The sequence below is a fragment of the Melospiza georgiana genome, chromosome 4 (genome assembly GCF_028018845.1).
Source record: "Melospiza georgiana isolate bMelGeo1 chromosome 4, bMelGeo1.pri, whole genome shotgun sequence".
NCBI lineage: Eukaryota > Metazoa > Chordata > Aves > Passeriformes > Passerellidae > Melospiza > Melospiza georgiana.
In genome coordinates, this window is record NC_080433.1 from 1581527 (window position 1) to 1832960 (window position 251434).

Consider the following 251434-nt stretch of genomic DNA (forward strand, 5'->3'; position numbering starts at 1 on the left):
CCCTGGTCTCTCCTGCTCCCACGTATCCCAAACCCCAAGACTTGTCCTCATCTCCTGCTCCCACCAGTCCCTTCTCCCGATCCAGCTTTTCTCCATCTCTGTTTTTCCTTGGCCCCTGGTCCCTTCTCCTGGTGCCCCTTGTCCCCATCTCCTGTTTTCTTCAGATCCCTTTTTTGGTCTCATTTTCCTCCTGTTTGTCTTTATTCCCAGCCCAAAGTCTTGTCCTTGTCCCCTGGTCCTTTCCCCTGATCCAGCTTTTCTCCACCTCTTGTTCCCAAATTTTCCTCGTCCCCTGGTCCCCTTTCCTGGTGCCACTTGTCCCCATCTCCTGGTTTTCAGGTCCCCTTTTGTCATCTCTTTCTCCTCCCGTTCCCATTTATCCCCAGCCCAAAGTCCTGTCCCTGTCCCCTTGTCCCTTCTCCTGATCCAGCTTTTCTCCACGTGTTGCTCCTGCTTTTCCTTGTCCCCTCTCTTGTCCCCTGGTCTCTCCTGGTGTCACTTATCCCAAACCCCAAGACTTGTCCTTGTCCCCTCTCCTGGTGCCCCTTGTCCCCATCTCCTGTTTTCTTCAGATCCCTTTTTTGTCCCATTCTCCTCCTGTTCCTGTCCATCCCCAGCCCAAAGTCCTGTCCTTGTCCCCTCTCCTGACCCCAAATGTCCTTGTCCCCTTGTCCTTTCTCCTGATCCCATGTGTCCTTATCCCACTGGTCCTTTCTCCTGATCCCTGGAAAACCAGGGAGGAAAATCCCTTTAAAGCAGGTTACAAAAACACCCCTGGGAAACGGAACCGTTTCTTTTTTTCCCTGTTTTGGTCACATTTTCCCCTCTCCTGGTCCCTCCTGTCCCCTCCCTTGCCCCCAGCTCTGCTCCCCTTTATTTCCCTCTCCCCATCCCATTTGTCCTCTCTCCTTCTCCCCATTCCCATCTCCCTGTCCTGCTTGTCCCCTCTCCTCATCCCCTGAATTCCATGAGGGATTAATGCCAAAAAACCCCAAATTTGGAGATAAACCCAAATCAGGGATTTTCCCCCAAAGCTTTCCCCATCTGGTACAGCCTCAGCCCCAGTGTTGGAATTGGCACCAAATTCTTCCCTTCTCCATCACTTTGGCCATCCCTGGATGATGCTTCCCACATTTCCCCCGGCCTGATTTTGGGATGATTTGTGTGGTTTTTTCACTTCTCCCACAGATGGGATTGTCTCCTTCCACAAAAAACCCCAAAAGTGGAAAACCAGGGTGAAAAATCCCTTTAAAGCAGGTTAAACAAAAACACCCCAGGGAAACGGGACCGGTTCTTTTTTCCAAAGCAAACATTGGAAAAATGAGTTTATAAATGGAATTTTGGGCTTTGTTTTTGTGCAGAACCTGCCTTGATTTCCCAGCCCAGCTCCCCTCACCCACCAACCTGCAGCAATCCTGCTTCCCAAATTTTGCCAGACTTTTTGAGCCATTTTTCCAGACTTTTTGAGCCGTTTTGCCAGACTTTTTGAGCCGTTTTCCCAGACTTTTGGAGCCGTTTTCCCAGACTTTTCTCTGGCAGCTGGAGGTGCAGGGGCCTCCCCTTCCCGCAGACATTTCCCAGGCACCACGTCATGTTTGCTCGGGGCAGAGTCACTGCTGGGGAGGGGGCAGGGAGCTCGGATCCACAGGGCTTGGAAAGGGGAAAAATGGGGAAAAACTGGGAAAAAATCCTGCTTTTCCTCTGGGAAAAGCCTGGGAGGTCTGGGGGTTGTTTTCCCAAGTTTAATTAATTGTGGTTTTAAAGCCTCGTTGTTGGAAGGGGATGGGAACGTCTCAGGTTGCTGAAATTAAAGGATGGGGAGAATTTGGGATTGATCCCACAGGGTTGGAGCAAACACCTCCGGTCCTTTAGGATGGGGGGGCTCCTGAGCTGCTTTTTTTCCTTAAAAGTTCAATTTTAGGGCAAAAACAGTGTCCAGGTGAGCAGGGAAAGGGGAGCAATGGGGGCAGAGCTGGATTTGTGGTTTTGAGTGGTCCTGGAGCCCTCAGTGGATTTTTTGGTTGGAAAATACCTGGAAAAGTGGTGGGAGGTTGTCCATGGCGGAGGTGGGAGCAGCTGGATCCAGGAGATTTCCCCTCCAGTCACATCCCAAGGGATGCCCCAGTCACATCCCATTCCAGTGATCCCATGTCCCACCCTAAACCCACCCCAGGTCCCATCCCAGGGGTTCTTCATGGTCCAATCCATGGATCCCAGCCCAGATCCCATCCCAGGTGATCCCTGCTCCAGATCCCACACTGGATGATCTCACAGGACCCCCATCCCAAATCCTGCACGGGATGATCCTCCAGAATCCATCCCAGGTTATCCCTAACTCCAGATGATCCCCCAGATCCCATCCCAGGTGATCCCTGCTCCAGATCCCACACAAGAGGACCCATCCCAGATGATTCCTATCCCAAATCCTGCACTGGATGATCCTCCAGGATCCCTTCCAGGTTATCCCTAACTCTGGACGATCTCCCAGGACCCATCCCAGGTGATTCCTACCCCAGTTCCCAGATCAGATGATCCCACAGGATCCATCCCAGATGATTCCCTATCTCAAATCCCACACCAGATGATCTTTCAGCTCCAGTCCCAGATGATTCCCATACCAGGTGATCCCAGTTCCCATCCCAGGTGATCCCTGTTTCACATCCCATCCTTCAATCCCCATCCCCGGGTGCAGGGAACACCCTGACCAAGCTTTAGGGTGGAAAATCGGGATCAGGGAGGGATCAGGGATCCTCCAAACTTCCCAGGCTCCAAGTGCATCCCCTGGACCTTGATTAATTTAATAATTGACCAACATCAGATGGAATTCCACTGGTCATGGATCCTGCAATTCCATCAGCTCCTTCTCCTCCAGAGGGACACTTTGGGGATGAAAACCTGGATTTGGGAAGTAAAATCCTCTCCTTTTCCTGCTGAGACAAACAGGACCATCCTGTCCATCCATGTGTCCATCCCAAAGGATGCTGGTGGGAATTTCCCACTGCTCTCCCGAGCACCAAATTTGGGGATAAATGGGAAAAATGGATGAACTTGCTCTGTTGTTGATGGAGCTGCTGGGTTGGGATCCAGGCTCCCATTCAGGATCATCATCCGGAAAAACCATCCTGGGATAAGTGGAAAAAACACTCTGGAAATTAAACAACCCAAAAATAGAAGGAGAAAAAAAGGTCAGGCCTAAAAATACCAGGATCAGTTTGGTATGAAATAAATAATCCAGGTTTATGGGCAGGACTAATTTTAGCCATTCATTGCCACAGCCCGGCGTGACCCTGGCATTTGTTCCAGCTGGATTTTGGTGGATTTGGGGATTTTGGTGGATTTGGGGATTTTGGGGCTGGACTTTGCCCTGCTCCCACCCTGGCAGGGTGAGGGAGAAGGAGCTGGGAGCGAGCGTGGGCGCGCTGGGCTCTGCCAGGACCCGCCCGGTTTTCCCGGGCAAACAACCGGGATTGCCAAAGTTCCCAGCCCCGGGCACGGGCGGGATCCAGGGTCCCCACGGAGCAGCTCGGCCCCGTTTGCTCGTTAACGACGGAGCATTAATTACAGCCATTAAAATGAACTTCCCTCCCAATTCTTCTGCGGAGGGAATGATCCCATCCCAGGGTTGCCCCTCGTTGTGGGGAAACCGAGTCACGGCGAGTTTGGGAAAGGTGAATCCTGCTCTGCTCAGCTTTGGGGTGGGGATTAGGGATAAATCCAGTTGTTCCTAGGTTGGAAGAGGGAAAAGGACCCCTGAGATCCTGGGGTGGAGGCAGATCCCAAAAGGATGAGATTTGGGGTGGGGATGGCCACATCCTGGTCTCCAGCATCTTTCCAGCTTTTTGGGAACAGGGATGGAGATGAGGAGGGGTTTGAGCCTGACCAGGATGATTTGAGGGATCCCAAGGAGAAGCCGAATGAAGCAGCCACCAGGATGTGGGGGGACGTTTTTATTGGACTCAGGGATGTCAGGGAATTCTCAGTGGCCTCTGGAATATCTACAGACACGAGACATCCCACGGGGACCCCAAATCCATCTGCACCCCACACCCGATGCAGACGCCATTGGTGATGCTCCAACTGGGATAAAAGAGGATTTTTCCAGCCTGGAGAAGATGGGAGGGGATGGAGGGGCTGGGGGAGAACCACCACAACCTCTGTTCCCTATGGGGAAAAAAAAGAAGGAAAATTAAAAAAAAACCCAAAAAACCACCGCAAAAATCAATTTTTCCAACCCCCAACATGAGGAGGGAGAGTCAAGATTTGGGGATTTTCCATGGACAAAGCATCCCAGGGAGTTACCTGTGGAATGGAGCTGGAGGTGGCTGGCGGGGCCGTCACTTCTCCGTCATCATCCTCACGAACTCCTCGTAGTTGACCTGCCCGTCGTTGTTGCAGTCGGCCTCCTTGATCATCTCGTCCACCTCCTCGTCCGTCAGCTTCTCGCCCAGGTTGGTCATGACGTGCCGCAGCTCGGCCGCGCTGATGTAGCCGTTGCCGTCCTTGTCGAACACCCGGAACGCCTCCCGGATCTCCTCCTCGCTGTCCGTGTCCCTCATCTTCCTCGCCATCAGCGACAGGAACTCGGGGAAGTCGATGGTGCCGCTGCCGTCGGCGTCCACCTCGCCCACCATGTCCTGCAGCTCGGCCTCGGTGGGGTTCTGGCCCAGCGAGCGCATGACGGTGCCCAGCTCCCGCGTGGTGATGCAGCCGTCGCCGTCGCGGTCGAAGAGCGAGAACGCCTCCTTGAACTCGGTGATCTTCTCCTCCGACAGCCGCTCGGCCATGGCGCCCCGGCACGCCGCGCCGGGAGGACGAGGAGGAGATGGAGACGGAGCCTCCTCCCTCGCGGGGCCTCTCCCTGCACCAGGAGGAGCGAGGCGGGAATGGGAGTGGATCCAGGAGCTTTGGGAGCCGGGGAAGAGGAGTCACCCAACCCCCTTGGGCTGCCCTGGCTCTCGTCCCGCTGCTCCCAGGGTGGAGTTTCAGATCCCAGCAAAGCCCAAATTAGGGATCTGGGCTCTGGTTTCGGGGCAGGCGGCACTGGGGGTGACACACGTGATTTCCCCAGTTTTAGGGTGTTTGGGAGAGGATTGGGGCTGCACAAAGGAGGGGAGGGTCCCCCCCAGTCTCCCCAGCCCCAGGCGGTGCTGGCAGCGCATCAGAGGCACCAGGGGAGGATCCCCGAGCAGGTCCTGGCAGATCCCGGCTGTCCAGAACTGCCGGGGCCCTGAGTCACCTCCGGGGCCTCCCCCTGGGCTGGAGCAGGGCAGGGCTGTGGGGTCCTGCCCTCTTACTCAGGGCTGGGCTGAGGGATCTCCCCATTGTCAGGCTGGGTTTACTCATCTCTTACTCAGGATGTAGAGGGGGGGACAGTGACAAACGAGGGAGTGTTTCTCCATCCATCCATCCATGGATTCCATCCATCCATCCATCCATCCATCCATCCATGGATTCCATCTGTCCATCCATCCATCCATCCATCCATCCATCCATCCATCCATCCATCCATCCATCCATCCATCCATCCATCCATCCATCCATCCATCCATCCATCTTTCCTCTGTGCCCACAACAGCCCAGGGACCTTTCCCCAGCCGGATCAAGGAGCTGCTGGACCCCGAAGTCCCCCAGCAGAAGATAATTAGATAATTTCACTTCCTCAGCTACAGAAAATCGGCACCAGTTGATCCCAGTTTAACCCAGTGAGGAATTCGAGCCATGGGATTTGGAGGGAAGGGCACAAAGCAAAACCCAGCCCACAGGACACCTGAGGAATGGGGGGATCAGTCTGGGAGGGTTTTGCCCTCCTGGGGAAAAGCTCACATGGAGAGAGCTCAGGGCGTGTGGAACGCTGCAATTCCCGGGAGGAATTGTGGGAGCGGTGCTGGGAACCTGTCTGGTGAGAGGCTTCGGGGAGGGGAGGCCCTGGCAGCTCCTCCTGAGCAAGAGCTGCTCCCTAATTACCTGTCTGATTGCCCTCGCTCGCTGCTCCGCTTCAGCGTTAATTAGCTCCAACCCAAACCGGCGGGAAGAGCCCAGGGGAGGCGGAGCTGGCTCGGACCCGCCCGGGAGAAACAAATCCCAACAGATCCCCGGGGTCTGGAGGCCTGGGAGGGCTCAGGTGCCGGTCCAAACCGTGCCAGAGGGGCTGGAGCTCAGCTGGGGGGGATTTGGGGTCCCTGTGTCACCTGGCTAGGGCTGGAGGGGTGGTGCTGTCTGGGGTGGCCCTTGGTGAGGATCAAAGCTGGAATCTGCTGCTTCCTTCCCATGAAATCCCTGTGCCTGGCATCCCATTGCTGGCAGCCATCATCTCCCATCCCATGGACCCTATCTCATCCCATCCCCATGACCAGCAACAATTGCTGGTATCCATCATCTCCCATCCCATCCCATGGATCCTATCTCACCCATCCCCATGACCAGCAACAATTGCTGGTATCCATCATCTCCCATCCCATCCCATGACCAGCACCCACCATCTCCCCATGACCTCCCCATGACCAGCATCCATCATCTCTCATCCCATTCCATCCCACAGTTCCTATCTCATCCCATCCCCATGACCAGCACCCATTGCTGGTATCTGTCATCTCCCATCCCATCCCATGGATCCCATCCCCAGCACCCATCATCTCCCCATGACCTCTCCATGACCAGCATCCATCATCTCTCATCCCATTCCATCCCACAGTTCCTATCTCATCCCATCCCCATGACCAGCACCCATTGCTGGTATCCATCATCTCCCATTCCATCCCATGGATCCCATCCCATGACCAGCACCCACCATCTCCCCATGACCAACACCCATCATCTCTCATCCCATTCCATTCCCATGACCAGCACCCATCACCTCTCATCCCGTCCCATTCCTTTCCATCCCTGTGACCAGCAGCCACTGCCAGCACTCACCATCTCCCATCCCATCCCATCCCACATCAATTTTCAGGAGAAGGTCAAAGCCAGCCCTTGATTTTGTCCGTGCTTTAAGTGCACCTCATTTATCAGGATAACGATCCCAATAAAACCTCCTGCTGCCCCATAAAATCCCAGGATTTATGGCCCAGTTCCAGCACCGGGGTGGGCTGTGGGGTCGGGCAGGGAAGGGGAGACCACTGTGGTGGGATGGGGAGCGCGCAGCCACCGCCGCCGCCGGGTTTGGCAGCCGAATTTCCCGGGATGGCTCCACCTGGAGCTGGAAAGTTGGAGCTGTGCTGGAGGAGGGGCCCCCCAAAGCCTCACACGGAGCTTTCCAGGCCCGGTGTCTGGATTTGAGGGGCCCCGTGCAGGGAATGGGGGGAAATTCCTGCGGCGCAGGAGGTGCAAAGCTTCCAGCTGGATCCTCCCGCGGCGCTCGGCGGCCAGCGCCAGCCCAGATGTGCACAGATGTGTCTGGGTCTGCAGCTGCAGACGCGGCGGGGGGCGGCAGGGGGATGAATCCATGGAAAAAGAGAAAGTTGGGAGGTGGGGAGGGAAAGGGCTCCGGCAGGGAAAGCTCCGTGGGGCCCTCCTGGCCCTGCACGGGCCCAGAGCGATCCCAGGCTGTGGGGAGGGATCTGCACAAATCCCGGCAGAAACAACGCCGAGGTTTAGTGTGGAAAATGGGATTTGGGAGAGGGTGGGCTCGGGGCTGATCCCAGGATGGCTGTGAGGGTCTTGGGGCTGTTGAAGTAAAATTTGGGATTTTGTGGTTTGTGGTTTGTTTTAGAGTTTGCTTCCATGGAGTTCCCAAAGCCAAGGGCAGCTCCCAAAGCTGGAGTGAAGGGACCCCGATGTCCCCATGGAGAAGAGGCTGGGATTGGGATTGGGAATTCCCGGAGATGACTCGGCCCCACAGTGCCCCCGGCTGCGATCCCGGCTCCGGAAGGTCCCACCTGGGCACGCCGGGCTTGTGGCAGCGCTGCGGAGCCGGGCGGGGCCGAGGGCAAAGCCGGATCCCGGAGCTGCTTACCCAGGGCGGAGGCGCCACAGCCCCGGGCACGGACCGGCCCAGCCCCTTCCCGGCACCGGGACGGCACCACGGGCTCCCCTCCGCCCTCGGCAACTTCATCCTGCGGCATCCCGGGGCTCCACACCCATGGGATCGGGGTCCTGGCTCAGCAGAGGCGCCGAGAGCCGGGACCCCGTGGGATTCCACGGTTGGAATCCAGGGGAGCAGGGATTGTTTAGTCTGGAGGAGGGAGGGCTGAGCCGGCTGCACATTCCTGCAGGAGGGACGGGGCAGGGAGGGGAACCAGCAGGAGTTGTGGGGAATTATTTAAAGGGAATTGCTTCCAAAGGGAGTGAAGGAGTTCTGGCTGATTTGAGGAGACGCAGACCCAGCCTGGCAGACAGGCCTGGGATTTCCTCTCCCCGTGCTCCAGAGCTCACTGATGCTTTTCTGCAGGCAGGGCCATTATCCCAGCCTCTCCCTGGTCGGGAGGGGCTGAATCCCCTCTGGGTAAATCAGCCTCAGAGGTCAGGGCTCAGCTGGGAATCCTGTCCCTAAAACCCAGCAAACCGAGCTGCTCCTGCCCTCTGGGGGAGCAGGGCCAGCCTGGGGCCGGGATCACTCACCCTGGGAGAGATCCTGGTGTCCATCATCTTCCATGCCATGGAACCCATCTGTAAATGTGCAAATCCTGTCCCTAAAACCGAGCTGCTCCTTCCCTCCTAGGGAAATGGGGCCAGCCTGGAGCTGGGATCACTCACCCTGGGAGAGATCCTGGTGTCCATCATCTCCCATGCCATGGAACCCATCTGTAAATGTGCAAATCCTGTCCCTAAAACTGGATTTAGGGAGCTGCTCCTTCCCTCCCAGGGGACAGGGCCAGCCTGGAGCTGGGATTGCTCTCCTGGAGCTGCAGCCAAGCCTGGACACCCCATGCAAGTTCAGGCTGGAGGTTTTTGGGAAAACTGGATGGGTTTATCCTGGTACAGCAACTCCCTGGAAGCTTCCTTGGGATCAGCCCAGCAGGATCCCCCTCCCAAGGATTTCACATTTACTAAATGAGGACCCTGCTGCTAATGGGGGTGGAATCCCACTGCTCCCCTTTCCTGGGAACTGAGCACAGTCCATGAACTCTGGAGCTGTGAAATTCCAGCTTGTCCTGCCTGGACACAGAACAACCATGGCAGGGGACAGGGGTTCCTCCTGGAGCCTCAGCTTGGAGAGATCCATCCTCACCCAGAGGCAGCTCCCGAGCACAGACACAGCCCTCCCTCCCTCCCAGCAGGACTCGGTGAGGCAGGAGAGGCTGTCAGGAATTTAATGGAACTTGGCACTGGAAACTGTACAACATTTACAGAGAACCACACACTGTGTCTATGTACACCCTCTGCCCATTCCCAAAGCTCCCAGCCCGACACGGACAGGCAGTGACAATCCTGGGACGTGGAGTCACCGCTCCCCAAGCCTGGATTTTGGGATATGGCTCCCCAGTCCTGGATTTCAGGTGACAGAGACTGCAGAATCCCAATCCTGGATTTTGGGTCACAGAGACTGCAGGATCCCCATCCTGGATTTTGGGTCACAGGGATTGCAGGATCCCCATCCTGGATTTTGGGTCACAGGGATTGCAGGATCCCCATCCTGGATTTTGGGTCACAGGGACTGCAGAATCCCAATCCTGGATTTTGGGTCACAGGGATTGCAGGATCCCAATCCTGGATTTTGGGTCACAGGGATTGCAGGATCCCAATCCTGGATTTTGGGTCACAGGGACTGCAGGATCCCCATCCTGGATTTTGGGTCACAGGGATTGGAGGATCCCAGTCCTGGATTTTGGGTCACAGGGACTGCAGGATCCCAATCCTGGATTTTGGGTCACAGGGACTGCAGGATCCCAGTCCCCAATCCTGGATCTCAGGTGACAGGGATTGGAGGATCCCAGTCCTGGATTTCAGGTGACAGGGACTGCAGGATCCCCATCCTGGATTTGGGGTCACAGGGACTGCAGGATCCCAGTCCTGGATTTTGGGTCACAGGGACTGCAGGATCCCAGTCCTGGATTTTGGGTCACAGGGATTGGAGGATCCCAATCCTGGATTTCAGGTGACAAGGACTGCAGGATCCCTGTCCTGGATTTTGGGTCACAGGGACTGCAGGACCCCAGTCCTGGATTTTGGGTCACAGGGATTGCAGGATCCCAGTCCTGGATTTTGGGTCACAGGGACTGCAGGATCCCAGTGCCCATCCTGGATTTTGCTGTGCTCAGAGCTGTCACCACCTTGCTTCCCATGACTCTGCAGTGCCATTCCCAAGCTGGGTCTCTCCCTGGATTTTCCCTGCATCTTTGGAGTGCTAGAAGATGGCAGTGCTGCCACCCTGAGTATTTACAACCACTCCTCCTCCTCCTCGTCTCCTCACAGCTCCAACTCTTCCTCTCCTCTACCTTTCTACCACATGCAAGAACCCCTTGGTTGCCTCCAAGTCCTGCTTCCCTGTGGGAAGTGTTTCATTTCCAAAAGGCAACAAAAACGCGGAATCTACCTTCACTCCCTGCTACCCCTCTACTCACTGCTCCCCAAACCCTTGTACAACGTGCCTACAACCTTCCTACACCCTAGAGTAAAGCAGTTCTCTTTCAGTAGTGTCTCCCCCCAGCCCGTGGATTGCTCTTTGGGGCATCACCCCTCGGAGCACGAAGGATCAAGTACTGGAAAGGAAATGCCAAGTCTGAGCAACAAAAATACAAAAATAAAAAAAAAACAATCAAAGGAAACAAAAAAAAAACCAACCACCCCAAAATCCCAACCCCCAAACTTGAAACAAAACTAATAAAAAAATTTAAATAGTTGGCAGGATACAAGAGTGAGACAGAGGAATGTACAAAGGACACACAAAGATCAAAGATTCCAGTAGGTGAATTGAGAACCTGTTGAATTGGGGTCTGTTTTTGTAGGATTTTCCTTTTGGAACATGCAAATTTGCAGGAATTACCATAACCACACAGCAGAGTGACTTCAGGTGTTGAGTCCTTTAAGGGACTTCTGCAGTGTTGATCAAAACCCCCAGTGCTGCCCAAAATTCCACTTTATTTTCCATCCTCTACCATGGCTGTGGGAAACTTCCAGGAGCCCAAATTTGCTCTTCAGAAGTGCCATGAGGGTTCTGGACACCCCTCGTGGGTTCAGAGTGTAAAAACAGCCCCCAGCTCAACAGTAACTGCACACCAGTAGCTGCCATTCCAACACAAACCCAGGCTCTGATCCGCAGAGCGCCCCCAAGCGCTCCCGGTACAAAATGTACACGGAATTATTTATAAATTAACAGTTTTCCCAACCCCAGGTGCCTTTCCCCGGGCTCCCGTGCCTCCTTACGCTACACCAGCGTTTCTTTCCGCTTCCCGCTGAGCTGCTTCTCCCTGCATTTCCGGTGCCCCGACGAGCTCCTGTGGGATTTGAGCCCCTTGGCTTCCCCCGAGTCCGGCAGGGCCGCGCTCTGCTCCGGCTCCACGTGGGACATTCCCATTCCCCGGCTGTTGGGATTGTTGGGGTTGTTGGGGTTGTTCTCCTCGCACTCCTCGCTCAGCTCGGGCAGCTCGGCGAGCTCGGGGCCGGGAGCGCTCCGGCGGAAGGGGGCGATGGCGGCGCGGAGGCAGCTCAGCCACTGCTGCTTGTGGAACACGTCGTTGGCCTGCAGCGTGTGCGACTGGCCCGGGCCGGGCTCCTGGAAACGCACTCGGAAGATGTTCTTGGCTGGGGATAAAGGGAAAAGCTCGTCAGATCTGAGTTGGCGTTTAGAGATTCCATTGGTAGGTTTGAAATCCCAACAAAACCCCCCCCCAGTCCCAAAAATCCAGCAGGGAGACAAAGATGTTTTCTAATCCACGCCCCAGCTGTGAATTCATGGCTGACAGGATCCGTGTTGGGGAAGATGAAACAGGAAAGCCTTAGAAATATGATTGTCCGGCAAAAGATTTTGAGAATATGGAAACTATGAGTGAGACTGAAATGAAAGCAAGCTCTGAGATCCCTCAGTTACTGAACAAGTGGAAAACAATGGTGTGGCTGGCTGAAGGTGATCCCCTTGTGATGGAACAACACCCTCTGCTTGCAGACAGGCCCAAGGGTCAGAGCAGACCCTACAGCTTGGCAGAAGGGGCCCAAAGAGGAGTTTTTAGGGTTTAAAATGTAACACAGTGTGGTAATGTAATGATTCTTATAGGCTGTATGTAAATGCTGTAGGATTTGTATCTTGTACTAGATTGGTTAGTGAGAAACAGAATATTCAACACAGAAGGAGATTTATGGTATTGTAATGGGAACCTTGCTCTCTTACGTTTCTGCTCTCTCACCCTCTCACCCTCTCTCCCCCTCTCTTCTCTCAGCCTGCTCTGAGCTGTGGCTGCAGCTCCAGCAGGGCCCTGCACCCAGGCCCTGTGCAATAAACCCCAAACTCCACGGCCTGGCTGCAGAGATTTCTCGTCTCCATCCATCCCAACCATCCTACCTACCCCCAATGCTCCTAGAGAGCCGTACCTTTATCAGAATTGCCAAAAGCCCCTCGGAAGGAGCCCCCCATTTTGACATCTCCATCCTGGAGGTCCTCGAGGAGCAGCTCCTGCACAGGGATGGGCTGCCGGTACACCTGGAACGCCTGGCGCTCGTTGCGGGTCACCGGCCGCGTCAGCACCAGGATTTCTTGGAAGAGGAAGACGTAGAGCTTCTGGAAGAGAAAACATCCCAGTATTCACTCTGTGCTCCATGAGCTCACACATCCTGTGGGATTCAAGGCCACCTTATCTGCAGTTTCACCCACAATAACTTTCAGAGTCTCCGGTGACAATGGCAAGGTCTGGCACACACCAGGATTACATCATTGGCTTTATTATTTTATTGATCCCTAGAAAGGGAATGAATGATGACTCCCAGGATAGGATGATTAGGAGCCATATCTTTCCTGTGTCCATGGAATGCACGAGTGAAACAGCCAATTAAACAAACAAAACCCCCAATCAACAGAGAAAACTTGAGAAGATTTGAGGTTGAAATCAGGACAAAAGGCAGCAAAGCCCAGAGTGCAGTGGGTGGGAGATAAACTCCAGGCAGCCCAGCCCAAAGCAAACAGGCTTCATAGGAACCCTTTTGTTTGGAAGAGCCAGGGCTCCTAATGGGGAATGTCAGAGCATTACTGGGAGTAAACAGTGGCAGGAAATCCCTCTGGATGGATGGAGAGCACTTTCTGTGGGCACTCTGTGCTAATGATTTTCCAGCTTCCCAAAGGCAATTGTGGAGCTGTCAGCAGGAAACTTTCCCTTACAGCCTAAATGAGGCTGACAATTATGAGATTTTCCTCTGCTCTTTTATCCAATATCCAAACTACCCCCAAGGATGGAAGGCTCCCAGTCCTGCTCTGAGTTTAAACCAGGTTTCAGAAGTAATTAGTAAAAAAGGAGGGACTCACGTGTCCATTTTTGTTCTTCAGCTCCCCGTGGCACAGCAAAGCTTTGCTGCCTTCAATCCTTGGATCCTTCTGCTTCTCATCCAGGTACTCCAGCTTGTCAATGTAGTACTGGCACTCAGACTCACCCTTCTTCAGGTTGATGTCAGAGAGGACTCCTTGGATTATGGATATCTAAAACCCAAACAAATGATTAAGAGGGATTAAGTGCTTCCCTGTGTGACCTCTGCTTGTCTCCTTCACAACTCCCAAGGATGCAATCCACGTGGATTGATCCCTCACTTTCCCTGTCACGGATCTGAAACCACCCCCTGGGAACTGCTGAGGTTTAAGGAAGATTTGTGGAGCTCCCCCATCCCACGCCTGGGCCAGAACAAGCAGAGCAGGATCACTCACAGCCTCCTCCAGGATGTGGATGTCGGGGTGCTCCTTGGGGGTGTGCCTCAGGATCTCCTTGAGGAGCAGGGGGTATTTGACCAGGCGGCTCCGAGGGATGTCCAGGAAGCTCCACAGGTCCAGCTTGCGGCTGAAGGGAGACTCGAGGCAGCGCTGCAGGAAATCCTGCACCCTCCTGTCCTGCTTCTTCTGGTCCAGCAGCGCTTTGGCTGCCAGCTGGTTGCTGCAGTAGCCTTTGTAGGCGTGCAGTCGGGGTAGCTGCAGGGAACAGAGGAGATTTAGGAGTCAGAGTCCCTGTGGGAAAAGCAGATGTCACTCACATGGCAAACTCAGGGACTTCTACAGCACTCACTGGGGAATTTTTACCAATAAAAAGATAAGGGAGGGTCTTGTGAGGAGGATGAGGACACAGAGCCCATGAAGCTCCCAATGTTTGGATGAGCACACAGAGCCCATGAAGCTTCAAATGTCTGGATGAGCACATGGAGCCCATGAAGCTCCCAGAGTTTGGATCCTGTGAGGAGGATGAGCACAGGGAGCCCATGAAGCTCCAAATGTCTGGAGGAGCACATGGAGCCCATGAAGCTCCCAATGTTTGGATGAGCACACACACAGATCCCATGAAGCTCCCAGAGTTTGGATGAGCACACAGAGCCCATGAAGCTCCCAGAGTTTGGATGAGCACACAGAGCCCATGAAGCTCCAGTGTCTGGATGAGCACAGGGAGCCCATGAAGCTCCAAATGTTTGGATGAGCACACGGAGCCCATGAAGCTCCCAATGTTTGCAATCAGCAGGGATAACACTTGTGGAATCACTGGGACAAGGAGTCCAGGAGACACAGACATTTTAGCCCTAGATCAGGGTGAATTCAGGTCCAATTCCAGCCATCACAATCCCACTGTTTTCAGCACTGCCAGGATTTCCCTTCCAGTCTGCACTGAGGGCCACTGAAGCCCCAGAGCTCTGCAGCTTCTGCCTTTAAATGTTCCCCAAGCTCAGCCTGTTGATGTTGATTCCAAGTTCTGAACTCACCCACTTCACAAGGATAGGCCCAATCTGCTCCACGGTTCCATCTGGTTTTGTTGCTTCTCCCAAGCTTGCCAGTAAGTCTGGAATGGAAACGGGGAAAGAGGAATTGCACCAATGCCCTAATGAGTAACAGGAGAAAGCAGAGAGGTTCAACCCTAGCGAGCACAAAGCACCCAGCTGCTCTTACCTTCATGCAGAGGAATGTAGGAATCCAAGTCCCCAAAAATGTGGGTGAGCTCCTCCTCAGACATGATGGAGAGTTTCAGCATGGGGTCGTGGTAGGCCTGTCAAATGAAATATATTCAAATGTGCCTCAAAGCTGATGATTTAAACAGATTTAATTGTGCCTCAAAGCTGATGATTTAAATTGATTTATCAGGTGAAAGAAGTGAAGGCAACAGAAAGATAACACTGATTTGATGCTAGAATATTCACTCAGTGTGAAATATGGAGGAATTAAATGAAAAGCATTTTCCTGTGTGGATATTCCCAGCTGGGAGAGGGAGTCCCCAGGCAGCTCTGCACAATCCTTTTATGGATGGGTTTGCTGCAATCACACCAGTGCTGGCCCAGTGCTCACGTCAGCTTTCTGGGCCAGCTTTCAGACTGGGGGTTCTGGGCTGATAAAGCTCCCACGTCACGTTTGCAGGTGGAAAAATCCCTCACTATTCCCTGGAATGTCGTCACTGACTGCAGGAAAAGCCCCACTCACCTTTCTGGCCAGCTTCAGGTCTTCAATCAGGTCCTGCTCTCCCCTGGACATTTCATAGATGGCCTGGGAGGGAGGATAAAGCACCCAGAGTTATTTTGAATGCCAGTTTTCTCAGAAAGAGCCTTTCAGCTCCCATGATGAACAGCCTGCCCTGAATGGGCCCTTGGCCACCCCAATCCCTCAGGGGGCACCTGGGCATGACAACCCTGAGTAAATCTGCAGTCCCAGCCCTGAGAAAGCAGCTTTGCTTCCAAGTGTGTGAAAGCCCTGCTGGCCCCTGCACGAGCCAAATTAAACACCAGAGCCTTTTAAATCAGTGCCTTTAGGCAGGCAGGGCTGCAGACACAAAACCCCCGAAACCGCAGAGGTCAAAGCCCAGGCGGCTTCCGACGGCTCCACAGGATTTGTCCAAGAGCTCCAGGAAAGGGGAAGGCAAGGCCTTGCTGCCTGGCTCCCAACCAAGTGTCAGGAGCTTCAGCACAAAGACAGCTGGCTCTGTGAGGAACCTGAGGCTGGGGCAGCTGCACAGCAGCCAGCGGGGCCGGGGCTGGGATTTCAGGAATGCCATGGAAAGTTTGGCATCTCCGAAGGGTCACACTGGGGAGGTGAATTCAGAGTGGAATCCTCCTTTTCCCATGGCTGACAGAGACATAAATCTCAGCTTTGGGTGCACAGAAGATGCAGCCCCCCCCAGGCTGTTCCTCCTTTCCCAGCGAGGGAAGGGACCGAAGGCCTCGGCTGCTGTTCCCAATCCCCTTTTCCATGGGTGTTCCCATGAGCTTTCACCTCCTGGCGTTTGATTTCCTTGGTGCTCAGGGATTCCTTCGTGTTCACATCCAACATCTCAGACCAAAGGACACTGTTCCTTCTCTTGGGGGGAGTGGGAGCAGCAGACCTGCTGCACGACTTCTGGGCACAGCCAGGGGATTTGCTGTCGCTGCGCAGGGTGAACGACTGCAGGGATTGAAAAAATAATGAAAAATATTAAAAACAATGTGGAGAGCCAACATTTCAGGAGTATTAGATTATCCATTCCCAATCCTTCATCCCCCTGGGTTATCCAGGGCAGGAAAACACACCCAGACACTTTTCCTCAGATAAAGGAAAGCTTTAATCAAGCTGCTGAGGAAGCCCAGAGCTTGGCAAGGCTTTCCATGCCCCTCTCCCTGTGAGGAAGAAGGGAAGGCAAAGCTTGGCTCTGTTTCCCAGGTACGAGGAAGTAAATAAACAAAGATCATCACTCTTGCTCTGAAGAGGTTAATGAGAAGCCACTTGAACTTTGCCCTGTGTTCTGCAAGCTCCTGTGGCAGCAGTGCTGTTATCTGCAGGTGAGAGCAGAGCTCCTGGCACGGCTGCAGTGCCAGTGCTGGGCAGCAGGGCCAGCTCCCATCACGGTGCAGCACACGTGGGGGCACTTTATCAGCTCTTTATCACAGCACTCGATTGTATTTACTGTTGAACCTGTTTGTACAGCTCTTTATACCTGTGCTCTCCTGAGGGAGCACCTTCCAGCCCCAAGAAAGCTCACACAGAGCTCCAAGAGACGCCCCAAAACCCCACAGGTGCCTGTTCCACCCCATCCCACCAATCCCTTGCCCAAATCTCCAAGTTTTGCCCTGTTTTTACCTGGATTGTCTGCCCCAAGCATGGAACTGCCCCATTTCTGACAGGGGAGATCAGGCTGGCCAGGGAGGTGACTCTCACACAGAGCTCCAAAAGATGTCCCAAACCCCACAGGGTGCCTGTTCCACCCCATCCAAGCAATCTGTTGCCCAAACGTGCAGGTTTTTACCTGGATTGTCTGCCCAAAGCGCCGAACTGCCCCATTTCTGACAGGAGAGATCAGGCTGGCCAGGGAAGTGACTCGTGCTAAAGCTCACACAGAGCACCAAGAGACACCCCAAACCCCCACGGGTGCCTGTTGCACCCCATCCCACCAATAAATCTGCAGGTTTTGCTGTTTTTACCTGGATTGTCTGCCCCAAGCATGGAACTGCCCCATTTCTGACAGGAGAGATCAGGTTGGCCAGGGAGGTGACTCGTGCCAAAGCTCACACAGAGCTCCAAGAGATGTCCCAAACCCCTGTTCCACCTCATCCAAGCAATCCCTTGCTCAAACCTCCAAGTTTTGCTGTGTTTTTACCTGGACTGGACATGGATTGTACACCAAATTGAGTACCACCTCACATCAAACCACCACTTTGGATTTGAAGCAGCTGCCTGATACTGACACTTTGTAGATGTCCTATGATTATTCCTCTACATTTCCATCTGCTGATGAGGATCTTACTCTTCTGGTATATTAATTACAATCGACTTCCAATCCTTAGAATCTGGTTCAAGCCCAGAGAAGAGTAAGAAATGTAATTCTATTCATACTGGTCCTATCATTGACCCTAAGCATCCTCCTGACTGCACTAAAAGTGTCAAACTGCCCCATTTCTGACAGGGGACATCAGGCTGGCCAGGGAGGTGACTCTCACATAGACCTCTAAGAGATGTCCCAAACCCCACAGGGTGTCTGTTCCACCCCATCCCACCAATCCCTTGGCCAAATCTCCAAGTTTAGCCCTGTTTTTACCTGGATTGTCTGCCCCAAGCATGGAACTGCCCCATTTCTGACAGGGGAGATCAGGTTGGCCAGGGAGGTGACTCGTGCTAAAGCTCACACAGAGCTCCAAGAGATGTCCCAAACCCCTGTACCACCTCATCCAAGCAATCCCTTGCCCAAATCTCCAAGTTTAGCCCTGTTTTTACCTGGATTGTCTGCCCAAAGCGCCGAACTGCCCCATTTCTGACGGGGGAGATCAGGTTGGCCAGGGAGGTGACTCGTGCTAAAGGCCGGACCCGTTTCGTGCTTGGCTCCTGCAAAGCAAGCAGAGAACAAATTGTCCTGGCTGAGCCTCCCTCGGAAATTTCTCAGGCAGCTTCCAAAAGCATAAACCCACTTAAGGAGTGGCAAACACAGCAAGGAGAGTGTTTGGAAGCAGCCATTCATCTTTCAAGGCTATAAATATTTGTCTGAACTTTAAGGCTGCAATTAAACTGCAGAGGTTTTTGCCCAGTGTTAAAAGAGGTGAGAGAACATCAGCGAGAATTCAAAATAGGGCTCCAGCAGGGACTGTTATGCTTTGAACAGAAATAGATTAAAGTGTTTTCTGACACTCTGTGGCAGCTAAAGATGGAGCTGGGATGTGCTTCTCCATTTTCTCATCTTTTCCTCTGGAGCAAGAATGTGTTTTTCCATTTTATTTTGGAGAGCAGGGCAGCAGTGGGGGCCCTGGGCAGCTCCTTGAACAAGCAGCAAACAACCACAAGCAGAACATTCCTGCGAGGGACACGCACACAGATAAAGCTGAAATCCTTCACTTTGCACAGTTTCCTCCTCCTGCTGCTCTCCCCCACCCCTGCAACGACTGCAATTTTTCTTACACGTTGTTTAGATTTGAAAGCTGGAGCTTCTGCTTTTCCCCACCGCTAATCCCTGCCCGCAGCTCAAGTCTGTCCCGACCCAAACGCTGCCAAGAAAGAGGAAACGCCCCTGGAAAGCTCCTGCTGCTTCAGCTTTGAACGTTCTGTTGGCAACTCGACATCAAAAACATTGTGTGGGGAGGGCTGGGCAGGAAAGGTGTGCACGGGGGGAAGTGGGCAGAGAGGGGCTCCGAGTTGAGGCTGGAAAGGGCTGCAGGATTGTCCTGGTGCTGCCAACAGCTGGCACAGGGCTGGACTGACTCATCCTCAGGAGATGCTCAGCACCAGGCTCTCACCAGGACAGGGAAGCAGAGCAGCCTGGTGTGGGTTCACCTCGGTTAAAATTGGTTAATTATTGCTGGATTTGTACTCTTTCAAAAGCTCTGTGCTGTTTCCACTCCCAGCCCAGCTCGGGGGCCAAACCCTTCGCTCAGAAGGGACAAATGTTGAAAACAAAACTAAAAAAAAATAAATATATATAATAAAAAGGGGAATAGGAACACCCAGAGCTGGATTCCAGTCATGAAGCAGCACAAAAGCTACGTGTGTGTGTAAGATCTGATTTCAGCAACCCGAGCCCAGCAGCGGCCCTGCCCACACGCGGCGTTGGGCAATGCAGGAGGAGGAGGAGGAGGAGGAGGAGGAGGAGGAGGAGGTGAGCTCACCCTGAGCTCAGCCTTCAAACTTGCAGGGGGGGAACATGAAAAGAAACAATTTATGAGCCGTGCAGGAAGAAAAGAGCTCTTGGCACGGCACAAAGCTGCGCTATAAACGTTTGGGGAATGTCAGAGTTAGGAGGGCACCATAAACATGGAGAAAAGCTGTAAAAGTGTCCTCGGTCATGGGATCCTCAGCTGGGTTTAAGTGGGACACCAGGAACTCCAAGTGGGACACCAGGAACTCCTCCACTGACTCCAGACAGAGACAGTCAGGGAAAGGCTGGATAGTCAGGCCAGACTCAAAGACAACAAGGAAGGTTAACGCGTTACAGATGTTTCTGAGTGGAAGAGAAGGGAGGTGTTTACTTCTAGGAATTCATCTATCAGTGAGGAGGATAAATAAAGGGACGTGGGCCTAGAGAAGCTTAACAAAGTGCAGGAGTGAATCAGGGAAGATGCAGACACAGAGCCACCCACGGCTCCGGCGAGGCCAGGGATAAAAATAGCCTGGAAAAGCAAAATGTGACACTGCAAATGAAAAGCAAGAAACCTCGAGGCTGCAGCGGGTCACTGGAGAGGGGTCAGCGCTGCTGAGATCCAGTGACAGGGCCGGGAGCCCGGGGCCGTGCGGGAATGCGGGAATGCCGTCCCTGCACATCTGTGACACGTGCCCGTGCCCCAGGGCTGCCAGCAGGAATTCCTGAGCTCGGCTCAGCAAACGCCATTTCTCCTCTCTTAAAAAAAAATAAAAATTCCCACTTTGTGTCTGAGCGCTCCTCAGACACGGCCCGGCTGCCAAAAACCCATCTGGTTGCTGTTCTCCTCCCGAAGATCGTTTGATCCAGAGCAGGAGGAGGAAAATCAAGCGCTGGAATCTCCCCCTGGCTGAGCTGCGCTGGAGCCGGGTCGGGCTCCCCGGCCGGCCGGTGTAAGCCGAGACTCGCGCGGTTCGTGCTGCGGATAACTCGGGCTCGGGAGGGTTTTTTTTAGCTCTGTACTCGCAAACAATGACTCTCCTGTCTCCACGCCGCCTTCCTTACAGGAGCCGGATTACAATGAAGTCTGGGAGGTTTCTGTAACAATCCAGGGGTGTTACAGCACTCGCGAATAATTCAAACCCCAGCGGGGTCAACAGCTCCATCAGGAAATATTATTTTCCCAGAGAACTCTTTATTAAAACTGAATTAACACATCACGAGAGCAGCCACTAAAGGTAATTTTGTGCCAGGCGAGATTTCACACCCCTGGAATTCCTTCAAGTGCTCCTAAGTGCAGGTTAACTCCTGAAAAGATTGCACCTTGCTGGAAAGAGAACCAGGCATTACTTTTGAGCAAGGTTTTTTTTTCTTCAGCAGCACGCCCACAACCTTTCCCCTGTGCTGGGTAATAATTAGTGGTTTTTACGAGGATCCCTTGCTCGAGTGCGATTCCTACGTGCCGCACACAGCTCCACACGACACGGTGAGCAATGGCAAAACATTTAGCACGCGTGACAGAAACTCTTCCTCCCGAGCCAATTCAGCAAAAGAAGGGATTTTAGTCAGCAGCCTGAGTAATTCCTGCCAGAAATCACCGACCACCTGAGCACCGCCAGGGGAGATTCACACGCAGAGCCTCAAGATGAACAATCAGAGCTTTCCCAAATCCCCCATACTCCCGACCAAACCAGCTCAGACAGAAGCGTCGGCTCACTCCAAAATTCAGAATTCGAGGCGATTTACTCCCCTCCCAGAGCTCTGGTTTCTGTTATTTCTCCCCCAACATCTGGTTTCCCTTTTGCACAATGGGATTGCCCAAGTTTGGCTGTTGCAAAGCCGGCATTTGCTGAGGTTGGTGACTCGGCGCTGAGCCCTCAAACCCCAGCCATGTCTGGAGACGCCTATTTTATTTTTTTTTTTTTAACTTTTCCAGCCACTAATCTGAGCAATAAACCCAGCCCAAGGCTGCCGGGCCCTACCTGGCTGCTGAACTTTTGCTCCTGTCGCAGCAGGAGGCTCGGGAACACCTCCGAGGAGCGCAATTATTGCATCTGCATAACAACACGCGATAAAAATAACAATACTGCCAGCGAACGCACCGGCCCTCAAAGCCGACCAACCCCACCGGGGGCTTCTCTAAGGTTTAAGCAGCAAATAAGCACCTAATTAGGAAAAATCCTGTCAGTGGAAAGAGCGCTGAGAGACAAGCGATTTTAGAATGGAAACGGGCGATTTTTAAATGAGAACAGGCGAATTTTTAATGAAAAGCCACCTGGGGGGCAGCGGGGTCAGGTGAGGCACCGAGATTGGTTTGGCTCACTCTTTGGGGCTAGGATCTTAAATACAGATCTATCTGTAACGTATATACATGGATATAAAATGCATATTAAAAAGATATGTACATGGACTTAAACATATATACAGTTTATAAATGGCTGGGTGAGGCGCCTACATCGGTTGTGGCTGCCTGACCCTACTCTTTGGGGGCTATGAACCTAAATATATCGCACATGTATATATATATATATATATATATATACACACACACACACACATAAAATATACCTACACATAGAGATGAACTTAAACATATATGTATAGAGAGAGAGTTTTTTAAACCACTGGCTACCCCCCGCTCTGGCCGGCTCGCCGCCGCCCCTCAGCCGCGGAGAGCGGGAAGCTGAGGGGGATCCCCCTCCCCACTCTCCCCTCAACTAAACCCCATTTTTCCCCCTGTTCCGCTCACCTCCTGCTCCCTGAAGTGCTGGTTCTGCGCGTCGATGACCCGGATAGTCCTTTTGATGGGCAGCAGCCCGCCGAGCTCGTCGTGCGCCACCATGGCGGCGGGACCCCCAAACCCTCCCTCAGCCCGGGCTCATCGCGCTCTGCGCCCGCCGAGCGCCGCACCCGCGACCTCACCGCAGGGGGCGGGGCCAGCGCATAAACCACGCCCCCCCTGCACGATAAACCACGCCCCGTCATTGCCCGGGCACTGCGGACCCTCCCGGAGCCCCAAATCCTTCCAGAACTCTCCCAAAAAATTCTCCCAAAAAATATTCCTGCTCCTTCCTCCGAGTGCTGTGTGCAGCTGTGGGCTCCTCAGGACAGGAGGGAGCTGGGGCAGGGCCACAGGAGGGATGTGAGCATGGCTCAGGGCCTGCAGCATGCCCGGGGGAGGCTGAGGGAGCTGGGGCTGCTCAGGGCAGGGGGACACGGCTGAGGGAGCCATCCATGGGATCCATGGGCACAGAGCCATCCATGGGCACAGATCCATGGGGATCCATGGGCACAGAGCCCATCCATGGGGATCCATGGGCACAGAGCCCATCCATGGGCACAGAGCCCATCCATGGGATCCATGGGCACAGAGCCATCCATGGGGATCCATGGGCACAGAGCCCATCCATGGGGATCTGTGGGCACAGAGCCCATCCATGGGGATCTGTGGGCACAGAGCCCATCCATGGGCACAGAGCCCATCCATGGGGATCCATGGGCACAGAGCCCATCCATGGGGATCCATGGGCACAGAGCCCATCCATGGGCATCCATGGGCACAGAGCCCATCCTTGGGCACAGAGCCCATCCATGGGGATCCATGGGTACAGAGCCATCCATGGGCTGAGGGACCCATCCATGGGGATCCATGGGCACAGGGAGCCATCCATGGGGATCCATGGGCACAGAGCCCATCCATGGGCACAGAGCCCATCCATGGGGATCCATGGGCACAGGGAGCCATCCATGGGGATCCATGGGCACAGAGCCCATCCATGGGCACAGAGCCCATCCATGGGGATCCATGGGCACAGGGAGCCATCCATGGGGATCCATGGGCACAGGGCCCATCCATGGGGATCCATGGGCACAGGGCCCATCCATGGGCACAGAGCCCATCCTTGGGGATCCGTGGGCACAGAGCCCATCCATGGGCACAGAGCCCATCCATGGGGATCCGTGGGCACAGAGCCCATCCATGGGGATCCGTGGGCACAGAGCCCATCCATGGGCACAGGGACCCATCCATGGGGATCCATGGGCACAGAACCCATCCATGGGCACAGAGCCCATCCATGGGCACAGGGCCCATCCATGGGGATCCATGGGCACAGAGCCCATCCATGGGCACAGAGCCATCCATGGGATCTGTGGGCACAGAGCCCATCCATGGAGATCCGTGGGCACAGGAGCCCAGAGTGGGGCTGGAATTCCCTCCCTGGGGACATTCCCAGACACTGCCCTGTGCCCTGTGCCCTGTGCCCTGGGATGGCCCTGCTGGGGCAGGGAGTGGGACCAGTGACCCACTGGGGTCCTTTCCAACCTCACCCATCCTGGCATTCTGTGCAAAACGGGGCCTCCAAGAGGCTCTGCTGCAAGGAGGGCAGAGAGTCTGTCCCATCCCACAGAGCCCAGCCTATATTTGCTTTTTTCCCCATTTTTAGTGCTTTTTCCTGGCACTTGCAGCGTGGCGGGACAACCTCCTGTTAACAGCAGCTCTCCTTGCCAACGCTGGAGTATATAAAACCTTTGCTGCTGCGAAATGTTTAAAAAAATATTAATTCTTGTCTAGACCTGTGCTTTAAAGTCTGCTGTGAGCTTTAGAGCCGCGCTGGCAGCGCTGTGGGCTGGGCTGGGCCTCTCCCCTGCTCTCCCAGGGGAGCCTGTCTCGGCAGGCCCGGCTGGAGCTGCTCAGCCTTTGCATTTTCTGTTTGTTTGTTCAACTCCTTTTATTCCTGGCACTGCTGAAGAAATGAAAGCTTTCTTGTGCTGGTAAAAATAAACTTGGGTTGGTTTGGCTGCCTACCTGTGCTGCTTCAAGGGGAGAAATTTGGGGTGGGTTCCAGCAAACAGCGTTTATCAGAGTCAAGGAGGAGGAGAAAAAGGAAAATCCTGCTGTCCCCTCCCCTGGAGTTTTGATTTTTGGCTTTGTTTGCTTCTCTCAGCAAATCTGCAGCCACTTAACCTCTGCCATGCAAGGCCAGCACACTGAGGATTCCCAGAAATTCAGGATACACCGAGTCTCCCCTCGCTGAAGGGACAGACTGTGACTCTTGCAGACACAAAAATGCTTTCCTGGATTACCGAAATCTGCTATTTTTAACACCAAAGTGACGCTGACTCTGGGGAGGAGCACACAAACCCTGCCTTGAACTGATCTTGTTTTAGAGAGTATCAAACCAATTTCTCCTAAAACCCAAGGTCTGAGCCTTGTTAAACTCGACCTGAAGATTCAGGATAAAATCCAAGGTCTGAGCCTTGTTAAACTCGACCTGAAGATTCAGGATAAAACCCGAGGTCTGAGCCTTGTTAAACTCGACCTAAAGATTCAGGATAAAATCCAAGGTCTGAGCTTTGTTAAACTTGACCTGAAGATTCAGGATAAAACCCAAGTTCCAAGCTTTGTTAAACTCGACCTGAAGATTCAGGATAAAACCCAAGTTCCAAGCTTTGTTAAACTCGACCTGAAGATTCAGGAGCTCATTTCTCTGCAGGGAGATGGGAAAAGGCAAAGAGGGGATGAGCAGGAGCGAGGGGAGGCGAGGCAGAGTCACACCGAGGTGACACCGACACGCTCCCGGTGTGTCCCAGAGCTCCTCCTGGGGACATCTGAGGTGTTTGGGGACATTTGGTGACGCGGGTGTCACATTGTCCCCAGGGCAGGGCCACATGGTGCAGCCACGGGTGATCCCTGACTCTGCGGTGACACCTGGGCAGGTGAGGAACTCGTGGTGATGCAAGGCCGGGTGAGGTGACGGTGAGGTGACATTCCTGGCCTGATGGGACAGAGCTCCAGGGCTGGCTCTGGGCCAGCAGAGTGATCTGTGTCCTGGGACGTGCCCTGCCTGTGGAGAAAGGCCTGGGAGCCACCAAGGCCCTGAGAGGAGCAGCTCCCAGCTGGCCACTCTGGGGTGGGATGGATTCTGTGGGGCAGCTGGGTCTGTACAAAATCAACAGCAATGGGGCAAATCCATCCTGAGTGCTGGAGGTGAGCACCATAAACCCACCCAAGGGATGGACATGATCAGAAATCCATCCAAGGGATGGACATGGCCACCATAAACCCACCCAAGGGATGGACATGATCAGAAATCCATCCTGAGGGATGGACATGAGCACCATAAACCCACCCAAGGGATGGAGATAAACACCACAAACCCATCCCAAGGGATGGAGATGAGAACCACAAATCCATCCCAGGTGATAGACATGAACCTATCTTGGGTGATGACCACCATAAACCCCTCCCAAGGGATGGACATAAGAACCATAAATCCATCCAAGTGATGGAGATAAACACCAACAATCCATCCCAAGGGATGGAGATGAGCACCATAAACCCATCCCACAGGATGGACACGATCCCCATAAACCCAACCCAAGGGATGGACATGGCCACCATAAACCCATCCAAGGGATGGACATGAGCACCATAAACCCATCCAAGGGATGGACATGAGCACCATAAATCCATCCCAAGGGATGGAGATAAACACCACAAACCCATCCCAAGGGATGGAGATGAGAACCACAAATCCATCCCAGGTGATAGACATGAGCACCATAAACCCATCTTGAGTGACGATCACCATAAATCCATCCTAAGTGGTGGAGATGATGACCATAAACCCCTCCCAAGGGATGGACATGAGAACCATAAATCCATCCCTAGTGATGCAGATAAACACCAAAAATCCATCCTAAGGGATGGAGATGATGACCATAAACCCATCCCAAGTGATGCAGATAAACACCAAAAATCCATCCTAAGGGATGGAGATGATGACCATAAACCCATCCCAAGGAATGGACATAAGCACCATAAACCAAACCCAAGTGATGGACATGAGCACCACAAATCCATCCAAGTCATGAAGATAAACACCAAAAATCCATCCCAAGGGATGATCACCATAGACCCATCCAAGGGCTGGAGATGATGACCATAAATCCATAAACCCATCCAAGGGATGGAGATGAACACCAAAAATCCATCCCAAGGGGATGGAGATGATCACCATGAACCCATCCAAGGGATGAAGATAAACACCAAAAATCCATCCCAAGGGGATGGAGATGAGCACCACAAACCCATCCCACAGGATGGACACAATCCCCCACAATCCCCATAAACCCATCCAAGGGATGGAGATGATCACCATAAACACATCCAAGGGATGGAGATAAATACCAAAAATTTGGTATTTATTGGAGATGAGCACCACAAATCCATCCCAAAAGATGGAGATGAGCACCACAAACCCATCCCACAGGATGGACACAGTCCCCATAAATCCATCCCAAGGGATGGAGATGATCACCATAAACACATCCAAGGGATGGAGATAAACACCAAAAATCCATCCCAAGGGGATGGAGATGAGCACCACAAACCCATCCCACAGGATGGACACAGTTCCCATAAATCCATCCCAAGGGATGGAGATGATCACCATAAACCCATCCAAGGGATGGAGATGAACACCAAAAATCCATCCCAAGGGATGATCACCATAAACCCATCCAAGGGATGGAGATGATGACCTTAAATCCACAAAGCCATCCCAAGGCCACAAACCTGGAGGAGGCTGCAGGCAGCCAGGCTGGGATGTGCCCCAGGACAGGGCCCAGAACTTTCCCAGGATCACATCCCTGGGACCCCAGCCTGGCTCCAGGTGTGCTCTGATACCTGCACGTCCCTCACCTGCCCCTGCTCCACTTATGCCATACAAGAGGGAATATCTTAAATTTACTGGAGCCCCTTGGGTGCAAACCCATCCTGAACAAGGCTGAGCAGCTTGGGAACGCTCGGATAAAAGCCAAAATATGGGAAAAGGAAGGAGCAACAGCCCAGCTTGATGGATTTGCCTACAAACCCTGTGCTGCCATTCCAGCTTGGGACACATCCCTCAATCCAAGAGGTCTCCCAGTGCTCCTTCCCCCTGCTTCAGGAGCCTCAGGAACGCAGCCAGGCCAGGCCATGGACACCAGCCATGGAACCAGACCAGTTCTTCCTGCTCTCCTGCCAGGGGGCACCCACAGCCTTCCTGGCCTGCATTCCCATGGAGATTTTCACTTCCAGGAGCAAAATCCCTCGGTGATTTCTGTCCTGGTATCAAAGCAGGGAGCTGGGAAGAGCTGGAGTGACAGGGAATCACCCAGCCCTCAGCTCTCCTCTTATTTTCAGCCTGGGGTTTCATTCCCACTGAGCTGTTTTCCTTGAGTGCTGGGCAGCCTCATCCCTGTGACATTCCTGGAATTTATTCCTGGAAAAGCTGGCACCAAATAAAAACCCTCTCTGGGGTATTGCCATGCCAGTTTGTTATTTCAGCCCCAAAGCATCATCCACTAAATTTGAGACTAACAAAGGATGAGCTCTGAAGAAAACAAACATTCAAATTCCAAAATTCCAGCATGCGATTCCAGGCTGATGGAAATTTTTAGGGATAGAAATGCCAGGTTGTTGAAGTGACACCTGGCATCTCCCTTGTGCCAGGGGTTGCCAAAGCGTGGCCATGCAGGAATGTTGTCCCCAGGAGCTGAAAATGTCCCCAGGGTGGACACACACAGCCTGAGCAGGTGGATACACACAGCCTGAGCAGGTGGACACAGCCTGATCCTGCATTTTCTCTTGGAGAAACTCAAGGAAATGAGGTGTTGGAGCAGCAGGAACACATAAAAATCCCAGCAGGATTGGGATCTGATCCCAGCAGGATCAGCCCATCATGATCAGGAGAATCCTTAGAGCACCCTGGTCTGGCCATGCCACCAATCCCAAATTATTCCTCAGGGTTTAGATTTTATATTTTTCCCATTCTGTGCTGCTTTACTGTGTGGGGCTGGGTTCACATTCAGGGATGGTGAGCTCTCTGCACAGAGCAGAGAGACAGAATCACAGAATCACAGAATTTCAAGACTGGAAGAGACCTATAAGATCATCAAGTCCAGCCGATGTTCTAACTGTTCAACTAGATCATGGCAGCAAGTGCCACATCCAGTCTTTTTTTGAATTCTTCAAGGGATGATGCCTCCACCACCTCACTGGGTAAATGATTCCAGTATCTGACCACTCTTTCTGTGAAGTATTTCCTTCTTACTTCTAACTTACATCTGGCTTGACGCAGCTTGAGACTGTGTCCTCTTGTTCTGTCTGTTGTCGCCCGGAGAAAGAGACTGACCCCCAGCTCACTACAGCCACCCTTCAGGAAGTTGTAGAGAGTGATGAGGTCACCCCTGAGTCTCCTTTTCTCCAGGCTGAACAACCCCAGCTCCCTCAGTCGCTCTTCGTATGGCTTGTGCTCCAAGCCCCTTATTAGTTTCGTTGCCCTCCTCTGGACACGCTCAAGTAACTCGACGTCCCTCCTAAAGTGAGGGGCCCAGAACTGGATGCAATACTCCAAGTGAGGCCTCACCAGAGACAAAACAATTCCTGCTCCAGCTGGGCACCAAGGACAAGTGCCCCAAATCTCAGCCCAGGAGCACAAACCCCGTGGGCTGCAGAGAGAAAAACAAGCAGGGTGGGACTGCCTGGGCTAAAGCTGCAATGGGACAATGAACTGCAAGGTGCAAATGGAGCAGAGCTGATCCCAGGGAGAGACCCCGGCAGCGCTCGTGCATTTTGGGGCCGTTTTGGTTCATCCTGGGCGCAGCCCTGGCTGGGCTCTGGTGCTGCCCAAGGTGCAGCCATGCAGGAGATCCTGTGAATAAATCCCTGCTTTATTCTGGAGCTCTGTCCTAGCTCAGATTCTCAAGGCATCAGTTTGTGGTGACCATGAAGGGACACAAGGCATCTGGGAAAGCCCTGGAGCAGAGCAATGTCCAGCTCTGGGATGGCTCCATTTCATCCCCACTCCAAGAATCAGGAATCAAAGCTCTCAGTTGGAGAGGAGAAAGAAATTTGGAGCTGTGGCACTGCACGGTGGGTGCTCCTCAGTGGGCAGTTTTTCTCAATTTTCCCAGATCCTGGAACGTGGAATCCATCAGGATTCCATTCCGTCCAAGCAGAACCTGGGATGTTTTAACCCCTTGGGCAGCCACGACTCTCACCGAAAACAAAATCACCCAGTCCCTCCCCATTCCCAGTTTGAAACCCCATTTTTGGGAGCTGCCACCACCTGAACCACCCCTCCCCAGCTATTTTTGCTGGGATATTTTTAGTGGAAGGCTGAGAACGCTCCAGGATGGGACAAACAGGATTTTCCACTCTGCCATCCCTGCTCAGCGGGACCCCGGCCGTGGCTGTTTACTGGCCACGAGCTGTGTTTAACATTCCAGCCCTGGATATTTATATTGCAGCCAAATTCAGAGCAGGGTTCTGGAAAATGAGCAAAAGTAGGCGATGACCCAACCAGAGACCATTGGGTCATCCAAAAGCTTGAGGAGCTGCTCTGGAATCCGGGGTTGTTTTGGGATGCTGGGGGCTCACTATAATTAGCAGCCACTCAAAGCCTTTAAACAGCCACAAAAAATCAACTCTGACTTTGGTGAAATCCAACCTGCAGCAATTTGGGAGTATTTAGGGAAGGTAAAATCCACCCTTGAACATTTAGGAATATTCATGGAAGGTAAAATTCACCCATGAACATTTGGGAATATTTACGGAAGGTAAAATCCACCCTTGAAGATTTGGAAATCATCCCTTTGATGATGATTGATGATGAGGATGAGATGGATTTAAGGTTTAAGATTAAGCTTTCCAACCCAAACCATCCCATAAAATTCCACTTCCCAAACTCCTCCAGCTCCAGGAGAAGTTGGAAATTTGGGCTGAAATCACCCAGGAACGTGAGGGACACCTGGAGAGGACACAGGACAAGGCTCCTCACTGAGATCCCTCCCTGTCCCTAAATCCCCTCCAGGACAACCCCAGAGGATAAAACACCCCCAAATTTGATTTTTGTGCTCGTTTTGCCCGGGGGAAGCTGAGTCTGTGCCCTGGCAGTGTTTGTTTGGTTGCTAACGAGCACCAAGCTCCACACCCAGCCCTTGGAGAAACACCTGAGCTGCTTCCTCCTGACTCAGGCACTGCTCACACAGCTCCGGGGGATTTGGGATCACCCAAACCCACCTGAAATGCACAAAGAACTCAGATTTAAAGCAGGAAAATCTGAATTTCCTGCCCTTTGTAGCCAATGGTTGTTATACTAAATTATGGGGGTGATTTGGGATCACCAATGGCCCCAAATTCATCTGAAATGCAGAAAGAACTCAGATTTAAAGCAGGAAAATCTGAATTTCCTGCCCTTTGTAGTATAATGTTTGTTATACTAAATTATGGGGGTGATTTGGGATCACCAATGGCCCCAAACTCACCTGAAGTGCAGAAATTAAAGCAGGAAAATCTGAATTTCCTCAATCTTTTTAATAGTCAGTTTTGGGGGCACAAAGAGCCCCAAATTTACCTGAAATGCAGAAGTCAAAGGAGGAAAAACTGAATTTCCTGCCCTCCATTCCTAAGTTTCTTATAGTCAATTATGGAGGTGATTTGGGATCACCAACGGCCCCAAACTCACCTGAAATGCAGAAATAATTCAACTTTAAAGCAGGAAAAACTGAATTTCCTGCCCTTTGTATCCAATGTTTGGTACAGTCAATTATGGAGGTGATTTGGGATCACCAATGGCACCAAACTCACCTGAAATGCAGAAATAATTTGGCTTTAAAGCAGGAAAAACTGTATTTCCTGCCCAATTTTCCCATTTTTTTAATAGTTAATTTTGGGGGTGATTTGGAATCACCAATGGCCCCAAACTCACCTGAAATCCAGAAATTAAAGCAGGAAAAACTCAATTTCCTGCCCAATTTTTAATAGTCAGTTTTGGGGGTGATTTGGGATCACAAACAGCACCAAACTCACCTGAAATGCAGAAATAATTCAGCTTTAAAGCAGGAAAAACTGAATTTCCTCGATTTTTTTATAGTCAGTTTTGAGGGCACAAAGAGCCCCAAATTTACCTGAAATGGAGAAATTAAAGGAGGAAAAACTGAATTTCCTGCCCTCCATTCCTAATTTTTATAGTAAATTATGGAGGTGATTTGGGATCACCAACAGCACCAAACTCACCTGAAATAATTTGGCTTTAAAGCAGGAAAAACTCAATTTCCTGCCCAGTTTTTAACAGTCAATTTTGGGGGTGATTTGGAATCACAAAGGGCTCAAACTCACCCAAAATGCAGAAATTAAAGCAGAAAAGCCAGAATTTCCTCAGGTTTTTTATAGTCAAATTTGGGGGCACAAAGAGCCCCAAATTTACCTGAAATGCAGAAATTAAAGGAGGAAAAACTGAATTTCCTGCCCTCCATTCCTAATTTTTATAGTAAATTATGGAGGTGATTTGGGATCCCCAACAGCCCCAAACTCACTTGAAATGCAGAAATCATTCAGCTTTAAAGCAGGAAAAACCTGATTTTCCTGCCCAATTTTCCCATTTTTTTATAGCCAATTTTGGGGTCACCAACAGCCCCAAACTCACCTGAAATGCAGAAATTAAAGCAGGAAAATCTGAATTTCCTGCCCTCCATTCCCATGTCTTATAGTCAATTATAAATTCCATTTTAGAGCAGCTCTAGGCATGATCCCAAGAGAAAATTCCTGATTTTATCCCTAAAGGAGGCACGACCAAAGAGGTTGAAGGAATCCTGGTCAGATTTGGGGAATATTTGGAAGGTTTGAAAACAGAATTCTCAAAGATTTGCTGGATCTGGTTGGGTTTTGAGTAAAAATAAGGAAATAAATCAAAATAAAGGCTTAAAATCAAAATAAAGGCTAAAATCAAAATAAATTTCATAGCTCGGGATGATCCCCCTGGCCATTCCACATCCCACATTCCCAGTGTGTGGAATAATCTGGATATGGGAGCTTTAAAAAGCATTAAAAATTGCTCAAGCTTTTCAGAAAAAAAAATCCAATAATTAAAAATAAAATCTCAATTAATTAAAAAACCCAATTAATTGAAAATGAAATAATCCCCTTAGCTTTATTTTAAAAGCATACAGGGTGGGGTGGAAAAATTGGGATTTTTCAGCTAAATGTGCTGGAGCTGGAATCCCATTTTTGCTGCAGATTTAGAGGGAAAAACCTTGAAAAATCAATTTATCAGGGGCTGAAAATAGATGTGGTTTGATGAGAATGTGATTGAATTATTGTGGTTTTCTTTTGTGATTTTATTTCAGTGGGATGGAGCCAAATTTGAGGGTTTGGGCTCATTTTGGTTAAATGGAGACAGAGGAAAGAACAATTTTGGGACTACATATTTTGAAATTTTAATAATCTTGGAGAGTTGGGATCAAAAAGCCTGGAAATTCTAATTCCAGCAGCACCATTCATGTATTAAGCAAATTTTCTACAAAATAATCCAGAATAACTAATTCTGAATAAGTAATTCAGAATAAATAATTCTGAAGAAATTATTCAGAAGAAATTTAGAATAACTAATTCAGAATAATGAATGCAGAATAACCAACCCAGAATAAATAATTCAGAATAATCCAGAGTAACTAATTCAGAATAAGTAATTCAGCAGAAATAATCCAGAATAACTAAATCTGAATAAATCATTCAGAATAAATAATCTGGAAAAAACTGTCAGAATTAATAATTCAGAATAATTAATTCTGAATAGGTTATTTAGAATAAATAATCCAGAAAAATATTCAGAATAAAAAATTCAGAATAATTAATTCTGAATAGGTTATTCAGAATAAATAATCCAGAAAAAGTTGTCAGAATAACTAATTCAGAAGAATTAATTCTGAATAGGTTATTCAGAATAAATAATCCAGAAAAAAAATTCAGAATAAAAAAATCCAGAATAATTAATTCTGAATAGGTTATTCAGAATAAATAATTCAGAATGAGTAATTAAAAAGAAATAATCCAGAATAACTAATAAAAACAAACAATCCAGAATAACTAATTCTGAATAAGTAATCCAGAATAACTAATCCAGAAAAAAGATCAGAATAAATAATTCTGAATGATACAGAATAACTAATTCAGAATAATTAATTCAGAAGTAATAATCCAGAATAACTAATTCAGAATAATCCAGAATAACTAATCAAAATTAACAATACAGAATAACTAATTCTGAATATGTAATTCATCATAAATAATCCAGAAAAAAAAATCAGAATAAATAATTCAGAATAATTAATTCTGATAAGTAATTCAGAAGAAATACTCCAGAATGAGTAATTCAGAATAAACAATCAAGAATAAATAACCCAGAAGAAATAATTCAGAAGAAATACTCCAGAATGAGTAATTCAGAATAAATAATCCAGAATAAACAACCCAGAAGAAATAATTCAGAAGAAAAAGTGATTCAGGAGAATTAATTAATTCAGAAATGCAAATGAGGTGACATCAGCAGGGTGTCCTGGCCATGAGGTCACACAGGAAATGCCCCACCAGCAAATTGCCTTTAATCTCAGCCTAACAAACCTTAAACCTCACTTAGCTAAACCTCAACTAAAGAGGTGTTACACAGGAAAATTCCTTTTTTCTTCCTTCCCCTCTCCAAAGGATCAGGAGGGACAGAGGGAAAATGGGGAGGGATTTGTCCCTCAGAAAAGCAGAAAAAGCTTCACCTCAGGACAGTGGGGGATGAAGGAGTTTTTCCACAAGAAAAGTGGGAAAAGATTCACTTTGGGAGGGATGAAGGAGTTTTTTCCTCAGAAAAGCAGGAAAAGCTTCACCTCAGGACAAATTTAGGATTTTTTCCCTCAGAAAATGAGGAAAAGCTTTACATCAGGATAGTGGGAAGGAATTTTTCCCTCAGAAAAGCATCACCTCATAATGGATGCAGGAGTTTTTCCCTCAGAAAAGTGGGAAAAACTTCACCTCAGGAGGTATGAAGGAAATTTTCTCCAATAAAATCAGGAAAAGTTCCACCTCAGGACAGATGGAATGGAGCTTTCCCCTCAGAAAAGCAGGAAAAATTCACCTCAGGACAGTGGGAAGGAATTTTTCCCTCAGAAAAGTGGGAAAAGTTTCTCCTCAGGAAGGGTGAAGGAATTTTTCCCTCAGAAAAGCAGAAAAAGCTTCACCTTAGGAGGGATGAAGGAGTTTTTTCCTCAAAAAAGTGGGAAAAGATTCACTTTGGGAGGGATGAAGGAGTTTTTCCCTCAGAAAAGCCTCACCTCAAGATGGATGAAGGAATTTTTCCCTCAGAAAAGGAGGAAAAGCTTCACCTCAGGACAGATAAAAGAGTTTTTCCCTCTGAAAAGAAGGAAAAGCCTCATGTCAGAAGGGATGAAGGAATTCTTCCCCAAGAAAATCAGGAAAAGCTGCACCTCAGGATGGATAAAGGAGTTTTTCCCTCAGGAAATCAGGAGAAGATTCACCTCAGGACAAATTTAGGATTTTTTTCCCTCAGAAAAATGGGAAAAAGCTTCACCTCAGGACCAATTTAGGATTTTTTCCCTCAGAAAAGGAAGAAAAGCTTCATGTCAGGAGGGATGAAGGAATTTTTCCCCAATAAAAGCAGGAAAATCTGCACCTCAGGAGATTGGGAAGGAATTTTTTCCCTCAGAAAAGTGGGAAAAGCTTCACCTCAGAACAAATTTAGGAGATTTTCCCTCTCAGAAAAGGAAGAAATGTTTCACCTCAGGACAGTGGCAATGAGTTTTTCCCTAAGAAAAGTGGGAAAAGCTTCACCTCAGGATGGATGATGAAATTTTTCCCCAAGAAAATCAGGAGAAGCTTCCCCTCAGGAGGGATGAAGGAATTTTTCCCTCAAAAAAGCAGGAAAAGCTCCACCTCAAGACGGATGAAGGAGTTTTTCCCTCAGAAAAACAGGAAAAAGCTTCACCTCAGGACAAATTTAGGATTTTTTCCTTCAGAAAATGAGGAAAAGCTTTACATCAGGATAGTGGGAAGGAATTTTTCCCTCAGAAAAGCAGGAAAAGCCTCACCTCAGAATGGATGAAGGAATTTTTCCCTCAGAAAAGCAGGAAAAGCCTCACTTCAGAATGGATGAAGGAAATTTTCCCTCAGAAAAATGGGAAAAAGCTTCACCTCAGGACAAATTTAAGATTTTTTTCCCTCAGAAAAGGAGGAAAAGCTTCATGTCAGGACAGTGGGAAGGAGTTTTTCCCTCAGAAAAGCTTTACCTCAGGACTAATGGAGGACATTTTCCCTCAGAAAAAAAAAAGGCGGGAAAAGCAGGTAAAGTTTCACCTCAGTAGCGATGAAGGAGTTTTTCCCCAAGAAAATCAGGAAAAGCTTCACCTCAGGACAAATTTAAGATTTTTTTCCCTCAGAAAATCAGGAAAAGCTCCACCTCAGCTCAGTAAATCCCTTTAATCCCCGACTTTAAGGACAACTTCCCACCCAGCCAGTCCAGCTGGTTCTCACCCCCACCCAGGGCACTGAAATCAAAATAAAGCAGCATTTGAAGAGGCTTTGCAGAGTTTGCCTTCCTGGCCCTTGAGAAATGCTTGATTTTGTGGGGAAAACACATTTATTTCACCCAACATCCAACCTGGGGTGGGTTTGGAATTCTTGGGATTGGGGCAGGAGCAGCAGTGTTGGGAGAGGAGGACTCAGAGGCCCTGACCCTTAACAAATGTTAATAAAATATTAAAAATGAAATATCATGGGTAAAACTCATTTATTTCACACCACATACAGCTTGGAGTGGGTTTGGAATTTGGGATTGAGAAAGGAGCAAACCCAGCTGGGCACGACCCTAAATTCAAACCACAGAAAACTCCACAGAAATTGCCAAAAGAGGGGATTGGAAGTGTTGCAAATTCATTTTTAGGTGTTGTAAATTGATTTTTAGGTGCTGTAAATTGATTTTCAGTACCTTAAAGTCGAGGCTGCTCAGGCTGACAGCGTCGTCGTCCTTCTCTCGGCGCTTCCTCTTCTGTGAGAAACCAAACACAATTATGGGTTTGGGGCCAGAAATGTAATTTTAAATACAGTAATCTGGAGATATTTCCTTTTTTTACATCCCCAGCTAAGTGTAAGCAATTTTGAATTTAGGAGAATTTGCGGGTTTGGTGGTTGGGTTTGGAAAGGGAAATTTTGTAGATTTGAGGATGGGATCAGCAGATCATGGAAGGAGCTTTAGGGTGGGACAGGAGCTGCAATCCCATAAAACCCCCCCAACAATCCCAAAGGGAAATTCCCAAGGGAATCCTTCCCTGTCTGCTCCAGGCCTTGGCAAATAAAGGATGGAAAAAGAAAAGTTCACAAAATTTCCCTCTGAGGAGCTTCCCACACCAATAAAATCCTGATTTTTTTGCATTTATTAAATAAAACCCCTCATTTTATTTCCCCACTTGCCAGGGCTAAAACAAATCACGAAAATCAGGAATTCAGCCAGGAAAATGTCCAGAATTTCCCTGAATTTCCTCAGGAACCTGGAAACCTCAGGAATTATTCCAAGGAAAATGTTGATTTTCCTTCTTTTCCAGAGAGTTTTCACCTCTGGATTTGGCTTTTCCTTCACATCTGGATTTGATTTTTCCTTCACATCTGGATTTGGCTTTTCCAGCTGTTGCACTCACCAGGGTGAAATCCCAGTGTGGGCCTGGAGTCAGGAATGTGAAGGAGCTGCCTCGTCTCAGAGGGTACCTGTGAGCAGAAAAAGAAATTATTATTATTATTATTATTATTATTATTATTATTATTATTATTATTATTATTATTATTATTATTATTATTATTATACTGTCATTATTTTCCTATTGTTATTATTTTTCCTATTGTTATTATTTTCCTATTATCAAATTATTATTACTATTATTATTATCATTATCTTCTTCTTCTTCTTCTTCTTCTTCTTCTTCTTCTTCTCCTCCTTCTATTATTTCCCCTATTTAGTTTTCCTATTTTTCTTTTCCTGTTATTATTATTTTCCTATTATTATTATTATTATCATTATCATCATCATCATCATCATCATCATCATCATCTTCTTCTTCTCCTCCTTCTATTATTTCCCCTACTTGGTTTTCCTATTTTTCTTTTCCTGTTATTATTAATTTTCCTATTATTCTTTAATTCCTGCAGAATTGATGAATTCCACGTTTTCCAGCAGCTCCAAGACAAGGAAAGGTGGAGTTTTTTGGAAGGAGGAAGACAAAGGATTTGTCAGCATTCCCCACCAAAATTTAGAATTTTGGATTCAAAATCATGATTTTCTGTAATAAAAAGGGGTTCTGTGTAAAACTTCCCACTGGGAATTGCAGGAAAATCTCTTTTTGATGCCAAATTTTAAAAATAAAGGAAGGATACAACAGGAAAATGAAAAAATAATCAGAATTTACAGCCTCATTTTCCTATTTTGAGCAGGCAGCCTCAGAGCTCCCATGAAATCCCAGGCTGGAACTGCCCTGGGGGATTTCCTGCAGGGAATTTTCCTGCAGGGGAGTTGGGGCACACACAAAGGGCCCTTTGTAACCCCAATTCTGAACAAAGCTGAGCCTTTATTGCACCTGAGCAAACAAATTCTGCTCCCACCTTTCACCCTCTGCTGCATTGAGGGAATTTTTTCCAGGATTTTTTCCAGCTTTTCCTGCCCAGAGGATGGGGGGATCTGTGTCTCTTGGTGGGGTTTTAGTCCCAAGTAGGTCACACAGTTTTTCCCCACTTTTTTTTGGGGAGATTTCCCCTTTTTCTCTCTGGCATCTCCTCCTCTTCCTCATCCTGAGATCCCACAGGATTATGGAAAACCTGGGAATAACCAAGGGCTGGACATCTAAATTTCAGGGATTTCATTCATTTAATTCCCAATCTTTGGGGAGGGAATGTGTCTGATCCCAAATGGGACACACAATTTTTTCCCCACTTTTTGGGGGGGAGATTTCCCTCTTTTGTGGGTTTTTTCCTCCTCTTCTTCATCCCAAGATCCCATGGGATTATGGAAAACCTGGGGCTGCAAATCCTCTGAGTTTCAGGGATTTCACTCCCTTCATTCCCAAATTCTGGGGCGGGAATGTGTCTGATCCCAAATGGGACACACAATATTTTCCCACTTATTTTTGGGAGATTTCCTCTTTTTCACTCTGGCATCTCCTTCTCTTCCTCATGCTAAGATCCCACAGGATTATGGAAAACCTGGGAATAACCAAGGGCTGCAAATCCTCTGAGTTTCAGGCATTTCACTCCTTTAATTCCCAAATTCTGGGGAAGGAATGTGCCTGATCCCAAATGGTCCACACAAGTTTTTTCCCACTTTTTTTGGGGAGATTTCCCCCTCTTGTATCTTTTTTTCCTCCTCTTCTTCATCCCAAGATCCCATGAGATTGTGGAAAACCTGGGGATAAACAAGGGCTGCAAATACTCAGGATTCCCCACATGGATTCCTGCACCCAGGGTTCCCCACATGGATTCCTGCACTCAGGATTCCCCACATGGATTCCTACACTCAGGATTCCCCACATGGATTCCCCACATGGATTCCTACACTCAGGATTCCTCACATGGATTCCTACACTCAGGATTCCCCACACGGATTCCCCACATGGATTCCTGCACTCAGGGTTCCCCACATGGATTTCTGCACTCAGGATTCCCTACATGGATTCCTGCACTCAGGGTTCCCCACATGGATTCCCCACATGGATTCCTGGCATGGATTCCCCACATGGATTCCTGCACCCAGGATTCCCCACTCAGGGTTCCCCACATGGATTCCTGCACCCAGGATTCCCCACATGGATTCCTGCACTCAGGATTCCCCACATGGATTCCTGCACTCAGGGTTCCCCACATGGATTCCCCACATGGATTCCTGCACTCAGGGTTCCCCACATGGATTCCTGCACTCAGCATTCCCCACATGGATTCCTGCACCCAGGATTCCCCACATGGATTCCTGCACTCAGGATTCCCCACATGGATTCCCCACACGGATTCCTGCACCCAGGGCTGACTCAGGATGGCCCAGGGACATCCCTGGCAGGGATTTGAATCCAGCCCAGGTGAGTTAAAGGTCCTGGATGCTGACCTGGAAGCTCCTGGAAGTTTTCCCTGCACAGATCAGCGTGAGGAGAAGCAGAGCTGAGCCCTGCTCCAAACACCCCGCGATGGATTGAGCCCAGCCTGGCTGGAATATTTTAGGATCTGAGGAGAGCAAACAAAGTGTCCAGCTGGGGTTCATGGCCCTGTTCAGGGGGACATCCCTGCTGTGTCCCTGTCACCCAGACAGGCCCAGGCTGTGTCAGGACAGATCCCTGACAGAATTCCTGCGTGTGTTTGGGGCAGGGTGAGCAGCCACTCTCTGCTCACCTCAGCAGGAGCACAAAGTGTTAATCAGGGCAGGCTGATTCATACCTCACAGTGATTAAGGAGTTCGGGGTCATGAGCAGGCACAAAAATAAAGTTTGCAGATGTAAAACATCGAGGCAAAACAAATCCCTCCAAACCCAGGCCAACCTTGCAGAGGAAAGAACAAACATTTCTGTTTTGGTACCCTCTGTTTGCTTCAAGAAATGAAATGTTCCAGGCTTTTCCCCAGCAAGGGATGGCACTGCCAAGAGAAAACTGCTCTGTTCAAACACAGATTGCCATGCTGATGATCCATGGGGAATATTTTTAACCTTCAGAGAGACAATTCCAGGCGGATTTTCAAGTTTGAAAAGGGATTTTCGACTTAGGAAAGTCTCCCCAATCCTGACAGAAAAGCCCTGAAGGCAAAAACCCGTTTGGCAACATAGCAGAGGAGGAGATGTGGCCCCAATAATCTTAATAGAGGAAGTTTGGGTAATTAATAGATAAGGAATTGATAAAGCAGAGTGGGCAGCTGATTGTTTGGCGTGGGGAGCAGAGTAGGAAAGGCTCATTGTTCCCCAATTCCTTGGACAAACAGTGGGTGCTCCTGCCAGGACCCCATGGCAGCACTCAGCACTTGGCCATGTTTGTCCTGGCAATGATTTACTCCCAGAGCCCAGCAGCACTGCACAAACACCCTCACATCTTACAGCTATTTGTCACAAAAAGCAAATTTTTCTATCGAGGCTTACGTTGTTGCTAATCATTCACTGCTTTTCTTCACCAGACACAGGTTGGGGATTTTGTATGTTGATTTTTGTTGTTGGTTTTTGTTGTTGGTTTTAAGAAAAGGGGGGGAAAAGCCATAAATGAGATTTTGGGGTCAGCAGGAATGCAAAAGGAGCCACAGAGGGCTGCAAAGAGCTCCCATCAGGCAGAGGGGGAGGCACAGCACAGCAAATTCCCATTAATGTCATTTTTCTCCTTTTTCCTGTAAATCAGCCCTGCTCACTCAGCACCATTTGACAGCCTGCCCCTTTTCCCCTTCTTTTTGATGACTTCTCCAGCAAACTGCAGAAATGCTTTGATCTGGCAGGACTCTGAATTTTTTGGAAGTTCCAAAATAAATTCTCCAGGCTGGGCAGCGATTTTGTGTTTCCTTCCCCTCTGACTTCCAACCTTTTTTTTTTGTGTGTTTTCAGAGCAAGATGTTCTTGAATACAAACCAGTTTTAGGATGGTGAAGAGAACAGGAATAGATTAAAATTAGGTTTTTTCCCCCCAAACAAGTGAATCCTGCTTGGAATGATAAGAACAAGAAAGCTCCACAAAGAAGTTTTGAATTTTGATTTAAAGCTTTTCTGCAGGGGGAAAGCAGAGAAGATTTTCAGCTTGTTAGGGCTGATATTTTACAATATGCAGAGGCTTTGGCTGCTGGGAGAGGCCTCCCAAGCTGTGTGCAAACAAAGCCTGACTCAAGGCACTTAGGCTGGGCTTGTCAGGCCTCCTTATCTCGAACAGCCCCAGGGGAAAAGCTGGGCTTGAAGAAAACTCTGTTGGCAAACGTTTGAACATCTAAAAGCAAGGCACAAGAACTCAGGATTTTAATTGTATTGAATTGGAAAATTTGGTAAACTTAGCCTGGAGTTCAAGTGGGATCCTTGCAGCCCTAATTAAATAGGATTAAACAGGAATCTGGGTGGCTCTCTGGAAATGTGGGTTGAAAACTGCAAGAATTTGCAGGGAAATTCCAATTTAGGAATTGCAGCAGGCTCAGCTTGCCAGTGGGAGCTAAACAGGGATGGGAAACACTCCCAGGCATGGAAGGTGCTGGAACCTGGGATGGGGATTGGAGAATTCTGTGCTGAGAATTGGAGATTTCTGTGCTGGGAATTGGAGATTTCTGTGTTGAGAATTGGAGATTTCTGTGCTGGGAATTGGAGAATTCTGTGCTGGGAATTGGAGATTTCTGTGCTGGGATTTGGAGATTTCTGTGCTGGGAATTGGAGATTTCTGTGCTGGGAATTGGAGATTTCTGTGTTGAGAATTGGAGATTTCTGTGCTGGGAATTGGAGAATTCTGTGCTGGGAATTGGAGATTTCTGTGCTGGGATTTTGAGATTTCTGTGCTGGGAATTGGAGATTTTCTGTGCTGAGAATTGGAGATTTCTGTGCTGCAGGCACTGACCCCCAGAGAACCCTGCACTGCCCTGAGGCCTAGAGAAGCTTCCAGAATGGAATGATGGAACTGGGACTGTGGGTGTGCAGTTTGAATGGAAGTGTGTGAGACCACATGGGAGAAAACTCAGAGTTTAAGGGTTTAGGATACAGTAATATAAAGCAAGATGGAGGTTTTGGGTTTGGGGCTGATCCTTCTTCTTTTCCTTCTTCTCCATGGGGTTTGGGTGGGTTTGTGTCATTGGATAAAAAAGTCCCCATTGAGGGCATGGGTGGTTGGGTATTGGGTTAAAAGTAGAAATAATTCAGGCGTCATTTCTTAATTGGACAGTTTATCCTTCAGAGACTTTGCAGAGAAAGGCAGTGAGCCATTTTGTAGCTACACAATTAGAATTAGTAACTCTAACTCCTAACTCTGTAGTAGAATGCTGTAGAACTCAGACCTTCAGGACTGTGCTACAGATAAATAACAAACATTTGGGTCTGAACACCAAACACATCTCAAGTGCTCCAATCCTGAGCCTGAGAGAGGCAGAGAAGACGTTGAAGAATGCATAGGATGGGACTGAACAGCGCTGAGAACTCCCTGAGGGAAGGGAAAGGGAAAGGGAAAGGGAAAGGGAAAGGGAAAGGGAAAGGGAAAGGGAAAGGGAAAGGGAAAGGGAAAGGGAAAGGGAAAGGGAAAGGGAAAGGGAAAGGGAAAGGGAAAGGGAAAGGGAAAGGGAAAGGGAAAGGGAAAGGGAAAGGGAAAGGGAAAGGGAAAGGGAAAGGGAAAGGGAAAGGGAAAGGGAAAGGGAAAGGGAAGGGAAGGGAAGGGAAGGGAAGGGAAGGGAAGGGAAGGGAAGGAAAGGAAAGGAAAGGAAAGGAAAGGAAAGGAAAGGAAAGGAAAGGAAAGGAAAGGAAAGGAAAGGAAAGGAAAGGAAAGGAAAGGAAAGGAAAGGAAAGGAAAGGAAAGGAAAGGAAAGGAAAGGAAAGGAAAGGAAAGGAAAGGAAAGGAAAGGAAAGGAAAGGAAAGGAAAGGAAAGGAAAGGAAAGGAAAGGAAAGGAAAGGAAAGGAAAGGAAAGGAAAGGAAAGGAAAGGAAAGGAAAGGAAAGGAAAGGAGGAAGGAGCATCCTCTATTCAATGACTACGCACATTCCCAGCACCTGCCACTGCAGAGCTCAGTGCGCTCTCCCTTCCAGGCTGTGATGCAAAAACCCAGCAGGAGGACGAGGAGGAGGAGGAGGAGGAGGGAGAGCTGAGGAAGAAGCCATGTAGCTGTTGCCAAAATATTTTGCTCCTCAGCATCCACACAATGTCTGTCTCTGCTGCAGGAGCAGCCCTGGCCCTGCCCAGGAGATGCACATCTCAAAAGTTCCCAAAGCTGAATCCCCCAAAAGGTCTCAAAGCTGGATCCCAAAAACTCCCAAAGATGAATCCCAAAAGTGTCCAAAGCACAAATTTGGGTAGTGCAGGAGCAGCCCTGGCCCAGGATCCTCAAAGCTGGATCCCCAAAGCTCCCAAAGTTGGATCCCCAATTCCCAAAGCACAAATTTGGGTGCTGCAGGGGCAGCCCTGGCCCAGGAGATGCAGAGATCTCCAAAGCTCCCAAAGCTGGGTCCTCAAAGCTCCCAAAGCACAAATTTAGTGCTGCAGCAGCAGCCCTGGCACAGGATCCCCAAAGCTGGATGCCCAAAGCTCCCAAGCTGGATCCCCCAATTCCCAAAGCTGGATCCCTCAATTCCCAAAGCTGGATCCCCAATTCCCAAAGCTGGATTCCCCAATTCCCAAAGGTGGATCCCAACGCTGGATCCCCAATTCCCACAGCTGGATCCCCAAAGCTGGATCTCCAATTCCCAAAGCTGGATCCCCAATTCCCAAAGCTGGATCCCAACACTGGATCCCCAATTCCCACAGCTGGATCCCCAAAGCTCCCAAGCTGGATCCCCAATTCCCACAGCTGGATCCCCAATTCCCACAGCTGGATCCCCAATTCCCACAGCTGGATACCCCAATTCCCAACGCTGGATCCCCAAAGCTCAGACCCAGCCCACAGGTGACACCTCCAGCCAGGCCCTGCTGTCACTGCACAGGTGACACCTCCAGCCAGGCCCTGCTGTCACTGCACAGGTGACACCTCCAGCCAGGCCCTGCTGTCACTGCACAGGTGACACCCCCAGCCAGCCCTGCTGTCCCTGCACAGGTGACACCCCCAGCCAGCCCTGCTGTCCCTGCACAGGTGACACCCCCAGCCAGGCCCTGCTGTCACTGCACAGGTGACACCCCCAGCCAGCCAGGCCCTGCTGTCCCTGCACAGGTGACACTCCCAGCCAGCCAGGCCCTGCTGTCCCTGCACAGGTGACACCCCCAGCCAGGCCCTGCTGTCACTGCACAGGTGACACCAAGGAAAGGGCAAGGAAGGAAGTGTTGGCCACAGAAATCCTGCAGAAATCAGTGGCCCATAGAGGCTGGATGGGGAGAAAAGGAATTTCCAGGGAGTTTTATGGAGCAGAGTGCAGCTCTGTGATGTTTAATGAACATTTCCTAATTAACTTCACCTCACCTGCCTTTTGTTCATTGCCACCAAAGCAGCCCCCCAGGGCTCCTGAGAACACAGATTTGTGACCATTTCCAGCTGGCACCAGTGGCATTTGTGACCATTTCCAGCCATCACTGGGATTTGTGCCCATTTCCAGCTGGCATCAGAGGGTTTCACCCTCCCTGAGTGCCCCCCCAGCCCCTTCCCTGGGTCCCTATTTTGAGCTCTCCCTGGGGCCTGGGCTGTGGCCAGAGGAATTCCGAGTGCCCAGAGGCCCTGGGAGCCAGGGGGCACCAGGCTGCCTCAAATGCACACAACTATTTTGAGTTCTTGTGGGAACTGAGCTGGGCCCAATAAACATCAGCAGTTATCACAGGAAAAGCCAGAGGGAAACACACAGCGAGTGCTGACAGACACAGATCCCCTTTTTTTAGCTGGGATTTCAAATGAGGGAAGGCAGCATTTTTCCAGTTCTGCAGAAGCCATAAAATTCAGTGGGATTGAGGTGGGGGAGATCAAATCTCCTTTTTTTCAGTGGTGGGAATGATACCTTGAGAATCTGAGCTAGGACAGAGGCTGGGCAGAGCTCCAGAATGAAGCAGGGATTTATGGAAAGGATCCATGGCTGCACCTTGGGCAGCAGCAGAGCCCAGCCAGGGCTGCACCCAAGATGAACCAAAACGGCCCCAAAATGCACGAGCGCTGCCGGGGTCTCTCCCTGGGATCAGCTCTGCTCCATTTGCACCTTGCAGTTCATTGTCCCATTGCAGCTTTAGCCCAGGCAGTCCCACCCTGCTTGTTTTTCTCTCTCCAGCCCACGGGGTTTGTGCTCCTGGGCTGAGATTTGGGGCATTTGTCCTTGGTGCCCAGCTGGAGCAGCAATTGTTTTGTCTCCCTGCTCTGTGCACAGAGCTCACCATCCCTGAATGTGAACCCAGCCCCACACACTAAAGCAGCTCAGAATGTGAAAAATATAAAATCTAAACCCTGAGGCACCAGAAACACCCCAAAGAAACAACTGAGCTGCAGAACTCCTGCCAGAAGTTATCCTGGTGGGATCAGGATGAGACTGGACAAGGACTGGAAAAGGGAATTCAGCTGATAAATTTGTCAGGTCAAGCTGAAAACTCCAAAAGTGAAGGGAAAAGGAGCCTCACAAACATGGACCTCACAAACATGGACCTCACAAACATCAACCCCACAAACATCAACCTCACAAACATCCACCTCACAAACATCAACCTCACAAACATCAACCTCACAAACACTGACCTCACAAACATCGACCTGACAAACATCAACCTGACAAACATCAACCCCACAAACATCAACCTGACAAACATCAACCCCACAAACATCAACCCCACAAACATCAACCCCACAAACATCAACCTCACAAACATCAACCCCACAAACATCAACCTGACAAACATCAACCCCACAAACATCAACCCCACAAACATGGACCCCACAAACATCAACCTCACAAACATCAACCTCTCAAACATCAACCTCACAAACATCAACCTTACAAACATCAACCTCTCAAACATCAACCTCACAAACATCAACCCCACAAACATCAACCTCTCAAACATCAACCCCACAAACATCAACCTGACAAACACTGACCCCACAAATATCAACCTCACAAACATCAACCTCACAAACATCAACCTCTCAAACATCAACCTCACAAACATCAACCTTACAAACATCAACCTCTCAAACATCAACCTCTCAAACATCAACCTCACAAACATCAACCCCACAAACATCAACCTCTCAAACATCAACCCCACAAACATCAACCTGACAAACACTGACCTCACAAACATCAACCTCTCAAACATGGACCTCACAAACATCAACCCCACAAACATCAACCTGACAAACATCAGCCTCACAAACATGGACCCCACAAACATCATCCCTGTCCTGTTCAGCACCCAAAGCATCGCTGGCACCCCTGGAGCACAGGGAGCTCTGTCCTCAGGGAAATTCACCTTGCTGCCTTCAGCAGGGCTGTAAAAGCTGCCCTGCATTGCTCAGGGGGATTAACATTGATCCCACAGGAGAAAAGAGAAACGGGGCCAGGAGCAGATTTGGGCAGGAGGACAGGCTGGGAATCCTGGAGGAGAAAATGGAGATGGAAGGAGTAAAGGAATAATCAGGAAAAAATCCTGGAAAAAATGGAACTGAAAAGAGCAAAAGAAAAATCCTGGAGGAGAAAATGGAGCTGAAAGGTGCAAAAGAATAATCAGAAAAAATCTTGGAGGAGAAGATGGAGCTGAAAAGAGCAAATCAGAAAAAAATCCTGGAGGAGCAAACGGAGCTGGAAGGAGCACAGGAATAATCAGGAAAAATGCTGGAGCAAATGGAGCTGAAAAAATGGATTATGAGGAAGGAGCAGGAGGCAGGAAAGGCTGCAGGTGCAGCTGGGGCTGCAGGGCCTGCACAGCTCCAGGGCACATGCAGGAGAAGCAGGCCGGGCACGGAATGACTTCATGTTTGAAATATTTAAACATTGCAAGGAGCTGAAGGTGCACTTTGCCCTGACAGAAGTTTGTTCAGTGCTTTTACTTTTCAAGGCCCTTTCCCTAAATGCACCCAAGCAAACACATTTAGGGCTGGGAGGGCAGCAGGTCAGACCCAAATTCTCCTTGTGAGGATGAAAATCTTGGATATTTTTGGTAATTTGCCCCTGGAAGTTTTGGAGGCAGGAACAGATAAAGCACAAAGAAAAGAAATGCCTGCAAGGAGAAAACATGAGAGCCTTGTCTCCTTCCTGGAGGGAAAACAAGAGAGGAAAAGCAGCTCTGCAATGATTTGGGTCAGGTCCTGGATCACTGAGATCCCTTTTCTTCTTCTAGTCCAGACATGGAAGTGTGGGATTATGTTTGACCCAAAATCTCCTTGAGGGGATGAAAATCTTGGATTCCTTTGGTTATCTGCCCATGGAGGTTTTGGAGGCAGGAACAGATAAAGGACAAAGAAAAGAAAAAGAGCCTTCTCTCTTTCCTGGTGGGAAAACAAGAGGCAAATCAGCTCTGCAATTGTTGGGTTTTTATTTCCAACATGCAATGATTTGGTTCAGGTCCTGGATGGATTTTCCAGCCTGAGATCCCTTTTCTTCTCCTTGTCTAGACATGGATGGTGGCAGGGATCAGGTCAGACTCAAAATACCCTGGAGGGGATGAAAATCTTGGATAACCCAGACATGGATGGGTGGGATCAGGTCAGACCCAAAATCTCCTTGTGAGGATGAAAATCTTGGATTTCTTTGGTTATTTGCCCATGGGGGTTTTAGAGGCAGGAGCAGATAAAGGACAAAGAAAAGAAAGGATAAGAAGAGCCTTTCTTTAGTTTGAGATCCCTTTTCTTCCTCTAACCTAGGCATGGCTGGTGGCAGGGATCAGCTCTGACTCAAAATACCCTGGAGGGGATGAAAATCTTGGATATTTTTTGGTAATTTGCCCATGGAGGTTTTGGAGGCAGGAGCAGAGAAGGGACAAAGAAAAACAGGCCTGGAAGGAGGAAAAATGAGATCCTGCTCTCCTTCCTGATGGGAAAACAAGAGAGGAAAAGCAGCTCTGCAGTGATTTGGGTCAGGTCCTGGATCACTGAGATCCCTTTTCTTCTCCCTGTCTAGACATGGATGGGTGGGATCAGGTCAGACTCAAAATCTCCTTGTGAGGATGAAAATCTTGGATATTTTTGGTAATTTGCCCTTGGAAGTTTTGGAGGCAGGAACAGATAAAGGACAAAGTAAAGAAAGGATAAGAAGAGCCTCCTCTCCTTCCTGGGGGGAAAACAAGAGAGGAAAATCAGCTCTGCAATTGTTGGGGTTTTATTTCCAACATGCAATGATTTGGTTCAAGTCCTGGATTACTGAGATCCCTTTTCTTCTCCCTGTCTAGACATGGATGTTGGCAGGGATCAGGTCAGACCCAAATTCTCCTTGTGAGGATGAAAATCTTGGATATTTTTGGTCATTTGCCCTTGGAAGCTTTGGAGGCAGGAGCAGATAAAGCACAAAGTAAAAAAACCAGCAAGGATTAACAAAGCAGAGTCTGAGCCTGAGCCAAAAGAGGAGTGAGAGCTGCAGGGAAAGGCAGCAGGAGCTGCTCCTCCAGGGAGGGCTCTGCAGCTCAGGGGACAGCTCAGAGCCTCTCATCCCCTGCCATGGCACAAACACAAACACAAACACAAACACACCTGAGCTCTGCCTGCAGCTCTGAATCACACTCAGAAAGAAGTTTTATGAAAGCCTGACGGTAATTCCCAGCTCTAACAACAAACAAACCAACCACCCACACACAAAATAAACCTCCCAGTGCTGGGGAAAAGCACATTTTGGTTTAATGATTTTTTTTTAAGAGAGGAGAAAGTCTGCTAGACATGGCCACAGGAAAACCGAGCTCACGTTCAGGAGAACATTCCTGGGCAGTGAGCAGGGAAATGAGCGAGTCTGCTCTGGAGATTATCCACAAACACACAAAGAAATCCGAGCCCAGCTGAGAACCCGCTCAGAGCTGCCCCCTGGTGTGGAGCAGTGACACTGCAAGGAGAGAATCGCCAAAAAATCAGAATTCATCTAAAAACCTGAGGGGTTTGTAGGGAATCAGCAATAGCCAGGGAAATCAGAAATAGCCAAGGAAATCAGAAATATCCAAGGAAATCAGAAATAGCCAAGGAAATCAGTACCCAAGGAATTCAGCAATATCCAAGGAATTCAGCAATAGCCAAGGAAATCAGAAATGTCCAAGGAAATCAGAAATATCCAAGGAATTCAGAAATATCCAAGGGAATCAGAAATGTCCAAGGAAATCAGAAATGTCAAGGGAATCAGAAATGTCCAAGGAAATCAGAAATAGCCAAGGAAATCAGAAATGTCCAGGGAATTCAGAAATAGCCAAGGAAATCAGAAATAGCCAAGGGAATCAGAAATGTCCAGGGAAATCAGAAATGTCCAGGGAATTCAGCAATGTCCAAGGAATTCAGAAATGTCCAAGGAAATCAGAAATGTCCAAGGAAATCAGCAATATCCAAGGAAATCAGAAATATCCAAGGAAATCAGCAATATATAAGGAAATCAGCAATATCCAAGGAATTCAGCACTATCCAAGGAAATTAGAAATAGCCAAGGAAATCAGAAATAGCCAAGGAATTCAGTATCCAAGGAAATCAGAAATATCTAAGGAAATCAGTATCCAAGGGAATCAGAAATATCCAAGGAATTCAGCACTATCCAAGGGAATCAGAAATAGCCAAGGAATTCAGCAATATCCAAGGAATTCAGCAATATCCAAGGAAATCAGAAATATCCAACTGTACAAAGTCCCATGGAACAAATGCCATTTGTGAAGGAACCTGAGTGCAGGTCATTAATGAACTAATTAATGCCTCCTATTGCTCTGGGTAATATTTTTCAAGCAGTTCAGGATGAAACGATTTGGGGTTGGAAAGGATCTTTAAAAATTCTTCCATTTCCATGGGCAGGGAATGGAATATTTAATGGAATATTTAATGGAATATTGACAGGTCTAAATCCATTCCTTGTTATTTTAATTTCAATTTTGCAGCTTGCTTGGTTCAGCTGGGGAATTTCAGCCCTTTGCAGTGAGACACAGAAATAATTGCAGGGTTTCTCCCCACGTGCACTGCTGGTTTTGGTTCAGGTCCCTGCACATCCCAGGGGTCCAGGGGCAGCCTCAGGAGGAGTTTAAGGGACTCAAAATCCATTCCTTGGTCTTTTCATTTCAATTTTGCAGCTTGCTTGGTTCAGCTGGGGAACTTCAGCTGAGAAACAGAAATAATTCCAGGGTTTCTCCCCACCTGCAATGCCAGGAAATCTCCATCCCTTGGGCACCCCAGGGGCAGCCTCAGGAGGAGCTGAAGGGACTCATGAACACAACTGGAATTTTAAAACCACCCCCAGCAATGAAACCACTCAGAGGCACTGGAAAAGCTCCTGTGTGGAGGTTTAAACCTCCTTAAAGCTGAGTTTAAACCCAGCCCAGCTCTGAGTGCTCCTCCCTGAGCCAGACACGGAGCAGCTCCGAGGGGTGGCTGTGTGGGAGGAGAATCAGTTGGATGAAATCACACCTTGAAATGCAATGACACCTTGAAATGAAATCACACCTTGGAATGCAATCACACTTTAAATGCAATCACACCTTGAAATGCAATCACACCTTGAAATGCAATCACACCTTGGAATGAAATGACACCTTGAATGCAATCACACCTTGGAATGCAATCACACCTTGAATGCAATCATACCTTGAAATGAAATGACACCTTGGAATGAAATCACACCTTGAAATGAAATGACACCTTGAAATGCAATCACACCTTGAAATGAAATGACACCTTGGAATGAAATCACACCTTGAAATGCAATCACACCTTGAAATGCAATCACACCTTGAAATGCAATCACACTTTAAATGCAATCACACCTTGGAATGAAATCACACCTTGAATGCAATCACACCTTGGAATGCAATCACACTTTAAATGCAATCACACTTTAAATGCAATCACACTTTAAATGCAACCAGCACAGCCCAAAGCACCCAGGCAGCTCCTGCTCAGGAGCTTTCAGGTGAGGAACAGGTGAGGAACAGGTGAGGAGCCCTCCCAGCCACCCTCGGGCTCAGAGCCTGCAGCAGCCTGGACACCTCCACCTCCTGCTCCTTTTTATTCTTTTTCCCTTCCCAGGAGCTGTAAAAGTTCAGCAAAGGGCCAGTGTGGTATCTAAAAATATTTAAATTTAAAAATATTTAAAACCAGGCTGGACGGTGCTTGGAGTGCCCATGCTAAGGGTGGGATAAAAAGAGCTTTAAGGTTCTTAAAATCTTTTGGGATTTCATTGTTCCTTTGGGATTTTATTGTTCCTTTGGGATTTCATTGTTCCTGTGGGATTTCATTGGTCCTGTGGGATTTCATTGGTCCTGTGGGATTTCATTGGTCCTGTGGGATTTTATTGGTCCTGTGGGATTTCATTGGTCCTGTGGGATTTCATTGGTGCTTTGGGATTTTATTGGTGCTTTGGGATTTCATTGTTCCTGTGGGATTTCATTGTTCCTGTGGGATTTCATTGTTCCTGTGGGATTTCATTGTTCCTTTGGGATTTCATTGGTCCCTTGGGATTTGCCAACCCAAATCCATAAATATTAATTCAGTGAAAAAAAAAACCACCTTGAAGTATTAAGGAATTAATTCTTTTCAGCCTTGCTGTGTTTGACTGGGTAAAACGAAATAGATGCAAATTATTGGAAATGTGAAATATTTCACCCAAAGCAGGAGTGAAATCCCAACGGTGTGGTTGGACTGAGAGGAAAAGCTGATTCCCAATCCAGTGGTGACACCTAGAGGGAGAGGAAGGATTTGAGGGACAGGACAGATTTCACCTCGAGGGAGAGGAAGGGAATGAAAAAGGAATTTTTGTAAAGCTCTGCCTGAGCCAGAAGCAGCTCTGGAGCCCTTTGGTTCATGCTCTGGAAGGAGAAAAGAACAAAAAACAAAACCAGGGGGAAAAGGGAGAATCCCGAGGCTCCCCCAGGGCTCTGGAGCTCTGGAATCCTGTTTAACCCTTTCCTGCCAAACCTCCCCTCCAGGCTGATCTCCACTTTTTGGGTTTTTTTTTAAGCTTTTCTTTTCCTCTCTGAGGGAACTGTGGCACCTCAGAGACACCAGAGACTGTTCATCCGTGGAATTTCCTGCTACAGCCTGCAGGAGAGCTCGGCCTGGGGCTGTTCCTCCACCTCCACACAGGTGGGGCCCACCTGCATTTGCAATTCCAATTCCAAGGAGATTTCTGGCTCTGTGCCTTTTTTCTGTTGTTTAGTCTGGGCTTTCTTTGGCTTCACCAAAATAAAGGGGAGCAGAGAAACACCCAAATGGGAGCTTGTGGGACTTGGAAATGTGTTTTGTTTGATATTCTCAGAGCATAAATAATTCTTTTGAGAACTTCTTGACAAGCACAGGGTGCTGCTGATGGAGAAAAAATCCCCTTGTCCGTGTGGGATCCATCCAAAGTCAGGGCTGCAATAACTGTGCAGTTTCTTCCTCACTCTTAAAATTATTGGGAGATAATTCTCACCTGACCTCACTTGAATTTCAGGGCACACTTCAAGGAACCCCAAAGAAAATTGCTGCGATCAAGCCTCGCCTGTTCAGGAAGACAATTAATAATTCCAAATTAATAATTAATTCCAAACTAATAATTCCTCATTAATTCCAGCGAGGGCAGCACCTGCAATGAGGGGTTTCTCCTCCCCAGGATGTGCAACTGTGGCACCCCCACACCCCACGGGGTTTCCTGGTGGGGAAAGCCTGGAATTGTTTCTGCCTCTCAGCTGAAGCAAGCAGGGCAGAACTGAAATGGAAATGGCAAAGAGTGGATTCAGACACGGAAATGTCCACGGAATGCAGCTGCTCCCCTGGCAAACCACACTGGGACAGGGCACAGAATGGAGCAGAGCATCCCTGCCAACAGATATCGGTGTGTCTGCACCCTCCAGGCTGCTGGGAGCACCCCTGCTTGTTCTCACTCGAATGATAAATAGGGAATTTATTATTATTATTATTATTATTATTATTATTATTATTATTATTATTATTATTATTATTATTATTATTATTATTATTATAAAATATTATATGTTTAATAAATTATGAATATATTATCAATATACTATTAATATATATTATAATATATAATATATTATTATAATATATAATATATTATAATATAATATAATAGATACTTATACATATATAATATATATTATATAATATAATAATATTTAATATATATTATATTATATATTATTTATATTATATATAAAATATATAATCATATAATTATATAATATATGTAATATATATAATATAATAATATATTATATAATAGAATATATTATATTACACAATATATTATATAATAATATAGTATATTATAATATTATATATTATAATGCATATATAATATAATATAATATAATATAATGTATATAGTATAGTATAACATAATATAACATAATATAACATAATATAACATAATATAACATAATATAACATAATATAACATAATATAATATAATATAACATAATATAACATAACATAACATAATATATACTTATCTTATACATAAACTGTATAATTTTATTATTATTAACATAAATTTCCAATATTATTGAATAATTTATGTTAATTTATTAATAATATATTATATAGTAATGATTGTCAATATATTATTAATATTATTATCTTAATATTATTACTGTCATTATCTAGGATAATGACAAACAGGGAATAAAAATATAATATATAAAATTTACATATCTAGAATAACATAATAAATAATAATATATATAGTAATGACTGTTAATATATTATTAATATAATTATATAACAATTATAGAAAATATTACAAATATTAAATAGAAAATACTCAGTATTATATAGAAAATTATATTTAATGTTATATAGAAAATATTTAGTGCATAATAAATATAACACATAGGGAATATATTATATTACATTGTATTATATTACATTGTATTATATTATATTGTATTATATTGTATTATATTGTATTACATTGTATTATATTGTATTACATTACGTTACATTATATTATATTATATTATATTATATTATATTATATTATATTATATTATATTATATTATATTATATTATATTATATTATATTATATTATATTATATATTATTTTTAATAGCAACAGTAACGATATAATATTGATATAATGATAATGATGAAAATGACGACCACAATAACACTAATAACACTAATAATAATAATAATAATAATAATAATAATAATAATAATAATAATAATAATAATAATAATAATATTAATCCCACCAGCCAGCTCTCCTGGATTCTGAGGCTCAGTGGCTCAATCCCAGCCCATCAAACTCTTGTTCTTGTGCACTGGGAACCTCTGTATCAGACTTTTTATCTCTCTATCATTTGTTCATTTAGAAATGATGAAATATTTTAACAACCTGTCTCAGACACCAGCCCTGCTGCAAGCGCTCCTGATTTATACATGAAGGAATTTTTTATGAACAATTCCTGCAGTTCCTCCCAAGGAAAAGGGGAAAAGTCTTCTCTGGGTTGGATTTCTGAGGGCTCATCCCTATCACCAAGGACATTTCACAGGAGATGCTCTCCTGTTTCTGATGTCTGAGATTCTGGAGCTTGCCTGGAATTATTCATTAAACAGCACAAACAACTGCACTGGACATTGAGGATAATCATTTGGGAGGGAAGATAATTATTTACTAATTGGAGCTTGACTTCTGCTTTACAGGACAATCATGAGCAGCCCATCATCAGCACAGAGTAATTAAAAGCCTGGTGTTAAGATAATCAACATTTACACCCAGGGATGCTGAGTGCTGAAGGGTTTTATTGGGTTTGATCACTGCAGCATGGGTTAAAATAAGATTTTACAGTATTTTCTTTCTCCTACCTTCACCTCATCCTTCCTATGAGAAAATTCCTTTTTCCAGCATTTTCAAGCACAAAGTAATTAAAAGCCTGGTGTTAGGATAATCAACATTTTCACCCAGGGATGCTGAGTGCTGAAGGGTTTATTGGGGTTTAATCACTGCAGCATGGGTTAAAATAAGATTTTACAGGTTTTAATCACAGCAGCATGGTTTAAAACCAAGATTTTACAGTATTTTGTTTCTCCTATATTTACCTCATCCTTCCTATGAGAAAATTAATTTTTCCAGCATTTTCAAGCACAAAATAATTAAAAGCCTGGTGTTAAGATAATCAACATTTACACCCAGGGATGCCGAGTGCTGAAAGGTTTTATTTGGTTTAATCACTGCAGCATGGGTTAAAAACAGAAAATACCTGTAAAATCTTTTCTCCTACCTTTACCTCATCCTTCCTATGAGAAAATTCATTTTCCCAGCATTTCCAAGCACAAAGTAATTAAAAGCTTGGTGTTAAGACAATCATCATTTACACCCAGGGATGCTGAGTGCTGAAGGGTTTATTGGGGTTTAATCACTGCAGCATGGGTTAAAAATAAGATTTTACAGGTTTTAATCACAGCAGCATGATTTAAAAATAAGATTTTACAGTATTTTGTTTCTCCTATATTTACCTCATCCTTCCTATGAGAAAATTAATTTTTCCAGCATTTTCAAGCACAAAGTAATTAAAAGCCTGGTGTTAAGATAATCAACATTTACACCCAGGGATGCCCAAGAGACAAAGGACACGAGTGGGGTTTAAACACTTAAAAATCTCATTTGATTTTTTTTTTAATTAATGATTTTACTCAGGGATAATTTCATCCCAGCCCTCTCCCTGCTGCTGGAACATTGTGGAATTGCTGTCCAAGGAACAAAGCACACAAGTGAGGTTTAAATACTTAAAAATTCCTATTTGATTTTTTTAAAGGAATGATTCCACTCAGTTTTAGGGAGAATTTCCTCTCAATCCTCTCCCAGTTGCTGGAAAATTGTGGAATTGCTGTCCAAGGAACAAAGCACACAAGTGAGGTTTAAATACTTAAAAACTCCTATTTGATTTTCTTAAAATGAATGATTCCACTCAGTTTTAGGGAGAATTTTTTCCCAGTTGCTGGAATATTATGGAATTGTTGTGCCAAGGACAGCTGAGAAGCCCAAGGGACAAAGGACATGAGTGGGGTTTAAACACTTAAAAATCTTATTTAATTTTTTTTTTAAATTAATGATTTTACTCAGGGATAATTTCATCCCAGCCCTCTCCCTGCTGCTGGAACATTGTGGAATTGCTGTCCAAGGAACAAAGCACACAAGTGAGGTTTAAATACTTAAAAACTCCATTTTGATTTTTTTTTTTTAATGAATGATTCCACTCCGTTTTGGGGAGAATTTTTTCCCAGTTGCTGGAACATTGTGGAATTGCTGTCCAAGGAACAAAAGACACAAATGGGGTTTAAACTCTTTAAAAACTCCTATTTTTTTAAATGAATGATTGCACTCAGGGATAATTTCTTCCCAGCTGCTCTAAGATTGTGGAATTGTTGTGCCAAGCCCAATGAACAAATGACAGAATTTGGGTCTTAACCCTTGAAAACGATGAGATTTTTAAATGACTGATTCCCAAAGCATCCATAGTATTTCCAGTAACTTCAGGCCAAAATAAGGATTCATAATTTGGGATATTCTGATCTCCTGGGAATTGTTTAGGGCCTCTGGAAGGACAAGAGCCTGCAGTGCTTTGGGTTCCTCACACTCCAGACACTCACAAGCTGCTCTTGGGAAAAAAACCAAACCAAACTGTGGAGAGTTTAGTTCAGGCATGGCTTAAAGGAAAAGGCCATGAAGCCATGCAATTGAGAGAACAGTAACAGGTAGCTGTGAGCAGTTCCAAAGCAGTTCCCAGCCTGATTTCTATAAACAATCAGACTCTCTCATGCATCACTTTGTAAACAATAAGGTTCTCAGGCACTCTTCCCATAACAAGCAAACACCCTCTCTGGAAAAGATGGCACCTGGGAACAGATGTGGAAGTTTTGGGAACCGTTCATATCACAGTGGGAACACTGGTTTTGTTTGGTGTAAACAATTATCGGTATTGTAAAACAAAAGGAGTGGTCAGAGTTTTCTCTGTTAGCCTATCATGAACCTGGATTTTGGAATATGCATGAAGGTCGTTAACACTATTATTTAAACGGGCTGATCGATCAATAAACCTGAGTTCCATGCATCAAAGGATGGTCGTTCTCCCCTCACTTCAACACCAAACCACTGGGAATTGGAGCCTTTGGACATTTTCTCCAAGCTTGGAGCTTCCAATTATGCCAAAAGCTGCATTTTGATCACCACCTTCTTCAGGGGAGGGAGAGCTTGCGGTTTGGGTGAGCTTTGATGTGATAATGGCGGGGAGAAGTGTTTGTACTCGCGGGGAGGCTCCGAGCAGAGCTTCAGTCGCAGCCGGGATCAAGAGCAAACAAACATCGCTGGCAGAAAAGCCGCAATTAGGGAGGAGAAAGGCAAGAAAAGCATCGGCAGCAAAAGCACTCGGCCCTCCCAGCAGGGAGGGCAGGGCCAACAAACTGCCTTTAATGCGATAAATGTGCCCAGGGATAAATCAAAGGCAAAGGATTTACTGCAGCTTGTGCAGGTGATCAGGGAAGGTTTAAAAGCATTTTGGAAATCTGTAATTCAGGAAGGACTCTCTGTCTGTCTTGAGATGCCTCGTTAAGGCCAGTCCTGGAGAGGAGAGAACAACAAACTGCTTGCACACAAAGCTCCCCCTGACAAAATCCCTGCGTGGGTGGGAAGGGATTTGTTTCACGTGAAACCTCTCAGTTGTTGCTGCCACCAACAAAATCCCACCTTCCTCCTTCTGCACCCCTGCCAGCCTCATCCAGCACTGCCACGGGACAGGTGGGAGGGTAAAACCTGACTTTTCACAGAATTCACAGAATGACCAGGATGGGAGAGCCCTTCAGGGCCCCGGAGCCCAGCCCAGCCCCTGGCACCCAGTGCCACCTCCAGGCTGGTTAAACACCCCCAGGGATGGTGACTGCACCCCCTCCCCGGGCAGCCATTGCAGAACTTTCTCCCCCTTGCTGGAAAAGCTTTTTGCTGCTCTCCAAGCTGGATTTCCCTTGGCCCAGCTCAGGCTGTGTGCTCTGGGTGTGCCAGTGCTGCTGGGACAGAGCCCAGGGGCAGCTGGGCACAGGCACCTTTCAGGAGCTGTGACAGTGCTGGGGGCACCCTGAGTCTCCTTCCCTGCAGGCTGAGCACCCCCAGCTCCCTCAGGGCTCCCTCAGGGGTTGTGTCCCAGCCCCTCTCCAGCCCCGCTGCCCCTCTGGCCCTGCCCAGTGTCCCAAGGTCCTGCCCAGGCTGAGGGGGCACAGCTGGCACAGCCCTGGAGCTGAGCCCTGCCCGTGCCAGGGCACAGTGACCTCCCTGCTGCTGTGCCCTCCATTGTGGCACAGCCAGGTGGCACTGGGCCCTTGGCCACCAGGGCACAGTGACCTCCCTGCTGCTGTGCCCTCCAGTGTGGCACAGCCAGGTGGCACTGGGCCCTTGGCCACCCCACCAGGGCACAGTGACCTCCCTGCTGGCACTGCTGTGCCCTCCAGTGTGGCACAGCCAGGTGGCACTGGGCCCTTGGGCACCAGGGCACAGTGACCTCCCTGCTGCTGTGCCCTCCATTCCTGACACAGCCCGGTGGCACTGGGCCCTTGGGCACCAGGGCACAGTGACCTCCCTGCTGCTGTGCCCTCCAGTGTGGCACAGCCAGGTGGCACTGGGCCCTTGGCCAGGGCACACCAGGGCTCCTGCCCTGCTGCCCACCAGGTCCCTCTGTGCCTGGCACTGCCCAGCCTCACCATGCCCAGCCCTGGCACTGCAGGGGTTGTTGTGGCCAAGGTGCAGCACTGGGCACTTGGATTGGTTAAATTCCACCCTGTTGGACTCTGCCCATCCCTGCAGAGCCCCCTGCCCTCCAGCAGAGGGACACGGCTCAGTGTCACCTGCAGAGTCACGGATGAGATGTGGGAGCCCAGCACATCCCTCTGCTGTCCTGGGCAGCCCAGACCCTGCCAGGGGCTCACAGACCCTGGCACAGAGCCCAAGGTGCCCCTGTGGTTTGGATATGACCCATGGAGCAAATGACCAACCTCAGGTGAAGATCTGCAAGCCATGACAAATTCAGTAGAATGACAGTGAATTTATCATGGGGTGAAAAAGGATTTTTTGAGGTTTTTAGAACAGGGGTTCAGGAGGCAAGATGGAGGGATCTGGGTGTGTCCAGCCCCTTTCTCCTTCTTCTTCTTGGCCTCCATCTCCTGCTGTGATGGTGGCACTTTTGCATTGCTTTAGAGTAGCAGCTCACTGTCTGACACAGGTGATAGGGATTGGGAAGTTACTGTAAACATTGTACACTTGTTTTTAGTATAAAAGATAACACCACCCCAGGGCAGGCAGAGTGCCTCGAACTGTCCTGCTGGATGGAACTCAGCAGGACAGGAGAAAGAATTTTATAGATAAGAAACAATGAACAACCTTGAGACTGAGAAATGAAGAGCCCTGACTCCCTCTTCAAGCACCAGGCTGGGAAAAGAGACTGTGACACATCTTGGGGTGACTGTGAGCAGCAGAGACCCCAACAACGACAGACCCAATCAACCCCCTCATGCACATCATCCATAAAGACTGAACAGAGCTGGCCCAGCACAGAGCCCTGGGGACACCAGGGGTGCCCAGCACAGAGCCCTGGGGACACCAGGGGTGCCCAGCACAGCACAGAGCCCTGGGGGACACCAGGGGTGCCCAGCACAGCACAGAGCCCTGGGGACACCAGGGGTGCCCAGCACAGAGCCCTGGGGACACCAGGGGTGCCCAGCACAGCACAGAGCCCTGGGGACACCAGGGGTGCCCAGCACAGAGCCTGGGGGACACCAGGGGTGCCCAGCACAGAGCCCTGGGGACACCAGGGGTGCCCAGCCCAGAGCCTGGGGGACACCAGGGGTGCCCAGCACAGAGCCCTGGGGACACCAGGGGTGCCCAGCACAGCACAGAGCCCTGGGGACACCAGGGGTGCCCAGCACAGAGCCTGGGGGACACCAGGGGTGCCCAGCACAGAGCCCTGGGGACACCAGGGGTGCCCAGCACAGCACAGAGCCCTGGGGACACCAGGGGTGCCCAGCACAGAGCCTGGGGGACACCAGGGGTGCCCAGCACAGAGCCCTGGGGACACCAGGGGTGCCCAGCACAGAGCCTGGGGGACACCAGGGGTGCCCAGCACAGAGCCCTGGGGACACCAGGGGTGCCCAGCACAGCACAGAGCCCTGGGGACACCAGGGGTGCCCAGCACAGCACAGAGCCCTGGGGACACCAGGGGTGCCTGGCCCAGCACAGAGCCCTGGGGACACCAGGGGTGCCCAGCCCAGAGCCCTGGGGACACCAGGGGTGCCCAGCACAGCACAGAGCCCTGGGGACACCAGGGGTGCCCAGCACAGAGCCCCAGGGGTGCCCAGCACAGAGCCCAGCTGGATGCAGCCCCGCTCACCAGACCTCTCTGGGCCCTCCTGGCAGCTCTTTATTCTTTTGAACAATTCCAAAGCAGAGCTCCTCCCCAGTGGGGCTGGAGGCTGTGGGGACCCCGCCCTGGGCAGCAGCTCAGGGTTGAGGATCTGGCTGAGCTCCTCCTGCTCCTTTGGCAGCCTCGGGGCTCTCTCAGCCCTGAGCATCTTTTCCTCCTTCCACCTTCAGAAAAACACTTTGAATCCACAATCAGCCAATTGACTGGGGTTACTCTCATTGGAGTTGATGTTTCCAGGTGTCTGGAGAGAGATAAAATCAACTCTGCAAGCTCCAGGCTTGCCTGGGTTGGAGGGCTCCTTGTCCCAGCTGGAAGGAGCTGCTCCAGAGCCATTCTCCAGGAAAATGAATTCTCCAGGGAAATACAAAGTGTCTGGAGCAGGAGAGAGGCCTCAGCTTTATTTCCAAGCTTCACCTGGATTCACCTCCAGATCAGACAAACAGGGAAGCTGGGAACAAGATTAGAGAGTAAACAAACAAACCCCACAGTAAATGGTGTTTGTCTGTCCCAGGTTAAAGTTTCTGTCAGGTTTTTTGTTGTGTCCTTGCAGCAAGAGCTGGAGTGGGGGAAAGGTGGAGAGGAAATCACTCATCCACTTGTGCTGCTAAATTCTGGGAAAACTTCTGGAAAAAAAAGGAAAGCCACTCTTTATTTTCCCTTCTGAGCACACTCTGCCGCTCCCTCTCTGCAATCACCTCTCACTTTGGAACCTGAAACCCGACACAAGAGCTGCAGGTGCATGGCCGGGGAGAAAAAGAAACAAAAAAGATAAATGGAAACGAGAAGATGTGAGAAGCAGCCCGAGCTCAGAATTCCCCGCTCACAGCCGGGTGAAGTCACCGTCCCCAGCTCCGCTCTCCCTCTCAGACACCACAAACAAAGCTCCGTCCCCTCGCAGCTCCCTCCCTCTGGGGAGATCGGTGACACCGGATCCTCTAAAATCCCCCACACGAACAGCAGCTCCAGACTGCTCGGGAACGCTGCAGAGAGTCCCGGGCTAATGAAGGGAATTGCCTCGCCTGCCTCGGTGTGACACGGGACACATTTATAGAAGCGACAGAAAGCTTTCGGCTGCCGGGGGCTTGTACACGCGGCTGTAAAGACATTTTAGAGGGCAAAGGCACCCGGGAGTTCTGTCTTTTCCAGCAGGCAGCTGCAGTGCATGGCAAAGCCATGAGAGAATTGGTTCCTTTCCTTACAGAAAATTCTCCATAACATCAACACGAGGGACTTCTCTCCCTGAATAAACTAATTCCACAAGTGACAAACTGACTGCAATTTTAGGGGTTGTTTCTTTACACTGTGGGAACAGAAGGTTGTGGGGGGAGGAGAAGCATTCTTAAAGTTTTATTCTTGTTTTCATTACTCTTTCTTTTAGTTACTGTTAATAATTTTTTCTTTATACCCTTTCAAAGTTTTAAGCCTGCTTGGCCTTTCTCCTACTCCTACCTCACAACGAGTCCCTTAAAAACTCCTATTTGATTTTTTTTTTAATTAATGATCCCACTCAGTTTTAGGGCTAATTTCTTCCCAGTTGTGGAATTCTTGTACCAGGAAACAAAGGGCACAAGTGAGGTTTATACATGTAAAAACTATTATTTGGTTTTCTTTATAATATGAATTATTGCACTCAGGGATGATTTCCTCCCAGCCCTCTCCCAGTTTTTGGAATATTGTGGAATTCTTGTGCCAATGACAGCTGAGGAGAAGCACCAGGAACAAAGGACATAGGTGAGGTTTTAGCCCCTAAAAACTATAATTTTGCTTTTTAATGAATGATTCCACTCAGTTTTAGGGTTAATTTCTTCCCAGTTGCTGGAAGATTGTGGAATTGTTGTGCCAAGGAACACATTTGGCTAAAGTTTAAAATCTGACTGCTTCCACATTTGGATCTGTTTCTGGTTTTTTGGTTTTTTTTTTTTTAATTTAAGCAAACAACCCCCGTGTCACTGTCCCCAACAGCTGCAAGGATTAACCAACTGAAATTCTGGTATTGGGGGTTTGCACAGAGCTCAAATGATGCCAGCTGGGATTTGGGAGATCCCATCTGGGATTTCCCAGTGCAGGAACAGCAGCTGGGGCACAGCGATGGGCAGGAGCTGCAAAAAGGGATTGGGGAAAAGGGATTGAGGGAAGGGGAAAATCAGGGGATCCAGCCAAGGGGGAAAGAAAAGGGATTTAAGGAAGGAAAAAGGGGATCCAAGGAAGGCAAAAAGGGATCAAAAAGGGAGGTAAAAGAGGATCCAGGGAAGGCAAAAAGGGATTTAGGGAAGGGGAAAAATAAGGGGATCCAGGCAAGGGGGAAAAAAATAAAGAGATCCAGGCAAGAGGGAAAGAAAATAAAAGGGGATCCAGGCAAGGGGGAAAATTAAAAAAAGGGATCCAGGCAAAGGAGGAACAAAAAGGGAACCAGGCAAGGAGGGAAAAAAAATAAAGGGATCCAGGCAAGGAGGAAAATTTAAAAAAGGATCCATGCAAAGTGGGAAAATTTAAAAAAGGGGATCCAGGCAAAGGGGGAAAGAAAAGGGATTTAAGGAAGGTAAAAGGAGATCCAAGGAAGACAAAAAGGGATTTAAGGAAGGTAAAAGGGGATCCAGGGAAGGGGAAAAGAAAAGGGATTTAAGGAAGGTAAAAGGGGATCTAGGGAAGGGGAAAAGAAAAGGGATTTAAGGAAGGTAAAAGGAGATCCAGGAAAGGCAAAAAGGGATTTAAGGAAGGTAAAAAAGGGGATTTAAGTGCTGTCTAGACAATCTAAGAAGGATCAAAGCAGAAGCAGACCCGTCCCCGTGCACAAGCTGCAGCAAGGGAAGTTTCCAGTAAATCCAAGGAGAATTGCCCCCAGTGGGACCAAGCTGGGAGAGAGAGGTGAGGAAATCCCCTGAAGATTTGTGGATCCCACCCAGGCAGTGCCAAGCTGACCTGGATTCAAACTGGGCTGGAGATGTCGCAGTTGCAGTTTGGAATGTCTCTAAAGAGCCTCAAGCAGCAGCGCCCCGAGCTGCCGGGCATTGCCTCGGGTGCCCAGGCTGTCTGCATCCATCCATGCATCCATCCATCCATCCATCCATCCATCATCCATGCATCCATCATCCATCATCCATCCATCATCCATCCATCCATCATCCATCCATCCATCATCCATCCATCCATCCATCCATCATCCATCCATGCATCCATCATCCATCCATCCATCCATCCATCCATCATCCATCCATCCATCCATCCATCCATCCATCATCCATCCATCCATCATCCATCCATCATCCATCCATCATCCATCCATCCATCCATCATCCATCCATCCATCCATCCATCATCCATCCATCATCCATCATCCATCCATCATCCATCATCCATCCATCATCCATCATCCATCCATCCATCATCCATCCATCATCCATCCATCATCCATCATCCATCCATCCATCATCCATCATCCATCCATCCATCCATCCATCCATCCATCATCCATCCATCCATCATCCATCCATCCATCCATCCATCATCCATCCATCATCCATCATCCATCCATCATCCATCCATCCATCATCCATCCATCCATCCATCATCCATCCATCATCCATCCATCCATCATCCATCCATCATCCATCCATCATCCATCCATCCATCATCCATCCATCCATCCACCATCCATCCATCCATCCATGCATCCATCATCCATCCATCCATCCACCATCCATCCATCCATCCATGCATCCATCATCCATCCATCCATCCATCCATCCATCCATCCATCCATCCATCATCCATCCATCCATCCATCATCCATCCATCCATCCATCCATCATCCATCCATCCATCATCCATCCATCATCCATCCATCATCCATCCATCCATCATCCATCCATCATCCATCCATCCATCCATCATCCATCCATGCATCCATCCATCCATCATCCATCCATCCATCCATCCATCCATCCATCCATCCATCATCCATCCATCCATCATCCATCCATCCATCCATCATCCATCCATCCATGCATCCATCCATCATCCATCCATCATCCATCATCCATCCATCCATCATCCATCCATCCATCATCCATCCATCCATCCATCCATCATCCATCCATCCATCATCCATCCATCATCCATCCATCCATCATCCATCCATCCATCATCCATCCATCCATGCATCCATCCATCATCCATCATCCATCATCCATCCATCCATCATCCATCCATCCATCCATCATCCATCCATCCATCAATCATCCATCCATCCATCCATCCATCCATCATCCATCCATCCATCATCCATCCATCCATCAATCATCCATCCATCCATGCATCCATCATCCATCCATCCATCCATCATCCATCCATCCATCCATCATCCATCCATCCATCAATCATCCATCCATCCATCCATCCATCATCCATCCATCCATCATCCATCCATCCATCAATCATCCATCCATCCATCCATCCTCCATCCATCATCCATCCATCCATCCATCATCCATCCATCCATCCATCCATCCATCCATCCATCCATCCTCCATCCATCATCCATCCATCCATCCATCATCCATCCATCCATCCATCCATCCATTCCCGGTTCTATCCCAGTTCCTGCGGCCTCACCCAGCGCTGCCCGACCGTCCCAAGCCACCAAAGCCTGCAATTAAAGCTCTGCTTTTCCCAGCCTGCTAATTAGGCAGCTCCAGGTTGGTTTTCAAGGCACATTTCCATGCAAACATTTCTTTTCCAAACCCTCCCTCCGCCCAGAACTCCCCGACGCCTGCAAACCCCGAGCTGTCAATGTTTATTTTGCTTTTCTCGCCTCATCAACAACATCCACTGCAGCCCCTGGGAAACTTCTCCAAAACTCGGGATTGCTCCACTCCCCTTCCACGGAAAAACGAGGCTGGAGGAAAAGCAGGGGCGTCTCTCAGCCCTCCACGCCAGGCTGGGCTGCAAAGGTTGGTCCCTGCTCACAGCCAGGGTAAATTCCTGGCCGAACCCAGCGTCCGGAGGTGGGAACTGTGCTGAGGTAAATGTGGGTCAGACCCATGGATATTCCCAATCCCATTTGTACATGAATATACCAATTCCCATTTCCACACGGATATTCCAAATTCCATTTTCACATGGATATCCTAAATCCCATTTTTGCTTGGATATCCCAATTCTACTTTTACATGGGTATTCCAAATCAAATTTTCACATGGATACTCCAAATCCTGTTTCCACGTGGCTATTCCCAATTCCATTTTTATGTGGATATCCCAATTCCATTTTCACACGGATATTCCCAAATCCCTTTTTTTCTTAGATATTCCCAATCCCATTTTTATATGGACATCCCCAATCCCATTTTCACAAGGATATTCTCAATCCTGTTCTCACATGGTTATTTCAAATCCCATTTTTACATGGATATTTCCAAATCCCATCTTTGCTTGGATATTCCCAATCCCATTTTTACATGGATATTTCCAATCCCATCTTTGCTTAGATATCCCAATTCCATTTCTCACACGGATATTTCAAATCACATTTTTACATGGATATTCCCAATCCTGTTTTCACACGGATATTCCCAATCCCGTTTTCACACGGATATTCCCAATCCAATTTTTACACAGATATTCCCAATCCTGTTTTTATGTGGATATTCCCAATCCCATTTTCACATGGATATTTCCAATCCCATTTTTACATGGATATCCCAACTCCATTTTTACACGGATATTTCAAATCCCATTTTTGCTTGGATATTCCCAATCCTGTTTTCACACGGATATTCCCAATCCTGTTTTCACACAGATATTCCCAATCCCATTTTTACATGAACATCCCAAGAGGTTTCCACAACACCTGCACGCTTGGAGAAGTCATTTCCTAACCTTGAGGGCAACAGAAAACCCAAACCTCTGCTGATCTGGGGCTGTCAAATCTGTTTAAATCCTTAACACATCCCGGTAACATTTTGGGGTCAACACCAATAAAATGAACTGAACCTCAGGGTGATTTTATTCCTAAATTTCTTTCAGGAAAATCTCCCAAATTTCACATCTCAGAGCAACAGTAACACACAGGAGTTTAAAGATGAGAATAAAGGCACAGCTGGTGCTGGGGTGGATTTTATGCCCAGGAGAGGAGGATGATGCCAGCCCTGCCCAGAGAAGCTCCTGGCATCCCTGCAAGTGTCCGGAGCAGCCTGGGACGGTGTCCCTGGATGATCCTTAAGGATCGTTCCAGCCCTTTAAAACTCCGCGATAGGAGCAGCTACAGACTCATTAAGGGCATGTTATAAAGGTGCTATAGCCTGATAAAGCTGTTATAGCCTGAGGAATGAAGCGTGTAACTCATGAGGCTGAAAGGCAAAGGATTCTCCCACAGGAAAATAATTCACCTCAGGAGATGGGAAGGGAGACCCTTGAACACAAAACGGGGTTTTATAGGAATGGAGGGCATTTCCCTGGAAAACCCCCTCACAGCTGTCCGGAGGTCCCTTCCCAAGGCAGTCAGGAAGTTAAAGGGAGAACCGGCGGGATCTCCTCTGAGGGCGCCCCGCGGGTCTCCCTCAGCCCCTCACGGGGGACGCGGGGGGATCGCGACTCCTACCGGCTGCAGGAAGCGGCCACACCGGGGGTTCCGCCCGCCGGGGGCGAGATGCTGACCCTGCTCCGTCTCCTCGCAGAGGGTTTCTGGCCCAGGGGCTCTGCCTCCATGGGGACGGGGACAGCAGCGGGGCTGGCAGCGGCGGTGGCGGCGGCGGCGCCTCAGCCCGGGGAGAAATGGCGGCGGCGGCGGCGGCGGTTTGAAAATGGCGGCGCTGGCGGCGCTGGCCAATCAGGAGCCGCGGGGGGCGTGGCCAGAGGCGGCGGCGGGCGCAGCGCCCCCTGGCGGAGCGCGCTGAGGGAGCGCCCTGAGGGGCAATGGGGGAAACTGAGGCACGGGGCGGGCATCGCCCTCCGTGTGGAAAAACGCCAATCACTTGGTTGTTTTTTAAATTTTAAAAGTTTAATAGTAATAAAATGGTTATAAAATAGTAATACAATTAGAGTGATAATAATTTGGACAGTTTGAATTAGGATAATATGAGACAATAGAAACAAAGAGTTACAGACGGTCCGGGTACCTTTTCTGGGTAAAATAAGCCCGGAAAAGGCCCCACGTTAACAGAGGATTAACCCTTAAAAACAATAACCTGTTGTGTATTCATACACTTCATACATGATCCATAAATTCCATTCAAACACGGGATTCTGTCTGGACAGTGTCAGCTTCTTCCTCTGAATCCTAACCGGCATCTTCATGGCTGAGCAAGGCAGGAAGAAGTTCATTTCTCCTGATAATGGAGCAATAAATTCTTTTTTTCTGAAAGATTTAGGTGTCCAGCCACAGGACTGGTGGCTGCTATCTCAGTGTGAGTCCTTTCTTTAAAAAAAGTATCCTACAAAGCATAGTTTCTATTTAAACGTTTTGTTATAACCTAAAACTATATTTAACACACTACTTAAGAGATTTAATACAGTATTACCTTATGACGCAACACATATAATATTAATTTTAATATTTGCGAAAAGCCAATCATAAAATAGGCATTTTTCACACTTTGCATCCCGGGATTCCTGGGAATTGTGGCATTTTGGAGGCTGGAGAGACATTGGAGACCATGGAGTCCAATGTGTGGCCGAGCTTTGGCCGCTTTGTCAGACCTGAGTGCTGAGGGCCGTGTCCAGTCGTTCCTAAACATCTCCAGGGATGGTGAGTCCAGCACTTCCAGTGTTTAATTGCCCTTTCTGCTGCCTTAGGGTTTGGCTTTTCTATTTTTCCCATTCTGTGCTGCTTTAGTGTGTGGGTCTGGGCTTCACATTGTGGGATGGTGAGAGCAGGGAGACAAAACAATTCCTGCTCCAGCTGGGCACCAAGGACAAATGCCCCAAATCTCAGCCCAGGAGCACAAACCCCGTGGGCTGGAGAGAGAAAAACAAGCAGGGTGGGACTGCCTGGGCTAAAGCTGCAATGGGACAATGAACTGCAAGGTGCAAATGGAGCAGAGCTGATCCCAGGGAGAGACCCCGGCAGCGCTCGTGCATTTTGGGGCCGTTTTGGTTCATCTTGGGTGCAGCCCTGGCTGGGCTCTGGTGCTGCCCAAGGTGCAGCCATGGAGGAGATCCTGTGAATGAATCCCTGCTTTATTCTGGAACTCTGCCCAGCCTCTGCTCTAGCTCAGCCTTCACATCAGTTCCATGGAGAAATTGTCCCCAAAATCCCCCCTGAGCTGCCCTGGCCCAGCCTGAGGCCGTTCCCTCTGCTCCTGTCCCTGTTCCCTGGCTGTGCCCTCCTGGCAGGGACTTGTGCAGAGCCACAAGGGCCCCTGAGCCTCCTTTGCTCCAGGCTCAGCCCCTGCCCAGCTCCCTCAGCCTCTCCTGGTTCTCCAGACCCTTCCCAGCTCCCTCAGCCCCTCCTGGTTCTCCAGGCCCTTCCCAGCTCCCTCAGCCCCTCCTGGTTCTCCAGACCCTGCCCAGCTCCCTCAGCCTCTCCAGACCCTTCCCAGCTCCATTCCCGGACCCTCTCCAGCCCCTCCAGGCCCTTCCTGCCCTGAGGATCCCAGAGCTGCCCCCAAGGTTCCAGGGGGTCCCTCAGCAGTGCCGGCTCAGGGGACAGTCCCTTCCCTAACCCTGCTGCCCACTCCATTCCTGCTGAAATCCAGGTGCCAGCGGCCTCCTGCCCACCTGGGCACACCTGGGCATGTCCAGCCACTGTCACCAGCACCCCCAGGGACATTTCCAGCCCTTCTGGAACATTCCATGAGGTGAGCCTGGCCCTTGGTCGTGTTGGAGCTCCAACCCCTCCATTCCCAGCTCCATCCCTGATCCCTGGAGCAGCTGGGGCTGTGTCAGGTGGGCACAGCCTGGATTTTAGGAAAACTTTTTCCTGAAAAGGGGAGCAACAGCCTCACCCAGTCTGAAAGAGGCAAGAAATCAGCAAAATGTTGGAGGAGAAACAGCTTTTTCCTAAAAAAAAAAAAAAAAAAAAAAAAGGAAAAAATTCCACCTCAGACATCAGCTCAAACCCCAAAAATTCACCTCTCTCAAAACACCCCCAAGGAGGGATTTAAATCCTGAGGCACAAAACCTCTGCCCGAGCCATCTGTGGTGAGGTTTTTGAGCGAGATGTGGCTGGAAAGAAGCAGCTGTTTGGCCAGACATTGCAGCAAATCCCCCAGGCCTGCCTTGAGAATCCATCAGGAGCCCCTGCTGCTGCTCCCACCCCTCAGCAGGGGCAGAGCTGCTTCCAGACACACTCCGGGAGGATTTCTGGATGCTCTCAGGTAAAGGGAAATCGGGAAATCTGGAAATCTGTCCCACTTGGCTGGGATTTGGATTTTGCTCCATTCCGGCCTTTTCCCTTTGCAAAATGTCAGGGATGAGGAGGGAATGGGGTCTGTCCCCTCACGGGGTGACACCCCCAAACAATCCCCAGAGCAGGGGGTGGCTTTTTCCCTGCTTATAAATTGGGAGTTTAAATTGGGAATATCTCCTCTGGAGTGCAAACCAGGCAGATTTGGCAAAACAAAAATCTCTTTTTAACAACTCTGCCCCCCCCCCAGTGCTGGAACAGCCTTTTACTCTCCATCAGCTTCACCAGGCTGAGCTCAGCTTGGATGAAATTCTTTCAAACCTATTAAATTCTATTTCAAACCCATTAAAAAAAACCCAAAAATCCCACATGTGCACAAAGCATTTCACTTTCCTGGCTGTATTTAAATATTAAAAAAAAATAAAAATCACAAATTGATTCTTCAGAGATGCAAAAGCCACAAGTGGGACCTTGATCCAGACAAGGAGATGCCCCCTCTTGAAATTCTCTTTAAATTGCCAAAAAAAGCTGCACATAACCAGATGTGAGAGGGAGGATTTCAAGGTTTTAGGAGGAATTTGTGCTGATTTTTTGGGGAAAAAACCATAAAGCATCCATAGGGATGGGAGAGGGAGCATTGCTGGGGCACCAGGTGTGCCAGAGGACTCAGAGGCAGTGTGGAAACGATGCCAAAAAAAGGGAATTAATTTTTTATTCAAAGAAAAGGGAGTAATTTTTTTTTTAATTAAAGAAAGTGGAATAATTTTTTTCTTCAAAGACAGGGGAATTAATTTTTTATTTAAAGAAAAGGGAATTAATTTTGCTGTTTTTTTATTCAAAGGGAATTATTTTTGCTCTTTTTTATTAAAAGAAAAGGGAATAAATTTTGCTCTTTATTCAAAGAAAATGGAATAAATTTTGCTCTGTTCTAATTCAAATAAAAGGGATTTTTTTGCTCTTTTTTATTCAAAGGGAAATTATCTTTCTCTTTTTTTTTTTATTCAAAGAAAAGAGAATAATTTTTGCTGGTTTTTTATTGAAATAAAAGGGAATAAATTTTGCTTTTTTATTCAAATAAAAGGGATTTTTTTGCTCTTTTTTATTCAAAGGAAATTAATTTTGCTCTTTTTTTATTAAAAGAAAGGGAATAAATTTTGCTCTTTTTTTATTCAAAGGGAATTAATTTTGCTCTTTTTTTTATGCAAAGAAAAGGGAACAAGTTTTGCTATTTTTTATCCAAAGAAAATGGAATTATTTTTGCTCTTTTTTTTATTCAAAGGGAATTATTTTTGCTCTTTTTTATTAAAAGAAAGGGAATAAATTTTGCTCTTTTTTATTCAAAGGGAATTAATTTTGCTCCTTTTTTTATTCAAAGAAAAGGGAACAAGTTTTGCTATTTTTTATCCAAAGAAAATGGAATTATTTTTGCTCTTTTTTTTTTTATTCAAAGGGAATTATTTTTGCTCTTTTTTATTAAAAGAAAAGGGAATAAATTTTTCCCTGTCCTTCCCCACAGCTGGGACCTGCCTTGGCTGCACCCTCATTTCTGCACCAGCCTTTCCCAAATTGCTGCGTCCTGCTGGAAACTGGGAGAGAATTCCCAAATTTCCAAACTTCCCAAACTTCCCAAACCTTCCAAAATTCCCAAACTTCCCAAACCTTCCAAAATTCCCAAACTTCCCAAACTTTCCAGACTTTCTAAACCTCCTGTTCTTTGCATCCAGCTGCACCCCCGGCTCTGAATCCCCCCCTTGGGATTTGGGAATTGGGAATTGTGGAATTGGGAATTGGGAATTGTGGATTTGGGAACTGGGAAATGTGGATTTGGGAATTGTGGATTTGGGAATTGGGAATTGGGAATCGTGGATTTGGGAATTGGGAATTGTGGATTTGGGAATTGTGGGTTTGGGAACTGGGAATTGTGGAATTGTGAATTGTGAATTGTGGATTTGGGCACTGGGAATTGTGGATTTGGGAATTGTGGAATTGGGAACTGGGAATTGTGGATTTGGGAATTGGGAATTGTGGAATTGGGAATTGGGAATTGTGGAATTGGGAATTGTAGATTTGGGAATTGGGAATTGTATATTTGGGAACTGGGAAGTGTGGATTTGGGAATTGTGGGTTTGGGAACTGTGGATTTGGGAACTGGGAGCTGTGGATTTGGGAATTGTGAATTGTGGATTTGGGAACTGTGGATTTGGGAACTGGGAATTGTGGATTTGGGAATTGGGAACTGGGAATCGTGGATTTGGGAATTGTGGATTTGGGCACTGGGAACTGTGGATTTGGGAATTGGGAATTGTGGATTTGGGCACTGGGAACTGTGGATTTGGGAACTGGGAATTGTGGATTTGGGAATTGTGGATTTGGGCACTGGGAATTGTGGATTTGGGAACTGGGAATTGTGGATTTGGGAATTGTGGATTTGGGCACTGGAAATTGTGGATTTGGGAACTGGGAGCTGTGGATTTGGGCACTGGGAAATGTGGATTTGGGAACTGTGGATTTGGGCACTGGGAACTGTGGGTTTGGGAATTGTGGATTTGGGCACTGGGAATCGTGGATTTGGGAATTGTGGATTTGGGATCGTGGATTTGGGAATTGTGGATTTGGGAATGCCTTTCCCATCAGCACAGCCACTGGGAGGTTTTCAGGTTTTCCTTTCCCTGCTGAAAGCTCAGGAGGGCAGAGCAGATCCAAGCATGGATCTCCAGGGCTGATCCCAATCTTGGATCCTGTTTTGTTTTTTAGGAAAAATTGGTTCTCCTCCAGGATTTTGCTGATTTTTGGCCTCCTTTGGACAAGGCTGTTCCCCTCTGAGAGCTGTGGGTGCTGGGTTTGTGTGCGGGGTGAAGGATCACAGGATCCTGGAATATTCTGGAATATCCTGAGCTGGAATGGCCCCACAGGGATCAGTCACCCTGAAATCCCTGAAATCCCTAAAGTCCCTGAAATCCCTGAAATCCCTGAAATCTCTGAAATCCCTGAAATCCCTGAAATCCCTAAAATCTCTAAAATCCCTGAAATCCCTGAAATCCCTAAAATCCCTAAAGTCCCTGAAATCCCTGAAATCCCTGAAATCCCCGAAATCCCTAAAATCCCTGAAATCCCAAAAATCCCTGAAATCCCAAAATCCCTGAAATCCCTGAAATCCCGAAATCGCTGAAATCCCTGAAATCCCTAAAATCCCTGAAATCCCTGAAATCCCTGAAATCCCTAAAATCCATAAAATCCCTGAAATCCCTGAAATCCCTGAAATCCCTGAAATCCCTGAAATCCCTGAAATCTCTAAAATCCCTGAAATCCCTGAAATCCCTAAAATCCCTAAAGTCCCTAAAATCCCTGAAATCCCTGAAATCCCTGAAATCCCTGAAATCCCTGAAATCCCCGAAATCCCTAAAATCCCTGAAATCCCAAAAATCCCTGAAATCCCAAAATCCCTGAAATCCCTGAAATCCCTGAAATCCCGAAATCGCTGAAATCCCTGAAATCCCTAAAATCCCTGAAATCCCTGAAATCCCTGAAATCCCTAAAATCCATAAAATCCCTGAAATCCCTAAAATCCCTGAAATCCCTGAAATCCCCGAAATCCCCGAAATCCCTGAAATCCATAAAATCCCTGAAATCCCCGAAATCCCTGAAATCCATAAAATCCCTGAAATCCCTGAAATCCCCGAAATCCCCGAAATCCCTGAAATTCCTAAAATCCCTGAAATCCATAAAATCCCTAAAATCCCTGAAATCCCTGAAATCTCTAAAATCCCTGAAATCCCTAAAATCCCTGAAATCCCTGAAATCCCCGAAATCCCATTTTTGCATGGATATATCCAATCCTGGTTTTGTTTTGATATTCCCAACCCTGTTTTCACATGGATATCCCAAATCCCATTTTTACATGGATATTCCAAATCCCTTTTTTTTCTTGGATATCCCAAATCTCATTTGTACATGAATATTCTGAATTCCATTTTTGCTTGGATATTCCAAATCCCATTTTAACATGAATATTCCCAATCCCATTTTTACATGGATATTCCCAAACTCATTTTTACATGGATATTTCCAATCTTTCTTTTACATGGATATTCCCAATCCTGTTTTTTACATTACTATTCCCAATCCCATTTTTACGTGGATATTCCCAATCCCATTTTTCTCTGGATATTTCCCAATCCCATTTTAACATGGATATATCCAGTCCTGTCTCTGCATGAATATTCCCAATCCCATTTTTCCTTAAATATTCCCAATCCCATTTTTTTTTTTTGCTTGGATATCCCAAATCCATTTTTACATGGGTATTCCAAATCCCATTTTTACATGAATATTCCCAATCCCATTTTTCCTTAAATATTCCCAATCCCATTTTTCCTTTAAGTATTCCAAATGCCATTTTTGCTTGGATATTCCAAATTCCAGTTGTACATGAATATTTCCAATCCTGTTTTTCCTTGCATATCCAAATTCCATTTTTTACATGGATATTTCCAAATCCCATTTTTGCTTGGGTATTTTCAAATCCCATTTTTTTTACATGGATAATCCTAATCCTGTTTTCACACGTTTTTTTTTTTTTCCAGATCCCATTTTGTTTCCCATTTTCAGGGAAAATCAGCAAAAATCAGCAAAATCGTGGCAAAAAAAAATCGGCAAAAATTCGCAAAACCCAGCAAAATATCAGCCAAAAAAATCTGGCAGAAAATCAGCAAAAAAATCAGCAAAAATCAGGCAAAAAATCAGAAAAAAATCAGAAAAAATTCAGCAAAAATTAGCAAAATCTGGCAAAATATTAGCAAAAAATTAGCCGAAAAAAATCACAAAAAATCATCTAAAAATCGATGAAATAAGTGGATAGGCAGAGGATTGGTTGGATCAAAAAGTGGATTTCCCTTGGGAAGTGAAGATGGAAAAATGGGATCAGATTGAAGCAGGAGAACAATTAAATCTGGGAGCAAATTCCTGCAATTGCAGAGTTTGGAAGTGCCAAACTCTTCTTGAATTCCAATTTTTCCAGCTCAGCCAACCAGGCCAGCAAAGGGAAAAAATCCCTGAAACAAAAGGATTTTTTTTCCTATTAAAAAAAATTTAAAAATCAAAAAAAAAAGAACATTAAATCAAATATTTTCTCTTCTGAGGGCCCAAATAATTTGATTTTAAAGGGATATTTGGGGTGTGGGAAGCAGCAGCAGCTGCGAGCTCTGGCTATAAAAATCCTCTGGGGGGTGGGATCTGCTTGGCTCCTTCTAAATCCAGCCTGGAGATGGAATCCCAGAGAGGTTCCCTCTGCCAGCTCCAGAAATTCCAAATTTTCCTGTTCATTTCCCCCAAAAAACCCCCAAATTTGGGCTTGGAGTTGCCCAAAATCCCCATGATTTAGTGAAGAAACCACTGAAATTCCTCATTTTTCTTCAGCAAAGCTGAAATCCCAGGACATTTCTCTCTGCCACCACCAACTCCAGAAATTCCCTCATTTCCTCCCAAAAAGCCCCAAAATTTTGGGCTTGGGGTGCCCAAAAAACCCATAACTGAATGAAGAAACCAATGAAATTCCTCATTTTTCTTCAGAAAAGCTGAAATCCCCGGTGTGTTCTCTCTGCCACCACCAACTCCAGAAATCCCCTTTTTTTCTTTCACACTTTTCCCCAAAACCCCAAATTTTGGGCTTGGAGTTGCCCAAAACCCCCCATAATTTAGTGAAGAAACCACTGAAATTCCTCATTTTTCCTCCAGAAAAGCTGAAATCCCAGAGAATTTCTTTCTGCCACCACCAGTTCTAGAAATTCCTTCACATTCCCAAATTTCCCTCTTTTCCTATTCATTTCCCCCCAAAAAACCCCAAATTTTGGGCTTGGAGTTGCCCAAAATCCCCATAATTTAGTGAAGAAACCACTGAAATTCCTCATTTTTCCCTCAGAAAAGCTGAAATCCCAGGACGTTTCTCTCTGCCACCACCAGCTCCAGAAATTCCTTCACATTCCCAAAATTCCTTCTTTTCCTTCACATTTCCCAGAAAAAAACCCCCAAATTTTGGGCTTGGGGTTGCCCAAAAACCCCCCATAATTGAATGAAGAAACCACTGAAATTTCTCATTTTTTCCTCCAGAAAAGCTGAAATCCCAGGGAATTTCTCTCTGCCACCACCAGCTCCAGAAATTCCTTTACATTCCCAAAATTCCTTCTGTGCCTTCACATTTTTTCCAAAAAAACCCCCCAAATTTTGGGCTTGGAGTTGCCCAAAACCCCCATAATTTAGTGCAGAAACCACTGAATTTCCTCATTTTTTCCGCCAGGAAAGCTGAAATCCCAGGACATTTCTCTCTGCCACCACCAGCTCCAGAAGTTCCTTCACATTCCCAAAATTCCCTCTTGTCCTTCACATTTTTTCCCAAAAAACCCCAAATTTTGGGCTTGGAGTTGCCCAAAACCCCCCATAATTTAGTGAAGAAACCACTGAAATTCCTCATTTTTCCTCCAGAAAAGCTGAAATCCCAGAGAATTTCTTTCTGCCACCACCAGTTCTAGAAATTCCTTCACATTCCCAAAATTCCCTCTTTTCCTGTTCATTTCCCCCCAAAAAAACCCAAATTTTGGGCTTGGAGTTGCCCAAAATCCCCATGATTTAGTGAAGAAACCACTGAAATTCCTCATTTTTTCTCCAGAAAAGCTGAAATCCCAGGTGGGTTCTCTCTGCCACCACCAACTCCAGAAATCCCCTTTTTTTCTTTCACACTTTTCCCCAAAACCCCAAATTTTGGGCTTGGAGTTGCCCAAAAATGCATAATTTAGTGAAGAAACCACTGAAATTCCTCATTTTTTTCCTTCAGAAAAGCTGAAATCCCAGGACGTTTCTCTCTGCCACCACCAGCTCCAGAAATTCCCTCATTTCCTTCTCATTTCCTCCCAAAAATCCCCAAAATTTTGGGCTTGGGGTTGCCCCAAAACCCCATTGAAACCCCACTGAAATTTCTCAATTTTTTCCCTCAGAAAAGCTGAAATCCCAGGGAATTTCTCTCTGCCACCACCAGCTCCAGAAATTCCTTCACATTCCCAAAATTCCTTCTGTGCCTTCACATTTTTTCCAAAAAAAAAAAAAAAAAACCCAAATTTTGGGCTTGGGGTTGCCCCAAAACCCCCCATAATTTAGTGAAGAAACCAATGAAATTTCTCAATTTTTTCCCTCAGAAAAGCTGAAATCCCAGGTGGGTTCTCTCTGCCGCCACCATAAATTCCCTTTCCCCTTCCCATTTCCCCTCCAAAAAACTCCAAAATTTCGAATTCTGCATTTCCCAAAAAGGTGATTTAGTGATGAAACCCCTAAAAATCAGATTTGGGATGCATCCGAGCATCAAAATTCCCCAAATCTTCACATCCCTGCTGGATAAATGGAATGATGTGGGAACACACACATAACTTTTCCTCCGAAAAATTGCAGGATTTTGTAAAAAAAATTGATAAAATTAAGAATATCATTGGCAGTGCTGTGAATAACGATAAAGGCAGATTGTTCCTGCTGGATAAATGGAATTATGTGGGAACACACACAATATTTCCTCCCAAAAATGGCAGAATTTTGTAAAAAATTCACAAAATTAAGAATATCATTGTCAATGCTGTGAGTAATGAAATAATTGTTCCTGCTGGATAAATGGAATTATGTGGGAACACACATAACTTTTCCTCCTAAAAATTGCAGGATTTTGTAAAAAAAATTGATAAAATTAAAAATATCATTGTCAGTGCTGTGAATAATGGAAAAGGCAGATTGGTCCTGCTGGATAAATGGAATTATGTGGGAACACACAAAACTTTTCCTCCTAAAAATTGCAGGATTTTGTAAAAAAAATTGATAAAATTAAAAATATCATTGGCAGTGATGTGAATAACGGAAAAGGCAGATTGGGGATGCTGGATAAATGGAATTATGTGGGAACACACAAAACTTTTCCTCATAAAAATGGCAGAATTTTGTAAAAAATGGACAAAATTAGGAATATCATTGGCAGTGCTGTGAATAATGGAAAAGGCAGATTGTTCCTGCTGGATAAATGGAATTATGTGGGAACACACAAAACTTTTCCTCACAAAAATGGCAGAATTTTGTAAAAAATTCACAAAATTAAGAATATCATTGTCAATGCTGTGAATAATGGAAAAGGCAGATTGTTCCTGCTGGATAAAGGGAATTATGTGGGAACACACACAATATTTCCTCCCAAAAATGGCAGAATTTTGTAAAAAATGGACAAAATTAGGAATATCATTGTTAGTGCTGTGAATAATGAAAAAGGCAGATTGTTCCTGCTGGATAAAGGGAATTATGTGGGAACATGCAAAACTTTTCCTCCCCAAAATTGCCAGATTTTGTCTAAAAATGGACAAAATTAAGAATATCATTGTCAATGCTGCGAATAATGAAATAATTGTTCCTGCTGGATAAAGTGAATTATGTGGATACACACAAAACTTTTCCTTCTTTTTTTTTTAACCAAGCCCAGGCTTAAAAATCAACTTTTATTCCTCTTCGAGTAAAACCCTTTAAAAAAAAAAAAGGGGGGGGGGAAGGGAAAAAAACAAAAAAACAAAAAAACAAAAAAAAAAAAAAAAGAAGAAAAAGAAAAAAAAGGAAAAAAGGAAAAAGGGGGAAAAAAGGAAAAAAGGAAAATAAAAAGAAAAAAAAAAGAGGAAAAATAAAAGAAAAAATAGAAAAAAAAAGAAAAAAAAAAAAGAAAAAAAAAAGAAAAAAAAAAGAAAAAAAAAAGGGAAAAAAAGGGGGAAAAAAAGGGGAAAAAAAGGGGGAAAAAAGGCAAAAATCTGCCTTTAATCACAGAAATCCTTCAGTCTAGGCAGGATTTGATCCCGAATTTTTGGGATGGGAGGAAAGGGAGCTCTGCTCCTTTAAGCTCGCAGAAACTCCTTTCAATGCAGGTGGGGTCAGGATTTCCTGGGCTATAAAGTTGCAGCAGAGGCAGCGCTGCAGCTGCTCCGCTCAGCCCTTCCCAGCCTCACCATGGTAAGAACATTCCATTTCCAATTTTTCCCATTTTTTTCCCAAAGTTCTGAGCTGAAAATTCCTTTTTTTTTTTATTTTTCCACCCGGGGGTTTTCGTTTCCAGCCGCTTTCATGGGATTGCTCGGGACCCTCTGGGTGATTGATTCGGGGTTTGCTCCTTATAAGGGAAAAATGAGGGATGTGCTTGGGGTGCTTCTGTGGCCTCTCGGTGCTTTTCCCTGCGGGGTTTGCGGCTCCTGAGCTGGGGATTTTAAAAACTTGGGAAGTTTTTAAAAAATGTAGGATTTTTTATTTTTATTTTTAATTTTTTTTTTGGTGTATGTGTGTAGAAGCAGGGAAAAAAAAAACCAAACTTATTTTTCCTCAGCTAAGTTATGAATTAAAATCAAATTTTTTCATCCTGCTGCTGCCTTTTTCCTGAAATTTTAACACTCCCAATGTGCTGCAACAAGCACAACTTTTAGGGTTTCTTTTTTCTCTTTAGGAATGAGCTGCCATGTTGCCTTTGTCTGCCCTAAACCCTTGGGATTATTTTAAATGGATAAAAATCCTCTTTTTCCATCTTGTTTTTTCATGGAATCCCTGCCCCAAAACGTTTGCAGCTGGGAAACTGGATTAAAAATTAAAGGGGATTAAAAAATAAAAATCTGGAATTCTGATTATTTCTGATTATTTCTGTCTGCTCCAGCTGAAACTTTTTGGGAATGAGGATCCCAACTTTGTTTTAGTGGATGCAAAGGAGCAACTTTGGAAAAAACCTGGTTGCAAATGGGAGAAAACTTCAAAGTGGCTCCCAGGGATTTGGCTTTGAACTTTTCCTTTAGTCTGAGCATTTCTGGTCTGGCCTGGCTGGAAAAGTGTTAAATATTTACATGGAGCTGCCAGGGGAAAATCAGCTGGACAACAATGGCCAGAGTCTGTGAAATCACTTCAGCTGGATGCAAATGTTGGGAAGATCCCAAAAAAAAAAAAAAACCAAAAAACCCTCTGGAATATTTAGGAGGAGGAGAAAACCTCCAATAAAACTCTGCACTTTTTTCCTTCAGCAGCTCCCACAGATTTCAATTTTATATTTCATTTTTGTATTTTCAATTTTATATTTTCAATTTCTATTTTCACACTTCACTTTTTTCACACTTCACTTTTTTCACACTTCACTTTTTTCACACTTCACTTTTTTCACACTTCACTTTTTTCACACTTCACTTTTTTCACACTTCACTTTTTTCACACTTCACTTTTTTCACACTTCACTTTTTTCACACTTCACTTTTTTCACACTTCACTTTTTTCACACTTCACTTTTTTCACACTTCACTTTTTTCACACTTCACTTTTTTCACACTTCACTTTTTTCACACTTCACTTTTTTCACACTTCACTTTTTTCACACTTCACTTTTTTCACACTTCACTTTTTTTCACACTTCACTTTTTTTCACACTTCACTTTTTTTCACACTTCACTTTTTTTCACACTTCACTTTTTTTCACACTTCACTTTTTTTCACACTTCACTTTTTTTCACACTTCACTTTTTTCACACTTCACTTTTTTCACATTTTCTCTCATATTTCTTTTTTATTTTTCATTTTCCTTTCCCTTTGTTCGGGTTCCCTGGCCCCGGCTGTGAATTCCCGTGCTCCCCGTGCAGCAGGTGCTGGGATGGGGTTTGGGAGGAGCAGCTGGGATGGGAACAATCCCAACCACGCTGGGCAGGGCAGGCAGCACGGCCACAGGGAGAGGGGACAGCTGGGACACGGGGACGGGATCCGGCAGGAATGGGATCGTCCCAATCCCTGATCCCGGCAGGAATGGGATCACCACGGTCCCTGATCCCGGCAGGAATGGGATCACCCCAATCCCTGATCCCAGCAGGAATGGGATCACCACGGTCCCTGATCCCGGCAGGAATGGGATCACCCCAATCCCTGATCCTGGCAGGAATGGGGTCACCCCAATCCCTGATCCCGGCAGGAATGGGATCACCCCAATCCCTGATCCCGGCAGGAATGGGGTCACCACGGTCCCTGATCTTGGCAGGAATGGGATCGTCCCAATCCCTGATCCCAGCAGGAATGGGATCATCCCAATCCCTGATCCCGGCAGGAATGGGATCAACCCTGATCCCAGCATGAAAGGGATCCCAGTAGCTCCTGATTCCAACAATCCCTGATCCCGGCAGGAATGGGATGGTCCCAGTCCCTGATCCTGGCCGGAATGGATTCACCCTGATCCCAGCAGGAATGGGATCCCAGCTCCTCCTGATCCCATCAGGAATGGGATCACCACAATCTCTGATCACAGTAGCTCCTGATCCCAGCTGGAATGGGATGGTCCCAGTCCCTGATCCTGGTAGGAATGGGATCACCCTCATCACAGCAGGAATGGGATTGCCCTGGTCCCTGATCCCATCAGGAATGGGATGATCACAATCCCTGATCCCAGCAGCTCCTGATCCCGGCAGGAATGGGATCACCCCAATCCTTGATCCCATCAGGAATGGGATCCCAGCTCCTCCTGATCCCATCAGGAATGGGATCACCACAATCCCTGATCCCAGCCCCTCCTGATCCCGGCGGGAATGGGATCATCCCAGTCCTTGATCTCAGCAGGAATGGGATCGTCCCAATCCCTGATCCCGGCAGGAATGGGATCGTCCCAGTCCTTGATCTCAGCAGTAATAGGATCATCACAATCCCTGATCCCAACATGAAAGGGATCCCAGCAATCCCTGATCCCAGCAGCTCCTGATCTCACCAATCCCCTGATCCCAACAATCCCTGATGCCAGCAGGAATGGAATTCCACCAGCTCCTTATCCCAACAATCCTCGGTCCCACCAACCCTCTGATCCCATCAGTCCTGGGTCCTGGCAGCCCCTGATCCCAACAATCTCTAATCCCAGCTGCTCCTTATCCCGACAATCCTGGATCCCGGCAGCCCCTGATCCCAGCAATCCCTGATCCCAGCAGCCCGCACACCCTGCAGACCTGGGGCTCTTGTCCCACGCTGGGATTTGGGGGTGCTGGGGCAGCTCTGGGTCGGTGTCCCCGTGTCCCAGGAGTGATCCAGCCCTGCCTTGCTCTGTCCTGGCTCCAGTGGCCTCTGGAGTTCCTTGAGGAATGGGAAAATCTTGGCACATCCACGCTTGGAGAACGGGATGGAAAAGTTCCGTTGGATATCTCCCTGCCACGAGTGGTTGGTGCCTGGGATGTCCAGCTGGAATCTTCTGGAGACTCCTGGGCGCTTTGGGTGGTTGTGCCCAGGAGATTTGGGATCTGCTCTTCCCAAAGCTGGGTTTACCTGTGGAGACCCAGTTTGGAGATTTGAGATCTGCTGTTCCCACCAGTCCCCTTAAGCCAGGCTTACCTATGGAGACCCAGCTTTGGGAGATTTGGGATCTGCTGTTCCCAGCACCCCTCTCTAAGCCAGGTTTACCTGAGGAGATCTGGGATCTGCTGTTCCCACCACCCCTCTCTAAGCCAGGCTTACCTATGGAGACCCAGCTTTGGGAGATTTGGGATCTGCTGTTCCCAGCACCCCTCTCTAAGCCAGGCTTACCTATGGAGACCCAGCTTTGGGAGATTTGGGATCTGCTGTTCCCAGCACCCCTCTCTAAGCCAGGTTGAGCCTGTGTAACTCGGGAGAAAATGTAAATTCAGCGTGAGGACATCAGTGAGACCAAGGGCATTAACAAGAGCGACCCCTTGAAGTTTCAAGGTTTGAGTTTTCCCCCATTCTCCTGTTAATGCTGTGCCAGTTTGGTGCTGCAGGAGAGAGAGAGAATCTGCATCTGTGGTAGCCCAAGCTCAGAGGTTCCACCTGCGTGTCCTTCCCAGGTGGGATCAGCTCCCTTGGGAAGCAGCCCTGCAGTAGCTGGGTTCTGGCTGGGATGTGGCCCAGGAGGCCGTGCCAGGCTTTGATCCTGGCGTGGTGGCAGCAGCAGGTGCCAATTACCCAGGGCAGTGCCCAGGGAGCCTCCAGGAGACGCCGCTGCCCGGAGTCACAGCCTGCTGGAGATGACCTGGATAAATCCAGACTGGGAGCTGCTCAGGGAGCCCTGCTCTGCCCCGGGGCAATCCCTGCTTTCTCCAGCCTCTGTGACTCCAGCTGGGCTCAGCTTTTCCAAGCTTGGCTTCTCCCTGAGCTCTTTTTTCCAAGCTGCTGCTGCTGATCCATCAGGATGGGAGGGATGGGCAGAGGCTCCCTGAGCTGGTGCTGCTCGGCTGCTTCCCGCCCCAGCATGGAGCCAGCAGCCTTTCCCCTTTTCCTTTTTCCCCTTTTCCTTTTTCCCCTTTTCCTTTTTCCCCTTTTCCTTTTTCCCCTTTTCCTTTTTCCCCTTTTCCTTTTTCCCCTTTTCCTTTTTCCCCTTTTCCTTTTTCCCCTTTTCCTTTTTCCCCTTTTCCTTTTTCCCCTTTTCCTTTTTCCCCTTTTCCTTTTTCCCCTTTTCCTTTTTCCCCTTTTCCTTTTTCCCCTTTTCCTTTTTCCCCTTTTCCTTTTTCCCCTTTTCCTTTTTCCCCTTTTCCTTTTTCCCCTTTTCCTTTTTCCCCTTTTCCTTTTTCCCCTTTTCCTTTTTCCCCTTTTCCTTTTTCCCCTTTTCCTTTTTCCCCTTTTCCTTTTTCCCCTTTTCCTTTTTCCCCTTTTCCTTTTTCCCCTTTTCCTTTTTCCCCTTTTCCTTTTTCCCCTTTTCCTTTTTCCCCTTTTCCTTTTTCCCCTTTTCCTTTTTCCCCTTTTCCTTTTTCCCCTTTTCCTTTTTCCCCTTTTCCTTTTTCCCCTTTTCCTTTTTCCCCTTTTCCTTTTTCCCCTTTTCCTTTTTCCCCTTTTCCTTTTTCCCCTTTTCCTTTTTCCCCTTTTCCTTTTTCCCCTTTTCCTTTTTCCCCTTTTCCTTTTTCCCCTTTTCCTTTTTCCCCTTTTCCTTTTTCCCCTTTTCCTTTTTCCCCTTTTCCTTTTTCCCCTTTTCCTTTTTCCCCTTTTCCTTTTTCCCCTTTTCCTTTTTCCCCTTTTCCTTTTTCCCCTTTTCCTTTTTCCCCTTTTCCTTTTTCCCCTTTTCCTTTTTCCCCTTTTCCTTTTTCCCCTTTTCCTTTTTCCCCTTTTCCTTTTTCCCCTTTTCCTTTTTCCCCTTTTCCTTTTTCCCCTTTTCCTTTTTCCCCTTTTCCTTTTTCCCCTTTTCCTTTTTCCCCTTTTCCTTTTTCCCCTTTTCCTTTTTCCCCTTTTCCTTTTTCCCCTTTTCCTTTTTCCCCTTTTCCTTTTTCCCCTTTTCCTTTTTCCCCTTTTCCTTTTTCCCCTTTTCCTTTTTCCCCTTTTCCTTTTTCCCCTTTTCCTTTTTCCCCTTTTCCTTTTTCCCCTTTTCCTTTTTCCCCTTTTCCTTTTTCCCCTTTTCCTTTTTCCCCTTTTCCTTTTTCCCCTTTTCCTTTTTCCCCTTTTCCTTTTTCCCCTTTTCCTTTTTCCTTTCCTGGGCCGGGAGGGCCTTTCCCAGGAGTGCTGTGTGCAGCAGATCCCACTTTGACTCCAGGCCCTGTGGTGGGTGGGCACTGCCTGTTTCCCTCGTCATCCCCAGCAGGGCTCCGAGGGGAGCTGTGGGGGCTGGAACTCCCAATCCCCATCCACAGGGTGTGTGAAATTCCCCCTTTTCCAGAGGGAGTGCATTTCCATCCACATCCCTGTGTGAAATTCCATTTTTCCCTTTTCCAGAGGGACACAATTCCCTGTTTTTTTCCCTTTTCCAGAGGGATACAATTCCCTGTTTTTTTCCCTTTTCCAGAGGGACACAATTCCCTGTTTTTTTCCCTTTTCCAGAGGGAGTGCATTTCCATCTACATCCCTGTGTGAAATTCCATTTTTCCCTTTTCCAGAGGGATACAATTCCACGTTGTTTCCCTTTTCCAGAGGGATATTTCCATCCCCATCCCTGTGTAAAATTCCCTTTTTCCCTTTTCCAGAGGGAGTGCATTTCCATCCCCATCCCTGTGTGACATTCCATGTTTTTCCCTTTTCCAGAGGGATACATTTCCATCCCCATCCCTGTGTGAAATTCCATGTTTCTCCCTTTTCCAGAGGGATACATTTCCCTGTTGTTTCCCTTTTCCAGAGGGATAAAATTCCACGTTGTTTCCCTTTTCCAGAGGGATACATTTCCATCCCCATCCCTGTGTGACATTCCATGTTTTTCCCTTTTCCAGAGGGAGTGCATTTCCATCCACATCGGGCAGGCCGGGGTGCAGATGGGCAATGCCTGCTGGGAGCTCTATTGCCTGGAGCATGGCATCCAGGCCGATGGGACCATCCCTGGCTCCAAGCAGGTGAAATCCATGGATCCCAACTCCGAGCAGGTGGATTCCTCCTTTGAGACCTTCTTCTGTGAGACAGCCTCTGGCAAGCACGTGCCCCGGGCCGTGTTCATTGACCTGGAGCCCACTGTCATTGGTAAAAATGGGATTTTTTTTCTCTGATCTATCTTTATCCATAATTCCCAACCCTTTTTCCATGGGATCCTGATGTTCCCGCTCCTCTGCTCTGGTTAAGTGTCCCCAGCCACTGGGAGCAGACAGAATTTACCCTTCCAAAGGGACCAGGAGGGACAAACCCGTGGTTGTCACCGAGTTGTCTTTGTTCCCTCCTTTTGGGACCTTCAGCAGGAAGGAAAATGTCCTGGATTTGCCAGCCATGGTGGTCCTGGCTGGAATTCCACCATCCCACGGCCAGATGTGGCACATCTGGTTCTGATGCCACCCGCAAAGTGGGGTGACACACGTGCCACAGGTTTGTGGGACCTGGCTGTCCTGTCTGGCCAACTTCATCTTGGAGCTCTCCTCCAACCTGATGGCTTCCCAAAAATTCCCACTTGTCCAACCTGATGGCTTCCCAAAAATTCCCACTTCTCTTTCCAGCTCCCTCAGGGATCTCCGGGTGTTTGTTTGTGTGGCACCTCAATTTGAGGCGTCTTCCTAGAGAATAATAATTATTTGTTTAGAAAATGAGTCCAAGTCCAACCACGCGCTCCTGCCTTCCAGGCTTCTCCTCCTATCTTTCCACCTGGGCTGTGACTCATTCGTCCCAATTAAAGGGTTTTGCAGGCTTTTGTTTGGGTTCTGCTTAATTTACAGACACCTCATTAAGGTATCAAGTGGAGAGCTTAATGAGTGAGCCAGGAGATTATGGAATGTGTTTTATGTTGGAATGGAGTGGATTTAAAAACCCTCTGGAGTTGGGTCAGGTGGCAATGTCAACACTGGAGGGGTTTTGTCTGTGTCCCCTCCCGCTGGAGAGCAGAGGATGGAGCTGGAGCTTCCAAATTTTTCCTCCAAGCTGCCTGTGGTAAACAATTCCACAAAAACTCCGGAGTTGTGGTGTCCTGGCTCATTAAACCAGATTAATTCAGGATTTGAGGCTGGGTGTAGGGTGGAGATGGAGTTCTGGTAGGACATTACCTGTGTGACAAGAATATCTCATTTGAGATGTTCTTGTCTCCCCCAGTCCAGAGCTGGTGGGATTTGGGGTGGATCAAAGGAAATTTGGGGAATTTTAATGGGAGATGAAGAGGTAAATAAGGGAATTAGGGGAAAAGTCATGAGAACCACCCAGGAAATCCCACGGGAATGGGGCCAAAAGTGATTCCCAGTCCTTGGCAGGAGGGAAAAATGAATCCTGAAGGAACCCTGAGGGGCTGAGCCGCCCCCTTCCATTATTCCCACAACCCTTCCCTGACCACGCCATGCCCTCCTGCTGGACATTCCACGGATTTTGCTCCACCAGCTTCTCCCAGAACCTTTCTTTGTGCCCTGCCCTGGCTGATTTCTCCCCCTGGTGCAGATGAGATCAGGACGGGGCCCTACCACGGGCTCTTCCACCCGGAGCAGCTCATCAGCGGCAAGGAGGACGCTGCCAACAACTACGCCCGCGGGCACTACACCATCGGCAAGGAGATCATCGACACCGTGCTCAGCCGCATCCGCAAAATGGTGAGGAGAACACCGAGTTCTGGGTGAAAATAGTGCCCTTCTGGGTTAAAATAGTGCCCTTCTGGGTAAAAATAACATAACACCCTTCTGGACAACACCGTGGAGTTTGGGGTAGGAGTCTTGAAATGAAAAACTCTTAATTAAAAAAATAGCTTGAGGTGAGGTCCAAGCGTTGTTGTGGCTGTTGGGATTTGGTTTGGGGCTTGGGAAGGCCACCTGGATTTGTGTGTTTGTCCTAAAAGTAGAGGATTGTTGTGGTAAAACTGGGCTTAAGATGGTCAGTGAGTGCTCTGAGCAGAATTTTGTGCGGTATTACTTGGGATAGTTGTCCCAGTCCTTAACTGGATAAATATCCATTTTGGGGGGATAGGTATCCCAGTCCTTAAATGGATAAATATCCATTTTTTGGGATAGTTATCCCAGTTCTTAAATGGATAAATATCTGTTTTGTTGGGATAGTTATCCTAGTCCTTAAATAGATAAATATCCAGTATTCTTGGGATAGTTATCCCAGTTCTTAAAGAAATAAATATCCATTATTGGGATAGTTATCTCAGTCCTTAAATGGATAAATATCCATTTTTTTTTGGGATAGCTTTCTAATCCTTGGGATAAATGTCCAGTATTCCTGGGATAGTTACTCCAGTCCTTAAAGGGATAAATATCGATTTTCTTGGGATAATTATCCCAGTCCTTGCAGGGAAAAAGATCCAATATTCTTGGGATAATTATTCTGGTCCTTACAGGGAAAAATACCCGTTTTCTTGGGATAATTATCCCAGTATTCTTGGGATAGTTATCCCAGTTCTTAAAGAAATAAATCTCCACTTTTGGGATAGTTATCCCAGTCCTTAAATGGATAAATATCCATTTTTTTGGGGGGATAGTTATTCCAGTCCTTACAGGCATAAATATAGAATATTCTTGGGATAGTTTTCTAGTCCTTGGGATAAATCTCCAGTATTCTTGGGATAATTATCCTGGTCCTTAGAGGGAATAATATCTGTTTTCTCGGGATAGTTATCCCAGTCCTTAAATGGTTAAATATCCTTTTTTTTGGGATAGTTATCTCAGTCCTTAAATGGATAAATATCCATTTTCTTGGGATAATTATCCCAGTCCTTACAGGGAAAAAGATCCAATATTCTTGGGATAATTATCCTGATCCTTACAGAGATAATTTTATGTATTCTTGGGATAGTTATTGCAGTCCTGAAAGGGATAAATGTCCAATATTCTTGGGGTTGTTACTCCAGTCTTTACGGGGATAAATATCCAATATTGTTGGAATAGTTATCCCTGTATTCTTGGGATAGCTACCCCAGCCCTGAAAGGGTTAAATATCCAGTGTTTTCAGGATATGTTTTGGGTCCTTGGGTAAATATCCAACGTTCTGCTGCAGGCTGACCAGTGCAGTGGACTCCAAGGCTTCCTGGTCTTCCACAGCTTCGGAGGAGGCACCGGCTCCGGCTTCACCTCGCTCCTAATGGAGCGGCTCTCCGTGGAGTACAGCAAGAAATCCAAGCTGGAGTTCTCGGTGTACCCGGCCCCGCAGGTGTCCACGGCCGTGGTGGAGCCCTACAACTCCATCCTGACCACGCACACCACGCTGGAGCACTCGGACTGCTCCTTCATGGTGGACAACGAGGCCATCTACGACATCTGCCACCGCAACCTGGACATCGAGCGCCCCACCTACACCAACCTCAACCGCCTGATCGGCCAGATCGTCTCCTCGGTCACGGCCTCGCTGCGCTTCAATGGCGCCCTCAACGTGGACCTCATCGAGTTCCAGACCAACCTGGTGCCCTACCCGCGCATCCACTTCCCGCTCACCACCTACGCGCCCATCGTCTCGGCGGAGAAGGCCTACCACGAGCAGCTCTCCGTGCCCGAGATCACCAACGCCTGCTTCGAGTTCTCCAACCAGATGGTCAAGTGCGACCCTCGCCGCGGCAAGTACATGGCGTGCTGCCTGCTCTACCGCGGGGACGTTGTCCCCAAGGATGTCAACGCCGCCATCGCCGCCATCAAGACGCGCCGCTCCATCCAGTTCGTGGACTGGTGCCCCACCGGTTTCAAGGTGGGCATCAACTACCAGCCGCCCACGGTGGTGCCCGGGGGGGACCTGGCCAAGGTGCAGAGGGCTGTGTGCATGCTGAGCAACACCACGGCCATCGCCGAGGCCTGGGCCCGCCTGGACCACAAGTTTGACCTGATGTACGCCAAGCGCGCCTTCGTGCACTGGTACGTGGGGGAGGGCATGGAGGAGGGCGAGTTCTCCGAGGCCAGGGAGGACCTGGCAGCCCTGGAGAAGGATTATGAGGAGGTTGGAAGGGACTCGGCGGACGGGGAGGAGGATGAGGGTGAGGAGGATGAGTACTGACAGACTGCGGCCTGGTCTTGAGCTCGGCTGGAATCCAGACTTGTGTCCCGAGTTCCTGAGGGCCCGGGGGTGCCCGAGGACTGGCCACGTTTGATTTATTGAACCTCCCCTGCTTGCATAGAGCTCCTCTCTAGCCTGGGTGTCTTGAGCTTTATCCCACTGCTGTTTATTGGTGAGTGACGCTGAGCCGCGCCTAACTCAGGCCTGACATCCGGCCTAGCCAGGAGATCCCGGTTCCTAACCCGGGAATGTCTCAGCTGCCTGCTTTGGCTGGAATGGCAAACTCTTGCTCTGGCTTTTTCTTGTAAAAGCACTTTGGAATTAGAAATGCACCTGTAAACTTCTATGCAAATGGCTTTTTGTATATTAATAAAGAGGGGTTTTTTTGGCTCAGAATTCCTTGGATTTCCCCCCCAGGGGGTTTTGTGGGGAGGCTCCTGCTCACTGGTGGCCTGAGGAGAAGAGCAGATGCTGATCAGGGTGTGCTGTGAGAGTCATCATTCCTAATTAGTGTTGTGGGGGAAGTGTCCTATATCCTGTGGGAATTTCTGTCTGGGGCTGGCTGCTGCTCAGGGAACTCCACGTCTGGGATCAGGGAATCACTTCTGGGTTGTGGGGAGCAATTTTCATCCTCCTCCCCACCTTTGGTGAAGCTCAAGTGTTGCCTGAGCAAATCCTGGTGGTTTGGGGGAGTGCTGAGGATTTGGGAAATATTCCCAGAGCAGGGAAATCCAGCCAGGAATGGGAAGAGGAGAGGGGGGAGCTGTGTCTGATATTTGGGACAGGAGGTGGAAGGATCCCAAAACTCTTTGGTGGCCCTAAAAGGACCAGGTTGGCCCCTGGGAAGGCCCAGGTCCCTTGAGCCACCCCAGAGGTTGTCACCCCAAAGTCCCCATCCCTGATTGTCCCCAAGAAGATTCCAGGTCCACAGAGGGAAAGGCAGGGGAGCTGTGTGGGTGGAATCACCCTGGAAAGGAAAGGAAGGGGATTTTGGGGAAAATCCCACAGTTTTTGGGTAGCTGGAACCTCCAGTTCTCTCCTTGTAGAATGACTTCAGCTTTATTTTCCCTCCCTGGGAATAGCAAAGCTGCTCCTACAGAATTCCAGCCTGCGGGAATGTTCCCATCCCTCTTCCAGCCCATCCACTCTTCTTAATTCTGTTTAATTCATAATTAATCCATTGAGTGAATTACTTTGTGCTGATGGTAAATTCTACAGAACCTTTTGTTAAATTGTTTTAGTTAGGCCATTAATTAAGTGCTTTAATTTGAATTTCATTTTTTAATTTAAAAGTCAAAACCTTTAAACTGTTGATGAAGGGGCTCAGTTTGATTAAGGGACTTCAAGATTCCATGGGAAGATCTCCCTTATTCCTTTTATCCTTTCCCATTTCCAACCTCCACACAACTCATTTTTGATTATTTTTGCCTTCAGATTGCTCAAAATTAGGTTTTATTTTGCTTTTTCCTGAGCTTTGCCCATCCAGTAAAAGCTGCAGGCTGAGCTTTGCCAAGGAGCTTTGTCACGCTCTCTCTTTCAGATGAAATCCACTTTTTTCCATAAGGAATCCTTAAACCTCTCATTCCTGCTAAAGCAATCCCTGTCCTGCTGCCAGGGCTGGAAATTTAATTGGGATTGAGATGGGAATTCCAGCACTTTGGAATGGGAAATCCTTTCCCATTCCCAACCTCCACGCAGCTCATTTTTGTAGATTTTTTTACTCTCAGATTGCTCAAATTTAGGTTTTATTTTGCTTTTTTCCCTGAGCTTTGCCAAGGAGCTTTGTCAGGCTTTCGCTTTCAGATGAAATCCACTTTTTTCCACATTTCTGCCATTGATTCCCTAAGGAATCCTTAAACCTCTCATCCCTGCTAAAGCAATCCCTGTCCTGCTGCCAGGGCTGGAAATTTAATTGGGGTTGAGATGGGAATTCCAGCGCTTTGGCTCTGTCAGCCTCCTATAAAACCGTGTCCAAGCTGCCTGAAAAAATTCCTTCCCTCTCCTGGCTGCTCCCAGACGTGATGTGAGAATCCCTGGAAGCTGCAAAGGAGCTGGAAAAGGGGATTGAGCCCGACCTCTGCCTGTCCCTGAATTGCAGCTGGGTCATTCCTCCTCCTCTGGGCACTCCCCATGCTGTGAGGGATCCAAGAAAAGCAGCTGGGGCAGGAAAAAAAAAGGGAAGGAAAGAAAGGAATCCAAGGAAAAAAAGAAAAAGGGGAAAAAAAAAAGGAAAAGCCCAAGGGGGTTAAAAAAAGAAAAATCCCTGCTCTGGATTTTCCATCTCCTGTCCTTTTCCATCTCCTGTCCATGTCCTGGGGAGATCCATGAGGAGCTCCTGGCTGGTGGGAATGCCCCAAATCCTGGGATAAGGGGTCCCAGCCCCAGCTGGGCCAGGCAGGAATCCCAGGAACGTCCCAGCTGTGGGACAGGACATTCCAGGAGCAGGGCAGGCGTCCTGGGAAGGGGATTCATCCCACCAGGGATGGCTCCTGGTAGAATTCCCTACAAATCCCTCCCAATCCTTGTCCCATTCCTGCTGGGAATGGCCTTGGTTTTCCCATCCAAACCCCATGGATGTGCACGTGGGTGTGTTCCCCAAATACTGGGAATGTAATTTTGGAATGTGTCCCTCAGCAGGTGGGGCTGGATCCTCCTTGGTGCCAGGATGGAATTGAGGATCCTGCTCCCCTCGGGAATGTGGGAGCTCTTGCAGCACCTCTGGTTTGCTCATCCATTTGGGACAGATCCAGTTGGGAGGGGTTCATTTGGGAAGGGTCTATTTGGGAAAGAGTCCATTTGGGAATGTCCCCGTGGGGATCTCATTTCCTCCTCTTGGTGAGCACCCCCCTGGGGAAGAAGGGCCAAATTTCTGTCCCAAATTTCTGTCCCCAGATTTCTCTCCACCTCCCAAAGCTGCTGCGTGCGGGGAGGAGGGAAGAGGTGGAATTTCAGCGGGGCTGGGAGGTGCAGAGAGAGGTTCAGAGGAAGGGATGAATATTCCAAGGTGGAGGGTGGGAGCAGGGAAGGAGCGGGGCGGGCACGGATGGTTGGTGGAGGAAGAGCTGAGCCTGGACCAGCTGGAAAACAACAGTGGCAAGGTGGGAAGGGACAGGGGGGATTTGTGGTGGGACCCCGGGTGAGCCACCTGCAGCTCCTGGGATCCAAACCCACCCGAGGCTGTGTGGGTGACAATGGCCAGACCCATCTGGGGACACCAGGGCCCTGTGGGTGACAATGGCTGGGCCTATATTGGGACACTGGGGCTGTGTGGGTGACAATGGGCAGACCCATCAGGGGACACTGGGGCTGTGTGGGTGACAATGGCCAGAACCCACTGGGGACACTGATGCTGTGTGGGTGACAATGGCCACACTCATCAGGGGACACCCGGGCCCTGTGGGTGACAATGGCTGGGCCTATATTGGGACACTGGGGCTGTGTGGGTGACAATGGGCAGGGACCATCAGGGGACCCTGGGGCTGTGTGGGTGACAATGGCTCCATCAGGGAACACCAGGGCCATTTTGGTGACAATGGCCATCAGGGAACACCAAGGCTGTGTGGGGTGACAATGGCTGGGACCCATGTGGGGACACTAGGGCCCTGTGGGTGACAATGGCCAGGGCGTATTTGGGGACACTGGGGCTATGTGGTGACAATGGCTCCATCAGGAGACACCAGGGCTGTGTGGGTGACAATGGCTGGGACTCATCTGGGGACATCCGGGCCATATTGGTGGCTCTGGTCCTCTGGGGACACTGGGGCCATGTGGGTGATAATGGCCGAGACCCATCTGGGGACACCAGGGCCATATTGGTGGCTTTGGCCATCAGGGGTGGGGGGAGGTTGGTGCTGAAGGTGCTGGTGACAAAGCCAGGGATGACCCAGCAGGAGGAACTGGGAGATCCCTCCTGGGGTTGTCCCTTCCCGGTGGGTTGGTGGCCATGGCAGGAACAGCTCGCGGTGGGATTTGGGATGGCCATGGTGAGGACAGGGACACCAAACTGGGGGAGGTTCTGGAATCCCTACGGACCCAACGGAGCAGCAGGGGCAGGAGATGGGACAACAACAAAGCCTTGGAAACTCCAGAGATGGCAGCTTTAATCAGGAACCTTCCCGGTGACGCGTCCCCTGCTCCCTGCTGGGGACAGGAACCTCTTCCCTGCGCGTGGAAACCTCCGGAAGGAACGGCGGGGGAGAGCAGGGAGGAGGAGGAGGAGGAGGAACACGGATGAGGGGTCGCTCGATGGGTCACAACCGGCCCAGGCCGATGTCACAGCCGGCCATCTGTCCCCTCGGGTGGCCCCCAGTCACTTCCTGCGGCCGATCTGCGCCATCAGGTGCGCGTTGGCCGCCGCCTTGGCCCGCAAGTTCTTGGCCTTGGCGATGTTGAAGAGGATGTTCATGATGTTGGTGGGGACGTCGAGGGACAGCGTCACCTTGGTGCGCCGGTCGCTCTTGGCCCGGTTCTGCTGGCCCTTGCCCTTGCCCTGCGCCTGGGACGTGTATTTGTGGTGGCCGTCCCCTGGGAATGTCCTTTTCCCCAGCTCCTCCTCCTCCTCCTCCGTGTCCTCCTCGGGCGCCTCCTCCAGGGACGTGGATCCGCGCTTGTCCAGGACGGTGTTGTCCTCGGGAAGGATCCGCCGCGGCTCCGAGAGGGCGGCCTGCAGGCAGCTGAGGATGGAGGCGGCGCTGGACAGGCTGAGGGCGCGGCCGGCGCCGGCGGCTGCCAGCAGGACGAGGAGCAGCAGCAGCCTGGGGTGGGACATGGCGCTGGCCTGGCCCGGGGACACCCGGGAGGGCAGAGAGCGAGGTGAGCTTCCCGTGGAAAGAGAGATCTTCATCTCCTCATCTCCTCATCCCTTCCCCATCCCTGAACTCCCCTTCCTGCGCTCTTGGAGTCACCTCCCAGGTCCCATCCAAAGGTTAGAGCAGGTGGGAAAGAGATTCCTTGGGATGCAAGCTCCAGGCCTTAGTTTTGGGGTGCTGGTGGGAGGTTTGCTTCCTCAGAGCTTCCATGGAATTTCCATGGAGGTGAGGGTTTGGTCTTTGCTTCCATGGAGCTTCCATGGAGAGCAGGACTTGGCCATTCCTTCATGGAGCTTCCATAGAGAGGAGGACTTGGCCTGAGCTTCCACAGAGCTTCCATGGAGCTTCCAAGGAGGGGAGGATTTGACCTTTCTTCCATGGAACTTCCACTGAGAGGAGGACTTGGCCTTTCCTTTCTGGAATTTCCATGGAGAGGAGGATTTGGTCTTTCCTTCATGGAACTTCTATGGAGGTTCCATGGAGAAGAGGATTTGGCCTGAACTTCCATGGAGCTTCCTTGGAGGGGAGAATTTGACATTTTTTTCACGGAATTTCCATGGAGAGGAGGACTGAACCTTTCCTTCGTGGAGTTTCCACAGATGTTCCACAGAGCTTCCATGGGGGTGAGGGTTTGGCCATTCCTTCATGGAGCTTCCATGGTTTAGAGGATTTTGCCTTCTCTTCATGGAACTTCCATGGACAAGAAGCATTTGACCCTTCCTTCATGGAGCTTCCATGGATGAGAGGATTTGGCCTTTCCTTCATGGAGCTTCCATTGAACTTCCATGGAGGTGAGGGTTTGGCCTTTGCTTCCATTGAACTTCCATGGAGCTTCCATGGAGAGGAGAACTTGGCCTTTCCTTCATGGAACTTCCATGGAGCTTCCATGGATCAGAGGATCAGACCTTTCCTTCATGGAACTTCCATGGAGAGGAGGAATACTTAGCCTTTCTTTCATGGAGTTTCCATGGAGTTTCCGCAGAGCTTCCATGGAGGTGAAGGTTTGGCCTTTCCTTCGTGGAACTTCCATGGAGCATCCATGGATGAGAGGATTTGACGTTTCCTTCATGGAATTTCCATGGAACTTCCACGGAGAGGAGGATTTGGCCTTTTCATGGTGGATTTTCCATGGAGCTTCCACAGAACTTCCATGGAGGTGAGGGTTTGGCCTTTCCTTCATGGAGCTTCCATGGACCTTCCATGGAGCTTCCTTGGAGAGGAGTATTTGGCCTTTCCTTCATGGAATTTCCATGGAGGTGAGGATTTGGCCATTCCTCCATGGATCTTTCATGGATTTTTCATGGATTTTTCATGGATTTTTCATGGATTTTTCATGGATTTTTCATGGATTTTTCATGGATTTTTCATGGATTTTTCATGGATCTTTCATGGATCTTTCATGGATCTTTCATGGATCTTTCATGGATCCTCCATAGCACCCTCGTGGCTGCTGCAGGCCCCGTTTGGAACCCCATGGATCCCTCTCCAGCTCCTGGAGTGCCCCTGGGTGCCACCAGCTGCCACAAAGGTGACGTTCCCTGTCCCCTGCTCACCCCGGAGCCGCCAGAGATGTTCCTCAAGCCCACCCCGCCTCCTCAGCCCCAAAGGGATCTAGGAATGCTGATCCCATGGGATGGCCCTGTGTGCTCCGGGCTTACTCCATCTCCAGGAGACTCATACTTGAAATATGGCCATTTTGGCGTCTTTTTGGGTCTTTTTGGCCTGTTTTGGGGGGCTGTAAATCCCTGGATAGCTCTCCTGATCCACAAATCCTCCCCATCTCCCTTTATCCCCACCTGACCTCTCCCAGAAATCCACCAAGGATCTCTCGTGGGGCTTTTTGTCCATTCCAGGATGGAAAAATGTCCCCAGCCAGCCCCGAGGCCATGCGGGCTCTCCAAGCGCCTGGAATCCTGCTGGAATTTCCAAACCCCTGGAATCCTGATGGAATTCCCAAAAACCCTGGAGTCCTTCTGGCATTCCCAAAAACCCTGGAATCCTGATGGAATTCCCAAAACCCTGGAATCCTGATGGAATTCCCAAAAACCCTGGAATCCTGCTAGCGTCCCCCAAACCCCTGGACTACTCCCAGAATTCCCAAACCCATGGAATCCTGCTGGCATTCCAAAACTCTGGAATCCTGCTGGCATCCCACAAACCCCTGGAATCCTTCTGGCGTTCCCAAAACCCCTGGAATCCTGCTGGAACTCCCCAAAATCTGGACTCCTGCTGGCACTCCAAAAAACCAGGAATGCTGCTGTCATTCCCAATCTTCTGGCCCCATCTTGTGGCCAGCGGCTCGCACGGCGATTCCTGGCCGGAATTCCATCCTGGGGCTGGCCGGGACCTCAGCTGGGGCTGGAATTCCATCCCCGATTTTGGGGTTGGGAGCAGCGGATTCCATCCCGTGGAGCAGCAGGAGGGGTTGGGAATGCCCCTGGGAATGGGGGATCCATCCAAACTCCATCCACGGTCTGGGATCTGTCACCTGCTCAGCCGCGGTCCCCGAAATCGCCCATCCCCATCCATGGAGGGAGAATTTTGGGAAGTTTTATCCCCTAAATTCTGCCCCTTGCCATGCCCTGAAGTGGAAATTTTGGGAAGGTAATTTCTCCTTAAATTTGCCCTTTGCTGTTTCTCAGAGTGGGAATTTTGGGCTGATTGATTCCCTTAAATTCTGCCATTTAGTGTCTCCTGGAAGCAGAATTTTGGGCAGGTTTGTTCCCTTTAACTCTGCTCTTTATTGTCCAGGGAGGGGGAGATTTGGGAAGTTTCATCCTCTAAATTCTGCCCTTTTTGCTGTTCATTAGAGAGGGAATTTTGGGTGGGTTTATTCCCTTTTGGTCTGCCCTTAGGTCTGTCCACAGAGGGGGAATTTTGGGAAGTTTCATCCTCTAAATTCTGCCCTTTGCTCCCTTGGAGTGGAAATTTTGGGAAGGTAATTTCTCCTTAAATTTACTCTTTGCTGTTCCTCAGAGTGGGAATTCTGGGCAGGCTTATTCTGTTTAGGTCTGCCCGTGGCTGTTTCTTGGAGGGAGAATTTTGGGAAGTTTCACCCTCTCAATTTTGCCTTTTGCCATTCCTTGGAGTGGGAATTTTGGGCAGGTTTACTGCCTTTAGGTCTGCCCTTTATTGTCCATGGAGGGAGAGATTTGGGAAGTTTCATCCCCTAAATTCTGCCCTTTGCCATGCCCTCAAGTGGAAATTTCGGGAAGGTAATTTCTCCTTAAATTTGCTGTTTCTCAGAGTCGGAATTTTGGGCAGGTTTATTCCTTTTACAATTCTGCCCTTTATTGTCCAGGGAGGAGGAAATATGGGAAGTTTCATCCTCTTAATTCTGCCTTTTGCCATTCCTTGGAGTGGGGATTTTGGGCAGGTTTATTCCCTTAATTCTGCCCTTTATTGCCTATGGAAGGAGAGATTTGGGAAGTTTCATCCTCTAAATTCTGCCTGTTGCCATTCCTCGGGGGGAGAATTTTGGGAAGTTTATTCCTTTCACTCTTCCCCTTGCCATCCCTTGTGGGGAGAATTTTGGGAAGGTCTTTCCCCTTAAATTTGCTTTTTGCAGTTGCTCAGAGTGGGAACTTTGGACAGGTTTATTCCCTTTAATTCTACCCTTTGCCATCCCTTGGAAAGGGAATTTTGGGAAGTTCTTTCCCCTTAAATTTGCCCTTTGCTGTTCCTCAGAGTGGAAATTTTGGGCGGGTTCATCCCTTTAACCCTGCTCTTTGCTCTCCATGGAAAAAGGGAGAGATTTGGGTATTTCATTCCCTGAACTCTCCCCTTTTCCTCCTTCCCAAGGGGAGATTTGGCTGTGCCAATCCTCCCTCAGGATTTCAGTGATTTCTGCCCCATTTCCACTCCTTTGCCTCCCATTTCACCCCTTCCCTAAACCCCAAAACCCCCAAATCCAAAACCCCCAAATCCAAAATTCCCAGATCCTCCATAATCCCCTCCACCTTTCCCTGGATCCGGATGGGAGAGGAAGAGGAGCAGCCATGGAATGATCCAGGGAAAGCTTTTCCTGCAGGATGGAGGGAGGAAAACCCTTTCCAGGCTCTCACAACCCACATGGGATCATTGAGAACCCCAAACTCTCCTTTCCTCCAGCCCCAAATCCCACATTTGGCCATTTAAACACGAGCATATCCCTGGATTTAATTTTTCTTGGAAAATAAAATTAGGGGTTTTTTTGAGATTTGGGAACAGGGGTTTTTTCCATGTGATCCAAGCCTGCGATCCCGAATGGGATGAAGATTCCTCCCACCCCAAAATTCCCTTTTTTTTTTCCCAGCTGTGTTTCACCTCCCTCCGCCCTGAGCTCCTGCAGGATGGGATGCTCGGGGTGGGAATTCAGGGAATTCAGGGATTGGGGATTTTCCCACCTGGATGGAAACGGGAATGTCCCCAAAGCCCCGGGATGCTCCTGCCCCGCCCGGAATCTCATCCCCCTCACCACGGACTGAACCCAGCCCCTCTTCCTGGGATTTTTTTCCAGCTTTTCCTGCTCAACAAAACTCCGGGAATCTCAGCTGAGCTGAGGGAAAGGCAGAACAAGGGGAAAACGCGGCTGAGCCATCCACGCCCATTCCTGCTCCTCGCCGGGATGGATATCCTGGAAAAGGAGCAGGGATGAGGAAAAAAAAAACAAACAAAAAACAAGGAAAAGCTGATTTTTGTTGGGATTTGGGTTTATTTTTGATAGGGGTAGGGAGGGGCTGTGCCCCTCTGCTCCAGGAAGTTTTTATGGAGCAGGAAAAAAGCTGGAATTGGGGTTTTCTCCTTGCTAAAAAAAAAAAAAAAAAAAAAAAACAAAGAGCAGGAAAAGGAGGAAAAGCGCCCGCGGTGGATGTGAGGAAATGGGAATTAAATCGGCGCTGCTGGAGCCGCTCCTCCCGCTGGGAATTGCTGGGAGAGCCGGGAGCGTTTTCCAGGAATTTTACTGGGATGCTGCCGAGCCTGAGACACCTCTGGCAGCTCGGAATGAGGGAGAAAATTCCCTCATTGCCCTCATTGCCCTCGTTCCAGCGGGAGCAGCGGGATCGCCGCCTCGCCCTGCAGGGGGACCGGGATGGAGCGGGATTTCCCCAGGTAGGTCCGGGATAAATCTGGGAATGGCACCTGGAGAGTCCCTGAACTCCGCCTGGCGCTGCCCCCGCTCTCCCGGCGCTTTTCCCGGGGCCGATTCCCAAATTCCGGCCGGGATCGCTGGGATGGGGGGGTGGCTGTGCCTCGCTCTCCTCCCCAGCCCTGCAGGGACAACAGGGATTTATCTCCCTAATTTTGCTTTTTCCCCAAATTTCCCAATCCTTTCCATGCTGCCCATTCCAATCTGCCTCCCAAAATCGCTGGAATAATAATAAAAAAATACTTTTCCTAGGAGGGAGGGCGAGGGGAATTACGAATCCCTGGATATCAAAATATCTTGGATTGCTTTTCCCTACCTTGCCTATTTCTTTTTCCCCCAAAAAACCCTGGAAAATTCCATGTCTGGAGCGTGGATTTGCCTCCTCCAAGAACATTTTGCCCTTCCCAACAAAGATTTTGTGGGAAAATCAATTTGTAAGGGAATAAAACTCAGGAAAACAGCTCAGGATGGGATCTGGATGTGGAAAAGTCTCTCAATCCCTAAAAAAAACCCCCAAACCCTGGAATCTGATTTTCCAGGGAAAACACTGAAATATTTAAAGTTCCTGCAAATGGGGGGATAAATGAATGCCAGGCACTCACCTGCTTCTCCTGGATGCTTGGGATGGGAAGGATTTGCTGTGGAATCACTCCCAGGAAAGAGGCATCAGGAGCCTTTCCCAAACTTCTCCTCCCGGATTTTTATTTTTTATTTTTTTTTATTTTCCCAGGGATTGGGATATTTTCCCCCCCTCTCTCTGGAAACCTTTCCCCCCTCCCTGGTGTATTTATAAAAATCCCAGGGATCACGGGGTCGGAGTCGTGATTCCAGCCTTGCTTGGGAATGATTTCATTCCAATGAGGTCAGAGCGAGGCGGTGACGTCACGGAGCCGCTCCCCATCCGCAGGAAAAACCGGGAATTGGGGGGGGGGAACGACGTCAAATCCCCAAATCTGGGAAGAGTCACCCCAAAGCGGGGCTGGCGTCAGCGCTGGGGTTTGTAGGATCACCTTTGTCCCCCCCGGGCTTTGGGGCAGGGATGTTTGAATTCCCAAGGTTTTTCCGGCTCCGAGGATGCCGTGGATCGAGGTTGTCCCAAAAAATGTGGTTTGTTCCCCCAGTGGGGATCTGGAAGGGTTTTCCCTGTTTTTTTCCATTTCCAGGGGATTTTCTCTTCCCACTCGTGCAGGGAAAGCCTTTGGGAAATGGGAATTTTGGGAAAGTTCTTCCAGGATTTGTTTGGTGGGAGAGGATGGGAAGGACGAGGTGTGGGATGAGGGGGAAAAGCTGCAATTCCCTAAAACTCCGGCAGGATTAACTGGGATTTGGGATTGTCCCAAAACAGCAGCAGGTGGGGAGAATTCCCAGTTTGGGCTCCCAGCACCAGACTGGTCCCAGTGAGCCCGGAGGGGAAACTCCTGGAATTCCCCAAGGTTTGGGAGCAGAAGAGGATTGGGATGGGGATTTGGGAACGGGGATGGGGATTTGGGAACGGGGATGGGGATTTGGGAACAAGGATGAGGATTTGGGAACGGAGATTTGGGAATGGGGGTGGAGATGGAGATTTGGGAACAGGGACGGGGATGGGGATTTGGGAACAGGGGATGGAGATTTGGGAATGGGAACAATGATGGAGATTTGGGAACAAGGATGGAGATCTGGGAATGGCGTGGAGATTTGGGAACGGGGATGGGGATTTGGGAACAAATATGGGGATGGGGATTTGGGAACAAGGATGGGGATTTGGGAATGAGGATGGAGATTTGGGAACAGGAATGGGAATTTGGGAACAGGGATTTTTCCATATGATCCAAGGAAGATCTCAGGTTCCTCTGAAGGGTCCCACCATGGATTTGTGGCTGGGCCGGATTCTCCTGGAGGCTCCAGGACCAAATGATCCAAAATTCCTTGCTGGAACTTCCTTGGGAAAGCCCTTGCCGAGCTGGAGGGGAGCAGTTATCCCTGGGAATGGGGCAAATCCTGCTAAAAATGGGAAAAATCCCTGGAGAAACCCCTGGAGCCAGCAGGGAGCCGGGATGGGCTCTGATTTAGGGTGGGGAGATGTTCCCAATCCCAGCCTGGAGAGAAGGAAAAATTCCCAGAACTGTGGGAATTCCTGGATGAGGATCCAGGATCTGAGCCGGGAATGGTGGGAGCTTCCCTTTGCCCCAAACCTTGGGAATTCTGCCCAGCCAGGATCCTCCTCCCCAGCAATTCCTTCCTTTCCCACCTCAACATGGAGCTCCCAGCTCCTGGAATGAGGTTTTGGTTTCCCTCCTTCCCTGAGGCCTGGGTGGGAATTTTTTTCTCCAAATGTTTGGAATTTTGGAGCTGTTTCTGGGAATGAAAACTCCCAGGTGACTCCAACACGAGGGGCTGGGCGGGAAAATCCACCTGAGGGATTTTTCCAAGGAAAAGGTTCAGGGCAAGGGACTGAGAGATTTCCCCACCTCTGGATCCCATCCTGGGCTGTTTTCCTGAGTTTTATTCCCCCATAAATTGATTTTCCCCACAAAATCTTTGTTGGAAACCTTGGAAGAGGCAAACCCACACTCCAGACATGGAATTTTCCATGTTTCAGACATGGAATTTTCACGGAAGGAAAAATTTATTAAGGAAAAATAGGGAAAAGGCGGCAGCAAAAAGAAGGAATTTCTCAGTTTATCCCTCGAAAAGCAAATCCGACTTTTTTGGCTGCCAAGGTTTGGAATTCCTCACTCCGAGAGGAGAATTTGATGCAGGAAAATTGTGTTTCCAAGGGAAAATTCCATCAAATTGCAAAATTCCATCAAAATATCCCTCAGGAAGGACAGAGCTGAGCCAGGGACATCTGAGGGCACCCCCAGGACCCGGAGGCCCCAAAAGTTTCCCTGAGAAAGTCCCGGGTTTATGAAAAATGCGGGAAGCGAGGAGCGATCCCACACACATCCCCGGGACCCCAGCTCTCCTCGCCTTTCCCTGGAGCTGAATTTCCTGGAGTGAATCATTTGCTCATTAAAGTTTCATCTCCACGAGCCGGGGAAAATCGGGGATTTGGGGCCATTCCACCCCAGGAACTTTGAAAACACAAAAAAAAATCCCAAATCCCAGAGGTTTTTCCTGGCCCAGGGGATCCCATTTGGTGCTTCCAGTGCCAGAATTCCATGGGGGAATCAGACATGGATGCATTGAGGGGCAAAAAGGACTTTTCTGCTTGGTTTTGTCCCTTTCCCCCCCAATTTTTAGGGCTCAATTTGCATTTTCCAGGCTGTGGGAGGAGGAGAATTTCCCTAAAATCCTGCAGCAATCCCTTCCTCTGCCTTGAGGCTGATTTAGGGGATTTTATGGGATTTCTCTTCCTTCCAACCCCATTTTGGGGGTGATTTTCACTCCTCCCAACAGCTCAAATCCGTAAAGTTTTCCCAAATATTGGAAAACTCCATCCAGTGGGGACAGGAGAGCTGGGAATACAAAATTTTGAATAATTATTTTGCCTTTTTTGCACTTTTTTTTCACCTTTTCCGAGGGGATTTGCATCCCTGGATTCCCACAAAGCTCTCCGTGTTTCATCTTACTAGGTATTAATTAAATTAGCTCAATTAATTAAATTAAATTCATGAATTCAATTATTTAAAGCCTGGAGCTTTGGATGCCAATAGAATGTCAGGAAAGTTCCTTGGGATGAACTGGATTTGGGGCTATTTTGGAAATTACCAAAAATCATTTGGGCCAAACCCAGAAATCCAAATCCAGCAGCAGCTCCTGGGCATGGAATTAAATTTGGGATTAAACTTGGATTTAAACTTGGATTTAAACTTGGAAATAAACTTGGAAATAAACTTGGAAATAAACTTGGAATTAAATTTGGAATTAAATTTGGGATTAAACTTGGAATTGAACTTGGAATTAAACTTGGAATTTGCTGCTTTCCCTCCAAGGGAAGAGGAAGAAAAAAGTGGAAGAGGAAAAATAATCCCAAATCCTCCAAATTTTCCTGGAACGTTTTTATTTCTTCCCTTTTTTTGCAATTCCTGTCCCTTTTTCCAAAGGGATTTTTGCGCCTCTCTGGCCACGTGGGCAGCACAGACAAAAAATCCAGGAATTTGTGAAGGGAGCCTGGATCCTCACTCAGATTCTGGGAATTTTCTGCGTCCCTATGGAAAATCCATTTTTCTCCCAAGGATCTGAGTCTTGGAGCTGCTCCTGATCTGATCGCACAGATGAGGCTGGAAGAGCTCAGGGAATGTTTCCTTCCCCCAGGTGGGTTTTGGTGCATTTCCAGGATTATTTTTGGGATTTTCCGGGTGGTTTCAGGTGCCAAACGGGGCAGGACCAACAGCCCAGGGTTGGGTTTTTCCTTGGATCTCCAGGGACAAACCCATCCCGATTTTCCCCCTTCCCTGCCTGGCACTGAAGGTTTGCCAGGGTTTTCCAAGGACTTTTGCCTTCCCAGGGTGAAAAAATGGATTATGGATGGAGATTTGGGAACAGGGATGGGGAACTGGGAACAGGGATGGGGATTTGGGAAGAGGGATGGGGATGAGGGTTTGGGAAGAGGGATGGGGATGTGGGAACAGGGATGGAGATTTGGGAACAGGGATGGGGATTTGGGAACATTGGTGGGAATTTGGGAACAGGGAATGGGGATGTGGGAGCAGGGATGGAGATTTGAGAACAGGGATTGGGATTTGGGAACAGGGATGGCAATGAGGGTTTGGGAAGAGGGATGGGGATGTGGGAACAGGGGTTGGGATTTGGGAATGGGGATTTGGGAACAGGAATAGGGATTTGGGAACATGGATGAGGATTTGGGAACAGGGATGGAGATTTGGGAACAGGGATGGAGATTTGGGAACAGGGATGGAGATTTGGGAACTTTGGTGGGAATTTGGGAACAGGGGATGGGGATGGGGATGTGGGAGCAGGGATGGAGATTTGAGAACAGGGATTGGGATTTGGAAACAGGGATTGGGATGGGGATTTGGGAACAGGGATGGAGATTTGGGATTTGGGAATAGGGATGGGAATTTGGGAGCAGGGTCAGGGATTTCACCCCAAAAGGATTGTGGAGGGCAGGAAAAGTTCCCGGAGAGGATGGAGGGAGCCACGGAGGCTTTTCCAACATTTAGCCCAGGTTGGATGAGGCTTGGAACACCCTGGGATCATGGGAGGTGTCCCTGGCCATGGGATGAGCTTTAGGATCCTTTCCAACCCAACCATTCCAGGATTCCATGATTAAATCCAGCCCTCCATTAACAGCACCTTTAATTGCTCCCACTGTAAGAAGCCACAATTAACGAGCCCAATTCCAGCTGGGAACCCCAGCAGGGATTTCCTGGGCTGCTTTTCCACCTGGCGGGGTTTTGTCGGCTCCTTCCCTGGATCCGAAATCTCCGGGCACATCCGGAGGGCGCCGGGTGAGGCTCGGCCGGGGCCGTCTCAGGCCCGGCTCGTTATCCAATTACCGAATTATCCCGAGGCAGCCTCTCCTCCCCTCCATCCCTTTTCCTTCCCCGGGGTTGCTTAGGAACTGCTGCGGCACCGGAGCTGTGGCCGGGGCGGTTCAACATTCCCTGGCTGGGTGCAGGATCCATATTCCAATATCCAATATCCCAGATCCCAGGAATCCCCTCCCGGAGTGCTCCTAAATCCATTGGATTCTCATCCCTGAGCCACAAATCCCAATCCAAAATCCCTCTTTATTTCCAGCACCAGAATTCCATGGGGGAATCAGTCATGGATGCATTGAGGGGCAAAAAGGACTTTTCTGCTTGGCTTTTTTCCTTTTTTCCCCAATTTTTAGGGCTCAATTTGTGTTTTCCAGGCTGTGGGAGGAGGAGAATTTCACTAAAATCCTGCAGCAATCCCTTCCTCTGCCTCGAGGCTGATTTAGGGGATTTTATGGGATTTTTATCTTCCTTCCAACCCCATTTTGGGGGGGATTTTCACTCCTCCCAACAGCTCAAATCCGTAAAGTTTTCCCAAATATTGGAAAACTCCATCCAATGGGGAAGAGGAGAGCTGGGAATACAAAATTTTGAATAATTATTTTGCCACGAGGGTTTGTGAGCTGGCGTGGTGTGCTCTACATCCCCGATTTCCACAGCTCAGCTTGGCTTTTTCCAAATCCTTTCTCCAAAGGATGTTCAGGAATTTTCTGCGTCGGAGCCTGGAAAGCCACCAGGAAACCTGAAGCCTCTCCCCCCTCTGCTGCCCTGAGATAATTTCAAGGAACTCAATTAGGCTGCCCTGACATTTCCAGGGAAGCTCCAGGGCTCCGTTCCCGGAATGCCAAAGCCTGGATGGCAAATCCACAGGGAACATTGGATTAATCCATGGAGGATTAAAAATAATTCCAGTTCTCAGCTTCCCCGAGCTCTGATGGGAATTTGAGCTGGGTTTAATTCACTGAGCTCAACTTTAGACCTGCCTAAATATGGATTTTCGCTTCCCGGCTCTTCCAAACCTGGATTGAGTCACTTGGATCCCTCAGGAATGTGGATTTTGGTGGAGGGTTTTGAGCCAAATCATTCCATTGGGAGGCTCTTCCCAACTCCTTTGGATGCCCAAATCTTTCTTGGATTTGGGATTTGGAGCCAAAAGCTGCTGAGAAATTCCAAAGCCAGGGAGGTGAGGTCTGATCTTTAGGGATGGCAGCGGGCTGGAAAGGGAAAATGAAGGGCTTGTCCCAAAAATTTCTGGGAGTAACAACACAGGAAGGGAATTTCCTCGGGCTCCCACATCCCACAGGTCAGTTCCTTCCCTCCTGCTGCCTCCAGCCCTGTGGATTCCCAGCCCTGAAAAGGATTTTCCTGGAATTTCTGCTGCTTGGGGTCTCCTCAGCCTCGGTGAGAACTTCCCCACAACTTTTGGATCCAGATCCCAGATCCTAAAGGCTGGAGAAGGATTTGGCCTCCTGGTCCTGGAGCATGCAGAGGAGTTAGGGAGAGACTCCCAAGGGATCCATAGGAGGTATGAGGGATTTTTACTCTTGGATTTGGGAGAAAATTCCACTTTGAGTTCTTAATGAGCACTTAATTATCGAATAGGTCGTTATCCTTAATGGAAGGGAAGGAAGAGGATTTTTAATACGGAGCAATAGGACAGAGGGAGTGGCTTTAAACTGGAAGAGGGCAGGGATGGATGGGATCCTGGGAATTGGGAATTCCTGCCTGGGCTGGCATTGCCAGAGCAGCTGGGGCTGCCCCTGATCCCTGCAGTGCCCAAGGCCAGGCTGGAGCAGCCTGGGATGGTGGCATTGGAATGGGATGGGCTTGAAGGGCCCTTCCCACCCAAACCATTCTGGGATTTGGGACACTCAGAATCCATCCCCAGGGATTTTTATGGAAGTTGGGGATGGCAAAGGGAAGGGAGACCCTTCCTGGAGTGCTGAGGTTCCCAGTGAAGCCCCCAGACCCCAAAATCCCTTCCTGGAGAGGAGTCGGGGTGGGGATGGATCCAATGGCAGGCTGGGAGAGCTGGGAATGGAGGGAATTCCCTGGAGAGGGAGCCTGGGGTGGGATTTTGGGAAGGGATTCCCAGAGCAGCTGGGGCTGCCCCTGATCCCTGCAATGGCCAAGGTTGGACACTGGGGCTGGACATTGGGACGGTGGGAGGTGTCCCTGCCATGGCTGGGGTGGAATTGGATATTCCTCAAAGTCCCTCCAATCCAAACCATTCCATGATTTTATTTTCCAACCAGAGAATCTCCAAGCCTCCGTTTCCCTGATCGTTTTTGCCCATTTAATTTGGGAGTGAGATTATTTCCTGATTATTTCAATTCCTTTATTTCCCTGCATGGTCTCAGCTCCCTTGGGGCTGGAATTCCACTCATTCCATATTCCCTGGGCTGTTGGATTCCAGAGGCTGCAGCATCCCAAGATCAGCATCCTTCAGCATTCCTGGGTAAATTCACACAGGGAAACCAGGAAAATGGGAAAATGTGGGAATGTTTCCCAGAATTCCACTTGGTCCCAACCCCTCCCTTCCAGGTGACGCCGCTTTTCCCACTGGGAATGTTTTGTTTCTTCTCCCAGGAAATATTTTTCTGGAATGTTTTTCCTGCCCAAGATCTCAGGACAGACCAGGATTTCAGGAGGAGAGGCTGGAATTGTCACTCTGGAAGTGACTCCTTGCCAAGGTTTACAAAATTTCATTTTTGGGGGAGAAAAAGGAAGAAAAATCCCCGAATCTCTGCTCCTCCCTCCTCAGTGCCTGGGACATTTTGGGGCAGGAAAATCCTGGGATTTTGGGAGTGAGGAGAATCCTTTTCCTACCTGTGCTACCAGGAGCAAAGGGCCGACCCCAAATCCTGGGAAATCTGAGCTCAGTTTTATCAAATTACACAGAAAACTTTTAATAAATCCCTGTTTTCCCATTGGAAATCCTGGGATTTTGGGAATGAGGAGAATCCTTTTCCCACCTGTGCTACCAGGAGCAAAGGGTGAACCTCAAATCCTGGTAAATCTCAAATCTGGGAACTCTGAAAACTTGGAAATCTGAGCCCAGTTTTACCAAATTACATGGAAAACTTTCAATAAATCCCTATTTTCCCACTGGAAATCCTGTAACCTTTCCCAAGGATTGTCCCATGGAGCAGGACCCCTCTCAGCTGTGTCTGGGTCTCCATGAGACCAAAATCCAGGGATCTGGGATCCCTCTTACTGGATTTCCACACCTCTTCTTGGATTTCCACAAGCTGCAGCTCCAAGCTCCTCAAAAAATTGGAAGTGGCATTTTTTAGGGAGAAACCTGGCTTGGATCCCTGTTTTTTTTCTTGGAGATTTTGGGATGGCTCCTTTAAACCTGCCCAGGGAATTCCCAAGTGGAGGAGAAGGCTGGAATTCCTGAAGGCCATAGAAAATTTCTAAAGGCCTCAGGGAATTTCCAAGTGGAGGAGAAGGTGAGCATTCCTGAAGACCACAGGGAATTCCCAAGTGGAAGAGGAGGTGAGAATTCCCAGGGAATTTAGGGCCAGGCCAAAAAGGACAGGGGCTCCACCTGATCCAGCTGGAAAAATAGATATTCCCACCTTTCTCTGCCATTCCCAAGGTTTCCCTCTTCCAGGTGAGAGATCCAGAGTTCCACAGCATCGAGACACTTTTATTTTACAAAAATAAAACTCGGGAATTTGTGCCACCTGGTTTGGCTCAGGAATTCTGCCCTTCCCATCCTCCTTTTCCTGAGCACCCAGAGGTTTCCCTCTCCTCATCCCACAACGTCCATAATTCCAGTTTTCTGACATCTTTTTTTTCCAAGATTTTGGTGTTTGTTTTCCTTGTCCATCCCCGAGGTGTTGGAGTCACTCCTCCCAATCCTGTTGGATTTAAATGAAGCACTTGGAGCTGCTCATCTCCCTCTGCCTGGTTTGGGAAAAAGAGGGAAGAGGAAACAATGGGAATGTTGGTTGCAGTTTGGGCTCCCTCTTGGAATTCTCCAACTCACAGCAGCTCGGGGGGTCCCTGATACCATGGGATTGTCCCATCCCACAGCCACAAAAAGCAAATATCCCAATCCTGACTGGATCCTGGCTCTGTTTAGGATCAGCTAGGAAAAGATGGGCACAGGGAGGACCCAGGGATCTGTCTTGGATTGGGAAAAATCCCATTCCCAGTGGTTGTTTCTTCCCACAGACTGTGCTGGAGGTACCTTCAGCTGCTTTGTGAAGTTCCCAGTGGCTCCTAAAGCAAATTCCCTGGAAAAAAAAATTTCCTGGGAATGGGGGGGAAAAAAAAATCCAGGGAATTCCCTGGAAAAAAAATTTCCAGGAGTTGGATCCAGGTGGGCAGGAGGAGCTTCACTCATTTCCTGGTGCTGCTGGGCCTGGATTTCAAGCCCTTGGAATTTTCCCCAAAATTATGGATCTGAGCCTTTAATTCCTCTCTCTTTTTAAAGTTTCCCTCAAACCCAGAGCAGATGAACCTCACCAGAGATTTTTTAATGGATTGTGGAGAATTTATGGATTTTTTTTTTCCAAAGGTCTGCAGGCAGAGAGAATTCCAAGAGAGGAATATTTTCCTTGGAAGGCTGGGATCAGTCCCAGCTCCTGCCCTGCCTGGAGCAGGGTTTGCACTCCTGCCAGGCCCCATTTTCCCTGGGATCACCTGGAGATGAGGGAAAATCCACACAAACAGATCCCAAACCCCCTGGATCTGGCAATGGGAGCCAAGCTGTGCTTCCAGGAGGTTTTCCCATTGAACCCCTGGATGAGGTGAGACCCCAACCACGGGATGTTAATCCAGACCTAAACTGGATTAGATTTAAGGCTCTGCCTGGAGATGCCAGAGTGTGCCTGGATGGAACATTCCAAAGGGTTTTTTTGAGGGCACAAATCCCCAAATTCCCGCAAAATTTCACTCCTTGGAGAGCACAAAAGATCCCCAAATCCTGGCAAAATTTCACTCCTTGGAGAGCACAAAAGACATCCAAAACATCCGGACCTGGTGTCTAGGTGGATCCATGCCCATCCCACCCATGGAATTAACCCAGGGAAGATGTCCAGGAGCTCCTGGGAATGACCTGGGAACGGGAAGGGGAGAAAACCCCGCGACTTCCTGGCGCTTCCACCTTAGGGAAGTGGGAAGGGGCCAACCCTGGGTGGGTTTTCCTGCCCTGGCCTCGCTCCTGGCTGGAGGAGGAGGGAGTTTGGGGGGCCCAGGCTCACCTGGGGGGCTCTGGCAGCGGCGCTGGCATTCCCGCCGGGATGGGAAGCGGTTGCTGTTCCCGCCGCAGCCCCCGAACAGGAAGGGCCGGCAGGAGCTGGAGGGGACGTGGAAGTACCAGAGCAGGGAATGGCGCTGGCAGGAGCCCTCATCCATGGGCTGCAGGCACCGGGCTGCAGGGAAACACCCCACAAAATTCCCAGGGGTTGGATCCCAGTGGGAAAACACCCCACAATTCCCATGGGATGGATCCCGGTGGGAAAACACCCCACAATTCCCATGGGATGGATCCTGGTGGGAAAACACCCCACAATTCCCATGGGATGGATCCCGGTGGGAAAACACCCCACAATTCCCAGGAGTTGGATCCTGGTGGGAAAACACCCCACAATTCCCATGGGTTGGATCCCAGTGGGAAAACACCCCACAAAATTCCCAGGTGTTGGATCCCAGTGGGAAAACACCCCACAATTCCCGTGGGATGGATCCCGGTGGGAAAACACCCCACAATTCCCATGGGTTGGATTCCCATGGGTTGGATCAGGGCTTCATTTCTGCCCAATCCCACATTTCCCATGGGTTGGATCCCTGTGGGAAAACACCCCACAATTCCCATGGGTTGGATCCTGGTGGGAAAACACCCCACAATTCCCATGGGTTGGATCCCTGTGGGAAAACACCCCCCAATTCCCACGGGATGGATCCTGGTGGGAAAACACCCCACAATTCCCACGGGATGGATCCCTGTGGGAAAACACCCCACAATTCCCGTGGGATGGATCCTGGTGGGAAAACACCCCACAAGTCCCATGGGATGGATCCCGGTGGGAAAACACCCCACAAGTCCCATGGGATGGATCCCAGTGGGAAAACACCCCCCAATTTCCAGGGGTTGGATCCTGGTGGGAAAACACCCCACAATTCCCGTGGGATGGATCCTGGTGGGAAAACACCCCCCAATTCCCATGGGTTGGATTCCCATGGGTTGGATTCCCATGGGTTGGATCAGGGCTTCATTTCTGCCCAATCCCACATTTCCCATGGGTTGGATCCCGGTGGGAAAACACCCCACAATTCCCGTGGGATGGATCCTGGTGGGAAAACACCCCACAAGTCCCATGGGATGGATCCTGGTGGGAAAACATCCCACTATTCCCTTGAGTTGGATCTGGGTGGGAAAACATCTCTCAATTCCTCATGGTTTGTATCTGTGTGGGAAAACACCCCACAATTCCCCTGGATTGGATCTGGGCTTCATTCCTGCCCAGTTCCACATTCCCCGTGGGTTGGCTCCAGGTGGGAAAGCACCCCACAATTTCTCATAGGTTGGGTCCTGGTGGGAAAACATCCCACAATTCCCAGAGGTTGAATCCATGTGGGAAAACACCCCACAATTCCCAGGGGTTGGATCCAGGTGAAAAAACACCCCACTATTCCCCATGTCTTGAATCCAGGTGGGGAAACACCCCACAACCACTCAGGGGTTGGATCCATTCTGGAAAACACCCCCACAACTATCCAGGGGTGGGATCTGGGTAGGAAAACACCCCATAATTCCCCACAGGTTGCATCCAAGTGGAAAAACACCCCACACCCAACCCACAGGTTGGATTTGGGTGGAAAAGCACCTTAACATTCCCTTGGCTTGGATCTGGGTGGGAAAACACCCCACATTCCCCATGGGTTGGATCCAAGCGGGAAAGTACCTCATGGGTTGGATTCAGGTAGAAAAACACTCCCCACACCCTCTCAGGGGTTGGATTCTCTCTGGGAAACACTCCAAAACCATCCAGGGGTTGGATCCAGGTAGGAAAAGGCCACACTTTGGAAAACATCCCCATAACCATCCATGGGTTGGATTTGCTGTGGAAAACACCCCACGCCCACCCCTGGGCTGGATCCCAGAGTGGACAAAGGAGGGAATCCAGCAGTGGATTCCCAAAATGGAAAAATCGGGATATCCAGGAGTGGATTCCCAGAGTGAAAAAATGGGAATATCCAAGAGTGGATTCCGTGAGTGGACAAAGGAGGGAATTAGAGTGGATTTCCAGAGGGGACAAAGGAAAGAATCCAGCACTGGATTCCCAGAGGGGACAAAGGAGAGAATCCAGCAGTGTATTCCCAGAGTGGAAAAATGGGAATATCCAGGAGTGGATTCCCATAATAAACAAAGGAGGGAATCCAGCAGTGGGTTCCCAGAGTGGAGAAATAGGAATATCCAGGAGTGGATTCCCAGAGGGGACAAAGGGCACATCCAGCAGTAGATTGCCAGAGTGGGCTGAGCTCTGTGTTGTTCCATCATCCATCTCTGTGATTCCCACCATGGAGGCCCCTGACCTTTCCCAAGGGATGGTTAAACCCTGGATTCTGGGTGGGATGTTTTCACAGGAATGTTTGCATTCAGGGAATTCCAGGAGTGTTTTTCTGGACCCCCTCCAGTTCCTTCACCACCAGCTCAGCATCCCTGGGGCAAGCCCAGCTGCTTTAAGCCAAGACCAAACTGAGTTTTAACCTTGTGCAACTCCTTCAGTGCCACATCCCTTGATCCCAAGGCCGAGCAGCCCTTCCCACCTGGGAAGTGACTTCCCAAAATACCACTTAATTCCCAGCTTTTCACCTGGTAATTGGCTGTCGGCTTCTCCCCGAGACGCTCCCGCCGTCCGCCGCGCTGGGGCTGGGGGGGATAAAAACACCAAGGAAATCACACGGAATGAGGGCGTGCAAACAAATTATCCCTCATTTAAATAAAGCTCCTCGGAGCCTTCCGTGGCTAACGAGTTCTCCTAATAAATGTCACGGAGCAACCGGGCCGCGGGCAGCGAGGAGCCGGCGGCGGCAATAAAACCCTTAATGGTGTTAAACAACTCCGTGGGAAAGGTTGGGCGTTCGTCAGAGAGGATGGCAGAGCTGGTGGTTGTTTGCAGGAGATAAATGTCAGGCTGGAGCTGGGGACGCTCGGAAAAGCCGGGAGCGATCGGAATCTGGCGGCAATAACGCTCCGGCCGCACAATCCTGTTAACGTCTGGAGCCTCGTCACTTAGCAGAGGGATTTATGAGCCCTCCCGGCTCAGCCCCGGCTTGTAATGGGATTGTTGGCTGCTGCCGTGATTCAATAACACCTGGAACGTCCCATCCATCTGATCCCGAGCGCTGCCGCGGTGCAAATCGAGTTTGGATCCAGATGGGAGACTCTGACGTCCGGCACAGACGTCGGGAGAGCACCCGGAGCGGGGATGGCTGGGGTTTGGTTTGGTTTGGTTCTAGCCTTGGCTGGATGTTTTGGGATGTGTCCATCCCTTACATGGGGCCATCATCCACGGGTTTGACTTAAAACCCTTCCCAGAGCTCTTCCCAAAGCTCCCCATCCTGGGGAATCGTGGAATCGTAGAGTATGAGCTTGGAATTGGATGATCCTTAAGGCCCCTTCCAACCCAAATTGTTCCATGCCTCAAGTTGGAAAGGGGGCTGTAAAAACCCTGGAATCCAAATCTCTGTTGGATTCCCTGGCCTGGAATTGGATTTTTTAAGGCCTCTTCCCTCCCAAACAATTCCACGTCTCAAATTGGAAGGGATCAATAAAGACCATTGAGTCCAACTTTCTGTTGGAATCCCTGGCCTGGAATTGGATGATTTTTTAGGCTATCCCAAACCATTCCATGTCCTAAATTTGAAGGGTCCGTAAAAACCCTGGAATCCAAATCAGTGTTGGGCTCCCTGCCTTGGAACTGGATGATTTTTAAGGCCCCTTCCATCCCAAACAATTCCATGTCCCAAACTGGAAAGAGGCCTACAAAAATCCTGGAATCCAAATCTCTGTTGCACCTCTTGAATAATTTTTAAGGCCTCTTCCATCCCAAACCATTCCACATCTCAGATTGGAAGGGATTGATAAAGACCATTGAATCCAACTTTCTGTTGGACCCCTTTGCCTGGAATTGGATGATTTTTAAGGGTATCCCAAACTGTTCCATGTCCTAAATTTGAAGGGGCTGCAAAAACCCTGGAACCCAAATCACTGTTGGACTCCCTGGCCTGGAATTGGATTATTTTTAAGATCTCTTCCATCCCAAACCATTCCATGTCTCAAATTGGAAGGGATCAATAAAGACCATTGAATCCAACTTTCTGTTGGAATCCCTGCCTTGGAATTGGATGATTTTTAAGGCCTCTTCCAACCCAAACCATTCCATGTCCCAAATTGGAAAGAGGTCTGTAAAAACCCTGAGATCCACATCTCTGTTGGACCCCTTGGGTGATTTTTAAGGCTTCTTCCATCCCAAACCATTCTGTGTCCCAGACTGGAAGGGATCAATAAAGGCCACTGAGCTCAACTTTCTGTTGGAATCCCTGGCCTGGAATTGGATGATGTTTTAGGTCCCTTCCATCCCAAACCGTTCCAAATCACAGACTGGAAAGAGGCCTGTAAAAACCCTGGAACCCAAATCAGTGTTGGACTCCCTGGCCTGGAATTGGATGATTTTTTAGGCTATCCCAAACCATTCCATGTCCCAAATTTGAAGGGGCTGTAAAAACCCTGGAACCCAAATCAGTGCTGGACTCCCTGCCTTGGAATGGGATGATTTTTAAGGTTCCTTCCATCGCAAACCATTCCACATCCCAAACTGGAAGGTGTTGGAAAGATCATGGAATCCAACTCCCTCTTAGACTGGAATTTGGAGCATTGAGACCCCTAGAGGAGATTTTTGGGGTGACCAAGAGGATTTAATGACAGTGCTTGATCAAGTTTAATTAAACCCCAAACTCTCAGGCTGGAAAAGCATTCCACTGCTCCATCTCCCTAATTTGGAAGAAATTCCCCAAGAACTTCACACTTGCATCCCATAATAAACCCCCACACCTGCAAACTGCAGGGCAACACTGCAGCTGATTTTGGGGTGCAAAGGCGACAACACTGGGGTGTCTTGCTCAGTTGTTAAAATTATTTTTAAATTTAAATGGGGTTTTTAATTTATTTTCAATTATTTCTCCAGCTGCGCCATCCATTGTACCCAACCCTCCTCCTCTTCCTCCTGGTGACAAAATTTGAGCATCTTCATTGGCTGAATTACAAGAAATGATCCCAAAATCTCCCTCCTGTTTAATCCTGTCCTGAAGTTTGGACTTTGAGCCCCAATAGGAGGAATCCTGCCACAAATCACCCCACAATCCCTCAATTTCCCCCTGTCCTGTTTGCCCTCTGTCCCACCAATCCAGATGGAATTCCAAGCCCTGGTGAGGAGATCAGGAGGTCCATGGGTGGCTCTTGCCCTGCTCTGGAGCAGATCTGGCTCTCCCAGGGCCTTTCCCTCTTGGAAAACACCAACAGGAACAGCTCCAGTGGTTTTTCCACAAGGAAAACTCATGGAAAACATCTTTTCCCATGTTTTTAAGCTGTGGTTTTATCTTTTATTACAATGTTCACGATGCCCTGGACAGGAATAGTCTGGGATGAGGGTTTGGTCTCAGAGATGCCATTTCTGCCTGGCTGGAAATTTTACTGGAATTTGCCAAGGATGTGGTGGGAAAAATGGGACAAAACCAGCCTGGAAATGGCTGCCTCCGCCCAGCTTTTTAAAAGGAGCCCTTTGGAAGGTTGGGTTCACCACTGATCCCATGAATATTTAGGTTTTCCTCACTTTCAGAGGCATGGGCTCGTATCTTCTCCAAGAGTGTGGGAGCCCTCACTGGGAATCCCATCCCTGCCCAATTCCAGGGAAGAGGATTTACCATGGAATGCTCCAGAGGATTCATTCCATGGTTGGGAAGATGGGAAGGAGGAGGCTGAACTCACCTGCAAGGAGTGGAGGTGGCTCCATGAAGGGTTTCACTGGAGTCTCCAATGTGGTCTTGCCGTGAGTTGTGCCAAGATTTTCTTCCCAATTTCCACCATTCCTGGCGTATTCCCGAGGCTGGGAATACCCTTGGAGCCTCCTGTGGACTTCAGCCACCTCCAGACCTGCAGATTGAGGGTCACTGAGGATAAATCCAAAGCTTTGGGGTGGGCAGATCAGCTCTCCAGGCTCCGTGGACCATTGGATTTGAGGGTTCCATGAGTCCTGGAGCTGATCCTGGGGATGGTTTGGGATGTGGAGCAATCCCAGAATTTTGTGGGCAGGGATTGGGGTTCCTGTGGGCTCAGCTTTAAAAACTGGGAGTCAGGAAGGGATTTGAGCACGTCCTGGAGGAGAGGGTGAAAACAGGACACTCCCAGGTGTCCCTCTGATCCCTCAGATTCCTCTCAGGAAGACCCATCCCCCTCAAACCAGGATCCAAAAGCCATTGGTGATCCAACATTTTCTGCACTGAATCCCAGGAAAAAAAACCCCATTTATTCCTAAAAACAACTTCTCACAGTTTTGGGCTGATTTGGGGCAAGGAGAAGATCCTTTCCTGCATGAATTCCCAGCCTTACCCTTTTCCATGGACATCCTTCCCAACTCACCTCCACAACCTGCAGACAGAAGAGACAGGGAAGAGTTTGCTGCTTTTTTCCCCCCCAACATAAATAAGATTTTCCAAGGAAATAATTATTTTTCTGGATTATTTTTCATCCCTTTCTCCCCCTTTTCAAGGACACAAATGCTTCCTAATAACTCCAGTGGTGGTGAACCTAAAAATCTTCCATATCCATAGGGAAAGCCCTGGGAATGGGGCAGAAAGGTTCTGCTGGATCTCAAATAAATGGATTTCTTCAGGACAAGGAAAGCAAGACCCCAAAAAGTTTCAATGTTGGTATTCTGGGATAAAACCATCCCCAAATTTGGTTATTGTGTGTTTTTTTTTTTGTTTGTTTTTTTTTTTTTAATTATTGTTTGTTTTTTTTTTGTTTGTGGGGTTTTTGATTGTTTGTTTTTGGTGTGTTTTTGTTTGTTTTGGGCATTTTGTTTTGGGTTTTGGTTTGTTTTTGGTTTTTTGTGGTTCTTTTTTTTTTTGGTGGTGCTGCTGGCAGTTATTCCCTGTGGGAGCAGAGAATTCTGTGTGCCAAGGAATGCCACAAAAAACTGGGAATTAAAATGTTCAGTGACCTCCAAGTGACCCTTCCCAATCCACAAGGAAATGGGGGAAAGATTTGCTGACAAAACCAAATGGGAAGGGGGGGAGGCTGTTAAGGGATAAAAATGGGGAATTTCAGGAGGTTAGGAATCTGCAGAGCCTGGAATTCCAGACTCCTGGAGAGGGGCCCCAGCTCCACCTGCTGCTGACGGTGACATTTGGGAGCGTGCTGGCGCGGAAATGGCTCCAATTCAGCTGCTGGCAGGGTCACCACGGGGCCAACTCACCACAAATCCCTCGCATTTCGCTCCTCAGCACTTCCTTCACCTCTTCCTCCTGTGCCAGAGTGGGAAAAATGGAATTTAGGGATGAATTCCAACCCTGGCACCATCTCCTTGCTGGTCCCTCTGAGGTGGAGCCACCTCATTTGGGGTGTTATGAGAGCAGAGGTTTGGTGAGACAGGGAGCTTGGTTCAAGATTTGCACCTCATTCCCTCTGGGAATTCCTGGTTTTCCTGAAGCCAGCTCCTCTGGCCACGAGGGATGGGATCCCAACCCAAATCACACCTCAAACCTGGGCTGCTTTTCCAAGGAGTGTCCCCACCCTCCTGGCATTGTCCCACTGATGTGGAGCCACCTCGTTTGGGGTAAGATGAGATTGGAGATTTGGTGTCATGGTTCAAGATTTGTGGCTCATTCCCTTCAGAAATTCCTGGTTTTCCTGCAGCCACCTCCTCTGGCCATGAGGAATGGGATCCCAACCCAAGTCACCCCTCAAACGTGGGCTGGCTTTCCAAGGAGTGGATGATTTTTAAGGTCCCTTCCATCCCAAACCATTCCATGTCCCAAACTGGAAGGATCTGTAAACACCCTTGTCACGCCTCAAACCTGGGCTGAGTGTCCCCACCCTCCTGGCCTTGTGCCCAAAGCCACGATCTCCCAAACTTCCCTGAGCTCTGGAAAGCCATGGAGCCACCTGCACCCAAATTATCCTCCAGGATTGCCCCTTGGGAATGTGGAACCACATTTGATCATTTGGAGCTGCACCTCCTCCTGCTTTCTCTGCCTCCTTCCCAGCCAACGCTGTTCCCCATGGAATGAAACCTCCAATCTCCTGGATTTGGAGCCCATCCTTCATCCCTGGGACAGCCAATGGACACTGATCCCATTGGGAATCTTCCCTGTGGGATGGTCAATGTCCTGCTGAACTTTTTTGGGGTCATCACTCTTATCCTTCTTTGGATTCCAAATTTTGGGGCATTTTCCCATGTAGGGAGCTGGAATTTTCAGCAGCCCAAATTTAGGAGATCCTTTCCATGCTAAAATTAGTCCTGCTTGGAAAATTAATCCACACCCTGGGACAATGGAAATATTGTCTCGTGTCAGTCAAGTGGCACAAAATCCGGGATGAAGGGATGCGGAGGGAGCTGCCACAGGAATTTTGTCCCGATCCATGTGGCTCAACCCCTCCTTCTCCCTCAGGATTTGGAAGCCCAGGGCAGCAGCTTTTCCCTAAAGGCTTTGAAAATGGGGCACATTTCCCTCTCCTGCTTTCCCTTTGGCTTGGATCAGCCCTGGAGCACCCATCCTGTGGGACAATCAGGAGTTGGGAAAGATGGTTTAGGAAAAATCTGCTTTAGGCTTGGCTTTGTAGAGTCCAGCTCTGCTGTCCCTGGGTAACACCACAGCCTCATTTCCCAGATATTCCCAGAGCAAATCCGTTTCTTAACATTTCCCTCCTCCCCTCAGCCTCTTAGGGCTGTTTGGCCGATTTTCTCCTTTTTCCCCCTGAAATGGGAAACGATCCTGGGAGGATGCACTCACGGAAAGGCCCGGCTCTCCCTTGGCTCCTTTCTGCCCGGCAGGACCATTTTCCCCCTGTTAAAAACACTTGGATCATTATCACATCACTGGAGATTGTCGTGAAATGCTCTGGGGATAAGTGCTCCTCAGGGATGATAGCTGGGAAGGGAGATGGGTAAAAAGCCTAAAATTTTGTAGGTGTTTTCCTATAAATTTCAGGGATATCTGCGAGTGGCTCAGTGGGGTGACAGGCACAGCCTCATCCATGTGTCCATCAGATCATCCCAGATTTTTTGGGAGCTCTGCTCCATCACAACAATATTCATTAAAAACAGGAGCTGAGAGCCATCAGTTGTTTCCCAAGCCTCGGCATTCTGATCCCGGGATAATTAACAACTTGATGTCCTGATCACTTGCAATTATCTCTCCTTGGAGAGGTCAAAACTTCCCCTGAAGAGATGAGAAAGGAGGGGAGGAAAGGCGATGGAAAATCTCCCGAGGGAAATGAGCTGGGAGATGAAATCCATGGATCAAGTCAGGTTTGTTTTCCATCTGGAAGAGGTGGATACATGGAGAGGGTCTGGCCTGCACAGAATCTTTGGGGACAGCTCAAGCAGAAGATTTGAAAGTGGAGCTGCAATTGCAGCACTGGAAAGATGGAAAAACCAGGAGATGTTGAGCTTTGTCAACAAGGGATAAAAACACCCTGACAAATTTTCCACTCAGAACTGCTGGAAACTGGATTTGTGGATTAAGGGTGCTTCAAAATATTAAAGGACAAGGAGCACAAGAAGGATGATCCCAATTAAAGCCGGCAGGATCATTTTTCTCAATCCATGTTCACTTCCAGTGCCAGGAAAAATCACATTATCCACCAGCAGCACATGGAGTTACAGCAGTGCCTCTGCTGACCCTAAAATCCCTTGGGACATTGGGGTTTGCAGGGTGTGGGGACTGACCCCAAACTGGTTGGGATCCAAAGCTCTTGTTGGAATTCTCTGCTGAGCGTTAATTATGCATTAATTACCCGGCACTGATTATTGGTTAATTCCTGCTCTGCCTCGGGGATGTGCTGATCCAAAGTTTGATGTTTTCCCAAAGGAAAATTCCTTCACCTTCCCCCCAGCTGGAGACACCTCCAGGCAGGAATTTGGGCAGCACTACCCGTGCCCAACACCTGGAATTTGGGATTCCAACAGCTCTGCTCCTGTTAGAAAATCCGGAGAGCTGAGAAATGAGACCTGGAAGCTCCAAGGTTCATCCAGCTCCAGTTTGGAATTTCGGGAACCCCACTGGATCGTTCCCATACTGACCACTTCTCCTTTTGGCCCGTCCATGCCTGGGGGTCCCTGGAGGCACAGCTGGGATCTCCCTCTTTTCCCTGGTGGACCCTGGAGAAGAAAAGTAGAATTCTGTCAGCACTTCCAGAGATATCCCACTTTTTTTTTGGGAGATTTTCCCCCTAAAACCCAGTCTGGGATGGGAATGTGCTCTGGAATTGTTCCCCCTCTCTCCCAACCCCACAAGCCATTCCTGGAGCTTCTCCTTTAATTCCAGGAGAAGCCGAGGAGCGGTGTGGGTGGAAAGAGTGGCACCTCACAGCCTCTCTTTAATCAGTGTCCAAAAAAAAAAAGCCATTTATTATCCCAGACAGGCTTTTCTGGGCTCGCTAATAACATCAAAAATTCCAGCCTTTTTAAATATCCATGAGGGAATCTTGTACTTTCGGCTCCCTCCTCCCTCCTGTCATTCCTTTGATTTATTTTTCATGGCAAGGCACAGCCTGGGGAGCAAGAGGAGGAAGAATAATTTTGTTTCCATGGGCTGGAGTGGGATTTAATCCATATTTTATTGTTCTGGAAGGACCTTTTTCCACCTTCTTCCTATAATCACCCTTCAAAATTCCTTTTAAAGATCCCTGTCACACTTTCAGCATCTTTATTCAGTGACTTCAAGCTCTTATTTTTAAGGAAGGTGCTGATTTCCAGAGGTATTTTCCAGGTAAAATTCAGCTTCCATAAGGGAAATTAGCAGGGAGAAAATCCAAGTGTCTTTGGAGGAATAAAAAAAATGAAATATTTAGGAGTTGTTTTAAAGTTGATTTTGTGATAAAGGAGTTGATTAAGGAGATCTTGTGCCACAAAAAAAAAAAAAAAAAAAAAAAATTGAGAATTTCTGGATGTGGGTTGAGTTCCTTGTTCATCCTTTCTGCCCTGCATCCTTCTTCTTGCCTTAAATCCCTTTTTTTTGGGAATTCTATGGGATCGCACATTTTTTGTCTTTCTGAAGAACAGCCTCATGTTCTGATCAACATCTCCTGTTCAAGATATTGATATTGTAGTTTCCAATTACTTAATTAATTTTAAAAATTGTTTTTCATGTAGAATTTGCCAAAATCCTGCTAATATTTGATCCTGCTGGAGCTGATGTGTAAAAGTTGTCAGTGGATATCAGCTTGGGAAAAAAGTAGGAAAACTCTGCTGGAATGAGGTGGAATTGAGATTTTTTAGTGACCCATCCATGTCAGAATTCCTGCAAAAATTTCTAGGACAGAGAAATCCAGGAGAGTGGATCTGATGAGATCCAGACTTAGATTTTCCCAGAAAATTTGGAATTGTCCCAACTTCCATCCTCCAAAATCCAAATTATTGCCAGGAACCAAGCTGGGCTTACAGACAAAATTTTGTTTTCCAGGTTATTTTATTCCAGCTTTTCTTTGATTCCTGGATCATCCAGGTAATTTTTGTGTTCTTTAATCCAAGCCTGAAACTGTCCCAGCAAAACCACGGAGGAAATTTTCATTTCCAGCCTTTTTTTTTTTCACTTTGGAAAGTTATTTATTTCTCAGAGCTGTCTCAAGAAAACTTCCAGGGCAGGGTGATCCTGCTCATCGATGGAATTAACATCTCATTTCCCAGGATTTTTTTCCCTGCATTTCTAAAGGTGCCCAGCGTGGCTGGAATGCAAAAATATTCATTAAAAACGGGAGCTGAGAGCCAGCAGCTCCTTCCCAAGGCCTGGCACCCTGATCCTGGGATAATGAACCACTTGGTGTCCTGATCACTTGGAATTATCTCTCCATGGAGAGGTCAGACCTTCCTCTGGAGAGAGGGGAGGGAAAATGTCAGGAGGGAAAGGAACTGGGAGAGGGAATCTGTGGATTGAGATCCTGTGGGAAGAGGGAATGTGGGAGAGCTTGGGAGAGGGGGGACGTGAGGACACTTCAGGGGTGTTCAGGCACACGAGGGTGTCCAGGAGTGGATCTCTGTGAGATTTGGGATCTGTGGGACTCAGGGCCTGCTGGGATTCCTGTGGGATTCAGGACCTGTGGGATTTGGGATTTTTGGGATTCAGGATCTGTGGGATTCAGGACGTGATGGGATTCCTGTGGGATTTGGGATCTGTGGGATTCCGTGGGATCCAGGATCTGTGGGATTCCCGTGGGATTCAGAACCTGTGGGATTTGGGACCTGCTGGGATTTCTGTGGGATTCAGGACCCAATGGGATTCCTGTGTGATTCAGAACCTGTGGGATTCGGTTCCTGTGGGATTCAGGATCTGTGGGATTCAGGACCTGTGGGATTCCTGTGGGATTCAGGACCTGTGGGATTCACAATCTGTGGGATTCAGGACCTGTGCGATTCAGGATCTGCTGGGATTCCTTTGGGATCCAGGATCTGAGGGATTCCTGTGGGATTCAGGGCCTGCTGGGATTCCTGTGGGATTCAGGACCTGCTGGGATTCAGAACCTGCTGGGATTCCTGTGGGATTTGGGGCCTGTGGAATTCAGGATCTGTGGGATTGAGGACCTGTGAATCCTGTAGGATTCAGGGCCTGCTGGGATTCCTGTTGGATTCAGGACTTTTGGGATTCAGGGCCCACTGGGATTCCTGTGGGATTTGGGATCTGTGGGATTCCTGTGGGATTCGGGACCTGTGGAATTCAGGATCTGTGAAGATCTGTGGAATTCCTGTGGGATTCAGGACCTGCTGGGATTCAGGACCTGTGGGATTCAGGATCTGCTGGGATTCCTGTGGGATCCAGGATCTGTGAGATTCCCATGGGATTCAGGACCTGTGGGATTCCCATGGGATTCAGGACCCGTGCTCACCTGTGGGCCTGGCTCTCCCTGTGGCCCTCGAGGTCCAGCTGCTCCAGCCCCTCCAGGCTTCCCAGGCCATCCCGCTTGTCCCTTGAATCCTCCCAGTCCTGGAACTCCCTTGGCTCCCTGGGAATCACAGGGGTTTTAGGGATGGGGCAGCCAAACCTCATCCAAACACTTCCATGGCATTGGGAATATGGGAACACCTCCCACATTCCTTTGCTCTCCACCTTTCCTTGTCCAGAAGGTGCTTGGTGACTTGGATTTTCCATCCAACTATTCCCTGGAATCCCTAAATTCCCAGCTCGCCTAAACAGAACTCTTTCATTTGTAACCCTGAGAAAAACAAGGAAAGAGGAAGATCCCAAACCTACAAATTTCATCTTCACCACTGAGCTTTCTCCTGGAGCTGCTGGAACAAAAAATATTCCCATGAAACCCTCCAGAAGGAAAAACCCAACACCCAGCAGTGGTGGAAAACAAATGTGTGGGAGAGGAGAGGGCCTGAAGAGGAAGGGAATGAGAATTCCTTGGGAATGATCTCCAAGACACCAACCAGAGACTTCAGGATGTGCTCAACCATCAGGGAATGGGGAACAGATTTGTTATCAATGAAATCATTTAAGATCCCAAATCCATTGGAGACTGGAATGTGGGAAGGGCCTGAGGGGCTGGAAAATGCCAAGAGATTTGATGGAGGCTGCTGAGATTTTTTTTTTTTTCTTAAAAATTTACTATTTTAGCAGAAATCACTATTTTCTACCCCTATGGAAAAATACAAATTTAGGTGTGTTTTTTTAAAGAATAAAGCAGGAAATTAAGGAATGCCAAGAAGGAAGATTGGTGGGGAGTGATCCAGGTGGGAATTCCTCAAAGAGATGGGAACAGAACTCAGGATCAGGTCGGAGACCTTTCCCATTTCCCATGCCAAGATGGCCACAGCCTGATCCACTTTTATTCCAAGGATTTACCCTGGGAATGGTGGTGGAATAACTCTGCCAATGAGTCCCTGCCCCTCTGGATGGTTTCTCCTCACGCCCAACTGGCTCCTCCTGGGATTTTATCCATGCACAGAGGGGAATTTAAGGAGACCTCTCTCTCCTGCCCTTTTCCAACTGCATTCCCAACCCTAACATTCCAGCCAGTTGACATTTCCCCTCTGGAAAGGGCACCAATGATGTGGAAAATGTTAAATTTTGTTAACTGAATCTGATGGATGTGGGATTTATTCCTTGGAAATGGCAGCGTGCTCAGCACCAACCTTTTCTCCTTTCTCCCCAGGAATTCCCGAGGCGCCGTCGCTCCCTGAGGCTCCTGGCTCGCCCTGGAAGGTAAAATCATGGGCTTGGAAAAGCTGGGATTTTGGGAATTAACTGGTTTTTCCTCAGATTAGAGTTATTTACTGAATGTCACCTCAGTCTGGACGCTGGTGGTATTCAAGGAGAGGGAAAATTCCCATAAAAATGGAAAAGAGCCTGTGGAGCATCGGGATTGGGATGGACGAACTCAGGTGAGAAAGTGAGTAAAGATCCCAATCCCAGTATCCAAGAATCCTCACCTAATCCATGCTGATTTATGGGAACAGATCCAGGAAAATCCAATTGATGCCCTTTGGAAGAAAAGGGCATTTTCCACAGGTGGAAGGAGCCAAGGTAAAACCATGGCTAACGTGAGAGTGGAAAGGCTGGGATTTTGGGAATTAACTGGTTTTTCCTTGGAGTTATTTACTGAGTGTTACCTCAATCTGGGCACTGGTGGTATTCCAGGAGAGGGAAAATTCCCATTAAAATGGAAAACAGCCTGTGGAGCATTCCATTAAATTGGAAAAGACTCTGGGATTGGGATGGATGAACTCAGCTGAGGAGGTGAGTAAAGATCCCAATCCCAGTATCCAAAAATCCTCACCCAATTGGTGCTGATTTATGGGAACAGATCCAGAAAAATCCAATTTATGCCCTTAGGAGGAAATGGGCATTTTCCAGAGGTGGATTTGGGAAAACTTCTGGGAAAACTCTTGTGGGATGACCTTTAATGTCCCTTCCCAAAGCATTCCATGATTCTGGGATGGTTCAGATCCTCACCTTTGGTCCATGCTGTCCATTCAATCCTGGAATTCCTGGTTTTCCAGGACTGCCAACTTCTCCCTGTGGATGGAAAAGCAGTGGAGGGGCTGTGAGGACAAAGAATCCCCCCAAAAATGGGAAAACTCTGGAAAAGCAAGGAAAGGGATAACCCAGGGATGACACTCTGAGATGAAATCTCACCTCAGCCCAGAAATTTCAGATCACTAAAAGCTAACTAATAACAAATGAGACAAATTAACAAACTAACACTAATTTAACTCATAACCAAGATAATTGGGAATCCTTAAAACTGGAGATTATCCCAACTCCAAACTCTCGTGAGGGAAGTAGGTGGGGAATTCCCCAGATAAAAATTCAGTTACCAAATGGAGCGGGGCTGATGAATCCAAATATTCATAACAACAATAATAAAAATAATATTAATTTTAAAAATTATTATAACCACAATAATAACCACGATATTGCCTCTGTCACCAACAGCTCCCATTTCTCTTATCAAGCTTCCCAATCCCTCCATAAAAAGCCCATTACGGCTCATTAGATGTTGTTTACTGATAAGGAACTAATGGTGATGATAAGAGCCGGGCACCAATTTAGACCTGAGCCCAGGCCGTTGCTAAGCCACGGATCAGGAGGGATTTGGGCTGGGTTTAGTTTAGTTTTTAACCCTAGATTATCCCAAAGTTCCCTATCCATGATTTCCTGCTCTTCACAGGCCTTCCAGGAGGAATTTTCCCCCAGAAATGGGGTGGATTTCTCAGGATCCCCAGATCAGGAGGGATTTGGGCTGGGTTTAGTTTAGGTTTTAACCCTCGATTATCCCAAAGTTCCCTGCAAGACTTAAAGCTTCCTTATCCGTGATTTCCTGCTCTTCACAGGCCTTCCAGGAGGGATTTTCCCTGAGAAATGGGGTGGATTCCTCAGGATTCTGTGCCATGGATCAGGAGGGAATTGGGCTGGGTTTAGTTTAGGTTTTAACCCTGGATTATCCCGAAGTTCCCTGCATGCCTTAAAACCCTCTGATCTGTGATTTCCTGCTCTTCACAGGCCTTCCAAGAGGGATTTCCTCACAGAAATGGGGTGGATTCCTCAGGATTCCATGGATGAAGCTTTCCTGGGAATGGGTGGGAAGTTTTGGGAATGGGGCAGCTGGAGCAGGGTGGAAAGCTGGGCTTGGCTGGGCTTGGCTCACCTTGGCACCTTTGGCTCCAGGAGCGCCGGTCCGGCCTGGAAGGCCCCGCAGGCCCTGGGAATTGAGGAGATCACAGGGAATGAGGGCAGAGGAGGAATTCTAGGCCTGCTGGAAGCTCCCTCCCCATCCCTGCTCATCCCAACCTTTATTTTCCAGGATCATGGAGTGGTTGAGGCTGGAAGGAGCTCTGGAGAATGTTTCTCCAGCTCCCAATCCATGCAGAGCCATCCAAAGCTGTTCCACCACGTTCTCATCCCAAGGAATGGGATTTCCCAGGATCTCATCCATGTCCTACCTTTATCCCTTTCTGCCCGGTGTCACCAGTGGTCCCAGGGTCACCTTTCCCTCCCTACATGGAAAAAAAGGACAAAGGAGATAAATATTCAGGAATAAGGGGCCAAAGGAATGTGGGACCCAGGAAGGCCCAAAAGGAATGTGGGATTTGGGAAGGCACAGACAGGAATGTGGGATCCAGAAAAGCACAGACAGGAATGTTAGATTTAGGAAAGCACAGACAGGAATGTGAGATCTTGGAAGGCCCAAAAGGAATGTGGGGTCTGTGAAGGAGCAGACAGGAATGTGGGATCTGTGAAGGAGGAGACAGGAATGTGCGATCTGTGAAGGAGGAGACAGGAATGTGGGTTCCATTAAGGCACAGACAGGAATGTGGGATCCCAGAAAGCACCAAAAGGAATGTGGGGTCTGGGAAGGAGCAGAGAGGAATGTGGGATCCCGGAAAGCACAGACAGAAATGTGGGATCTGGGAAGGAGCAGAGAGGAATGTGGGATCCAGGGAAGTACTAAAAGGAATGTGGGATCTGTGAAGGAGCAGACAGGAATGTGGGATCTGTGAAGGAGCAGACAGGAATGTGAGATCCAGGAAAGCACCAAAAGGAATGTGGGATCCCAGAAAGCACCAAAAGGAATGTGGGGTCCGGGAAGGAGCAGAGAGGAATGTGGGATCCCAGAAAGCACTGACAGGAATGTGGGATTTGCGAAGGAGCAGAGAGGAATGTGGGATCCAGGGAAGTACTAAAAGGAATGTGGGATCTGAGAAGGAACAGACAGGAATGTGGGATCCAGGGAAGTACTAAAAGGAATGTGGGATCTGAGAAGGAACAGACAGGAATGTGGGATCCAGGGAAGCACAGACAGAAATGTGGGATCCAGGGAAGCACAGACAGAAATGTGGGATCTGGGAAGGAGAAGGGATGAATGTGGGATCTGGGAAAGCACAGACAGGAATGTGGGATCCAGGAAGGCCCAATAGGAAGGTGGGATCTGGGAAGGCACAGATAGGAGTGTGAGATCCACATTCCAAACAATCCTTCCACTCACCGGCTTCCCCTTCTGTCCCTGAAGGCCTCTGTCCCCTTTGGCTCCCTTGATCCCGTTCTTCCCATCCAGTCCTGCTGCACCCTGCCAGAAAGTTGGGACAAATTCATTCCAGAGCCTGTTATTTTCAGGGAAGAGGGATGAGGACAGCCCAGGATGAAATCCCAACTGTAGGATCCCTCAATCCAAGGGCAGAAGCTCCCCCAGGAACAGCCCCAAGGCCTGAGGCTGGGATTTCTCTCCCACTCCTCATCCCAATTCCATGGATTGTAAATCCCTGGCAAATGAAACCTGGGAGGGGATGAATTTGTAATTCCAGCTGGGGAAGTTGTGGCAGCAAAAGGGTCATTCCAGGTAAAGAGATTTGGATGGACTTGGGAATGGGAACAGGGATTTCAGGAATGATTTAAGGAGGCTGCAGGTTTTTTATCCCATTCTGGAATTTTTTGGCTTCTTGAGCCACATCCAACACTGGGACCTCATTTCATGGAGTCTCCCTTTGTTGTGGCAGCAAATAAAGCTGCTAAAAATCCTCTTTTTAATTTTTTATTTTTAAATTTTCATTTTTTCCCAAGTTTGCTGCAGCCTCCTCATTAATCCTGGCCAATTTTGATGGTATTTTCCAGCACCTGGATGTGAGGAAAAAATTGGATTTATCCCCACTTGAGCCCCTCTCAGGGGAGAATGAATTGGCTAGTTGAGGAAATCAGGAGCTGAACAAGTGGAATTCTCTGCTTGGAATTTGTTTGCTGTGGTTGTTGGAAGGAAACAAATTCATTAAGATAAAAATAAAATCAGATTTGTGTGCCAGGGACTCCCTGGATCAGGGGAAATCCATGTTCTTCCATATCCCAGGCACGGATATCTCTTTATTGGTAACTATTTATTGACACAATCAATAGAAAATTCCATCTGGGGACATAAATAAACAAACCATAAACCCCGGGGAAAATGGGAATATTTCTGTTTGCTGGGACAGATTGGAGGGCAATAAACCATTTGTGTGGTGGTTAAACCCCACAAATCCAGGATACCTTCAAGTGCCTGGAGTTTTGAAGGAGCTGGGAGCTGGGATCAGACCAGGAATGGCTCAAAAATCTTCTTTTTTTGCACTAAAACCCCTGACATTAAGTAGAGTTCTTCTAATTTAATTTAATTTAAATTTAATTTAAGCTTTAATACTTCTCTTAATTATCCCAATTATCTCCAGTGCCAGGTTTTCCATGTTTTCCTGTCCAACTCATCTTCCTGCTTTCTATGAGATCCTTCTCCTCCTGAGAGAATCCCAGATGGTTTTAGGAAAAGTTAAACTCACTTCAGGATATGCTGAAGGAAAGCTGGGTCTGAGCCTGGCCTGCTTAGTCCAGGCAACATAAATAAGATTTAGACCTGGATTTTATCTCTCCCTAAGTGGTTTCCTGCTTATCCTAGGCTGGAGAGATTTTGGAATGTGGATTGGAAGGTTTAAAATCTTAAGGATGGGACGGAAAGCTGAGTCTAAGCCTGGCCTGCTTAGTCCAGGCAGCAAATAAGATTTAGACCCGGGTTTTACCTCTCCATAAGTGGTTTCCTGCTGGAGAGATTTTGGAATGTGGATTGGAAGGTTTAAAATCGGGATTGAGCATGGCCTGAAAGGGAAGAAGGTCATGGAGGTGATGCTTTCCTAGGACAGGGAAAAGGTGGGATTGGAGGAATTTAAAGAGGGAGAAAAAAGAAAGAAGAAAATGCAAAGAAGCCAAATGGAAATTTGTTCCCTCGGATTTCCATCCTGGTGTCGTGCCAGGGAAGTCAAGGCTGGACAATAAATGGGAGTAAATTAAAATTTAAATGGCAATTTAAAGGAAATTACTGCAGGAATACTGGAAACAGACTCTGGCTGTTTGGATTTGGGGATTAAAACGTTGCTGAAACTGCACTGCCAACGCTGCTGGTCCACGCAGGGAGGCTGAGTCACCAGCCCTGTGACGCAGGCAGAGAAACCTCGGATCCTCCCTGGCTCCTGGGCAAAAATTCCTGCTGGAGGCAGGGAGGAGCTGGGAATGAGCAGGGACACACTGGAATCCATCGGGATGCTCCCCCAAAGGATGGAGCCCTTTGAAGGCACACATCAAAAGGAGGATGAATTCCCAAACTGCTCCTGAAAGGTTTTGCACCTCCTGGGCTCCCGCTCCTCAGGATCTGATGGGATGATGGAAATGGAATCTCCACCCTGGAGCTCCAGCCCTGGTTTTAGCCCTTCCCTGCCGGGTTTTGGGCAGGATCGTTTGCTGCAGTTTGGAGCAACTTTCCTCCCCAAAAAATTTGGGTTTGGGGTGGGAATTGCCTGGTTTGGTGGAAATTGCCCGGTTTGGTGGAAAATTCCCCATGGCAGGGGGTTTGGAATGAGAGGATCTGGAAGGATCCAACCTTCAGTATTTTAGGATTCTGTGTGATCCCAGTTTTCCTGGGACACTTAATATCCATCATAAACTCAAATTCCTGCTTATAAACCATTCCCACTCCTGCTGAACTTTTCCAGGGATTCAGAATCCTTGGAAAACCAAGAAACGAGGGAAAAGTGCCTTAAAAACCAGAGTTTGGTGGAGAATAATGGGTTAACCCGTGGTTATTTTAATGCACAATCACAGGGAATAAAGAAGAGGAGCTGGAAGCCCTAGTCCATGATCCAAATGACGAGTTAATGGGAATAAAAGGCAGCAATTGGAACATAAAAGAGGGAAGCGAGGCAGGAACAGCAAAATAAAAAGGGAGCTGAGCTTTTAGAAAAGAGGGGGAAGGAGGAGGAGGCGCCTGGAATATCAAAACTGAACCCGTGTGGGAAGTCAAGAGGATCCATTGAAATTTTCCGAGGAATAATTGCAGGGAGAAGACACAGATGCTGTCAGCTCTGTTGGGAACTTCCATGGATCAGAAAAATCGGGAGAGTAAATGGATGAGGGCGCCGAAATCGCTGCCAGGGAGTTCAGCAGGAGCAGCAATTGTGGGCAATTTGTGGGAATAAAAGATGGGATTAGAGGGAAATGGAGGAAAATGAGGAGCACGAGGCTCTGCCTGGAAGATTTGGTGTTGGATCCAGGCAGGATGGGAGTTCTGTCGTCAGGAAAAGAGGATTTGGGAACGATGGACAGCTTGGGAATAACTCAGGGAAGGAATAATCAAAGGGGAGCACTTGGGAAGTGAAGCGGGAGCTGAATTCCCATCAGGATCCTCCCTCAGGTGCCTGAATGGACGGGAATGATGGGTGGGAATTCCCTAAATCTTCCAATGAAACCAGTGGGAAGTGAATCTGGCAGAGGTGGCCCCAGGTGGGATGAATTCCAGAATTTATCATGGATCCTCCAGCAGCATTCCAGCTTGGATCCGGCTTTTGCAATTTTGGGCATGTGGTGAGGGATCAAATCCCAGCTTGGAATCCCAGGGTATTTCCAAAAGGAAAATTCCTTTGCTTTGCTCAGATGGTGGATGGCAGGACACCACTCAGTGGGAATGATTATCCCCAAAATCCAGGGAAAACCAGGACGCTGGGATCCCTTTGCACTCAGCAAGCTTTGCTCCATTCCTGGATGGATTCACCCCATGGAGCCACGTGTTCCCTACAAAACAATTCCATAAATATCCTCAATCCCACACCTTGCAGCACATTCCAGCCTCGAGGCTTTGGCCAAGAAGGTTGTTTATAATTATTAAAAACAATAATAATTAATAAAATTACTGATTGGATGAGGGCCTTTTCCTCAGGGAGCAATTCCCACTCGGGGTTCCAGGCCTGTCAATAATTCCCTGGCTGTGGCCAGGAATCAATGGGGATTTATTTCTTTGGACAACCTTGGAAATTTGGGGTTTGGGCCCTTAATGTAAGAGCTGGACTCGATGATCCTGGTGGGTCCTTTCCAACCCCAAATATTCCATGATTCCATGATCCTGAGAGTCTTGGAGCTTGGAGACTTTTCCATTTGGGGTGAATACACCAAAGGCATTAAACACATTAAATAAATGTATTTTTCTTGCGTTCCTTAATGCAAAATCATGGAATTGTGGAACATTTTGGGTGGGAAGGGACCTCAAAGCCCATCCCAAGAGCAGGGACACCTCCCACTATCCCAGGTTGCTCCAAACCCTGTCCAGCCTGGCCTTGACACTTGCAGGGATGAGGCATTCATAATTTTTCTGGGAATTCTGTGAGGTTCAGGGCATCCCAAACCTCACAGAGAGGAATTTCTTCCACAAGCCATAACCCCAAACCTCTGGCTGGGATCCCTGATCTCCAGACTGATTTTCCAGCAAAACCTCCTGGAACACGGACTTTGGGGAGAAGCTCTGAGTTCCCACGGCCTCTTCCCACCCTTTCCCAAATTCCTGGCGCTGGGAGAGGACCAGGGCCCTTCTCCACACCCAGGGTTTGGAAAGGCAGGGAAATGTTTTCTGACTCACGGGAGATCCCGGCGAGCTCGGTTCTCCTGGCTCCCCCTGCAAGGAAAGCAGGGATGAGTTACCCTGGGGAAGAGCTGAGACCCCTCTGGAAACAGGGAATGCTGTAGGAATTCTGGAAAAGGGACAAGGAGAGCTTCCAGCAGCAGCTGGAAGGGGCAGTGGGATATCCCAAATATCCCACCTGGAAAAGAATTGATTCCACTGGCTCTGAATGGAGCTTGGAGACCATCTCTGACCTCCCTGCTGGAATACTGACATTCCAGCAACTCCTTACTGACCATTCCAGCCTGGGAAAGCTCCCAGAGCACTCTGCTCCTTTAAAAGCTTCAGGATTTTCCTGGAAAATGCAGAAATGCAGCTTCTCCTGCTTTTCCAGATCCTCAATCATTCCAACCAGTAATTTTGGGTAGGGAATGAGGGATTATATCCCATGGGAAAACCGGGATGGGATTTTCCACCTCCGTCCTGGCAGATTTGGAGCTCACCTTCTGTCCCACGGGTCCTCTGCTCCCAAAAAGTCCCATCATTCCCTTGGACCCAGCTTCTCCTTTGATTCCCTAAAATGTTAAAATCCCTGTTAAATACATTGTGAGCACCCGCTCTCTGCAACTTATCCATGGAAAAACCCATGGAGATAACCAAGATGACCAAAAGCACCATTTCCATATCAAAATTCCATCCCAGGGATTGGGAAAAAGCCACCAGTGCCAGGAGTTTGCAGGAAACCCTGGGAATTGTTCTGGAAAAGATTCCAGTGGTGGGGATTGAAGGAAAACGGGCAGGAAGGGGGTTTGGATCCTGGGGATGAGCTTTATCTCTGCCAAAAATCCAGGAGAAGACCCTGCTGGGCTCGCTGGGGCTAGAGATTCCACTCTCCAAAGCCATCCAGATATTTATCCAAGAGGAGATGGTCGTGGGTTATTTTATGGATTATTTTTCATGGATTATTTTTTCTGGAGTATATTTTTGAGTTATTTTTCATAGATTATTTTTTCTGGAGTATTTATATGGGTTATTTATAATGGATTATTTTGAATGGAATATTTTTATGGGTTATTTTTCATGGATTATTTTTTCTGGAGTATTTTAATGGGCTATTTTTCATGGATTAATTTGAATGGAATATTTTTATGGGTTATTTTTCATGGATTATTTTTTCTGGAGTATTTATATGGGTTATTTATAATGGATTATTTTGAATGGAATATTTTTATGGGTTATTTTTCATGGATTAATTTTTATGGAGGGTTTTTCATCAGAGTCCAACCGGACAAATGAAATACGTGGAATTTTATCCGACTTTAAAAAAAACATGGGAGAGTCTCCCAATAGTTTCCTTCACTTTGGGGACCTGAGCAGCGGGATCAGAAAAGGGCAGGATCTGCCTCTTCCCAAAGGATGTGCTCCCCTTGGATCAGGCAATTCCCACCTGGATGCAGCTTCCCGTGGGAAATAACAGGAGCTGGATGTGTCACTGCTGCTGCGGGGACTTCAATTTATTCAGCCCTGGGTCAGGCTGGAGGAGCCAAAGCCATTTCCGCGAGATGGAAATTGGGATGAGTAGGACACGGAGACGGCGGCTGTGACTCAGCTGGGAGTGGGAGAGTTCCGTGATTCCTCCCAGGAAAACGGGGCCGGGTTGGGACCTGGGATGAGCTCCTGGGGAGCTGAGGGAGAGGGAGGAGCTCTGCCACCACCCAGGGGACACATCAGGGACACGGGAGCCGTCCAAGCCTTACCAGGAGCATTCCAGAGGCTCCAGGAGCAGGGACAGCTCCTGGAGGGAGAGGGGGATTGTCGCCCTGATTTTTTAAGTTTTTCTAAGCCTCCTGATGTTGACATTCTTGTAGCAAACTCTCTCGCACACTTTCTGTAAATAACTCATTGTTTTGCATTCTTTTATGGAGGAGGAGGAGAAATTTGATGGGCTGTTGGTTTGTCCAGTGTCATTGGAGAGGCGGCACTGTCACCCTCCAGCCCACTGTCACTTTTGGAAATCTATACATGTTGGAGTCAGGAAATAAATTCCCGTTTTTCACCTTGAGAGCAGCGGTGTGCATGCTTGTGTTCTTTTGTATCCTACAGTGACAGGGGGTGTGGGAATGGAATGGAACGGTCGCTTTTCCCAGTGGGACACCTGAGAAATGGGACCTGTTTGGGGTCCCCAAGCCCCTTCCCAGCCCCCTCCTCTCCCTGTCGGTGCCAGAGCTGGGTGTGGCCGTGTTTTCCAGCAGAGACCAGAGAATTCCAGGATGGTTTGGGATGGAAGTGACTTTAAAGATCACCCAGTTCCAATCCCAGCCCTGGGACACCCTCCATGATCCCAGATTGCTCCAAGTCTCATCCAACCCGGCCTAGGGCATTTCCAAGGATGGGGTAGCCACAATTCTTCTGGGAATTCTGTTCCAGAGATCCGGGGGTATCCATAATTTTTCTGGGAATTCCTTCCACCACCTCCAGTCCCTTCCTCACAGGAAAGTTGAGAAGTTCCCACCTTTTCTCCTACGGGTCCGTCCTCTCCCTTCTCGCCTTTGTCTCCGTCAAAACCTGGCAGTCCCTGCTCACCCTGAAAGGAAAACCAGGAATTGGTGGATTTGAATTATTCCACCTCTCCTGGAAGGATCCAGCTGGATCCAAGCGCTGCTTCCCAGCGCTGATCCCGAGCAGGGAAGGGACAGCTTGGAAAGCCAAACTCACGGGATCTCCTTTGGTGCCTTTGTAGCCCTGGGGTCCAAAAATTGTCATGGATTCACCCTGGAGAAAGGAGAGACAGAGAAAGGGATCCACTGGGAGCTCATGGATCCCACTGGGAATGCAGTGATTAAAACCAATGTTAATTGTTAGGGTTAATCACCCTTCATTAAAAGCTGGGTCATGAACGTGCCCAAAAAGGCCCAAATCCTGAGGTTTCCCAGAGACCTCCTGTCCCTAAAAATGTTTGATCCCACTGGTGTTATCGCAGCACAGTTCTCCTGGATGGAAAGGGACAACAGGATCATTCCCTGATCCCAGTGCTGGGACAGATTCCGTGAGGGACACGTGGCTTTGTCACTCAGAGGATCCCACTGGGAATGCTGTGATTAACAAAAATTAGGGTTAATCACCCTTCATTAAAAGCCTGATCATGAACATGCTGAGAAAACCCCAAATCCCGAGGTTTCCCAGTGCCCTCCTGTCCCTAAAACATTGGAGCCCATTGGTGTTATCCCAGTGCATTTCTCCCAGATGGAAAGTGACAATGGGATCATTCCCTGATCCCAGTGCTGGGACAGAGTCTACGAGGGACACGTGGCTTTGTCACTCAGAGGATCCCACTGGCAATGCAGTGATTAACAAAAATGTTAATTATTAGGGTTAATCACCCTTCATTAAAAGCCTGATCATGAACATGCTGAGAAAACCCCAAATCCTGAGGTTTCTCAGTGCCCTCTTGTCCCTAAAATTGTTGGAGCCTGCTGGTGTTATTCCAGTGGAAAGGGACAAAGGGATCATTCCCTGATCCCAGTGCTGGGACAGATTCCACGAGTGACCCGTGGCTTTGTCACTCAGGGTGTTGGGATCAGGATTCCCAGCACTTCCCAGCTGTGGGAAGCAGCCACCAACCAGCAGGGAATGGAGCTGTCCATGGTGCCCTGGATTGTGGGTGCAGCTCAGGAATGGCACCAGGATCACCCCTCAGAGGGAGGTTTGGGGGGTGACATCCCCAAAGTGTCACCCCTGGGAGCCACAGGGACGCAGGAATCCCATGGACACACCCCTGCCGAGTTCCTCAGGGAGGGGAATTCTGTTTTTTCAAGGAATGTCTCTGCTCTGGAGGAGGGATGGTTGTGTCTCCAAAGGTGGGCAGCTGTGTTCCCTTCGGAAAAAATTCCCTTCACTCAACTCCCTTCAGTGCAAATATTCCTGATCTGGGTGATTCTGCCTTGCTGGGGTTTTACCAGCTCCACATCCATCAATATTCCCAAAAATCCGACATTTTGGACTCTGTCCCACCCTCACCACAGGACCATTCCCAAATTCTGGTTTCGTACACGTTCCTGCTTCCCAGCTCTCAAACAGAGCCAGGATGGGGCTCAACAAATTTTGGGAACAGAAGGGAGACAAAAAAATCCTGCAGCTTAATCCAACCCTGGCATCCATGGAGTTATCCTTACACTAACCCAGGGAGAATGAGATGGAAAATAAAGCTGGAATCAGGTGGAACAAACCCAAACCGATTTTCCCCTCCGGCTCCCGTTTTATCTCTGATTCCACCTCATCTTTTACAGAGGCATCCTTTGGAAAACTCATCCCACATTCCTCCGGCCTGGGAAGAATTCCGAGGCCTCCTCACGAAGCAAATTAAGAATTGATTGGTCTCCGGGGCGAGTTCCTTTCCAGAGGAGCTTCCTCAGAGACAAATGGGCCTTAATCACGGAATACTGCGTGACTCGAGGGCAGCATCATCACGGAGCTTTTCCAAAACCTCATTTTCCGACCAGCCATTCCGGCCAGGAAGGGACTTAACAAAACGCCGGGCACGGCTTCAGCGGTTTCTGAGCATTTTTCCAGGAGCACTTGAGGAGTTATTTTCCCATTACCTGTCAGGAGCCAGCTTGGGCTGCTGGAAATTAAGGTTGGCTCTGGGGTCAGCTGCTCATTCCTAAAATCATGGGGAATTTTCTTCCTCTCTTAATTCAGGATTTTTGTGCCCCAGCAAATCGTTCCCAAAATTACTTTCTCTTTTTTTGTTTTTTTTTTGTTTTTTTTTTTTTTTTGGTTGTGCTTTGTAGGATCCCTTCAAATCCATCCCACAAACTCAGCTCCCAGAGATGTTTGCAGTGTGAGGATGGAATAAAAAAAAATTGATTTAAAGTGGTGGAGACTCCCACAAAGGAAGGTGTTGTCTCCTCTTCATTTCATAGGCACAGCAAGGAGAGGATGGATCCAGACTTTTCTGGGAGCCACACAGAGAAAGGAAAACCCCAAAAAATCTGGAATGTCCTTACTCGTTCTCCCTTTGGTCCCAGAAGTCCCCGATCACCCTAAAAACAGGAAAACAAAACAAAAAAAGGTGAATTATTCTCTTTTTATTGCCCCTTGTGTTGCTCAGGCCATTGATTCCCACTCCAAGCCACTAAAACTTCCTGGAGCTGGAAGTCAGATCCTCTGGACACTCTGGAAAACCCTCAGCTTGCCATGAAATGTTGTGGAAACCCCAAATTTATGGATTAGACAATGAATAAACCCCCAGGGGACTGAGGTGGGGTTTTCCTGACTCCATGCTCAGCACAGTGTGGGATTGCTGCTGGATCTCCCATTCCAATGGGATTCAGCACTTCCATCCCGTAGGGGTGGGATGGCACCCTGAAAATGAAGGATTTCCCAAATTCCTCCCTCAAACCTTTTCGTGGAATTTGCATGGAATAGGAGCTGGAGTGCAGAGCACAGAGGCTGATCCAGGGGCTCTCCCAGTCCATTCCCAGAATATCCTGGGATAATTCCCAAAGGCTGATCCAGGGGCTCTCCCAGCCCATTCCCAGGAGATCTGGAATTATTCCCAAAGCCTGATCCAGGGGCTCTCCCAGTCCTTTCCAAGGATATCTTGGGATGATTCCCAAAGCCTGATCCAGGGGCTCTCCCAGCCCATTCCCAGAATATCCTGGGATAATTCCCAAAGGCTGATCCAGGGGCTCTCCCAGCCCATTCCCAGAATATCCAGGGATGATTCCCAAAGCCTGATCCAGGAGCTCTCCCAGCCAATTCCCAGGAGATCTGGAATTATTCCCAAAGCCTGATCCTGGGGCTCTCCCAGCCCATTCCCAGGAGATCCAGGGATGATTCCCAAAGCCTGATCCAGGAGCTCTCCCAGCCAATTCCCAGGATATCTGGAATTATTCCCAAAGCCTGATCCAGGGGCTCTCCCAGCCAATTCCCAGAATATCCTGGGATAATTCCCAAAGGCTGATCCAGGGGCTCTCCCAGTCCTTTCCAAGGATATTTTGGGATGATTCCCAAAGGCTGATCCAGGGGCTCTCCCAGTCCATTCCCAGAATATCCTGGGATAATTCCCAAAGGCTGATCCAGGGGTTCTCCCAGCCCATTCCCAGGAGATCTGGAATTATTCCCAAAGGCTGATCCAGGGGCTCTCCCAGTCCATTCCCAGGAGATCCTGGGATAATTCCCAAAGGCTGATCCAGGGGCTCTCCCAGTCCTTTCCAAGGATATCCTGGGATGATTCCCAAAGGCTGATCCAGGGGCTCTCCCAGCCCATTCCCAGAATATCCTGGGATAATTCCCAAAGCCTGATCCAGGAGCTCTCCCAGCCAATTCCCAGGATATCTGGAATTATTCCCAAAGCCTGATCCAGGGGCTCTCCCAGTCAATTCCCAGGATATCCTGGGATAATTCCCTAAGGCCAATCCAGGTGCTATCCCAGACTATTCCCAGGAGATTTGGGATAATTCCCAAAGCCTGATCCAGGGACTCTCCCAGTCCATTCCCAGGAGATCCTGGGGCTCTCCCAGTCCATTCCCAGGAGATCCAGGGATGATTCCCAAAGCCTGATCCAGGGGCTCTCCCAGCCAATTCCCAGGAGATCCTGGGATAATTCCCAAAGGCTGATCCTGGGGCTCTCCCAGCCAATTCCCAGGAGATCCTGGGGCTCTCCCAGGCTATTCCCAGAATATCCTGGAATTATTCCCAAAGCCTGATCCAGGGGCTCTCCCAGTCCCTTCCCAGGAGATCCTGGGATGATTCCCAAAGCTGATGCAGGGCCTCTCCCTGTCTACTCCCAGGAGATTCTGGGATTATTCCCACTGGTTTCAAAGGGCAGCTGCTCCCCACAACATCAGGACACCGTGTGGAGAAGATAAAAGATGTAGATTTGAGTTGTAGATCAGATAAGAATTGTAGAATAAGATAAGAGTTGTAGATAAGATCAGTTCTTACTCTTTGGCCTTTCATGCCTGGGAAGCCTTTTGGACCCTGAAAAGACAAAAAACACATAGGAAATACGTGAGGATCCACGAAAAGAGGAGGAAAGTGGGAAGGTGGGAAAGCTGGGAAAGAGCTGCCTCCATCCAAAGGTGGAGCTGCTTCCAGGGATGGGCTCCAGCATGGAAAATCTGCTGGAAGAACCAGCACAGGAGCTCCTGCTTTAATCCTCTGTGCACCACCAGGATTCTCCTGGCAGGGGGATAAATTCAGCCAAATTCCCTCATTTTGAGAATCCCACTGGGATTTTTGGAGCATCAAGGAAAAGCTGGGTTGCTCCAAGAGGTTCCTCCAAGGTGGAGGTGGATCCTTGATCCCATGGGATCTCCAGATCCCGTGGAGGCCAAGCCAGGATGGGAGGCCAATTTGGGGAGGTGAAAAGCCATCGTGGTCACCCCTGTTTGATAAATTCCCGGGAATATGCAGGACAATGGGAATTTCCATCTGCAGGAACAACTTCCACTATCCCAGGGTGCTCCAAGCCTCGTCCAACCTGGCCTTGGACACCTCCCAGCAATGGGACAGCCAAAACTTTTCTGGAAATTCTGTGCCAGGACCTCCCCAGCCTCATAGGGAAGAATTTCTTCCCAATATCCCATTTATCCCTGCCCTCTTCCAGTTTAAAGCTATTCCCTCATTTCCTATTGCTCCGTGTCCTTATTAAAAAATCCTCTTCCTTTCATTCCATGAAAAACAACAGCCTAATAAATAATAATCAATAGTGAGTTTATCCAAATTCCAGCTCCAATTTGTGTCTCCCCCTACTTAGCCCCCTCCAGCAAAACAAGAGCCCGAAATTCCTGCCTTGAAATTCCTGAAATTCCAGCAGACTGACAATAGCAGGGAGAGATTGATATTCCAGGAGAGCTTCCAAACCTTGGGATGAGCCACCCAAACGGACAAGGACAGTAAGGAACTCACAGGATTCCCACTCCCCCATCCCACTGGAATTCAGGTTCCCAAATCTCTAATTTCCCACAGGAAGAATCCCATATTTTTTCTCTCATGGCTGTGGATCCGTGGTTTCCCGGGAATATCGGAGCACTCACCATCATTCCGGGGGGACCCCGCATTCCCACGATGCCCTCGTCACCCTGGGGGATGCAGAGGGGCAGGGATGGAAACGGGGAGTGAGGCACACAGGGGATCCCAAACCCACAAACCATGCACTGGGAATGGGGCAGGCAGAATTCCCTGTCTCCAGAGGACCTGTCCAACTTCCCTCCATCAGGATGAGGTGCCGGCTGTTTTTGTGGATTGGGATGGAAGAGCTGCACTGGGGGGCCCATGGACCTCCTTGAGCTGGCCCTACAGGATCTGCCTTTAAATCTCAGGAATTGCCCAAATTCCAAATAACTGAGGCCAAATTTAGGTCTCCCAATATGAAGCCAACACAACCTGGGATGCTGGGATTTAGATTTATGCCGGAAGTCGGAAGAGCAGAAATATTATTCCATCATTTCCTTTGGATAATGAAGCTCCGGCGAGGTTTACCCACAGCTGTTGAGTGTTTTTCCTTGGGAGCCCTTATCCCAAAGCAGGTGGGGAGTTTGTCCCAGTGGATTGGGCCATAAAATCCCGATTTATCTGTGGGAGAGCCACAGGAGCAGCAAATTTAAACACGGCCTCCAATTGCAACTTCATCTTTGCCGGAAGGAGACCAAAACTTCTCAGGAATTTTGCTGCCTGAAACCCTTCAGGAATTTCTGGGGTGGGTGGTGGGGAGGTGATGGATGAAGCTGCCTCCGAAGGGGCTGGAGGCTGCAGGAATCCAAGCCTGGAATATTTATGGAATATTTATTTATTTATTTACCCGAGGGCCAGGGAATCCATGGGGACCTCTGGGGCCAGCGGCTCCAACGCCGGCTTCTCCCTGGAAAACAGAGAATTCCAGAGGTGTCACCGGGAGCAGGGATACCCCACCACACAATTCCTGATCAGTTTGGCCAGGACTGAAGTCCAAGGAAGACTCAGGGGACCCAAATCCATGGATTTTCTGCTGTTCTCTCTGGAGGGTGCTCCAGGAACCATGGGAGGAAGGGAATGAGGGTGGAATGGGATGAAGTAGGATGGGGTCAGGGATGAGGAGCCAGGAGAAGGCAGGGATTTGTCCCATTCCCATCCCAGGATTTCTGCTCATGACTTTCCTGGGAAGGGGGCACTGACCTTGTTGCCTTTGGGTCCAGGAGTCCCAGGAATTCCCTGCGGGAGAAGGAGAACAAAATAAAAGGGAGGATTTGCTTTGGAAGTGCTCAGTGCTCTCCTAGCCCAACATTCCCAGGGGATTGAAGCCCATCCAGCCCAGATCCCTCATCCATCCATTCCTCCCAAAAGGCACAGGGAATATAAATCCACCTCTTTTCCTGGGGATCCTGATGGTCCCATGGGCCCAGGAGATCCACTCCGGCCTCTCCTCCCACGTTCCCCCTGGAAAATAAAATCCTTTGAGAGGAGAAGACACGGATGGGAAAGATCCCAATTTCCCTGATCTAGGCAAAAGCAGGAGCTGGTGATCTGAGGGTTCCCTGCACTGGCAGGAATTTCCTCATGGAAAGGGGGTCAGGCCTTGGCAGGGGCAGCCCAGGGAGGTTTGGAGTCCCCATCCCTGGAGGTGTCCAAGGAATTCCTGGATGTGGCACTCACTGGGGATTTGGCACAGCTTGGACCCCATGGATTTGGAGGGCTTTCCCAGCCTGGGATTCTGGGACTCCTCCCTCTGTTCCCAGGGATTAATGACCCCAAAATTCCAGCTGCCATCCCCATGGCCACTCCTTCCCACTCCCACCACTGAATTCCCAGGAAGAACAACTTCCTGGGAGCTCCACTGTTTTCTTTTGGAACCTGAGGATCATCCCATCATTCTAATCACTCCCAGTACCTTTCCTTTGCCAACTGGGATTTGTTCCCACTTCCCTGACAACCTCCAGGCTCAGGAAAACCTGGAATTGTGGGGGTTTGGCCCACAGGGGCCACCTGGCATGGGAAGCTTGCTCATTGTTGTCACCTTGAGGTGACAAACACAGCCCATGGTGTCCCCTCACCTTCTGTCCCGGAATTCCGGGCACGCCTGGAGCCCCTCTGTCCCCCTGGGATCCGGGAGTGCCAGCGTTGCCGCGGATTCCTTGGATGCCCTGAGCTCCTGGAGGTCCCGGGGCCCCTGGCTCGCCCTGGAGAGGGAATCACAGGAAATTGGGATATTGGGGGCGATTTGCTGGGGATCCTGGAGGAAGTCTGGGATGTCTCCTTGAATTCCCATGACCAGTGCATGGAATCTGGGACACCACTTCCAGTCCTGATCCATGAGGAGATCCAAGGGCTGGAGGAATTGTCACCGAACTTCGGGATGTCTTTTCTTCCCAAATTTTAGTGACAAAAGGGCTTTTCCATGGTTAAATAAGGGCAGAGCCTTCAGCTGCTGACCTGTGGTGAATTCAAACACCCCAGGGATCCCTGGAGCTCATTCCTGCTGAACACACAATTCCCTGGATTTCTTTTTCCCCAGCCTGAGATGTCCCTGCTGATTGCAGAGAGGTCAGCCCAAACCCTTCCATGATTCTGTATTTATCCTCAGGATCTCCCTCTGGAACGGCCCTTTGGAGGACACAGAGAATTCCCTCTATCCCAAATCCCTCTTCTGCCTTTCTAGGATGATTTTGGTGCTTGCTCTTTGCAGCCACTTCCGTGCTCCACACCCAGCAGTGGAAAACCAGGATGGCAAAGAGGAAAAACCCAGGGGATAAAAATTCCAAGTGAAATTCCACCTTACCTTAAATCCAGGTGCTCCAGCCTGGCCAATGGGACCTCTGAACCCAACTCCAGGCTCTCCCTGTGAAAGGAAAGTCAGGAAAAATCAGGAATTCTCCTTCCATCGTAAACCCAGCACAGGGAGAGTTTGGTTTGTGCTGCTCTGTGGAGATCCAGCTGGAATCCCACGGAGCTGATCCCATTCCGAGGGTTCCTGCAGCTCTGGAGGATCTGAGCTGGAGAGACAAATTTGTTGGGAAGCAGCTCTGGAAAAGAGGGAGCTGGAATGTTCCTGGGAACAGTATCCCAGGATTCTGGGTGAAACTCATTCCCTGTCATGACTCATTTCCATGGTGTCCTGTCCATGTGATCCACCTGGAATATTCCCAGGAACGTTATCCCAGGATTTTGGGTCAGACTCATTCCCTGGCATTACTCCCAAGGCATCCTGTCCATGTGAAACTCCTGGAATATTCCTGGGAATGTTATCCCAGGATTATGAATCAGACACATTCCCTGGCATTCATGACTCATTCCCAAGGTGTCCTGTTCATGGGATCCTCCTGAAATATTCCTGGGAATTGTATCCCAGGATTATGGATCAGATACGTTCCCTGGAATTACTCCCAAGGTGTCCTGTCCATGTGATCCTCATGGAATATTCCCAGGAACATTATCCCAGGATTCTGGGTCAGACTCATTCCCTGGCATTACTCATTCCCACCATGTCCTGTCCATGTGATCCTTCTGGAATATTCCTGGGAATGTTATCCCAGTATTATGGGTCAAACACATTCCCTGGCATGACTCCCAAGGTGTCCTGTCCATGTGATCCTCCTAAAATATTCCCAGGAACGTTATCCCAGGACTCTGGGTCAAACATATTCCCTGGCATTACTCATTCCCAAGGTGTCCTGTCCATGTGATCCTCATGGAATATTCCCAGGAACGTTATCCCAGGACTCTGGGTCAAACACATTCCCTGGCATGACTCCCAAAGTGTCCTATCCATGTGATCCTCCTGGAATATTCCTGGGAATTGTATCCCAGGATTATGGATCAGATACGTTCCCTGGAATTACTCCCAAGGTGTCCTGTCCATGTGATCCTCATGGAATATTCCCAGGAACATTATCCCAGGATTCTGGGTCAGACTCATTCCCTGGCATGACTCATTCCCACCGTGTCCTGTCCATGTGATCCTTCTGGAATATTCCCGGGAATGTTATCCCAGTATTATGGGTCAAACACATTCCCTGGCATGACTCCCAAGGTGTCCTGTCCATGGGATTCTCCTAAAGTATTCCTAGGAACGTTATCCCAGGACTCTGGGTCAAACATATTCCCTGGCATTACTCATTCCCAAGGTGTCCTGTCCATGTGATCCTCCTGGAATATTCCTGGGAATGTTATCCCAGTATTATGGGTCAGACACATTCCCTGGCATTACTCATTCCCAAGGTGTCCTGTCCATCTGATCCTCCTGGAATCTCCTCCTGGTCCCCAGCCACACCTGAGGAGGTGCCCTGGACGCTGATGCCGAGCTGGGAATGTGGGATTTGGGAAAAGGAGGGAAAGTCCCCCCTGGCTGGCCCCAGCTTTGTCCTTTACCTTCTGACCTTCTTCCCCTCGGTCTCCTTTGGTGCCCTGGGAATAAAGAGAGGATTCCAAGGTCATGGAATTGTCACCCCTGAGCAGGAGATTTCCAGGGATTCTCTGCCTGGAACGTGGGGAAAAAGCTGGGAAAACTCCCTAATTCCGGGGAATTCAGTGATGGGATGAGAGGGGAGATCAAACGCCCCTCTCAGGTCGTGTCTGAGTGAGTGACATCAATCTCTACTTCAATTTTTGGCATTTCTGGCTAATTTTAAGATAATTGCTTAAAAAATAATTATAAATAAGAAATATTATATAAAATAATAATTATAAAAATTATTATAAAATAATAACGAATTGCTTCAAAAATAAATTAATTCTTTTCGAACACCAAAATAATTAATTTAAATTAATCTAATTACTTCGGTATCATGCACTGTTCTGTCCTGTCTTGGGAAGTTTCAGCTTCTCCATAATAGATATTTCCGATGAATATATTTTTGTCTAATTATGCATTGATAATAAATAATTAGACAAAAAGAGCTTCATCAGAAATAATAATAAATAATTAGTAATTAAAGAATAAAAAATAAATAATTAAATATCAAACGAATAACTATTAAAATAAATAAAGAAAGAAATAAAATTAATAAATAATTTTTTTTTACACCAATATTTTTGGTTTGCCATCATTAGTCCAGCTGGACAGCATCTCTGTAAATTCCTTGGATTTAATCCATTGATATTCCAGGGCTGGGATTGGATCCAGCCCCACCCAGGCTGCTCTTGGAGGAGATTCCCAAATAAACTTTGGAGCCAATTCCAGCACTCACCTTCTCTCCAGGTTCTCCCACGTCCCCAGGCTGTCCCTGCAAGACAAAATTCCCTTTCCAGCCACTCCTCTTCCCTCCTTTTCTCCCAGGGTTCCATCCGAAATTCCCCATGGGATTCTGCCTTTTCCCAACCCTCCCTTTCTCCTGGAATTCCGTGCCCCATCCCCCTGGATCTGCCACCTGCTCCCTATAAATTTTCACTGCCCAAAGTGACTCTAAAATGAGGTTTTTGTGGCATTTTTTTTCCCATCCTTTCCTTCCTGCAGGGCTGGAATTTCCTTGTCCATCCCATCTTTTAGTTCTCTTATCCAGCAGAAAATGAACATTGGGGACCCCCCTTGAATTTTCATACAACACAGCAATTCCATCATTTAGGCTGGAAAATTCCTCAAAAATCATTAAATCCAAACTTTAAATTTTGGATTTCCTCCTGAGCATGGCAGATGTGTGGGGAACTGCTGGAATTTCAAAGGATCAGGCTGGAAAACCCCATTCCTACCTTTTCTCCTTTGTCTCCACGGGCTCCAGGAGCTCCCATTTCTCCCTGGAAAAGAACAAATCCCCAAAAAAATCAATCCCAAAATTTCATTATTCAAGGAGCTTTCCCTTCCCTCTTTGCACTGTTTGAATTTTTGGAATTGTAGGACAGAATAATTCCATCATTTAGGTAGGAAAACTCCTCAAAAATCACTAAATCCAACCTTTAAAATTTAGATTTCCTCCTGAGCATGGCAGGTATGTGGGAAACTGATGGAATTTGGAAAAAAAAACCCTAGGAAGGTTTGGGGATAAAGGTGGGAATGTGCCAATCCCATTTCCATTGACTGTCCTCTCCATAATTGGATTCCCAACTGCCTTTTCCTTTCCAGACCCTCTCAGCACAGGGAATTCTGGTTTCAAAGATCAGGAAAACCCCATCCCTACCTTTTCTCCTTTGTCTCCATGGGATCCAGGAGCTCCCATTTCTCCCTGGAAAACAACAAATCCCCCAAAAAATCAATACCAGAAATTCATTATTCCAAGGAATTTTCCCTTCCCTCTTTGCAGCAGGTGGGTGCTGTTCCCATTCCTGCTGCAGTTTTTGGCAAATATCCATGGAGGAATCCCTGGTTGGGAATTCTCCTGTGCAGCGGGAATGCAGAGGGAAAAGCACAAATCCTGGAGCAAAGGGAAAATCCAGGGTTTCCCTGTCCCAGGATACTGCGGGTGTTGAAGAATTCCATGATTTTAAAGGAGACACAGGAGGAATCCCAAACTGCTTGAGGATTCCCAAAACACAAATCCCATGTTTGGATCAGCTGTGAAAGATGAAAGATTCCACCCTGGAATTTCTGCTCATCACCAGTGGCAGAACTGGTGATTTTATCTTGATTTTCCTGATTTTTTTTTCCTTGTGATTCCTCAGTTTCCAAAGTGAGACAGCTCTGGGAAAATGGATCGTTATCCTGGGAATGTGCATTAAAATGTGGGATAAAAGCACTGACCTTTGGGCCAGGGGAGGAGGGATCTGCTGGGCCACTTCCCTCCTTCTGCAAGGAAAAATGCACTGGGATGGGATGGGATCTGTGGGGTGGGATGGGATCCTTGGGATAGGATCCATGGGATGGGATGGGATGGGATCTGTGGGGTGGGATGGGATCCATGGGATGGGATCTGTGGGGTGGGATGGGATCCTTGGGATGGGATGGGATCCATGGGATCGGATTGGATGGGATGGGATGGGATGGAATGGTATCCATGGGGTGGGATCCGTGGGATGGGATCCATGGGATGGGGTGGGATGGGATCTGTGGGATAGGATGGGGTGGGATCCTTGGGATGGGATGGGATCCATGGGATGGGATCCATAGGATGGGATGAATTGGGATGCGATCCATAGGATCCATGACATGGGATTGGATCAATGGGATGGGATGGAATGGTATCCATGGGGTGGGATCTGTGGGATGGGATCCATGGGATGGGATCCGTGGGATGGGATGGGATAGGATCCATGGGATGGGATGGGATGGGATGGGATCCATGGGATGGGATGGGATCAATGGGATGGGATCCATAGGATGGGATGACATGGGATGGGATCCATGGGATAGGATCCATGGGATGGGATGGGATCCGTGGGATGGGATGGGATCCATGGGATGGGGTGGGATAGGATCCATGGGATGGGATCCGTGAGATGGGATCCAGGGGATCCATAGGATGGGATGGGATGGGATGGGATGGGATGGGATGGGATGGGATCCATGGGATGGGGTGGGATGGGATCTGTGGGATAGGATGGGGTGTGGGATCCTTGGGATGGGATGGGATCCATGGGATGGGATTGGATGGGATGGGATGGGATGGTATCCATGGGGTGGGATCCGTGGGATGGGATCCATGGGATGGGATGGGATCCTTGGGATGGGATCGGATCCATGGGATGGGGTGGGATGGGATCCATGGGATGGGATCCGTGGGATGGGATCCAGGGGATCCATAGGATGGGATGGGATGGGATGGGATGGGATGGGATGGGATGGGATAGGATTCATGGGATGGGATCACGGGATCCATAAGATGGGATGGGGTGGGATGGGATGGGATAGGATTCATGGGATTGGATCCGTGGGATTAATGAGATAGGATGGGATGGGATCCATGGGGTCCATGGGATCCATGGGATAGAGTGGGATAAAATGGAAGAAAGGAGCAGCTGCCTCCTCCCTGAGATAAGAGCAGGTCAGGAGGAATTCCGTACCTTAATTCTCCTTGGATGATGAGGGCCTGGATATGCCTTGGATTCAAAAAGAGGAGAGGGAAGTGTGAGAGCAGCTGGAAAAACTTTTCCTTGAGCCATGGAAAAGAGACCTCTGAGGAATGGGATGTGAGGAAGGAGGTGGGAAATCCCAGAGGGAAGCTGGGGGTTTCCAGGGATCACCGGGATCCTTTGGAGGGTTCCTGGTTGGATTTGGGGTGGCTCCAGGCTCCCCATCTGCTCCAGCCTGGATGGGACATCAGGGAGCTGCCAGGACCAAGCAATTCCTGAGCAATTCCAGGCTTTTGGCAACGGCACAGGTGTCCCACTTTAACCCTGGAATTCCTGGAGAAGGTGTGGATGAGCTCAGCTCATTCCTCCTGGGAATGCAGGGTGAGGGTTGCTTCCCTGCTTTCCAAGAAATCCATTCACAGGAAAATCATCCTGAATTTCCATCCTTAACTCCTGGGAATAGGAATTTTTGCTCCTAAATTTGATAAAAATCAACTTTTTTTTGCCCCATTTCTGGGATCTTGTGTTAAAGAGCCCTGGAATGTCCAGGTGTGTCAGGAATGGGCAGGTTTATCACCAACCACCCCCACAGGGAAATACCTTCGATATTCCAAGGGGATTCCAATTGCTCTGTTTTCCCCAAAAACCAGATCATTCTGTTCCCCCACTTCCCTGGATAAATTCATGGGGAAGGATCTGTTTGTCCATGAAAAATGGTTCCTGCAGCACCCGTTTCCTGCTTTATTCATGGATATTTATCCCTAAATTTCCACGTTCATCATGTCTTTACCCAGGTGGGAAAATAAGGACCCACTTCCATGGCTCACCGTGGATCCCAAGGGGAATTTCCGAGCTCCCGGAGCGCCGGGGGGATGAGCTGCTGGTGGAGCCTCCAGGGACGGGGCCCTGCTTCCTCGTGGATCACAGGGATGGCTCTGGAATGGGATCCTCACGGGGTGGGATCTCCTGGATCTGTGCCTGGGCATGGCGGAGCCGTTGTCGGAATTCCCGTTTTCCTGCGGGAAGGGAAACACAGCACCTGATATACGGACAGGGAATGGTTTAGAAGCAACAGAGGGGAGAACTGGATGGGGTGGGAGGAAAAGATTCCTTACCCAGGGAATGGGGAGGCCCTGGGAAAGGTTTCCTGGAGGAATTGTGGATTGCCCATCCCTGGAAGTGTCCAAGGTGAGGCTGGATGGGGCTCGGGAGAACCTGGGATAGTGGAAGGTGTCCCTGCCCATGGAACTGGGTGGGCTTTAGGATCTCTCCCACCCCATTCCATGAATTTCTAATTACAAAATAACAATATTAACACCAATAAACCAAAATTGTCTTTCCCAACCTGAAGAATTCCATGGTTCCATTTTCCAGTTTATGGCCAGGCCACAAATCCGTGGCCTTTTCAAAGGAATAAAACCTAAAATATTCCAAAATTGAGCCAAAAATCCCTCCCTGATCCAGCCATTCCCAGGCAACTCCGTGTTTATTGCATCCAATTGGAATAAACCACCAATTAATGCCGATTAAGGGCCATATGTTAATCAGCCCCTGGTGATAATTTGGAATATTTAAGGCACACAAGTTAAAGCAAATAATTCCTGACCTGGCTCCTAAATTGTTCCTGCTTTTCTCTAGCAACAGTAGGAAATGATCCATTGGAAAAAGGAAAATATTCCTATCGAGAATATTCCCAGCAATTATTTCCTGAGGCAAATATTTGGGGAATATCTGGATCTGAAAGTGAAATTTGAATTTATTGGCTATAAATGTCCTGAGATCTTCCAGGAGCACAAGAAGGAGAAGAAAAAATCAGGATGTGGTGCAGTTATTTAGGGATATTTCCTTTACAAAAATTATATTTATATATTTATATAATTAAATATTTTATATTTATATTTATGCATTTTAAATTTTTATTATATTTAAAATTTTATTTTATTTTTTCCCCAATAATTTAATGGATTTTTAGATGGCTTAAGCAGGCAAAATAAATCCTAAACTCCCAGGGAATGTTAGTGAGTGCAGCCCAGTGAGGTTTTCAGGGATGTTCATCCTGTTTTCCTGGATTTTAACAAACCACGGGATAATTCCACCTCATGGATAAAGAACCCAGCAAATTTCTGGCTCACGAGGGGAAAAAAAGACCCCAATTTTGAGCCAATTAAAACTGGAATTCTTTACTGGATGAGGACGAGGGAAAAAGGGATGAAGGATAGGGTGGCATGGAGAGAACCCATCCAGGGTGGGATTTTTTTGGGATAAAGGAGGGAAAATCTCCCAGAGGTGCCACCCTGGGATGGCACCACTGCTCATTTCCCTGGGAATGGCTCTAAAAATCTCCACAGATCCTCCTGGAGGCAATTCCAGAGATTCCAGAGGCTGCCAAGACCTGGCTGAAGTTTGGGATGGATCCCATCTGCTGGGAAATTGCCCGGGGTAATGAGATTTCATGAATTCCATAATTCCTCGGTGATTTTGGCAGTTTCCTGTTCCAGGAATGAGGCACTTCCAAGAAAAATTGGGAGGCTGCTGCTTCCTCGAGGAATGATTTGTTTATGGCAAGAAAAAACAAAAACTAAAAAAAAAAAAAAAAAAAAAAAAGGAAAAAAGGAAGGAAAAGAGGGAAAGGGGGAAAAAAGGAGGGAAGAGAAAAGGAAGACAAAAAAAAAATTCCTGCAAAAAAGGAAAGGGAAAAACAGAACAAAAAGAGAGGATTTCAGGGAGGAAAATGAAGCAATTGTGGATTTATCCATATGGAGATGAGGGGGATTTATCCAAATGAACTCTGGAAAGGAATAAGCGGGAATCCAGGGATGGAGGAGCAGGAATTTTTTGGGATGGTCCATAACCCCAAAGCAGTGGCTCATCCAGGGGTGAGTATCCAGCCCTGCTCTGGACACGTGGATTTGGGCTCACCCTGCTCTTCCTTTGCTTCCAATTAACTCCTGCCAGGAATTGCTCCTCAGGGATGGAGCTCCTGGGCTGTTCCAGGTGGAAATTTGTGATTCCTGCTGCTGCTACTGCGAAAACTGTCAGGAAAACTGTCAGGAAAATCAGCTTCATCCCTCCTTGGCATCTCTGGGGTGTGGGAGCTGCTCCTTCCCTGCCTTTGGAATCTGCTATTCCCTTCTCATGAGGATAAATGGGATTTTTTTTTATTCCAAATGAAAGCGAGGAAAACATCCTTGGGATGCAGATCCTGTCCTGCTGAGGGAGTTTGGAGTGTCCTAAGAAATCTGTGGGAGTTGTTCTGTGTTTATAAAGCTCCTGAGAGAATGGGGATCATCAGGAGCTGCTGGAGCAAATCCAGAGGAATCCATGGAGCTGCTGCAGGGCTGGAGCCAGGCTGGGGGAGCTGGGAATGTTCCCCTGGAGCAGGGAGGGATCCAGGGAGAGCTCCCAGCACATTGCAGGGCCTGCAGGGGCTCCAGCAGAGCTGCAGAGGGACTGGGGACAAGGCCTGCAGGGACAGCACACAGGGAATGGCTCCCACTGCCAGAGGGCAGCCATGGGTGGCATCTTGGCAATGAGGAATTCCTGCCTGGGCTGGCATTGCCAGAGCAGCTGGGGCTGCCCCTGAGCCCTGCAGTGCCCAAGGCCAGGCTGGAGCAGCCTGGGATGGTGGCATTGGAATGGGATGGGCTTGAAGGGCCCTTCCCACCCAAACCATTCTGGGATTTGGGACACTCAGAATCCATCCCCAGGGATTTTTATGGAAGTTGGGGATGGAGAAGGGAAGGGAGACCCTTCCTGGAGTGCTGAGATTGCCAGTGAAGCCCCCAGATCCCAAAATCCCTTCCTAGAGAGGAGTCGGGGTGGGGATGGATCCAATGGCAGGCTGGGAGAGCTGGGAATGGAGGGAATTCCCTGGAGAGGGAGCCTGGGGTGGGATTTTGGGAAGGGATTCCCAGAGCAGCTGGGGCTGCCCCTGATCCCTGCAGTGCCCAAGGTTGGACACTGGGGCTGGAGCAGCCTGGGATGGTGGGAGGTGTCCCTGCCATGGCAGAGGGATGGAATGGGATGATCCCTAAATCCCATCCCACCCAAACCATCCCAGACCGATGGATTTGGGCTCCATCCCCTGTACTCCTCCAGCCTGACCATTCCCAGCAGAGGGAATTGCGGCACCCAGGAGGGAAAGCAGAGCCCGGGATGCTCCTGGCACATCCCGGCGCCTCCAGAGCCGCCGTTCCCACTCCAGGATTTTCTGTGGGAGCCGGGAGCCCTCTCGTGGCTGCTGAGCCGTCGGGATCCCAGCTCCGTGGTTATCCCTGGAATTCATTTCCCGAGCCAGGGCTGGGATAAAGGGACGGGAGCAGAAGGAAGGGCTGGATAAACCAGAGCGGGATTTCCTGGGGCTCGGTCTCCCCACTTCCAGTCACTCCCGTCTTGCCAAATAAAAATAAAAATAAAAAAAAAAATAAAAATAAAAATAAAAATAAAAATAATAAAAAAAATAAAAATAAAAATTAAAAAAAAGAAAATGAAAATAAAAATAAAAATAAAAATAAAAAAGTAAAAATAAAAGTAAAATAAAAGTAAAAAAAAAATTTGAAAAAATTAAAAATAAAAAAAATTTATAAAAATAAAAAAAATAAAAGTAAAAATAAAAGTGAAATAAAAGTAAAAATAAAAGTAGAAAACAAATTTGAAAAAATTAAAAATAAAAAAAATTATAAAAATAAAATAAAAATAAAAAATAAAAATAAAAGTAATAATAAAAATAAAAATAAAAGTACAATAAAAGTAAAAATAAAAGTAGAAAGCAAATTTGAAAAAATTAAAAATAAAAAAAATTATAAAAATAAAATTAAAATTAAAAATAAAAATAAAAAGAAAAGTAATAATGAAAATAAAAATAAAAATAAAAGTAAAATAAAAGTAAAAATAAAAGTAGAAAACAAATTTGAAAAAATTAAAAATAAAAAAAATTATAAAAATAAAATAAAATAAAAATAAAAATTAAAAATAAAAATAAAAGTAATAATAAAAATAAAAATAAAAGTAATAATAAAAATAAAAATAAAAGTAAAATAAAAGTAAAAATAAAAGTAGAAAACAAATTTGAAAAAATTAAAAATAAAAAAATTATAAAAATAAAATAAAATAAAAATAAAAATAAAGTAAAAATAAAAATAAAAACATCCTTGCTGATGCTGTTCCTGCAGCTCCAAGGAAACATCCCAGGGATTTTTCCCTTTGTCTTTTAAAGCTGGTGCTATCCTGCCTCTGGGCATTTCCAAGAATTCCATAGGGATACAACAATGTCCAAACTGGAGAGTGCTGGGTTTGGAGAAGAATTTGGGAAGGGAATCTCTGCCCAGGAGGGCAGGAAAGCAGAGGGATATGGGATTTTAGGGATCAGAGAAAATCCCCAAATTCCTGCCTGGACCCTAAAATCCTCCTCTTTAAATGACTCAGAGGCTCCAGAGGACAGCAGGAATATCCTGGAATATCTGTGGGATATTCTGAGACCATATCCATGCATTTCCATACCCATGGAAAGTGGGAAGGAAAAGGAAATGTCTTGTAGGAATCAAATTTTTCAATTCCCTGTTTGGACTCTGCATTATCCCTGTTTTAAAAGTCTTGGGAACCATCAACTCTTCAGCCAACCAAGCTGGAATAACACAAGGGTGGGATCAGATAAAATGGGATTATCCTGGTTTTTCCCCCAAAATTGTGGAATTAATCAACAAAACATTTCCCAAGGGATTTTTGTCACTGCCGAAGGGATTTTTTTCCTGCCCATTCCAGGAGCTCTGGTGCTCTCCAGGGATATGGAGAAGCCTCCCCAGGATTAAGATTTGCATCCCAGTCCTTCTGAAATCCTTGGGATATCGTACCTGGCTGGTGTCCTGCTGGGCTTGTCCTTCCAGCCTCTCCTCCAGGGGCTGCAGGATTTCCTGGGAATGGTTTTCCTGCAGATCTCCTGGAGGTGGTGGGGTCACAGCCAAGCTCTGCAGAGAGGGATGGATAAATGCCAACAAAATTCCATTAATTACTGGAAAAACTGGAAAAAATTGACAGCAGGACCCTTTCCCAAGCCCTGACACTGATCCATGCAGAAATCCTTTCTCTAATTTAATTTTCCATCGCAATAAAACAGGGGCAAAGCTGAGAATTCCAGTGATCTGTCCAGTCAAGCTCTATTCCCAGAGCTCTGGAATTCTGAGCTTTTAACTCCTTTGCATGAATCCAATCAGCACCAATGGGAAAGGAAGGATTCCCTGAGGGATTTAGGGAAGCTCTGATGGTCCCAAATCCTTTTTTTTCTGGTTTGGGTTGGGCTCCCAAAGCTCAACAGAGGCAGTTTTGGGGTCTCTGCATCCCAAATCCCAACTTTTGCTGGCTCCAGGGTTGTGTCTGTTGGTGCAAACCTCCCCTCTCAAGCCCCTAAAGTGTCCTAATCCAGCTTGGAAAAATCTGGGAAGAGCCTGAGGACACGGAAGGAGCCTGGGGCTGAGAGGGAATGTCCTGTCCCACCTTGTCCAGGTCTCTGAGGAACTGGATCGTCCTGATCCAGCCACAGAGGGAGATAAAACACCAGGAGATGCCTCCCACAGGAAGCCCAGCATGGAGAGAAACCTTAGAATTGTGGATAAGTTCCTGATTCCCATAAATAGGAGCTGCTAATCAGGATGCAAAGGAGGCCGTTCCCTCTCCTCCTGTCCCTGTTCCCTGGCTGTGCCCTCCTGGCAGGGACTTGTGCAGAGCCACAAGGGCCCCTGAGCCTCCTTTGCTCCAGGCTCAGCCCCTGCCCAGCTCCCTCAGCCCCTCCTGGTTCTCCAGACCCTTCCCAGCTCCCTCAGCCCCTCCTGGTTCTCCAGACCCTTCCCAGCTCCCTCAGCCCCTCCTGGTTCTCCAGACCCTTCCCAGCTCCCTCAGCCCCTCCTGGTTCTCCAAACCCTTCCCAGCTCCCTCAGCCCCTCCTGGTTCTCCAAACCCTTCCCAACTCCGTTCCCTTCCCCGAACACTCTCCATGTCCTTCCTGATTGGAAGAGCCCAGACCCGGACACATAAAAACCCCAATTTCATCTTTCCTGCTGTTTGTTTTCACCTCAGGGATTCCTCCAGAGTGTGGCACCTCCGGGGCCTCCAGCTCCAGGCTCTGTCCTTCTCCTGCCACCTCGGTCCAGGCCGGGACACGGTGGGAAGTGTGGGACACCAGCGGATCCTGCCACCCAAAACAAGGGATTGGTGTGACAGTGACAGCCCCGGATCCTGCCACCCAAAACCAGGGATTGGTGTGACAGTGACAGCCCTGGATCCTGCCACCCAAAACAAGGGATTGGTGTGACAGTGACAGCCCTGGATCCTGCCACCCAAAACAAGGGATTGGTGTGACAGTGACAGCCCCGAGCTCTCAGACCTATGAGGAGGTCCCTGGGTCCTGGTGGCTTCATCCCAACCTTTCCCAACCTTCCAGCATGCTCTGTCCCACTTGGTGACATTTCTGGGCCAGGATGGGGCGAGTGGGCCGCAATTCCTTGCTGGCCACATCCAGACTTTTCTTCCAAGGAATCCTCCTCCCTCCTTGGGATCCATTTTGTGTGGGAGACCAGCAGATCCTGCCACACCAAAACCAGGGATTGTGTGACAGTGACAGCCCTGAGCTCCCAGGAGCCACCCCACAACAAGGGATTGGTGTGACAGCGACAGCCCTGGATCCTGCCACCCAAAACAAGGGATTGGTGTGACAGTGACAGCCCCAGCTCCCAGGAGCCACACCCATGAGGAGCTGGGCCCTGGTGGCTTCATCCCAACCTTTCCCAGCCTTCCAGCATGCTCTGTCCCACTTGGTGACATTTCTGGGCCAGGATGGGGCAAATATGGGCAGCAATTCCTTGCTGGTCACATCCAAACTTCCCTTCCAAGGAATCTTCCTCCCTCCCTGGGATCCTTTTTACTGTCAAGACCCCACTCGTGGCCCCTTTTGGTGCCTCCAACCCCACACCCACCACTCCAAAAGCTCCCAGAGGGCACAAGGACACTTTGGTGGCTCTGGGAATGGCTCCTATGGACAACAAATGATTGAATGGGAATGATTGAATTTCCTACAAGACATTGGGAATGATTCCTTCATTCCCATTAGGAAAATTAGTGTTTTGTATCCCTTTATCCCAAAGTTCCCAGATCCCAGGGTCAGCCACAGCCTCTGCCAAGCCACCGTGACCTGCTTGAGGACAGAGGTGACCCTGACAGCTTTGGTGGCTTTGGGAATGGCTCTGATGGACAACAGTGACTGATTCCCTCATTAAAAAGTGAGTGTTTTTAATTCTCCCATTAAAAAAATGAGTGTTTTGTATCCCTTTATCCCAAAGATCCAGATCCCAGGGTCAGCCACAGCCTCTGCCAAGCCACCGTGACCTGCTCGAGGACAGAGGTGACCCTGATGCCTTTGGTAGCTTTGGGAATGGCTCTGATGGACAACAGTGACTGATTCCCTCATTCCCATTAATAAATGAGTGTTTTGCATCCCTTTATCCCAAAGATCCAGATCCCGGTGCCAGCCACAGCCTCTCCCAGGCCACCATGATGACAGAGGTGACCCCGATGGCTTTGGTGGCTCGTTCCCACCTCCCTCATTCCCCGGAGGGCTGCCACCCCTGGCAGCTGAGGTGACTCACGGTGACAGGCACGGCTGCCTGGTTTTCCATGGAAGTTCTGCTCGTCCTGGAGCCATCCCGGTGCCACAGGAGCCCGTCCAGCCCGTCCCGCAGGATCGCCTCCGAGAGCTCCCTCAGCAGTGCCAGCTGGGGTTGGGGAGTGATTTCAGGGTTTACCTCAGAACTTTGGATCCCTCCCCTGACAATGCCCTCCCAGGTGTGTCAGGCACCTCTCCTTTCCCCTCCCAGCACTGTCTGTCAGTCCCGGAATTCCAGAAGGGTGTCCAGTGATTGGCAGATTCAAAGGATGCCCTCTACCCCTGGGGGGCATTGGGCCATCCAGGTGTCCTTTGCTGGAATGGAATTCCCAGAGAAGCTGTGGCTGCCCCATCCCTGGAAGTGTCCAAGGTCAGGTTGGATGGGGTTTGGAGCACCCTGGGATAGTGGAAGGTGTTGAGGTTGGAATTAGAGGAGCTTTAAGGTCCATGTGTCACTGTCACAGGGGCCTCAAAGCCACCACCCACCCCATGAAATGACAGCAAAAATCTGTCCCAGAAATATCTAAATACAACCTGGAAAAGGAAATGGAATGAACCTTCCTGGGATGGCTGGGGGAGCAAATGCCACCTCCAGGATTCCCAGAGGGAAGAGACGGAAAAGCCAAATTACAACCCCTGGTCAGGAAGGAGGACAAAGGATCTCCTACCTTGATCCCGTATGCTTCAAAAAGCCTCTCCAGGTCCTGCAAGGGGAAAGAAAAGCCCAATTTCTCCCCCTCTGCTCTCCAGGAGGTTTCTCCTGGAAGTGGCTGATGGCCAAGTGGACACACATTGGGTCCCCTCTGCCATCCCAACCCAGACAGAGAGGGAGGTGATTCCAACATTGATACGGTCATTAATTTTGATTTATTTACCTTCATTTCCACTCCTCTTCCTGGTGGGCCAGGTTCTCCCTTGGAATAAATGAGATCAGCTCATTAATTCCATCATTTCCATAAGGAACAAAAGTGCAAGGGGGGTAATCCCATATCTGGTCCTTTATCTGACACACGTCCACTCCATAATCCCAGATAAATCCCATTTAGGTGTTTGAATCCCACCCCATTCCTCCTCCTGGACACAGGCACAGATGGATTTTGTAGGGACAGTCTGGCCCATGAGCAGCATCCAAGTGAGGTTTGGGCCAGAGCTTTGCTCCACCCCCTTCTCCACCTCTTGGCCATAGGGAAAGAAAAGATTGTTGAGGTCCCTTGGTGCCACCAGCTCACTCCATAATCTCGGATAAATCCCGTTTAGGGGTTTGAATCCCACCCCACTCCTTCCCTTCTCCGCTGGACACAGGCACGGATAGATGGAATTTTTGGAAAAGCCTGGCCCATGAGCAGCATCCAACCATCCTCCTTTCCAAGTGAGGTTTGGGCCAGAGCTTTGCTCCATCCCCTTCTCCACCTCTTGGCCACAAACGTGCGGGAAAGGAAAGATTGTGGAGGTCCCTTGGTGCCACCAGTGCAGAGGACACCGAGGAGGACGATGGCCAAGGTGTCCCCGGGGCTGGTGGTCCCTTCTGGCGGTGGCCATGGTGCTGGTGGCCCCACACGTGGCTGGGCCCAACATCTCCAGCAGGACGGGCTCCCACAGAAGGTCACGGCGATGGAATTCCATCTCCAGGCCAGAGATCTTGGATCGTGCAGGGATGAAATCATGGAGGAGCTGCGGGGTTGGGGAAGGTCCAGCCTGGAGGCTCCTGGGGTGAGGAACGTCAGCTGAGGTGGGGCTGACCTGCCTCTCTGAGGGGCTTCATTTCACTGAAATCCGGGTTCTGCATCGACAGATTCCGGTGGAATGAAGGGCACCAGGAAGGCCCCGAGGGCATCTCCAGCCAAGGGACAACTTGGGATGCCTCTTCCCTGGACAAACTTCTGCTTTTCCAAAGGTTTGGATCTTGTGGCAACCAGGAAATCTCCCTGTTCCCACTGGTGCTGCTTCCTGCAGCATTTTCCTCTCTGTTAAGGAAGGAGTTGTTCCCACTTCTAAAGATCTTGGATGTGTGAGATCCAAAGCCATTCCTCCTTCCAACCCTTTCCATGTGCTCTTCAACTTGCACGAGGAGGGAAGGAAGGAACAATCTGTGAACATTCCAGAAATTTATCCTGTTTGGCTCCTGAAGAACATTCCTCTTCCCAAAGAAGCTCAGTGGAGATGTGGGACCACCACGGCCCTGGCACGACCATGAGTTCCTTAGCCCATCCCAGGAGCTCTGCTTTGAAATCCCAAACTTTTGGGGGCTCAGAGGAGACCTGAGCTGGGTTTTCCTCCCCTCTGACCTGCCCGAGGTGGTGGCACCACCACAGAAACGTGGACTCAGCACCTACCTTTGGGCCTGGGGGACCTCTTTCACCTCTCAGGCCGTCCTTCCCTGGATCTCCCTGAAAACAGCAGGAATGTGTTAGTTTCCCTCTAAAATTCCCATTTCCTGGGTGCTGGTCCCAAACTAACACCTCCTTCTCCAAGGGGACCAACCAACCCCTTTTTGTGTCTCCCTAATTCCCATTTTTGGGTTAAATTTGGAGCAATTCCCTGAAAACCAGCAGGAATGCATTAGTACTCCTTTATAATTCCCATTTCCTGGGTTCTGATCCCAAACTAACACCACCTTCTCCAGGGGGACCAACCAACCCCTTCTTGTGTCTCCCTAATTCCCGTTTTTGGGTTAAATTTGGAGCAAATCCCTGAAAACCAGCAGGAACATGTTAGTTTCCCTCTAAAATTCCCATTTCCTGGGTGCTGGTCCCAAACTAACACCTCCTTCTCCAGGGGGACCAACCAAGCCCTTCTTGTGTCTCCCTAATTCCCAATTTTAGGTTAAATTTGGAGCAAATCCCTGAAAACCAGCAGGAATGCATTAGTTTCCCTTTAAAATTCCCATTTCCTGGGTGCTGATCCCAAACTAATCCCACCTTTTCCAGAGGGACCAACCAACCTCTTATTGTCTCTCCCTAATTCCCATTTTTGGGTTAAATTTGGAGCAATTCTGCTCCTCACTCAAAGCTTGACCTCCAGAAGGGCTCATGTTCCTGCAGTTTTCCTGCTTTTCCTGGTTTTTCCTTTGCTATCCCACCTGGAATAATGGAATAACCTCTCGTGCAATCCAAATTTTGCTTTTATTTCCCTGCCGCCACATCCTGGCTAAAAAGCAACACCATTTCTTTGGGAAAGCCTGGGGTTTGATCTGTTTGGGATCCATGGGGATATTTCCTGCAGCTTTTCTCCCAATCCCATTTTTCCTGCGACTCAGGACACGATTCCTGCAGGCAAATCAGGAATTTGGAAAGGAATGGCTGCAAAGGACCCATCCAAAAACAACCTTTGGACCTCTGGGAATGAGTTTTTCCTCCCAGCACAGAAAAACTTCTTAATTACTTGGGAATGATGTTGTGGCTGTTCTGCCTCGTGTCCTTCCCTGTCCCCACAAAATAAACAGCAGGAATAGATAAAATTAAAAATAAATAAATAAAAAATTTAAATAATTAATAATTAAATAGAATAAGCAAAATAATTTGATAAAATAAATTAAATAATTAAATTAAACAATTAAATTACAAATTTAAACTCTCAATTCTTGAAATGGCCACAGGGAAAATGGTGGGAGAAAGGGAGAAGTTGCAATATTTTTGGGAATCTCCGAAATAGGATTTAGGTGAAGTCATGAGAAACTTGGTAATATTTTCCCTGATTTTTTTTTTCCCACATGGATAAAAAAAGGATGGAGTGAATCCATCTCTGCTGGATCAATCCACGTTGGATCCATCCAACCCCAATCCGAATAAATAAATATTATTTATTTAGGATGCTGGGAATAAATAAAAGCTCCCCCACAATCCACCCTCTCCCAGCTGCTCTTTCAGGGATTCCTTACATCCTTTCCAGGTTCTCCCGGATCTCCCTTCATTCCTTGCTCTCCAGCTCGTCCTGGGAGTCCAGGAGGACCCTGCAAGAAGAAATTGAGAGAAAAAAGTCCCAAACAGAGCCCGAGCAGCAGCTCAGAAAAGGAAAATATCAAGGACAATATTATTTTTTCCCCCACAGGAAAGGAATATTTGGAAGGGGATATTTCCAAGTGAAGGCACCCATTGGGATGGAGAAGGGAAACAGAGCAGCCCCACCACTCACAAGGGGAGGAAAAAATATATGATATGATATGATATGATATGATATGATATGATATGATATGATATACGATACAATACAATACAATACAATACAATACAATATAATATAATATAATATAAATACAGGAATTATTACCCTGATTCCTCTCACTCCTGGCTCTCCAGGGACTCCAGCTTCTCCCTAAAAGAGAGGAGCAGCTTTCCAAATGTTTTCCCATCAAGTGACAGGGATTTTATTGCACTTAGACCTGGGGGAAATGGTTTAAAGGGAGAGAACCGAGTCCATCAAACATTCCAGGGGCTCCAATGGAGGTTAAATCTCTTTAGCCCTGCTTAATGCTTGGAAAACTGGGATAGAGGCAGGTTTTGGGATGTCTGGGATGTCCTTAATTAGGGATGGTGTTTTACAGCATTCCCATAAATGAGGAAAAAGGGGCACAAGGCGTGGGGTGACCGGAATATTTAAATTTAGGAGTAGGATGAGGTGATTGCCACCTGTCCCAGGCTGCTCCAAGCCCTGTCCAACCTTTCCTTGGACACTTCCAGGGATCAAGGGACAGCCCCAGCTGCTCTGGGCACTGATGTTGAATTATAAGGAATAAAAGTCGTCCCTTGTTTTTCATTTCAGAGCTGGGATTTTTTTGTTGGTTGGCCCCAAGGGATCAGCAGCTCCATCCCCCTGGATCCTGCCTTTACTCACAGCTTTTCCTCTCAGCCCGGCCTCTCCTGGTTTTCCAGGGAATCCTGGTTCGCCTCTCTCCCCCTGAAGGAAACAAGACTTGTCACATTCCTGTCCTGCATTCCACAGCCCTCAGACACGGAGGGGCAGATCCCAGCAGCACATCCATGGTCATGGAGCTGCTCCCACAATCCTGGATGGAATTTGGGTTCAGAGCATTTACCCTGTGCTAGGAAGAACTGGGATTGTAGGATTTGTATTATTAATATTTATTTTATTTTGATTTATTTAATAATATATGTTTATAGAATTTAAGTTTATTTAATCATAGCATTATTATTTTATAGGATTTTTACTATTAATATTTGTTTTATTTTGATTTATTTAATAATATATGCTTATAGCATTTCAGTTTATTTAATTATAGCATTATTATTTTTGTAGGATTTTTACTATTAATATTTATTTTATTTTGATTTATTTAAAAATATATATTTATAGCATTTCAGTTTATTTAATTATAGCATTATTATTTTTGTAGGATTTTTACTATTAATATTTATTTTATTTTGATTTATTTAACAATATATATGCTTATAACATTTCAGTTTATTTAATTATAGCATTATTATTTTTGTAGGATTATCAGGCTGGAAAGCATCCAGCTCTAACCTCATCTATCCAGACTCCACAATCATCCCTGGAATTCACTGAGGACAGAATCTGTTGAGGTTCTCCACCTCCTGGAGCATCTCAGATTAGCAGAGACTCGAGATGGATCCACTCTAGGACATGGGATCAGTTCCCATGCCATGTTTTAATTTTTATTCCCATCTAAATCAGCTGAGCTTTCATGGATGGGAGAGCTCTCATGGGTCCTCATCTGCCCTGTTTGATGTTTGTCCCACAAGGCCGTGGATTGATCCCATTTCCTTAAGAGCTGGATTGGATGATCCTCATGGGTTTCTCCCAACTCAGAATATTCCATGAAATCTGGGAAATTTGTGACACCACCTCTCCAGGCCTTCTCCCAACCCAAACACCTTTCCTTGCCTCCATTTTGCAACCTCATTAACACATCTCGTTAGCGCCTCCTGGCTTGGCTGCATCCCATTTTGTTACACCCCATTTTTACGTGCCCTGGAAGCTGATCCGGTCTAAACATTCCATTCACAGATCTGTGGAACAATTCCCAAACCCAAACCCTCCTCCAGCCAACTCTGGGAGATCCCTGCTTGAAGAATGCCCACAGTGAGACACTCCCTGAACAAATTCCAGGGTGGGATCTTTTCCAGAAATTTCTTGACTGGTTTTGAACTTTTTCTGGGAAAATTCCTGCAGGTGAGGATTAGCAGGAGTTTTTTAAGCCCCGATCAGAGATGTTGGAAGGAAACCTCTGAGAACACTTGGTTCCACCCCCATCCGTGGGCAGTGACATCTTCCATTACCCCAGGGTGGTCCAAGCCCTGTCCAACCTGGCCTTGGACATTCCAGGGATCCAGGGGCAGCCCCAGCTGCTCTGGGAATTCTGTGCCAGGGCCTCCCCACCCTCCCAGGGAAAAAATCTTTCCATGGACTCACCTTCTGACCTGGCTTCCCAGACAATCCCACATTTCCCTGCAGAAGGAATGACACAGGTAAGATAATTCCAGGTAAAATCAGAGAAGGGGAGAACAGGGAAAGTCCCACGAGAGACTGTGGGACACTGTGCCAAGTGCAGGATGTCCACAGGTGTCTCCTGTCTCCCCCACTTTGAAACCATCAATGTTTTGAGCTTCCCACCTCTCTTACAAAGATACTCATCCATAATATTGGGATGCAGCCATGATATTTTCTGATAAAACCCTTTGCCAGGATTTTTCTCCTGAGAAGCTGAGAGGCCTCAGGAACAAAATGTAAACAATGATTATCTGCTGCTGTGGAATGGAACAGGTGCATCTGGGATTGGTCTCATGTGGTTGTTTCTAATTAATGGCCAATCACAGTCCAGCAGTATTGGACTCTCTGGTCAGTCACAAGATTTTATTATCACTCCATATTCCTTTCTATTCCTTGCTAGCCTTCTGATGAAATCTTTTCTTCTGTTCTTTTAGTATAGTTTTAATATAATATATATAATAAAATAATAAATCAGCCTTCTGAAACATGGAGTCAACATTCTCATCTCTTCCCTCATCCTGGCACCCCTGTGAACACCAGCACATTGGGATTTGCCAATTTTTGCTGGATTAAAACGAACGGGATTGGAGAAGGGAACAGCAAGAATTAACCCAACCCTTCCTGGACATTGCTGGAGTCATCATGGGAGCCACCAAGACCTTCCTAGACACAAAAGTCAGGAAGATGAAGATCAAGGTGACTTTCAGGAGGGGAAAATAATTGGAAATGGGATTTCCTTGGATTCTGCCCGCAGAGCCACCAGTTGAGCACTGACCATCCGTGTTTTCCTCCAGCCATGAGGAATTCTCCACATTTTGGGGGATCCCACCTTTGCGCCTGACCCCGTCACCCCAGGCCTCCCCAGGGTCACCAGCGTGGTTCCTTGTCACCTCCCCAGTGTTCATCTCCTCAGGGCCAACAAATCCATGGAGGTGATGGAGAGATTTTGTCCCTAAACCTCCTGGCTCGTCCCCTGGGCCCTTCTTCCCATTGCACACCCACCCCACTGTCCCACTCACCCGGTCACCGATGTCTCCCTTCAGCCCAGGCTGGCCAGGAATTCCAAACCCTGGACTTCCCTGAAAAAACAAATGGATTCAGGGTCTTGCCAAGGCAGCTTTTCCAAGCTCGGGAGAAACCTCCCCAGAGCAGGAAAAACCAGAGCAGATCCAAGATATTTCCATCCCCACGGATAACCAAGGAGCTGAGCATTTATCCCCTCCCTGATTTCCTTTCCAGGAGCTTTGGATTTCTACACATGGGAATCTTCCACTGGATTCCTGGATGGATGGAATTCCATCTCTCTCAGAGCTTCCTTGGTGGCCACAAACAAAATAAATCCTTTTATCCCTGAAGGAAGTGCGAGGTCATCACCTTCTCCCCTTTTTCTCCTGGGACTCCTTTGTCTCCTCGTGGTCCGGCTGGTCCGGGATCTCCCTGGGAACAAAAGACACACCTGAAACCAGGAATATCCTGCAGGAAGCCAAGCCCTGCTCCCGTGACTCCTTAGGGCTGCATTCTGCACTTTTAATGAAACCTGGAAAAAATTCCTTTGCCAAATCCACCCATCCATCCATCCATCCATCCTGGATTTTTAAGGAATTTTTTCAATTTTTTCCAACCTGCCATCTGCCATCCAAAATTCATCACAGTTGTTGCCACACTACATAGCACCATAAATGCATTTTTCTGGTTTAAAGTGAATTAAATGAACACCTGTAATTTCTCTGCACCCTGGAAAAAATTCCTTTGCCAAATCCACCCATCCATCCATCCTGGATTTTTAAGGAATTTTTTTCCATGGCACCTTCCTTCTGCCATCCAAAATTCATCACAGTTGTTGCTACACTACATAGGACCATAAACACATTTTTACAGGTTTAAAGTGAATTAAATAAACCCCACTAATTTGACTGCACCCTGGAAAAAATTCCTTTGCCAAATCCACCCATCCATCCACCCATCCAGGATTTTTAAGGAATTTTTTCCATTTTTTCCAACCTGCCTTCTGCCATCCAAAATTCATCACAGTTGTTGCCACATTACGCAGCACCATAAACGCATTTTTACTGGTTTAAAGTGAATAAAATGAACATCTGTCATTTCTCTGCAGGTTGTCAGTGAAATATCACGAAGAATAATAAAAAATTTCAGATATTCCAGGCACATTCCATCACAAGGCCACAGCAAGATTCCCAGGACACCACTTAAGCTCAGCCTAAAAGAGGGATTTTTGCCAGCTGAGGTTAAGCAGTCTGGGCAACAGGACCAATGAAAGGAGGGGATTCCAACATCAAATCCCAGCAAAAAAAGTCAAAATTTGTTGTGCCTATGGAATGAGGGAGGTCTGAAGCACTGTAGGGAATTTCCATGGAAAAACCACAGGGAATCAGCCCTGCAGCAAATCCTTCTCACAGAGAAAAGGTTCTTGGCAGGATGGCAATGAAAGAGCAAGACTGAAAAACAAAAAGTTAAAAAATTCTATTTAAAATATTCCAGGTCATGTTTCACTCAAAGACACTGAGAAAGGGATTGGAATTCTCTAAAGCAGCTGGAAAATATTGAAAATTCAGCCAGGGAACAGCTGGAAGTGTCTTCTGGGATTAGACACTTGTTGTGGATTAGGCTGGATCTGCACATGAGCGATGTCTCCCCTCTGAAATCCCAAATTTTCCCCTGGACTAAGGCTAGAATGGGAATACCAGGTACAAAATGTGAATAAAAGCAAGGGAAATATCCCCAGGACAAGATTTTCCAAGCTCTCCTCTCCAGTCAATCACAAGGGAGATGGAATTCAGAAAACTTGGAACAACCTCTGCTTTTCCAGGAATAGATCTTGCCTTTTCAAGCAATGCTAATTAAGTAATTAATTAATTAAATGTCAGTCTTACCTTGACACCTTTTGTGCCTGGAGGTCCCGAAATCTGAGGAGAAGAAGAAATCACAGAAATGTTAAACTCTGTTTAAAAAATTTAATTTACTTAATTCAAATTAAAAAAAAAAAATTTAAATTTTTAAAATTGCCTTTTCATGGTACCTTTTCCAAAGCACGCAAGGAATGTTATGGGATAAAAATTGTTATGGGATAAGAATTATTATGGGATAAGACATTTTGTGGGACACAGAGGCAGCCACCACGGAGGTTTCTCCTGGAAGCTGGAATTTGGGGGGGACATGGAGAGCTGTGGGTGTCCAGCAGGGCTCATCCCTGTGGATGGGGAGCCTGGAGCACACGGATTCAGTGCTGGGAATTTTCATCCTCATCTTTCCTGGAGAGCAGTGGAGCTCCATTGAGAGGACCATGGGAATATTGGGAATATGGGAAGTGGAGCAAAGGGAGAAGAGGGCAAATTTGGCAGGAGGATCAGGGAAAAGGTCTGGGTGTTCTCCCCACGGTTCTGTGGGACACAGCTCTTGGAATGCTGGAATTTTGGGGTTGAAGCTGCACAGCTGAAGGACAAGAAGGGCTCTCAACCACTCCAAGTTACCTCCAAGGCTGGAGCACCTGGAAATCCTGGATTTCCCTGCAAGGCAAGAGGAAGGAATGGCGGCCAATGGAATGAGAAATGTGAGGCAGGGAAAACTTTTTGCTCATCCCTTTCCCACCATTTATTCCTTGAAAGTGCCCAAAAGTCATCCCAGAAGCACAAGGGCCAAGGAGAGAGGAGAACTGAGCTGAAGGATATCCCTGCTGGATCCCACAGGGAACAAACTGGAAAAAACAGGATGAAAAATCAGGAAAATTGCACCTGAGCTGGTCAAATGTTCTCTCACTGTTCCACTCACTTGGTCTCCCTTCTGCCCTGGAGGTCCTGGAATTCCCTGGAAGAAATCAGAAGGGAATTTCCACCAGAATGGAACCAGATCCAGCATTTTTGGCTCCTGCTGCCATCCAGAGGGAGGGAGGGAAGGATGGAGCTCCTCAACCCAATTTTCCATTAATTACAGACCAGCTCTTCCAGCCTGGGACTCTGGAGTCTCCCTGGCCACAAAAGTGTCGTTTATTATTGAAAATATCCCACCTTGCTGCCATTCCAGGCCTCTCCTTGGCAGCAAGGAATTCCAGAGTCCAGGGAGTGGAAAATTATTCCCCCTTTTTTTGCTTTTGAGCCTGGAAGGCTCCAGGTCAGGCTGGTTTGAAGGTCTGTCCCTGCTCAGTCCAGAGGGTTTGGACCAGGCTTTGGAAGGTCACTTCCAACCCAAACCATTCCATGATCCAATGATTCCCACAGGAATTATGATGATGATTAATTATGATGCGGTTAGGGGCATCATTTCCTTGGAACCTGAATTCCAAGTTCAGGATTTCAGCACCCACCTTTGGTCCTGGGGCTCCTGGAGGTCCCATCATCCCCTGAAAGCAACAGTGAAAAATCAGATTTTAAACCCCAAATTCCTCAATTTTCTCACCCTTTCCACATGGAACTCTGATTTTAAACCCCAAATTCCTCAATTTTCTCACCCTTTCCACGTGGAACCACGGGATTCCAAGGAAACCCTAAAAACTGGAGGAGACTTTGGAGACACTGAACTCTCTGAGAGGATTTTAATGCAAACCTCACTGCAGGGTTCCCAACCCACCTGCTCTCCTTCTTCCCCCTTCGTGCCAGCAGTGCCAGGGATGCCAATTCCTGCCATTCCCTGCAAGGAAAGCACAGAATCCTCAGGAATGCTGACCCCAGAGCACCCATCCTTCCCAGATTTCTGCTCCAGAGTCTTTCTCAGCAAAACAGGAGGGGAGAAATTCCCTCTGGGAAGTGTTTGGCTCTGAGCAGAGCAAATTCCAGGAATGTTGGCACATCCCAAAATGCATTCCCACAGGTCTACCCTGCTATTCCTGTCATTTTCCCCCTGGGCTGAGGGATTCAGGAAATATCCAACCTTTTCTCCCTGTGGTCCAGGCAGTCCAGGAGCCCCGTGGAGCCCCACAGGGCCTGGCAAACCAGGTTTTCCCTGGAAAGGAAGGAACATCATCAAATCTTTTTATTTCCCTTCAAACTGGCAAGGGTTATTTTTAATTCTGCAGAGAAATATTTATCCTGATCTGTCCTGAGGAGTTCCTTTAAAAGTGATGAATTACAGAGCTCTCTGTGCATTCCCAAATTTCCTTTTCCCTCACAAATAAGTTGTGAATCCCTGGATTTACTCAGGAAAGGGAAACAATGGGAGACAGAGGCTGGGAGCCCACGTGGGTCTGGAATGGTGAAAGCAGAGCCATGGAGAGGGCTGGCTTATGGGATATGGCTCTCCAATATGGCAAAAAACAACAAAAAGTGATGCAGGAAGGATGGAAGAACAGCACAGGGGTGTTATCCTTCAGATGGAGCCATTTGTAACACAGGGAATTCCCAAACCAATCCTGGTGTCTTGGATTCCCAGCAATCCTCCACGGACTTCTCGTATCTCCCCTTCAACTCAAACTCCCCACACCCCAAACCTCCTTGTGGGGGGATTTCTGGCAAAAACCATCCCTTTCTCTGTCACCGGCCAGGGTCTCTGTACAAATCACCAACAGGACAGGGCTGCTGGGAACGTGCCTTGAACTGTTTGATTTTCCAGCACCAGCCTCATTCCATGGCTATGGCAGTGGGAAGATGCCCTCAGCTCACACTCCAGGCAGCAGACACAGAACTCAATGTCACAGCTCACTTTTACAGTTTTGTGACCAATCCCACACAGCAAAAGCACATTGACAGCAGTTCCATCCAACCACTGTAAGCCCAGGTGCCTTTGGTTAAACAATGCTGGCTTATTTCAAATCCAATCCCTGCTTGTGAGCCTTAAACACAATGCACAGAGCTCTGTTATCAACTTAGAACTCCCTCATATCTCACTGATAAACTTTCCTGCAGCTTAGAGAGTTATTCTAGACAAGCATCAATACACAGACCATTGTTCTATTTGTCCTTGCTTTTCTACTTTTTAAATAATTTTTCTGCTGACCAATCTCATGGCTGCTGCTTAGCTCTAATCACAGTTCTGCCTTTTGCAGCTTTCCCAAAACCCTCTGATTTTGTGGATTCCCACATTCCCTCGTTTTGGATCTGCTGCCACTTTGGGCCATTTGTTCTTGATCCACATTTTTCCCTCCTCTGGACCTGGCCCAGTTTTTCCCTGGTTTCTTGGGACCACTCACCGGCTCTCCCATGTCTCCTCTGTCACCTTTGAGGCCACTCCTGCCACGAGGACCCTGCATGAAGCATAGGAAAGCCCCACTCCATGATCCCTTCATGGATCTCCATGGAATTTTGGGAAGTTTGGAAGGCAGAACTTTGGAAATAATGATGGAAAAAAGGCTTTTCATCCCCAAGTGAAAGCTGACCTCAGGTACTCACCCTGATTCCTGAATCCCCTGGTTCACCCTGAAACAGAAAGGACAAGGAGAATTCCCATGGGATGGACATTTAGGGGCTCCTCACTAAACTTCATCCCAGAAAAAAAGAAGCCAGCAGTCTGACAATCCAGGAGAGCAAAATTCCCACTCCCAGCAGAAGGCAGAGCTTTAGGAGAGGTCTCCAGACACCTCGCCCTCAATATTGGGAGTTGGGTCTCCTTTTCCCGTGCTGATAACTCAGGGTTAGCTTTTATATTTTCCACATTCTGTGCTGCTTTAGTGTGTGGGTCTGGGCTTCATATTATGGGATGGTGAGCTGTGTGCACAGAGCAGGGAGACAAAACAATTCCTGCTCCAGCTGGGCACCAAGGACAAATGCCCCAAATCTCAGCCCAGGAGCACAAACCCCGTGGGCTGCAGAGAGAAAAACAAGCAGGGTGGGACTGCCTGGGCTAAAGCTGCAATGGGACAATGAACTGCAAGGTGCAAATGGAGCAGAGCTGATCCCAGGGACAGACCTCGGCAGCGCTCGTGCATTTTGGGGCTGTTTTGGGTCATCTTGGGTGCAGCCCTGGCTGGGCTCTGGTGCTGCCCAAGGTGCAGCCATGGAGGAGATCCTGTGAATGAATCCCTGCTTTATTCTGGAACTCTGCCCAGCCTCTCTCCTAGGTCAGATTCCCAACCCATCAGTGGTACATCCCAGAATTTTGCTGCAGACTCACCTTGATGGAGATTCCTGGTGGCCCTGGAGAACCTGGTGGTCCTGGAACCCCAGGAACCCCTGGCTGCCCCTTCTGTCCCTGCAACAAGGAAAAATGGGAGAGAGAGGGATTTGGGATCTCTCCCAGCCCTTGGGAAGCTGAAGGTTCCCCACACCCGGGGTTTGATACTCACAGGGGGGCCAGGCTGCCCATTCCGGCCAGGAATCACCTCCACGCCTCCCAGGACATAGCCTGGCTCTCCCTGTGGATAAAGGCACTTTGGGACACCCAGGAGCAGATTGGGTGATTTAGGGCAAATTCCATCAACCCAAAGCACCTGGTACCCAAAACCACATGGCCATGACTTGAGCTTTGTTTGCTGGCACGGGAAAAAAATTATTCCCAAGGAGAAAATGGAAGTTGGCTTTCAGCAGGATCCGTTCCTGATCTCCATCTGCACAGACAGCTCAGGGAGATGCAAGGAAAGAGGAGGAATGGGGACTGGGAGAAGGGCAGGAAGCTCCTCCTGGGCTCTGCCCCCAGTAAATATTGAAATATTTTAGTGTCCTAAATGGATTGTTAATAATGGAAACTCGGGTTTGTTAGTTTGTTAATAATGGAAATGGTTAATAATGGAAATGGTTAATAATGGAAACTCAGAAAGGCACAATGACCCCACCTTCTTCTGCAATTAACTAACTAATTAATTGTGCCCAGAACCTGAGATTAGGATTGAGCACTTTTCTCCATAAAGACATAAAATTCCTGAGGGAAACTGCCCAAAGATGAAGTCTGGCAGTGTAGGATTAGGTAGACACAGCTTAAAAATTTACATTTGCCAAAGATCCCAGTGAAAATGCTTGGAAAAGAGAAGTCACAACAAATGAAATGAATTTTCATTTCACACATTTCATTTCATGTCACAACAAAGAAATGAATTTTTCCCAGTGAAATCCAGGAATGGAACTCACTCTGTCTCCTTTCGGCCCTGCGGGTCCTGGATAGCCCGGGGATCCCTGGAATTAAAAATAAATTCTGCAGTGTTAAACAGAAAACCAGCCCCAAGACCATGGGTGCTGATCCCTGGCAGTGTCCAAGGCCAGGCTGGAGAGGGCTTGGAGCACTCTGGGACAGTGGGAGCTGTCCCTGCCCATGGTATGGGATGAGTTTTAAGACCCCTTCCAACCCAAACCAACCCAGGATCCCAAATACTCACAACGTCACCTTGGCTGCCAGGGAGCCCCTGCAAAACAGGACAGGGGGATACTGGTCACTTTTCTCTGGAATGGCCCTTTGGAAAAGTTTGTTATGGAAAAGTTTGTTGGAACCAATCCATACCATGATTCCAGGGGGGCCTGGAGGGCCCGGGCGGCCCGGCCTACCCGGCAGCCCAGGAATGCCGTCCTTCCCAGGGAGACCCTAAAATCATGGAAAAGAGCAGCGTGGGGGGCATGGCCTCAGACCTGCAAACCCAAACAGCTTCAGGCTGAGAGCATTCCCAAATCCCAGAGCAGGTCCCTTTCCCTGGATTTTCAAAGCCAGCGTGGAGCAGGAGGAGCAAAACAGCAACAGAAAAGATCTGAGGGTGATTCTTTGCTCCAACCCTTCCTTGGTCATAATTTGATTGTATTTTCCAGGGAGAATCTAAAATCATGGAAAAGAGCAGCGTGGGGGGGATGACCTCAGACCTGCAAACCCCAACAGCTTCATGCAGCACCCTGACACTTGAGAGCATTCCCAAATCCCAGAGCAGGTCCTTTTCCTGGATTTTCAAAGCCAACATGGAGCAGGAGGAGCAAAACACCAACAGGAAAGATCTGAGGGTGATTCCTTGCTACAGCTCTTCCTTGGTCATAATTTGGTTGTATTTACTGCCAGAGGCAGAGATGGATGGAATATTGGGGAGGAATTCCTGGCTGGGAGGGTGGGGAGGCCCTGGAATGCCATTCCCAGAGAAGCTGTGGCTGTCCCACCCTTGGAAGTGTCCAAGGCCAGGCTGGACAGAGCAATCTGGGATGGTGGAAGGTGTTGAGGTTGGAACTGGATGATCTTTAAAGTCCCTTCCAACCCATGACTCCATGATAATAATTTATAGTAATTAATTAAATTCAATTTATATTATTAATAATTAATATTATTTATCCAAGTGGATCATGCTGTTGGGCCATTCCCTTAAGAGCTGGACTCCATGATCCAAGTAGGTCCCTTCCAAGTGAGAAAATTCCGTGACTCACCCGCTCCCCTTTCTCTCCCTTTGCAGTGTGGGGGTCATAACCCCTGTGAGCTGCTGAGCCCCTGGGGATCTTCAATGGAAAAGAGAAAACAAAAAATTATCAGGGAATTAATATCCAGCAAAAGATGGCAAATAAACCGGAGTGACCATGAAACACAGACTGAAACATTTCTTGGCTTAGGCAAAAAAAAAAAAAGGGAAAAGCAAAGTTGTGACCATTCTGGAGAATTCTCAGATATTTAGTCTATTCCTATGTATTTATAATATGAATTTTTAATATATCTCAGTGTTCTGCAGTGGCTTTATCCACCAAAACATTCCCAGCTCTATCCTGGCTTCCCCAGTTCCACTCCCTGGATTTCAAGGGTTTCTTTAGGGCTGGGCAGTGAGGTCAGGATGTGACACAGTGTCCTAGATCCGCTCTGATTCTGCTCTGAAACTTCCCTCAGGGAAGACGATTTTCCTTGTGCCTGACCCACTCCAAGCTGGATTTGCTCCCTGGAGTAGGAACTCACCTTTTCCAGAGGGATTTGGGTTCCTGGAAGCTGAGGATCAGAACAAATGGCTTCTATGAGTTCTTGGAGGATTTGGGGGAAGTCATCAAAGGTGCTGACGTAGAAAACGTTCTGGGGGTTCTGCTGCAGCAAGATCCTGTGGAGCTCCATGGGGTCAGCTCCCGACACCCCCACAGCAATGACACGGAGCCCTGGAATGACATGGATCCCACCACTACCAATCCTTGGGATCAGAGTTTTCAAATCCCTTCCTGGTAAAAACCTCTGGAGGGATCAGGTAGAACCCACAGAGAAGTCACCTGGAGCTGGGTGTGAGTTACAGCAAACCAAGACAAGGTGGGGAGAGAAAAGAGAAAGGATGAAGGAGGGAAGGAACCAACAGTGCCCTCAAAGTGACTTCTCACACAGGGCACCACCCTCAACCCTCTGGAAATCCATGGAGAACCTAGGGAAACACAACTGGGCAACCTCAAAGCCCTGGAAATTCATGGAGAATCATGGAAACACAATGGGGTAGCACCAACTCTCTGGAAATTCATGGAGAATGAAGGGAAACTCAATTGGGCAACCTCAGCCCTCTGGAAATTCATGGGGAACCATGGAAACAAAATGGGGCAATCTCAACCCTCTGGAAATTCATGGAGAACTGAGGGAAACACAACAGGGTAACCTCAAACCCCTGGAAAATCATGGAGAACCATGGAAATAGAATAGGGCAACATCAACACTCTGGAAATTCATGGGGAACCAAGGGAAACACAATGGGGCAACATCAAACCCCTGGAAATTCATGGAGAGCCAAGAGGGAAACAAAATAGGGCAACATCAACCCTCTGGAAATTCATGGAGAAACAAGGGAAACCTAACTGGGCAACCTCAACCCCCTGGAAATTCATGGAGAACTCAGGGAAACACAACAGGGTAACCTCAACCCCCTGGAAATTCATGGAAAACCATGGAAATAGAAAAGGGCAATATCAGTCTCCTGGAAATTAATGGAGAACCAAGGGAAACACAATGGGCAACCTCAATCTTCTGGAAATTCATGGAGAACTGAGGGAAACCCAACTGTGCAACCTCAAGCCCCGGGAAATTCATGGAGAACCATGGAAAAAAAATGGGGTAACATCAACCCCCTGGAAATTCATGGAGAACTGAGGGAAATACAACAGGGTAACCTCAAACCCCTGGAAATCCATGGAAAACCAAGGAAAACCCAACTGGGCAACCTCAAACCCCTGGAAAATCATGGAGAACCATGGAAGTAGAATAGGGCAACATCAGCACTCTGGAAATTCATGGGGAACCATAGAAACAAAATAGGGCAACATCAGTCTCCTGGAAGTTCATGGAGAACCAAGAGAAACACAACAGGGTAACCTCAATCCCCTGGAAATTCATGGAGAACTGAGGGAAACCCAATGGGGCAACCTCAACCCTCTGGAAATTTATGGAGAACTATGGAAAAAAAATGGGGCAACATCAACCCTCTAGAAATTCATGGAAAACCATGGAAACAAAGTGGGGTAACATCAAGCCTCTGGAAATTCATGGAGGACTAAGGGAAACCCAGCTGGGTAACCTCAAACACCTGGAAATTCATGGAGTACCAAGGGAAACACAATGGGACAACCTCAACCCCCTGAAAATTCATGGAGAATCAGGGAAACACAATGAGGTAACATCAAGCCTCTGGAAATTCATATAGAACCAAGGGAAACAAAATGGGGTAGCATCAACCCTCTGGAAATTCATGGACAACCAAAGGAAACCCAACTGGGCAACCTCAGCCCTCTGGAAATTCATGGAGAACTGAGGGAAACCCAACTGGGAACTCCTACCCAAGGCATGGGCTGCTCTGGCTGGGGACACCACATCGTCCTGGGATTGTCCATCTGTCACGAGCACCAGGATGTGAGGAAAACCCGGTCTCATCCCTCTGGAGGGCTGGAATAATTCCTTCAGCACGTAGGATATGGCATGGCCTGAGCAGACAGGGAGAGACAGGGTGGGAGTCTGGGTTAATTCCACAAGTTTGGACTCTGGATCTCCTTCCATGGGTGGAGGGTGAAGGGAATTCCTCAAAAGTGGAAGCCCTGGGTGTGGGACAACGTCTTTTGGAGGATGACAGCAGGAAATCATCTTGGCTGGAATGGTTCTGGTGAAATCAGCAGATGATTTTGGAAAAGGGGAACCAAAATATTCAGAAATTTGAATTAACTTTTCTTACACTTGTGGAATAAAATCCACAGAATTCCCATTTCCAAATGTCTTTGGAAAGACCAAGAAAGTTCCACAAAGAAATCTCCCACAGATTGAAATGGTCAAGAAGCTCCAAAACACTATGGAAAGATTCCTACATGGAGTAAAATTTGTGTCCTTATTGACACAAACTCCATAAAAAGAATTAAAAAAGGCAAGGTTAGCCAGGAATTTCCAGCCTGACCAATTCCATGCCTTCTCTCCCTAAGCAATCCCATGAAAATTCCTGTATTTTGGCTTTTCTTGGTTTTTTTTGTGCTCTTGTCGAATACCAGTGAGGTAGGTGAGGGATTTGGGTGCCTCAGATGTGAAGATTTCATTGAAAAATCACAAAACTACAGAATATTCCAAGCTGGAAAGGATCCACAAGGATCATCGAGTCCAATTCTTGAATGGTCCATAGAGGGATCAAATCTTGGAGTTACTGGCACCAGCTTCCAACCAACTGAGCTAAAAGTTTAAATAAAAATTAACCATCTTTAATTTACCATTCCTGGTTGTGTTCCTCCAGGGAACCAGGTATTCCCAGTGTCCAGGTGGGAATGAGCACATGGAAAGTGTCATCCCTCTCTGAGTTTTTTAAATGAGCCAAAATATCTGGATTTCAGGGATGCAGGAATGCTTCACTACAGCCATCCTCATGTTTATGGTGTAAAAACCTCCCTCAGGTGCAGGCAAAACCATAAAATAATGAGGAAAACCCAGGGGAAAAAACAGGACATGGATAAAGCACTAAGTGGTTGGAAAAACCACTTCCGAAAATCAAATTTAATCTGTTCTTAAATTTAAAACAACTTTAGGCACAATGTTCCCACCAAGGAAATGGCTCCAAACCACTCAGAGAAATGTTTTCCTTGGCTTCCAGGTTCTGTCCTGGGCCAGAAGAACCATCCCAGGTGTCCAGGTCCCTTTCCCAGACCTGTTTTGGTGTTGCCTCCGGAGTAGCTCAGCCCCCTGATGGCTCCGAGGGCTCCGTTGCGGTCACGGTGTTGGCTGAAGTGAAAAGCTGCCCTGGGCTCCTCGCTGTACTGAGCAACAGCAACCTGCCAAAAACAGGGATTAAAAACCCCAAAATCCACAGGAAATGGGACAGACTGCCTCGAGTCAGAGCGTGGTGCACCGGGAATGGGAAGAGGTTGAATTCTCTGGGAAAAGGGAGTCAGATCCTCACCTAAATCAAAAATTTTTATGTTCCCAGAGTTATTTGTTGACCCAGGGTGACTTCATCATTCACCTAAAACCTCCAAGCAGAGTCCAAGAATTTCCCATTTTCTGCTCAGCTTAAACTGAGCTCTGTAACTCTCCCTTCCTAACTTAAATTAAACAAATGACCCCAAATAAATGAGGAACTGAGTCTTCCCATTGGCTTTGCTGTCATTAAATCCTTCAGGCTTCATTTGTCCTGGAGGTGATTCCCATCACGACCTGGGGCTTTTGTTTTCTGTTTGTTGGAGGAGGGAGTTGCTGGGACATCCTACAATTCCCACTTGGATCTACACCTGGATTTCCAGCTACCCCCACTCTGGATTCCCATCTGTCCTCACTCTGGATTTCCCACCATTCCCACTCTGGTTTCCCAAACATCTCTGCTCTGGATTTCCAACAATTGCCCCTCTGGATTTCCAACAATTCCACCTTCTGGATTCCCAACTATCCCCACTGGATTCTCAACCATCCCCACCCTTGTTTCCCAACCATTCCCCACCCTGGATTCACAACCATTTCCCGCCATTCCCTACTCTGGATTCCCCACCATTTTCCCTCTGGATTTCCCATAATTCCAAACTGGATTCCCAATTCTCTGGATTCCCAATGTTCCCCACTCTAGATTCCCAACCATTCTCACTCAGGATTCCCATCTGTCCCCACTCTGGATTCCCAACCATTCCCCACTCTGGATTTCCCAACCATTTTCCGCTCTGGATTCTCAACCATTCTCCCTCTGGATTCCCAACCATCACCACTGTGGATTTACAACAATTCTCCCTCTAGATTTGCCACCATTCCCATTCTGGATTCCCATCTGTCCTCACTCTGGATTTCCAACAATTCCCCACCCTGGATTGGGCCAGAAATGGGTTCCAAGAGGGGAATATGCACCCAACAGATCTCTGGCCTAACCAAGACAGCATTTCAGGTGTGGAATTTGCTTTCTTACCGATGATTCAGTCTTGGAAAAATAACCAAGAAATGGAAATCTGTCCAAATGGGAAAGCTGACACTGAGGAGACTTTAATTCCTGTTTTTTTTTGTTCCACACAGGTCTTTCCCTGGCCTGTCTGCTCCACAACTCCTGGGTGAGCAGACTCTGCTCCAGGAAAAAAAAAAACTTAAGGAAATCTTGCCTGTGTCCCTTCAGGCCCAATTTTGGGGAAAAAGGAGACGATCCGGAAGAGGAAATCCTTCACTTTGTTGAAGTTGCTCTGGCCAATACTCGAGGATTCATCCACCAGGAACCCAACGTCTGCCTTGAGCTTCCCGCAAACTGCAGAGGGAAGAGAGGAATTCTGTGAGCTGAGGGATCCTAAATTACCCTAAATCCCGGGGTTTTCTGTGTTCAGAGCACCAAAACAAACCCCAAACCTCTTGTGATGCCAATTTTTGGGTGAGCAGCAGCACCTTCACCCCTCAGGGTTGCGCTGAGGCCTTCACTGCATTTATGGGGTTTGGGCCTTCCCTGACATTTTCCTTTCTTGTTATTCTGGGAATTAAGACCTTAGTTAATTTTAGCTTAAAATTAAGTTTTAGCTCCTGGGATCAGAGAAGATCTTAGTCTCCGAGCTTTGGATCAGAGATCTTGGTCTCTGAGCTTTGGATCAGAGAAGATCTTGGTGTCTAAGCTTTGGATCAGAGAAGATCTTGGTGTCTAAGCTTTGGTTCAGAGAAGATCTCTGAGCTTTGGATCAGAGAAGATCTTGGTCTCCAAGCTTTGGATCAGAGAAGATCTCAGTCTCTGAGCTTTGGATCAGAGAAGATCTTGGTGTCTAAGCTTTGACTCTTTCTACATCATCATCATCACCATCATCCCCACACTCACTTGGCCCAGGCAGGGCTGTCAGCGGTGCCGACACCATGCTGGTCCAAACTGGGGGCTCTGGGAATTTTGTACTGGTGGGCACTGGGAGAGGAGAGGTCCCCACACTGCCGGGAGATCCTGACGGAGATTTCCTCGTATCCAATGGTGCAGGAACTGCTGGAGCAGTTGGTGCCTCCCTGGGAGCTCCTGCTGTAGGACCCAAACAGAAAAGGTGAATTTTAAACCTTTTTTAGCCTCTCCAGCAAAAAGAGAAATATTTTGAAACTCCAAAACCAGCCTCAGGAGCAGTTTTCACTGGAAAATCCAGGTCTCCATCCTTCAGACCTGTTTGTGCGAGGAGCGTTGTCTCTGGTCCCTCCAAGTCTCCAAACATTGGTTTTATGGAAAACAAATAAATTTCCTTGGAGCTCAGCCCTGTCACTCGATGGGAACGGGAAGCTGCTGGTAACAATTCCCGGGAAAGAGCAGGAGCTGTGGAAAACAGGAGGAACATCACTGGGAGCCAGGAAAGCAGAGATTAATTCCCATTGTGGTGGCATCACTGTTGGCAAACAGGAATTTGGGGATGATTCCCAGGATTTGGAGAGGAGGCAAAAGTAAATAATTTACAAAGTGCAATGGTCAGGACCTAAACCAGATGAAAGCAGGTTGATTTTGTGCATTGAAAATTTGGAATTTATGCAAAAATTTAGGGAATTTGGTGCTCAAGGCTGAGAGAGCAATTTCTATCCAGCGGTTCTTATGGATAGAAATAAGATTATTTTCTGGGAAGGAATGGAAAGTTTGATGAAAAATAAAATCAGATTTGACTGAGAAATTTGGTTGCACACAATTCATAGTTTTGATTTAAAATAATGATAGGAAAAAAATGTCATAATAATGCTTGACATTTCCTAAGTGCCTTACTTTAGAAATAATAAATGATGAATTTGACACTGTTCAAAGCAGAATTTGCACCTTTTTTATCCTGAAATAACATTTTACTTAGGAAAAAATCACCCCAAAAACTCAATATGTATGGCAAGAAATAAAATCAGGGCAAATAATCTGCTCCACTGTCATCAACTCATAGAATTAAGGTTGGACAAGATCTCCAAGGATCAAATCCAGTTTGCTGTTCTCAATTCTCTACAAAAATTTTTGGAAGGGAGGTGTTCCTCCTTTAAATAAAATTGTAAAATCCCTCTTGAAAATTGATTTAAACTCTTGTGCTTCCCTCCCTGAATCAAAATAGCCATAATTGGTTTATTTTGTCTGATCCACAGGTGGAATGATCCCAAGTGGAATAGAAAGGGATCCAATTTTTTATGGGATAGGCTGGATGGAATCAGCAGGGAAAAGGGCATTAAATGAGCTTCAAAAGGAGTAAGGAAAATGCATAATAAGATAATGGTTATTTAGGGAAAAAAATCAAGTTGTGTGAAGGAAAATTATTCAAGACAAAAATAAAGGCCAAATTTTAAATTGCTTTTATACACCAGTGTTGGCAGTCGGGATAATTAACCAGAAAAAAATTGAATTATTCACTCAGGAGTATAAATTTTATCCTATGGAGAAGAGAGGTGAGGATTCATCTGCTGGTGATAGAAAATCAATATTTATGAACCCATTCCAGCTGGATCGACGGCGGGAGGGCAGAGGGGGACTGTCAGACATGGGATTATCCATTCCTGATTCCCTGACTGCTCTGAAATCAGGGATTTCTGCATCCTTCCCCATCAATATTTGAACAGCACAGCACAGGAGGGGGAACAGTTGCTTTAGATCACTAAAATCACCCCAAAGGTTCCGTTCCCAAATCACTTTTCCATAATATTTATCCCAAAAAAATGCTGCTGTCACAGGGCGGTTCATCCTGAGTGACACAACCTGCAAGTATGGAGCTGCCAATCCTGAAATATCCTTGGAATTAAAAATAAAAATAAGAAATTAATGCTCCTGGTAGCTCCAAAAGCACTGCAGGGAGCACAGGGAATTCTGTTGGATTTGGTTTCTTTATTGACTTTGGATGTGGACTGATCCTAGAAAAAAATTTTGGTTGAAGCCACAGGGACAACTCCAAATTCAAAGAGGATTTTAGTCCAATCCAGGGAAAAAAATAATGGAATCAGTGCTTTAAAAGGGCAAATCCTGAAAAGCCAAATCAGTTGGGAAAAGGAATGATTAAGGAATTTTTAAAAGCCCCTCACAGCAGAGCAGAGATTTGAAACAGATAAAAATGAGGTTTCATGGATGACAAAAATCCACCTTTTTTGGTGGATTTGATGGGCAGGAAGGGACGCAGATAATGCCAAAATTCCTTTTTCCCGAGCTATTCCCACCCCTCCTTTTTTGCTTCTCCAGAGGATTTTGCAAAGGCCAAATGGGACATTTTAGGAGCCTCCTCCAGCTCCCATTTTCCCTCTTTTTCAGCCAAATGGAGAAGCTGAGATGAAGGAAGCCATGGAAACCTCCAGGGTTCTCCTGCTGAGCAGGATCCAGAGGAGTTCAGGAGAAGGATCAGGGTTTCCTTCCCTCACCAAACGTTACCTGAGGACAATCCCCACATCAGTGAATACAGGGATGCTCCACGAACAGAATTCCAGGACAACAAAACGCTGGAATCCGTGGCCTCCTGCACGGTGAATTCCGTCACTTTGGGCAAATCCACTGTTGGAAAAGCAAAGGGACAAAGCTTAGGGGCTGGAAATGGCTTTTTGGACATTTCTGCCTCCCAAATTCCATGATTCTGGTGAGATTAAGGAGTTCCTCCAGCACTTCGGGTGTTTTCCAAGAAGCTGAATCAGACCAGGTTCTCATTTGGTGGGAATTGGGGGAAATTTTGACAGATCTTCAGTCTGGACTCTAAAGTGACTGAAACTTGAGATTTTGGGATGAGTAATGAAGTTTTTCCTGTGTGTTTTTTTCCCCAGATGCTCCCTGAAATCCCAGTGTTGGCTCCACATCCCCAATTTTCTCCTCAGTTTGATCTCAAACCTGCCCATTTTGGCACAACTCACGAGGGATGTTGGCCTTTACCTGCTGGAAAAGGTCAAGGTATTGCATAAAGAGGGAATTCCAAGATAATGTGCCACAAAAATGGGAATTATTGGCAGGGGAAGACGGGGAAATCCCAATATTTCTTGGTAATAAGAAGAAAGGATCAATGTCTGGTTTTTGGTGGGATCTGAGAAGAAACAAGGCTGGGTTGGATAGGGCTTGGAGCAACCTACAGAAAGTGTTGGAAGTGGATGATCTTCAAGGCCCCTTCCAACCCAAAAAATCCTGGAATTCCAGCAATAAGGCGTGCATCAACCAAAACTGCTCTTTTTCCTTCAGTCCCCTATGGAGATGCCGTTATCCCAATCCATGAAACCCAAAACATTCTGGAATTCCACGAATAAGGTGTCCATCTCCCCAAACTGCTCATTTTCTTTCATTCCCCTACGGAGATGCTGTTATCCCAGTCCCTGAATCCCACACTCACAGGTTTTGGCCGTGAGGACCGTGGGGTTCCCCTGCTGCCCCTTTCCCACTGCGGACACGGAGATGGTGTAGGTGGTGTTGTCCCTCAGTCTGGGGATCGTGAAGGGAACGGCCTCTGCCGGGAGCAGCTGGGAGGATTCCGAGTCACCTGAGGAGACATCCCAAAAAAGCCGTGGTGTCCATGGAAAGGGAAGTGTAACAGTCATGGTTACAGCAGCTTCACGCACACCTGACAGGACCTGGCCAGGGAGGAGACTTAGGGACTCATTCTGCCCACGGGGAAACTGAGGCACAGACGTATTTTATGAAAAATCGTTTCATTAGGAATTTTTTTCTCCTGAGAAGCTGAGAAGCCTCAGAAACGAAATGTAAAAAGTAATTATCAGCTGCTGTGGAATGCAACAGGCGCATCTTTGATTGGTCCATGTTGGTTGTTTCTAATTAATGGCCGATCACAGTCCGGCTGTCTCAGACTCTCTGTTCAGTCACAAGATTTTCTTATCATTCCATTCTTTTTCCTTGCCAGCCTTCTGATGAAATCCTTGCTTCTATTCTTTTAGTGTAGCTTTAATATATCATTTTCTTTTAATATAATATATATCATAAAATAATAAATCAGCCTTCTGAAACATGGAGTCAAGATTCTCATCTCTTCCCTCGTGCTGGGACCCCTGCAAAAATTTATTATTTTATGATATATATTATATTAAAAGAAAATGCTATATTAAAATGACACTAAAAGAATAGAAGAAAGGATTTCATCAGAAACTGAGGCACAGGCAGAGGCGAGATGAGGTCATAAATGTGGAAAAGAGCTAATTCTTGGAATTCCCAAATCCCAGCTATATTTATACCCTTGGTTAGAGCCTAAATCTTAGCTCAGGGCTTGTTTAGAGGAGTCCAACCCTGTGGACATAGAAGTCCCACCTACCCCAACCACCCATGGAAAAGGAATTTCCTGAGCCAAACTCCCCATTTTTGTGGGTTCCTCGTGCTCCCTGACCAAGGATTGGGATTCTCACCATTGGGTGGCTCCCAGGATATCTTGTAGTGACTGATCCCAGGAAGCCTTTTCCAAGCCAGCTTCAAAGTGTTGACACCAGCGTCGGTAACCCTCAGGTCCTGGATGGCCGGGATGGGGCTGGAATCTCCAGAAGGAGCTGGAAAAATGAACCAGGATAAGATTTCAGCTCGGTCCCAGAGCAGCACCATGGCTCCAAGCTGTGGTGGAGGAGGAGAATTTGGGCATGGATTCAATATCTACTTTCCACACATTATCCAGGATTCCAGGCTGAGATTCCTAATGGATCCATGGAATCCAAGGTGAGGAGTTTCAGCCTGACATCTCTCACCACCCACACCAAACTGGTAACGCACAGAGGGACATGAAAAGGACTCCAGGAGAGGATGGATCCTCCAGACACATCTCCAAATTCCACAAAAAAAACTCACTGAGATGGAATCAGGCAAATAAGACATGGAAAGGAGCCTGAATTCCATGTTGGAAGAGGAAGAGCCACAACCTGTAGCCCTGATTTTTAAAGATTTTCTAAGCCTTCTGATGTTTATGTTCTTGTAACAATCTTTCTCACACGCTTTCTGTAAATAACTCATTGTTTTGCATTCTTTTATGGAGGAGGAGAAATTTGATAGACTGTTGGTTTGCCCAGTATCATTGGAGAGGTGGCACTGTCACCCTCCAATCCACTGTTACTTTTGGAAAACTATAAATGTTGGAGTCAGGAAATAAACTCCCCTTTTTCCACCTTGAGAGCAGCGCTGCGTTCTTGTGTTGTTTTGTGGACTGTAGTGACAACAACCCAAGGAATTCCCAAAACCCCAAGAGTGCAGGCTGGTGAGAGACCCTGCAGAGACTCCTGCATTCCTGAGGTGGTTTTGGATAAAAAACTCTAGGAATTGCGTTGATAAATCCAGGATTGCCCAATGTCCACTCCCTCCCATGGGAACAGCCATGGATTATTGCCACCAGCAGTGAGGGCTGCTCGTGCCTCCCCCACCCACAGGATATCCTGAGCTGGATCCACCAGGATCATGGAGTCCAGCTCTTAAAGGGATGAACACAAGTATTGAACCCAAATCTGTGGTGTTTTTATCACCAGGCTTCGACCAACTGGGCCAATCCCGTGCCCAAGACCAATCCAAGCTTTGCCTCCCAAACTGAAGGAGAGATTTTCTGTCGCCATGATATTTTATGAAAAAATCCTTTAGCTAGGATCTTTTTGTCCTGAGAAGCTGAGAGGCCTCAGGAACAAAATGTGAACAATGATTATCTGCTGCTGTGGAATGCAACAGGTGCATCTGTGATTGGTCTCATGTGGTTGTTTTTAATTAATGGCCAATCACAGTCTCGGACTCTCTGGTCTGTCACAAGATTTTATTATCATTCCTTTCTATTCCTTGCAAGCCTTCTGATGAAATCCTTTCTCTAATTCTTTAGTGTAGTTTTAATATATGATTTTCTTTTCATATAATACAATATCATAAAATAATAAATCAGCCTTCTGAAACATGGAGTCAAGATTCTCGTCTCTTCCCTTATCCTGGAATCCATGTGAACACCACCACATTTGGTGATCCCGAGTGAAGAAAATTCCACATTTTCCCAGCAGGACTCACCTGTGAGGTGAGTCAGGGTCACCTCAGGCCCCTCGGTCCTGCTGAACACAGCCCGGACACCGACCCTGTACAGGGTGTTGGGCACCAGCTGCTCAATCCGATGGGCCAGCACTCTGCTGCCCAGGTACCGAGTCCTGGCAACCTGTTTTCCTGAAAAAACAGGGATATTTCAGAGCCTGGAGCTCACTTCCTTCCTCCAGAGGAAATTGCTGCATTGCCCAGAGCTCTGGGGATTTTCTCCATAAATAAAACCATGAAAACAAAGAGGAGGAAGGACCTGCCACAGGACCAGGCTTCCCAGCTGTGGGATCTCTTTCCCACCCCCCAGGACTGGGTCAGGAATTCGGGAAGGTGTCACAGACACATTTTCTGAAAAATCCTTTCCTTAGGATTTTTCCTCCTGAGAAGCTGAGAGGCCTCAGGAACAAAATGTGAACAATGGTTATCTGCTGCTGTGGAATGCAACAGGTGCATCTGGGATTGGTCTCATGGGGTTGTTTCTAATTAATGGCCAATCACAGCCCAGCTGGCTCAGACTCTCTGTCCAAGACAGAAGTCTTTGTTATCATTCTTTCTTTTTCTATTCTTAGCCAGCCTTCTGATGAAATCTTTTCTTCTAATATTTTAGTATAGTTATAATGTAATATATATAATAAAATAATAAATCAGCCTTGTGAAACATGGAGTCAGATCCTCGTCTCTTCCCTCACCCTTGGACCCCTGTGAACACCATCCCAGTTCCTGGAATGTGCTTTCCCTGCTCACCTTTTCCTGCTCCCACGGGGCTCCAGCTGAGTTTGAATTTGGTGGCAGCGGCCGTGGCACTCCAGGCCAAGGACAGGCTGGTGCTGGTGTGGGACGTCACCTTGAAGTTGGAGACTGATCCCAGAGGAGCTGCAGGATGGGGACAACATCAGGAGTGTCCTGATTGCTGCCCAAAGGCTCATCATTAATGAGTCAAAATTATATCGAAGGGTTAAAGAGTCAAAATGATATCGAAGAGTTAAAAACGGTGTCTTTGTTTATCCTTGGTGTCTCCTCATCCTCACCTGCAGAGGCACCACTTTTTACTCCTTGAGGTCATCAAGGAGCATGTTGTACCCTGGATCCAGTGGGGGCAAGGCCAGGACAGGCTGGGGTGATGGGAACAACATCAGGAGTGTCCTGATTGCTGCCCAAAGGCTCATCATTAATGAGTCAAAATTATATTGAAGGGTTAATAATGGTATCTTTGATTATCCTTGGTGTTTCCTCATCCTCACCTGCAGAGACACCACTCCTTGAGGTCATCAAGGAACACATTCTGCCCAGATCCAGTGGGACCAAGGCCAGGACAGGCCGGGGTGATGGGAACAACATCAGGAGTGTCCTGATTCCTGCCCAAAGGCTCATCATTAATGAGTCAAAATTATATCAAAGAATTAAAAATGGCGTTTTTGTTTACCCTTGGTGTCTCCTCATCCTCACCTGCAGAGACACCACTCCTTGAGGTCATCAAGGAGCATGTTCTGCCCAGATCCAGTGGGAGCAAGGCCAGGCCAGGCAGTTCAGGGATTCATGGAATCAGGAGATCCATATCCCAGTTCCCCAGGTGAAACACCCACCCCGAACTCTCCTGGCTCTGGAATATTCCCTGTTCTCTTCCCCACAAGGGTCAGACCATTTTCTCCATGTGGTATTCCAGGGTCTCCAGTCACCCGCTGCCACTTTGGAACCTTTTCCAAGAATTCCCCCTCTGCTTTTGGATCAGCGGTGCTGCCTCTCCCGGGCTCCCAGGGCAGCAGAAGTTTGAGAGACCGGGACAACGTTTGTCCACCAACAAAGGATTTGCACCTGCTGCCACTTGTCCAGGGAATCTGATCTCCCAGAAGGATTCTCTTGGAATTACAGAATTCTTTAAGGAAGGAGACAGCCCTTATCACCAAGCAAAAATGACTGCTCTAGGATGTTCCACCCTCTTCATCTTCCTGTGGTTTCCTGCAGCAGATTTTACCCAGATTTCCTGTTTTACAGATTTTTTGCAGATGGATTTTAATAATTTTGAGGACTCAATATTGGTGTGAATTTTGGGATCTTTGGAAACTCAGTGAGTGCAGATTGGGCACTTCACCACTTTGGATAAGGGAGAGTGGCTTTGAACTGAACGAGAGCAGGGGGAGGTGGGATTTTGGGAAGGAATTCTTGCCTGTGAGGGTGGGGAGGCCCTGGCACAGGTGTCCCAGAGAAGTTGTGGCTGCTCCATCCCTGGAAGTGTCCAAGGCCAGGTTGGATGGGGCTTGGAGTGAGCTGGGATAGTGGAAAGTGTTGGAACAAGATGGGCTTCCAACCCTTCCAAACCTTTCAACCCTTCCAAACTTTCCAACTTTTCCAAAGCTTCCAGCCCTTCCAACTCTTCCAAACCTTTCCAACACTTTCAACCCTTCCAACCCTTGCAAACCTTCCAACTTTTCCAGCCCTTTCAGCCATTCCAAACTTTCCAACCTTTCCAAACTTTCCAACCCTTCCCACTCTTCCAATCCTTTTAAACTTTCCAACCCTTCCAAACTCTTCCAACCCTTCCAAACATTCCAAACCTTTTTATCCTTCCAAACCTTCCAACCCTTCCAAACACTTCCAACTCTTCCAAACTTACCAACCTTTACAAACTTTCCAAACCTTCCAACCCTTCCAACCCTTCCAACCCTTCCCACTCCTCCAACCCTTCTAAACTTTCCAACTCTTCCAACTCATCCAACATTTGCAACCCTTCCAACTTTTCCAGCTGTTCCAAACTTTCCAACCCTTCCAACCCATCCAGTAATTCCAAACCTTTCAACCCTTCCAACCCCAACCAATCTGGGACCTTACAAACCTCAATCTCTTCCCAGGCCCGGAGCACAGGAATAGCCCCAGTCAGGGACACATGAGCTCGAACCAGATACTCAGAGGTTACGTCCTGTGGTAGCTCCTCCATCCTGCCCCTGCACTCACCTGTCCTGGCCGAGGTGGTGACGCCGGGGCCCTCCCCGGGGCCGAAGAGCACGGACAGGGAGATGACGTACTCGGTGTCGGGGGCCAGGCCACGGAGCTGCTGGGACGTCACTGACCGGCCCAGGGACAGGTGCCGGGGACGGTCCTTGCCAAAGAACTCTTGGGAAGAGAAAAGAGAGGAGAACGAGGCTGGAGAGCAGCTCTGTGGCATCCTGGGAAATCCACCGCGTTCCCACTGCTGGGGGACACTTGCTGCAGGACAATTCAGCAGGAATTTCCTCATGGAGGACATCTGCTCCAGGACAATTCAGAAGGAATTTCCTCATGGAGGACACCTGCTCCAGAACAATTCAGGAATTTCCTCATGGAGGATACCGGCACCAGAACAATTATTTCCTCATGGAGGACACCTGCTCCAGGACAATTCAGCAGGAATTTCCTCATGGAAAGCGTGCTCAGGCATTGAAAGGGGCTGCCCAGGGTGGTTTGGAGTGCCCATCCCTGGAGGTGTCCAAGGAACACCTGGAGGTGGCACTTCCATCACAAGGTGGGGATTGGGCACAGGTTGGACCTGGAGGTGTTTTCCAGCCTCAGGGATGCTTGGATTCCGTGTGTCCACCAGGGGAAGGGAGAGTTTTCCTGTGGTTATTTATTTTGGAATTTTAACACCTAAGTGATCCAAACCAGTTGAGAGGAACTGAGTCCAAACCATCTCACATCCAGGGACCACAGGAACTTGGGAATGCTCCCTGTCTCCTTCCTGGGGACTCACTGTGTGGGGCTGGGGCCAGGTTGGTACCTTGTAGGAAAGACATTCTGTGCTGTTCTTGTGAGCCAGCAAAGGCCTCCTGATGATAAGGAAAGCCCCTTATCTCTCCTGAGGAAGACACCAAGGTTGTCACCATGGAGATGTGATGGAGGAGAGAAAGTTAAGAGATACAGACTCCAGCTGGCTCACAGAGTGATGTGGCTCCTTGATCACCCACTGAGAACTTTGTTTCTTTCCTATAACCAATGGGCAGTCAATGTGTCTGTTCAGTGAATGCAAATATCTTGAAAAAGTATAAAAGCAACGTGTTGCTATAATAAATCTCTCTTGTGTCGCAGACATATTTTATGAAAAATCCTTTCCTTAGGATTTTTCCTCCTGAGAAGCTGAGGGGCCTCAGGAACAAAATGTAAACAATGATTATCTGCTGCTGTGGAATGCAACAGGTAGATCTTTGATTGGCCCATGCTGGATGTTTGTAATTAATGGCCAATCAAAGCCCAGCTGGCCGAGCCACAAACCTTTGTTATCATTCTTTCCTGTTCTATTCTTAGCCAGCCTTCTGATGAAACCTTTTCTTCTATTCTTTTAGTATAGTTTTAATGTAATATATATCATAAAATAATAAATCAGCCTTGTGAAACATGGAGTCAGATCCTCGTCTCTTCCCCAGTCTGAAATCCCCTGTGAACACCATCACACTCTTGCGATGGGATCGTGGTGCTTTGTGCTGTGTCACGTTCTGTAACGACATCACCTCAGGGCCAGGAATAATCCCTGGCTTCAGTTCACGCTCTGGAGTTGTGGGAGAGGCTGCTTGGAGCAGTTCATGAGCTGCACCTGCCCCACTCCCAGCACTCCTGAGGCTCTCCCATTCCAGGAGAGCAGAGAGGGATCTCACCTGGTGTCGGACCCCAGGCCAGCCGGTACCCGGTGGCTCCCATGACTGAATCCCAGGACACCAGGAGGCTGTTGATGGAAATCTCGCTCACTTTCAGCATCTGGACAGTGCTGGAAGCCACTGCAGGAGAGAAGAGTTGCCCAGTTCCATCGAGGTCCCAACAGCTCCAAAGAGCTCCCCAAACCCAACGGCACAGAGAAGTGACAGAAGTGACACCAGCTCTGTGCCAGCACCTCCCATGTCTGCATGGGCTGAGCGCCACCCCTGCCGCAGGACACTCACCCGTGGTGGCTTTGCCGGTCACCACCGGTCCCTCGATGTCCCCAAAGATGGGGTTGATGGTCACCGTGTGCTCCATGCCCGCCTCCAGCCCCTGGATCATGTAGTAGCTGTAGGAGCTGCCGAGGGTCACGTCCTGGATGCTGCCCTCTGTGAAGGGAACGGTGTCCCCTGGCTCAGACACTGTCCCCTGTCTCTGTCCCCTGGCCCAGCCCACATCCCCTGGCCCAGCCCCTGTCCCCCAACTCAGCCCCTGGCCCAGACACTGTCCCCTGTCCCATCCCATGTCTCCTGTCCCCACCCATGTCCCCTGGCTCAGCCCCTGTTCTCTGTCCCAGTCCATGTCCCCGCCCGTGTCCCCTGTCCCAGCCTGTGTCCCCTGGCTCAGCCCCTGTCCCCTGTCCCAGACAATGTCCCCTGGGCCAGCCCACCCCACCCTGTGGCACACCTGGACCACCCTGGGTAGGTGCAGGTGCAAATAATCCACATCCACTTGGGAAGAGCTCAGGGATTTGCAAAGCAAAGGGAATAAAGCAGGGAAACCCCAAGCTGGGCATTCTGGGGTCTGGGAGTGATCCCATAAGGGGTTCACAGTCTGCCCAGCCCATGTTGGAATCACCCTGCCTTCCCTGCAGGAACTGAAGCCAGCGATTCCCCAAAGCCTAGTTTTAATGTCCTTGTTGTGGGCTAAACCCAGCTCAGCTAAACGTGCCCAGCAGGAGAAGAGTTAAACCCGGATTCCTGCGGATCCACCCCCATTCCCAGAGCTGGGACGCGCAGGACGTGGAGGAAAACCTCTACAAGAGGGAAAATGCCTTTTCCACTTTGGTCACTGGATGGTGCCACGTCCCCATTTTCCATTCCAGCAGCACCAGGAGCCCCATCCCCCTTTTCCCACCTGCTCTCCACATCCCCCATCTCCGGTTTGCGCTCACCTAATCCCGGTTTTAAAAGCCAGACGAGCAAAACCAAACCCTTCCCGTGCAGCAGGGTCGGGATCCCGTCAGCACATCCCTAATCCCGGGATGGGGTGGGGTTTGGGAAGCGGACCCAGAGTTTGTGCTCATCTAATCCCGGTTTTAAAAGTCAGACCAGGAAAACCAAACCCCTCCCGTGCAGTAGGGTCCAGATTCCATCACCACATCCCTAATCCTGGCATAGGGTAAGGTTTGGGAAGCAGATCCAGAGTTTGTGCTCATCTAATCCCGGTTTTAAAAACCAGACGAGGAAAACCAAACCCCTCCCGTGCAGCAGGGCCTGGATCCCATCACCACATCTTTAATCCCAAGAGGGAGTGAGGTTTGGGAAGCGGACCCAGAGTTTGTGCTCATCTAATCCCAGTTTTAAAAGTCAGACCAGGAAAACCAAACCCCTCCCGTGTTTAGGACGGGATCCCATCACCACACCCCTAATCTCAGGATGAGATGGAGTTTGGGAAGCAGATCCAGAGTTTGTGCTCATCTAATCCCAGTTTTAAGTGTAAAACGAGGAAAACCAAACCCCTCCCGTGCAGCAGGGCCTAGATCCCATCACCACATCTTTAATCCCAAGAGGGAGTGAGGTTTGGGAAGCAGATCAAGAGTTTGTGCTCATCTAATCCCAGTTTTAAATGTAAAATGAGGAAAACCAAACCCCTCCCGTGCAGCAGGGTTGGGATCCCATCACCACATCCCTAATTCTGGGATGGGGTGGGGTTTGGGAAATGGACCCAGAGTTTATGTTCATCTAATCCCGATTTTAAAAGCCAGACCAGGAAAACCAAACCCCTCCCATGCTTGGGATGGACTCCCATCACCACAGCCCTAATCCTGGGATGGGGTTTGGGAAACGGACCCAGAGTTTGTGCTCATCTAATCCTGGTTTTAAAAATCAGACGAGTAAAACCAAACCCCTCCTGTGCAGCTGGGTCCAGATTCCATTAGCACATCCTTAATCCCGAGATGGGGTGGGGTTTGGGAAGAGGACCCAGCATCCAGGGGGTGCTGCCCTTGGGATTTTCCACCCCTGGAATTGGGGTGAGTTGGCACCAGGTGCAAAAGCAGCTGGAAGTTCGGGGTGGAGGTGATGTGGTTGTGCCACTGCGCCCTCAGTGTCCTCACTCCCAGACCGAGCTCCATTCCCAGCTGGGATACTGGGCACAGCAAACTGCTGAGTTTTAGTTCATTACAAAGCCATAAAAGCTGTTTTATGTCTTCCCTGGAAGGTTTTTCCCTCCTGGTGACCTTTGGAGCTGTTCTCCCATTAATCCTTGACTTTCCTGGTGGAGATGTCTCCTTCCACCACAACCAGGGGAGCTGAGGGAGAGGAAAACGTGGTTTTTGTTCAAAGCCTGGGTGTCCTGACACCCCTGAGCCTCAGAAACATCCATCTCCCAAGGCCAAAATCTGCCATCAAGCTGGAATTTCTCACTCCTGCTCCTCCTCCCATGGAAAATACCTTTGTGCTCAGGGCAAAAGCTCCAGCTGCAAAGGTGGATCCGTCTCCAAACTCCCAATTTTGCCGATAAATGAGGATTCTGAGGAATGCAGTTTGGTTTTAGCGCTGCAGTGAGAAAAGCCACCAGCACAGGCACTTCCAGGCTGTCCCCCAAAAATCACACACTCAGCTGTCCCCCAAAAAAGGGGTGACCCCAAATACTCAGGGCTGTGCAGCTCTGCAGGGAGGGTTTTCCCAGCTCTCTCAGCTATTCCAAGGCTCCGCCAGGAATAATAATTCCAGGTAACAAGGCTGGATATCCACCAGCCTGCTTCATGCAGAGCCACAGCAGGAAATTTTGGCACCCACGGCAGAGAAAAAAAAATAATCCTAATTCCCTCTGGACAAAGATGGAATCCAATCCAATCCAAAGTGCATCCAACACTTTGGGAATCTCACAGCTCCCACCTTTCCATGCCCTGCATGCCCTACACATCCCCAGTCCTGTCTGTACCTGCTGATGTCCAGGTGAGCCTGAATCCCACCCTGTACCTGCTGATGTCCAGGTGAGCCTGAATCCCACCCGTCCATACCTGCTGATGTCCAGGTGAGCCTGAATCCCACCCTGTACCTGCTGATGTCCAGGTTAGCCTGAATACCACCTTGTCCATACCTGGTGATGCCCAGGTGAGCCTGAATCCCACCCAGCCCATACCTGCTGATGTCCAGGTGAGCCTGAATCCCACCCTGTACCTGCTGATGTCCAGCTGAGCCTGAATCCCACCCGTCCATACCTGCTGATGTCCAGGTGAGCCTGAATCCCACCCTGCCCATACCTGCTGATGTCCCGGTGAGCCTGAATCCCACCCAGCCCATACCTGCTGATGTCCAGGTGAGCCTGTATCCCGTTGCTCCCCGGACAGGGCTCCACCGGGCCTGGAGAGTGTCCGTGGTCTCGTTCTGCAGCACGAGGTTCTCCACAGGCAGGAGCTTCACTGCAAGGAGGAAAAGAAATAAAATTTAGGAGCCCTCAGTTGGGAATGAAGGACTTTTGGGGAAACTTAATATTTCTCCATGAATGTTCCTCCAGCTGGGAACATGAATGTTCACTTCCCTGGGTGAAGGCAACTCCTGAAGGGAGGTGGCTGGGTGGGACTGGGCTCTGCTCCCATGGAATGAGGGGCAGGACAAGAGGGAATGGCCTCAAGCTGTGCCAGGGGAGGTTCAGGTTGGATTTTGGGAAAAACCTCTGGATGGAAAGGGTGGTCAGGCATTGGAGGAGCTGCCCAGGGCAGTGGTGGAGTCACATCCCTGGAGAGATTTCAAAGCCACGTGTATGTGGCACTTGGGGATGTGGCTGGTGACGGTTGGATTCAGAGATCTTACAGGGTTTTTCCAGCCTTAATGATTCCCTGAGAGAGATTTCCAGGAGCTCCTGCCCAGGGGCTGAAACCATCTCATAAACCAGAGGGAGAATAGCCCAACCTGTCCCTGTCCCCTGTTTGGGACCAACCAACCTCATTTTCCCTCCTGTTTTGCACCCACACTTCACAATCTCCCACATTCCCCCAAATTTTAGGATGGCACTGAGGATGCCCATGTCCACGAGGGAAGAGTTGGGAAGATCCTGGTGCGTGAGGGCACCAACTCTGAGGTGGGGATGGTTGGATTTGGGGATCTTAGAGGGATTTTCCAGCCTCAATGATGCCAAAAAGGGGATTTCCAGGAGCTTCTGCCCAGGAGCTGAGGGCATCTCATAAACCAGAGGGAGAACAACCCAATCTGTCCTTGTCCCCTGTTTGGGACCAATCAACCTTGTGAAGTGTGGGTGCAAAACAGGAGGGAAACGATCTCCCACATTCCCCCAAACTTTATGTTGGCATTGAGGGTATGTCCATGAGGGAAGAGTTAGGATGGAATTGGGAAGATCCTGGTGCGTGAGGGCACCAGCTCCGAGGTGGGGATGGTTGGATTCAGGGATCTTCGAGGGTTTTTCCAGCCTTAACGATGCCAAGAGAGGGATTTCCAGGAGCTCCTGCCCAGGGGACTGAAATCATCTCATGAACCAGAGGGAGAACATTCCAACCTGTGACTATTCAGGACCAAACATCCCCGAGCACCAACTTTGTGAAGTGTGGGTGCAAAACAGGAGGGAAAATTATTCCCCCAAAACTTTAGGATGGCACTGAGGACGTCCATGAGAGAAGGGAAGAGTTAGGATGGAATTGGGAAGATCCTGGTGCGTGAGGGCACCAACTCTGAGGTGGGGACAGGACAGCTGGGGACAAAAGGGACCAACCACGGGGAGGGGGACAAAAGGGACCCCCAGCTCTCACACGTCCTGCCCAGAGCAGCCACGGGCTGGCTCGGGCCCTCGGGATACACGGCGTAGATGCTGATGCTGTATTCCCTGTCCTCCTGCAGGTTTTCCAGCAGGTGGGAAGAGACATCGCCCCGCAGGATCTGCTCGAGGGTCACCCCGGGCTTGTTGGCTGCAAAATCGAGGGGAAAAGGGATGGTGAAGGATTCCCATGAGGATAAATCCCACCAGGGAGGTCTTCACACCATGGAGGTGGCTCAGGGGCATGGTTGGAGTCTCCCAATCCGTGTGGTGTTGCTTGGAACTCTGGCTGTGCTGTGCCAGCCCTCAGATCCCACAGAGAGGAGAGGGAGGCATCCTAAACTCATCCCAAATCCAACCAGAGCAGGTACTTGAGAGGGAAAAACATCTGGATGTGCCAGGGAAAACAAGGAATTCACAGCATCATGCTCAGCTTGTTCTTCCAAAGAAAAGTCCTTCCAAGGAGTCTCCTCCATCCTGGAAGAACCACAATATTTGGAAAAGTCTATCCTGGAACTCTTTCCAGAATCAGGCCAGGAGTTCACAGCACCTTCCCTGCCTTTGGATCACTCCTCCTTATAAAGCAAACACCAAGGAAAAATAGGAAAAATCAATTTAAATTGATTGAAATCAATAAAATTAATTAAAACTTAATAAAACTCACCCCTGGGAATGTAGATCTTGTAGCCCTCCAGCTTGCCCAGGGGAGGTGTCCAAGCCACCCTCAGGCTGAAAAGTCCTTCTTCTATCACACGGAAATTGGTGACTGGAGGCACGGGAGCTTTGGGACACAAAAATAGGGCAGAAATGGAGCTGGAAGTGCTGGAATAATGGGAAAAATCCTTGGAAAATCTTTTGTTCTCAGGGGCAGAGAGACGCAAAGAGGAGAAGCACCAACTCTGTTTCCTTAAAATCAACAATCCCCCTCCTACCAACCCTTTGTTCCAATAGGGATGAAACACCCAGGGCTGAAAGTTTGGGAGTTTTCTCTGGGAATGGTGCTGGGATCTGAAATATCCTCTCACAAGCAGAGGAAATCTCCCCATGGCAGGGGAAACTCTGCATTTCTTGCAGACTGAGCAGGAATCAGAGCCATGAATCAAAGCCTGCTTTGCTCCCACAGCCACAATTCCAAGGGAGAGGAGCCCGTTTGGATCCAGCCAGCCACAGCAGGCGGATTTATGGCTCCTGCCTCTGGCTTCGTGTTGGGGATAATAAGAGGAGAGATCAAATGGCTTTATTTCCACCCATAAAGACATTCCATCTTGTTGGCAAGTACAGATGAGCCAAACCTCATTGAGGAGCTTTATTTATTCATCCTGTCAGAGACTTTCCCTCAAGAAGACAAACAATTCCCGACGTTGCAGGGGGTGAGGGGAGGGAACAAAAGTCAGGGAAGAAAGGGAAGGGAGGGACGGAATAATTCTTCACAAAATCCCTCAGACTAAGCAGGATTGGAGCTTCATCCCAGGAGCAGAGTGGGATTAGGGAACTCTGAAAATCCCTAAAAGCAGAGGTGATGGAAGTCCAGGTCCCACTTTCAAACGTTCTCCTGACATATCCCCATGTCCCTTCCTGGGAATGGAGATTCCTGCTTTTGGTGGGGACACCCCTCAAAGTCACCCCTTTATTTATTCATCCTGTCAGAGACCTTCCCTCAAGAAGACAAACAATTCCGGACGTCACAGAGGATGAGCGGAAGGAAAGGAAGGAAAGGAAGGAAAGGAAGGAAAGGAAGGAAAGGAAGGAAAGGAAGGAAAGGAAGGAAAGGAAGGAAAGGAAGGAAAGGAAGGAAAGGAAGGAAAGGAAGGAAAGGAAGGAAAGGAAGGAAAGGAAGGAAAGGAAGGAAAGGAAGGAAAGGAAGGAAAGGAAGGAAAGGAAGGAAAGGAAGGAAAGGAAGGAAAGGAAGGAAAGGAAGGAAAGGAAGGAAAGGAAGGAAAGGAAGGAAAGGAAGGAAAGGAAGGATTCTTCACAAAACCCCTCAGGCTAAGCAGGATTGGGGCTTCATCCAGGGAGCAGAGTGGAATTAGTGAACCCCCTAAACTGTGAAAATCCCTGAAAGCAGAGGTGGTGAAAGTCCAGACCCACTTCCAAACGTTCTCCTGACATGTCCCCATGTCCTTTCTTGGGAATGGAGATTCCTGCTTTGGGTGGGGACACTCCTCAAAGTCACCCCTTGAGGGTCAGAAGAAGAGATCTGCCCCTGGACATTGGTCTGGGTGAGTGACATCAACCTCTACTTCAAGAATTGCATTGGGGTTTTTTTTGCTAATTATATTACAATTACTGTAATATAATTACTTCAATGTAATTACTATGGTATAATTACTTTGATAAAGTGCATGATTCTGTCCTGTCCTGGTAGTTTTAGCTTCTCTACCGTGCAGTAAATAATTCTTATTAAGATCTTGTAATCTACTTATTTATCATAAGGAATCATGACTTTTAATATAAATTTTATATAATATAAATAAACCATGTTTGCCATCTTTATCCTTGGACAAAGGTTCAACCACACCTCTATAACTCCTTAGATTTAATGCATTGACAGCCTGGGGTTGGGATTGGATCCAGCCTCGTCCAGGCTCCTCTTGGAGGAGTTTGGAAAGCCAAGGAGCTTCCTGCACCTCAGGACTCAATGGAAGCTTCTCTAGTAAAATTTGAAGCTCCAAACCCATCCATTCATCCATTCATCCATTCATCCATCCATCCATCCATCCATCCATCCATCCATCCATCCATCCATCCATCCATCCATGCCTCTATTCTGCATCCATCCCTCCCTCCCTCATCCATCCGTCCATCCATCCATCCTGCTATCCATCCATCCATCCATCCTGCTATCCATCCCACCATCCATTCTTCCTTCCCTCATCCCTCCATCCCACAATCCATCCATCCACCCTCCTTTCCTCCCACCATCCCTCCATCCTTCCTTCCTTTCTTCCAAGCCTCCATCCCTCATCCATCCCTCCATCCATCCCTCGCCCCCATCCCAGGGGACCCTTCACCTGTTTTCCCTTTGGTGGCCGCTGGCTCCCCGAGGGTTCCTCCATAGCTGGCCCTCACCGTCAGCACGTACTTGGTGCTGGGCTTCAGACCTGTCACCAGCACCGTGGTGGCGTCCCCGTCCACCTCCATCTGCCACACAGGGGGACAAGGGACATGGGTGTCACACCCACGGCAGAACACCAGGCCACCCTGCCACACCTCCTCCAGGTGACTTCCATGAGCAGGAGCCTCTTAAACCCTCACCCAGAGGTTGTGATCCTCAAATTGTGGAATAGCCCAGGAAATAAAACATGAGGAGTGCATAAGGGCAAAGGTTATCTCAAATTCCTTTGAAGAAAATGAAGGGAAAACAACCAAGAAAGTTCCTTTTTAAGCTCAGAGAAGGAATTTTTGATGTAACCTGAGGGCAGGAGATGGAAACAGAAGTTCAGGATCTCATAATAACAGGGAAAACACAGAAGCTGCCAAGGATGATCATTCCAGTTAAATACAATTTTAATAATTAATACAATTAATAATCTCCACTTTAATAATTTAAGCTTTCATAGCTTTGTTCTATTATTAGGAATCAAAGCTTTTAGGGCAAGTATCTTGTGCCCTTCAGTTTTACTCCCAAACTTTGTGCTGTGTGGGATGAGCTGGAGCACACGGCAGCATCCCTCACACAAGGACATGGAAAATCCCAAAATCCACGGAGATCTCACCAAAATGAACAGCCTTGGCAGCAGGAGGAGCAGGAGATGCTGCCAGAGAGGCTGGATGGGATGGAGTGGTGGCACCATAAAGATAAGGAGAGGAAGGATTGGATATTGGGAAGGTTGGGTGCCACCTCTAAACCCAGCATGACCCCCCCAACACTGGGAGCTGGAACCAGCACTGGGAATGGTGGATCCATACCCATGGTGGATCTACAGCTTCACGTCAATCCTCAGGAATTCCTACCAATCCCACTGCGCCCAGGATGGCTGAGGTGTGACCTCCTAACTGGGCTGTGCCCCCAACATGGGATGACCCCACAACATTGGGAAAGGAAACCCAACATTGGGAACTAAAACCCAACATTGGGGATTGAAACTGGTGGATCCCATGGTGGATGCACATCTCCACTTCAGCCCTCAGGAATTCCTGCCAATCCCGCTGGCCCAGGATGGCTGAGGGATGTGGTGTCACCTCCTAACCAGGCTGTGCCCTCAACATGGGATGACTCCACAACACTGGGAACTGAAACTGGTGGATCCAATAGTGGATCCACACCTCCACTTCAACCTTCAGGAATTCCTACCAATCCCGCTGTCACCAGGACGGCTGTGGGACACGGAGTGACCTCCTAACTGTGCTGTGCCCTCAACATGGGATGAACACCCAACTTTGGGAACTGAAACTGGTGGATCTACACCCAGAATGGATCTATAGTTTCATGTCAATCCTCAGGAATTCCTGCCAATCCCACTGTGCCCAGGACAGTTGAGGGACATGGTGCCACCTCCTAACTGGGCTGTGCCCTCAACAGGGGATGACCCCACAACATTGGGAAAGGAAACCCAACACTGAGAACTGAAACTGGTGGATCCACACGTCCACTTCAGCCCTCAGGAATTCCTGCCAATCCCGCTGTGCCCAGGATGGCTGAGGGACGTGATGTGACCTCCTAACTGGGATGTGCCCTCCACACAGAATGAACCCCCAACTTTGGGAACTGAAACTGGTGGATCCCATGGTGGATCTACAGCTTCACTTCAACCCTCAGGAATTCCCACCAATTCCGTTGTGACCAGAATAGTTAGGGACATGGTGCCACCTCCTAACTGGGCTGTGGGATCAACATGGGACGACCCCATAACATTGGGAAAGGAAATCCAACATTGGGAACTGAACTCAACACTGAGAACTGAAACTGGCAGGTCCCATGGTGTATCGACACCTTCACTTCAACCCTCAGGAATTCCCACCAATTCTGCTGTGCCCAGGATGGCCGAAGGACATGGTGCCACCTCCTAACTAGGTTGTGCCCTCAACACGGAATGAACCCACAACTCTGGGAACTGAACCCCAACATTGGGAGCTGAACCCCAGCTGGTGCCCTGTGACGTGGGAACATGACCCTACCTGTCTCTGGTGCTCTGGCTCCAGCTGCCCCGGTGGCAGCGAGGGGTGGACATGGACATGGTACCCTGTCACCCTGCCCGTGGCTGCCACCCACGAGAGCCTCAGGGAGCTGTGGCTGTGCTCGCTGACACGCAGCTCCCGAGGGCCCAGGATCTGCTCAGCTGCAAGAACACAAAGGAAAGAGCTTGCATTGGATTCCACCACATGTGGAAGTTCATGGATGGAGTCAACACATCCCACACAGAGAAAGCCATGGGTGCCACTCAGGTTGGGAGCACAGGGACACCTGGGATCTGTTTCCAGACAGGAGATGATCCAGCAGGAGTTTTTTTGGCCAGTTTTTTGACAGCACAAAGCAGGAAACCAAAAGTTTTTTTGTTACACTTCCCCAGTGAACACCTGGTTAGTGCATGGGGCAGCAGCTCCTCCCTGCCCTGCACCTTCCCAACATTGGAGAAATCTGCCAGGAAGCTTGGACTCTCCGTGGAATGCCTCAGGAAGCCTGGATTTTCCATGGAATGTCACAGGGAACCCTGAAGTGCTGCAGAACCACAAAAGAAGCCCAAAAAACCAGAGACCCATTAAAGTCTCAGGTGAAGTTCTCCCCATTTCTACCCCAAGCTTTGAACTCAGCTTCTCCTGAGCTTGTGAGACAAGAAGGGGCAGGAATTCAGTGCCATCACATCTGGATTCACTGCAGGGTCAGGATCTCTTTGGAAATATATTTGGAGATCTTCTGGAAATCTCCTTCTGGAAATCTCCTTCTGGATCTTCAGCAGGGAATGGAGCTCTTCCTCAGACCTGAGCTGTGATGCCAGAATTCCCTGTGATGATCCCACAGCAAAATACCCCAAGGAGCAGAAATGCTGCTCCATCCCATTGCTGCTCCTTTTGTTTGATTGAGCATCAAAAAAACCAAAAAAAAAATCAAAAAATAGGGATATCAGGATCTGATATCCCTAAAAAAAATCAAAAAATAGGGATACCAGGATCTGATATGCCTAAAAAAAAATAGAGATACCAGGACCTGATATCCCTAAAAAAGAAATCAAAATATAGGGATACCAGGATATGGTATCCCTAAAAAAATGAAAAAAAATAAGGATACTAGGATCTGGTATCCCTAAAAAAAATTTATCAAAAAATAGAGACACCAGGATCTGGTATCCCTAAAACAAATCAAAAAATAGGGATACCAGGATCTGGTATCCCTAAAAAAATAATAAAAAAAAATAGGTATACCAGGATCTGATATCTCTAAAAAAAAAAAAAAAAATCAAAAAATAGGGATACCAGGACCCGATATCCCTAAAAAAGAAATCAAAATATAGGGATACCAGGATATGGTATCCCTAAAAAAGAAATCAAAATATAGGTATACCAGGATCTGGTATCTCTAAAAAAAAAAAATCAAAAACTAGGGATACCAGGACCTGGTATCCCCAAACAAACCATGGAGATGCAGCCACAAGAAAACCACCCAGGACCACAGTCCCCAAGCAGGAGCTGGTTGCTCCTCCGGGATCACCCAACCCCTCCAGCTCCCTCAGAGGGACGTGGGAAGTTCATCCCCATGGAAGCACAGCCAGGGGCTGCTTTGAGCAGATGGGAAGCAGGATCGGGGAGAACCCGGCCACACCTTGCACCCTGTGCCTGACAGGCCGTGGTGGCTCCGAGGCGGTGAAGCAGAGCCTCCGAGAGAGTTTGGGAGCCACATCTGGGAGCAGCTGGAAATCCTCCACGTAAAGCAGGTGCTCTGCAGTGGGATCTGAAGCAATCCTGCCCAACTCGTTCTTGTCAGCGTCCTTGATCCCTAGGGAGGGAAAGAGGATATCAAACACCACCCGTGGGGCAGGGCAGGCTTTGGGAAGGGGGAGCAACGTGCTGGGCTTTGAGTTTGATGCCAATTTTGGGTTGTGCTGCCAAGGAAAAGGAGGGAACAAGGAATGGAGCCTCAAGCTGGATGGGGGAAGCAGGGGAAGCCTCTTCCACCAGGGCAAAGAGGTCAGCATGTCTCCAGAGGTGTCATAGAGATGGTGTCAGTGCTGGTAATGGGCTGAGAGGTGGGAAAAAAAAGGAACAGGGCAGGATCTGGCCTTGTCCTTCCCATTGGGTACAGAGACATTCCTGTGCTGAGCAGACAACGGGATTTTGGGAGGCTGTTTGAAAATTCCAGGGCGTTCCTGTGGTTGAACGAAAAAAAGGGGGAACAACCCACCCAACAAACCAATCCTTCCCCAATTTCACCTCACGTTGGTTCAAATCGACCTGGTTGCTCTTTGTATTCAAACCTCACCCCCATTCCTGTCATTCCCTGAAATATTTGGGGAAGAGAAGGATTTGGCTGGTGGAATTTCACTCTTGGGTATGGGGGGAGCAGTGGAACCTTTTGTTGCTCAAGGAATTATTCTGAGAAACATTTTTGAGTCAATCTCTGAGTCCCATTAAGAGAGAACTTCAGAAGCAAAAACATTTTCAATTGCTTTTTTTCCCCTAAATGTCACATCAAAACATTTTGACTTTCGTGGAACCATTTACCAAACCCCTTCTGAATTTCCAAGTGGCTTTGACAGATATAAAACCTCAGATTCTCACTGAATAAACCAGTTTTTGACAACAACAAAAATATCCAAGAACACAACAATTTTCCTGGACTTGCAGGAAAGGCTGAGCTTAGGGATGGGAGCAGATTTTAGGAAAAGAGTGTTGAGAATCAGGAGTATTCCCCGAGGAAAAGAACCAGGGTTGGTCACACAGGAGAAGAACCAGGGTTGGTCACACAGGAGAAGAACCAGGGTTGGTCACACAGAGGATTTGGTGGCCACACGTACCCACAGCAAACACTGTCACCCCTCCATCCTGCAGGATCCGGGCTCCCTCTTCCACGGAATCGCTGGATTTCCTATCTGTGATCAGAACCACCACCTGCAAGGGTTGGGATAACAGCCAGGGAAGAAATGGGCTCGACTTCAGGAGGTCACAAAGGGAGCTGTGGGGTTTTGCATCCCTGAAATCCCTCTCTTGGAATGAAATCCTTCAAAAACCCCACACCTTGAGGAAGCTCCCATGGAATCATTGCCATGAGCTGCTCCCCTGAGGATCTTCTCTGCAGGGCCCTCCTGCCCTTGTGTCTCATCTCTGCTTGAGGCAGGAGCTCCAGGAGGAAATTCTGCCAGCACTGGGAGAGGATTCATCCCTACAAATCCTCATGATCATCTCTCAAAGGAGGATTAGGTTTGGACTGGATACTAGGAAAGAATTCTTCCCTGTGGAGAGGGACAACTTGCAAGGTCATGGAGTGATGGGGCAAAGTGGAAATGGCTTCCCACTGCCAGAGGGCAGGAATGGGTGGGATCTTGGGAATGAGAATTGGGCTGGAATTGCCCAAGCAGCTGTGGCTGCCCCTGCATCCCTGCAATGCCCAAGGTCAGGTTGGATGGTGTTTGGAGCAGCCTGGGATGGTGGAACGTGTCCCTGCCCATGGTAGAGGAGTGACACTGGATGGACTTTGAGTTCCCTTCTGACCTAAACCATTCCAGGATTCTGGGATGACCCATCTGCTCCTTGGACAACACCCCAGGAGCTCACCCACCTTTGCTGCCGCCTGTCTCAGGGTGTCCTGGTGGGCCAAGGCCTGAGCTGCAAAAGCCAGGGCTGAGCCTGTGTGGAGGCTGCTGCCTTTGGAGGAGAGATCCTGAGCTGCATCCAGCCATTCCCTGATGGTCACGAAATCCGTGAGTTCCACACTCATCCTGGGAATGGGAGAGGGGGGAATAAAGAGCAACGGGTGCACTGAAAGTGGCCATGACCAGCAATAAAGTTGACATTTAGTTTTTTTCCAGTTGCCCAGAGAAGCTGAGGCTGCCCCTGGATCCCTGGAAGTGTCCAAGGCCAGGCTGGACAGAGCTTGGAGCACCCTGGGATACGGGAAGGTGTCCCTGCCCATGAGAACTGGGATAAAATGCTCTTTAAGGTCCCTTCCCACCCAAACCATTCCATGGATTCAACTCATCCCAGAAAATTCTCCTCACAGTGGTCAGGGGAGCGCAGGGAACAAGCCCCAGACCCTGGTACCACAATCCAGGATCTAAAACTTGCAATTTGAGTGTTAAACCCATCCCTCCTGCCCTGAACTTGGAATTTGAGTGTGAAACCCATCCTTCCTGCCCTCAAATTGGAATTTGAGTGTTAAACCCATCCCTCCTGCCCTGAACTTGGAATTTGAGTGTTAAAATCATCCTTCCTTCCCTGAACTTGGAATTTGGGTGTTAAACCCACCCTTCCTATCCTGAACTTGGAATTTCAGTGTTAAACCCATCCTTCCTGACCTGAACGAATTCCCTGTGTCCAAGCACCTCTGGGTGACTCTGCTGAGGGTTCATCTCTTGCTCAGAGGTTCCCCAGAGCTGCAGAAGCTCCATCCATGAGCTGGACCCCAGGAGAGGCTGGAGGAGGAGGCTCAGACCCACCTTGGTGTCTCCCCGTACAGAGCCAGGCCCAGCTGGACCCCTCCTGCTCCCGTCTCGAAGGATCTGGCCACGCTCCCGATGAAATCCTGGAGCAGCCGGGAGCTCTCCTTCCCTGTGCTTCCCTCCGAGTGCCCCACCAGGAACAGGATCTCAGCCACCTCTGCTGTCCTGCAGGCTGGGGGACAAGAGGGACAGGGAGTGAGGGACAATCCCAGAGCCACCCGAATTCCCAGGACACCAAAGGGGAGGAGATGGAGAGACCATGTTTAGGTGTTTCCCAGAGCGTTGTGTTCCCCTCAATTCCCTCTTAATTCTTCATTTGAATGTTCTGACCCAGGAGAAGCTTCTCATCCAGAGATGCCCCATCCTGGGAAGTTTCCAAGGCCAGGAAGAACTTGGGATAGTGGAAGGTCCCTGTCCATGGCAGAGCTTCCTCCATCCATCCTGATTTTTGAGAGTCTTCCTCACCCCACCCTCATTTGCATCTGGGGATAATGAGGAGGAAAACAACAAATATGGGATTCCAAAGGGTGAGATTTTCCAAAAATGGTGGTTTTGCCCTTTCCCCTATAAACGTGACAATCCCAGCTCATTCTGGGGGCTTTTCTTTTTTTTTTTTTTTTTTTTTTTGGGCAAAAATTTCCCAAAACCTTGGAATTCCTGCTTGGATCAGGCACCCGGAGCTATCATGGGAGACGTGGGATGTTAAAGATATTTGGATTGGTACCTTCTGGAGGAAATCCCACCCTGGACAGCTCTATCAATCACAGGGGGATAGGATGGGAGTTGGAATTTTCCATGAACATCCTGCTCCATCCATCATGGATGATGCCAGAGACATTTCCAAACTTTGATTTATTGCCCCACTCCCAGCCCGGAATTAAACAGCACCAGAGTTGAGTTTCTTGGTTAATTGATGGACAGCAGCTTAATTAAGCTAATTTCCGAGCTGATGCTGAAGATTCCATTAACTCCTTGTTGAATTTAACGGGTTTAGATGGATCTGCACCTCCAAACCTGGGGGCTGTTGGAAAAAGGAGGATCCCACCCAGCCTGGGACAATTCTGGGAGCTCTGGGGGATGCTCCCAAGGATCTTCCCCACCTGAGACCAAAAAATACATCCATGAGGCTCTTCCCTGGAATTCCTTTTCCTCCTGCTTTTTGGATCCAGCCCCTCATCCCCCAAAGCTCTTTGCGAGCCTGCATGGAGCTGGGGAGGTGAATCCTTGTGCCATCCCCACTCCCTAAAAAGCAGGAGAAGGATTCAAGGCTTCCTTGAGGATTTTCCTCTCCCATTTCCTGTGTGGTGGCTGGAACCAGGTCTTGGAATTCAGAGGGGATTTGTTTTCCCTTTCTCCCCACTTTCCTCTGGAGCAGAGACAGGACAATGAGCAGAGCCCTGATTTCTCCATGAATCACCAGAGCAGGAATTCAGGCCTGAATTCAATCCCAGAGCAGGAATTCAAGCCTGAATTCAATCCCAGTTCCAGGCCTGAATTCAATCCCAGAGCAGGAATTCAGGCCTGAATTCAATCCCAGATCCAGGCCTGAATTCAATCCCAGAGCAGGAATTCAGGCCCTGAATTCCCCATAGGATCTTCTCTGCAGGGCCCTCCTGCCCTTGTGTCTCATCTCTGCTTGGGGCAGGAGCTCCAGGAGGAAATTCCTGCCAGCACAAGGAGAGGATTCATCCCTGCAAGTCCTGAATTCCTTTGGAGGTGCTCCATTATCCACACCATCCCAACCTAAGAGGGTCCTGAGCAGGAATTAAAGGCCCCACAGCTCCACCCTGACAGATCCATGCGTGGTTTCAGGAAAATCTGCTTGGAAAAGGGATTTTCCTCCCCAAAATGTCCCTGTGGTGACCCCGGTGTCACTTGTCACTCACCTTCATGAGCAGCCCCAGCTCGGAATGGCCCCGTGGCCAGGGCCAGGACAAGGATCTGGATCTGGGCACACAACATTTCCCTTGGGAAGCAGCTCCTGGGAATCCTTGGAAGCCAGCACAGAGCCTGGAGAGCCCCTCACCTGCAGAGGGAAAGAGGTTGGAGCTGGGCCCACCTGAGGGTGACACTCCCACCCACCCTCAGCGCCAGGAAAAGCTTTTCTCCTGCTGAAAAGGCTCCTCCTGGCTTGGAAAACTGGGATTGAAATCCATAAATCCTTGAATTCCTTCATTTCTTTGCTAATGCTGAGAGTTCAGCTTTGCTCCTCCTTCCCCAACATCCACCAGAGGCAATAAAGCCCAAATGGAATATTGGTGGTGGGATAAAGGCAGGGAAAACTTCACATTTCAATTAATCCATGAGAAAAGGCCAGGAAAATCAGGAATCAGCTGCATCCAACCCTGATCTCCAGGCTCCTAAATCCAGGATGGACTTCCTTGAGGATGCAGCCCACCATGCCACAGGAGTCTGGAATTTTGGTGATTGCTGGTGGTTTAATGACTCCCCAGAGCTGCTGCAGAATTCCCCCTCTGGAAAACAGGGAATTCTCCCTGTGGAGCAGAAATGGTGCTGCCAAAAGGAATTTTATTCTTTTTTAATGGGCAATCAAAAGTTCTTCTCCTGCTGTGAACTTCACCTGTTCTCAGGGAAGTGTGGACAACTTCCAAGGTGGAAATTATGGATTCAGAGAGAAAAAAAACAACTCAATGGCTTCATCCAGCTTCACTCTTTTCCAGGGATTTCAATAATTTCCAATTAACACCAGGGATTAATGAGAATAAGGAGTCCCTCTAAGACTCCTGTGACAATGAATGTCCAAGGAGTTTGGGATGGAGAATTTCAGCTTGGAAGCATCCAGGGGAAAAGCAGGAAAACACCTAGTGAGCCTGGGAATGACATCCACACCCTCCTCTCCTCCATCCTGCTCCATAGTGACTCCCCACAAATCAGATTTTCACATTAAAAACACCTTTATAAGCCAATTTTAGAGGCTTTTCCAAGCAGAAAATTCCAGCTAGGGTTTCTTGGGAAGACCATCTCCAGGCAGAACCTTCCTCCCTCTCCAAGAAGAATTTGAGGGAAAAAAATGTTGGATTTGCCCGTGCAGCTGCTGCAAACAGCAAGGGAGGGGTTTGGTGCCCTGAGCTCCAATTCCTGCAAGAAATCCCAGGAGAGGAGGGAAGGTTTGGGGTGGGTGACTCCAAATGGGAATTTTGTTGGGAATCACCACTCATCAGGTGGATTCGTGGAATAAAGAATGGGATATCTGCAGTTTTGTCATCCTGCCGCCGTGTGGGACATACGGGGGGTGACGTTTGTTCATCTGTTTTCCCTTAAAAAAGGTGGAATGGGATTACACATTCTCAAAAAGGGAATATCTCCAGGAAAGCAGGATCCATGGCCAAGGAGAGGTGGGGATTTGTGGGAAAATCGTTGGGTTTGAAGGAGGTGGGGGTTGAAAAAGGGTTGGAAAGTGATGGATGAGGAGATTGAGTGCCTGGCTGGCAGCCAGGGCTGTGCCGCTCCGGTTCCTCCAGCTGGAACTTTTCCAGTTAATTCACACTTCCAAGTGCTCCTGGGGGAAACAGGAGATGGGACAAAGGAAACAAAGATCCCAGAGGTTCTAAATCCCCTGCTCTCGGGGTCTCTGCTGGTCACAGTGACCCCAGATGTGTCACAAAGCCTCTTTTCCCAGTCTGGCACTCAAAGAAGGAGTCAGAGCTCTTCAGTTCTCATTCTCAAGGTTGTTCATTGTTCCTTATCTATAAAATTTTTTCTCCTGCCCTGCCAAGGTTTGCTCAGCAGGACAGTTCCAGGCACTCTGCCTGCCCCAGGGTGGTGTTATCTTTTTATACTAAAAACTACGTGTACAATATTTACAACGATTTTCCAATGGCTACCACCTATGTCAGACAGTGAGCTTCTACTCTAAACCAATCCAAAAGTGCCAACATCACCCAGAAGATGGAGGCCAAAAACAAGAAGGAGAAAGACTGGACATGCCCAGATCCCTCCATGTTGCCTCCTGAACCCCCATTCTAAAAACCCCAAAAAATCCATTTTTCGTCCTGTTATAAATTCACTATCATTCTACTTAAACTTTCATGGCTTGTAATTCTTCATATAAGGTTGATAATTGTTTTTCCCAAGGGCTCAATCAAAGTCACAGGGGTCTTGGGCTCTGTGCCAAGGTCTCTGAGCCCTCCAGGGCAGCCAGAGGAATTCCCTGGGTTCCCACACCCTGGGAGCCTCCAGGGTTTGGGGCAGGGGAAATCCTGCCAGCAGGAATGTGCTGCTGTTTCCCTGGCTCCAGATTCAATTTTGCTGGAACAAAGACATGGAAGGAGGCAGCAAGGAGAGTTTGGGGATGGAATTCCCAATTCCCATCTTCTGACCCAACGTCCCATGGCCAGGTAGGCATTGGATGGGCTTTAGAGTCCCTTCCAACACAAACCCCTGCGTGATTCCCTGATTTCTGGGCAGGGAATGGGAGAGGCTGATCCAGAGGCACCCCCTGCCCAGTTAGGAACAGATTCCCCAGGCCCTGAGCTGGAGCCAAGGGTCTGAACCCAAATCTCTGACTTTTCCCAATAATTTCATTCTTCATTACACGGGAAGGTGAGGCCTGAGGTGAGAACATCCCAGAGCTTCGGCACCACCTGCAGATCCCAAATCCCAAAGAGTCACACTCCATCCATCCATCCATCCATCCATCCATCCATCCATCCATCCATCCATCCATCCATCCATCCATCCATCCCCTGGGTTTTCCCACTCCCAGAAAAGCCATGCTGGGGAAAACTGAGTGATCCCCAAAAAGGACCAAATGACATCCAAAAAGTATCAAGTGACACCGAAAAATCCAGCGACACCCAAAAAGAATAAAATGACACCCAAAACCTCAATGATTCTAAAAATCCAGTGATCTCAAAAAGGACCAAATGACACCCAAAAATCCAGTGACACCCAAAAAGAACCAAATGACACCCAAAAATCCAGTGATCTCCAAAATGACCAAACGACACCCAAAAAGGACTGAATGACACCCAAAATACCAGTAAACCCAAAATTACAGTGATCCCAAAAAGGACAAAAATCCAGCGATCCCAAAAATCCAGTAACACGCAAAAAGGACTGAATGACACCCAAAAATCCAGGCATCCCAAAAAATGACCAAATGACATCCAAAAAGGACTAAATTACATCCAAAATTCCAGTGATCCTCAACATGACCAAATAACACCCAAACCCCCAGTGACCCCCAAAATGACCAAATGACATCCAGAAAGGATCAAACGACACCCAAAAAGGATCAAATGACTTCCAAACCCCCAATGATCCTAAAAATCCAGTGATCCCAAAAATCCAGTAACACCCAAAAAGAGGCAAATGACACCCAAAATCCAGTGATCCCCAAAAGGACTAAATGACACCCAAAAAGGAGTAAATGATGCCCAAAACCCCGTAATTCCAGTGACACCCAGAAATAATAAAATGATAGCAAAAAATCCCAAAAAGGACCAAGTGACACCCAAAAATCCAGTGATCCCAAAATTACAGTGACACCCAAAAAGGACCAAGTGACACCCAAAAATCCAGTGATCCCAAAATTACGGTGACACCCAAAAAGGACCAAGTGACACCCAAAAATCCAGTGATCCCAAAATTACGGTGACACCCAAAAAGGACCAAATGACACCCAAATCCCCAGTGATCCTAAAATTCCAGTGATCCCAAAAATCCAGTAACACCCAAAAAGAAGCAAATGACACCCAAAAATCCAGTGATCTCAAAATTGACCAAACGACACCTAAAAATACAGTGACCCCAAAATTCCATTGACACCCAGAAAGAAGAAAATGACACCCAAACCCCAAGTGATCCCAAAATTCCAGTGATCCCCAAAAGGACCAGATGACACCCAAAAATCCAGTGATCCCAAAAATTTTCAAGCAACACTAAAAAATCAAGTGACATCCAAAAAAGACCAAATAATGCCCAAAAACCTAGCGACCCTAAAATTCCAGTGATCCCCAAAAAGGACCAAATGACACCCAAACGCCCAGTGATCCTAAAGATCCAGTGATCCCAAAAATCCAGTGACACCCAAAAAGGACCAAATGACACCCAAAAATCCAGCGATCCCAATAATGGCCAAATGGCACCCAGAAAGGACCAAATGACACCCAAAAATTCAGTGATCCCAAAAATGCAGTAACACCCAAAAAGGACTGAATGACACCCAAAATTCCAGTGATCCCAAAAAGGACCAAATATGCCCAAAAACCCAGTGATCCCAAAAATTCCAGTGATCCCCAGAATGACCAAATGACACACAAAAATTCAGTGATCTCAAAAACGACCAAATGACATCCAAACAGTACAAAATGACACCCCAAAGTCCAGTGATCCCCAAAATGACCAAGTGACACCCAAAAAGAAGCAAATGACACCCAAAACCCCAGGGATCCCAAAAACTCAGTAACACCGAAAAATGACCAAATGACAACCAAAAATCCAGTGATCCCAAAAATGACCAAGTGACATCAAAAGGGACTAAATGACACCCAAATGATCCTAAAATTCCAGTGATCCCAAAAGTCCAGTGACACCCAAAAAGGACTGAATGACACCCAAAAATCCAGCGATCCCAATAATGACCAAATGGCACCCAGAAAGGACCAAATGACACCCAAAATTCCAGTGATTCCAAAAATCCAGTGACACCCAAAAAGGACCAAGTGACACCCAAAAATCCAGGGATCCCAAAAATTCAGTGACACCCAAAAAGGACCAAGTGACACCCAAAATTCCAGTGATCCCAAAAATTCAGTGACACCCAAAAAGGACCAAATGACACCCAAAATTCCAGTGATCCCAAACATCCAGTGACACGACACCTAAAAAGGACCAAAAGATGATCAAAAATCCAGGGATCCAGTGATCCCAAAATTCCAGTGACACTTAACAAGGAGCAAAACCCCAGTGATCCCAAAATTCCAGTGACACCCAAAGAGGACTAAATGCCACCCAAAAGAGCCAGGACGTGTCCCCATATCCCTGTGCCAACCCTCCAAACAGAACCTCCAGCCCTTCCCGAGGATCCTTGGAGCTGCAGGAAAATTGGGAACCCCCAACATTCCCTGTCCCATTCCTGGTGCAGTGACCACAGGGAGACAATTCCTGCAATTCCCACCCCAAACCACAAAGAGCCTCAAAGCCTTCTGAGACATTCCAGGAATCTTCTCCTGGTGGTTGATCCCCTCCTCTCCCTGGAATGAAAACCATTTCCTTGCAATTCCTGATTGCAGCAGAATTCCTGTTATTTTGGGGCCACGATGGAGAGCAGCCAAAAAATAATTTAAAAAAATTAAAAATTTGTGAATCAAAATGAAATTTGTGGAACATCATTCCAGAATCCACAGGGAATGGTGAGTGGATCTCAATCCCCATCACCACTGGTGCTCATGGGGCAGGAAAAGCTGGATTGGGAAAGGAGCAAATCCATGGCTGGGTGTGGATTCTGAATCCATTGCCACCATCAAACCTGCAGCGGGAAAGGAGAATTCCAGCCTGGAATTTGGGAGTTCCCCAGCCAGGAATGGCCCCAGGCCAGCCCTTCCTGCTGCTTCTCCCAAAATACCAAATTTTTTGGAATTATAACCCTTATAGCCCCATTCCCAGGGGATTTGCTCCGTTGTTGTCCCAGCTTTGATGCAGGACTTGCTTCACACAGAACAAGGGAGAGCAGAAGGAAAATCCATCTCCTCATCCCACTGGTGGGAACTTTTCTGGGATCAGATTCTGCCCACTCCACGCTCAGACCCCCTGGATGCATCAAAGGAGCAGCAGGAATTGGATTCTTCCCAAAATCACCTCAAAAAACCCCAAAAACAAACCCCAAAACTGGGAACTCTGGCAGTGCCGACAGTGGAAGCCGGGGCTGCTTCTGCTTCCTCATCCTCCTCACCAGTGGCTGCTGCCTCCTCATCATCTTCATCCTCCTCACCATCTTCATCCTCCCCATTGGGAGCTGCTGCTCCTCAACCTCTTCTTCCTCCCCCATCTCCCCATGTGGTGCTTCCTCACCCACAGCTGCTTCCTTCTCATCCTCCTCTTCCTCCTTATCAGGGAGCTGCTGCCTCCTCATCCAGAATTGCTGCTTCTTAATCTTCCTCATCCTCCCCTTTGGGAGATGCTGCTCCTCATCCTCCTCTATATCCTCATTTTCTTCATCTGGAGCTGCTGCCTCCTCATCTGGAATTGCTGCCTCCTTATCTTCCTCATCCCTTTGGAAGCTGCTGCCTCCTCATTCTCCTCATCCTCTTCATCCTCCCCCCTGGGAGCTGCTGCCTCCTCATTCTCTTCATATTCCCCATCAGAAGCTTTCCTCCTCATCCTCCTCTTCCCATTAGAAGCTGTTGACTCCTCATCCTCCTCTTCGTCCCCATTGGAAGCTGCTCCCTCCCTATCCTCCTCTTCCTCCTCAACAGAAGCTGCTTCCTCCTCATCCTCCTCTTCCTCAGGAGTTGCTGCCTCCTCTTCCTCCTCATCGGAAGCTGCTCCCTTCCTCATCCTCTTCATCTTCCCCCATCAGAAGCCGTTGCCTCCTCATCCTCTTCTTCCTCAGGAGCTGCTCCCTCCTCATCCTCCTCTTCCTTCCCATCGGGAGCTGCTCCCTCCTCATCCTCCTCTCCCTCCTCAGTTTCCTCATCCGGAGCTGCTGCTCCTCATCCTCCTCTCCCTCCTCATCCTCCCCCTTGGGAGCTGCTGCTTCCTCTTCCTCCTCTTCCTCCTCCCCCAGCCCCTTTCCCTTCCGCGGTTCTTTAGCTGCAACCTGAGACCAAAGAGTGCAAAAAACCCCAACCAAACAAACAAAAAAAACCCCAAAAAATGAACCCAAAACCCTGGACGGACAAACAGACACAGACAGACAGACGGACCGCGCTGCTCACCCGGCTTCTCCCCCGTTCCCAGCAGCGTCCCGGGGGTCCCCGCACCGGGAAATCCGAGGCGGAGAAAACTTCCCGGGGCTGGGGAAAAGCAGAAAATCAGGAATTCTGAGGCGGGAGGAGGGGCTGCTCCAGGCGGGCCCCCCCTTCCAGCTGCCCTTCCTCCCCTGGACGGACGGACAGACGGACAGACGGATGGATGGATGGACGGGGAGAACGGGGCAGGCAGGGGATGCCACCCCGCACGCTCCTGGCAGGAATGCGGGAATGGAAAAGCGGGGAGAAAAGGAGGGGAAAGGGGAAGAAAAAAAAAATTAAAATATTTTTACCTCGTGGGCATAAAACGATGATAAAATAACTGGGATGTTTGCGAGGGAAGGGGCCGGCGCAGGGAAAGGGGGGAATTTGTTCCCAGGGGAGATGAAAACTCCAGGTATCAGCACCTGGAGAGGGGGGAAAACAGCAGGATTGGGGGGGAAAATGTGATTTATGGTAAAATGTGGGAGTCTGACATTGCTGGGGGCTGGAGAGGGGGCGGCAGAAATGAAATCCTGATTTATCTCCTCTCCCCACATTTCCGTAGAATTGTGTCCTGCGTGGAGAACTGGAGGCAGGGAGGGATCAAATGTTGGGAAATGACCCCAAAAAGGGCCCGAGCAGCACACCTGGCTCTGCGGGGTGGGGACAGGGCAGCGACCCCAAAGCTCCGGGTCAGGTGGGCAGGGAAGGAGTGGGACACATCCATGGGAATTCCTGGGGAGGGAGAGCAGCTCCAAACAGCATCACAGGAATTAATCGGAATTCTGAACCACAACTCCAAACAGGATCACAGGAATTAATCGGAATTCTGAACCACAACTCCAAGCAGGATTAAGGAAATAAATCTGAATTTTTCACTTAGCTCCAAACAGGATCCAGGTGTAAATTGGAATTATCACCCTCCTGGGGCCAAACAGGATCCCAGGAAGAAATCTGAATTCTGAACCACAGCTCCAAGCAGGATCAAGGGAATAAATCTGAAATTTTCCTTCAGCTCCAGACAAGATCCCAGGAATAAATCTGAATTCTCAACCCCAATTTCAAACCAGATCCCATGAATAAATCTGAATTCTGAACCACAGCTCCAAACAGGATCAAGGGAATAAATCTGAATTCTCAGCCCCAGCTCCAAACAGGATCCCAGAAATAAATTGGAATTCTCACTGTCCTGGGACCAAACAGGATCCCAGAAATAAATCTGAATTTTCCCCTCTATTCCAAACAGGATCAAGGGAATAAATCTGAATTCTCAGCCTTGACTCCAAACAGGATCAAGGGAGTAAATTTGAATTCTCCGTCCAGCTCCAAACAGGATCCCAGGAATAAATTTGAATTATCACTCTCCTGGGGCCAAACAGGAGCCCAGGAACAAATCTGAGTTCTCAACTCCAAACAGGATCAAGGGAATAAATTGGAATTCTCCCCTCAGCTCCAAACAGGATCACAGGAATTCATTGGAATTCTCACTTTCCTGAGACCAAACAGGATCCCAGGAATAAATCTGAATTCTCCTCTCAGCCCCAGAAATAAATTGGAAATCTCACTCTTATGGACCAAACAGGATCCCAGAAATAAATCTGAGTTTTCACACCCAGCTCCAAACACGATCCCAGGAATAAATCTGAATTCTGAAGCCCAGCTCCAAACACGATCAAGGGAATAAATCTGAATTCTGAAGCCCAGCTCCAAACACGATCCCAGGAATAAATCTGAATTCTCTCCTCACCTCCTGCAGCCAAATCCAGAGCTGCATCCCAAGGCAGCTTCCAGCCATTGGGAAAACCTCAACCCAGCCACCCCTGGAGCTCCCACCACACAAACAGAGGAGACTTCAGCTCAGGAAAAATAAAACAGAGAATCAGAAGAATTAGAGCCCCCACATCCCAAAACCCCGTCAGTTTTCCTGTCTGGAGCAGGGACCTGCAGTGAGGATTTCCGTGCCCGGGGTGTTGGGGATTGCAGGGCTGATGAGGAGCACATCTCACCCTGGTGGGTCCCATCCATCCCCAAAATCCCCTGGCCAGGAGCTAAACGGGCCAAAAAGGTCAAGGACCGAGGAAAAGGGAGAACCTGGAGCCTCCAGGGTGAGCAGGAACACATCGGCTTGAGAAAATGGAGAAAAAAAATTCCAGGGAATCCCAGCCCCACCTGGCTCCAGGTGAGGCCACAGGATCTGCAGGGCCCCGTTAATAAACGAGAGCCTCAAAGAGCTGCTAAAAGGGATTTAAATCACCCATCAGCTCCCAGGTGTTCAAACATCCGCGGCTTTGGAGGTTGGGAGAGGTGGAATTTTGCTCTTCCCTGCAGGGAAATCACTTGAGCCGATGTTCCCCCACTCCAGCAGAAAATCCCAGGAATTAACCGATTCCTGCCCAGAAATATCCACAATTTTTCCTCCCTTTCAGATATTTTTTTTGCCTCCAAGCTCTCCGGGATGACCCCAGTTTTAGGGACTGGTGCTGATCCCAGGCTTCAGAGGAGCCCTCCATAAACTCAGGCCTAACAACTGAGCCTAATTAAAGCCTGCAGAGCTCCCGGAGCCCTGAATGCCTCATCAGGGAGCTGAATGGGCCTAATTGCAATCGGAGCCGCATTCAGCAGCTGGATCCACTCCCAAACCCCGGAGTGGGGCAATCAGGAGCTCTTTGTGCAGCTCCAGCACAATTCCTGACAGGATTGGGGCTCCCAAAAACGCTGCAGGATGAGGAGTTGTGGGTTTAACCCAGGCCCAGAGGGGTTTAACCCTGCAGGGGTTGGGAAGAGGTGGAGATGTGGCACTTGGGGACACCCTGGAGCAAATGCAGAGGAATCCATGGAGCTGCTGCAGGGCTGGAGCCAGGCTGGGAGTGCTGGGAATGTTCCCCTGGAGCAGGGAAGGCTCCAGGGAGAGCTCCCAGCACATTGCAGGGCCTGCAGGGGCTCCAGCAGAGCTGCAGAGGGACTGGGGACAAGGCCTGCAGGGACAGCACCCAGGGAATGGCTCCCACTGCCAGAGGGCAGCCATGGGTGGCATCTTGGCAATGAGGAATTCCTGCCTGGGCTGGCATTGCCAGAGCAGCTGGGGCTGCCCCTGATCCCTGCAGTGCCCAAGGCCAGGCTGGAGCAGCCTGGGATGGTGGCATTGGAATGGGATGGGCTTGAAGGGCCCTTCCCACCCAAACCATTCTGGGATTTGGGACACTCAGAATCCATCCCCAGGGATTTTGATGGAAGTTGGGGATGGCAAAGGGAAGGGAGACCCTTCCTGGAGTGCTGAGGTTCCCAGTGAAGCCCCCAGACCCCAAAATCCCTTCCTAGAGAGGAGTCGAGGTGGGGATGGATCCAATGGCAGGCTGGGAGAGCTGGGAATGGAGGGAATTCCCTGGAGAGGGAGCCTGGGGTGGGATTTTGGGAAGGGATTCCCAGAGCAGCTGGGGCTGCCCCTGATCCCTGCAATGGCCAAGGTTGGACACTGGGGCTGGAGCAGCCTGGGACAGGGGGAGGTGTCCCTGTCCATAAATGTTGGGATTGGTGACTTTTCCCCATGGATGTGGGCTCGGGCCATGTGGAATTTTCATGCTGGGCTCTGGACAGGTGTGATGGGACACCCGGAGCTGAACAATTCCATTATTTTATTCCCAAAACCTGCGGTCAAACAGGCTCCACCAAAGGCCCAGGGCAGGGGTGAAGAACAAAATGAATTCTTTTACTGTCAAAAAAAATAAAACCCAAGAAGGGAGAACACCAAACTCAGGCCAAATAGAAAGCACAAAAATAAACCGTGCTGGGAGGTTTCCAAGCCAGGCTCCTCAGCTCCTGGAGACATCAGGAATATTTGGGAGCAATCAATGGGAGCAAGGCAAGGCAAACAAAGAGGAGCACTCAGCACTTCCCGGAATGCCAACCCCTCTGGAGAGGGAAGGGCTCCCATCTGCTGGAATTCTGGCTTCAAGTTGAGCAAAAAGTCCTGGCAGCCACTCCTCAGCCATAAGATAAAAGCCTGGAAAGATCCAGCAGCGTTTTCTGATCCCAAAGCACCTCTGGAAAAACACCAGGAGTGCCCCCAGCCCTGTTTCTGTCCCACTGTTCTTCCTGAGGCCCTGAGGGAGGACCCAAAAATGACATTTTGGGATGGGAGATGGGACCAAGAGCAGCTGGAGTGAAGATGCTCCATGAGGTCTCTCAGCCCTGTGGAGCTTTGAGGATTTCCAGCTCGTGGGATGGTTCTTATCAGCCCCACTTCGAGATAAGGGCTCTTGTTTGATAAATTTGGCCCTCAAATCGCTGGAGTGAATTTTGCTCCAGTCCTAAATTGTGTTCCCAGTTGTTCTCCTTGCTGGACTTGGCACTTTGCTCCATGGAAAACCCAACAAAGGTCGTGGAGAATTCCAGAATCCCAGAATGAGTTGGAAGGGAGCTCAAAGCCCACCCAGTTCCAACCCTTCCACCATCCCAGGCTGCTCCAGCCCCAGTGCCCAACCTTGGGCACTGCAGGGATCAGGGGCAGCCCCAGCTGCTCTGGGAATCCCTTCCCAAAATCCCACCCCAGGCTCCCTCTCCAGGGAATTCCCTCCATTCCCAGCTCTCCCAGCCTGCCATTGGATCCATCCCCACCCCGACTCCTCTCTAGGAAGGGATTTTGGGGTCTGGGAGCTTCACTGGCAATCTCAGCACTCCAGGAAGGGTCTCCCTTCCCTTCTCCATCCCCAACTTCCATAAAAACCCCTGGGGATGGATTCTGAGTGTCCCAAATCCCAGAATGGTTTGGGTGGGAAGGGCCCTTCAAGCCCATCCCATTCCAATGCCACCATCCCAGGCTGCTCCAGCCTGGCCTTGGGCACTGCAGGGATCAGGGGCAGCCCCAGCTGCTCTGGCAATGCCAGGAATTCATGTTAGGATATTCATAATTTTTAAATAATATTAATATGCTAGGACTAAAAGACTTGGAAAGGGAAAAGAATAACGGGAATAAAATAAAATAAATTTTTTTTTAGGCATTCTTGTCTGCATTTCCTGAACAAAGCAAGGGTGGCCGCTGTCACCTGCCCTTCCTGGGGTTGGGATTTTGCTTTTCCATGGGATGAAATTTGTGGCTGTTCCACAAGGAATGAGGTGGAAAACAGAAGGATAAAATCCCAATTTCTGCCATGGAACAACATCAGGCTGAGCTTGTTTTTTGAAATAAAAATAAGTGGAGAAGGATAAAAGTGGGGGACACAAAACTGTCCCCTCATGGTGACAGCCACCCACCCCAGCCGTGGCACAGGACCCCACCTGCTGCCAGCCTGGAATTCTGATTTATCCAATGGCAAAACCAGCCAGTCATCCCTAAAAATAACCAGAGCCCCTCCTGTGGGTGAGAATTTAAACTTCCACTTCAGATTTTATCCTCCCTGCAAATATTAAAAAGCAGGATTTGATTTAATGCAAGGAAGGAAGCAAATTATCCCTAAATTTGCATAATCCTCCTGAGTCCAAGTGTCCCAAGGAATATTTAAGGAACCTCCCAGATCTCTTTTAATTTTTTGTCCCTTTCCAGATAATTTTTTGCTCCAAGTTGGATTTACCAGCCTGGAAATTCATGGGAAGTAAAAACCCAGTAACAAGAAAAGGATAAATCTCATTTTTCCCCCTTTGCAGTATTTTTTTGCACAATTCCAGAATCCCAACCTCATCTCCTGTCCTCACTTTGGAGGGCAGGGACTACAACAGTGTTTTCCCCCCTGTTTTTCCAGAGATTTTCCCCATTTTTCACTCACCTGCTCCAGGGGAGACACAAGGGGAGCATCCAAAATTCAGCATTTTCGAGATGTTTCACCCTCAGATAGCAAAGGAGCTGAGCCCTCCGGGATGCACCGAAAATCCTGCAGATTCCAGGGAAAACCAAGGAGCTGGGAGTGAACCCTGCTGCCTCTGGTGCTGCCAGGGAGCTGCAGCTGTGCCAGGGAAATTTTCCTGTAAAAGCAGAAGATGTTGGGAGCGAGGGAAAATAACGGGAGTGGAGGAGCAGGAGAAGCACCTGGAGAAGCTCCATCCTTCTACAATCCAGGGATTTCTTGGAATGTGTTTCCATTCACCACCCTGCAGGAACTTCTGGGAATATTTAAATGTTTTAACCATTAAATTTTATTTTTTAACCTTCTCCAGGTTCTGTGCTGATCATACCCACAGGTTTTTATCCCACTCTTTTATCTCCTCTCCTTGAGGTTTCCAGCCTCAATCCTTGGTTTAAATTGTTGCCACTCCAGGGAAATATTCCTGTAAAAGCAGCAGATGTTGGGAAAAGTCATGGGAGGAGGTCGGGATTTGTTTCTCCAGGGATAACAGGAGTGGAAAAGCAGGAAAAGCACCTGGAGGAGCTCCATCCTACCATAATCCAGGGATTTCCTGGATGCATCTTGGGATGTGTTTCCATCCAGCACCCTGTAGGAACTTCTGGGAATATTTGGATTTTTTATCAATTCAATTTTATTTTTTAGTCTTCTCCAAGTCATTTGGTGATGATTCCTACAGGTTTTTATCCCACTTTTTATCTCCTTGAAGTTTCCAACCTCAATCCTTGGTTTATATTGTTGCCGCTCGATTCTTGCACGAGGGAAAATCCCAAAATTTCCTGGAAGGAGGAAATTCCTTCTCCCAGGAATCTTGGGATGGGATGAGGTTGGGAAAGGCCTCAAGTTGTGCCAGAGGAGGTTCAGGTTGGATTTTAGGAAAAATTCCTTCAGGCTGGATTTCATGAAAAATTCCTTCACTGATGGAGTGCTTCACTGATGGAATTGGGACAGGTTTTCCAGTGAAATTGTGGAGTCTCCATCCCTGGAAGTGTCAAAAAATAAAAAATTGGATGTGACACTTGGCAACGTGGTTTAGGGTATTCAGGGTTGGACTTGGTGATCCTGGAGGTCTTTCCCAATCGAAATCATCCCATGGTTCCGTGATTTGGGTTTGTAAAATCTGGGAGAACTGCTTGGGAATGCTGTCAGTGCCTGTGGGGCTGGAAAAACCTGGAAAATCCACAGGAAAATGGGATTCCCTGGAGGCTGAGCTGCAGGGAAACCGTGGGGGCCAAAGGGGAGAAGGTAATTTATGGAAAAATTGAGTAATTTATGGAAAAATTGAGTAATTTATTAAAACTTCAGTAATTTATGGAAATCTTGAGTAATTTATGGAAAAACTGAGTAATTTATGGAAAAATTGGATTAATTAGAGGTATTTTAGAATGAAGGTGTGAGGGTCTGCTGGCTCCAAGGGAAAAGGAAAGGGTCCAAGGAATTCCTGGATGTGGCACTCAGGTCAGGAAAAGTTTGAATTCCCAAATTTTCCAAACCCCTCCACGTCCTGCAGTGAACTGAACTAAACTTTGATTCCATTAGTTTGGGAAGAGCTTGAATTCCCAAATTTTCCAAACTAAAATTTTGTTCCATGAGATCAGGAAGAACTTGAATTTCCAAATTTTCCAAACCCTCCACATCCTGCAGTGAACTGAAACTGAAGTTTGGTTCCACGACTCGGGAAGAGCTCAAATTCCCAATTTTTCCAAACCTTCCATGAAGTCAAGAGGAGCTCAAATTCCCAAATTTTCCAAACCCTCCACATCCTGCAGTGAATTGAAACTGAAGTTTGGTTCCATGAGCTCGGGAAGAGCTCAAATTCCCAAATTTTCCAAACTAAAATTTAGTTCTATTAGGTTGGGAAGAGCTTGAATTCCCAAATTTTCCAAACTAAAATTTTGTTCCATAGGGTCGGGAAGAACTCAAATTCCCAAATTTTCCAAATCCTCCACATCCTGCAGTGCTGTGAAATGAAAGTTTAGTTCCATGAGCTCAGGAAGAGCTCAAATTCCCAACTTTTCCAAACCTTCCATGAGGTTGGGAAGAGCTCTAATTTCCAAGTTTTCCAAATTAAAACTTTGTTCCATGAGTTTGGGAAGAGCTTGAATTCCCAAATTTTCCAAACCACTCCAAGTCCTGCAATGAATTGAAACTAAAGTTGGGTTCCATGAGGTTGAGAAGAGCTCGAATTTCCAAATTTTCCAAACTAAAATTTGGTTCCATGAAGTTGGAAAGGGCCCGAATTCCCAAATGTGGGAGGTAAAAGCAGAAAAATTTGGAGAAAAATTAAAAAAAAACCAAAAAAACCAAAAAAAAAAAAAAAAAAACCAAAAAAAACCAAAAAAAAACCACCAAGACACAAAGCCCAGAGAAAAAACATTTTAGGGATGGTTCCCTTGGATCCCACTGAAGGCCGAAATTCCAAATCCAAACATGTTTGGATATAGATGGCTCTGATTCACTTCTGGATAAGGAAAAGAAAAATAAAACAGTTAAAAATTATAAAAATAGATATTCTTCATTTTTACATGTTTTAGGGAATTTTAATGGGAAAGATTCCCATCAATCACCTCTGGAAAGTCTCTTGTCTAAAGCGTGGAGAGACAAATCCGATTCAGGGAGGTTTTCCGAAGGGAAAAAGCACCTCAGCTTGGAGCTTTTCCAGCTCATTTACAGGGATGTCAAATTTAACAACCTTGAGGAATGAGGGGGAGGAAGGGGGAGAGGGTTTAAAACAAAAAAAAAAATTGAGTTATTTCAAATTTTTCCCCCAAAATATGCCTGGAGTTTTTAGGCTTTATTTTTGACAAGTTCCAACACACACAGGCAGTTGGAGCAGCAAGAAAAAAAATTGGAATTCATCTCTCAAAAAAAAAAAAAAAAAAAAAAAAAGGCAGAGGAAAATAAAATGAATAAAAAATTTGGGGGAATATAAAAATTGATGAAAAGAAAGGAGCCTGGAGCTTTGGACAAAGGGAAAAACTCAGGAGTGAAAAAAAAATCTCCTGGATCTCAGGGAAAATGAAATGTTTGGGATAACAGAAATTTCTCCTCTCCATCCAGAGAACCAGGGATAATTTCTGGAATGCTGAGCTCAGAAAGCTCCATAAATGAGACACATTTTAGAAAATAACTGGAATTCCTGGAAAAAAATTCTCTGGGAAAAATCCCTCTCTGCTGAGGAGGGAGCAGCAAGAAGAGTTGGGGAAGCGGGAAATTTTTGATGGAATAAATAATCCTAAGAATGGGACAATTTAAAGAGAGGAGATTCAGCCCTTCAAAAGCTCCTAAAATATTGCCAGGTTATTTTGGTTATTTTTAAGTGACACGATAGAACACAAACAGGGGGAATTTAAAGCCAAAACCCAGAAAATCTTCCCAAGAGAGGAAGGAAAAACTCCTCCAGCTGCAAAATTCCAGGGGTGGAATTGGGGAATTCCTCTGGAATTCCTGCTGGGCGCATTTCCAAAAAAAGTGAAGTTTTGAGATGGAAAGTTCTGGAGCTGAGGGATTCAGGACAGGAGGTGTCTGTCCCAGCAGGGTTGGATCAGTTTGGGATTCAGGCACCCAAAAGGATTTCATTTTTCCCCACAAATACTCACCCCTCCACAGCAATAAAAACAATGGGGAGAATTCCAAACCCCAGGATCTGTTCCCTGGTTTTCCCTCATGATGGGGCTGAGTCTCTGTTTGTGTCCTCAGCTGGAATCCTGGAATGGTTTGGGTGGGAAGGGACCTCAAACTCCTCCACTTCCACCCTCTGGGCACGCCCAACCATCTCAGGCTGCTCCAGCCCAGTGTCCAACCTTGGCCATTGCAGGGATCAGGGGCAGCCCCAGCTGCTCTGGGAATCCCTTCCCAAAATCCCACCCCAGGCTCCCTCTCCAGGGAATTCCCTCCATTCCCAGCTCTCCCAGCCTGCCATTGGATCCATCCCCACCCCGACTCCTCTCTAGGAAGGGATTTTGGGGTCTGGGGGCTTCACTGGGAACCTCAGCACTCCAGGAAGGGTCTCCCTTCCCTTTGCCATCCCCAACTTCCATAAAAATCCCTGGGGATGGATTCTGAGTGTCCCAAATCCCAGAATGGTTTGGGTGGGAAGGGCCCTTCAAGCCCATCCCATTCCAATGCCACCATCCCAGGCTGCTCCAGCCTGGCCTTGGGCACTGCAGGGATCAGGGGCAGCCCCAGCTGCTCTGGCAATGCCAGCCCAGGCAGGAATTGCTCATTGCCAAGATGCCACCCATGGCTGCCCTCTGGCAGTGGGAGCCATTCCCTGGGTGCTGTCCCTGCAGGCCTTGTCCCCAGTCCCTCTGCAGCTCTGCTGGAGCCCCTGCAGGCCCTGCAATGTGCTGGGAGCTCTCCCTGGAGCCTTCCCTGCTCCAGGGGAACATTCCCAGCTCTCCCAGCCTGGCTCCAGCCCTGCAGCAGCTCCATGGATTCCTCTGGGCTCTCTCCAGGTGCTGCTGCTGTGGGATCCAGCACTGGATGCAGAATTCCAGCCATGTCAGTCTTGTTTTCCTTTTGCTTCCATCCCTGCCCAGCTCTCCCAGCCAAGAGCACTTCCACCTTCACCCCCAGCTCTCCACTCTTGGGAGTTGCAAAGAACCAACCAAGTTCTCCCAGAATTTCCTCATCCTGGGGTACAGAATCGTGCAAAATCCTTGTGCCTCCTGAGTGGCCTCAGCATTTCCCTCTTCTCCTATTTACAGGAAATTTTAAACTTTCCAGTGCAGGAATTGTGTCTTTATTTGGATTCTACAGAGCTCAGGATACAAATGGAGGATAAATATTCATCTTATTTCCCACTGTAAAAAGAAATTATTTGTTTTCCATGAGCAGGGGTTCCCTTGCATTTGTTTCAGAGAATAACGTTGTGACACAATCTCCTATTTTTTGAATCAGTTCTTGAGTCCTGAACTTCCAATACTTCCACCTGTGAGATCCCACATGTGGGCCAGGGAACGCAGCCCTTATCTGGAAATAGTAAAGGGGATTTTAAAAGCACCAGGGAGAAGCTGAATGTCCTGGACTCAACAAATTATGGATTTCTTGCCTTTCCTCCCTCAGCTTTTCTGCTGTTCCCTCTCTCATGCTCCCTTCCCAGACTATGTGCTGTCTTATGTATCAAGAGTTCCATTATCATTATGGTGCAAGGGTTCCATATTGCCAGAATTTCATTCCTCCTCCATGTTTCTCGTAGGCAGCTCCTCTAGCACTGACTGTTCCTGGTCCTCACAGCAGCCAGCTGACTGCAGTTCCCACCAATCCACTCTTTTATACCACTGCTCTTATTGGCTACAGCTGTGGCCTGTTAACATCAGGCCTGCTCCTGATCCTTAATAATTAACCCAGCTGCAACTCGTTTGGGGGTAAAATTACATTCTGTATCACCTTCATTTACCCATACTGTATCTCCCTACAATTCCCCCTTTCTCCTTTAATCAAAGAGTTGCAGCATTTCCAGAAGTACATATTCAAATAAATTGACATTATCACACATCCTTATATTTCATTTAGAACTAAGAGTCATACAAGCGTTCAGACAACATATTACAGTACAAATATATATATTTCTGAGTGTTGGTTCAGTTTTGCAGCTTTCCTCAGTTTACAAAGTACTTATCTTCAAAATCTTTTATACTCACATTTAACAAACACTAATAGCTGTAATTGATATATTTTACCAATAGTTTGGTATTCAAGGCCTTTTCCCCAAATCCACGGGGTTATAGAGTCTAATCTGGTTTCCCTGAATCCACAGGGTTATACGGTCAAATCTTGGTTCCCTGAATCCATGGAGTTATATAGTTTAGTCCTGAATCCACGGGTCATCCCGAATCCACAAGACAATATAATTTCGTCCCAAATCACATCGGGGTCACCATTTGTTCTCTCAGCTGTCGAGTGTTCCATTATCATTATGGTGCAAGGGCTCCATATCACCAGAGTTTTGTACCTTCTTGATGTTTCTCACAGGCAGCTCCTCCAGCACTGACTGTTCCTGGTCCTCACAGCAGCCATCTAACTCCAGTTCCCAACAATCCACTCTTTTATACCACTGCTCTTATTAGCTTCAGGTGGGGGCTGTTAACATCAGGCCTGCCCCTAATCCTTAACAATTAACCCAGCTGTAACTCTTTAGGGGATGACATTTTGTACCCCCTTCATTGACCCACACTATCCCCTTGCAGGATCTTCTCCAGAACCCCACCCAGCCAGGCTGAGTCTTTGCTATTTTCTCTCATGTTAGAGAGAAATGGTGAGTTGTCCTCAGATTGGATATTCATGGAAAAATTCTTCATGGGAAGGGTTGGGACAGGGCAGTGGAATCCCCATCCTTGGGGGACTCCAAAGCCCAGTGGAGGTGGCACCTGGGGACATTGATTAGTGGTGGCACTTGGGGACAAAGCCCACTGGAGGTGGCACTTGGGGACATTGATTAGTGGTGGCACTCATGGACAAAGCCCAGTGGAGGTGGCACTTGGGGACACTCATCAGTGGTGGCATTGGGGACAAAGCCCAGTGGAGGTGGCACTTGGGGACATTCATCGGTGGTGGCACTTGGGGACAAAGCCCAGTGGAAGTGGCACTTGGGGACATTGATCAGTGATGTCACTTGGGGACAAAGCCTGGTGGCAGTGGCACTTGGGAACATTGATTAGTGGTGGCACTTGGGGACATTGATCAGTGATGTCACTTGGGGACAAAGTCCAGTGGCAGTGGCACTTGGGGACATTGATCAGTGGTGGCCCTGGCACTGCTGGGAACGGCTGGATGACCTCAGAGGGCTTTTCCCACCTGAACCATTCCATGACTCCATAGATTTTCCAGCCACAGCGAAGCACAGAACGAGACGCCCCCAGCAGCCTTTGGAGAGGACACAGATTTATTTATTTCACTTTAAAAAATCCACCCCAAACCCTCCCAAACCCCACCAGCCACCCCAAAAACGGCCGGGCTCCTTCCCTCCTCCAGCCTCTGCTAAAAAATAGGTGCTGTGATCTCAGCCCAGACATCAACCCCACACCAATCAGCAGCCCCAGCCTCGAGGGGGTTAATTAATTAATTAATTTTGGCTAACCAGGCACCTCTGCCGCTCCATAAATATTCCAAACGCGCTCAATCGCACCAGGAAGTTTAAAAATGCCCCTGACAGCAACAAACAACCCCAGGTTGATGTGTTGGGAGTGAAAAGCACATGGTAAAAAACCAAAAATCAGGAGTGCCCAAATCCCCCAAAATTCCCGTGTCTCATGGGAACTGGGGACAACGTGCAAGGTGCTGGAGAGGAGGAGGGACCCAGAGGATGCACAAATGTTACACCTGGGAGCAGCTCCGTGTCAGCTCTGCTCAGCCCCTGGGTCCCAAATCCCTGGATAAAACAATCTCTGGATCCCAAATCCCCGGATAAAACAATCCTTGGATCCTGCAATCCCTGGATAAAACCCCTGGATCCCACAATCCCTGGATAAAGCAATCACTGGATCCCAAATCCCTGGATAAACAATCCCTGGATCCCAAATCCCTGGATAAAACAACCCCTGAATCCTGCAATCCCTGGATAAAACCCCTGGATCCCACAATCCCTGGATAAAACAATCCGTGGATCCCACAATCCCTGGATAAAGCAATCGCTGGATCCCAAATCCCTGGATAAAACAATCCCTGGATCCCACAGTCCCTGGATAAAACAATCCCTGGATCCTGCAATTCCTGGATAAAAACAAACCTGGATCCTACAATTCCTGGATAAAAAATCCCTTGATCCTACAGCCCCTGGATAAAGCCCCTGGATGCCACAATCTCTGGATCCAACAATCCCTGGATAAAGCAATCACTGGATCCCAAAAACACCTGGATCCCACACTCCCTGGATCCTACAATTCCTGGATCCAACAATCCCTGGATCCCACAATCAGGAGGCTCAGGAAAAATGGGAACTGGGAAAAAAAAATCCTTCAGAACATTAGGATGGAGCTGCAGCTCCTGGCAGCGCCACGCTGGCTCTGGGTGGGATGGAATTCCCTTTTCCCACACTGGGATTTGGGGCTGGGGCTAAACCAGTGCTCCCAGCACAGATGGAAGCTCTCCCTTTTTCCACTCTGCTCCCAGCAGGGATGAGGCCATGGGAAGCTGGGGATTATCCCAAGCAAATGATAAAAACAGAGGAAGTTTTGGAAAGGTGGTCTTGGCTCAGGGAATGCCTGGCAGGGAGGTGCTGCCTTTCCATCACTTTGGGAATTTTTTCCATCATTTTTCCTTTGCTATTAAACCTCCTTCATCCCTCCACATTCCCAGCTGAGCAGGGACAGCAGCTCCAGCATGGGAGCTGCTCCAGGAAAACTGCAGGGAAACTCCAGGAACAGCAGCCAGGGGTGACACTGAGGGACAAGGAGCCTGTGCCAGGCTGGCACGAAAGCCACAAGGAAGCTGATCCCAAGGGAGGGGAAAGCCAGGGTGCCCTGGGCAGACTGGGAGCTCCAGCTGGGGCTGTGTCCCACATCCTGCCAGCACAGGGATCAGGGATTCCCACTGGAATGGGGCTCAGCCATCAGCTCCAGACACCGGGACGATTAAAGGACGGCACCAGACTGGCTCTCAGGGTCCAGCTGATCCAGCAGCCATGGAAGTTGGGCTCCCAACAAACCTCTGGATCAGCTTCTCCTTAAAAAGGGTTATTCCAATGGGGAAGGAAAAAAAAAAAAAAAAAAAAAAAAAAAAAGGAAGGAAAAGGGGTTGCCTAAAAAATGCCAACTCGCAAAAAATGCCCAGATTGTTTCTCCATGATCCTTTCCCCAAGTTCCCAGCGCAGGCTCCCCATTCTCCCAGTAGCTTGGCACAGCCAACACCTCCCCTGGTACAAAAACACCCCCTGGACTGGGGGGCTCCCTGCTCTGCTCTGCTCTGGCACACAACCAACAGCTCCCAGCAGGAATTCCCTGTTCTCACTGCTCCTTGGGCCGGCCCTGGCCCCGGCAGCGCGCCAGGAGCGGCCCCAGGCTGTGCCACAGCTCCGTGTACATCAGCGTGCCCACGAAGACAAAGGCCGTGCCCAGCCAGTGCCAGCCCGTGAAGGGGTTCCGGAAGTACAGGATGGAGAAGATGAGGCTGACGAACTTGCGCAGCGTCACCACCAGGGTGACCGTCAGGGACGTGCACTCCGTGGTCAGGATGAACACGCCGCGGATGCAGACGTACCTGGGAGCAGCAGCTAAGGGACAGCAGGTGTGGAGACTGGGATTCCCTCTGGGAATGGGCAGGAGCAGGGGATGGACGGGCTGGTGTGGATGGGGGAATTCCCTCCTGGGATCAGCTGGGTTGGAATGGGACACACCAAACTCAGGGACATCCAAAATCTGATTCCCCCACTGGAGCAGCTGGAGCTGAGTTGGAAGCTCCAAACTCCTCCACTTCCATGGAGCAGGAGTCCCAGAATCCCAGAACAAACCAGGCTGGAAAAGACCTTTCAGATCTTTGGACCTTTGAGGTCCAACCTAAAAACCAAAGTTCCCTTTCCCCATATTTTCAGAGTTACACCAACAGCAGCTCCCGAGGGCAGGACATTTCAGGGAAGACTCCAAGGATTTTCCTGCTCCTGGGAGCAGGAGCTAAGGGACAGCAGGGATGGAGACTGGGATTCCCTTTGGGAATGGGGAGGAGCAGGGAGATGGGCAGACTGGTGTGGATGGAGGAATTCCCTCCTGGGATCAGCTGGGTTGGAACAGGATGCTATGAACTCAGGGAAACCCCAAATCCCAGATTCCCCCACTGGAGCAGTCAGGGCTGAGTTAGAAGCTCCAAACTCCTCCACTTCCATGGAGCAGGAGTTCCATAATCCCACAATGAACCAGGCTGGAAAAGACCTTTGAGATCACTGAGTCCAGCCTAAAAAACCAAAGTTCCTTTTCCCCATATTTTCAGAGTTACACCAACAGCAGGGAAGCCTCCAAGGATTTTCCTCCTGAGAGAAGCAGGTAAGGGAGAGCAGGGATGGAGAGTGGGGATTCCCTTTGGGAATGGGCAGGAGCAGGGAGATGGGCAGCCTGGTGTGGATGGGGGAATTCCCTCCTGGGATCAGCTGGGTTGGAATGGGACACACCAAACTCAGGGACATCCAAAATCTGATTCCCCCACTGGAGCAGCTGGAGCTGAGTTGGAAGCTCCAAACTCCTTCATTTCCCCTGGAATTCCAGGGAGCCAGGGATCTCCTGGATCTCCAGGAGTTCCTGGATTCCAGGGAGCAGAAGTCCCATATTCCCACAATGAACCAGGCTGGAAAAGACCTTTGAGATCACTGAGTCCAGCTTAAAAAACCAAAGTTCCCTTTCCCTGCATTTTTGGAGTTGCAACAACAGCAGCTCCCGAGGGCAGGGAAGACTCCAAGGATTTTCCTCCTCCTGAGAGAAGCAGGGAGATGGGCATCCTGCTCTGGATGGGGAAATTCCCTCCTGGGATCAGCTGGGTTGGAACAGGACATATCAAACTCAGGGAAACCCCAAATCTCAGATGCCCCCACTGGAGTAGAATCCCAGAACAAACCAGGCTGGAAAAGACCTTTGAGATCAAGTCCAACCTAAAAAACACAAATTCCCTTCGCCCATATTTTTGGAGTTCCACCACCAGCAGCTCCCGAGGGCAGGGAGGACTCCAAGGACTGAGGAAGGCAGCCCCAGACCTGCTGTGCCACCCCACAGAAGGTGGGATCAGGGATAAAGGATACTGGGTGATGACGTTCATCAGGAGGTAGAACCACATGATGGGCAGGGTCAGGCCGATCACCGGCACCTGGAACAGCTCTGCAGGGAAAAAAAAAAGGAAAAAAATGGGAAAAAAATGGGAAAAAAATGGGAAAAAATGGGAAAAAATGGGAAAAAAGGAAAAAGGACGGGATGAGGTCACTGCTGGAGGAGCCTCTCTCCTTGCCGAGCCTAACCATGATCCAGGACTCCCTGCAGCCTTACATAGCCTGCAATTCCAGAGGGAAGGATGGAAAATAAGGAAAAATATGAGGAGAAAAGCTCTGTCGTGCTCTCCTGTGTCAGAGGAATTCACTCTGTTCCCACAGCAAATCTTGGGGAGCACCAGCAAAAAAAATAAAGCTCAGCAGGTCCATGTTGACATCCCTTGTTGAGGATCAGGTCCTGGTGCTCCCATTCCTGAGATCCCTTTTCCCAGGGATCACTCTTGGATGTGGTTGGTGTGTGGGAATTGGTAAGAAACTTGGGTTTTAAACAGGGAATTATGGAATGGTTCCTTAAATTCCACCCCAGCCATGGCAGGGACACCTCCCACCATCCCAGGCTGCTCCAGCCCCAGTGTCCAACCTTGGCCATTGCAGGGATCAGGGGCAGCCCCAGCTGCTCTGGGAATCCCTTCCCAAAATCCCACCCCAGGCTCCCTCTCCAGGGAATTCCCTCCATTCCCAGCTCTCCCAGCCTGCCATTGGATCCATCCCCACCCCGACTCCTCTCTAGGAAGGGATTTTGGGATCTGGGGGCTTCACTGGCAATCTCAGCACTCCAGGAAGGGTCTCCCTTCCCTTTGCCATCCCCAACTTCCATCAAAATCCCTGGGGATGGATTCTGAGTGTCCCAAATCCCAGAATGGTTTGGGTGGGAAGGGCCCTTCAAGCCCATCCCATTCCAATGCCACCATCCCAGGCTGCTCCAGCCTGGCCTTGGGCACTGCAGGGATCAGGGGCAGCCCCAGCTGCTCTGGCAATGCCAGCCCAGGCAGGAATTCCTTCCTGAAATTCCTCCAAATCCAAAAGGCCTGGAACGCCCCAAGATGCCAGCATGCAGAAATGCAGGAATGAACTTCCTAGAGGATTTCCCAGAGGATGGGGAGGCCCAGGAGCAGGGAGGCCCCAGCCCAGCACTCACCAGACTGGCTGAAGAGCACGGCGTGCTGGTAAATGTTGGGAGCCAGGAGCAGGAACCCAGGGAGCGGCAACGCGTGCTGGGGGAGAAACAAACCAGGGTGGGATCAGGGGAGGGGAATCCACCCAAAACCCCTGCTGGAAAGCAGCTGGATCAGAGCAGCTGGATCAGAGATCAGGGATCCTTTTTGTGCCCAATGCAGGAGTGGAAGCGTGTCCCAGATGTCTTTTATGGAAAATCCTTTCCTTGGGATTTTTTCTCCTGAGAAGCTGAGAGGCCTCAGGAGGAACAAAATGTAAACAATGGTTATCTGCTGCTGTGGAATGCAACAGGTTCATCTGGGATTGGTCCATGTTGGTTGTTTCTAATTAATGGCCAGTCACAGTCAGCTGGCTCAGACAGAGAGCTGAGCCACAAACCTTTGTTATCATTCTTTCTTTTTCTATTCTTAGCCAGCCTTCTGATGAAATCCTTTCTTCTATTCTTTTAGTGTAGTTATAATATAATATATATCATAAAATAATGAATCAGCCTTGTGAAACATGGAGTCAGATCCTCATCCCTCACCCTCAGAGCCCCGTGAAGGGAGCCTGGAGCAGGGGGAGCCCAGGACTCACGTTGTAGAACAGAGCTTCCTTGGAGTGCTTCCCAAATCTCTTGTACAGAGTCTCCTGGAAAATGCCCATCCTGGCAGACATCAGCAGGGCAAAGGTGAGGGCAGCAATGCCTGCAAGGGAAGCACAGCCCAAATCACCAAATTTGGCTTTCAGGGAAAAAAAAAAAAAAAACCAAACAAACTGCCCAGAGTTGGTAATAAAACTGGTAATGATTTTGGGATTTGATTGCAGGTCTCCAAGAAATCCCTTGAAAGCACCTGGGATGCAGTTTGTGCCACTACTGATAACAATCAATCCCAGATTTCCCAAAGGGCCACCAACACAGCCAGGGTGGAGGCAGGAAACCACAGATAAAGCCTCATCTCTGAAATCCTGTGCTGAGGAACACCTGGAGCAGCCCCAGCCCCTCTCTCTCCCCCTCTCCTCCAGGCAGGGCTGCCTTTGCCAGGAGAATTCCCAGAATCCTGCCAGCACCCCAGAAATGTGGCCCTCACATACCCAGCAGCCACCAGAGGAAAGCCTGGGGTCCATCCTCTTCATTTGAGCTGGAGTCAGACGCCTGAGGGGACACACAAGAGTCACCAAGAGCCACCAGGTCCCTGCAGCAGCCCCAGGCTTCCCACCCTGCTCCAGGGAATGCAGAGATCCCAGCAGGAAATGGCAGAGTCTGATCAAATCAGGATTTTTCCTGAAAGGAACGGCCTGGTTTGATGAGACTGAACTCTTTTCACCACAAAAATCATCAGTGTTGCTTGTCAAGCCCTCAAAGCCAGCTCATTCCCAAACCCCTGTGTGGGATGTACCTTCATCCCATCCCCAGGCTCCTGTGTCCCCAGGCCATTCCCAAATCCCTGTGTCCCCATCCCATTTCTGTGTCCACATCCCAGGTTCCCATGTCCCCATCCCATTCCCACACTGCTGTGTCCCCATCCCATTCCTGTGTCCACATCCCAGGTTCCTGTGTCCCCATTCCTGCATTCCTGTGTCCCTATTCCCATGTTCCTGTGTCCCCATCCCATTCCTGCATTCCTGTGTCCCCATCCCACTCCCATGTTGCTGTGCCCCCATCCCATTCCTGTGTCCCCATTCCCAGGTTCCTGTGTCCCCATCCCATCCCCAGATCCCTGTGTCCCCATCTCATTCCCAGGTTCCTGTGTCCCCATTCCCGCATTCCTGTGTCCCCATTCCCAGGTTCCTGTGTCCCCATCCCATTCCTGCATTCCTGTGCCCCCATCCCATTCCTGTGTCCCCATTCCCAGGTTCCTGTGTCCCCATCCCATTCCTGCATTCCTGTGCCCCCATCCCATTCCTGTGTCCCCATTCCCAGATCCCTGTGTCCCCATCCCCAGGTTCCTGTGTCCCCATCCCATTCCTGTGTCCCCATTCCCAGGTTCCTGTGTCCCCATCCCATCCCTAGATCCCTGTGTCCCCATCTCATTCCCAGGTTGCTCTGTCCCCATTCCCAGGCTCCTGTGTCCCCATCTCATTCCCAGGTTCCTGTGTCCCCATTCCCAGGTTCCTGTCTCCCCAGTCCCAGAGGTGACTCTCTAGGAAGGAATAAGAGCCCTGGCCAAGCCCATCAGGAGCTAAAACCAGTCCTAAAACCAGACCTAAACCAGACCTAAACCAGACCTAAAACCAGTCCTAAAACCAGACCTAAACCAGACTTATTGTCAAGAAATGGAGGAGATGAGGCTGAGGGCACAACTGCAGCTGGAGCTGCCTCAGCTCCCTCCCTGTGCTCCAGGACAATCAGATTGATTCCCCTTTCCCTCAGCTCCAGCCCAGGCTCAGCCCTGCTGGGATGGACTCAGGATGAACTCAGAGCCCAGCCCTCCCTCAGCCCCTGAGGGTGAAAAGCTCTGGGATGAAGGGGAATTTGGGGCTGTGGGATGCTGGGGAATTTGGGGCTGTGACAGCCCCTTCAGACCCCTCTGAGCTGGATTAAGTGCACCAATTGTCACTCTGTGCCATTTTTTGTCACCAGCTGATGGGGACAGGCTGTGGGTCTGTGCTGGGGACGATGGAGAATTTGGGGCTGTGGGATAAAGGGAATTTGGGGCTGTGGGATGATGGGGAATTTGGGGCTGTGGGATGCTGGGGAATTTGGGGCTGTGGGATGAAGGGGAATTTGGGGCTGTGGGATGAAGGGAATTTGGGGCTGTGGGATGAAGGGGAATTTGGGGCTGTGGGATGAAGGGGAATTTGGGGCTGTGGGATGAAGGGGAATTTGGGGCTGTGGGATGAAGGGGAATTTGAGGCTCTGGGATGAAGGGGAATTTGGGGCTGTGGAACAATGGGGAATTTGGGGCTGTGGGATGAAGGGAATTTGGGGCTGTGACTGCTCCCCTTCATTGCCAACCCCTCTGAGCTGGATTAAGTGCACCAATTGTCACTCTGTGCCATTTTTTGTCACCAGCTGATGGGGACAGGCTGTGGGTCTGTGCTGGGGATAATGGAGAATTTGGGGCTGTGGAACGATTGGGAATTTGGGGCTGTGGGATGAAGGGGAATTTGGGGCTGTGGGATGAAGGGGAATTTGGGGCTGTGGGATGAAGGGGAATTTGGGGCTGTGGGATGAAGGGGAATTTGGGGCTGTGGGATGAAGGGAATTTGGGGCTGTGGGATGAAGGGAATTTGGGGCTGTGGGATGCTGGGGAATTTGGGGCTGTGAGATGATGATGAATTTGGAGCTGTGGGATGAAGGGGAATTTGGGGCTGTGGGATGAAGGGGAATTTGGGGCTGTGACAGCTCCCTTCATTGCCAACCCCTCTGAGCTGGATTAAGTGCACCAATTGTCACTGTGCCATTTTTTGTCACCAGCTGATGGGGACAGGCTGTTGCTGACCCAGGGACAGCTCTGAGTGTGTTCCACGTGGATTTGCTTCCCTCCCTCCTGCTCTCCCAGCACAGGCACTTCATTTAAAGGTCAGGCTGGAAAAATCCAGCCTGAAAGGCAACAACCTCTTGTGGGATGGAAAGAAGGAAGATTTCTGGTGGATTTTTGTTTAGGATTCACCTGCTCCTGCCTGCCACACGAGGCAAGGAAAAGCAGCTTCTTTCTGTTACCTCTGAGGCAGAAAAATGAGATTTATTCCCAAAAAGCAGCATGAGCAAGTGTAATTAATTAATTAAATAATAATTAATGAAATCCCACAGGAAAATAGAACCAGGAGGAAAAGCTGCTGGGGAGCAGATGCAGAGGAAGGAGACACCTCCATGAAAAATCAGACAGAGGGAATTGCTGAGGTTGTCCCTTGCCATGCTTACCACTTGCTTTGCAGACATGAAGGTGCAGGTGAAGATGCCCAGGGACACCAGGGCTATGGAGCTGTACTTGGACACGCTGTACCTGCACAGGGGACAAGGGACACGTCACCAACCCTGCCTGGCTCACACCCACCCCTGCTCCAAACCTGGCATGAGGGCACACTCCCACCCCTAACCCTGGCAGGGCCAGCTGACTCCAGCTCAGCACCTCAAGAACCTTTTCTCCCCAGATTTATCCCACAGCTCCAGCCTTGACTCTGTGCAGGCACAGCTCCGAATTATCAATGTGTTATTAATGTGTTATCAGCATGTTATTAATGTATGATCAATGTGTTTTCAGTGTGTTATGCACAGGGGACAAGGGACACATCAGCAACCCTGCCTGCCTCACATCCATCCCTGCTCCAAACCTGGCATAAAGGGCACATTCCCACCCCTAACCCTGGCAGGGCCAGCTCAGCACCCCAAGAACCTTTTCTCCCCACATTTATCCCAACACTTCTCCCAGTTCATCCCACAGCTCCAGCCTCGACTCTGTGCAGGCACAGCTCAGCCTTATCAATGTGTTATCAGCATGTTATTAATGTCTGATCAATGTGTTTTCAGTGTGTTATGCACAGGGGACAAGGGACATGTCACCAACCCTGCCTGGCTCACATCCATCCCTGCTCCAAACCTGGCATAAGGGGCACATTCCCACCCCTAACCCTGGCAGGGCCAGCTCAGCACCCCAAGAACCTTTTCTCCCAGAATTTATCCCAGTTTATCCCAACCCTTCTCCCAGTTTATCCCACAGCTCCAGCCTCGATTCTGTGCAGGCACAGCTCAGCCTTATCAATGTGTTATCAGCATGTTATCAGCATGTTATTATTGTGTTATCCACACAGCTGTGGAAAATCTCTTCCCAGCCCAAAATTCCAGCCAAGGAAGGAGGGAGAGGTGGAGATGCACAAGGAGCTATTCCAGCCTCTGTGCCCTGCTCTCTGTCCCAGTTTCCCATCATTAAAATCAGAATATTTAACAGGAAAAGTGATGGCACCAAACACCCACAGCAGGATTCAATGCAGAGCATTCCCTGAAGAGAGGAAGTTTGGGATTTACCTTTTCTTCAGGATGATGATCCCTAGAGCCATGCTTGCTATGAGAGAACCCTGGGGGAATAAAAAAAATATAAAAAAAAAAAAGAAGAGAAAACCAAAGCAGGAGATCAGAGGCCAGAATTGCCCAGCCTGGGATGCTCATCCCAAACTGCAAGAACACCAGGAGAAACTCCAGACTGGAGCAGGAAAAGTGACAGGGAGAAGGAGCAGCTTCCCTGAGGTTGGATATTGGGAAAACTCCTGCCCTGAAAGGGCTGTGCCAGCCCTGGAGGGATTTCCAAGCCCTGTGGATGTGGCACTTGGGGACAGGGGGCAGTGCTGGCCTGGCAGTGCTGGCAATGGTTGGACTCCCGGAGTTTAAAGTTCTTTTCCTGCCTCAGTGATTCCATGATTGTGAGTCCCTTCACCCAGGAGAAGGTGAGCCAGGTGCCTTGGGAACCAGGATTGGATCTCCTGGCCAGGGATCTCCTCTTTCTTCTTTTCCAGTGTGTGACCAGAACCCAAATCCCTCTGGAAATCCCATCCACCCTGCAGCAAAGCCCAGCTCCAGGACTGGCTGCAGGAGCAGAACCGCCCCTCAGAGTTCATGTGGGACAGGTCTCCTGCAGTGTCCCCTTCCCAGTCCTGCACTCCTGTGTCCCCATCCCATTCCTGTGTCCCCATTCCCAGGTTCCTGTGTCCCCATCCCATTCCCACATTGCTGTGTCCCCATTCCCAGGTTTCTGTGTCCCCATCCCATTCCCTCATTCCTGTGTCCCCATTCCCAGTTTCCTGTGTCCCCTTTCTGCCATTCCTGTCTTCCTTTGCCATTCACATTCCTGTGTCCCCATCCCATTCCCACATTGCTGTGTCCCCATCCCATTCCAGATCCCTGTATCCCCATTCATTCCAGGTTCCTGTGTCCCCATTCCAGGTTCCTGTGTCCCCATCCCATTCCCACATTGCTGTGTCCCCATTCCCAGGTTTCTGTGTCCCCATCCCATTCCCTCATTCCTGTGTCCCCATTCCCAGTTTCCTGTGTCCCCATCCCATTCCTGTGTCCCCATTCCAGGTTCCTGTGTCCCCATCCCACTCCTGTGTCCCCATTCCCACATTCCTGTGTCCCCATCCCATTCCTGTGTCCCCATCCCATTCCCAGGGACAGGAAAAACCTTGGGCTGGTTTTATCCTTTAGAACCTCTCCTGATTCCAGCTATTCCATCCTCAGCATGTGCTGTGGGGAAAGAGCTCCCACCAGCAGATTCTGTTATTCCCAACAGCTGGGGCTCCATTTCCTTGGGGTTTAAAAGATCTTTTAGCCTGGCACTCATCCACACTTAAGGTAAGATGCAGTTTAATTTTTTTTTTCCCAAAGCAAAGACCTGTGCAGGTGGAATTAATCCCAAATCCCAAATCCAGGCTCTGTGACCATGATATTCAAGACCAGAACGTGACCCACTTGGTGGCAGGGAAAGCTGGATCCCAGCCAGAGCCTGGGATTGGTTTTGTCACTGCCCCTTCCCCCTCAGCTCTGGAATTCCAAAGTCCTTCCTGTTTCCCTGCCTGTCCATTAATCTGGAATTTAATGATCAACTCCATCAAGTGAAACCTTTGGAGCAGGGCTGGAGCTCGGGATCTCCACAGGGGCTTGGTGCTCTCAGGACACGTGGAGCAGGGAGAGCTCCAGCAGCAAGGATGGAATGGGAGCCCCAGGAGGAAGAGGAGGATGAGGATGAGGAGGAAGAGGAGGATGAGGAGGAAGGGGAGGATGAGGATGAGGAGGAAGGGGAGGGAGCTCACCGAGCGGAAGATCATGTGCAGCGGCATGGCGATGTTCAGGTTCAGCGCGTAGTTATTGACCACGCTGACGGTGAAGAACATGGCCACCATGATGAAATAATTCCTGAAACAGGGATAGAACACCTGGGAGATGGGCAGGAACCTCCCTGAGATGCTGAGGGACCCCTGAGGAAGGCACAGAGAGCTCTGGAGCACAGCAGGGCTCTTGGCTCTGTCACCAGTGCAGAAATGTGAGGTGAATTTGGGTGATTTTCCAGGAAAACTTTCCCTTCCCACTCCCACCACACCAAATCCCAGACACAAAAAGCTCTTGAGGCACAAAAAAAATCTTCCCTGTGCAAAACTCTGCCCTGTTCCTGTGACAGGGAATGGAAATTTCCCATTGAAAATTCCTGCTAAACGAGTGTGGATTTTATCCAGCCTGACAGCTCCCCAACGCGGCTCTGCAGAGCACGGATGGGATTTCCAGAGGACAAGTGGAAAATCCATTTGATGAGAAGCTTTTTGGAGCTCAGAGAGAGATCCAGGTGATTCCTGCCTGGGGCTGTACCTGATGGGGATGGCCGGGCGCTTCCTGCCGAAGTTGGCCTCGAAGATGAAACCTTCCACAGCAATGAACAGGAACTGGGAGAAGGTGACGATGTTCCCACAGCCTGGGAACTGCCTGCAGGCAGGGACAGACAGGGATCACAGCAGCCATGGAGCAATGACACTGGCACCCAGCAAATGAGGGGGAATCCTGGCCCTGTTCCCAGAATCCCGTCCCTTTTGCCAAACTCCCATCCTTTTTTTTATAATCCCATCCCCTTTTTTATAATCCCATCCCTTTTTTTATAATCCCATCCCTTTTTTATCATCCCATCCCTTTTTTCAGAATCCTATCCCATTGTTCATAATCCCGTCCCTTTTTCCAAAATCCTATCCCTATTCCCAGAATGCTGTCCTTATTCCCACTATCCAATCCCTTTCCCAGAATCCTGTCCCTTCTCCCATAATCCTATCCCCTTTTTCTATAATCCTATCCCGTTTTCCAGAATCCCATCCCTATTCCCAGAATTCTATCCCTATTCCCAAAATCCCATCCCTTTTTCTATAATCCCATCCCTTTTTTCACAATCCTGTCCCTTTCTCCAGAATCCAATCCCTTTTCCATAATCCAATACCTTTTTCCAAACTCCTATCCCTTTATCCAGAATCCTGTCCCCTTTCCCAGAATCCTATCTCTTTTTCCAAAATCCCTTCCCTGTTCCCAGAATCCTGTCCCTTTTCCCAAAATCCTATCCCTTTGCCCAGAATCCCGTCCTCATTCCCAGAATCCTATCCCTATTCCCATAATCCTATCCCTATTCCCAAAATCCTGTCCCTTTTTCTATAATCCCATCCCTTTTTTCAAAATCCTGTCCCTTTCTTCAGAATCCAATCCCTTTTCCATAACCCAATCCCTTTTTCCAAAATCCTATCTTTTTCCATAATTCAATCCCTTTTTCCAGAATCCTGTCCCTATTCCCACACCCCAATCCCTTTTCCCACACCCAATCCCTTTCCCACACCCCAATCCCTTTCCCACACCCCAATCCCTTTCCCAAAATCCAATCCCTTTCCCAAAATCCAATCCCTTTCCCAAAATCCAATCCCTTTCCCAAAATCCAATCCCTTTCCCACACCCCAATCCCTATTTCCACACCCCAATCCCTATTTCCCACTCCCCAATCCCTTTCCCACACCCCAATCCCTTTCCCACACCCCAATCCCTTTCCCAATCCCTTTCCCACTCCCCAATCCCTTTCCCACACCCCAATCCCTTTTCCCACACCCCAATCCCTTTTCCCACACATCCCTTTTCCCACAATCCAATCCCTTTCCATCTCCTGCAGGGATTTCCCTCCACATTTCCCAACAGGAACATCTCAGTGGGGCCAGGAGTGACACAAACCCTGCTGGATTCCCCCTTTCCCATGGGAAGTGCCTTTGGGGGATTCTGTCCCTTCCCAAAAGCTGCTGAGTTTGGGTAATCGGAAGTCATCTGAGGTAATCTGAATTTCCAGGGGGAAAATGCAGCTGGAAATTCAACATTCCTCACTGCTGCTGTGCCAAGGTCAGCTCTGTGCTTTGCTCAGTTTCCTCTAAAAGAGCTTCAGCTCCTCTGGGATTTCTGGGTGCCAAAAAACCCCATTGTGAATTCTAGAATGGACCAAAACTGGGATTTCCAAGCCAAAAAATCCCTTTGGTTGTGAATTCTAGAAGTGACCAAAACTGAGATTTCTGGGTGCCAAAAACTCCATTGGTTGTGAATTAAACAATGGACCAAAACTGGGATTTCCAAGCCAAAAAATCCCTTTGGTTTGAATTCTGGGAGTGACCAAAACTGGGATTTCTGGGTGCCAAAAATCCCTTTGGTTGTGAATTCTAGAACGGACCAGAATTGGGATTTCCAAGCCAAAAAATCCCTTTGGTTGTGAATTCTGGAATGGACCAAAACTGAGATTTCTGGATGCCAAAAATCCCTTTGGTTGTGAATTCTAGAAGTGACCAAAACTGGGATTTCCAAGCCAAAAAATCCCTTTGGTTGTGAATTCTAGAATGGACCAAAACTGGGATTTCTGGATGCCAAAAATCCCTTTGGTTTGAATTCTGGAATGGACCCAAACTGGGATTTCTGGGTGCCAAAAACTCCTTTGGTTGTGAATTAAACAATGGACCAAAACTGAGATTTCTGGATGCCAAAAACCCCATTGGTTTGAATTCTGGGAGTGACCAAAACTCCTCACAGGAGCCCCAAAAATTCCTGGCAGAAATCCCATGTGACATCCACGGATCTTTTTAACTCCAGCAGGTTGCAAAATGCACAAAATTCTGTCCGAGCTCAGCAGGGACCCTCTCAGTCCCTTTCTAGAGGGATCCAGGAGTGCAGGAATGCCACAATCTCTGAGCAAACCAAACATTTCTCCTGTGGCAACAGGAATTCCTGCAGGGAATCCAAAGCAAGCCTCCCTGAGCAGCTGCAGGAGCAGGGAAGGATTTCAGAGCAGGCTGGGACAGGGCAGACAATGACAAGTGGGAGATGCAGGGATTTTGGCAATATTTCCATTTTCTCTTCTACAAGACAAGAAACTGAGGCCAAGCATTCCTGGGAGAGCCCATGGCACACACACTGTCCCTGGGTGCAGATTTGCAGGATTCGAGCTGGGAAATGCTCTGGAAACCAGGAATTTCCAAGCTGTCCCCTCCAAATTCTCCTGTGTCACCCCACAGAGCTCTGAGGAGCAGCAGCACCTGGGGAAGGCAGGGCTGAGAAAGCAAAAGGGGATTTATTTTAACAGGAAAAATCAAATCCCAGGGATTTCACCCTGAGCCTCTTCCCTCTGCCCACCTGGCAATTCCCAGAAGAATTATCAGTAAAACTTCCCTATCAATAAAACTTCATGAGCCATAAAACTTCAAGCCTGAAGCTGAAAGGTTCAAAAGCTCCCGAGGAAAAGTGACCTTGAAGCAGAGCCAGAAGCTGCAGGATGGCCAATCTTATCTCCAGCCTTATCTGCAGCCTTCCAGCTGCAGAGAGAACCCCAGGCTGGGCTTTGCCTCCTCCCAGAGCCCTGGGCATGACCCCATTGTATCCGCACTGCTGGCACTCAGGGCTCTGTGCTGGCTGATAAGACACAGATAAGAATTCTGGGCTCCTTTTGTGCCTCACAATCCTCACTCGGATCCACCTAAAAAATGAGATTAATCCTGATCTGCCAGCCCAAGATCTGCTTCAGCTGTGGACAACTGGCAAGAATCATCCCAGCGAGAAATTTCCTTGCACTCTCTCCAAATTCACCACATGGAAAGGGAGAAAATCTGAATTTTGTCCCTTCCACAGCAATTCAATCCCTTCAATCAAGAAATTGGAGATTTCTTGTTCTGCCTCCATGATCCAGCAGGAATATTTCTCTCCTCTGCCCTGCAGCCACTCTCCACACATTTAAAGCTTTTTCTGTGCCCTCAGGCATTCCCAGATTAAACAATTCTCATTCCTTTGCTTTATTTATAAATCCTGAGCAAATTTCTTCCCAATTTCTTCACCTTTGCTACTCCTCCACTGCCTTTTCCTGGCATCCTGCTCCAGGATTTTGCTTGTTTATGGCAATATCAGAGCTGGGATATTGGGAATATCAATATTCATCTGCAGGGGGAATTTTCCTTCAAAAACTCAATGAAATAATGAAATTATCCCAATTTTGGGACTAAAGGTGAGCAGGGCAAGTAAAAGGCACAGGAATTCAGGTGTTAGGAGTGGAGGAATTTTGAAAGTGGATGGGAGGTGCTGCTTGAAAGAGGTTTTGTGTGAAAAGCAGCTTTTCCTTGCTGTCTGCAATTGGACTTCTGGAATTTGCTCCTCTGGGTTTCAGCCACCTTTGAATAATTCAGTCTTTGAACAGGGCCAAATATTTTGCTTTAAGGTTTGCTTGGAGGATACATGAGTGGCAAAAAAAAAAAAGCCAAATCCAAAAGTGTTTTTTTTTTTTGCTTCCAAAGGGTTCATTCCTCCTCTGTCATTCAGGCAGGAAAGGCAGAGATTGGAGCAATCCCTGAGAGGAAAAACAACAACTCACACAAGTCTCTTCCTCCAGGAACTGCTTCTGGGTTTATATTGGAGCAAATATCCCAACTGCTGGGTTTTGCAGCCCCTTTTTTCCTTTGTAATTGGGATTTGGATGGGCTGAGCCCCAAAATCATCAGGGGCAGGAAAGGTGAGATCCCCAAAAATATCAGGGTGAGGAAGGTGAGAGCCCCAAAATCATCAGGGGCAGGAAAGGTGAGATCCCCAAAAATATCAGGGTGAGTGAGGAAGGTGAGAGCCCCAAAATCATCAGGGGCAGGAAAGGGGAGATCCCCAAAAATATCAGGGTGAGTGAGGAAAGTGAGAGCCCCAAAAACATCAGGGTGAGGAAGGTGAGATCCCCAGAAATATCAGGGTGAGGAAGGTGAGAGCCCAAAATCACCAGGGTGAGTGAGGAAGGTGAGATCCCTAAAATCATCAGAGTGAGGAAGGTGAGATCCCCAAAATTATTAGGATGAGGAAGGTGAGATCCCAAAATCACCAGGGTGAGTGAGGAAGGTGATCCCTAAAAACAATGGGGTGAGGAATGTGAGAGCCCCAAAAACATCGGGGTGAGTGAGGAAGGTGAGAGCCCCAAAATCATCAGGATGAGGAAGGTGAGATCCCCAAGGACACTGGGGTGAGGAAGGTGAGAGCCCCAAAATCATCAGGGTGAGGAATGTGAGGTCCCCAAAACCATCGGGGTGAGTGAGGTGAGAGCCCAAAAACACCAGAGGGAGTGAGGAAGATGAGAGCCCCAAAAACACCAGGGTGAGGAAGGTGAGATCCCCAATAACATCAGGGTGAGTGAGGAAGGTGAGAGCCCAAAAACATCAGGATGAATGAGGAGGATGAGATCCCCAAAATCATCAGGGTGAGGAAGGTGAGATCCCATGAATATCAGGGTGAGGAAGGTGAGATCCCCAAAATCATCAGGGGGAGGAAGGTGAGATCCCCAAAAGCATTGGGGTGAGTGAGGAAGGTGAGAGCCCCAAATCATCAGGGGGAGTGAGGAAGGTGAGACCCCCAAATTATCAGGCAGGTGAGTGAGGAAGGTGAGATCCTCAAAATCATTAGGATGAGGAAACTGAGATCCCCAAAAACATTGGGGTGAGGAAGGTGAGATCCCATGAATATCAGGGGGAGGAAGGTGAGATCCCCAAAATCACCAGGTGGGGGAAGGTGAGATCCCCAAAAACATCAGGACGAGGAAGGTGAGATCCCAAAGAACATCAGGGTGAGGAAGGTGAGAGCCACAAAATCATCATGGGGAGGAAGGTGAGATCCCCAAAAACATCAGGACGAGGAAACTGAGATCCCCAAAAACATAAGGGTGAGGAAGGTGAGATCCCATGAATATCAGGATGAGGAAGATGAGATCCCCAAAACCATCAGCCTCCAATCTGGCAATCAAGGGGACTCGGTGACTTTGCAGAGTGACGATCCCAGGTGGAGAACATTCCCAGACTCCCAGCTCGCACTCCCAGGTGCGGAACATTCCCTGCTGTCCCCGGGCACAGCTCCTGTCTCGTCCCGGGGATTTCAGCGCTGCCCGGCATGGGGACAGCGGAGAGGGGACATCCCCATGCCCGGACAGGTCACCGACACGGCCACAGGCAGGGGACACCCCCAAAACCCCCAAACACCCCAAACCCCACTGAGGGAACACAGGCGATGCTCCAACTCTGGGCTCCTCCATGAGGGACACCAAGGCCTGAGGGGTGACACCCCCTCAGTGCCCCCGCAGCCCAAATCCCCCCAATCCCCCACAGCCACCGTGGCACCGCTGCTCCCCTCACACACGCTGAGGCCTCACCCCCATCCCACGGCCATGGGCTCCCCTGAGAGGCCTCACCCCGATCCCACTGCCATGGGCTCCCCTGACCCTTTATCCCCCCCCAAACCCTCCCCGCGGCCCCGCACCTGGCCAGCAGCTCCAGGAACACCACGTTGCTGCAGCAGCCGCCGAACACCAGCCCCACCGCCACGGCCGGGTGCATGGTGTCGCTCCAGGCAACGAGGCGGCGTCCCGGGCCGCGGCCGCATCCCGATCCCGGGGCTCTGCCCCGCTCCCGGCCCCGGCCCCGCCGCCCCCGCTTCCTCCGGCCGCCGGTAGTTCGCTCCCGGGAACTAGAACTACAACTCCCGGCAGGCTCCGCGCCGCCTCAGCGCGGCTCCTGGCGGGCGCCCCGCCGCGGGGCACGATGGGAGTTGTAGTTCTGGTCTGAAAAATGTGATGGCGGCGCTGAGGTGGCGTCAGGAGGAGGCGCGGCTCCGGGGCTGGTTGTGGCGGGGAGCAACCCGTAATTGACTTTTTGGGGTTATTTAGTGACCCCAAAACGCCAGTTAGAGGCGGTTCCTAAGGATGCCGTGCCAAAGATTTCCAAAGAATAATTATTATTGAAAGGCAGAGCTGGGGGTGCTCATCTGGAGTAGGGAAGGCTCCAGGGAGAGCTCCCAGCACATTGCAGGGCCTGCAGGGGCTCCAGCAGAGCTGCAGAGGGACTGGGGACAAGGCCTGCAGGGACAGCACCCAGGGAATGGCTCCCACTGCCAGAGGGCAGCCATGGGTGGCACCTTGGCAATGAGGAATTCCTGCCTGGGCTGGCATTGCCAGAGCAGCTGGGGCTGCCCCTGAGCCCTGCAGTGCCCAAGGCCAGGCTGGAGCAGCCTGGGATGGTGGCATTGGAATGGGATGGGCTTGAAGGGCCCTTCCCACCCAAACCACTCTGGGATTTGGGACACTCAGAATCCATCCCCAGGGATTTTTATGGAAGTTGGGGATGGAGAAGGGAAGGGAGACCCTTCCTGGAGTGCTGAGATTGCCAGTGAAGCCCCCAGATCCCAAAATCCCTTCCTAGAGAGGAGTCGGGGTGGGGATGGATCCAATGGCAGGCTGGGAGAGCTGGGAATGGAGGGAATTCCCTGGAGAGGGAGCCTGGGGTGGGATTTTGGGAAGGGATTCCCAGAGCAGCTGGGGCTGCCCCTGATCCCTGCAATGGCCAAGGTTGAACACAAAGGATTACAAAGGCAGGAACTGGGCTGGGAGGGACTCTCAGGAGCTGCTGCTTTGGGGAGTTAATGAGAAATGGATCTAACAACAATATTTGATATATTTAGCAAGCAAAGGGATGAAAATCAGGGTTACAAAGGCAGGAACTGGGCTGTGAGTGCTCTCAGGAGCTGCTGCTTTGGGGAGTTAATGAGAAATGGATCTAACAACAATATTGGATATATTTTGCGGAGAAAGGTGTGAATATCAGGGTTGCAAAGAGGAACTGGGCTCTCAGGAGGTGCTGCTGGTCCATCGGGGGGTGATGGGGGGCAGCACACGCCTGGACTGGCAGTGGGGCCCGGGGGAGCACCCCGACATGGCCTGGCTGCATTTCCTCGCCGCCTCCTCCTCCTCTGCAGCAAAAACAAGGGAAAAGAAGGGAAAAGAAGGAAAAAGAAGGAAAAATTAGTTTATTCACTAAAGGAAAAAGGAGGTTATTCCAGTGGAAAGTGAGAATTTAACAAAGGTTCCCAGGGGTTCTGGGGGGAATGGCTCAATTCATCCACTCTAAGCAGTCGCTGGGGTTTTTAATATTTGGGATTTAACAATAAAATTAATATTTGGGATTTTAGTATTTGGAATTCTGCAATATTTGGAATTATGGTTTTTTTTAATATTTGGAATTCTGGAATATTTGGAATTTTAAAATATTTGAATAATATGAGTTTTTTAATATTTGGAATTCTGGATTTTAAAAAAATATTTGGAATTCTGGAATTTCTGGAATTCTGGAATATTTGGACTTCCGGAGGATTTGCCATTCTGGAATTTTTTAATATTTGGAATTTTTTAATATTTGGAATTTTTTAATATTTGGAATTTTTGGAATTCTGGGATACTGGAATATTTGAAATTCTGGAATATTTTGGAACTCTGGAATATCTTTGGAACTCTGGAATATCTTTGGAACTCTGGAATTTTTTAATATTCTGAATTCTGGAATATTTGCAATTCTGGATTTTTTTAAAATTATGAGATATCTGAATATCTGGAATTTTTGAATATTCGGAATTCTGGAAGTTTTGAATATTTGGAATTCTGGAATATTTGGAATTCTGGAATATTTGAGTATTTGGTATTCTGGAATTTTTTTAGTATTTACAATTCTGGAATATTTTAATATTTGCAATTCTAGGATATATGAAAATCTGGAATATATGAAATTCTGGAATTTTTAATATTTGGAACTCTGGATTTTTTTGAATTCTGGGTTTTTTTAATATTTGGAATTCTGGAATGTTCTGGAATTCTGGACTTCTTAATATTTCGAATTCTGGAATTTTTGAATATTTGGAGTATTTGAATATTTGCAATTGTGGGCTATTTGTGATTCCAGCCCTGTGTGTGGCTCGGCTCTGCCCGGGACGGTGGGCACTGTCCCTGCCGTGCCAGGGCTGATCTGTATGATCCCTCCCCTCACACCCACCTGGCACAGGGCTCCCCAGGACGGTGGGCACTGTCCCTCCCGTGCCAGGGATGATCTGTACGATCCCTCCCCTCACACCCACCCGGCTCGGCTCTGCCCGGGACGGCGGGAACTGTCCCTGGCGTGCCAGGGCTGATCTCTGTGGTGCTTCCCCTCACACCCACCTGGCACAGGGCTCCCCAGCACGGTGGACATTGTGCCTGCCGTGCCAGGGCTGATCTCTGCGATCCCTCCCCTCACACGCACCCGGCTCGGCTCTCCCCGGGACGGCGGGAACTGTCCCTGCGGTGCCTCCCCTCACACCCGCCTGGCTCGGGGCTCTCCGGGATGTTGGGATCTATCCCTCCCGTGGCAGGGCTGATCTGTACGATCCCTCCCCTCACACTCACCTGGCTCGGCTCTGCCCGGGATGTTGGGAACTGTCCCTCCGGTGCCTCCCCTCACACCCACCTGGCCTGGGGCTCTCCGGGATGGCGGGAACTGTCCCTGCCCTGGCAGGGGGTGGCACTGGGTGATCTGTACGGTCCCTTCCCTCACACCCACCTGGCTCGGGGCTCTCCGGCACGGCAGGGCTGATCTGTACGATCCCTCCCCTCACACTAACCTGGCTCGGCTCTGCCCGGCACGGAGGGAACTGTCCCTGCGGTGCCTCTCCTCACACCCACCTGGCTCGGCTCTCCCCAGGACGGTGGGCATTGTCCCTGCCCATGCCAGGGCTGATCTGTACGATCCCTCCCCTCATACCCACCTGGCTCGGCTCTCCCCAGGACGGTGGGCATTGTCCCTACCGTGCCAGGGCTGATCTGTACGATCCCTCCCCTCACACGCACCTGGCTCGGCTCTCCCCAGGACGGTGGGCATTGTCCCTCCGTGCCAGGGCTGATCTCTGCAGTGCCTCCCCTCACACGCACCTTGCTCGGCTCTCCCTGGGACGGTGGGAACTGTCCCTGCGGTGCCTCCCCTCACACCCACCTGGCTCGGCTCTCCCCAGGACGGTGGGCATTGTCCCTACCGTGCCAGGGCTGATCTGTACGATCCCTCCCCTCACACGCACCTGGCCCGGCTCTCCCCAGGACGGTGGGCATTGTCCCTCCGTGCCAGGGCTGATCTCTGCAGTGCCTCCCCTCACACGCACCTTGCTCGGCTCTCCCTGGGACGGTGGGAACTGTCCCTGCGGTGCCTCCCCTCACATCCACCTGGCCCGGCTTTCCCCAGGACGGCGGGCATTGTCCCTCCCGTGGTACTGGATGATCTGTACGATCCCTCCCCTCACTCGCACCTGGCTCGGGGCCCCCCGGAATGTTGGGAACTGTCCCTGCGGTGCCTCCCCTCACACGCACCCGGCTCGGCTCTCCCCGGAACGGTGGGCACTGTCCGTCCCGTGGCACTGGATGATCTGTACGATCCCTCCCCTCACACGCACCCGGCTCGGCTCTGCCCGGAACGGTGGGCACTGTCCCTCCCGTGGCACTGGATGATCTGTACGATCCCTCCCCTCGCACCCACCTGGCTCGGAGCTCTCCGGGGGCTCGTTCCAGGCGCTCCAGGTGTGCACGCCCAGCCCGGCTGCGGACAGGTGCCTCTGGGGCAGCGGCAGCTTGGGCCACAGCAGCTGCTCCAGCCCGGGCAGGACAGTCTCGGGAGGGACGAACACCTGCCTCCAGGCCCGCCCCAGCTCCATGAAGCTGTGGGGGGAAAATTCCGGGGTTAAAAGAGTCATGCTTTAAAAGAGGGTCTGGTTTTCTACACCTGCTCCAGTTTCTTTCAGCACCTTTTCCCCCTACAAACAAAACTCTTGAAAATCCCTCCCTCTGAGAGCGCCTGGTGCCATTTAAGGACCAATTTCAAGATTTTGGGTTCAATTCTTGAATCATGATCTCTCTCAAATCTTACTCAGCACCAACTGTGACAATCATGTAAAGAGAGAATAACTCTGTTTGTAAACCCATATTTGTTACTCCAACTCTATTTTTCCACATCTGCACCCAGTTTCTTTCAAATATCAAATATCTTCAAATATCCCCTCCAAAAAAATCTCTGGAAAATCCCTGCCTGTGGTTCCAATTCCCACCTGAGCCAGGTGAGTTGGCTGCTGTCCCCACCCATAATGATGACGATGATGATGACGATGATGATGAGGAGGATGATGATGAGAATGAGGATGATGATGAGGATGAGGATGATGATGAAGGTGCCTCACCTGCTCTCCGAGGTGGCCCTGCTCAGGAATTCCTACCTGTGTCAGGTGAGTTTGCTGCGCCCCCCCAGGTTAATGTTAACAATGACGATGATGAGGATGATGATGATGAGGATGATAATGATGACGATGATGATTGATGATGATGATGTTGATGACGATGATGATGATGATGATGATGCCTCACCTGCTCTCTGAGGGGCCCCAGCTTAGGAATTCCCACCTGAGCCAGGTGTGTTTGTGGCTGCCCCCCCCATGTTAATGACGATGATGATGATGATGAAGGTGCCTCACCTGCTCTCTGAAGTGACCCTGCCCAGGAATTCCCACCTGAGCCAGGTGAGTTTGCTGCCCCCCCCAGGTTAAAGTTAATAATGATGACGATGATGATGAGGATGAGGATGATGATGACGACGATGACAATGATGGTGAAGGTTCCTCACCTGCTCCCTGAGGGGGCTCTGCCCAGGAACTCCCACCTGAATTCCAGGGGAGTTTGCTGCTGCCCTCCCATGTTAATGAGGATGATGATGATGATGGTGATGGTTTAATGCCCTTCCTCCCATCGAGGTGTGCTCACCTGCTCTCCCAGGGGCCCTGCTCAGGAATTCCCACCTGTGTCAGGTGTGTTTGCTGCCCTCCCAGGTTAATAATAATAATGATGACGATGATGATAATGATGACGATGATGATGATGATGATGAGGATGATGATGATGACGAGGACGATGATAATGCCTCACATTCTCTCCGAGGTGACCCTGCTCAGGAATTCCCACCTGAGCCAGGTGTGTTTGCTGCTGCCCCCCCAGGTTAATGTTAATAATGATGACGATGATGATAATGATGACGATGATGATGATGATGATGAGGATGATGATGATGATGCCTCACCTGCTCTCCGAGGGGAGCCTGCCCAGGAATTCCCACCTGAGCCAGGTGTGTTTGCTGCCCTCCCATGATGAGGATGATGATGAGGATGATGACGATGATGATGATGATGATGATGATGATGAGGATGATGATGATGATGATGATGATGATGATGATGATGACGATGATGATGCCTCACATTCTCTCCGAGGTGACCCTGCTCAGGAATTCCCACCTGAGCCAGGTGAGTTTGCTGCCCTCCCATGTTAATGTTAATAATGATGATGATGATGATGACGATGATGATGATGATGATGATGATGATGATGATGATGATGATGGTTTAATGCCCTTCTTCCCATCCAGGTGTGCTCACCTGCTCTCCGAGGTGACCCTGCTCAGGAATTCCCACCTGTTCCAGGTGAGTTTGAGGCTGCCCTCCCAGGTTAATAATAATAATAATAATGATAATGATGGTGATGATGATGATGATGATGATGATGAGGATGATGACGATGATGAGGATGATGATGAGGATGATGATGAGGATGATGATGATGACGAGGACGATGATAATGCCTCACATTCTCTCCGAGGTGACCCTGCTCAGGAATTCCCACCTGAGCCAGGTGTGTTTGCTGCTGCCCCCCCAGGTTAATGTTAATAATGATGATGATGATGATGACGATGATGATGATGATGATGATGATGATGACGATGATGATGATGATGAGGATGATGAGGATTATGATGAGGATGATGACGATGATGATGATGACGATGACGACGATGATGATGATGACGATGATGATGCCTCACCTGCTCTCCGAGGGGGCCCTGCCCAGGAATTCCCACCTGTGTCAGGTGAGTTTGCTGTCCCCCCCCCAGGTTAATAATAATAATGATGATGATGATGATGATGACGATGATGAGGATGATGATGATGATGATGACGATGACGATGATGATGATGCCTCACCTGCTCTCCAAGGGGGCCCTGCCCAGGAACTCCCACCTGAGCCAGGTGTGTTTGCTGCCCTCCCATGATGAGGATGATGATGAGGATGATGACGATGATGATGATGATGATGAGGATGATGATGATGATGATGATGATGATGACGATGATGATGCCTCACATTCTCTCCGAGGTGACCCTGCTCAGGAATTCCCACCTGAGCCAGGTGAGTTTGCTGCCCTCCCATGTTAATGTTAATAATGATGATGAGGATGAGGATGATGAGGATGATGATGATGATGATGATGAGGATGATGATGACGATGATGATGATGGTGCCTCACCTGCTCTCCGAGGTGTCCCTGCCCAGGAATTCCCACCTGTGCCAGGTGAGTTTGAGGCTGCCCTCCCAGGTTTATAATAATGATAACGATGACGACGATGATGATGGTGATGATGAAGGTGCCTCACCTGCTCTGCGAGTGGGTCCGGCTGATGCCCGAGGGCAGCGGGGGCACGGGCCGGGGCAGCAGCTGCAGCGAGGGCTCGCACTCGGGGTCCATGGCCCTGGGATAACAAAAATCCAATTATGGAACACAGCACCATGGGGCAATTGCTCAGAGAGAAATGGAGATTTTTTAATCAGAAATTGAGATTCATTTTTTTAATTGAGCACAGACCAGTTAGAGTGACTTTAATCAGAAACTGAGATTTCTTCTTTTATTTATCACAGCCCATATTGGGTGAGTTGAATCAGAAATTTAGATTTTTTTTTTTTATTTAACACAACTCAAGTAGGGTGAGTTTAATCAAAAACTGAGATTTATTTTTTTTTTATTTAGCACAGCCCAAATGAGGTGAAGTCAATCAGAAATTGAGAATTTTTTCTCTTTATCACAGCACAAGTGGGGTGAATTTAATCAGATATTTAGATTTTTTTTTTTTATTTAGCACAGCCCAAGTCGGGTGAGATCAATCAGAAATTGAGATTTTTTTTTCTATTTATCACAACCCAAATGGGGTGAGTTTAATCAGAAATTGAGATTTTTTTTTTTTCTATTTATCACAACCCGAATGGGGTGAATTTAATCAGAAATTGAGATTTTCGTGGGGTGAGATCAATCAGAAATTGAGATTTTTTTTTTATGTAGCATAGCTGAAGTGGGGTGAGGTTAATCAGAAATTGAGATTATTTAAAAAAATTATTTAGCACAACCCAAGAGAGGTGAGGTCAATCTGAAATTATTTAATCCTGATTTAATTCTTGATTTCGTTCTTAATTCAGATTTAATTCTTGATTTAATTCTGATTTAATTCTTAATTTAACTCTTGATTTATTTCTGGATTTAACTCTTAATTCAATTATTGATTTAATTCTTGATTTAACTCTCGATTTAATGGGTGTTTAAATAATTATTTGATTCTGATATAATTCTGGTTTAACTCTTGATTTAAAGAATAGGAATTAAATTGGATTAAATTGGAATTAAATTGGATTAAATTGGAATAAATTGGAATGAAATTGGAATTAAATTGGATTAAATTGGACTAAATTTGGATTAAATTGGAATAAATTGGATTAAATTGGAAATAAATTGGAAATAAATTG

The 251434-nt window shown here is 48.4% G+C and overlaps 7 protein-coding genes across 9 annotated transcripts; 2 read left to right on the forward strand and 5 right to left on the reverse strand.

Moving 5' to 3' along the window:
- Positions 1–3936: 3936 nt before the first annotated feature.
- LOC131082238 (calmodulin, striated muscle) lies at positions 3937–4784 on the reverse strand. The gene is made up of 2 exons (XM_058021939.1): positions 4300–4784; positions 3937–4161 (listed from the first exon to the last, which is right to left on the reverse strand). The coding sequence occupies exon 1, from the start codon at positions 4782–4784 to the stop codon at positions 4335–4337; it is 450 nt and encodes a 149-aa protein (XP_057877922.1). The 3' UTR covers positions 3937–4161; positions 4300–4334.
- Positions 4785–9533: 4749 nt separating this feature from the next.
- Positions 9534–22498, reverse strand: NET1 (neuroepithelial cell transforming 1). 3 transcript variants are annotated; one of them, XR_009114346.1, is made up of 11 exons: positions 22378–22498; positions 18281–18388; positions 16310–16477; positions 15524–15586; positions 14999–15095; positions 14815–14891; positions 13781–14038; positions 13388–13558; positions 12463–12649; positions 10090–11679; positions 9534–9985 (listed from the first exon to the last, which is right to left on the reverse strand). XR_009114346.1 is itself a non-coding variant. In XM_058021933.1 (10 exons), the coding sequence occupies exons 1-10, from the start codon at positions 22468–22470 to the stop codon at positions 11303–11305; spliced, it is 1599 nt and encodes a 532-aa protein (XP_057877916.1). In that variant the 5' UTR covers positions 22471–22498; the 3' UTR covers positions 9534–11302. The 3 variants fall into 3 exon arrangements, 1 of the variants encoding a protein (XP_057877916.1); XR_009114345.1 differs by having other exon boundaries at positions 9534–10059; XM_058021933.1 differs by having other exon boundaries at positions 9534–11679.
- A 23213-nt stretch (positions 22499–45711) lies between these two features.
- On the forward strand, positions 45712–46581 carry LOC131082378 (uncharacterized protein in mobD 3'region). Its single transcript, XM_058022243.1, has one exon. It carries the CDS (start codon positions 45712–45714, stop codon positions 46579–46581), a length of 870 nt encoding a protein of 289 aa, XP_057878226.1.
- Positions 46582–85195: 38614 nt separating this feature from the next.
- On the forward strand, positions 85196–89357 carry TUBAL3 (tubulin alpha like 3). The gene is made up of 3 exons (XM_058021937.1): positions 85196–85436; positions 86823–86971; positions 88374–89357. The coding sequence occupies exons 1-3, from the start codon at positions 85235–85237 to the stop codon at positions 89355–89357; spliced, it is 1335 nt and encodes a 444-aa protein (XP_057877920.1). The 5' UTR covers positions 85196–85234.
- A 4162-nt stretch (positions 89358–93519) lies between these two features.
- UCN3 (urocortin 3) lies at positions 93520–94125 on the reverse strand. Its single transcript, XM_058021938.1, has one exon. The coding sequence runs from the start codon at positions 94123–94125 to the stop codon at positions 93667–93669; it is 459 nt and encodes a 152-aa protein (XP_057877921.1). The 3' UTR covers positions 93520–93666.
- Positions 94126–108308: 14183 nt separating this feature from the next.
- LOC131082232 (collagen alpha-1(VII) chain-like) lies at positions 108309–218144 on the reverse strand. Its single transcript, XM_058021932.1, has 84 exons — positions 218015–218144; positions 212241–212318; positions 205227–205366; positions 203338–203512; positions 202461–202620; positions 201700–201793; positions 200508–200681; positions 198869–199029; positions 196762–196891; positions 194415–194531; positions 193746–193901; positions 192288–192404; positions 188998–189144; positions 188716–188835; positions 187046–187204; positions 184841–184969; positions 184076–184225; positions 182461–182598; positions 181440–181586; positions 180503–180622; positions 178298–178444; positions 177974–178162; positions 177282–177421; positions 175856–175979; positions 174516–174659; positions 172675–172865; positions 172161–172229; positions 171265–171345; positions 171143–171169; positions 170898–170942; positions 170120–170188; positions 169948–170025; positions 169227–169253; positions 169028–169081; positions 167773–167844; positions 167473–167532; positions 167210–167245; positions 166678–166713; positions 166380–166415; positions 165783–165815; positions 164266–164328; positions 163911–163970; positions 162814–162849; positions 161254–161316; positions 160690–160734; positions 160301–160372; positions 158757–158810; positions 157299–157337; positions 157092–157127; positions 156407–156532; positions 154837–154953; positions 153623–153736; positions 148601–148789; positions 147765–147800; positions 145946–145990; positions 145521–145565; positions 145022–145057; positions 144204–144239; positions 142615–142674; positions 141890–142015; positions 141204–141275; positions 141015–141050; positions 140662–140721; positions 139898–139942; positions 138804–138839; positions 136862–136897; positions 134571–134627; positions 134368–134439; positions 132359–132430; positions 131874–131909; positions 127446–127526; positions 126403–126456; positions 126108–126161; positions 124913–124975; positions 124093–124155; positions 122841–122957; positions 120043–120120; positions 118751–118804; positions 117214–117262; positions 116346–116384; positions 115725–115889; positions 112551–112607; positions 109936–110106; positions 108309–108634 (listed from the first exon to the last, which is right to left on the reverse strand). Exons 3-84 carry the CDS (start codon positions 205300–205302, stop codon positions 108621–108623), a joined length of 7107 nt encoding a protein of 2368 aa, XP_057877915.1. The 5' UTR covers positions 205303–205366; positions 212241–212318; positions 218015–218144; the 3' UTR covers positions 108309–108620.
- Positions 218145–225831: 7687 nt separating this feature from the next.
- Positions 225832–243418, reverse strand: SLC35B4 (solute carrier family 35 member B4). Its single transcript, XM_058021935.1, has 11 exons — positions 243241–243418; positions 237286–237399; positions 236736–236838; positions 234958–235007; positions 233857–233938; positions 231084–231144; positions 230586–230695; positions 229972–230047; positions 228810–228885; positions 225957–227287; positions 225832–225849 (listed from the first exon to the last, which is right to left on the reverse strand). Exons 1-10 carry the CDS (start codon positions 243315–243317, stop codon positions 227035–227037), a joined length of 1002 nt encoding a protein of 333 aa, XP_057877918.1. The 5' UTR covers positions 243318–243418; the 3' UTR covers positions 225832–225849; positions 225957–227034.
- Between the last annotated feature and the right edge of the window lie 8016 nt (positions 243419–251434).

Coding starts and splice junctions, on each gene's coding strand:
- LOC131082232 (XM_058021932.1), bottom strand. CDS start 205,302: ATGTTGTGTGCCCAGATCCAGATCCTTGTCCTGGCCCTGGCCACGGGG. Junction 147,801..148,600: donor AATTCCCCTTGGGATCCACG/GTGAGCCATGGA, acceptor TTTGAATCCAAG/GCATATCCAGGCCCTCATCA. Junction 134,440..134,570: donor AAGGCACCAAAGGAGATCCC/GTGAGTTTGGCT, acceptor TTTTCCTTTCAG/GGTGAGCAGGGACTGCCAGG.
- NET1 (XM_058021933.1), bottom strand. CDS start 22,470: ATGGTGGCGCACGACGAGCTCGGCGGGCTGCTGCCCATCAAAAGGACT. Junction 14,039..14,814: donor GGCCTATCCTTGTGAAGTGG/GTGAGTTCAGAA, acceptor TGTTCCCTGCAG/CTACCCCGACTGCACGCCTA. Junction 11,680..12,462: donor TTTTGGCAATTCTGATAAAG/GTACGGCTCTCT, acceptor CTTTATCCCCAG/CCAAGAACATCTTCCGAGTG.
- LOC131082378 (XM_058022243.1), top strand. CDS start 45,712: ATGGACCTCACAAACATGGACCTCACAAACATCAACCCCACAAACATC.
- UCN3 (XM_058021938.1), bottom strand. CDS start 94,125: ATGTCCCACCCCAGGCTGCTGCTGCTCCTCGTCCTGCTGGCAGCCGCC.
- LOC131082238 (XM_058021939.1), bottom strand. CDS start 4,784: ATGGCCGAGCGGCTGTCGGAGGAGAAGATCACCGAGTTCAAGGAGGCG.
- SLC35B4 (XM_058021935.1), bottom strand. CDS start 243,317: ATGCACCCGGCCGTGGCGGTGGGGCTGGTGTTCGGCGGCTGCTGCAGC. Junction 237,400..243,240: donor TTCCTGGAGCTGCTGGCCAG/GTGCGGGGCCGC, acceptor CCCTGCCTGCAG/GCAGTTCCCAGGCTGTGGGA. Junction 228,886..229,971: donor CGTGCTCTTCAGCCAGTCTG/GTGAGTGCTGGG, acceptor TTTTCCCTGCAG/AGCTGTTCCAGGTGCCGGTG.
- TUBAL3 (XM_058021937.1), top strand. CDS start 85,235: ATGGGCAATGCCTGCTGGGAGCTCTATTGCCTGGAGCATGGCATCCAG. Junction 85,437..86,822: donor CCTGGAGCCCACTGTCATTG/GTAAAAATGGGA, acceptor CCCCTGGTGCAG/ATGAGATCAGGACGGGGCCC. Junction 86,972..88,373: donor TCAGCCGCATCCGCAAAATG/GTGAGGAGAACA, acceptor GTTCTGCTGCAG/GCTGACCAGTGCAGTGGACT.